The following is a 288358-nucleotide window of genomic DNA, read 5'->3' on the forward strand; positions in this document are numbered from 1 at the left end:
GCACAAATGTTACATACTTTTGGTTATTTAGGTCTTTAGGCCCAAATTAAACTGTTATTTAGGTATTTTCAACTTAGCTAGAATTTTCTTTGGATTCTTTATCATTCAGTTCTTTCTATTTCACTTTAATTGATTCTTTCATATGCATATGTAAAATAAATGTATTTAGTTTATAAATGTGCAATATAACAAATATATTTATATTTAGAATAAATTGTTAGTTTCCATACTCTGAAATTTAGCTATAACTATTTCCCCAAATTAATCAACTTGTGGAGAGGCATTGTAGAAAAAGAGATCACTTCAGAGTTGGTAAAATATGGGTTTAAGGTCACTTAATCTTTCATTTGCTTCAATTCTAAGACTATAAATTATAAAGGGGCAGCTAGGTGGCACAGTGGATAGAGTGCCAGGCCTAGGGTCAGGAGGGCCTGGGTGCAAATGTGGCCTCAGATACTTCCTAGCCATGTGGCCCTGGGCAAGTCACTTACCTCCATTTGGCAAGCTCTTGCCCTCCTGTCTTAAGACAGGTAAGGTTTTTTTGTTTGTTTGTTTGTTTTTTAAGTTGCAAAGCATGTACTACTCTATTGATAGGAGTTTCTCCCAGTAAACTCCATACTCCAATGAAATCATACATAAATTAAAAAAAATCAATTTCTCCAGATCCTTATAAGGACCCATAAACCCTCAATTAATTCCCTCTTTTTTATTGCATGTAGGTATAACCCATTAGATATACTACTAGAGTGTCTAAAATTGAAGTCAGTTTCCCCAGTACCTTAAATTATATGAATATCCTGCCTGGCTCTCTTTTTTGCCCTGGGATACCTTTCTTTCAGGTAAATCTGTGAAGCATTCTGCCTGATTTACTTGGACTCCTGTTTGACCATAGATGAGAAAACACATATATTTGCTTTGTAATTCCATCCGGATACAATTCTAACCTTAATTTAGAGAGCTGGCTTGGACTTCCTTCCCCTCAATATAGCCAGTTGAAAGGTTATCCAAAAAGTAAGCAGCGTATATCCAGGTACATATATGGAATATGATCTGATAACATTCTGCCATTTTCTTTGATGCATAGCAAAGACATTGCTCTAATCTACTTCTGTGATTCCTTGATTAGTGTCTTAGGACTCCAAATCTTGAAGAATTTGATTTGTATGGCTGCAAATTTTGAGCTAAATTATGAATCATGAGGAAACGGGAATAAAGGACAAATGTACTTTATGAAATCTTAGGGGTTTGCCTTAGAAGCTAAAGGAGGGGATTTGGGTATGAAGCAATAGAACTGACCTTATTTGTAGAGCCATTAGGCTGTAAATATGATCAGATTCCAGGGGTTCCAGGAAGAGAAATGATGCTCAAATTTTTTAAAATTAGAACTATGGGCTTACGCCATAATTAGAAATAGGACTAAAATGCAAATGCCATACGGAGAAGTAATGCAATTAGTTTGCACTAAAGAGTAAATGACAGATATGCATACTTCTAAAAGAGAAGCTTTCAGGGCATTGGAGATCTGAAAAGAAGGGAAGGAAGCTGCACTCAGAGGAAAAATGAAGAAGGCTGGAGGATCCAAAGACAAATCACTTATTCCACAATTTTGCCTAGAGTGGTACTGCTTGAGAGTATACAATATCCAAGCAAACTTTCCAAGGAAAAGAAGAGGAATTCATAATAACTATTAAAAAACTGTCTCTAAAGGGCTAGGTGGTGCAGGAAGTGGAGTGCTATGCTTGGAGTCAGGAAGACCCGAGTTCAAATTTGACTTCATAACTTTACTAGTTAGGGCAAGTTACTTAATCTCTGTTTGCCTCAATTCACTAGAAAAGGAAATGAAAAATCACTCTGACATCTTTACCAAGAAACTTCATGGACAATAAGGTCCATGGGACCTTGAAGAGTTGGATGCATCTGAACAACAACTCACATGGATAATTTCAAAAAGTTATCAGCCTTATTCACCTAATTCAATAATCAATTAACAGATATTTATAAGCTTCTATGTGCAGGTCCCTCTGCTATGCACTGGGAATAAAGAATGAAACAACACTCAATATTAAGGACTTTACATCCTCATAAGTATTTATTATAATTATTATTATATTACTTTGGAAATGAATAGCTGCTTCCTTAATGATAATTTTATCCTTAGAAAGGTGAAGGAACCAGCAAGAGAAATCTTCATATTGTGAGTCTGATATTCCCCAAAAGGAAGAACTGGACTCTGGGATAAAAATGAAGGAAAACTTGTAGGGAAGTGACCATTTCATTTTGGAATTCGTGATAGAGGAAAGGAAATCCTGGAATAGTATTACATCAACCCTAGCTTTTGGGAGAGCTAGTTTCAAAAGGTCAGAGAAAGGAAAGGTAGGATCTCATGGGCTAAGATTCTAGAGGGGAAGTCAGTCCAAAAAAAATGGTAAACTTATCAATGAAATTCTTGAGAATTCTCACTAAAAGAGTTTCCTGAAAGAAAGTAAAAGGGGAATTTGTCTAAAGAACTGGTGTAGATATACAAAGAATTCACTAATCGACTTAGATTTTTAAAAAGACATGCATAGAAAATGAAAGCAAGGGCAGGTAACAATGAAAAATAGGCACAGTCCTGTGATAAGTCAGTAGTGTGGAAGTTCAGAATAAGCTGAAGCTAATGAGAAAAGTGAAGGATAACCATAGGGGAGGAGGAGGCAGGAAAAATTAGCAAATCAGAGAAGGGACAAAATCATTGCTCAGAGGGGATAGCATAATGATAATTGATTATGGGAGGAAAACAAAACTATTAGGCTCTGACTAACCCACTGTTTTTCCTATCAAGGAGAATGATTGTAGATTGAGAAGGGTAGAACAAAAATGGTTAATGGAGAATTATCTCTAACATACAGAAAAAGTAAGAGAGCACTTAGATGTACTACCTCTTTGAAACTGAAGGACCCAACATGAATCATTGCTGAGCCATTATTAGTGACCTAGGAAAGATTCTAGAGAACAAAAGAGTTACCATAAAATAGCAAAAAGCAAAAGTCCCATTTTTCAAAAAATGGAAAGAGAATGAATTTTGCAAACTTTAGGCCAATGACTTTAATTTAGATTCTTGAAAAAATCCTAAAATGTATTTTTAAAGAGATAATGACTGTCTAGGAAATGAATAATTAATTAGAAAGAAGGGGGAATGGCTTCCTCAAAAACAGGGCTTGTCAAAATAGTCTTATTTCCTTTTTTTGACAAGGTTACTAGACTGGCAGGCCAGGGAAATTGTTTGCCTAAACTTTTACGAGAAATTTGAAACAGTCTCTCATATTCTAACTGAAAGAATGGTCTGATTTGTGCTAGATGATAGGTGGATTAGGAATTGATTAAATTTGCCTTTCTTAAAGAGTTTGTGGTTAAAGAGAATGTCAGTTATGGTTTGATGTTAATGTTGAGAATGTTTTCCAAGAAGGTGCCCTAAGGAAACATGTTTTGACCCATGCTGTTAACATTTTAATCAGTGATGGGAACAACAATGTGGATAGCAGGTTTATCAAATTTGCAGATGATAGAGTTAGGAGTGATAAGTAGGATATTGGTGGTCATCCTGGAGTCAGAAATTTTTGACAGGCTAAAATGCTAGACCAGATCTAATAAAATGAAATTTAACAGGAATAATTATAAAATTTTATACCTGTTATTTTCTAGTACAAGATGGGAGAGGTGTGGCTAGGCAGCATTTCATCCAAAAAAGATCTTGGGTTTTTAATGGACTGCAAACTCAATATAAATCATCCAAGAAAGCTAGTGCAATCTGAGGGAGCATTGAGAGGTAAATTGTCCAAGAATAAGGAAGGAATATCCCAGTGTACTCTGCCCAGGTAACATCATATCTGGAGTATTATATTTAGTTTTGAGTATCACATTTTTTAAAGGATGATTTTCAGCTATGATTTTTAAAATTTTCCTTTTCTGTTTGGTCTAGCCTGCTTTTCATGGCTTTAGGTCAATTCTGGATTCCAATTTGCTTATTATTTCATTTGGTTTCTGTGCCTCTTTTTCCATATGGGCAGTTTTGTTTTTTCAGCTGTTATTTTCTTTTTGTATTACTTTCATTTCTTTTTCCCACTTTTCTTCCCATTTTTCTTCTTTCTTTCTTACTTGGTTCTTGAACTCCTTTTTGAGTTCCTCTAGAGTCTAGAGCTTGTGACCAATTTCCATTTTTTTCAAAAGTTTGGTTATGTTTGCTTGTTTCTCACTTTCTGCTGTTGCTTCTGTATTTTGCTCTTCTCTATAGAAATTCTTAATTCTCCAGTCAAGAGCTTTTTTTTTTTCTGTTGCTCATTCCTTTTGTCGCTAGTGGATTGGGATTCCTGCATGTTGGTGGTCATTGCCTTCTTAGCTTCTGTCTCGGCAGGGCTTTGCTTTGGTACTACTACCATCTTCCCTTCTTTATCAGAAGCCTAAATGAGGGCAGGTAGCTCGGTGATGTTCTTTGTATAGCAATCTTTAAAGCATTTTGCCCTGAGGCTATCTTCCCAGCTCCTACTGCCTCAACAGCCACTCTGTTGCCCTAGCTCCATGCTCTGCTGCCCAAGCCCTATGCTCTTCAGCCTCAAGTCTCACTGCCAAAGCCCAGACAGCCTTCAAGGGTAAGTCTGTGGTGCTTTCTGCCAGCCTCCGAAAATTTAGAGATTGTTCTGCCCCTCACTCTGACTCTGCCACAGTAGGTGGCATGGGGGTGGGGTGATCAGCTTGCGCTTTGATTAGTACAGTTTTGCCCTATAGTATGAGAATCTCCAAACACTGCCTAGCTTTAAGGATGCATCCAGTGGGAGAGCCCCTTTACTCATTCCATTGATTTCTGTCCTTTTGTGATGTTTTGTAATGATTGGTTGGAAGGAGATTCAGAAAGCTTCTGCTACTATGCTGGCATCTTGGCTTCACCCCCTGTCACATTTTTTAAAATCCTTACCTTCTGTCTTAGAATTGTATTAGTTCCAAGGCAAAAGAGCAGTAAGGGCTAGGCAATTGGAATTAAGTGACTTGCCCAGGTTCACATAGCTAGAAAGTGGCTAAGGCCAGATTTAAACCCCAAAACTCCCATCTCCAGGCCTGGCACTCTAGAGGTCCATTGAGCCAATTAGCTGCCCCTTGAGTATTACATTTTAGTAAAGACATTGGTAAACTGGCAAACACCCAGAAAGGGGTAATCAGGATGGGGAAGGGCTCCAAATCCATGGTGTCTTAAGACTGATTGAATTGGAAGTGTTTGGTACAAAGAAGAGAAAACTTTAGAAAAAATATGGTAGTTGTTTTCAAGTATTTACAGAACTCTCATCTGGAAAAGAAAATAGGGTTTATTCTATTTGGTCCAATGTTGCAGAATTTGAAACAAGGTCTATAATTTTCTTTCTGCTTTTTAAAAGCAAAAGACATTTAATTAGACAAAGAAAAATAATTAAGTAAAACCTTTCCTCACTCCCACCTCCCACTGCACAGGGATATACTATCCCTTTTCCAGATAACTACCCAATGAGTGAGAGAGAAAATTCACTTAGGGAATGTATATGTCCAAGAAGCATCCCTGGGAACATAACCAAGGTGTCTTGTCCTCCTAGGGAAAAATTCGACTGAACCCCACCTCTACTTCTAACACACTTGCTTGCTACTATCAGAGCAACATAATCTGATGATATCCTTGAGTATTGGAATGACTAAAAATGCCAAAGAAGCAGATTTAAACTTGATATAAGGGAAAACTTTCTTAAAATTAAGAGATAGTAAAAAAAATTAGAGATATTCAAAAGTCTGCCTCAAAAGGGAATGGGATCCCCTTTATTTAAGGCCTTCATATAAAGGCTGTGTAGCTATGTGCTAGAAATGTTATAAAGGGGACTCAGGAGGAACAGGTTGGCTAGGTGGCCTTGGAAATCTCTTCCAAAACCAAAATTCTGAACTTTTTGTTGGTTGTAATCAGAGGAGGTCATTACTCTTTCAGAGACCAAAAGGAGATAAAGGTAGGAACTTAGTTCTTTGGAAGCAGGGGTGGTCAAGCCAAAACAAGACAAAGCCTCATAGAAGGGACTAAAGAAATATAACAGAGATTGTCTGATTGAGTGCCTTAAATTTGAGAGTTTATGGATAGTTTATAGAATCATTGATGTAGAGCTGCAATCTATAAATCTCTGATATATTTTAATTAGATGGTGCATGTATTCCTTAAATTGCCTCTTACAGTCAAGTTGTGTACTAGACCTTAGATGTTAGAATCACCATCTGTAAATGCTGAACTATAGTTGATAATTTGTGAAAAGATAGAGAAAAACATAAGAGAAAAGTAAGTAGTGGGAAAAAATCTGGTATCCAGAAATATCTGACCTTTGGGTCACTAACCTTGATCTTCCCCTTATAATACCCCTGAGTATTGGCAGAGTTTGTTCAGTTGTTTTCAGTCATGTCTGCCTCTTTGTGACCCCATGGGACCCTATTCTCCATGGGGGTTTCTCAGCAAAGACACTGGAATGGTTTGCCATTTCCTTTTCCAGTGGATCAAGGCAGAGGTTACATCACTTGCCCAGGGTTACAAAACTAGTAAGTGTGTGAGGCTGGATTTGAATTCAGGTGTTCCTGACCCCAGGTTCAGCACTCTATCCACTGAGCCATCTAGCTGCCTCACTGGCAGAGAGGAAAGTTGAAATAGGTTCCCATACCACATTTTGTCACATAAGGCTAGCCTCTATTAAAATGCAGGCATTATGATGGATTTTCTTGATCATGATTCCCTCATTTAGATACACTGAAAGCAATTATTATTATTATTTAATTATTTTATTTTTTAAATATAATTTTATTTTAAAAATATTTTTCCATGGTTACATGATTCATGTTCTCTCCCTTTTCTTTTTCCCTCCCCTCCCCCTCAGAGCTGACAAGCAATTCCACTGGGTTATACATGTAGTATCACTGAAAACCTATTTCCATTTTATTCATTTTTATGAGTAATCTTTTAAAATCAAAACCCCAAGTCACACACCCATATAAATGAATGATAAATTATGTTTTTTCTGCATTTTTACTCCCACAATTCTTTCTCTATATTTGGAAAACATTCTTCCTCATAACCCCCCCCCAAAGATTGTCCTGGATTATTGCATTGCTATTAGTAGCAAAGTCTATTACAAGTGATTGAGCCACAATGTTTCACTTACTGAGTATAATGGTTCTATTCATTTCATCAGTTTGTGTAGGTTCTTCCAGTTTTTATAGAAATCCTCCATTTCATCACTCCTTACAGCACAATAGTATTCCATCACCATCATATACCACAATTTGTTCAGCCATTCCCCAATTGGGGGACATTTCTTCAGTTTCCAATTTTTTGCCACCACAAAAAGCATAGCTATAAATATTCTTTAAAAACAGATCCTTTGCCACTTAAAAAAATCTCTTTGGAATACAAACCTAGAAGTGATATTGCTGAATCAAAGGGCATGAATTCTTTTATAGCCCTTTGGTCATAGTTCCAAATTGCCTTTCAGAATGGTTGGACTACTTCACAACTCCACCAGCAATGCATTAATGTGCCAAATTTTCCACAGCCCCCCCAACATTTATTATTTTCCTTTGCTGTTTTATTGGCCAATCTGCTAGGTGGTACCTTAGAGTTGTTTTGATTGGCATCTCTCTAATCAGAAGGGATTTAGAACACTTTTACATATGATTATTGATAGTTTTGATTTCATTAGCCAAAAACTATCTATTCCTATCCCTTGACCATTTGTCAATAGGGGAATGACTTGATTTCTTATACATTTGACTTAGTTTAGTTCTTTATATATTTGAAAAAATAGATCCTTGTCAGAGAAATTTGTTATAAAATTTCTCCCCAGTTTGTTTTGCTTCCGTTCTAATTTTGGTTGCATTAGTTTTGTTTGTACAAAACCTTTTAAAATTTAATATAATCAAAAATATTCATTTTACTTCCTGTAATATTCTCTACCTATTGCGTGGCCTTAAATTCTTTCCTTCCTCATAGATCTGACAGGTATACAATTCCACAGTCACCTAATTTATTTATAATATCACTCTTTTTATTTAAGTCATATACCCTGAAAGTAATTATTATAACATTACTTTGTAGCTAGGAAACCTTACATACAAGGAAGTTTCTTGGATATTGTCTTCAGTTTGGATATAGACAATGGCTTGTGGACAGTGCTGGTAGTGGACAGTGGCTAAACAGAGTCAAAGCACTATATAGGACCTGGAAGCATTTGGAGGATAATGACTTCTCATGTTTCAGGAAGCTCTCAAGGCTGGCAGCATATCACAAGTCTGCTCTCGTAAAGCCATTCCTATCATTGCTGTAAGTATTAAGGACTTATCTACTGCCAGGCAGCAAACCACCTTGAGATTATCAGTTGTAGTGAGCATTTGATTAACCATAAATAGAGGATGGGTATTCCACCTCCTGAAAAGATCAAAAGGACTTAAAAAAATACTTCTGAGCAGCCTTAACCATTCTATTATTTACTTGAAGTTATCTACTTTGACCCTGAAGTAACTGAGGAGGGTTTGCTCCAAAATACAGCCTTCAGCCAAGAGATGTCTCCAATAATGAGTGGAGTGTGACTACGGCAGCCTGAAAGAGAGCCAACAGCCGTTTCTGATGACGGTGAGCACGTGCATGTACACTGTCTATGCAATGACCACTACCGAGTGGCATGTGTCCAGCCTGCTGCATAGTGCATGAGCTACTCTTGGTTTTTATCTGTCTCTGTATTCTGATGTCTACCACTGGAAAAAAACTCAGATGATGAGAGGAGATCACAACCCTATCAGCTGAGATATTGAGACACCAATCCACGCTCTAATGACAAGTTTCCACCAGGCAGCCTACTCACCCTAAGCCTAAAAGTCTTTGATGATGGTGAACCCCTATGATATGACACTTGTAACACTTCTGGTTGGCAGCCCAATATCATAAACCAAAAGGAACTGGATTCTTTATTGCTGTTGTGAGATTGCCAAGTGATCGTTTATAGCTTTGGTCTAGTCTGGACACTTAAAATGTTGGTGGTTTTTTTTTTTCTTCCAATTTTATTTGGTATTTACAGCATGTCACCTGTTATTTGAAGTATCTGATGTGGGGAGAGGGCAGGAGAAGGCTATGAAACTTAATCAGTCAAGGTCTGTGAAAGATTTCATAATCTTCAGATAAAAGACTCAATTCAGGGTGAACTGTGAATTAAGGAATGTTCAACTAGAAAGGATGATAGAAGTAATTTACTGTGATCCAATCTTTTTATACAGATAGAAAACAGAGGTCCAGAAACAATAAATGATTTGCCAATTAGTGGCAGGTCACCTGATTTCCAACCTAGTGTTTTGTTAGCAAACTATATCCAATCTTAGCAAAAAATTTTAAATTAAAAAAAAATGGTTACTTTTCAAAGGAACTTTCTTTGGCCTACTTTCCACATTACTGAAGCAAAGCTAAGATTATTTATAGAAGATTTGATGAAGGTGCTTTGTTCCTGCACCCTTACCTTGTAAAATGTTCAAGCCCCTTATCATTTCATGAGCCCTTTTTGAGTCTTTTCTCTGAGGATAGCAATTCATGTCCTGAACTTTCCCCCACTACCCACTAATACAATTGACCTGTGTCCCATTCCTTAGGCTTATGTTCTCTTAAATGAATGTCAGTCTAGCATTGCAAAATATAATATTATACTTAGAAAGGATCTCAGAAACTATTACATTCAAACTCCCATGCCATGTAGGGGATTCCCTCTGACCTTGGTTGGGATACTACTAGTAGTAAAGAATTTTACTTTTGAACAAAACTAATTCCATTGTTTATTTATTAGTTACCTCTTAATTTGTATCAGCCAAAATAAAAAAAAAAATTTTTTTAACAGTTAGCAAGAGTTTTTTTTAGCCACAATGAGGTATTCACCAAACATCTGAGTATCCAGGCAATGAGGCAGTGATATCAAGTCCTCTGAGTCAACCAGGTTTTGAAGAGCCTTTTATGTCCTCATGTAAATCATTGATAAAATTATTTTATAGGACTATAAGGAAGACAGCCCTATGGCATATCCTAGAGATCTCTCTCTAGGTTATTTTCATAATTTCTGCAAGGAAATCATGATAGAGACTGTCAAATGTCTTCCTGGAACCCAGACATGCTGTCATGTTGTTTACACAGTATTTTCCTGATTTATCCATATAATAAGCCTTTCCAAAAACTTATGAATTTGACATTTGCTTCCAAATGATCCTGCTTTTCTTCCTAAAAGCTCACAGATGATCCATTTAGGAACCACTTTTGGAGTTTTTATCTGAAAGCAACATCAGTTAGCAGAGCAGACAAAGCAGACTAAATGTGCTACAAGCATCCAACAGGAAGAAGCTGGAACTAGTAGCCCTAAAGACACAAGCCTTTCACTGGCAGGTGTGAGGCAGGGCTAGGCAGGGTCCTTATTGCTGATGTTTTAAAACTTGGTATTTAACCATGACAGTCTTCATGGTCCCATTTGGGGTTTTCTTGGCAAAGATATTAGAGTAGTCTGCCATTTTCTTCTCCACCTCCTTTTACAGATGATGAAACTGAGGCAAATGGGGTTAAATGGCTTGCCCAGGGTCACACAGCTAGTCAGTGTCTGAGATTAGATTTGAACTCAAGTCTTTCTGACCTGGAACTCTGTCCACTGTACCAACTAGCTGCCCATTTGGAAATTAGCCCTCATAATGTTGGATTTATGGATATGTAGTCATAGGGGAAAAAAGGGAAGGAGAGCTAAAATTTTATTGTAGTAGAATTACAAAAGTTGGATGTTCCCAGGAAATGTTCCCTTTGTTTTTATTAATGTTTCCTTATCTTGTAAATATTTTCCTGAAGAGTTCTATTCATAACAAAAGCTGACATTTACATGACACTTTATGGTTGACAAAGCACTTTATATACAATATCTCAATAGGTCCTCACAACAGTATAGTATTGCCTCTATTAAACAGATGAAGAAACAGAGACTGTCTGGGGTCAAGTAACTTGCCTGTGACAGACCATATAGCTACCTAGTGTCAATGGAGGGATTCAAGTCCACATGTCTCCTGGCATAAGTACATCATACACGCCACTATTACAGACTAATTGAGTGGTTCTGCAGCCAAGTTGCCAGAGGTCTGGGCAGATGTTACACCAGTGATTCTAGGTTGAGAAATTCATGTTACATCATTAAAGGTATATCTCTCATTTTTTTTCCTGTCATCATTCTCTATCCCTCTTCTCTCCCTTTGGGATAGATATGAGAAGACTCACAAGACTGCCTGGTAATAAGAAAGAAGGGCCTGACAATTTCAAGCTCACCAGTCCAGAGTTTCTAGAATCCATTCCTTTCTCCTGTTCTGAAGTCATGGCTTTTGCCTCCCATCCTCTCATTCTCTGTAATTCCTCAAAAAGTTAATGATTTCCCTTCTCAGTTCTTTCAGTACGATAGGATGTAATTTATCTGGGCCTGGATATTCGAACTTATCTAACATAGTGAGGTACTCTCTTACTATCTTCTCACCTATCATTGGCTCCATTCCTTTTTAACCATACCCTTTTCAGTTTAAGAGCTACTCTTGTCCCTGCTACTCTTTTGTATTTATCTTTGGCTATGTTTTTTCTGCAGTTACATCCGTCTGTTTCTATGATTTCCCCTTACTCTATCAACTGAGATACTGCACTATCATGTTATCAATATTTATTTTTAAAGAGATTCTCATCCCTGTTGATTCATCTCTCCTATTAGAGCATGAGGTCACAGGGTCATGTCTATTTCTTTGAACATTACAAAAATCTTCCTAAATGATGGTCATTTTATCCTAGGATTTATACTGCTTCTACTTTGCCATTTCCTCTGGCCAAAAATAGTTTCAGATGAAAAAAAATTATGATATATAAGTGAGGCTCAGTGAATAGAACATTGATCCTAGGGTCAAGAGGAGATCTAATTCCAAATCCAACCTCTGACATCTGCCAGCTTTGTGACTCTAGGCAAGTTATTTAACTCTGTTTACCTCAGTTTCCTTATCTGCAAAATGAACTGGAGAAGGAAATGTTAACTACTCTAGTATCTTTGCCAAGAAAACTCCAAAAATGGTCACAAAGAGTTGAACATGACTGAAAATGAATATAAACAACAAAATAAGTGTAATGGAATATGATTGAGCTATAAGATATAATGAAATGGACAACTTCAGTGATATTTGGGAAGATTTCTATGAATTGATACAGGGCAAGGGGAACAAAACCAAGAGGATGATATATAAATGATAACAACAGTGTAAAGAAAAAAAAATGAAAGAACTCTGATCAATATAATGACTAATCCCAAGATAGTAAGAGATTACCTAGCTATGTCAGATAAGTTTAAATATCCAATTCCAGAGGACCAATGTTGATCCCATCCACCATCTGACAGATTGGTGAATCAAGCTGCAGAGATGTATTTTTAGACAATGTGAGACTTCACTTTGTTTATATATATTTATTATAAGTTTTTTCTTTTTTTTTTCAATATGGAAGGGGACAGTGGGGTTAAGGTTGTCAGAAAAATAAAGAAAAGAGTGTCACAGAAATGCTATAATACACAGAAGGAAGACCAAAAAGAATCATTAACTAACAAGATAGCTTTTAAAGTATTAGATTTATTATATAATTAAAAAGAAAATCAAACTATAATATTCCCAATTTCAAGTAGAATTATCCTTTTCTGTTTTACTGTGTCTATGGATGTGCTCCTTTTAGTTGATGTTTGTTAAATTCAGAGGGAGAAAAAAGCTTAAAGAAAAAAAAGAAAAAGGCACAGTTTCAGTTCCAAACTTTTACTTAAGTACTTATGCTATCCTTTCCTTCAAGCAGTCCCAATTATAATGGGGAGACATGCAAATAAATAAGCAAATAACATATATATTCAGAATATTTTATGGAAGGTCACCTCAGAAGGAAAACACTGGGAGGTAAGGTGAAGGAAGGACCAGGAAAGGCCTCTGGCAAAAGCTGGAATATGAGTAGACTTTTTGAAAGAAGTAAGGAAAATTAAGGGACAGAAGTGATGAAGAAGAACATTCCAAACATAGGGCTTGGAGGAAAGCCAGTCTGAAGGATGACTGTCAGTCACAGTGTCCATAAACTTAAAGAATAAAGGATTTCAAGTAGAAAAAAGTAATCAATCATCTCAAAGGCAGGAGAGAGGTCAAAAAGTATGAAGAGCAAGAAAAGGTCATTAGATTTGACAATTATGAGGTTACTCTTAACTTTGGAAAGAGATGTTTTGGTTGAATGATGATGGTAGAAGACAGATAAGAGAATTAAGAGAGTGGGAGGAAAGATTTGGAGGCACCTATTGTAGATGGCCATCTTAAGGTGTTTAACCACAAAAAGGAGGAGAGACATAATGAGATAGCTTGGCTGATGGGATGGACATGGAGATAGAATGTTGTGTGTGGAAGGAATAAAAGAGTAAGAAGTCTGGACAGGTAGGAACAGGCCAGGTAGTAATGATCTTTACATGCCAAATAGCTGACCCTGAAGGACAGAATCACTGGAGTTTATTGAGTGGAGGAGTGACATGGTAAGACCTGTCCTTTAGGAAAGTCATTTTGGCAACTGTGTGGAGGATGGATTGGGGAGAGGCCTGATGTAGGATCATCAACCAGAAGAATATTGTAGTCGTCTAGGCCTAAGGTGATGGAGATGGTCCATGTGTGAGTGAAGAGAAAGGGATAGATGTCTAGGAGAGTTGCTGTGAATATTATCCTCCTGACAAGATTTAGCAAAGAATTGGCTAGGTGAGGTGAGTGCAAGGGAAAAGCTAAGGATCATACCAAAGTTTGGAGCCTAAGTGACTAGGGAGCCATGGTGACCTTTACAATAACAGCGGAGTTGGGAAGAGAAGTTCTGTTTTTGGATATGCTCAATTTGAGATGCCTATAAGTCATCCAATCTATCTTAGAGCTAATTTTTGATACAGAACTAGAACTCAAGAGGGAGACTAGGGCTGGATTTACAGATCTGAGAAACATCTGCATAGAGATGTTAACTGAATCCTTTGGAGTTGAGAGAAGGAAGAGACCAGGGCCCAGGGCAGAGTCTTAGGGAACAATTAGAGTCATAACAATAGTTCATAATACTATGTTGCTTTGTTTCACAACTTTTTTTCTATCACCAACCCTTTGAAATAAATTAAATATGATCCTCATTTTCTAGATGAAGAAAACAGAACCTCAAAAAGATGGCTTGCTTAAGGGCATAAATTACATGCTAGTGCCAGGGCTTAACCTAGGTCTCCTGATTCCAAATTCAGGGCCTTTTCCAATATGTAACAATATTTGCTACATCTGTGCTTCTTGATCGGCTTTCCCAAATGCATGGGATATATTTAGTCCTTATTTCTACCTCAGAGTGAAGTTTAAATGTCATTTTCTACATGGAAACTTTCTTTCTTCCCCTACCCCAAATGCTAGGGCTCCGTGTCTCAAATTATCTTGTATTTAACTGTTTCATACATATGTGTATTTTGCACCTCTATGTTTAAACTGCATATATTATTATATGTATTTGTCTCCCCTACTATGATGTCATTGCTGGTGGGGATGGTTTCCTTTTTTGAACATGTCTCTCTAGGGCCTAGCATATAGTAGGTGCTTGACAGATACTTGCTGTTTTACTGATTCATTCCTCTGCCTTCTGAGATGAAACTGCTAACAAGACAAATCAAAAATGTTTTAGATGTGCTTTTAACAGAATGATATTTCTAGCAGATGTTCAGGTAGCTGAAGTGCCCTATCACTACTGCTATTGACTTTTATACCAATTTAGCAATCTTCAACAGGAAAGCATCATTTATATCCTCTTTGTTTGTCAAACCAAGTCAAGAAGCATTTAGCCAGGCCCTACTAGGTGTCAAAGACACTCAGGATACAAAGAATGGGAAAATAGGCAATGGTCTCAAGGAGCTTACAGTTCAGCAGGGAAGACAACATATCCAAACAAATAGAAACAAGATATAAACAGGATAAATTGGAAATAATAACAGATTAGGAGGCATAGCTTTAATGTTGTGGGAGATCAAATTTTGTAGTGGGAGGGCGAATGCTGGTTCTTGACCAAAGAACTGCAGGTCAGATTCCTTCATCTTAAGGCATGTAGATAGTGTAGCCAGAGCGATGGAAAAATCAAAATAGGATTTCATATGGCTATATTTATTATGAGTCTTGGGATTTCTCTGCCCTCTCTCAGATTAGTCCTCCCATGGACTTTTCAGGGGGCATTCCAGGGGAAGGGATAGGGAAGGAATAAAGATCCCCAGTGCAACTTTCAAGATTGGATGCTTTTGGATGTTTGGGATGTCCCTTCTCAGCCTTGCAAACTCTTATCAAAGGGAATAAAGCCGTAACATAGTTCAAATGCTACTCCCTTTCCAGACTTGCCCTCGTGAGCTCTCATCAACTAGGGGTAGTTGGGAAAGCACAAGGTGGCATATACTTTTCTGCTGACTAGTAAAGAGCATAAGATTTAAAAGCACCATTAAAAAAAGAAGAATTTCAAAGCATTTCTAAGATTTTAAAGCTCCATTTCCCACTGCCAACCCTCATAATAAACAGGATAAATTGGAAATAAGCTCAGACAAGGGGCACTAGCTTTAATAGAGACTAGGAAAATCTTTTGCAGAAGATAGGATTTTGGCTATGGCATGAACGAAGTCAGAGGAGCAAGGCAGAGGTAAATTCCAGGACAGTCAGTGAAAATACAAAGACTTAGAAAGGGTTGAGGGGAGGGAAGCGAGGTGGAAGACGTTTGGAAAAGGTAGAAAGGGGTCAGGTTTTGAAGATCTTTAAATCTTCTATGTCTAAGTTTTAATTTTCTAAATCTATAAATTCTAAGCGAAATCTTCTCTCCAATCCTGGAGATAAGAGGTGGTCACTGGGATATTATGGGAATAATTAGGCAGTGGGCAGTGAATAGCATACGGATGATGAGAGGCAGCACTTCAGGATCCCTGGGATGTGGGATGCAGTGGATGTGATTGGGAGTCAGTTATCTTAAAGGAATAAATTCAGGTAAGTTATCAACATGCGTAGGGGTATGATGGCCTTAGGGAAGAGTCCCCTCAATTTATCAGGCCAGGTGACCTATGAAGGGAACTGATTTGCCCTTCCTTTGCAGGCAAGTTAGGCAAGATTAGGAGATGTATGGAAGAAGCTCTACTGATCATGGAGCCTCAATCCCCTGTAGGCGAAAAAGGGTTGGTAGTTGGAATGGCCTGGTCTTTCTCTGCTTCCTTCAGACAGTAGAGTCCCAGGACAGCAGATGAGGAGATTGGGCAATGACTATGAAGAAATGGCATCTGGTCTCAGGGCATTAGGCTGAAGTGGAAGAGGAGTGGGAAGAAATACAGACATACCTCTTGTGGAACTTTGCTTTGAAGAGATTGTGTTTTTAACAGATTAAAGATTTGTGGCAACTCTATCAAACAAGTCAGCACCATTTTTTTCCAACAGGATATGCTCACATCGTGTTTCGATGTCACATTTTGGTAATTCCTGATGTAGTTTAAACTTTTTCATTATATGTTATGATGATCTGTGATTACTGATCTTTGATATTATCACCATAATTGTTTTGGGTCAACAGAAACCCACTATATAAGAGGGAAAACAACTGATAAATATTGTTTGTGTCCTGACTGTTCCACCCAGAAAGCCATTCCCTATTTCTCCCTCTTCTCAGGCCTTCCTGTTCCTTGAGATATAAATATTGAAATTATATCAGTTAATAACCCTGCAATGGGCTCTAAGTGTTCAAGTGAAAGAAGAATCAATCGATATAGCAGTCATCATTGTTGTCTTATTTTAATAAACTGCCACAGTTACCCCAACTTTCAGCAACCATCAATCAGCAGCCATCAACATCATGGCAAGACCCTCCATCAGCAAAATGATTACAATTTGCTGAAGGTTAGCATTTTTTAGCAATGAAGTATTTTTTAAATTACCGTGTATACCTTCTATAATGCTATCACACACTTAATAGACTATAGTATAGTGTAAACCTAACTTTTATATGCATTGGGAAACCAAAAAACTCATGATGCGCTTTATTGTGGTCTGGAACTGAATCCAAAATATCTCTGAGGTATGCCTGTAAACCTGGGGAGCAGGGCAACCAGTATGGAGTTGTTAGTCTAGGAATTTCCTGGCTTCTCTAGTCAGAAATTCAGGAGTATATTTCCAATAAGGGATCATTTTTGTTTTTCCATCCTTTTGCCTCCATAATGCTCTTCACCATGCTTTCACCTGTCAGAAAAGTTCATGTATGCCAATATGTTGCACCTGTTAGTTAACAGACTTGTATTTAAATTGAGGTCTTTTGGAAACAATGCCTTAATTTAAGGGTTTAGTGCATATAATGCTAAACTTGTTTAGATATACCTGGTTTCAAATCCTGCCACTGATATTAATTGATTAACCTCTGTAAGATTCAGTTTTCATTAAAATGGACAAAAAATTATAAACTATGCTATCCACTTTACTGGATTATTATGAGGCTTAAATGAGGTAATATAATAAGTATTTTGTAAACTTTGACGATCTCTATAAATATCAGGCATCATCATTATCATTATTTTAATGATGGCAGATCTAAGGAGATCAATTTGGGGGGGATCAAGAAAGGCCCTTTCAAATTGTATTGGGACAAAGTCACCTTTTCAGTAAGGTGGTCACTAATACTGGAAGAAACTGACACTTGGCTTACTGCTCATTGTCCTAGAGAATGTCTTGCCTAGAAAAAAAACCAATCAGCACATATAACATGTAAGAGACTAATAATGCTGGAAGGATACAGAGAGGTTATCCCATCTACATGGCAAAGCAATTGAGTGAAACCCCAATTTTTTTTTAGCAGCAAGATGGAAGCACCATGTCACAGCGGAGGAAGAGCTCTATCGGGAACCAGAGGATCTTGATCTGGCTCTCTCTTACTTCCTATACAATGCTGGGTAAATCTTATAACCTGGCTGAGCCTTAGTTATGTTATCTGGAAAACGAGGAGGCTGAGCTGTATAACTTCCAAGGACCCTTCCAACTCACATCTATTATCCTCTCTGCCTTGTTTCACTTTTATTTGCTGGGTCAGCATCTATTTGAAGGTTTAAGTATGGCCAATATTTATTTTTAGAATTGAAACATTTTATTTAATTAGTTGATTTAGGATATTTTTTTCCTGGTTACATGATTCCTATTCTTTTCCTCATCTCCTGTCACCCATTCCCCCATAGCCAACAAGTAACTCCACTGGATTTTACATATGTCATTGCTCAAGGCTTATTTCCATATTATTAATATTTGCATTAGGGTGATCATTTAGTCTACATCCCCAATCATGTCCCCATTGACCCATGTGATCATGCAGTTGTTTTTCTTCTGTGTTTTGACTTCCATAGTTCTTTCTCTGGATGTGAATAGCATTTCTTCTCAAAGGTCCCAAGCATTGTCCTGGATTATTGCATTACTACTAGTAGAGAAATCCATTACATTCAATTGTGCTGTGAATTTTAGTTTTACTTAAACCTGCTTAGTCTTTAGAAATTCTAGCAACAAGGAATGTATACACTCCTACTTAAGGATTAAGTGTTGAGGAGGATGGCCTATGACTGACATGTGCTAGCATGTGACAAATCAGGAACAACTGGCAGACCTCCTGGGCTATCCTAAGTCAAGCTTAAGCTACCATTTGGTACATCTGAGATGCAGGAAGTGATGTAAGGGTCTATATATTTAGTGTCACTTCCTCGCTCCTCTCTCTCTCTCTCTCTCTCTCTGTCTCTTTCTCACTGTCTTTCAGAGACATGGGGCTTTTTCTGACTTGGGAGCTCGTCGTGGCACGCTCAGTGTCTTGGCATTTGTGGCTTGTGGTGAGGTGACTGAAAAAGCTGTAGTGTGGGCTAGTTGAGGAGTCTTCCCTGAGCATCCTTGGTGAGGTGACTGATTCCTCCTTTTCTCCTTTCCTTGACCTCCAGTCACAAATCCTCCATTTCCTGTTGTTTGCATGGTGCCACCCTGGCCCACTCCAGTTACTTATTTTCTATGGCTATTCTAATCTATCTATACTACTTATTGTTCCCATCTTACCTCCCCCCTCCCAAAATAATAAATCTTATCTTAATCTGCCTATTTGCTAATCTAAATTCCTATCTTATGCTAAGACTAAGTTGTGAGAAGAGGGTTAGGATTATGTGGCAACAAAATTTTTACAGTATAACAATTTAATACAAAAGTCATTCCTATTGCAATCAAGATAAAATTTAAATCTTAAGTAAAATTGAACTATCCTATGTCTTACGTAATGCTAATTCCAATGTAACAATTCACAACATTTATAGGTATATATATGTATATATATATAACTTATATCTAATGAAATCTGATTTATTCTATTCCTATTTTACCTCTCTAGTTACAATATTCCCTTTTCCGCCCTAAACTACTCTGTCCTTGTCTATTAACAGTTAGTATTTTAACTCTCCTTTCTATCTATATTACTGGATTAGATCATTATTATGCTATTTGCATACATTTACATATGTCACATGTTATTTAAATACATATATGCATATATATATATCCTCTGGTAGCAGAGATTTATTTACAGATATACAATTTATGGGTTGTCCTTATTTACGGCACAGCCCCTAATGTTAGTGTAAAATTTGTTTGTGTTCCAGATATGTCGTGGTGGATGCATATTTATTCCAATGTGCATGTGAATGTACTTCCCTATATGTGAAGTTAATGTGATCGACAATCTTACGAGACCCATTTTCCTGAAGTTCATTCCCCATAATGTCTTTGATTCAAAGGTCTTTCCAGTTGTCTGTGTGTCCTCCATCCTTTGGTGTTGCTTGAAGTTTGTCACAGGTCCTGGGTGCCTCCTCCTTTACAGGATACATACTTGCCTGTTGTCTCACCTTGAAAGATGATCTCAGGTATCTGAAACTACAGGATCATGCCTGTGTGCAAGATTAACGTGTGCATGCATGTAAGAGTGAATATGTTGATGCATGTGAGTGAAACTTTATACAGGATGTTTGTGCCATCCTCATGTGTACAAGTAAAATTCTTTATTTTTATGTAATGAATGTAGGTATCTTTCTTGATCTGTAATTGTAAGGCGATTATTCTATTCCAATGTGTTTGATTGTAGAGGTTAATGATATTTTAGTCTAGGCTTGAGATTGAAATTCATATATAGGTTTAATAATTCTAAGGGATTCTAAATCCACCCACATAAACCCCCAGGATCTGCAAGGAACCACTTCTCCTGTGTTTCACAGGTTACACTAATCCTCCCTGCTCTAACTAACCCAAATTTATACTATCTGTCTTGGGCATTATTCTATTTCGGTTTCATGTAATAATTTTTGTTTGGGTAAAATGCTCCAATAGCATCTTGGATGTTTTTCATCTACATTTACTTCATGGACTTGTCTCATTTTTTTTTCTTTTCAGTCAGGGCTTGTCACTATGGAATTAGGGTTTTTCCCGATTTGATTAAAGTTTCTTCATGGATCATGTGTCAGATCTTTTGCCTAGTACCAGTCTGGGTTCTTATAAGGTTTTGTGTTGTTTGCTACCCTAAAGAACTCAAACCAGTCCTGGTACCAAGTTCTCTATTCCAATTCAGTGTCACTATCCCCTAAGTCATATTTCTTACAAAATTTTTCATAACTATTGACTCCTGCAATATACATTATTTCTTCCTATGTTTTCAATTGCTTCATCAGAATCAGAATCAAAATCAAGAATAAAGTAAAAAAGAAAGAATAAAGAGAAAAGTGCCAGCCTCTGTCACAGGATTGAATTAATCCCTGGCGATCACTAGTATAATATAATCAGTCAACAACCCCTAATTTTTACCCCTTACAGTGCCACAATGTATCAGTCTCTATGTATAAGGTTCTCCTGGTTCTGCTCCTTTCACTCTGCATCAATTTCTGGAGGTCGTTCCAGTTCACATAATTCCTCCAGTTCATCATTCTTTTCAGCACACTAATATTACATCAGCATAAGATACCACAATTTCTTCAGCCATTCCCTAATCGATGAACCCCACCCATTTTCTAATTTTTGCCACCACAAAAAGCGCAGCTATGAATATTTTTGTACAAGTGTTTTCCTTATTATCTCTTTGGGGTACAAACCCAGCAGTGCTATGGCTGGATCAAAGAGACGTTCTTTTATCGCCCTTTGGGCATAGTTCCAAATTGCCCTCCAGAATGGTTGGATCAATTCATAACTCCACCAGCAGTGCATTAATGTCCCAGTTTTGCCATATCCCCTCCAACATTTATTACTTTCCTTTGCTGTCATGTTAGCCAATCTGCTAGGTATGAGGTGGTACCTCAGAGTTGTTTTGATTTGCATTTCTCTAATTACAAGAGATTTAGAACACTTTTTCACCTGCTTATTGATAGTTTTGGTTTCTTTATTTGAAAATTACCTATTCATGTCCCTTGCCCATTTATCAATTGGGGAAAGGCTTGATTTTTTTGTAAAATTGATTTAGATCCTTATATATTTTAGTAATTAGATCTCTGTCAGAGGTTTCTGTTATAAAGATTTCCCCCCCCCCAATTTGTTATTTCCCTTCTAATTTTGTTTGCATTAGTTTTGTTTGCATAAAATCTTTTTAATTTAATGTAATCAAAATTATTTATTTTACATTTTGTAATTTTTTTCTAACTCTTGCTTGGTCTTAAAATCTTTCTTTTCCCATGGATCTGACAGATAAACTATTCTATGTTCACCTAATTTACTTATAGTTTCCTTCTTTATATTCAAGTCATTCATAAATTCTGAATTTATATTGGTGTAGGATGTGAGATATTAATCTAAACCTAATCTCTCCCATACTGTTTTTCAATTTTCCCAACAGTTTTTGTCAAATAGTGTATCTCTGTCCCAAAAGCTGGGCTCTTTGGGTTTATCATACACTGTCTTGCTGAGGTTATTTTCCCCAAGTCTATTCCACTGATCTTTCCTTCTGTCTCTTAACCAGTACCAAATTGTTTTGACGACCACTGCTTTATAGTACAGTTTAAGATCTGGTACTGCTAGCCCCCCATCTTTCACATTTTTTTTTCATTATTTCCCTTGATGTTCTTGATCTTTTGTTATTCCAAATGAATTTTGTTATAATTTTTTTCTAACTCAGTAAAAAAGTTTCTTGGTAGTTTGATAGATATGGCATATGGTCAGTATTTAGAGGACAACTGTAAGTAACTTCAAGAGAAACTATTTTGAAACCCAAAAATAATGGATTCTCATTTTAGATTTGGATGTGTTCATACTAGTAAACTGGATCGTACATTTTGGTCCAAAAGATTTTTAATTGTCCCACCTACATGGCAAAACAAAAAACATTCATAAAGAAAAGGATATTTTTGAGGATGGCTCTTTCTATGTAACACAAACAGCTCATTTAGTAGTTTGGTCATTGAGTACTGATAATGAGAACTGCATTTATTGAGCCAGTTTCAAGACCATATCTGTTAATTAGCTCTAATTATAAATTCATTTAACATTTCATCTTTTGAATTTTATTATGCAGAAAAGTTTGGTAAGACATGAGGCAGAGTCTGTGCCCTCATTAACCTTATAATCTAGTATAGGAAATGAGATGTGTAAAACAATTCTCTAAATATAGGCTGTCCCAGAATTTTTAGTGCAGTTTTAAGCTTTTATAACTGCTACAAATTTACAAACAAGAACATTTGGGAGGTTAATTATCAACAATTCAAAAATTGCCACAACCTCTATTTTGTGCTCTTATTAATTATTACTTAGTAATTGAAAGCACTGGATATCCTAGCCTTAATATCATCCAAAGAAAGATGTTTTAATGTATACATGATACTTTAGATATAACATCACAAGAAGAAAATCTAATATAGATAAAACAGATGGCCAAGGTGGCCAAGCAAGAGAAACTCTTCTGCTGATCCAGTGGTCTGAGGAAGTATCATTACTATTTTGATCAGGTAGCTGAAGTTTAATCTGGGATTTTTTTCTTTACACCATCAGAAGTAAGAGTCCTCCCTATCTCCAACTCTTGAAAAGTCAGGTCTTATGGCATTTATAAAAATAGGCAAGTATAGTTTGTATTTTTGTTGAGATTTTTTTAATGGTATTAAATAATTTTTAAAGAACCTAAAAACTAGATAATAACCTTCTTGAGCTATCATTTCAACATTTTTCCCATCAGGTCAGAACTTTTAAAGAAAAATTATTTTAACAAGATAAAATCATAAATAATACTTCAGAATTTGAAATATATTGTGTAAATATATTTTTCCCATGATGATTTTTACTTTAGTTTGCCTACTTTATCCTCTATTTTTTCATACCTCCACCTCTATCTTTCAGATAATGGCATTTGGTCACATAATTTCCAATTAAAGGATGTTATTTTATTTTATTTTATTTTATTATTTTATTAGAAATTTTATTAGAAAAAAGTGAATTTTATTTTAAAGTGAAAAAGAAAAAAGGAATGGACTAGATGTTCTGTATGGGTCATTCTAGCTCTAATATTCGATGATCCCATAATAAAATGCTAGAAGAATTTAGAATTAATGGAGAAAAAGATCACTTATTGCTTGAAGTGATCAAAAAAGGGTTTACAAAAAAGGTAACATTTGAGCTGGGTTTTGAAGGATAGATAGAATTTTTATAAGAAGAAATGCAGTGAAGGCTCAGAGAAAGGAAGATAAAAGACATCCTGGCAACAGTGAGTAGTAGATTCATTTAGTTGTAGAGTCTATTTCCTGTAGAGGAGTGGTGCAAGATAAACTCCAGACATTCATGAATCAAATAGTAATTATTGGGCACCTTGGTCAAAAGGAAAAGGAAAACTCTGGTTGCTGGATTCAATCAATATTTATACTGAATGCTTTGGGTATCATGATTGTGTGATTGACTACATTAATGATCTACTAACTTGATCCAAAGTGACCCTATGAAGTTTAAAAATTGCCAACTAATATGGAGCTATGATATGCCAGGGTAGAATTTTATTTTTATCAAGGTCCATTGACCAAAAGGGGGGAAAATCATTTGAGGGTCATATGAGCAAAATCAACTTAATTTAATAGTGTGATTTTTTTTAAGGTGACTATAGCATTGTCCTGTGATTTCCTCAGGTTAGGGACTTCCAAGTATCCAAACTCTTTCCACAAATACAAATGAATGATTCATCAATGGGTAATTTATAGTCTTATAAAATAGCCTTTTAGTTGGTTTCTCTACCTTAATTCTTGCCCCATACCAATCCATCAATCCACTTAGATGCCAAAATGATTATTCCCCTATGACAAATTTTAGTGTCTCCTTATTGTCTTGAGAATCAGATATAAAGTTCCCTGTTTGACTTCTTCCTACCTTTCCTGTCTTTTTATACATTTCTCTCTACCATATACTCTAGAATCTAGCAATACCAGCCTAATTGCTATTTCCTATACATAATACTCCATCTCCAGACTACAACCCTATTACACTGGCTTTCATTTCACCCCTTGCTCTCATGCCTGGAATGTTCTTTCAACTAACCTCTATTTTTTAGTTTACCTGGTTCATTCAAAAACGACCCCAAATTCTAACTTCTTCAGGGGTCCTTTCCTGGTTGCCCAGCTGCTAGTGCCTTCCTGTAGGAGATTATCATCCATATTTTATGTGCCAATTTATTTAAATGTTGTCTTCCCCAGTAGAATGTGAACTCTTTTAAAGTCAGGGACCATTTTTTGGGTCTTTCTTTGTATCCTCAGCATTTACTATAGTTCTTGGAATACAGGAAGCACTTACTAATGTTCAAGTGTAAAGCTGAAATAACTCACAATTATAGGAAAGATTATATGACACAAAATGCTTTTCTCATAGAAGACCTATGAAATATAATGCAAATATTATCTAAATGCAGAAACTGAAGCTCACTAAGGTTTAGAGCAGCACAGATTTAGATCTGGAAGGGAACTTAAAGGTTAACTAATCTAATATCTTCATTATACAGATAAGGAAAATGAGGCCCAGAAAGGTTGTGATTTATCAAAGATCACACCATGGTAAGTAGTAGTCTATTTACTTATAACTCTGGTCTTCTTTCTTTAAATTCATCCTTCCTTTCCACTATACCATGAGGTTAAGTAATCTACTGAAGGTCACTCAATATTGCTCAAGTAATGGATTGGCTCCACTGGGATTATAAAGAGCTGACTAGGTGGCCAAAATTTAAGTGGGATAAACCTACAGAGCAGTTATTTGTCATGATATTAATATGCAAAGGATTGGTGCTCCCATGACTAGCAATGACACTCTAGTATGAATCTGGGATACATATATCTATGAAAAAATATTTATATGTAATATATATTTAAAAAGTATAATGGATCTATGCTTTTATTGATGTGTGCTCTCTAACCATTCAGATCATATTGGATTTATGCTTGCCCATCCTGTGTGACTCTTGTTCAAGTCTTTCTATAAGTTTTCTACAAAGATTCCACTCAATGAAATGGAAGACATTCTTGTTCTTTCTTGAAAGGACACCAATGGAGCACAAAGGTGACTGTCCTTCATTTGTCCTTTATCCTTGTCAGGTGACCAGCCTGATTTTGAGCAGGTATTTCTTTCATACAATCCTTTATAATATTCTTCCTGAATGATTTGTTGCTTATATATATATATATATACATATATATATATATACATAGATATAGATATAGATGGTCTATATGTTTACCTTCATTATAACTACATTTTTCTAGTAATTCTTCTCTTTTTTGGTTTTCTTTCTAATTGTTTGCATATATCTGATAACCTTGGCACTGAGCTCAAATTTGCTTAATCTGATTGTCTGTATAACATTTTGGAATCCTGAATTGTATTTTGAGATGTCTTCTAAATTATTTCTAGTTATTTTAAGAGAAAATTAGATGTATTTTTAGAAAGTATACATTCATGACCTGATAAAAGTTTTAAAACATCTTTAACTTGTGTTTTTAAAGGTAGGAGTGGAAGTTCATCACATTACTAAAAATTTGCATAGGGGGATTAGCCTTCAGAGTAGAGATCACTTCTTTTTATATTAATCTATATGAAATGCATAAATATATATATATATATATATATTTAGTTGTGGTGCTAAAGAAGACCTTTGAGAGTCTCTTGAGCAGCAAGTAAATAAAATCAAATGATACTTAAAGAAATTAACTGTGACTATTCATTAGAAGGACAAATACTAAAGCTTAAATGCTTTAGTTACATAATGAGAAGACAGGATTTACTGGAAAACTGATGCTGAAAAAGATTAAAGGCAAAAAGAATAGATGGGGATGGCAGAGGATGTGACCGATAGTGCAGTGTCATGGAAGCAACAAACATGAATGTGGACAGACTTTGGGAGATAATGGAGGGGGAAAGGGTCTGGCATGCTATAGTTCATGGGGTCACAAATAAGAAGCAACTGAACAATAACATTCTAGGGGAAAGTTAATCTAAGACCTTTAGCCAGGGAAAATAGGACATTAGCAACAGTAACAAAGAGGACCAGCAGATATAGATTCTCTAAGAATAACTACATTCTACAAATATATTTCTAAATTATAGCTCTTTTAAACTGCTATCCAAAGAGAATGTAATTTTCTATGTGTTTTTAAATATCTACAAAATTATAAAACCAGCAGTATTTTTTGGGAAGAAAAAGTTCTGTCTCAGATCCTCAAATGCCTTCTTTTCTTAGAGTCTGTACTGTAAAAATAATTATTTATAAATTCATCAACAGATATTTGTTAAATATTGTGCTGGGCACTGTGCTATGGGCTGAGGACACAGAAAGAGACAAAAAGGTTTCTGCTCCTAAGGAGCTTGCATCTAATGAAGGAGAAAACAGGAAAACAAATATATACAAAGCAAGTTTATATGCAGGATAATCATCTTATTATGAAAAGAGACTGACATTATAGGTCCCTGGAAAGGGTCTTCCCTCAACTTACAGGTCCCAGAGCAGACTTTGAGAACTGGATCACCCCATACTTTGAAGAATGTAGGAACTCTTCCAAGTGAGGAAACTCAGGTGAGAAATTTATGTTTAACTTAGAATTTTAGACAATTGCATGAGACACTCAAAGGTCAAGTGATTTCCCCAGGGTAACAATCACTATGTGTCAGAGGTAGAGAGGACTGAACCCAGATTTTTGTTTTTTAAATAACGCTCTCTATCCTTCTTGCAGTGTTGTTTCTTTCTATATACGGAAATGAAATAATAGGTGAATTTAATAATAAATCCAATTAAATTGGGAATAAACTTAAAATTAGATTTTGAAGTTGATTTAATTTGATTGAAATGATTGTCTAAACTAGATAAAATATATTATAGGACAGACAGAATATAACAATTTGAGAATCAAAATTAGAACATTAATGATCTACATTTTAATTCTAAATTTGTTTACTGTGAGTAACTGTTTATATTTGCAGTTTACAATTTATCCAGTTGTTTTTGACTCACTGAATCTGATTAATTGGATACCATGCTCCTAGTCTGTCTAGCCACTTAGATTAACTAACATTTGTTCATCATCTCACAAACTCCTTTCTTCAACCTTATCCCCCAAATCACATAATTCTGCCCCAACCCTGCGAATTTTGACATTTTAATTTTGTTTCATAGGTTGTCATGATCAAAGAACTTATCACCTCAGGAATAACCTATTATGAGCACCTCTATACTTGGGTGGGTCCTTAGCAGCTGACATCTATCTTTGAAATTATACTGAAAGCCTGATGTTTGGGTGGAAACTGCCTCTACTCCAGGTCATACCACCATGAAGCACTGGAAGAAAATTTTTGTGCTTTTATTACATGTAAATTAGAAAAATGAATAGGCTAAATTAAAAATATAAATATTGTTCATTTGCATTGGAAACTGGCAGGATGAATGAATAGCTGTTAGGAAAAAAACAAACTTGATTTATTAATCACCTGGATATAAAGTCAAAGGATAAGGAAGCCACAATTGGCACCAAGATTGTGTGTATGAGAGGGAAAATAATAGGGTTTACAGAAATCACTGGTAAACTGAGCACCAAGGAGAGGTAAGAGGGATCTTTCTGGAAAAATTTAATGTCTCCTCCTGAAGTTATTATAGACTTACTAGCACTGTAATACTAAGTTGTAATAAATTGTACACAACGAAAAGAAAATACTTTTTAATTTTATCAAGAGGCTTTTGGGGAAGATCAATATGTTTTACAGCTGTCTTTCTAAAAGTTCAATACATTGAGGAAACATTTATTAAATGCTTGCAAATGTTTCAAGTGTAGTGCTAGGGAAGATTAAAAGTTTAGAAAAGATGAAGTTCTCACAGAATTTACAAGAAGACACAGACTCAGATAATCAGCATACACAATAATATGAGATAAATGCCAAGGCAAAGTTCAATGTGAGGTATGAGGGGGAAGATTGTAATGGAAAGGGAAGTTTCTGAGAAAGATTCTTTGAGAAGGTGGCATTTATATGAGTTTTCAATTCCTAGATTGAAAGAGGGGGGCATAAGGGGATGGGAGAACTTTTAAGCAAAGGTTATCTGAGCAAAGCCTAGAGATTGTTCTATTGGTGAATGAACCAATACAGTTAGCATTTTATAGAATTTTTTAAAAATGTGCACAGGAAGGTTCTGGCATTCCAAAGGTCAAAGGACTACAAGTGCAACTAGATTTTCCTTACTATTAACTTAATGAAATATCCCAGGATTCATTAGATTACTAAACCTGGTGAGCTATTAATGATATATTGATGTTACATCTGAGAACTTTGTGCAACCATCAATTTTAAATCTATTTTAGTGCTATACATAAAAACATTCTGATTATGAAGCATCATAAAAATGAGTTTATGGCACACAGTCAAGAATTTAAATCAATGGGTATTTCTAGAACCCCTAATTCGGCAGATTTTTGGTTAAGAACGAAGAGAAATGGATATAAAGTTTAGTCTGATAGGCAGCTTGAATATTTTCTCTTTAAATGAAACAAATCACCTACAACTGAAAGTATTCGAAAACTACTTAAGGTTTTATTTTCAAGCTAATGAGTAACTGGTATAAGATGATGAATGAGTGCAATGAAGAATTCTTACTTTTTGAAGCACGTGTCTAGCCTTCAAAATAATTTCTAAAAAGGAAGGGAAATCTGCTCTTTTCCCCACCCCCACCCCCTCCTAATTGTGGCTTAAGTCACATAACTGAAAGGATTTTATTCATTTTTTCCAAAACACTTCATATCTGGGTGGAAGCCAAACATGGAAAGTTTCAGGAAAAACACACACACACACACACACACACAAGTCCATTTGGGGAAAGGTATCTTCATCCTCTTAATAGGACTGTTCTGCCACTGAATCGCATTTCTGCATACATTTATCTATCCCTGGGGGTCCCGAGAAAAGCCTGGAATCATCCACAACTCAATCCACCATCATCCCCAGCTGCCCATGCTCTATAGCCAAGAACTCAAGGCCCATTTTAAGACCTCAAAGCCAAGAACCTTCCCGCCACCCACACAACCTTTCACAGTCTAGACAGCAATCAGAGAATGCCGGGGTCCCCCAGTTCTCGAGACTAGAAAGACAAATGCACCTCTAGGAGCCTGAGGGCACTAGACAAGAGTGGGATGCCCGAAAACTGGATCCTCCCCCTCCTCCTACGTCAGTTTAATTCCTCACCCTGCCCCTCCTCCGTTTCCCCGCCTCGCGCACCCGGCATAGAGAAATTTGACTGTTGAACTCGCCAATCAGAAGAGAAACCTGTCTTTCGAGCCAATAATAATTGGCGTGGCGGGCGGGCAGTCTCCAGCTTCCCGCCTCTGGGTGGGCGAGAGCAGAATGTGTCTGGCCCTCCCCTCTGCTCTGGGTCTCAGTACAGCTCTCTCGGCGGCCAGAGAAGCAGTTCCAGAGGTGGTACCAGCAGCAGTATCGGCAGCGGCGGCGGCGGCGGCGGCAGCCGTCATCCTGACTAGGATCTCATCCACGCCGCCTCCTTACGCCCCTTCGCCGCCCTAGCCCCGGAGCTCATAATCCCTCCGTTCCCACCGCAGCCCGGGAGCTTTCCAGAGGAACCGCTGACCCAGCGCACCTTGCCTTCTCGAATCGGCGCCGGGAGAAGGAAGCCCCGGGTGGGGGTGGGAAGCGCGGTGCTAAGAGTGGCCGGCATGATGCGGCTCCGAGGCTCCGCGATGCTGCGGGAGCTGCTGCTGCTGCATCCGCCAGCCGCCGGGGCGGCTCTGAGACGGGGACAGCCCCTCACTACCTTGTGCCGGCGCTCCCGGGCCGGGGGCCGAGCTGCCGTTACGGCCGGAGAGCTGTTCCCATGGCGGGGTGGAGGTGCCCGCCGTCTTGCACCCCCCCTAGCCCGGGGGCTGTCGAACTCGCCTTCGGAGATCCTTCAGAACCTGGGCAAGGGAAGCGCCAAGCCAGAGGCATCGCAACAGTCGCAGTCATCGACCCCTCCTAAGGACGGCCCCGGCGAGGCCAACGCCTATGGCAACGGCGAAGGGAAGGAGCTGGCTGGGGGAGAAAAGTGAGTCGCTTCCTCTCTCCCGGAGGAGGAGAAGGAGGCCTCTCCCTCCTCCTGGACTCGGGCTGGGGAGTGGCCGGGGCCGGGATGGAGATCCAGGCGGCGAGGGAGGGAGGAGGGGGAGATGCCGGCTTGGCTGGCTCTGCGCAGAGCTAAGTGCGCCATGTGATTAGGCCCGGGCCCCGCCCGCAACTCCAGCAGCCTAGCGGCCGCGTGCACCCACTCCTTTCCCCTCCCCTCTTCTTCCGGGCGTGATGTCCGTGGTCCCATCCTGGCGTCTGAGCCCCCGGGGAGCTAATGGGGGAGAGGCGGGAGGACGTGGCCGGGGCTGGCCACGCTGTCCGCGTGCAGAGCAGGGATCTACCCCACGGCTCCCTCCCCTCCCCCGCCTTTCCCCCCCGTGGGTCCTGCTACCCGACGCCACTACTAGGATGATATCCACGTGAACTTTCTCCAGTGACATGGGAGGGGTGGTGGTGATGCTAGAGCCTCAGCCCATATTTTCTTGATTTGTCACACCTTTTAAAGAGGTCGTTCCCCTTTCTCCCTTTGCTTCTCTTCCCTTTTCTCCTCTCCCCTCCCCCATTCCATTTTACCACTCTTCTCTCTTCCCTCCTTTTCTCCTCTCCCTTCTCTCTCCTTTTCTCACTTTATAATCTCCCCGCTCTTATCTCTCCTTTTCGATCTCTGTCTCCCTCTCCTTCCCTTCGACCAACCACATGCCTCTGGAAACCTTTTATTTCGAAATAATCATGGTATTTCTGAGGAGTCTCCTTTACTTAGGTGCAGACCTGTGGGGACACTTGAAACAATGTAAAGGAAACCAGACTGAGGAAGAGCCCTGTAGATCCTCAGAGGATGGCATAACACTGTGGCTTCCACTCGGAAGCAGCCTTGAATTGTCCCCGATGTATTCTGTAGGATGTGCTGCTATCTCTTAGGAAGCAGTCAAAAGAGCCAAACGGAAATAAAAGACATAACACTGGTTAACCTGATGAAAAGAAATCTTCACTTAAGGTGGCATATGTTGATAGGAATTTAAATTTAAAAATGCATTAAGTCTAGTTTGTGTACTTTTTTATTCACTTAAATCAACATTTTGCTAATGGTATGAATTTTGCATATTTTATATGTGAAACCTAATAAGCTCTTGTAAAATCTAAATGGACAAAATGTAGAACGGGCTCTTAAAAAAAGATATGTGAATGAGACATTCTCTAATGCATTGTTTATCTATTACTTCACTGAGTATGTGATAATTTGCTACTCTCCTACTTTTGCTTTTCTTAACCATTTTTACTCATAATTGAGAGTAGTACAACAGGAAGCTTGGCTTTTATAGTAGGAGCCCCTTTGCTACTTCTGGTAGTTAACATTGGAACTCCTGAAGCCATCTCAAATAGCCATGAGTATTTGGTACTTTGTGTAATTTTGTTTTTTCTCAGAATGAAAAACATTTTAGTTCTTTTGTAAACGTTATACAATTCTGCATTATGAGTACCTTTGTTCTCTGTCAATCTCAGAGCAAAGATGTGTATGTACAAAACCAAAAGTTGTATTGTAGGGGGCGATTGGGTAGCTCAGTAGATTGAGATCTGGCCTCAGACACTTCCTAGCTGAGCGACCCTGGGCAAGTCACTTAACGATTCTGAGGTGAGGGTTAAAAAAAAAAATTGTAATATACTTTGTTAGTATTATGTAATTTGGGTGATTTACTATTTTTTTTGAGGCAGCTGATCAATAACAACACTGAAAATAAGTCTAGGGAACCAGTAATGTAATTATCATATAAAAAATGCAACAGCTTTTCAATATTTGATGGTATTGTCCAAAAGAGCCACAAGATGGGGATGTTAACACACAATCTTTTTCCCCCCCTCTAAATGATATATAAATGCATACAGTACCCCCCCCATGTATTTAATAAGTTCTAAATCAGTGTCAATCTAATGTGTAGGTCAGTTAAAATTATCCTATTCCCCAAACCCTTTTTATTTGGTTGTTCTTTTTTGATATTGATCTTTTCCTTCTGACTTCCTGCCTTTACCCTACCTGCACCCCTCCCTGACCTTGTCTGTCATTGGGGAGAGAAAGGGTTCCTTGCTTGGAAAGGAAGAATCCATAATGGACTCCTTTGATTTGAATTTATGAAATATGGTTAGAAATTTAATATTTCCTTTTCTAAATAGATACAATCTGTTTACCTTTAATTTATCAGAAAAATCAATAAGTTTATGATAGAAGAGTGCATTTATAAGATGTGCTCTATTAAATAATCATTTTCTTTTCTGATAATGGGTCAAAAAGAATAGTCACCTTCAGTTCTGTGATCTAGAGTAGAATTTGAAAAATGCTATTAGAGCTAGGAATTCAACATCAACTATTCAAAATACAAGTAGAACTAAAATGAAAAAAAAATATTTTGTTCAAAATATGCTAAGAGTTTCTTCTGTAATTACTGTTCAGCTGAATAAGACAGCTTCCCAAAGCTCTGCTGCTGCATCTATGGAGGAAAAGATGCCAGAATGTATCAGATAGCTAGAAGCAGATGAAGAGAGGGAGAGGAGATAACCACACTTGAGGATATGTCAGTGAAAAGGACAGATTACTTTCAGATTAGTCTTTGGATAGCTCCAGAGAAGGTGGAATAATTAATACTTGCCATTACAAAAAGGAAAGTTGAGAAAATCAGTCTTGGGGCCCATTGATGTTTTTGCCATATTGACAAAATCAATCTTTGTCTAAAAAAAAAAAGGTGGCTCCATCTTCTCTTTCTATGTTACCCAGAAGCTTTTTTCTATGGCTGGAATTCATAATAAAAATCTCAAATTTATCATTGGCTGTTTTTGAATGCACTGATTTCTTTTTCACTGACATCCTTATTTACTCTCAGCTTAAATACCAGACGTTTGCTTTTAGAACTGTGTGTGGAACCTTGAATAAACTTAAAAGATAGACTTGGCTTTTTTTTTTTTTTAGGAATGAATATTTTGCCTTTTGTTATTTTGAGAAGCAGGGTTACAGGAACCAAGACTCTTTAGAGAAACGAGAACAGCAACATGGAGATGAAGAATTCATAAACTTTGTGTAGGACCTTTAGGACCTGTAAGGTGCCTTAGAGATAAATTTAGTCCCACCTCATTTGTATAGATAAGAAACTGAGATCCAGAGGGGTAAAGATGTCTTGTCTAAGATCTGAGTGATTTCATTTGAGGCCACCTGTATAGGGTCACTATTACAGCTGGGGTTTAACTTCCATTGTGGCGCTGTACTTATGTGAGGACGATTAACTGACTGGTCCTGATTGTTCTTTTATTGTACCTTTTATCATCTTAGCTTTCTGCAGTTATTTCTTTCCGTATGCCTAGCAAAATGTTTGCCTCACAGTAGTAAGTGCTTAAATCCATAGAGAATTCTCTGCTAACATATCTTTAGATTTTTAAAACAATTATTTGTATTTTGGAATATTTAAATTGATGATGCCACAGGTTGTTGGTGCTGTGAAAAGACTAATTTAGGCAAGGAACCCATGTTCAAATCCTGGTTTTAGTACTTTGTCCTTGTTTGATCTCTAGGCCTCAGTGTCTTCATCATAGAGGATTGAACTAAATGACTTTAAGGCCCCTTCTAGTTCTACATTTATGAGCCTTTGAATTATTATAGTATGCTATAAGTAGGGCTAACCTTAAAAATGACTCCAGCTATTCAACTATTTTCATACATCATATGCTTGCTTGCATTAATGCTTGACTGTGATGCACTCAGTAGTATGATGTAAGTTGGTTCATTCTTCACTTAGCACTATCTGTTTTAAGTCAAATGTAAATTTGCTCAAATCTGTTTCATACTTTTTTCTTTAAGTATACATGAGTGCAGTTGGTGCCTATACACTTTTTAAAATCCATTGAATTACAATCAGTGATTATAGTTTTGGCACTGAAAAATAAAGATGTGCTAACTTTAAAAGTTGACCTGTATAGCTCTTAATTATGCTTTTTTAAATAGAAAAGCAGAACATTAATGTTTAATTGATTGATATCCCTAATTGATAAATCACTATTATTTCAAAACCGGTCTGAAAATGACTTAATATTATTTACTATTTATTGATAGAAGAATATGGTTAAATAATTAGGCAAGATTGGTTTGATTCCAGGCATACATAAAATTATTATGTATTATATATGCATAATGTATGTAATATTATAGCACTCCATAGTTCTACTTCATTGCTGTGATTTTTCACTGGTGGTAGGGGGCCTTAGGTTATGAGCCTACTCTGAGGTATGCTAAATCCTAGTTATTTCATTTGATACCCTTCTGGTTTCATTCCCTGAGGCTGCTAAAACTTCAAACAAGTAAGAAAATTTTAAGGATTGGTCTTCCTAGGGTTTTAGGAACTGTGTTTATTAGATCCTAAATCTTTGTTCTGGCTTTAGAAATATAAAAGACTATGCCAGCCTCAAAGTTCACTTCTTGGTGAAGGGTTCTTGGCAAAAAACTTTTTTTGGATAAAGTTATTTTCCTGTGGATCACAATGGAAAAGTGGCCATTTTAGATTTATATACCATAAAAAGTTGGAGTAAGATTATTATTTAGTGGCCTATAAAATAGCTATTCCTGAAGTTGTTTAGCTTAATAAAGAGCATTGTAAATTCTTTAAATACTCCAGGCTGAAATGTTTTTAGGTAGCTTAAATTTCTGATTTTTGTAGTTTTAATAAAATAGGAAGTCCAGTGGGGGTAACCCACAAAATTTTGGGATATTGGGAATTGTATCACAAATTGAAATAATGTTACTAAATGTAATTGTTCTTTCCATGTTATTGCAACCCAATCAGCATTGAATTAAGTTCATGATGATGAGATAGATTTGGTAAGTGAAATATGTTTTTTGGAATCCTTCAATAATGACCCATCAATTTTTGTGGCTAAACTTTAAAAGAATATATTTCAAAGAGATTTTGTATAATTACCCAATTTTTCAAGATTGTTTGAAAATTTTAATGTTTTATATTTTTCTCTTCTGAATAATGAAATTTCAATTACTATATTTGATAACAATGACATCATTTTAAGAATATTTCTTCAATTCAGCTTTTTTATTATGTTTATATTTAGTATGCATGCTTACTTTAAAAAATACTGCTTTATGCCATGGAAAAAGCATGGATTTGCTAACGTTAGTGAAATTTGTTCAAATTATTCATAGTCACTTTTCAGTTATTTATAGAGTTCAATTGAAAGCTATTTAAATGAAGATTTTTACAAGGAGATTGCCAGTTAAAGTTAAAGAAATCAGAAACAGAAAATGAAATTCCTGAAGTTAGAATTTGTCTTTTTAAAAAAATGTTTAATAACACTAAATTCTTACAAGACTGTATAATTGCCTGTGATTTCTGGATTATACTAATTTAGCTCCTGACAGACTTTCTGATATGTGCAATACTTAAGAGGTAGCAAATGTAACAGATACACTAAAAATTTTAAGTAGTATTGCCAGGACAAAAGACTAAGTATTGAAAAGTTTCCAAGTGAAAGTCTAGCAGTTAACATAGGGTAATGGAGCTGCTGGAAAAGTTTTGTCATGGAATCCAGTGTTTGTTGTTTAATTGTGGATGACCAAAAACAGCATTTAGGTAACTTTATGACCCTTTAAAATTTAGAAGCATAATTTTTTTTTTAACCCTTACCTTCCATCTTAGAATCAGTACTGGGTATTGGTTCTGAGGCAGAAGAGTGGTAAAGGCTAGGCAATGGGGAATGGGGGTCAAGTGACTTGCCTAATCACACAGCTAGGAAGTGTCTGAGTCCAAATTTGAACCCAGGACCTCCAGTCTCTGGGCCTGATTCTCAATCCACTGAGTCACCCAGCTGCCCCCTAGAAGCATTAATTTTAAGGCAGTTGCCATGCTGTGAGTACACATCAAGGCCTATCCAATGGAGATTACTTGGTAATAAATGTTTATTATCATTTACTGATGTGTAAAGAAGCAGACATATTTAAAAATTAAAGCATTAGTTTTAAAACAACCGATATTGTTTGCTAAGTTAAAATGGATAGTTTTCGAGACATGTTTGTAGTCTGTTTACTTTGTAGCATAAGCTTATAAAATAGATTTTTCAAATGACCCTCTTGAAAAGCCACCAGTGTAATTAATTCCCTAGTATTAATTAAATCTGAGGCAAGTTAGCTTTGTTATTACCCCAAAAGTACTAAATTATGGATAGTTATAGTAATTGCTTTGTGATTTGGGAATGTGATTTTCTGTCTAATGTGAGTACATTTTGCAGATAGCTGGAACTTAACTCATTTAGGCATCAAAACTTTTGATTTAATAATTTTTCACATAAATGTCTTAACTAAACATCTTGCAGTTTAAATAGAGTAGAGCAAACATATTTAACCTTTTGGTAGTGCTTCAGGGAGACAAATTACTAAAGAAGAGAGGCGATTTTATTTATGGGACTTCAAATAAAAGAGAGTACAAGGATTTGGAGTCAGGTGACCTGGATTAAAATCCCAACCCTTACCTCTGTGAGTTTGACCAAGACACTTTTACCTTCTAAAACCCATAGTTTTCTCATCTGCAAAATGATGTTTCGGTTAGAACAAGGATTCTTAACCCTTTTTGTGACATCATAACAGCAGCATGCATTTATATAGTTTAAAGTTTTCAAAGTGCTCTTAAAATATGACAACTCTAATGCGCTATTATTATCCTCAGTTTATAGATAAGGAAACTGAGGAAGAGGTAAATATGTCCTGGGTCACACAGCTACTAAACGTCTAAGGTAGGATTTGAACTCACATCTTCCCGACTCCCGGTCTAGTGCTCTATCCACCAGGCCATATAACTGACATAGACCCCTTAGGCTTATTTTTAGAACTTTTCTAGCTTACTGTAAGTCCTGATGGTGTCAACATTCTGCTGTTACATATTTCAGAAATCTATTTTCATTCTCATGCTAAGATGATAGAGTAGAACTTAGGTAGAGGTGCTAAATTATAAACAAAGAAAATTTTTGGAGCCAGAAGGATACCTTGCAAATCAGCTAGTCTTAACTTCCTAATTTTTACATTAAAAAAACTGCCAATAGCCTGGGTACCATTTAGTACTAATCTGTTTCTTTCATGTACCTGCTGATATAATTTTCAACTACAGCCTTTTTGTTAATGGAAAATTTGTTTTAAATGACTAATTTGAAATTTTTCTCATTTTATTTTCAAGTAGATGTTCCTAAAAATGAGACAAGCATCTATAGCATTCTCTATATTATATAATAGCACAGATGCATTCTAAGATCTAGATAAGGCTAAGATTTGTCTACTACCAGCAAGTAGCAGTTATTGTTTCAGTTCCCATTTTATTCATTTATTTAACTGATGACTCACTAGGGAGTCTTAGAAGATGAAAAGAGATTGTTGTTTTTTATGACCAGCAATTATTACTGTTAACAAAAAGTTGAGGAACATAAGCAGGATGTATCAGCACATTGGACTCAATATTATTTGTTTTAACATCTTCTTAAGTGGTCAGTAAATAATAAATCAGATTGACAGCAGAAATATAAACAGGCATAATCTAAATTTTTAGAGTTGACATTCATTGACTGTGATGCATAGCATATAAATATACCAGTAAGTAATGGTAAAAGAAGAAAAATAGTTAACTTTTAAAAGATAACTTTATATGTTATTTATATAAGAATAATAGACATTTTATTATTTTTACTTGCCCAGGGTCACACAGCTGGGAAGTGTCTGGCCAGATTTGAACCTAGGACCTCCCATCTCTAGGCCTGGTTCTCAATATACTGAGCTACCCAGCTGCCCCCCAATTAACCAGTATTAACCATATTTAAACTTGAAAGATCCAGCTCTAGTTAAAATCTGGTAGTAAGGCCTAATGAAAGTCTTATTCCTTCCCTGACTTGGCGCAGGATATGAAGTTCTTTCAAATCCAGAGTATGTTTGTTTCGATAAACTCACGGAGTGTTAGAGGAGACAGAGTTCCTTAAATTAATTTTACAGATGGGATAAACTAGAATTATGCTAGGGGGAGGAGGCATGGAGATGTGAAGCTGGTGGTCTTAGAAAGCCAGGCCACAGAACAGAACAACTAAGGAATCAGATCTTAATGCCTCTCTCACTTTCTCTCTGGAAAAGGATAACAGGGAAAATTCTCCCAGAATATAGTGTGATCATTTTTTTAAGGGAAAGTCCAACTCTTTGGACTAGATAGTTCCCATTAGAAAAACCGTGGGAGAAGAGAGACTAGAGCCCTAGTTCAGCCTATTAACAATTTACTGTGTGAGTTTGAACAAGTTACTTAGTTTCTTTCCACCTCATTTTTCTTGTTTGGCCAGCCAATGGAAGGGGATTATATCTCTAAATTAATATGTAAATGTACAAGACTGAGTTTAAATAGGGATACCATGATAGGTACTTGATTTATACAGTAGAATTCATAATAAAAAGTTATGTACCATTTTTCAATACCATAAGCCATAACAAAATATTAAAGGTTCACTTATTGGGCAGAACTAATGGTATTCTGCATTTGCTTTGGGTTTCTGTTACAAGTGTTAGAAATATTAATCTAGAGATGTTGCTGCTTTAAGCCACATTTGTTTTGTCCATTGTGAAGGGAGGTGGTACATACATGCATACATAATATGAATGAATGAATGAATAAAAAAGCAGCTATTGGGCATTTATAATGAACTAGGCACTTAATTAAGTTTAGGGATACAAAGATAAAAAGCCAGACAGTCCCAGTTCTTAGTGACTTAAAATTTTAAACCTGGAATAGGGGTCAGGAAGGGTTGTTTTGGACTAGGAAGTCACTGGGATGGACAGTTGCATCTTTGCTGTGTTAATTTGATTGTTGCTGCCAGAACAAAATGGATGGTATCAATATCTGAAGGTAGTGGGGAGGAGCAGTATATATGTGGGAAAGATGGTTGAAAAGATGATCAGCATGTATTGTGGTGGGTGTGGGGATCTTAATTAAAGGCACACAATTTGTCCCTTTGAATGGCCTGTTTATGGTATATGCGGGTAATTAGTCATTCCCTCTCTTTGTAAGCCCACCAGCTTCACATCTCCATGCCTCCTCCCCCTAGCATTATTCTAGTTTATCCCCTCTGTAAAATGAATTTAAGGAACTCTGTCTCCTTAAATTTAAATGCAATCTCCTTGAGGTCAGGGACTGTTTTCAGTTTTGTGTTTATATTCAGTCCCAGTGCCTAGTGCCTAAGGAGCACTTAATGTTTGTTGCTACTGTTGTCTATGATATGACATTAATTCAGTAAGTATTGTATTGTAATTCAGTAAGTATATTCTATATATTCCTCAATCTTTCTTTTTTCTACACATTAGAGGGGCAGTCTCAATCATTCTTTTCTTTCTAAGGCCTACCTTAATACCCCCTTCCTGCCACCCTCTTAGTTAAGGATCTTGCTAAGTGTGTTACTGAAAAAAATAAAGCCAGACATTTCTCAAACTCCATCTTTTAACCCAGCTCTGAATGTTAGGTACCCCTCAGTTATACCAGAACTCTTTTGTCTTTTTTTCTGAACTCTCTCACTTGGTAGCTTGATCACTTTCCCTGGGTTTAATAATCCTCTCTTTGTAATTGGTTCCCAGATTTTTAAATTTAGCTTTAGACTTTTTCAGGCAATCTAGTCTCACTCCATCAGCCTTCTGTTGGACATTTCAAGTTGGATATCATGTAACTATTTCAAATTCATTACATCAAAACAGAATGTATTACTTTATTCCCCCAATCCCTCTGCTAAGCACAGCTCAGTACCTTTTCCCCAAAAGCTGCCTCTCTTCTGAAAGTTACTTCTGTCAAGGACATCACTGTCCTTTTCTCATCCAGGTTCACAACCTCACCCCAGATTTCTGATCACTCTCCAAACCTCTTCCTTTACAACTTTTCTCACAGATGTCCTCTTTTCTGCGTTCACAACAATACAGGCCTGGACTATTTCATTTAGCCTCCTCAGTTCTCTTCCTGTTTCAAATTTCTCCTTGCTAATCCATCTTCTGCACAGTCAGCAAAGTGATTTTTCTAAAGCTTAGGTCTGACTATGTCTCTTTTTTCTTCTCAGTCAGTAAACTCCAATGGATTTCCTATCACCAGGAGTGTCAAATTTGAATTGCTCTATTAAGTATTTAAAGCTTTTTATTACTTGGCCCCTTTTTACCTTTCCAATTTCTTTACCCAACATTCTCCTCCACACACTTAAACTTCAGGCAAATTGGCCTTTTTGTTGTTTCTCATGCATGGCACTCCATTGCCTGTCTCTATGTAGAGGTTGTAAACTCTTTGAGAACAGGTACATTTCACATGGCATATTATAGGTGCTTAATTGATGGTGTTAAGGATTAAGGTATATATAAACTTAAGCTCTTAATTGAAGAGTGACAATGATTCTTGAGTTGCTACAATCAAAAAATGTATTACTTTGTGGCCAACCCTCTGGCGATGAGCCTGTCCTCCCTTAGTGAAGCTGGCTCTATACTCCAATGTCAGACTCCCACTCTAGTTGAGCCTGGGCTTCATGATCCCTGGCAACTTCTTCATTATAATGAAATATTGATGTAGGATTATAAAATGTGGCCGGTATTGAAGCTACCTGATGACAAAAAAAAATTATTCATTCTGTAGATTATTTTCGCCAAGTAACTTTCTTGTGATAGACCTTTTTATACTAGGCAACTTTGGCTGAAAGATAAAAAGTTCTTGACCTGGTCTGTTTTCCAAGTGATTCCAGCCTAGTGATTAACTTATAAATCTCCCCTAATATAAACCTTGAGGACCCTGGGTCAAATCTACATTAAGATAAGTATTGGAAAAAACTCTGGTGGAGAAGTAATTTAATGGATGATACTCATCTTTTGGGATAAAAGGTATGTGTACATTTGGTATGTATTCTCTCATTTGAACCTCAGAGCTGCTTCACAAAGGAGACAAGGCAAGAAATATTAATCTGTTTTAAAGAGAACACTAACTTTTAGAGAGAAGTAATTTCTGAAGGTAAGTTAGTATTAAAGTCTACCTTATCTACTGACTCATTTCAGGGTTTTTTCGACTATGTCACATTGTTAAGAATAGGTGACTATGGGGGCAGCTGGGTAGCTCAGTGGATTGAGAGCCAGGCCTACAGATGGGAGGTCCTAGGTTCAAATCTGGCCTCAGACACTTCCCAGCTGTGTGACCGTGGTTTAAAAAAAAAAATAGGTGACTATAACTTTTCTGAAAGGAGGGACTTATATATATCCTAGTTATTGTCATATCTCCTACCACCTGGTACAAGTTTGCATGTGTTAGCCTCCTAATAAATGCTTTTTGAATATTTATTCTGTCACATACAGTCAACAAGTTTGTAACGCTCTGTTAGCCTTTCCAAAAGCCACCTGTCCTGTTAGGGCCCCCTCATAAATCTCACTTTCTCCATGAAATTTTTTTTTGTCCTTTTTTTGGCCACTCCTCACATCGATATTTTACCTTCTCTGAGGCCAAAATCTATTATTGACAGTTATCAGTTACTCAACTCCTTATTCTGTTCATTTTAATCCTTCGCTTTACAGTTCTGTTGTCTCCTGGTTTGGTCTTTCCTTCCCTAGAAATTATTTTATATCTTTGTATATATTTTGTAATTACTTATCTCATTGTACATGTGGTTTCTCTCGAACCGAATATAGGCTCTTTATTTTCAGTTATAATATTATTCCAAGGTTTCTTTTTTCCCTCTTTGTATTACCAGTGCTTAGCACATTTTAATTATTTATTAAATGCTTGTTGAATGAATGATGGAATTATTCTATCATGGGGGACCAAGTTGAGACGTTAGCTGAACTCTGAAAGTTAGTTTGGAATTGGATTTGATTAGGTGGATTTTAATGGCAATAGTGATCATAGAGAGCCTCTGTCAATGATTTTGTGACTATGATCTCCCATCCCCTCTCTTTGCCATTCTACCACTCAAGTTCTTTAGGCAAGAGGCCATGGCTGCTAAAAACTCAACAGGAAGTGTCACCAAAACTAATTGCAATTAAGGAAAATTTTTTTCTAACCATTAATGGGTAGATTATATGCTATAATACACATAAGTGTGTATTTGTGAGCATTGATCATCTTGTTTTTTGTATAATATTTTTTAGGGAGCTAAAAATAAGAAACAGTTTTTTCTCTGTCCTTATTTAAAAAATCAAAATATCATGAAGCAAATAAGTATTTGCTTTTGCTAACTATAGCAATAGAACCTTTATTATTTTTCATTCTGTGGCATAAGCTGAAGAATCACATGAAAAAGTTAATTGTATGTTTTATGGTATTTACTTTGCTTTTAGGCAAAGTAAACACCATTCACTGGCATGATAAATATACAGAAGGCTTATTCTGCAAGTTTTTTTCAAGTGACAAACTTCATCTAAGGGTGGTTCATTTGACAAAATCATTTTCTGTAAATAATCTGAATGTTACTATCTATTTGCTTTGACAGATGGTGCAATTTTTTCTTCACATGTTAGGGCATTAGAATTGTTCAGCTTAATTTAACAGTATCAGATGTGAATAAAATATGGAAAACATTTTTTTCTTTGCTGTTAAAAGGGAATAACTAGCTATAAATGTGCTTAAAGTTCTACATCCATAATCCAAATATCTTTTATTGTTTAAACATTTATTTAGAATATTTTTCTATGGTTACATAATTTGTGATTTTCCCCATCCCTTTTCTCCTTATCCCTGGACCTGACAAAGCAGTTCCACTGGGTTATATATGTATCATTCAAAACCTATTTCCATGTTATTCCTATTTGCAGCAGAGTGAACTTTTGACATCAAAACTCCAATCATATTGCCATTGAACCAAGTGATCAATCATATGTTTCTCTTCTGCATTTCTGTTCCTACAGTTTTTTCTCTGGATGTGGATGGTGTTCTTTCTCACGAGTCCCTCAGATTTGGCCTGGGTCATTGCATTGCTGCTAGTAGAGAAGTCTATTACATTTGATTGTGCCACAATGAATTAGTCATTGTGTACAATGTTCTCTTGGTTCTGCTCCTCTCACTCTGCATCAATACCTGGAGGTTGTTCCATTACCCTTGGAATTCCTCCAGTTCATCAATTCTTTCAGCACAATAGTATTCTATCACCATCAGATAACACAATTTGTTAAGTCATTCCCCAATCGAAGGGCATTCCCTCATTTTCCAATTTTTTTTTGCCACCACAAAGTATGGCTATAAATATTTTTGTACAGGTCTTTTTCCTTATTTTTTTTTGGTACAAACTTAGCAGTGGTATGGCTGGATCAAAGGGTAGGCATTCTTTTAAAGCCCTTTGGGCATAGTTCCAAATTGCCCTCCAGAATGGTTGGACCAATTCACAATTCCACCAGCAGTGCATTAGTGTCCCAATTTTGCAACATCCCCTCCAAAAATTATCACTTTCCTTTGCTGCCCATATTGGCCAGTCTGCTAGGAGTAAGGTGGTACCCCAGAGTTATTTTTATTTGCATTTCTCTAATTAGGAGGGATTAGAACACTTTTTCATGTACTTATTGATAGTTTTGATTTCATGTGAAAACTTCCTGTTTTTATGTCCCTTGACCACCAAATATCTTTTAAATGTTGAGTAGAATTCACATTCAGAAGAAATACAGAATCTGGTAAGTGTTTGTATAAAGTATTTGATCTCAAAGCATGCATACTTTTAAGATAGTTCATCTAAATGTTTCTACAAACTTTTTAATAAAGTTTATGCCAGACTTAAGAGCAAATTCAGACTGAAAACTAAAGTAGAGGCAAAAGCATATTAGGAAATAACTATACATGTGGCACATATTAAAGTCATTGCATAATTTTTCCATAATCCAGGAAATGTTTAGACATCTAGAAATGGTCTTTTCAGACAGTCTATAACAGTACTATTAACATAGACTTTGCTGCGTGGCAGTTTCTACAAAGGGACTGTGTTTTATAATTTTCCTGTGATAGTTGCCAGCATACCTATGAGTCTTCCAGGATTTCATTAATTTAGTTCCTAATTCAGTTATGGAAGTCAACAATTTTTTTGGGGGGGGGTGAGGGGAATGTGGTTAGAGGGGATTGTTCTTTGTGGGAGTTTGGTATTTGTTACTGGTATGAAAAGAATTTAGATATGTATAGAAATATAGAGATAAAAATTAAATTTCAGTGAACTTATGTAGTCTTAAATTTTATAAATAAACATTGGTGGAGTAGAATGATGACTCACTGTCTTTTGCTATTTTCAAACCAGGAGGCAATAGCTGGTGCTTTAATGGACCAATATTCTGTAATTTCTTATGTTTCTAGTAGTACTTAGCAGTGATTATCATTGTTGAGAATGAAAACCTGAAGTAATGTAGATTCCTTAATCACTAAGATTATTTCAGTTATACTCTATTAAGAAAGAGTGCTTACTTTTAAAAGATTTTTAAGGGGGATTGGAAAGAATATTTATTGGTTATTCATTTAACCACAACATCTTATTCTCAATATTCTAATTTAGGTTGTAGTGATTTTATTATTGTTACAATTATATATATATATATATATATATGGCTCTTGGAGTTTAATTTGTATACTTAAGATATTTGATGAAATCTGTGGTCTCTCTTACTCATGGTCAAGTCTCAACCTTTCTTGTCTCATTTTCCTCATCTGTTAAATAAGGGGATTGGGTTAGGTGCCCTACATTGTTCTTTTCAACTCAGTCTGTAGTCCTACATCAACTTATATAGGTTAGAGTACCTGATCCTTTGTGATTCTTGTTTGATTTTTCCATTAATCCTCCAAAGAAGAGTTGATGCCATGGGAGAATTCATTAGTTCTTTGAATATTTTGGCAGTTCCTCAGGTAAAATTCTCAGTCTACCTGTTTTCTCCCAGTCTTACAACTTGTCCATTGTATTTTCTTTCTTGTTCATACATACCCTAGAAGATGTATTTTCTGTCATTTCTTTTCACCCAAGATGTTTCTGGCTGGGCCTGACTGAGGCCTGTGCCCAGACAACTTAGATTCAATAGTAGAACAAAGTGAGACACCTTTTAGTTATTAACAAAAAAGTAATTTACTTAGCCAAAGCAGAAGGAAATATGTTGATCAATGATCAATACCTTCAGCTTAGAGAGCTCTCCTCTTCATGATCTACCAGGCAGGCTTCTGAGAACCTCTTGAGCTCCTCCAGACTACCTTGTCTTCAGGTTTGAGTCATTAATTCTCTGAACCTACCAATTCACAGGGATGGTGGTTTTGATACTTTTTATGGAAAAATTAGCCTAATTTACAAATGAGAAAGCTTAGATGTTGCCTTTGTCATACAACTTCACACGACATGCAGCAAAATGTATGTCTTTGCATTTGTCTTGAAAAATTTTTACAAGGCTCCTTTGGTTTAAGTGCATTGAAAAATTTGAGTTCATTAAAAGCAATGCCAAATTTTCCATATGTAATAAATCAACTTGTGTTTATTAAGCATTTACTCTATGGGCCAGGATCTATGCTTAGGTACTGGGAATATGAATACAAAGAATGAAGCAATTCCTGTACTTGAGGAGTTTGCATTCTATTAGTGGAGACAAAAAGGCATAGGCAGAATAAATGTAAAGAAAATAGATAAAAGTCATTATCTAGATATATGCAAGTTAATAATTGGTGATATCAGGAAAGGTTTCATATACAAAGAGGGACTTTAGCTGTGTCTGGAAGAGAGAGTGGAAGCTTTTGAGGTAGAAGAGGGAAGAGGGAGTGCATTCCAGGTCTGCAGGAGGGTCAAGGCAAAGAATGGTTAAGAGAAATGGAATTTTTGTGAAGAATAGAGAAAAACTAGTTTAGTGGGATCCTAGAGTGTGATAAGGCAGAATAACATAAGGATACCAGAAAGCTTTGGGGACAAGTAGTGAGGATCTTGAAAGGTTTATAACAGAACTGGTTGTGGTGATTTCACATGTGTATTATTTGTTATTGGGGAAGCTGTTGCTGATGGAGCTCTTGAACTTGGTAGTTTTGAGCTGCTGTGTACACAAGCCATTTAGTGTCTGCACTCTGCCCAGTACAAAAAGAGTGAGCTGCTTCTGGGAGCTGTCAAGCAAAGGAGTATTGACCCAGGGTAGAAACATCAAACCAGGGTATATATCTTTGGAGTAGCAGCTTAAAACTTTGACAAAAAACTCAGTCTTTCTTCCTTCCTTCCCTTCCCCAAACAAACCAAACCAAAATAACAAAGGGAACAGCAGTATATATGTGATCCTAGAACCAATGGAGAGAACCAGAGTTTAAGTAGGACATTTTTACTTTGAGGAAAATAACTTTGGCTACTAGTTGGAGAATGAATTAGAAATGGGGCCCTTGGAGGGAGGGGTTGTGGGGGTTAGCTGGCTATTGGAATGGTCTGTACCAGAGATAATGAGGACTTGAGTTAGGGTGTGAAGAGAGAGAAGGCAGATGTTAGAGGAGTAAGTACAATGAATGGTAAGACTGGCAACTGAATGAATATATATGGAGTGAAGGAGAGTAAAGTCAAGGATAATACCAGTGTTAGAAACTTGGGAGACTAGGAGAATGATGGTACTCTTCAGTCAAATGAAACTAGCTTGTTTGTTGCTCTTTAAACAAAATACTTTATCTCTTGACACTGGGCATTTTTTTTTACTTTCCTGCATGGAATGCACCTCATTGCTGCCTCTTGATTTCCCTGGCTTCCTTTAAGTCCTAGCAAATCCCAGATTCTACAGGAAGCCTTTCTTGATACCACTTGATTCTAGTGCCTTACTGAAGTTAGATTATTTCCAACTTATTTTGTATGTATTTGTATGTAGGTATTTGATTTTTGTTTTCCTGACTAGATTGTGACCTCCTAGTTAGCAAGGACTGTCATTTATCTTTTCTTTATATCCCCAGCAGCTCTTAGCATAAGTGCCTAATTTAGAATTTAAGAAATATGGTGCCTTTGATAGAACTGGGAATATTTGAAAGAGAAGGATGAGGTTGTTAGATGGGGAAAAGAAGGGAAAGATGAATTCTGTTTTGGACATGTTGAGTTTGAGATATCTTTGGGATATGCATTTTGAAGTGCTCACTAGGGGCTTGATAATCATACATTTTCTTTTTTTTTGCTACTCAGTTTTAGGCCCAACTCTATGTTAAAATCAGTTGCCATTTCCTACCTTCTCCAAACCTTCCAAAATATTCAAGTTAACTTTGCAGATAAAACAAGATTTTGGCATATTCATATGTGCCTATTATTTACATGTGGTTCATGCTTACTCATGACTGAATATTTGCTCAATAGGTATACAAATGATGCTTAACAGTGCAGCTCTCTGGATTCCTTTTCATTTGGGGCTGATGGTTGAGCTAAAATAGAGTAAAAATATAAATTTAAAAATAAAGATCACATTATACATTAATAGAACATGGGATCCAAAATATAGTTAATTTTTATTGCTGATTTGATTTTTAATGTTATTTTTTTTATGAACATAAACACGGTGAATAGCCAATATTAAAAGGTGGTTTCCAGTGATTTGTATGAACATGGTCAAAATCTAGTTTGGGGGATTATATAAATATGGTAGATTCCATGAACTATGTGCACAAAATGCTAATTCTCTCCCTCCCCACTTTTTTTCTTTCCCAGTAGGATAAAACAGGGTCTTCTACCTAGTTTGGAGGATTTGCTGTTCTATACCATTGCAGAAGGACAAGAAAAAATACCAGTCCATAAATTCATTACTGTAAGTTGTCTTTTTAAAAAATCTTGTTTACTTCATTGGTAGCACTAGGTCATGTAATTAAAATGTTTTAATGGCTCTCTACATGTGGATTCTGATAGTTTCCTATTACATTTTTATTTTCATGATTTTATTATCTTTTTTGGGTAATCATTAAGCAAAAATCAAACCATACATTACTATAGAAATTTGGTAGTAATGGCATTGAAGTTTTTTTTTTAAATGAAAGCATTTTTTTGTATATTATAATAAAAATGTATAATTTGAATGTGCAAATTATGTGGGATATGTATTTACAATTTTTTTTTCTTAATAGGCACTGAAATCTACAGGATTGCGGACTTCTGATCCCAGGTTGAAAGAGTGTATGGATATGTTGAAATTAACTCTTCAGACAACATCAGATGGTGTCATGCTAGACAAAGATCTTTTTAAAAAGTAAAAATTTCTCCAAACTTTAATGACTCATTGTGCTATATATAATGAACTATAAAATTTTTTGTTTAATTTTTTAAAGATTATTGCTTCTTGTATAATTAAAAACTAGATTATGAAATCTCATTTTAAAGAAATAGTAAATATTAGAAATTGCATTTACGGTATTTAGAGAATGAATTGATTTAGAACACACAGAAATCTTATTGATCCTTACCCACTTACCCAGACTGTTTATATCTTTTTATCCTTATAATCTTGCTCCTATAGTTAGAAATAGATTTCAGGAAGGACCTGTTTTTATGCCTACTCCTGATTATCTGAGCATGTGAATTTAGTTATGTTGTAATGAAAATACTGTTGTTTCATTTTTTAAAAAATTGTTGGCTTTAAGTCTGATTAATTTTCATGAATGCTTGATTTGTAATTTTGTACATTTGTAACTTTCTATAAAATATATACCTTTGTGCATTTTGCTTATTCCCAATTAACTTCCACTAACATGTTTTTAATTTAGTTTTGTTGTGAAATTACTTACTGGATTATATATTCCCTAAGGGACACAAAGTGTTATGAGATAAAGTATGAAGGGTATGATAGCAATCTGACATCTCTTGGGGACTACTCAAATCTTTGTGAATGATTATAAACTTCATTCTCTAAAAGTTCATCAGGATCTTGGTAAGGCCTAAAACCTTGCTCATCTCGTTTACTCATAGAAGCTTATATTGTCAGATGAGTTGTTTTGGCTATTATGTGGGACATTAAGCCATTTGAGCATTTTTTTTGCCCTTTTTTGTATCTCCAGTGCATAGTATGGTTCCTGGCACAATAGGGACTTAATAAATATTGACTATTAATTAATTTGTTAATAAATACATTGAACTAAAATCACATAGAATTTGCCAGGAATAATATACTTAGGGTGGTCACAGAGTCTATTTACCCTGAAATTACCCTGGAATGTTATTTGGAATTCAGTATGTCCTGTCCCACATGTGGAAATTGATTCTAAAGAGTAGTTTGTTGAACCTATTCCAGTGAATGTTGAAGGCTTAGAACAATAAAGCATAGATAAAAGGTGGCTTCTCTAGCTAGAAAGTACTTGGAATTTGAACCTAGGTCTTTCCTGGCTCCAAACAGTAAAAGAGAGAGCCCAAATTGTAATGGATTTTGGGTATTAGTTTGCACATATTATGAAAAGTTTCTATTTTGAACTGCTTATATAGTTGATGGCTCTTTAATGCATAAAGGTATGTGCATGATTTTGTTTATTAAGAGTTAATTTCTAAATTACATCATTTAAAAAATAAATTTCAGGAGGGGTTTGAGGAGGAAATCTTACTTTTTGATTGATATATATGGTCCTTAACAGGAAATGGATATGGAATGACCCATACATAAAAGTGGGTACAGTACTTGAGTGGTGCTCATCCTTTTGTTCCTCAGTTCAGAATATCTTGGATAGTCAAGTGAGAGTTCAATTAAAGAGTAAGGACCAGGCATATCTGATTTGCCCACTGAGGCCACAATTTAAGAGGAAACTGAAATGTGACATATACTTTCATTAGAAAGGTTCCATTCCAAATAGGGCAGTACAGTTAAAATAATGATGATGGCCGTTCAGGTGATTTATAAGTTTAATAGTATTTTCTGTGGCAACCTGGGAACCAAACATTATTTTAAAGGAGAATAAAGTTTAATTCTAAATAAATTAGTGAGGAAACTTATGAAATACAAGTAACTATAACTTTGGAAATTTGGATATCCTAATCACTAAAACATCAAACTCTCTTAAGGATTTTGTATTATTTGTCCTAATAAAATGTTTAGCTAATGAGGATATGAATGTAAATTTTATTTTTAAAATTAAAAATAGGACAATTTTAGCAAAAATCAAATAGACATTTGATCTAGGTCAAGATGAATTTAAGATACTGGGTTAAAAAAAAGATGGTTGACTTCTTTTCAATTCTCAAATAATTTCTCAATTCCCATTTAGTTGCAAAGAGACAATATTTCTCAGTTTGAGTATAAAATCTAATGTTTGATAGTGATAAAAATCCAGATTGCAGTTTTATACTATATGAAGCATACATGTGCCCGAGTGATTAACTGGTATGACTGTAGGAAATGTTTATTTTTTTTATCAATTCTCATCCCTGAATAGTTATCAGAAAGATATGGAGGAGAGAGACTGTTTTCTGTTTGCCACCTCTTAGCTAACTTTTTTAGCATTACTTATAGATTGACTTTGATACTGAGGGTAAGGAGTAATAGTAAGAAAATGAGCAGGGGATCATGCACAGCCTACTGTGACCTATTTATAAAACTTTTCTAAAAGGTTATGTGAACATGCTTTGAATGTGCTAATTAGAAGTTATACTATGACAGTTCTGAGCTTTACCTTGCTTTTTAAATCACCACCTTATTTTTCTGCAAAGCATTTTAGTAAGGTTAAACAGTTAAAAATCAATGCTTTTTAAAAACTTGGTTCATGTTTTTGTTTTCTGTGTTGTAATTAATTTTGTCTTTTCTTGCTTAGGAATTCAGGCTTTTCCATATATTTTAAGTTTGAGGTTTAATAGAATATTAATCTCATTCAAGTCACAAGAGCAATTATGTTGGCAATATATTATTTTTCTAGATTTTCTGTAATGTTGATGATTATTAGAATAAAAGTATAAGGTCTACTTTTCCAAAGTCCTCTAACTAAAAATAAACAGCCTTGATCTGACAGTATAAGAATATATTCCTCCCCCAACAACAAGCAACATGATTAAATCTTATCAGTTCTACTAAGCTAAATGTCTTATTTTGAATACAGTAGCCTTTTTTGACTTTATATATATATAATTCTCAATCTTTACTACAACTTTTTACATTTAAAATGTTTTTTTCTAACCATGTTCAACAATTTTCATTTGATTACATGAAGTAACAATGTTCATAAAATAATAAATTAACATACTCTTTTTTTAAAACTCCTTAGTTGAAATATAGCATTACTGATTTTTCCCCCTCCTGTTCCACAGATGTGTTCAAAGCAACATTGTGCTACTTACACAAGCCTTTAGGAGAAAGTTTGTCATTCCAGACTTTATGTCATTTACCTCACACATTGATGAATTGTTTGAAAGTGCTAAAAAGCAGTCCGGAGGAAAGGTACGCTTTTAAGTGGCTTTATTTAATGTCATTAGTAAAAACCCAAACTGAGTTGCAGTTGAAACACAGTAAATTTGTTCAGTTTTATGATTTATTATAGTGTTGAAAAGTTAGGGCAAAAAAACCAAAATTGTCCTTGGATTTATTATATCATTATACTTTTTAAAAATTCAGATTGAAGTTTTCCTGACTCTGAGGTCAATTGTATCATTGCCTTATACTCTTGGCTTTTCCAGATGATTCCCAAGTAATTAGAACCAATGGCATCTAAAACAATGTTTTCTAATTTAAATCATTTTATCATTAGCAACATAATTGATTTTTTATGCTATTGTACATATTTTAACAAATGAAGGAATTTTTTAAAATATTGGACTTACATGTGCAATTACTAAAGGAAATACTAGTAATAGAGAGCAGCACCTTCTCTTCAATTTATAATCTCATGCAGTTATCTGGGATAACCGAGAGTTTAAATTAATAAAGCCAGAGTTCATCAGGAATAGGACTTGAACCATGTCTTTCTCTGACACTGAGGTTTACTCTTTGTTCACTATGCTTATACTGCCTTTAGTTAATTATTATATTAAATTCCTCATTTTAATGATAGTTAAATATTTAAAACTTGATTTAATAATGCTTATAATGCAGAGTAATACAACAGATTCTTATAACCATCAATCCTATTGAAGATGTTGGGTTTTTTTAGTTCTAGGTTAAGGATAAGTGGTAACTTTATACCCATAATATATGTTCACATTTGTAAATTCTCAAACCCCTGAAGGTGCCCAAATGCCCATTTTTTCCCTCTTCTTTATAATGTTTTATTTATTTATATCTCCAGCACTTATCATAGTGGCCCGGCATATGTTGAGTAGTTAATAAATGTTTATTGGATTATATTATTATTCTCTTCCTAGGAAATCTGGGAAAGAATAAACTGTTTATAATAAATGTGATGGGGTTTGAGAGGTAGGGAAAGAATGGACATGAGGAAATGATTAAGGGATATATTGCTTAGAGCTCAAGTTTGAGAGATAACTCTTTTCTTTTGTTTTTTGACTTTTCCAGTTTTTTTCAATCAACAAAAATCTTTCACTTCCACCCTTAATTAAGAAAGAAATATAAACAAACCTTCTCTTACAAACATTTATAGTCAAGCAGAACAAATCTCTGCTTTGGTCATGTTAGGGGGAAAAGGGGTTAATAATTATAAAAATGATGGGCTGGATTATTTGATAATAGGGTCGCCAGGAATTTAGTTAATTCCAAAGAGATTTATTTACAGTTTATTTACAAAATATAGAAAGAGTGAAGTAAGAAAATCAGAGAGAGGATAGGGATAGGGTAAGATATCTAGCCTAATCACTAAGTAATTTACTCCTAGCCCCTGGCTCAACCCAAGCCGGGAGAGGTAGTCTTTAGCTGGAGAGACCTTGGCAAAGCTAAGGACCTGGGGGTGTCTCTTTCAAGAGGTAGATCTCTCCTGAGGCTAGTCTCTTCAGAAAAGCCAGGAAAGGAGTCCGCTTTTTCACTTACCACATGTCAGTCCAAAGGGAGTGATTCAAGGATAGTCTAACCAGGAACAGGGTCTCAGGTCCAGTCAGAAAATTCTTCACCAGCCTCCATCTCAAACTCAGAATTCCAGAAGAAGCTGAAGTCCAAGTTCACCTCTCTGGAAGTTTTAACTCCCTTTTTAAAGACACTTTCTTTTGCATCACTTCCTATGCCTTCCCCTAATTTTTCTTCTATCAATTGCTGTTGAAGTTTTGCTTTAAGACTGCCCACGAGCACATGTGGGTCACAGACCTCCCACTAAATGATTAAGTGGCATGTAAACTTTTGGTGATTAGATCTAAAAATGGGCAGATCTCCCCACTCAACTGTAAGTAGTGTGTTTATACTTTTGGTGATTAAATCTAAAAATGGGCAGGGGAGTTAATTTCATTTTCACAGTCATGACCAAAAAAATAAATGTCTCTTTCTGCACTCTTGAGTTCTTTACCTTCTATCAGGAGGTAGATAATAGGTTTGAAGATAAATCTCTGGAATCATGGTTGGTCATTATACAGAAGAGAGTTAATAAGTCTTTCAGAACTGTTTGTCTTTCAATGTTGTTGTCATAGAAATGATTTTCTTGTTTTTTTACTTCACTCTATATTAGTTCATACAAGTCTTTCCAGATTTCTCTGAAATCATTCTCTTTATCAATTCTTATAGTAGAATTTCATCACAGTTATAAACCATAACTTGTTCAGCCATTCCTTAATTACGTTTTTGCCAATACAAAAAGAAGAGTGTTTTCTTTAGTCATTTAATTTCATTTCCCTTTCTTCAGTTTTCTCTTTCCCTTCTGTATCCCTATGAAGTTTTTTCTGAACCCAGTGTGTGTGTGTGTGTCCCCTTCTTTGATCAGTTCATGTGAGAGAATGAGGTTCACGTGTTGGTCACCTCCTCTACCCTTTTCTCCTTTATTGTGTAGATTTTTCCTGATATATCCTAACTATATGAGATAATTTCCCCATACCTTCCTCTCTTTTCCTCTAGTGCTCTTTCTCACTCTTTGCTTTCTTTTAAAATCATAAGGATATTAAAAAAATATTCCCAGGTCTTCCATTTAGACTCCCTCTGTGACCCTTGATGATGATAGTGTTCAGAGGTGGAACCCAGTATGCCATTTTTCTATATTAGAATGTAAACAGTTGATCCTTGTTTATTCCTTTATCATTGTTCATACGTTTACTTTTTTGGGGTTTCTCTTAAGTCTTGTGTTTCCACCTCAGAGTTTCTATGTAGCTTTTATCTTTGCATCAGGAATTCTCAGTTCTTTGTTTCATTAAAGGTCAGTTTTTCCCTTGTAGTATCCACTTTGGATCTATGACTGGGAACTAGGTGGTAAGTGACAAGAGCTATCAATTAGCACCTATTCCTACATCCTACACAAGTTTAGGCTACTCTACTGTGTGTGAGATATCTTCTTGCCATGGTGCATAGCCAACACTCTATGTTGGAATGTTACATGCAGTGGATTCCAGGGCAAATATTTCATCCCCATTTCCTTCCAGACCTCTCTCTCCTTATGCAGACCTGGGCCAGAAAAAACAACTTAACATGATGACCCCACTTCCAACCCCTTTGGATTTCCCAGTTAGGATTCAGTTTGGAATGTTCTCTAGCTCTTTTTAGAGTGTTAGGAGAAAGGAGTATAAGGGAGTGGAATTCACTATACTTATTCCTGCTATTCTGCCATCTTGGTTCCAGCTTAGAGGGAGCTATTGTTTAAAAAACACACACACACACAGGTTTCACAAAATGAGGTAGACATCTTTTAAAACTTTGTTAAAAGAAAAAGTATTCATTGTTGCAGAATATGTATATTATTTGCCTACATTATAACTTTACATTCTTGGATCTTTCCAAACTTCTCATTTCTTGTCAATGTATTAATTTATTAGGTTGCTGATTACATCCCTCAACTGGCCAAATTTAGCCCAGATTTGTGGGGAGTGTCGGTATGTACTGTGGATGGACAGAGGTGAGTTTACTTAAAAAAATTTTCTTTGTAAATATCTGAAATATATCAAAAATTTTTTTAAATTTATGCTTTGATGCAATGTGAAGTGGCAGAAATTCAGTTTGATATTTGAGTGGTAAGTGTTAACTTCAGAAAATCTTAGTGTAAAGAAGCACTTGATTTGATATAAAATACTTTAAAAGTATGCTGATGTTTAAATGGAAAAAAGGACAAATGCTGTTTGAATTCTCAAAATTGTGATCAATTTTGGTCACCAATGTGTTATGTGGTCACCAGTATATGTTTGCTCTTTGACATTTTAAAAATGTAAAAAATTAATCCTACTAGTTTTGTTACCAGTGACCTGCTTCGTAAACAAAAAAAAGTAGTCACATTTCTTTATTAGGTATTTACATATATATAGCTTGGGGACTATATGTTTTAATTTGCTTTTAAAAGGAAATCTTTTCTATTTCTGTATATGTATACATTCTGATCATTCTAATTTTTTGTTTTTATATGAATGAAAATAAATATTTTATGTAGTCTTTATACATGTTAACATTTTTACCTTGGTGTTGACATGTTTTCATTTTCTCTGAAAGTTTCTTTTAAAAACTAATTACTTGGGCATATTATCATAAGTATTATTTCTTTCAATGGCTTTTGAGAAAAAATGAAAGAAATCTCAGTGATAAGTAGTTCATTTTTGAAAAAGTACTCAAAAACTAGATTTTCTGTGACTTTAATGGTATGATATCAGATAAAAGAAAAAGGTTTCTGCCCTATGAACAGGAAATATCTTGTTTCCTTAGTAAAAAATGTAAATTGAAGCATTAACTATATCTTATGTTGACTTATGTGTTTCATTTTCTTAAAAAAAAAACCATGTATTTTAAAATATACCCACTGTGTGTTTATAATATATGTAATGTATGTGTGTGTATTTAAATTGTGTTACTCAGACTTTGTTGAAGGTTTTACATAGAGTTTGGAGAATACTATAAATCATAATATTAATGAAACTAATGTTTGCATGGGTTTATATTGTGAATGCTATATTCACTATTGAAAGAACTGAGGATTTCATACATTTTGAGGAAACTTCCTTTGGGAATTCAAGTTATTAAAACCAAGCCTCATCTGGAGGTTCTTTGTATTGAGTTTTGGTGTGAACCTAAGAAAATAGCACTTTATTTTAAAAATATGACACCGTTGCTTTATGAAAAAAATGCTATTTTTTTAAACCCTTACTTTCCACCTTAGAATCAATACTGTGTAGGGCTAGGCAGTGGGGGTAAGTGACTTGCCCAGGGTCATACAGCTGGTAAGTGTCTTGAGTTCAGATTTGAACCCAGGACCTCTCATCTCTAGACCTGGCTCTCAATCCACTGACCACCCAGCTGCCCCCCAAGATTCTATTTTTTTCTAATGGTTTATTCACTGACTAGCAGTTGTTTTTAGTCTCCTATTTTGCCTTCTTGGATAATGAACAATTTTATGTATAATGAGCTTCAGTGAATACACACAGAAAATTATGTTCTCTGCACAGTCGTTTAGAGCCAAATGTGTTGGCATAACATACTGCTTACAAATCAGTTTCTCTTATTAAACATTGACCTGTATCTCTACTTTTGTTGGAAGGGTTGTTTTTTGTTATAGAGGACTTTTTAAAATCTTAAGAGTAGATCTAATACATGTGATAGTGTTTTAAGGCTCACACAACTAGTCTTGGATAATTTTCCCCTTGGTGATATATCATCCACTATATCCAATCAGTTCAACCATTGTACCTGAACGGAGTGTGTTGATCTGTTTGCTCTCCTAAGGTCTTACCTAACATCCCCGTAACTTAGCCACATCCTATTGTATGTGTTATTTCTTTCATCAGAAAATAAGATCCTTGAGGGCAGGACTGTTTAGCTTGCACTTCGTGAATGCTTTTTAAAAATGTATTGATAGTACCCTATTTACATGTTCTCTCCCCTGATAGAAGGCAACTTCTTGAGGATAAGGACTATTTCGATTTTGCATCTTGCATGGCGCTTCTCTTGTTGGTGCTCAATAAAGACTTTTGTTAATTGAGATATAAGCAAGAAGCTTCTGAGTAGGTTGTAAGCCTTTGGCCTCCAATTTTCAGTCATGAGGCAAATTCTCTACTTTTTATTATCATTCCCTGTGCCCACCTTTAAATGGAAAGTTTCTACTTTTTGTATCTTTAGACTTGTTTGGATGATCTTGTCAAGTTCTTCCTAGGGTTATTTGTCTTTATTTTCTACAATAGAAGTTGGCACAGAAATCATAGTTATTTTTATGATTGATCTTTTTGCTTATAACATGTTGAACACTGTAAATATCTCATGAAATGAAATTTCATTGTTGGCTTTTGGGAACAAAATGAAACCACTTTGCCTCTACTTCTGCCTTTCAAGGGCATTGTTGGTGGAGATGTGAATTGATATAGTCATTTTGGAATGCAGTTTAAATCTGTACAAAAAATGTCCAGATCTTTTTCACTGCTAAACATGTACTCCAAGGAGAGATCTTTGAAAATTTTCCAAATAATGCCAATTTTTTTAATAGCAGCATTTTTTTTTTTGTGGTAGCAAAGAACTGGAAACTGATAGATACCCATCAACTGTAGAATGGGTAAATAAATTGTGGAACATTAATGTAATATTACTGTGCTTTAATTAAGAAACAACAAATATAAATACAGAAAAGCAATTAACTGTTGCAAAGTGAAGTAAGCAGAGTCAAGAAAACACTATACACAACTACGACAACAGCAATATAAATCACTATAGAACAATTGAAAATGAACATTGCAAAAATGCAAAGAGCAGGCTTAGTCTAAAAGAATACGTACTTATTCTGCTCACTTTGCCATTCCTTTGTAGAGGCAGTGAATCCATGCATGTGAAGCATTGCTTTTATTATCAGTTTTTTTAATATAATTTTTCCTGATTTTTTTCTTTTCTATAAACATTGTTACATGAAATGATTTCTTAGGGAAGTAAGTAGGAGAAAGGATACATACAGAAATTTAAGACTGAAAAAACAAAACTTATTAACAAATTCTTAAAATTGAGGCTCTATACAAATGCAGCCTTCTTTTTCTTTCAAGTCTTTGTGACTTTATGGGGTTCCCCCTCCCCCAAGTTGATAATTGAATAAAATAAATAAATAAAGTTTGGAATAAAATTTATCATTAATATGTATTTTTTGTTGTAGTTAAAAAACTGCTCCTAGAAAAATGATCAGTTTTTTACTCTAGCATTTACTCTCTATTTCATAAACTTCCTAGTTTCATAGCCTAAACATATTCCTACTACTTTTTCTCATGTGAAATGCATAAAGATAGATACAGCTAGTGGTGTGGTCACCTCTGGTATACTTAGTGCAAACTCTAGAATTGTCTGATACAATTTCCTTTCATTGAGATGGAAAAGAAATCAGTGGACAGAGTTGAAAGTTGTAGTTCAGATGGGTTGCTCTTAAAAACTAAACAGAGCTTTATAATTCTTGAGAAGTTGCTTAGCCATTACTTCAGTGACTTCAAAAGTCTCTCCAAACTCAATTTTGCTCTATCTATATAATATCCATTTGTGAATCAGGCTTCCCTTTCTTGGGTGCATTATATGTTGCCAATATGTAATACCTCTTAAAACAACCTGTTTCTTATATTTATTCCTTAAGATTCATAATTTTTACAAAGGAAAATCATGATATTTTATAATCAGAATAAATACATTAAAATGTCATAATTATGCATTTGCATTTTTTTATTGATTGCTATTAATTCTTTTTTAAAATCTGTTTTTAAAAAGGCATTCTATTGGAGATACCAAAGTACCCTTTTGTCTTCAGTCCTGTGTAAAGCCCTTGAAATATGCCATTGCTGTAAATGACCTTGGAACAGAATATGTGCATCGATATGTTGGAAAAGAGCCCAGTGGTTTAAGATTCAACAAACTCTTCCTGAATGAAGATGGTAAGAACCAGATAACAAAAGACAAGAAATTTCATTTTCCTGTCTTAATTCCAGGTAGTCATTACCTACCTAGAAAGGTGGGTAAATAAAAAAGTAGGTAATTCCTCTTAAAAAGGAAAGCCATTATACCTTAAAGACTTGATGTAATGAGGATACAGTGAAACTTTGGATCATTTTAAGATAAGACTTTCTTAATATTGAGCTAAAATCACTAAAACCTCAAGTTTTTCATCAGATGATCTGTTGTCTAGTCCTACTTCCCCTAGCCTATACGTATTCTTATACTTTAAAAATCAGCTTCACATGAATAAAGTTGGAGTAGGATATTAGATGGCAGTTCATCTAAGAAAGATCTGAATTTTTAGTGGGTGACTACAAGTTGAATATGTCAGCATACTGAACCGTAGGTTGTTTTAGAAGATATAAAGTATTTAGGATAGAAGAATAATTGTTCACTGTGTTCTCTGTCAGATTTTGTGACAGGGATTTTGTGATTTCATGTTTCATTCTGGATGCCATAATGTAGAAACATTTGATAAACTGGGAGCATTTAGGACAGGGCAGCCAGAATGGTGAAAGGCCTTGAGATCATGCCAAAGAAATAGACTCTTGATAGTCTGGAGAAAGACAAGTTTAGGGGAGAAAAATTGTTGTTTTGAGTATTTATTTGAAAGTCTGTTTATATGAAAAGGTGAATAGTTTTCTTGGCCTTATGAGGCATAATTAGGAGAAATGAGTAGAAATTACAAAGTGATAAATTTAGATTTTATAGTAAAAAACTTCATAACAATTAGAGCTATCCCAAAGTGAGATGGGCTATTTCTAGAGATCTTTATATAAAGCCTAAATGACTGTCTGGTACCAATTGGAATATGTTCTGAGATTTCTTCCAGTTCTAAAATTTGGGATATTTATACTCAGTTTTTTAAAACTCTCATCTTTTGTCTTAGAATCAATACTATGTATTGGTTTCAAGATAGAAGAATATTAAGGGCCAAGAATTGAGGTGTTTAGTGACTTTCCAGGTGTCACCCACCTAGGAATTATCTGAGGTTGTATTTGAATCTAGGATCACCTGGCTCTTAATCAACTGAGCTGCCAGCTGCCCTTATGCTCAATGTATTTATGAGTTCTTAAAGTATCTCTAATTTCTTTTCTAAATTGAAACAGAAACATCTTGGTTATTAGTGAAAAACACATTTGGGGGGATTTGAGGATGCAAACTTAATATTTTTACATTTATTTTTAAAATATCACCTTGAGTTTTTTTCTCTTTAGCATTTTATCTGAAAATTCCTGATGCAGTTTAGTTTATAGAATTTAGCTTACTTTGTTGACTTTCAAAAGAAAAGAATCAGAAGAGATGGCTCTCTAATTTATATTAAAGGTAGAAAACCTAAAAAGGACCAAGATTTGCCATCCATTTTAATAGGGTCTTTCATATAATTGCAATTTTAGTTGAAATGAGTTTGAGATAATCATTTTTTAACTTAAGTGGCTTAAAACTTCATGTAGAAATCAGTGTTTGTACTAATTGAATATTATGACATGTTTGGGGAGTGATAATTATTTTTCTATAGTGTCAGAATAGATTGATTCTCTCAGTATAGGCCACTTGGGTGGTACAGTGAATATTAATGGTTTGACCTGGAGTCAGGAAGAGCTGAATTTAAATCCTTCTCTATGATTAGGCAGACCAGTTAACAACTCAGTCTGTTTCTTCATTTGTAAAATTATAGAAATAATAGCACCTATAATCAAAGGGTTACGTGTGGATAAAATGAGATGTTTGTAAAGTGCTTTGCAAAACTTTAAACCTGAAAGTACTGTTAGCTGTTTGCATCACCATTATCATCATCATCATGGTGTTAAGAGATGTGTATTGACTTTTATTTCTTAATTACATATATTTTCAGTGCCTTTGATTCAGTTGGAACTTGAAATTTTTTTCTGTAATGCTGTTCAATATTTGAAGAGTAGGTAATAAGAATACTTGTAGGTCATCTCATCCTTAAAATGAAGAATTGGTGTAATAATTATTGTAATTGATACTCCTATATTGATTATGGCTTGCAAACAGCTTCATATACCTCATTTTATTTCAAAGTATCATGGCTTTTTTTACCTATTTTATAAATGAGGCCCTAGAGTATTTGGCTTACCCAGGGATTAGTATTAATAAATTTCATGGATGACATTTGAACCTAGGTTTCTTCTCCTGTCTCTTAAAATAGTATTCTTTTGAACTGACTCTCAAAAGAGAAAACTCTAAATTGGGCATGTCACCTTCTTTTAGCCTCAGTTTCATTATAAAATGAAGGGGTTAGACTAATTTGGCCTTCAGATTCTTCTTAAAATGGAGATGATAATAGCACCTACTTCCTAGAGTTGTTTTGAGAATCAAATGAGATAATATTTATAAAGCACTCAGAACAGTACCTGGCATATACAGGGTGCTTAATAAATGTTTGTTTCCTCTTCTCCCTTTTACCTTCACTTCCCCCAACAGTTCATTCCAACTCTAAATGATCGTTAAATACTGTTAATCTCATAGGCTCTAATTTTAGAAATTAGATTTTCATCATGTAAAATACTTCCTATTTCTTAATGCCTATCATCACTGCCTATAAGAGCTTTGCTAATCACTTAGGGCAGATGCTTTAATAAATTCTTACATACCAGGCACATACCAGAACTAATCATTAAGCCAAAATAGCCAATACCAGAATTTTTGTACAATTTTGATAATTACTTGCCTTGTGCACCTTGATTTCCTTTTTGTTTTCCATTTGGACTGTTTTAATACTGGGGGTGTAGTGGGTACTTACTATTCAAGGGATTTTGGAGATATTCTGAGGTCAAGCCTAGAGTCACCAGCTTGTGTCCATATGCCGATTCCACTGTTTTCTTTGTATACCCACATATTTGTATAGAATTGTAACAAAGCCATGCTTAACTATCTGGAGGGAGGGAAGGAGAGAGGAAGGAAGCAATATAGTGGTTTGCACAGAGTGCTAGCTCCTATGTGCCAGAGGCAGGCCTTAGAGTCCCGGCTTCCTGACTCCAAAGCCAGCTCTACTACACTATGTAGTACAAGCCAGTTCTTTCATTAAGAGATAATACTAGGGATAGCTAGATGGTACAGGGGAGAGAACACCAGGCCTGGAGTTGGGGGGAGGGATCCAAGTCTGGCCTCAGACACTTCCTACTTGTTTGATTCTGGGCCAGTCATGTAACCCCATTTGCCTAGCTAGCCCATGCCACTCTTCTATCCTAGAATTGATACTAAGACAGAGTAAGCATGTTTGTTTTTTTAAAGTAGTGCAGCTGATTTTGAGGCAGTTGGGTGGGTCAGGGGATTGAGAACCAGGCTTAGAGATGGGAGAGTTCAAATTTGAACTATGACACTCTTTACTTGTGTGACCCTGGACAAGTCACTTTACTGCTGTTGCCTAGCCCTTATTGCTCTTTTGCCTTGGAACCAATGCACAGTTTTGATTCTAAGACCAAAGGTGAAGGTTAAAAGGAAAAAAAAGTAATACTAATAAAATTTAATGTTTAAAAAGATGTTAATAGTAAATCATGGCCATTTGATCAGTTTATAAGTATTGGATTGAACTCCTACTTTATTTGCTTAACACACTGGGAATGGTGGAATTTATCTGGGAAGTGGGAAACGACTTTTATTAATGAATTTGCACAATAGTCAACACACGTAAAACACCACAACATATTGGTATATGTGTCTGGACTTGTGATTTTGGCCCCTAGTACAGGTTGGTAACTCTCCTATAAATTTTTTCCTTAAAGAAAATTTTCTAGGCCTCTTAACATATCAGTCTATCTAGCATTTTGCCTGATTTGCTGGCCAGCTGCATAGTGGAGATGAGATAATTTTCTCCTTAAAGTGGAATTAGGAATATTCTTGGGAAATATCAGACGTATAAGGGGGAAAGTTGAGATTTCAGACCTAATTTGGAGCAAAGGGGTATGGCCTTTTGAGAGTTTTAAAGCCTAGGTTATTAAGGGTTTTTTTTCACTGTAGTAAACTACCTGGGAGAGTTGACATTTTAACCTCTGTCCCAGAATGGCCTTGCTGTTCTAGACTTGTAATACTGTACTTGTTCATTTTGATGCCAGTTTAATAAAATGATGCTCTACTTTATAGAAAGAGAAAAAAAAAGTTTTCTGGATTGATAAATGACTTGCCCCATGGTAATAATTGGTATGTGTCAGAGGTAGAACTTGAACCTGAGTTTTCCTGATCCTAAAATTAGTCTTTTATCCATTATGTCATGCCAGTTGATGATTAGGAGTTTTATTTTGAGGTCTTACTTGCCAGCTTGGGTCTATGAAGTCTCTACCTATTTTGTGTCTCATTCAATTGATTGATTGACACTATAGTGGAATTTGTCAGGGTTGAGATGTGTCATGACACACTACAAAGAGTCAAGATTTTGGCTTGAGTAACATCTCCAAGACTTAATAGATTTGTGACACCTTGAGTCAGACAAGCCTCCCAGAGCTTTCAGGTTCTTCATCCGTAACGGGGAGATCATGTTCCTTCAGCAAGGCTGTTAAGAAAGTACTTTGTAAACCTTAAAGTAAAATATAAATGTGAGTTTCTTTTAAAAGGAAGGGATGGGGAATAGTGTCAGATGAGGAATAAGAGAGCTTGAGGGAAATACTATTAGGTTATCTTCCCATGAATGAGTAATTCTTAGGAATTAACATTGATTGGGAAACAATCTTGGTTTGTCCCTGTTCCGAAAATAAATGAGACTCTGAGCAGCATAAGTATTGCATAGAATCATGTAATTGTAGATATATCTAGAAGGGAATCTTTGGGATCTTTGTTCTCAAATTTTGGATTTTTATGAGGAAACAGGTTAGCAGAGATTAAATTGCTTTGAGAGGAAGTAGTAAATGGCAGAGCTGAGATTTCAAACCAAGTTCTCTGACTATCCAAATTCATATGATGATGTGTTTACATTTTCTTATTAATATTTTCTTTCCTGTGTTTAGTGCTTTCAAATCTGGCCTCAGATATTTAACCTGTGACCCTGGGAAAATTACTTAACCCTGTTTGCCTCAATTTCTCATCTGTAAAATAGGAGAGGGAAATTGCAAATCACTCCATTTTCTTTGCCAAGAAAACCCCAGATAGGGTCGTGAAAAGTCTGATACAATTGAAATGACTGCACAGCAACAGGTTCAGTGTGAGGAAGTAGAAAGATCACAAGATTTCTTCCAAGAGCCTTGTCTCTTAGTTTGGAACTCAAGGTGACTGAGAAGGGGAAGAAATCCTACATCCTAAGAATTTCAGAAATATATATTAACTTAATTTGTTCAGATCACCATGTACTCAAAAACACTAATATACTTTTCTGGGAAGTGTGTGTGTGTGTGTGTGTGTGTGTGTGTGTGTGTGTGTGTGTGTGTGTGTGTGTTATTTATATATATATATATATATTCTTTGAGGATTGAATCAAATTTTTTGCAACTCTTTGGGATGAAGAAAACAAGTGAAATAATATAAAATGTCATTAAGAAATGTTCTTTTAAAACTGAGACCTAAAGCTTGAATTTCAATGTTCGACATTAACTATTTTAAAGAACTTTATCCAATTCATCTCATTTAATTTACTCCAATAAGTGCAACACTGACAAATGTATAGTCTTTTGTGGCAGTATTGTATACAGAACTAATGAATTATTACTTAATATGTAATATATGTTCAGTGAGCTCATATCCAATACATACATTGTTTTCCTCAACTTTATTGTTATATTATGCTAATATCTTTCATGAAGTATAACTTTAAACAGGTTTATAATCTAGTTTAGATTCCAGCTTCTTAGAATCAGCCACTTTTCTGACTGCTTTCATGAAATCTTCCTGCACTACAAAATCATTATCAGCACGAATTGCAAACATACCTGCTTCAGTGCAAACATTTCTCAGATCTGCTCTATTGAAGCCATCTGAAAGCTTCACAATTGCTTCATAATCTATTTCACCATGTTTTGTGATAGGACCTGCATGAATCTTCAAAATGTTTAATCTTACTTGTTCATTTGGCAAATCAATATGTATTTTACTATCTAATCTTCCTGGATGCAACAAAGCAGGATCCAATGTGTCTGGTCTGTTTGTAGCCATGATCATTTTGACTCTGTGTAAAGTATCAAATCCATCCATCTGATTCAGTAACTCCATTAGGGTCCTCTGAATTTCTCTTATCAGCTGAAGTACCCTCAGAAAAATGACGGCCACCGATAGCATCTATTTCATCCATGAAAACTATGCATGGTTGGTGATCCATGGCATAATTAAACATTTCTCTGATCAAATGAGCACTTTCACCAATGTACTTGTCTACAATTGAACTGGATACAACCTTAAAAAAAAATTACAATCCAGTTGGCTAGCAATAGCTCTTGCCAAGAGTGTTTTTCCTGTTCCTGGTGGTCCATATAGTAAACATCCTTTTGGAGGTATTATTCCTACACACTGAAATAACTCAGGGTTTGTAAGAGGTAATTCTATTACCTTTCTTAATTCTCTGATTTGTTCAGATAGCTCTCCAATCTCAGAATAAGAAACATTCCCAGGGTCCTCATGAAAACATATTGTAAACCAGTGGATCAACTTCTCTTGGCAAGTATCTCATAATAGTTAGTGTAGTCATATACAGAGCAACTCTTGTCCCTGGCTGCAGCTTACTTTTGTTAAGCTGACGCTGACAACCCACAACATATCTTGGTCCATTTGTTGCTTTAACAATGAATTTTTCTTCTGTTAACTGTTTGAATATTTCACCCACAATCTGCCCAACACTTTGTAAGACCTTCAGATCATTTTCAGACTTTTTATATTGCTTGATATACTCTTTTAGCTGCTCTCTTAATTCTTTGAGGCATCTGTCAGTCTCTTTGTGCTCTAGCAACTTCTTACTGTAGTCCTGAAGAGGCTTATTTCTCGGGTCCACCATGATGAGAAGATGCCTCTCATAGGGGATGCTGGGAATGTCCATGGTGGGGGAGAGGAGCGGAGAAAGAGGGATGGGGGAGGAGGGAAAAAAAGAAACTGATATGATTTGTCCTACCTCCTACCCAATTTCCCCACCCCTCCATCTTCTTCCCCCCCCCACCCCCCCTCAGGTCCCACTCTCTTTCCCAACATGTATATATATTTTAAAGATTTGTATTTATAGTATCCATCATTTTAAGTAATAATGTGTTTTTCTGTTTCATAGATAAGCCTCATAACCCTATGGTGAATGCTGGAGCAATTGTTGTTACTTCTTTAATAAAGGTAAAATGTTGACATTTCTTTTTTCTTTATTTACTGTCATTATTTTCAGTGATTATAGCTTATTAAAAAGAATCCTGTTTTCCATAGTTGGGAACTCAAATCAAATGGTAATTTTTTGGTTTTGATATTTAAAAAGTAAGTATTTAGGAAGTGTTACAGAGTTTTAATAATATGCTAATGTTAATATCAAGAGTTTTTAATGGAACCATCTAAAAAAAGGGAGTTTCCTTTTGGTTCCTTTATAATATAATAGTAAAAGATTCAGGTTGAAATGTTCTGATATGTATTTTCTGTTTCATTTGGATTTTATATAGAAGGAGCAGTTTTGGATGGGGTTAAAGTTGAAAGAGTATATTTTGTCTGTGGTTTATATGTGACAAATAGTCTGTGCTTTCCGTTAATGGCAAAGTGCGTTAATACGTTTCCTAATCTCCCTAGTCTTGTAAACTGAAATTATAATTGTGGTTGAGTATATTTCATCTGTTTCATTTTTATCCTCCCAGAACTAGTAGTTATAGTGCATAATTTAAGTATTATCTTATTATTTTGGTAAACAATTTTTAATTAAGTTTTATTTATAATTGTATATGTTATAGTTTGAATTTCCATTTGTACCAAGCTCCTGTCATTTAACTTTGGAACTTTTTAGTCAGCAAATCTGTATGTATATCTGAATTTAGAAGGGTCGTACCACATGACTACATGTTAGGTACATTGCTAAGAATGAGATATAGAATATTTTTGTTTTGTTTACATGAGAAATTGTTTTAGCATAAGCTGTGTCCTTTACTACAAATTATAAAGAGCCAGTTTAGGGATTTTTAGATTAGTTACTTGAAATATGCCTTGTTTTTCCATATTTTAATGTATACTTAGTCATCTGTACTCGGGTAAAGATCCCTTGTAATAGATGTGGCCATATGCATATTATTCTTAGTTATCATACCAAAAAAAAACCACTGTGTGAGACTATTCACAACTATTATGTACTATTTTGTGACATAAAAATCACTTACTTCACAGTAAAATAAGTCTTTAATTAAATACCCTATCTAAAATGAGGCTTGATCAGAAGTTGTATTAATGATTTCTCAAAATTAGAACTAGTAACCTACATAATAGGTTAGAAAATTTGTCATGCTAGATATTACCTTTAATGTTTGATGACGAAACCTTTTAGAGAGAGACTAACATAGTACCCTAGGGTTGAGACTTTTATGGAAACAGTTGTTAAAAGTCTTAACTGCTAATGATTTGGGGGTGTTATTTCAGTGCATCAGAGTCTTGCATGTAGAATTTTCATGTTTGATTGCTATATTACACTATCACAGCATTATTTGTTTTTAGTGAGATTCTTTGGACTGTGTCCTGAATTTTCAGTAAGCTATTTCTAATATGGGTACTTAATAATTGAATAATTTAAAGGATCATAGTATGAAAAAGCCTACTTCTACAAAGAAATTTGCTTAGCAGTTTTTAGTAGAGAATATACTTAGAAGATGGGGGTGGGGGGAAAAGAATAAGGATTTGAATTGTGATTTTATATTCAGGGTAGCTTTCTATTATAGTTTACTTAGAACTATATTTCAGCAGAATTGTTAACTTGTAGACTTCTTTTGGAGAATCTGAAATCACTTTTTGTGGTAAAATTGTTACCTAAGAATTCAGTACTGTTTTCATGGTACCTGTTTGATGAAGAATTGAGACCTTTTATAGAAAATAATAGTATGTTATACTTGTATGATGACCTTATGTAATTTTAGACTATGATATTTTCAAGTTGAAGTCAGAGTCATAAAACTAGAAAACCTTTTTGAGGTTCAAGTCCTTTCTAAAACTAATATCCTATGATTTTTGTATGAATCCCTCGATATATGAGGAAACGAAGACCATTCAAATTCAAGTGCACTTAATTAGGGAGTTAGTTTGTTATGGATAAAACTAGGACTAGGGCAATGTCCCCAACATCTACATTTTGCTATATGTTTACTTTTTCTTGAAGATGAGTGATTTTGACCTAACTACCTTAATTACTGTGTCTGATTTTGGGAATGGCTTTCCTAAAAGACAATGTAATTTTTAAAATCATGAACCATCAAAGGATACCAATTCAGCATGTGGACAAATTGCTTTAGGGAATCGTAATTTATTAAAATATGATCATCAGGACTACTAATAGTGATAAACGTGCCTTAAGGTTAATTTTTGTGTGTATGTACTTTGTAAGAGAAGCATTTTGATTCAAAGTGCTTCAGTATTTTGCTGTTAGCATGACCTGTGAACCAGTTTATTTTTCCACCCTTCTACATAATATATATATTTTTAAGTTAAAACCTTAATTTGTGATGTCTTCTTAATTTCAGACTTCATTGTAGTGCTCTTTGCTCCATATTCCCTTACGTTGCTTCAAAAATTTAAAGGTGTGGAGTCTTAAGTATGACTCTTTAGATTACACTTTTGTAGTATTGATATTTTTTCCTTGTAGGATTGGTGGTGATCTCAGGAAATGGGGGAAGAGGCAAAGGAAATGTTCAAAAGGATTAGCAGATTGTGGAAAGAGGAGAATTTGGACAGAAGGAACCTGTTGCATATATACTTAACTACTAAGCTTATAGGAAAACTCCAATTTTTAAAAATTTAAAACAAAGCTTACATAGGTAAATACCTTTTTAAAAACAAATGTAATCTTGCACTTAAAATTCACATCATTAAGTTTTTAAGGGTGTTATAGTTACTTTTCTTTTGGTGGGGAGGGTAATAGTTGGTCACTATGGGCATTATTACACTTGAATGTAGTCGATTTCATTTGATCTTATATGTCTGTGGGTTTTAAGTAAATTGGAAAAGCAAGAGAGTTTGAAAGAAGATGCTTCTATATTTGTGATAAAATTAACAACTTTTAACATTTTATATTCATTTCCTTTTCAGTGGTAGGAAATCTTTATGAATTAGTTTAAATTTACAAGTGTAACTATGGAAATAACTTGGTGGGGAAAGGGGCAACAGTTATCAAAGAAACTTGGAAGACAGTTGTCAATTTCTCCTGCTTTTCCTGTTAAAAGTTAAAAGGGAGTTGCCTAGTTTTATGTCATTTTCTACTCTAGCAGTCTCAAGATTTTATTTTTATTTTTTTCTGATGTTAACTTACCTGGATGCTGATTTACCTTAAAAAAAAAAAAAAACCAAGATAAAAACTTTGTAATTAAATAAAAAAAACATTGGAGTTTTCCTTCATTTAAAAATATATAAATATATTTTTTACAACTTATTTTGCAGGTGCCCTTAAGTATATCACAAAAATTGAACTAGAATTTTTGTCATACTAGCAACATCCTTTTTAGGCTTACTTGTATGTATTTCTAAGGACATGCATGACTCCAAAGCTTAAATGTTAATACATTTGACTTGGTAAAGAAAGGATAATTTAGTCTGTTGCCTTTATTTAGTACTCCTTGATATTAGTAGTTATATGTCAGATAATATAATTATCAAAAAAAGTTTTTTCTATTATTTTTTACATTTTGTTAGGGACAATTAGAAATAACAATAGATATGACTTGTAATTTTATTACTATTATAATATCTACTTTAACTTTACAAATTACCTCTGGTTTCAAGGCATTCTCTAACAAGAGGGTTAAATTGATAATATGAATATTTTATTAAATTATTTCAGTATAACTCCCATTCTTCTTGCCTGAATGAATGCCTCTTCTCTCTCTCTGTCTTCTTGGATCCATTTTTAAACTGTAGGAGAACTTGTTATATTAGGTATTAGAATCAGGTAGCTTATTTTGAGAAGAAAAGAAAAACCCATTAAACCCTTTCTAAATTAACTGATTTTTATAACCAGGCCATCCTATATATTAAACTGATAAATAGAAGCTGTTCCTTTTAATTGTTGCTTCAGAGTCACCTTATGGTATTTTTCATATTAATATATAGTAGAAGCCCTTTTTAAGATGCTTCTTATATGGTTGATGGATTACCCTAACTTCCAGTGTTATAAATGAGTTCTCCTTTACTCCTTCATTTGCCTCCCTTTTTTTGAAATTGACATGGAAAATTACTAACTCTCCCTCCAAAATCTAGTTCCTTTTCATAATAAAACATCTTTATTCAGTACTATACAGTTATACATATTTTTCATTTTCCACATGGAGTTCATAGCAACTCTCTAAGGTAGGTAGTGCAAGTATAACTCACTCCATCTCCTTTTTATAAATGAGAAAAGTAGGATTTTGTTATTACATGGCTAGTGAAAGGCTGGAAAAGTCTCAAGCTCAAGTGTTCTGACTACATATCTAATGTTCCTTCTGCTGTGCTACATTGTCTTATTTGTATCGCTATTTATATCGCTAGAGGTGTGAATCTGGATAATGTGATACTGCCACATGTTTCAGATTAAAATGAGAACATGAAACATATCAATTTATGTACCCTATATTTGAAATACCACTTGAGTAATTAACTAGGAAGTTGGTTAGATTTTGCTCATGCTTCCTTTGTCCAATTCACTTTTTCCTCAACTACTTACACTTTAGTGAACACAGTTAAGATTTGCTTAATCAGGACTTCATAAATTTAAAATAGCTTCTTTTTTGAAGACTATTATAAAAATTTACTTTAATTTTTATAGCCTTTACATGTAAGTAAACGCTGACATTTTTAAAAAGTAGTATTAAGTGAACAATACTAAGCTCTTATTTTTAAAATATATCCATCCACATATGATACTAAAAATTCCAAGCTGATATACATGTTGTCAGGATTCTGTCCCTTTAGACATGAACGTGTAAATCTACCTTGTATTCATTTATGAGTATGTTTCTAATAAAAAGTGTATGTACATACACCAAAACATGTATGCAATTTATATGAATATATACACACAAGCATGTCTATATAGTGAATATGCATGTATGTATACACATGCACACAATAGGATGAAACCTACATGTATGTTTTCTTTATTTAAGTGTATAAAATTTAATCAGAAAGTTAATCACCATGCAAAAAAAAGACACCCCAAACATTAATTCAAATGAAGAAAATTGCAAAAAAGGTGTAGTTATAAGTTATTTTGGGGGAAAATACAGGTAATGAATAATGAATTTGAATATTTAATTTTAATTGTAGATGGGACTTTTTTTCTGTGACTTTCCACATTTCAATGGTATTTCTAATACCTTCAAACCAAAACATGAAATTTGTGGTCATGATACTTAGTCCAAAGCTTTTTAAGTATCTTGGTTTTCTCTACTATCTATAACAAAGAGATGAACTTAAATGATAACTTTCTTAACACATTTGAGATAACAAAGGTGAGATACTATATAAGAAAGACATTCATTTATCAACTGATAGTGTTTCTCAAGAAATGGAATAGGAGCAAAATGAAAAGATCTTTCCTTGACTTACCAATTTAAAACCCGGGCATATGCCTATGTAAACATGTAGAGTTTAATAAATTTTTGCATTAGTCATTTTAAATAATGACTAACGGACCAAAATAAAGCCAGATATTAAAAATTTACATGCATTCAGAACCAAAGTGTAACTTGTTTTATTTACATTTATTAAATGTATAAGTAATTCTACATATGACATCCCATAACTAATGCTGACGTAACTTTCCAAGAGAGATGTTTTTGTTCTTTTTAAAAGGTTGAAAAGGTTTTTTGTGGTTTAAATGTTGTTACATATTTTACAGCATTAGGATCTATGGAATATTTTGACAACTGCAACCGTTCAATGAAGTTGGTAATTTCTTCTTTTAATTATTTTTCATTGAACAGCTGGGGAGTTACATTTCTACGTTTTATATTTTCTGCTATAGTTTAGAGACAAAACATTTTGATGAAATGTTTCCTGATAAAGACTTTGTAGGGAAAATAGTTAGATATGACTACAATATGGTTATTATTTAGTTTCTCTTATTTTGTAATTATTAAGTTTGATTAGTGCTTACAGTTGATACAACAGTGTATGACATTCCTTACAGCTAGTGATTGTACCTGTGCGACTGCACATGCTCATTCTCTTGTGGATAAGTTCTGATACATGGGAACTCAGATTATCAACAAAACACCCATATCCATTGTAGAGTGGGAAATGAATCTGGCTATATGCATTTCATCAAATAAAATATTGATATATTGCCCTTACCTTTATAATAAAAATTTTGCTTTCTTAGGATAAAATTTCTATATATTAAAACTAGCTGTTTTATTTTATATTAAACTTTTTTTAAAAATTAAAGATGTATTGTTTCTGTTGTGGTGCATATCACCAATTAATACGTTTGATTTCAGATCTACATCTTACTGCTTTGTAAACTTCTCTGAGGTAAAATGAAACCATTTGGTTACTTGAAAAAAAGTAAGCTTAGTAGGTTTCCCTGTTTAAATTTGCAGTAACTCAAATGTTAGCATTAGAAAGATGAAACAATACATCTTCCATAGCCTCATCTTGGTTCAATACCACATTTTGTTGTAGCCAGTTTTCTTCAGAATGGACTCGAATAGTTTTTATAGTCAAGGTTTTGGTGTAGTAATTGACATTAAGTGTAGTCTTCTCTCTACACCAATAGTTTATATGCCTAGATTTTTTAAAAAATTCTATAACAAATAAGATCTTATTTAGCTTTGAAATATAACCTATTTTTCTAACTTTAGCATTAATTAAGGCTAGTGACTGAAAATAATTTAAATGTAATTGTTCTTGTGCTAAGGGTAAAACTTTATTTTAAGTCTTTGATATTAATTAAATTGGCAGCACTAATCCTAGCTAACATAAACTAGGAGCATAATGTGCTAATGAGAAAGATGGGAAGAATTTTTTTATAATTACATATTTAACATCTAAAATTGTGTTGGATTTTTAAAATACTTAAAATAAAGCATTCCCTTCCTCCTTCAGATCCATTCCCAACATGCAGGTATTTGATGAAAGAACTTATATGTAGTAAAAGCAGAATTTATCTAAATGCTAAGTTATTTGAATAGTAGTTTTTAAACTTAAAAATACTAATGTACCAATTATAATGGTAGAAATTTAAAAGTACTGAATTTAGTAGCTTAAAAGTTTGTGGTAATTAATATGTTAACATTTTCTTATTTCTTATTTTTCTTTGCAGCAAGGAGTAAATAATGCAGAAAAATTTGACTATGTAAGTGAACTGTTTTACTTTGTCATAGTCTTCAATATTCTTCCTACTTACTTTTTAATTTAATTTTATTAAAGCTTTACTTTTTTGTTTTATAGGTGATGCAGTTTTTGAATAAGATGGCTGGTAATGAATATGTTGGATTCAGTAATGCCACGTGAGTCTCAGCTGTTGGTTTTGCTTGGTGAAGGGGAGAAATTTTTGTCTAACTTATAATATTTTAAAATGTACCTTTATTTAGTCATGTTCAGAACTTGGAACTAGACTCTAGTTGTATCTATAGGAAGTCCTCAACTACTTTTTTTTTTTTAACCCATACCTTCTATCTTAGAATCAATATCGTGTATTGGTTCCAAAGCAGAAGAGGGCTAGGCAGTGGGGGTCAAGTGACTTGCCCATGGTCACACAGCTAGGAAGTATCTGAGGCCAGATTTGAACCTAGGACCTCCCATCTGTAGGCCTGGCTCTCAATCCACTGAGCTACCCAGCTGCCCCCCCTCAACTACTTTTATAAGTAATTAGGAGTAATATGTTAGCAGCATAGAAGCACTTGAAAACTTTTTTTCCCTTAAATCACTTGATTTATCTATTGATTTTTTTTTAACATGTCAATGTTTTTAGGAAACATTTTAATCATAAAACTGGCAAAGGTAAACTCCAGAAGAAATGATATTTCCCAGAGATCTCAAACTAGCAATGTGTTTACTGTGTACTTTTATCCAACAAGATAGAATCTTTTGTTTCTGTATGATTAGAAATATAAATATAATTGTTTTCTTAACTCTGCTTGTTTTGTTTTGATTGGTTCATGGAAGTCTTGCTTCTTCATGTTGTCAGGTTCATTGTTTCTTCACAGCATCATTGTCCATTCTATTCTTTTATCACCATTTATTTAGTTCTTCCCCTAATAGATTCTTTGTTTCCAGGTCTTTCCTGGCAATTCCAAATTGCCTTCAAGAATAGTTGAACCAGTTCACACCTCTACTAACATTGAATGCATTAGCTTCTATCTTTCTACCACTCCTCCAACATGGATATTTCCATCTTTTGTCATCTTTACCAATTGACTGGATGTGAAGTGATACAGAATTGTATTGATTTGCATTTCTCTTATTGATTTAGATCATTCTTTCATATGGTTGTTAATAGTATGAAGTTGATTCTGAGCCTTGTTTGCTTATATCTTTGGAATACATATGTGTAAAGGAATATCTTTTTTTGTCTTATGCTTCTGTTAAACTAGATGGTTAACATTTCCTCTATCTTTTCATCCCTAATGTAAATAGCCTCTTTTAAGATTTTCTAGATTTATGTTGTTCCATCTGAAGGAACAGTCAAGGGGGTAAAATTAACAAATTGGCAGTTTCCAGACTTCTCAATTAAAAGGTGCTTCCTAAAATTATTAACTGGCCAAGAGTAGCTTAAGATCAAGAAAGGTCTTATTCAAAGGTAATTTTGGAAAACTCTGAAAAAATTGTGTCTCCAGGCAGCTAACTGGAATTGGAAAGAATTGAATCCAAATCCTGTCTCAGATGTTTGTAACTAGCTGGGTAACCCAGGGTGAATCATTTAATCTCTCTTTGCTTCAGTTTCTTCATTTGTAAAAAAGGGATAATACTAGCACCCATCAGGGTTTTTAGGAAGATTTAGTAATATTTATAAAGTATTACAAGCAAAAATTAAGTACTATATAAAAACTAATGCACTAATATGTAGCAATATAGAAATGCTAACTGCTGATGCTATTATATATGATACTCCAACTACCACCACCACTACTATTATTATAATAACATTACCAAAAGCCCTCTCATTCCTGAGTGTCATGGAACTCTTAGGACTCCTTCCTTTCTGTAAGTAAGAGAGATTCTCTCTTTGTTCATTCATTAACTAATTCGATATATGTTTCTTGATTATATACAATGTGCAAGACCTTTCTTACCTTTTTTTCCCTACCCTGTAGGAAAAAAAAACTACACAATTCCAAGGGAAAGAAAACTGCTGTGTACAGGATAGATCATTTTAAAGAATCACTTAAACCAAAATTCTTTGAAATTTCATATTCTAGGCATTTATGTTTGTCTATGTATATACCTACTAACATTCAGTTCTGAAATTGCCCACTTTGACTTGTCATACTACCTTTACCATAACCATCACCTATCCAGATTTATGAGTCTGTTTTGCTCAAACAGAATCTGGTTCTTTCAACATTCTGTCTACTCTTTGTCATCCTTATTCTGGCTTCACATCTTTTAATTTCATGCTTTCACATTTTTATCAACCTTTTTAAAAGTTGTCACCAGGTATTGGTGGCAAATGGCTGTAATCTCAGACATTAAAGAAAGCCAGGGCTGTTGGAAGTTCTGAGCTGGGGCAACACACTAAGGTCATTGTCAGTATGGTGAGCCCTCGGGATCACCAAGCTGCCTAAGGAGGGTTAAACTAGCCCAGTTTGGAAATGGAATAGATTAGAACTCCTATACCAATCAGTAATGAGAACTGCTTGTATATTTCTATCCTGGGAGAGATGGAAATACCAATTAAAAAACAAACCGCATTTACAGGTAATTAGGGGAAATGCCCTGGCATCCCACACCTCTTTGACTTTCAGCTGTTCCTTTCCTCTAAATCTAACTGTGGGTCATTCTCACTATCTTTTTGGAATTATGAAATACTTCTGAAGGAAATTGGTTAAGAAACTTCTTGACAGCATCCACTACAAATTTATATTTTAAGTAGGCCTTTATTGCTGCATAGCAATCCTTAGATTTGTATTTTAGTGACTCCTTACTGTATTCTTCACACTAGCCATTCCATATTTACTTCTACATTAATTTAGGATTTCATTAACTAGAACACTTCATTCCTTAAATACTTTGTATTTTTGGCATACTAGACTTTTGATTTCACAGAATTATTTTAAGAAGATGGTTATGTTTAAGAAAAATTATTCTGGCAGTTGTATAGATGATGGATTAGAGCTAGAAGATCAATAAAGAAGGCCACAAAAGTAGTTCAGGCTTGGAAGTAACGAATGCCTCATTGGACTAAGAATAACTGCAAAAATGGAAAGGAAGGAGGTGAATTTGAGAGCTACAGAATTTAGATCATATCAACATCAAGCTGTGATTCTCAGACATTTCAAAATTAGCAGTCAGAAAGCTGTAATTTTTCCTTTTTTAAGCAGTCTGTCTAATTGTCCTTTGCAATGACTTCCATATGGATTGACTATGGATATATCACCTCAGAATTAACACCGTGGTTGACAATGTCCCACAGCACTTAGGTTTTTTTCCATTTCTCTTAAAAATTCTGTAATATAATACATTTAGAAATAGCAATTCTTTAGTTTTTTTTAAAGTATTCAAAGCATTTGAGGTATAATTTCTTTAAAATGCCTATGGTATTAGAAACAGATGTCAGATTATGTCTACTTATGGATTTATATAAGATTAAGCTGAGTACATGGAATATTGCTAATTAAAGCAGCTCTGTAATGTTTAAGGAAACAATATCTCTATCTTTGATTGCTAGATCTTATGTGATTTGCTATTTTTGAAACATTTGCAGTGACAGATGGAATTTTTGAGTCTTCATTTGTCTCAGAATCTGAACAATAGTTCTAATGGCATATATTGTATAAACATTTAATTTAGTGATTTAGTTAAATAACTAACCTGAAATTTTTCTTATACTTAATGGTTTCTACTCTACTTATTACACCTAGATAATAAAGACTTGTTTCTAATTAAACAAGCAAACCACCCTTATCCTAGAATGAGATTATTCTGTTTTCTGGAGATTACTAATTTTTATAATACATAATGTTGTTTACTTTTTGGAAACCCCAAAAAATGGGAGAACAACTGATTTGGGTTCAGATACTCAGAAAATCTTAGAATCTTTGAGCTGGAATGAATGGATTAGAATAAAGGGATATTTGTAATTTAAACACTATGCTAAATTTCCCCTGGGCATACAAATATAAATGCAAGGTAGTTTTTAATTCTTATGGATCTCCCATCATAATTAGGGGACATAATCCATAGAGGAAGGTTTAGCTTCAGGGCAGATATTTAAATCCCCACTGGCCTTAAGCCTACAGTTTCTTTTTTTTTTAAACCCTTACCTTCCATCTTGGAGTCAATACTGTGTATTGGCTCCAAGGCAGAAGAGTGGTAAGGGCTAGGCAATGGGGGTCAAGTGACTTGCCCAAGATCACACAGCTGGGAAGTGTCTGAGGCCAGATTTGAACCTAGGACCTCCCGTCTCTAGGCCTGGTTCTCAATCCACTGAGCTACCCAGCTGCCCCCCAAGCCTACAGTTTCTTAAAGAAAAAAATGGCAGGTCCAGTGGTAAGAACCAAAGGGTCCACCACCAAAAGTTCTGTCACTGGTGACTATGTTGTCAGTGGTCTTGCTCCTGACCAATATCACTATAAAGGGGATAATAATCCTTGAGGATCAGAATGGAGCAAGGCTCACAGTCAGTAGCCAGTTAGTAGCAACTATCACCTGATAGGAACTGGGTCATAGGGTGACAGGAGAAGAGAAGATTTAGCTTTTTCTTGGTATGTGAGAACAGTGAATCCACTTCTGTCATAATCCAAGTCTGGAGTAGATAACAAAATTAACAGTCACTTGAAAGAGCCAATTAACACCCTGAATGACCTAGTATTATTTTATAGAAATGCTTAATGTAGCATATTCCAAAAGCAACTTTTGTATACTTTTGCTTTCTTAGCTAGAAAGCTTTGCTTGTATACAGAAATTAGAAATACCCTTGTTAAGCATTTTTTCTCTTTGTATGACCCAGTATGGTTTTCGTTAACTGTACTGAATTTCTGTGTGGGCACATTGGGAGAATTCTGGAAATGTATTTTTAGTGATATAACATTCTATGAAATGTTTCATTGTCATTCTTTTGGGGGATTTTGCTTATATCTAATTTAGTTTTTAGAATGCCACATTTTTACAGACTAAATCTATTTTGTTTTACAGATTTCAGTCCGAACGAGAAAGTGGAGATCGGAATTTTGCAATAGGTTATTACTTAAAGGAAAAAAAGGTCTTTAATCTTTTTTTTAATTACAAATTATGGCAAATGAATTTAAAGATTTTATTTCAAATATTTTAAAAATTCTCTCAATTATCATATTCTTAATATCTAATCAAGACTATATCCAAAATTTATAAAAGTTTCATATTTTTAATTAGTGACATTTCCCAATTCCTTCTCTAAATTATCCCTTCTTCTCATTGATGTAATATGACTCTAGTATCTCTGTACCACAAAATTCTGTAGATTAAATGGTAATGCTTTTTCAGTTGCTGTCCAAAACTACTTTAAAAATTTCTATTGTGTTAAAACAGCGTTTGGAAAGACAGATTGACTGCTCTGACTTAATATTTTGTCATATTAGCTTAGTTATTTTCCACCTTGGCTTGACCAAACGATTACTTTTAAGCATCTTTATTTTGAACTTCTGTCACCAATTTATAATTGATATTTTTCATTTTCTAGTGTTTTCCTGAAGGCACAGACATGGTTGGTATATTAGACTTCTACTTCCAGGTAATTTGCTATGATTTCACTATACAAAATGTGTATGCATTGTACCACAAGTTATAGATGTTTTTGTTTTTGAAAAGTTGGATAAAGAAGCTAATGTTGTTTCCCATAAAAAACACTTTTTTATGTGTTTCTTAATAAACACTTGCCAAAAGGATTTGCAGCCTTTTATTATATTTCAGAATTAAATAAGCATTTAAAAATTAATAAATCTAAGGGAAAAGAATTTTTTTGTTAAAGCATTGTTCCTTTGAAGTAAATTGGTACTTTGAACCATAATTATGTTGGCATAGGGATTTCAACACACATCATCATCAGCTTTGTATTTCATGTTACCCAGGGCCAAAAAAATTTATCACCTGAAGGCCAGCGTTCTTGTTATAAATTTCAGGTCTCACCATAAAGCTTTGGAGTGGTAGGACTTTTGTTAGAGTCAGAGCATTTAATATTGTCAAAATACTTTGCCAATAACTAGGCTTTCCAGATTGTAAACTAAGGCCAGGCCTGAGATGGTGTATTCTTAGGGAAGCTGAGACTGGAGGATTGCTTTGAGCTCTGGAATTGTTGGCTTCAGTGGGGCTAAAGCCAACTGAATGTCCACATAACCTGCCCCCCAAGGGAGTAGGGAGCTGGGCTGCCCACAAAAGGTTGAACTAGTCCAGGTTAGAAACAGTCAAAGAAGGGTAGGTGGGGCATTGATTCAAGCACTGAATTTGGACTCTGAAAGATTTTGTTTTCTGATTTCTTGCCTCTGATACTTATTAATTATGTTGATTTTTGAATAATTCCCTCAGTTTCCTCATCTACAGAATGAGGATAAGTATAGCATCTACCTCTCGGGATTGTTGTGATTTAGCATACAAAGGACTTTGCAAACCTTTAAGTGCTATATAAATTCTAGTTGTTATCATTATCTCTTTACCGTTATTAATTATTCCATAGTGATCAACAATGGAATCAGGCCTGTGAGTGACCCCTGTATTTCTAGCCTGGGGGAGAGGGGAAATCTGTTCTCTTCTCCCTCTTCCATGAAAAGAGTAAGCTAAGAGTATCTCTGGCTTGTGGGTCTTTGTTTACAATTGGAAAAAGGCTATTATTTTTAAAAGACACCTGTCCAACTATTTAAAAGCACATCTCTTTTGTTTCTGGGATTATAGAGTCATAGATTTAGAGCTTAAAGGGATAGGTCAGAACAGGGAAGGGGGACTTTTAAGATTTTTGTCAGAAGACTACTTCTATTTTATTTAAATAGTCATTTTAATAATTATTTTTTCCAATAACTATGGAAAAGCGAATGCCACATAACTTCATGAACTGTGGTGTAGTCATGTTCCCTTGTTCCTTGCATTTGTGTAGAACTTTGACTTCTGAGATCACTTCATTTAACATCTTAGCTTCTTTTTATAAAGTAAGTGAAGCTAGATTTTCTTTTTGGAAGTTCAAAGATGATAAAATTACAACTAAAATGTTGTAATATGGTTGGAAAACCAGGGCTAGGACAAAAGTCTTGTCTCTAAGACAATGCTTTTCCTGGAAGTCTACTGCTACTATTGGATGTGCACACCTATATAATTTAGTTTAACATTCAGTAAAACCTGATTAAGTAGAAACTACTTACCAGTATCCTCTTCAGTAGGATTACCCACTGTGCCTTCTTTATTCATGTAATCTTCTTCACTAAATGAAAGGCATTTTTTCTAGGCCTAAGGAAGTTGAATCTTGAAACATGGACAAACTTTCCATTGCTTTTAGTCTGAATATTCAATTAGGACATGTGGCCAAGTGATATCTAATGTACTTTATATAGCCTTAAAATTGCTGAAGTTCAAGGTTTCATTTGTTGTACAAAATGAAATCTGTAAAGGAAAAGTGAATTTCAAATTATGTTGCTAATTATAACTGACACTTATATAATACGTAATATTTTACGTACGTTATGTTTTAAGCTTCATAGCAATCCCATTAAAAAAAGATATTTGTTACCATTTAATAGTTGTATAAATGGAGGCTGACACACATTAAAGGTTTGTCTATAAGTTTAGAGGGTATCATGTGTCACTGATTATTAGCATAAACCTCCATACAATCAATCAGCCAGAAAAGTATTAAAAGTTTGTAAACGAGGTGTTTTAGAGGGGAGGTGTTGCCACAAATAAGGGACAAATAGAAACTTTTATTTGCCATACAATGAAAGTAGACTACTCTGCTTAACATCATTTATGAATAAGATTTTCTTTTCAGTGCTATCGACTTTGTTAAAAGGGGGTTCTTCTATGAGAGGATTTATGGAAGAAAAAAAATGGATAAGGGAGGGACCATAGTTTCAAAGTATTCCAATGCAATGTTGTTTAGCGGAGGTAATTGAGGCCCAAGAGGTTGTAACTTGTCCAAGATACCTACCCAACGGGACCACATGATAGGGGGTGGCAGTTTTTTAATGTGTAAACATATTTTTGATTAGCTAACATTTGATTTCAGGTTGCCTATAAATTGCAGTGTACTGTACTACCCCAAAATATTTGAGGCTCTTCAGATACAGGAAACAATTGCCTTTTGAAGACCCTTAGTTTTCTTTGACTTAAAGTATTTTTATAATTTGAAAAATGTTTTGAAATGTGCATACTTTTTTTCCCCCAAAGTCTTTTTTCTGGGGGTTGATTCTTTTTTTAAATTAAGTTTATTCATTTAATTAATTTAGAATATTTTTGCGTGGTTACATGATTCATGTTCTTTCCCTCCCCTCCTCTCACCCCCCTCCCGTAGTCAAGGAGCAATTCCACTATTTCCATATTATTAATATTTGTGCTAGAATGATCTTTCAATCATGTTTCCATTGAACCATGTAATTAAGCAGTTGTTTTTCTTCTGTGTTTCCGCTTCCACAGTTGTTTCTCTGGATGCGAATAGCATCTTTCTCATAAGTCCCTCAGAATTGTCCTGGATCATTGCATTGCTGCTACTAGAGAAGTCCATTACATTTGATTTTACCACATTGTATCAGTCTCTGTGTACAGTGTTCTGGTTCTGCTCCTTTCACTCTGCATCAGTTCTTGGAGGTTGTTCCAGTTCACATGGAATTCTTCCAGTTTGTTTTTCCTTTGAGCCCAATAATATACCATCAACAACATATACCACAATTTGTTCAGCCATTCCCCAATTGTTGAACACCCCCTCATTTTCCAATTTTTTGCTACCATAAAAGAGCATGGCTATAAATATTTTTGTACAAGTCTTTTTCCTTATTATCTCTTTGGGGTATAAACCCAGCAGTGGTATGACTGGATCAAAGGGTAGGCAGTCTTTTAAAGCCCGTTGGCCATCCTTACTTCCTCCTTCCTTACCACTTGAATATTTTTAACCTGAAGTTTAGAGATTCAATAAATTAATCAACAAGTATTTAGTTAAGTATATATTAAATATAACAAGTATTGTGTGGTAGGCATTGTGAATACAAAGACAGAGAGGGAATTTTGGAAGAGCTGCATATTTGTAGAATATATGTTTGAAATCACCGAGATATCCAATTTGAGATTTCTAGTAGTTGGATGTTTTTCTTATTGTGAGATTGTGTTGGATCTTTTTTTTTTTTAAATCTGATTAACAAGCCATTTCTTACTGAGATTGTACTGAGCTGGTGCTAGTTGGTCTGCAGCTTGAACTAGAATAGCTGCAACATCCTTATGAGACATAGAGTTTTCTAGGGTTGCCTGTTTCTTTTCTGTAATCTCAGTTAATGAACTAGATCTTCAGCAGGGAACCCCAGGCCAATATGTAGATCTGGGAGACATCTTCATAGGGATAATAACTAAACCCTGTGGGGTGTGATTAAGTCACTGAGAATGTAAAGACAGAAAAGGAGGACATTCTGGACAGAGCCCTCAATTTGGAGGGGGGTGGTGCACACATGCATGAGAATATATGATCATTCAGCAAAGGAAACTGAGGACAGGTCAAAGAGGTCAGACAGGTAGAGTCTTAAATATTATTTTTATTCCATGTTATTTTCAGATATGTCCCAAATATCTTGGCAAATATCTGTCTCAGAGAGAGGTTTTTAGCATATGAAACCTGTAGGAATCAAATGCACATGTTCATAATCTAATTTAATTTTTTATTCTGATGTGTTTCTTTAACTTTAAAAATAAAATATGCTTCATTTTCCCTATTGTTGAAATAAAAGTATGTCCTTTACTTCAAGTATTCCTGTTTAAGCAATATAAAATGGTTTCTGGTTCTTGAATGAATGAAAAAAACAATTTGTTAAATGTTTATTATGTGTCAAGCATGGGGTATACATGTACAAAGTAGGAGACTCTCCCTACTCTCAAGGAACCTAGATTCTAATGGGGGAGCAATACAGTGGGGAGGAGTGGATGGGGTTTTTTTTTTAAAATTTGCAAAATTATTGGGATAATGATTAGAGCCATAGAAGAATATATTTATAAACTTCTTCCAATAACAATGGCAGTATTGATATGATTATGGTTCTAGAACTTTTGGGGGGTGGGTGGGACTCTTATGTGTCCAGTAGTGGTATAGTTGGTAAGAGGTCCATGGCACAAGTATGGCTGAGGCTACTTGGATATAAGGGGCCCCATAAAGAATTCAGTAATCAGGGAAGAAAGGCTTGGAGTAAGTTCTTTGAGGGGGTTTGCTGGGGAGAAGAATAGGAAATGGATCTATTCATTGGTCTAGGGCAACGATGGCAAACCTATGGCATAGGTGCCAAAGATGGCACACAGAGCCCTCTGAGAGCATGTGGTCTACGCCCTTTCCCCCCAAAGTTCATTACTAGAAAGGCAGAGGGACTCATGACATTGCTCTGGGGGGGTCCCCCTTCATCCCTCAATGAAACTTCCTTTGCCAAGGAGGGCACCACTTATGTGTCTGATGTATCTGAAATGTAACAAAACTTGAATGGGGCTTTCCTATGCATCATGGAGCTTCACTCATGTGACTCATATTATAAGTTTGGGGGCTCAGAGTGATGAAACGATTTCAATTATCAGAAGTTTTTTTTTTCTTTTTAGTAAAGATATAAAGTTGTCATATGTCCATAAAATTAAAATTCAGATAGCTTAACCTGGGGGTTAATTTTAAGTTCATTTTATAAGAAATTAGGATGCACATTTTCAGAATTTTTATTTTTTATTCTTTTAGCTGTGTTCCATTGAAGTGACTTGTGAATCAGCCAGTGTGATGGCTGCCACATTAGCTAATGGTGGTTTCTGCCCAATTACTGGTGAAAGAATACTAAGCCCTGAAGCAGTTCGAAATACACTAAGTTTGATGCATTCTTGTGGCATGTATGACTTCTCAGGTCAATTTGCTTTCCATGTAAGTAATTATTGCATGCTAATTTTCTCTAGCAAGAAACTAGTCTAGACTGGTTTTAAAAGATTTGTTGTGAGCACACTTGTACTTTGCATTTACACTATATAATAACTTGAAAGAATCTTATTATCAGGGTTAATTTATTACTGAATTGGTAAGTAACACAGCTAAGCATTATCCTTACTGCTCTGAAAAACTCTATGACTAGTTTAATAGAATTACTTAATGTCCTTTTGTATTTTCAAGGTCAGTAGAAAACATTTATAGCTGTTAATGTTTAGCACTGGGGTGATCACTAATGCTTCAAGAATTCCCCAAGTTTAAAAATAATCAATTGATTTGGTAAATTCTTAGAATACATGTTTTTAAAGTTAGAACTATTTTAAATTAGACTAGGTAAGTAAAAGCATGAGAAGACCTATTTCCCTAATAGCGTGATACAATATTTCTTTCTGATCTTTCATATATTTTCCACTTTTAACTGGGGGAAACAATGATTTTTTAAAAAATCTTGTGTGTCTCAAGCCTTACCTTTTATTTTAGCTTTAAAAGTTTTACCTTGGTCATTTATTCAGCACCCACTTAATTGATTCAATATCCAGAACTATAAGATTGGCGTGGTATTAGAATATCCCTCCTTGTTCCTATTTTTGTATCCCACATAAAATTAATCTTTAAGAAGCATTTACGAATTCCATCATTATACATTTCCAAGTCATAGGTAACTAGGTGGCATAAAGGATTGAGTGCTAGATGTAGAGAAAGAGGAAGATATGAATTATTTTTCTGCTAGAAAGTTTAGTAGCTTTGCAAACCTTAAAGTGCTATATGAATTTTAGCTTTCATCACCATTTATCATCATAACTTGAATACCATTTTTCTTTAATGTTTTGTAGGTTGGTCTTCCTGCAAAATCTGGAGTTGCTGGAGGCATTCTTTTAGTTGTTCCTAATGTTATGGGAATGATGTGTTGGTCTCCTCCATTGGATAAAATGGGCAACAGTGTTAAGGGAATTCACTTCTGTCATGTAAGCAGATTTTCTTAATAAGAATAATAACCATTTAATCTTTACTCCAAGAAATAATATTAGGTCAATGTTGTTGTTAGAAACTAATGTACTTGTTGCCTATGCCTAACTGAGGGTTGGTACCCATAGTAAGCAAGAAGATAAGAGAATATCTAGCTGCCCTGGAGTTTGAGTCACTGGAATCATGTGAGCCATATATCTTAGTGCATTAAAGAACCAACAAGTGTGATTCCTTAGTCATTGTCAGTGATCTTTGGAAAACAAGAGAGGTATACAAATTGGAGAACGGAACACTGTCCCAATTTCTAGAAAAGGGAAGATAATAGAGTCTACAAGCTAGAGTCCAGTGCACTGGATTTTGGTTTCTGACCCCCACCCCCAATCCAGAACATTAAAGGGACTATTTTTATATTAGGTATTTCTAGAAGAGGAGGCAGTGATAGCAAAAAAGCAATGTGGCTTCATCAAGGAAAGCTTTCCTCTTTTGACAGTTACTAAACAGATAGAACCAGGGAAGTATATTATAGATATAATTTATCTAGTTTTTATTCAAACATTTGATAAAGCCTGGTGATATTTTAGTGGAAGAGATGTAGGCAGGTTTTATTAACCTTTTTCTGTCAAACCCTTTTGACATTTCTAATGAAACCCATGGAGCCCTGCTCAAGATAATGTTTTTAAATGCCTAGAAAAAAATACATAAGATTACAAAGGAAACCAATTAAGATATAAATATTCACATTTTTTACAAGTTCATAGACCCCAGATTAGTATAATACTGTATATTTAGGTGCATTTAGAATTGGTCGAATGGCAAGACACAAGGAATAATAGTAATTAGTGGTATTATTTTGGAAGGACTTCTCCAGTGTAGTATCCTAAGAATCTTTGCTTGGCTTTATGACATTTTAACATTTTAATAGGTGATTGGAATTAAGGGTAAGATGGCATATTTTTTCAAATGTGCAGAAGTTACAAACCTTGATGGATTGGCTAATACAATGGATGAGTTAGGATTAAAAAAAGCTCTTAATAGATGAGAGCTTTGAGCTGAATGCATAAAGAAATTTAGTATCACTAAATTTCAGATTTTATACTTAGTTTAATAAAAATAACTTCTTAAATACAAATTTGGCTGAAAATGATGCTAGAGATGGGGATTGAAGACTTAAAAGTCAATATGAATCAACACTGATAAAGTAGCAAAGAAAACTAATTCAACTATCTGCATTAAGAGACTGAGTGTCGAGGACTAGGGATCCTTTGACTTCTACCATATTCTGACTTGTTGAGAACTTCTTCTAGAGGATTATTTTCAGTTTGAGAAACCACATTTTAGGAAGAACATCTGTCAGTAAAAGTAGAAAGTTTTATAGAATAAAGTACTCAAGGAGGACATCAGAGTCATGTGATTAGAGGCTATGTCTCATTTGAAGAAATTAAGAGACTTAGAAACTGGAAGAAACGATTGTTCTCCAAGTGTTGGAAGACCTATTTTATGGAAAAGGGATAAAATTTGTTCTAACTGATCCCCGAGGGCATAACCAGGAACAGTGAAGGAAAGTTACAAAGAGTTAAAATGTAAACTATGTTTCAAAAAAATGTTTTGGCTATGTATTGGGAATTATTAACAGTTAGTAAGGTAATTTCTTATAGCATCTCTTTTCATTTGCAGGATCTTGTTTCTTTGTGTAATTTCCATAACTATGATAATTTGAGGCACTTTGCAAAAAAACTCGATCCTCGAAGAGAAGGTGGTGATCAAAGGGTAAGCTAAAAACTTTATTTTATACTATGCTGTAGTCTGTTTTATAATAAAAGAATAAGGTGTAGCTCTCATTGGTATGTCAGTATGTAATAGCTTTTTATTTAGGTTTTATAAACTATAAATGAGTCCAAATAAATTATTTGAAGCATTTGTGGAAATTATCTTTAATTCACATATGTGCACAGTATTTCCCTTGTGTTTTTAAAAACTAGAGCTACTTAATCTAATAATAAGTTTTCTGTCGTCTGCACTACTGCATATAAGATATGGAATTAGTTCTTAAAGAAACAGACATTGGTAGTGCTGCAAAAAAAATGTCATTTTCAAAGTTTGTTAGTTTAAAAGGCAAGTTCTGCTTTGAAGTGAACTTTTTGTCTTGACTAGAATGATTGTTGGATATGTTAGAAAAGAAAGATCTATAGGGTTAGTGGTAGGGTTTACCTACTTGAGAAAGAAAGCTTTTTTAGGTCATGGTAAGTTAAATATTTTTCATTTAAAATAGTTTAATTATGTATGCATTTTCAACGAGTAATATCCTTAATTGGAAGTTGTGTTTTTATTTGTATCAGTGGAGTATATTTCAAGTATGGTAGTATTTATCATCCCCTCGTTTTAAGACTAACTTCAGTAATAGGCAAATTTTAGCATAAGTATACTTATAAAAAATATTGGGTTGGTCATTTGACTTGTGTTGAAAGTTTTGAATCAGCTCTTTTTTTTTGCTTTTAATTTAAAAAATTGTTTAGAAATTTGAGGCTTTTTTATAACTAGAAAAAGATCTCATAAATGTTATATGATGTATGATCAATAACAATGATAATAGCTAATATGGTGCTATAAGGTTTGCAAAGCACGTTACATGAATTACATCATTTGTTACTCTCTTTTGAATATTTTACAAGGTTTATGAGTAATGCAAGACAAGATAGAACCTTCCATAAGAGGTATCCTAAATTGTATGAAATAAAAGCTCAGGTGGTGGTGGTAGTGGGTGAATACTAATGGATTCTAATAACATTCATTGAAAAATACCATTTTGTAGCTTGGACCTTTCTTCACTCAAGTGCACTAATAAAATTATGTATGTTGCTTGAACAACTAGCATGCCTTTGGACCCTTGGATTATGAAAGTCTCCAACAAGAACTTGCTCTAAAAGATACAGTATGGAAAAAAGTGTCACCTGAGGCAAATGAGGACATCTCCACAACTGTAGTGTATAGAATGGAAAGTCTGGGAGAGAAAAGCTAAAGGAAATGGGATCTAGTGTCAGAAATTTTTATTGAAACTCACAAATGTCTTTCGTTTTATGCATATTCTCACCATTGATTTGAATTTTGTTTGTTTCTCAATTTTTGGCGCAGGCCAGAGACATTTTCCTCCTCATCCTTGTGTAAAATTATCAAAAAACTGGATTTGTTGGCCTTTTAAAGACTGCAAAAATAGGCATTAAAGCAAATTTACTTTATTTTAAAAGAACTATAAAAAGGAACCATGTAGCTTATTTTAAAATTTTCCTCTAAAATGTTATTTTGTAATAAGTATTATATACCTCAGATAAGATATTTTCACATTGGAAAAATGGGAGCTCTTGACTTTAAATCTCTTTATTATTAAACCCTAAAAGTCATTTTTCAGTTCTATAAACTAACTGGCATAGTGTCTATATTATCACTTTTTAAGCCACATCCAAAAAGCAAATTAACTGATTTTCAGTTTGTTTGGGTTTTTTTTTAAATGTTAATCATTGAGACTATATCAGAATGGTCCTAGAATACAAAGTGACTTCAGGTTAAGCTTGGGAACATTTTTGTAGCACTTTTGGATATTTTTTATTCCTTTTGATATTCTTACTAATTTTTTTGACAACTGCTAGTGAATATATGTAGTGCCCTAGTTATTTTTTGCAATTCCATTGTTGTGATAATGAAGAAATTTCAATGGGTAGGGAATAATTTATATTACTCCCAAACATTCCAGCCAAATAATGGAAGGTATAAAATGAATGCTCAAATTGCTAGTAAACTAGAAGGAACACAAACATTTCTAAGAGGAAATGTCTCTGATTATTAACTATTTTTTCCCTAGATGATAGAGTGCTTTTTTCTTTAACTTTTTCAAAAAGAGAGTTTTTTAAAAAAAATAATAAAGTAGGAACACATCTCTTAGAATGGAAGGATGTTTTATTTGCACTGAGTCAGTGTAGTGACATAGGAATGGACTAAATAAATTTTTGAATTGAGCACTGTTATCAAGACATTTAATTTTTATATTCTGTCTTTGAGGTTAGATTTCTAGGAACCTAAAATGTGTATCGAGAATAACGTGTTCAGTTTATTATTTTGTATTATGGAGAAAAAAAAACTTGTAACTGATAAAGATATTCAAAACTGTTTTGAAAAACGATATTTTGAAATTACACAGGACCTTTTTACAATTACAATTCTCCCCTCAATTTACCTATCAACATCACAGGCCAGTTCCTTTTGTTCTTTTGAGAAGAGTTTAGCATGTAGATTTTGTCATTGTATTTGTAATTAGTAAAGGATAAGAAGACATAATAAAAAGTTATTCAGATAACTTAGATGTAGGTGTCTTTTGACTGTATATGTAATGATCAGCCAAAATTAGAAGGTATTAGGTTAAGGACAGGGCAGTATGGCAATACAAAACTAGCCTTGAATCCAAGAAGACTTGGGTTCAAGTTCTGCCTCAAATACATACCAGTTTTGCAACCATGAGCAAGTCTCTTAAACTCAGTGCTCTGCATAATACTCAAATATTCCTTTTTAAGTTTCAGAGTAAGTGTCGATCTGCTTTGGGGATGGGAGTTTCCTTACCTGGGAGTCTCAATAAAACACAAGGCTCACTCCATGTTAATGACAGTAGAGAAATTCATCCCAAAGGAAGTATAAATACTGAGTTACTTACACATAGGGAACTTTTAAGGCTTTCGCCATGGATCATGTGGTTATTTATAATCATATGATACATTACTGCTATGAAAGCCATTATTATTTTTGTTGCTGTTGTTATTTTCTTTTTTTTTATTTATTTCTAAAGTAGCAGTGACTCTTTTGGATAGTATCTTTACCACTATAACCTTGGACATGATTCAGACTCAACAATACTCATATAACTTGCTATTAGTAGTTTAAACAGGTTGAATGCAGTGAATTGGAAGAAGTTTCTCTCTCCCTTTCTCCCCCTCCATTCAAATCCTGCTTCTCTTTGTTTTGCCATAGATTTTATTTTTTAGAGTTAGCCTATAGCAGTTGATTTTGTTAGTAAAAAAGTGAACTGGAAATAGTTATGAAAATATAGTGGAAAAGGAAATTTTATATTTTCATGTATTGTATTGATATATCTATTTATAATTATAGGTTGTTTATTTGTAGAATTCACATGACTTAGTAAATTAAAATCTTCAGTTGGAAGTCAAGTAGGATAATCAGAAAATTTAAACACCCCTCTCCCAGGAGGTTTAAGAACTAGAGCCCTAAAAAAATATTCACTCATTGGAGAAAAGGGAGGAAGAAATGAGAGAGAAGATCCTTTGACTAGGATCCAAAACATCTATATATATATTTTTTTAATTGCCAGGGGCTTAAAGAATTCAGTGTTACTGATACTATTTCCAAGATAATCCTTTAAAAGTGCCCATGTTTGTTGGGTTTCATTTGTTTCATATCTTTACTGATTCTTGATATTCAAGCATTTTAGAAGTTAGTATATTTGTTTTTTTGGCTTTTTTTTTGTATCATTGACATTTCATTTGAAATGTACTTTTTCTTTAAATACTTTGTTTTTTAGCATAAATGTGCATTTTGCTTGAGTATTTAGATTTAAAACATTTGTCTTATTTAGCCTTTTTTTCAGTTGCTTTGTATATTTAATGTACCTTTTGTTTCCTAGCATGCATATTTTTGTATTGTATAATAAATTTATTTTAAGCTGCTTTTATTGTTTTGAAAGTGTTTTTGATGAAGACAACTCCAACTATTTATACAAGTCATGTTGGAGATTTTTAATTTAGGAATATTTTATCTGTTATGAAAATATAACCAAAAGTGCTGAACATTTTATTATAAGAGTGCTATGAAGAAAAAACCTGGATACTTAAAGCTGTATCAGTTGCTTTTTAAAATTTTCCTTACAGGGGGATTGTTGGGGGATGTGTTTTTTTATTTCATTTTGTTTTTTATTGTTTGTACTAGAAGCATTTAAATAAAGACTTTTCTGTTGAGTTTTTTTTTTTTTGGGTTGTTCTACATTTAGTAGCCCTAATTCCCTCCTCCACCCCAAAAAACAAAACAAACCATTGGTAGAAAAATAAAAATTCATTTAAATTCCTGCTTTCTGAGAAGAGAATATTATTAATTTTATTGATTAATACATGACCCTGAATTCCATTATAACCTACAGAGTAAGGAGAATGTAGCTCTTAATTCAAAGAAGTTTAGAGACTCAAAGCTGACAACACCATACTACAGAAGCATTTCTTAGACCCTGTGAATGAGAATTTCGCTTTTGGAATTGTCTCATGAAAGTTGCACAATTATTTTTTAAATTGTACCTTTCCTATAAACTGTTTCATTGGTTTTAAATTTATTTTAAATTCTTATGCTATACTATTCTTATTTGTGCTTTCCGATAAAATCTTCCTCAGAGGATCTACACAAGACCGTCATCAGTGAGATTTAAGATTTGGAATTGGAATTTAATTTCAAATTAGATTAAGGAACATTTAGATTATAACAAAGATAACGAGACTTAATCAGGGCACAAGAATATAATCTTTAAAAATGTATTGCATTAAATAGGTACTGCATGTCTAAGACTGGACATTTTTCCTTTGGGGGGAGTATGCTACACAGTAGAATAGCCACAATTTTAGGTTTAATAGTCCATTTTACTTTATCAGTAGGGATTTCCACATTGTTTTATTTTGGTGACCTTGGAAACCTTGAAATGTGTTTTTAAAAGGTAATAGCTATATTCTCAGAGAAATGGGTGTATGAGCAATTTGTACCTTTCTTACTGTTTTTTTTTAATGTCATTAATCATTTATTCAGTATTTCCAGTATTTTTTAAAAAATTAAAATTGTAATAGAACCCAACTTGGCCAAAACTTATTTGGAAAGACATGATGTCTATACATACAATTAGAAAACAGACCAGGAACTTTTTATTTATTTCCTCATTTGTATCCCCCTCTATTATTTTGAGAAGTTCATTGAAAATTATATATTCTTTTTTTTTTTGCTGCTTAGGTAATTATTAATTTTTTATTATGAAATCCATCAACTTGAAGGAAAAACATTTTATTGTGATATATTTTTATAAAGTATTGTCAAGGTTTGTATTAAACTGAAAAATAATATTTTCAGAGTTAGCATCTTGTTAAATAGCAAATAGTATTGAATTGAAATTAGACTCACTTTAGAAATCTAAATTTTAGTTATTCCTGTGCCAAGATATAAACTAAAAAGTGCTATGTGGGGAAAGGGAAAATCTAAATGAAAACTGCAAAACCCAGTTGATTGTATTTACTTGAACTTTTTTATGTGGATTAAAAAAAGACACTTAAGTTTTTTTTAAACTGGGTTTTTATAAGCTCCTTTATAGATTCATATTGATTACTTTAAAATAATATCCTTATAATAATCTTTTGATTTTTTATTATAATTGCGAGAAACTTGAACACATATTTTGTTTAAGTTGTAGGTTTATATTACTATTTCCATGAACTTATCAGTGGTAACTTCTATCCATATAACATCTTAATAATTATCTTGAATGAAATCTCCCTCATTTATTTTAATGTATTCAAATGAATATGAATTTGATGAGTACATGACTGTATTTAAGATTGTTCATTGTACTTTTACATTTAAATTATCATACATTATCAGTGTATTAAATAGTATACCTCAGTATCTTTCAAAACACTCTTCTCTAATAACTAAATTCTAAAGTTTTTGCTATGAAATTAAATGATAAACCATTGTGAGTCAAGGAACAAAAAATACATAACTTTGTGAAAAGTTATTTTTTCTTGGCTATCAATTTATTTTATAAAATATTTGTTAAAACAGATACTGCAGAAATAACATTATGCCTTGTATGAATCCGAAAGGCCCTAGGAGAATTATCCAAAATGTTTTATCTTTACATGACTTATTAATATTTTCAATAACTAAAATGCCTATAGCCTATCAGTTCAGTTTAAACATCTAAGAAGTTTTTATTTTCATTTATGCTCAAAAATATCCAAATAGATGAGCTTTCTAAAATGAGTTGGTTTATGTTAATATATTTGTTGGTTTGGATTTTTATTTTTAGAATCACAAAATTTTGAACTAGAGACTAATACCACTAAGTCTAGTTCTATATCTCTTGAATGGATACAAATTTTGGACTTTCTCAGACACTGTCTAGTGCAATGTGTTGCTCTGTTTTCACTTTGCCTTTTAAAAGAATGTTCAATAGAATGACCAGTAGTAAAGGCTAAATAATTTGTGGAATTGGATCAACCTTTATGAAATTAATAAACTCTAGTTGATTTCTCTCCCACAATTATAAAAGTTAATTACTCATTAATACTGGAAGCAACAGCACAATGTTCAATTGTCCTAGAGCTGTTGAAAGTCAGTTCTGGGATGTTACAACTCCAAAAATAAACATGCACCATCAACTTTTTAAAAATCACTATGTTGGGGGATAAGCAAAAGATAACAACTAAGGAAGTGCATAAGAAAGAATTGGGGAAAATATTTTCTAATTTTCTTTCACTTATTGGAATTGCTTGACTTCAAAACCGTATTTGCACCCCATAGTTAATAATGGTTTTAATTTATTTTAATCTTCATTTATCCTTTTATGTTTGATTAATCACAAGCTTAATTGATATGTTTTTTAGCTGCTGGAGAGTGCTAGATCCTTTAAAAGTAACTAACCCAAAAAATTAATTAATTAATTAAAATAAAAGGAACTAGCCAGTGCTTCCCTCAAATTTAGCAAATCGAGTAGAGCCTTAGAATCTCATTATGGAATTGGGTACTCAGGAAAAAATTGTTCTTTTAGGAACACATATTGAAACAACTTGTCAAAGTTGATAAGCATATTTTTGGAGTATTCCATTTAGAATTAATACCAAAAAGATTCATATTTAGTCCCTCTTCAAATTGTTATTCTGGGGGATATGTTAGGAATGTTTTGATAATGATTTTAGTATGACCTACACTTGGAATGTTTTGCGTATTATCATCAAGATACATATTAAAAGTATCTGCGTGTACTCAAGAATAAAATTAAATCTTCTATTTTGAATTTCATATTCTGTAAAGTTTTATTAAATATACTTTGGGAACTTGAGCCAAAATTTCTTGTTCTATTCCTCCATGTTCTCATTTAATGTTGTCAATTCAAAATCTCTTACCTGAGGGCACAGAAAACCACTGAATTATATAACTTAGCACCTGAAGTTTCCCTTTTGTGTCTTTATTTTAACAACCTGGAAATTTAAGATAATCTTTTATTCTTTTAACACCTGTATTTTTTAAAAAATCTATAATGGATAATAAATACTAACATTTCTAATTTTATTTTATTTTTTGAAACTTCTTAGCATAGCCACCTTTGAGTACATTTGGATTTGGCCTTGTGTCCAAGCCTAAATGCACCAACTGTCTGTATCATAAATAAAGGAATGAATGAAATGATTTGCTCTTGTTGATTATAACCATAAAGGTGAACTGAAATAAAAATAAACTATTTCAATTAATTAAATTCTATGCACGTTCTCTGCATCATCAAATTGAAAGGCAACTAAAACAATGAACACTTGTTAAAAGTAATTACAGCAATAAAGCCTCCTTTTTTTCTTTTAACTTGTTCAGCTAACCTGTTTGGTGGAAAGATAAGATTGACTTTTCACTTAACTGTTTGAAAAATTGTTCCATTGAAGAGAAACAGCATCTTCCATTCAAAATATGACATGTTACATGAAAGAAAAAAAGAGGTGAAAAGAGACTGTATCAAATCCTTCTCAGTGTTTTAATCTTAGCTCTTTGAAATAGCTAACTTCCCTACTCACTGTTCACCTCATTTCCATGAGCATCCATAAATATCATTCAATCAGTACTAGTATTTCTTTTTTTTAATCCCTCTCATCTCTCCCCCTCCCAGCCCCCTACTTTTCTTCCCTATTTATTATTGACTTTGCATCTCACTTTAATATCAATGCCTTGTTTATATAAATACATCTTGCAAAGTTATAGAAACAGCTATAATAGAAATTGAACAGAACGGATGACAACTTATTTGGATGTCTTGTATTTTTACCTTATAAATCAAATGTTGATTTATTTAGTGCCTCATTAAATAAGATGAAAAATAAAGTGCACTAATGATCTTTAAACCTGGATCAATGACACCACTCCTAATTAGGTTTGAAAACTTTAGTTTTGTTATTAAAATTCCATTTTTGACACAGGTTTTATGTGACTATATAAAAATTTAAAATTTCTGTGGTTTGTAAGTAAAAGAGGATTGTGCAAACAATTTTTTAGCTTGTATTAAAGCCTTAGAATCCAGAAGAAAATATTCTTATTCCTTATCATACATCACCCAGCTCTGAGATGTCACTTGAATATATGCACCCTTTTTCTTGGCACAGTATCAGAGGCCACTGGTAGAAGATTGAAAATACTAATTCTAGGAGCCACTCAAGTGGAAGGAAAGTTGGTGTGTGTTGTAGATGATTGTGTGCTCCATGCAACCTCTGGGGCTGAGAAGCAATAGAATATGGATCATTTTGCTGTTGCTTGTGCTAATTTTGACCTGATAACACCAAGAAAGTTGTCCACAAGCAAGCAACATGGAAAATGGAGAAATTTCTTGTGGATAAGTTTGCTTACCATGGCAGTACACTTTCCAGAGATTTCCATATAGATGAAGTTGGTGGAAGTAATGTCAGCTAGTTCAGTGTTTGGGAGGCTCTGAAGGAAAGTGTTGGAGAAAATGGCTATTGAGCTGCCTTCCCAACTGAAAGTCTATGGAGCCTTTGGGTTGACCATAACTGTGCCTATGAAACCAGAATAGTCTCAACTAGTGCCATTCCAGGAGGCTGAATCATTTCCATTTGAATTGTCTTTGGAATTTTCTAATGCTAGCAAGATAAGATACCAGATACTGTTTCCCGAGCTTCAAGGCATCCAAACTCTGCTAGAAAGAGCACAATTCCAATGGCCAACCATGTGATTCTAATGCCAAAAGCACCTTTGCCTAAAAAACCACCCAGAGCTCACAGGAGGCAAGTGCTCATGGAGGTCAGAAGCAGCAGTCCAAAGACCCTCTCAAATTCTCTGCAGAACTTTGGCGTGCTGATTGGGAGCTATAAGAGACACAAGCATCGAACTGCCCAGCATGGTGTACCCACATCAAAGAAGGCGCTGTGCTCTGCAAGCAAAGCGGATTTGCAGAAGCTGAAAAGAAGCCAGAGATGCACAGACTTAAGAGACTGCTCTATCTCAATTTTCAGACAGGCTCTTTGTGCCTAACCTGTGGTAGAGCCTTCTCAGCTCCTATTGGTCCAAGCAGCTACAGTCAGACATATTTTTTTCATTGACCCCAAAGAAGTGATGCTATTTTGGTCCTCTTTAAGTACCAAGGACAGCAGCTAGCCAACCAAGCAGCTTTGCACCTGCTCCAAAGTGCTCTTGAATAGATTTAATTAAATTTCAGTTCCCATCTCCCTCCCCTCCATGTAGTTGATCTCTCCCTATAAGAAATAGTCTGACCTAAGGGTTAACTGTCATGATGTTGACATAATGTAGTTGGGTTGCATATTTTTTCCTATATTAAATGAATGCCTGTTTCCAAAGGATGCTTATATATGTCAATAGAAACAAGAGATTTGTCAGAAATTTGCTGATTCACATTCTGTTGAACTGCTTGTTTTAACTTTGGACTTGTAATTGATAGGCCAAGAGATGACTGATAATCTTTGTTTTGATAGGGCTTATTTATTGTTCAGTGTTTGTCTTTCCAGTGACAGTGAAGAAATATGTATGGACCCCATAGTGTACAGTGCTGTGCAATGTAAAGGAAATTGCCACTATAGTCAAGACCATTGTTCCCACCCCACCCCAATACTGCCTATGTGACTCTGGCACATCACAACATCCCTGGCTGCAGTTTCCAAATCTGTGAAATTAAAGGTTTAGACCATAGTACCTGAGGTTTCTTCCAGCTCTCGGTTTATGATCCTACCTTTTTCTTTGTTAAAAAAAATCTTATAATCATAAATATACATATGTATATTTATGATTATAATAAGTTCTTAAGTATTGATTCCAAGGCGGAAGAATGGTATGGGCTAGGCAACTGGGGTTAAGTGACTTGCCCAGGGTCACTGGTAGGAAGTATTTGATGCTATATTTGAACCCAGGACCTTCTACCTACAAGCCTAGCTCTCTATCCACTAAGCCATCAAGCTGCTCCAATCCTACTTCTTTTTGATCCAACTCTCTTTGAATTGTGAGGATCAGTAGTTACAGACTCTAAAAAATCTTTTTAGGTCTTTCACTTGGCTGAGTAAAGGGCACTGTGAATAAAGAGGACTAAACTAAGCCACTGCATGGTACTTTATCCCTTGTCAGTAGGAAATGCTGATTGAAGATACATCCTTATTTATTCCTTTGGTTCCTGAGGGAAATGGAACCTGTGGGGTCTTTTTTTAGTCCCTCTTTGTTTATATGTGCTTGATAAAAAGTTAACACTAATATACCTTCCAAGAATACTTTATAGGTAGAGTTTGGGGAAGATAAATGAGGGCAAAATCTCTTCTATCTAGGATTCGATTAAAAAAAAATTTTTTAAGTAGGATTGTATTTGCTTTCTCTAAGCAAAATATTTATTTCTATTACTTCTCAAAACAATTCCCATTTAAAAAGTTACTATGATTTGATGGGATTATTCCTTGATGGCCAAAGAATTCTTTCCTAAGCTAAGCCAGTCTACCAATGGTGAGCCTGGGGACTTACCTAGGCTAGTTTCTGAGTTCACAGTGGGCTCTAGGTCTTTGCAGCTCATCAGAGCCTGCTACAGTTCAGTACCTTGCCTTGACAGCACCATGAAGCATCAGAGGAGGGTGAACACTTGCTCAATGCCTATGCACAGACCATAAAGACAATTTTGTTAAGTTTAATTGCCCTGTGCCCAACTTACTCTCTTCTCCCCAGTGAAAACTATTTATTTCATTTAAATTTAAATGGAATCCAGATTTTATGTTTGTAGATATTCAATTTAACAGATAAAACTAGATTTTTTGTGTGTAAAATTTAGTAAACTAGATTTGTGCTTTACCTTGCGTGGTTGGGGGGGGCATCCTTGGGTATCCAATAACCTGTTGAAAAACTTCCTTTAACTTGGCCAGGCTAGTCTGAAAGCAGACTTGCTCTGAAAAGATTTTATAGTTTGATTTAGGCCCATAATTTTTGAAAACCCAAGGCCACTTGCACACCACACTGGGGAATCCTAGTACTGTGATTGAGGAAAAAACACTTAAAAATAGGATAATGATTTTCCCCCCCTACTTCCAGGTCCCCTCCTCCATCCCCTTTTGCTGGGTGAGGTTTATAGTTAAAACTATAAGTCATGATTTCTTATACCTTCCCACAGAACTAAGAAGGACATTTCCAAGCTTTTAATACCATCTTGCAATTTGACTTTCTCACTAGAGGGGACCAAGAGACATCATTGACTGTGCAAAAGTGGTTCAAAATATTAGGGCTTACAATAACATTGCTCATCTCATGTGCTTTGAAAAATGTAAAATCTCCAGTTATTTTTTTAAAATTGCAAACACTGATGCATAACCCTGTACAGCAATGAAAATAGGGAAAAGTGAATATGCTTTACAAAAGGGATAGATGTACTCAGTAGAGAAGAAAGTATCAGAATTAGAGCTGTGACAGAATATGAGATTTTATAATCAGTATTTGGAACTTGTTAGGAAGTGTGTCCTAATAAATAAAAGCCCTGAAATAGTTTAGATTTTATAACCATAATTCTGCAAGTACATATACCCAGATACTTTTCCATTGATTTATCTCCAGCAGTCTCAGAAAGATTTGTAATCCCTAGTTTTAAGAATTGACATCTAACTTTCTCTTGGATCATTAGGAAATTCCATTTGGTTTCTTACATACATGTCATTTTGTTTAATGTCATTCATAGTGGTGGGGATAAGATTATGAGATGGGACAGAAAGATGGTGAATGAGGGATAGCTGTATATGCTGAACCCACCTCTAAACATCTGCTACCTGGAAAATGTTTTCTATTGACTTTTTTAAGTTTTGCATTTGAAGATCTACCTCCTGCCCCTTTTTGATCTACAAATTTGATGGAGCAGTTTATGAGACCCATTGCTAAATAAAGATATAAATAGTTAACTTTTGTAATCAGTAATAAAGGGAGGGATCCTTCTGAATGGTGCAGATTCCTTTTAGAACAGTTGGGAATCTGGTAGCATAATATGAGCCACTAAGAGATAAGAAATGTTTACCTCTGCTGATGTTTCAACAGCTATATTTGCACTTAATGACAGGAACTCAGAATGTGACTATACTTTTAGAGCTCTAAAGGCAAATAAAAAGGAATAAAAGCTTATTTGCTTCCAACTTTCCATCTGTTCTTTGGTACATGTATGTATCAACACCAACCATTTGATTTTTCTTGCTTTTTTGATCTTAAAAACATGCATCCATATCCACCATTACCACCATTGCTCCCCCCAAAAAGCTTTGATAACCTCAATTCAAAAAGAAAAGTTATTTCTATTCCACTAAGATTTCTTAGATAAGTAAATGGTACTTAACTTCCCCCATTGTACACATTTCATATTGATACTATGAAGCTTTAAGAGTTTCAGTTTCTGTTACTGGAAAATACCTGGGCCCAGGTATATCCACTTATAAAAGTTTATTGGAATTAGTGCTGGATAAAAATTAGGAATTATTCTAGTTCAACCGTTTTAATTGAGATTTGAGGAAACATAAGCAGAGGGTCACTTAGCTAAAAAGTGTTCAAGAATTGGGGTGCTGTCCTTACACATGACACTGATTGTGGTTTGAATTCTGGCCCTAATTTACTATGATCATGAATGGTCATTCAGATTCTATTTAATGGCAAGGTGAAATATTTCAGAACAACTGTTAGCAACTTGAAGTACTTTAAAATTGAATACTTAAAAAAATTTAAGTACCTTAATGTGTGATAGAGACTTTCAACAAATACCAGGTTTTTATATCAGGAGTTTCTGTTTCAGGCCATATTTTCTGAAGTAAACAAGCATCTTTTTTTTTTTAAACTCTTACCTTCCATCTTGGAGTCAATACTGTGTATTGGCTCCAAGGCAGAAGAGTGGTAAGGGTTAGGCAATGGGGGTCAAGTGACTTGCCCAGGGTCACACAGCCAGGAAGTGTCTGAGGCCAGATTTGAACCTAGGACCTCCCATCTCTAGGCCTGGCTCTCAATCCACTGAGCTACCCAGCTGCCCCCAAACAAGCATCTTCTGACCTAAGTACATTAGTTAAAATTGTACAGTTTGATGGATTGTAAAATTCTCCCTCTAGGAAAAATGCAGTTTAAGAATTTGCCTCTGTTAATTTCGGAATCTGGTCATAAAATCATAGAATTGTTATTCTCATAAATGGTTATATTTAGTCAAGTGGCCTGGTTGTTGGAGGATTCCATTTTATACCTTTATAGGGTATGTTTATCCAGGCTCAGGCCAACTTCCTATCCTCTAAGCCTTAATGAATCCCTCTCATAATAGTTGCTGACCTGCATTTGTAGAGAATGTTCTCATTTATGAGTTCCCTATTCTGATCAAACCTAGTCCCCCCGTATTGTAGAAGATATGCCGCGGTGTCTAGGCATCTCAGAAACTTGCAGTAATAAACTCAACTGCTGTGATTTGATTTTTTTAAATGTAGATATTACTAGCTGTTAATTAGTAAATGAAAGGAATTTTAAAATACTTTTGGGGTTATATAAATTTCCTAATAATATACTGGCATGCATGCCATTTTCTGATCGTACTAAGTGTTTTTTTGCATGATAAAACCCTGTAAGGCTGATAGTGGAAATATATTTATTTTTTGGTGCAGGCCTATAATTTTAGCATAAGGTACTCCCTGTGCAGAAACTTATTAATCTTAGTTGTCTGGGTCACTGAAAGGTTAAGTGAAACCATGATCGAACAGATAGGACAAAGGCTAGGCCTGAAGCTTCTAGGACTGACCCCTTTACCACAATGTCCAGTTGTCTCTCATCTCCATCTTGTAGGAGAAAATCAACTTGACTCAGACTAACTTGTTCCAGGACTTAGAGCTCGTAAATGGAAGGGTGGAAACCATAGTTGTCTGAATTTGAGTCGCCAGTACTTTTTATATATCACACGGCGTTAAATGAATGACAATGAAGTGCCCATCATTTGGAAGTATTCACAAAGTACAATTTCCCTTCAGTTTTATCAACCCTTTAAATAATGGAGGGAAGGGAAGTTGTTGAATGGCCTTTAAACAAAAACCTGCATGGTATTCTGCAGAATATGCTACCGATCTGAAAACCTTTCATTTGTATTGAAGACATCTGATTTTCATGTGACTCGAACACATTTGTCTCAGAATAGTGATGATTTCTTTACAGAAAGGTAGAGAGTCTATTCTGAGGCCACAGATTCCACAGTAACCCTGAAACGAGAGCAGAGTTTATATAAAAACCGAAACTGGAGGGGCCGGAAGAGGGCATTTCAGTTAACTACCTTTTTGGTTAGTCACTTCCTTTCTTGAAGGCCCTATTTTCCCAGAGTCCAAAAGCCTGAATTTGCCATTGTGCGGGACCTGGGAACTAAAGATGAAGAGTAATGTTTTTTGAGTTGGACTATTGGGAGGAGTGTGGGATTAGAGCCAATGTAACCACATTGCTGCTATTATTGTTATTATTTTAGGCTTGCCATAAATGCCTATAGAGACTGAAGCTCAATTAATGTTTAATCCCTTGGTTTCCTTTTATCCTTTGGATAAAGCTTTGAGGCTATTAAAAGAGGTCTACTGCAGGACTGGGGGATCAAGAAACCTGGGTTCTGTTCCCAGCCGTACCACTAATTCCCCTCTGACCTGACCTTGAGCAGGCTGGTAATCTCAGTGATGATAATAAATAAAATACCTATAAAAGCAACGGCCTTTCCTACTGAGCAGATAGTAACTAAAGCTATTTTAAATTTTAATTAAAAAAACAAACAAACTTGTAGCCCTACAAAGAGTAGTATTATTTAGGTATAGATTAGAAAAATGAAAAGACTGATTGCTTTTAGCTGCACAGGAATGGCAGTGGGGGGGCCACAAAAAGACTTTTAAACGGAACCCACTTTTTATAAAAACACTACATGCAGGAAATATTATAAAGCTAGCAGTGATAAGGAAGTGATGCCGTGTTTATGAAATGGAAACTTCAGTTTCCAGCCCCACCCAGTGTTTATGGAAGAAAGGGCCTGGGGGAGGGAGGGTTGAGATGGACAAAGTTTGGAAAAGTGTTCAGTGAACTTGTGACCTGGAACATTTTTGTTCTACTGTTGTGACCCTGTACAAATAAAGCCCTGATAAAGTGTGCTGGTTCTGACAAGCTCTGCTAAAGGGACTTGATAGGGAAGATCTGGTCTAGCTGTTGCGGTCACTCTCGCTGTAATAACCCTTCACGCATGAGGCTTATGGACTTGGGGTGTCTGTCTGTAGCAATAGGGTTTGTCCCAGGCACTTAGAGAGTGTACAGTTTGGTGGTGGTGGCGTGCTTTGCTTCTTATTCCCCTCTCAATCACAAACTTTCGGGCTCGTAGTCTTTGCATTTGGAGGAGACAGCTGCTTGCAAGAGAGTTTGTGTTCCAGGGTACTGAGGAATGTTTCATTCCAAGTGATTCATCAGTTCCAGGCTCCAGGCACTGCCATTAACTCGTTCTCTACAGGACCTTTGCATGTGGGGCATTTTGAAACCACTAAATATCGGTAAAGGCTCCTCCAGTAATTGATGTATAAAGGAGAAACAAGGCTGGCCTCCGATCAGCCAATCCTATCCATGCATTCAGTGGTCCTGGAGACTGGTTGATGATGGATGCACAGTTCCAAGCTTCCTTCTACCCCCTTTATGTCCTCCATGGCATCTTTTCCAGAGAATGAGTCAGTTTAATTACAAACAGGTATTTGGACTAAATTAATTACAAATGTGAATGGACCAAAAACATGGAAAAGTGCTTCGTTCCCTGTATAACATGTCCCAGTGTCAGTGGGATATAACTCTTTAAAATGACCAGAAAAGCCCTCCCTGGCTCCCCCATCACTTCAGAGCTCTTAAAGCTGGGATACCATCATTCCTTTTCAATGACAAGTCAACTTCCTCAGCTTATCCCATATTTGCAGGTACATTTTGGAGTGCAGGAGTTTCTTAGAGAATTGGGTTTGCAGTGGATTTTTTTTTAATCCACTCCCCACCCTTTTTATGAGAGAAATCCCAAGGGATAACCTTGGTCACACTGCCTCCTAGTGTTCTTCCATTTCTGTCCTGGGGACAGGGCACTCTAGGATGCATTTTCCATCAATCTTTTATTTTCTGACATGGGCGTTGTCATTCCATCTTGTACAGACAGTCATTCAGGAAGAAGAATGAGAATCTGTTTTGTACCATCTTTATTCATCTTGGAGGTTTTTTTAGTTGGAGAAGAAATTAAACTTAAACTGTGTGTATATATATTTGCACATATACATGAATAATCTACATATTTCCATATATGTTTATAAAATTGCTCATAAATTCAATTAAAAAGAAAAGGTTGCATTGACATCTATTGCATTCATACTGTCTACTTATATACATAAGCTAATTAGTGCTTAAGAGCCTGTTAATACCCTCTGTGAGGAATATGATTTAGAATCCATCACAGTCCCTTCCTGGGGGACTTCTGTGGATCTAACCTATAATTTAAAAATGGAAACATTTTTCTGATAATATTATTATGGGACTTCACAATAAATGGATTAATAGGCAGGTACTTAGGTGCTGTGGCAGAAGGCACCTTACAGTCATATCTGACTGATGTGGAGGAGAGGAACCAAATCCAAAGTGATACCAAGTCCCCTGGAAGATTTTTTCAAAGGCATGCATCAGAAATGAGTGAGGCTGACAAAGCATTAGACTTATTTTCATGCTTATGGAGGAATACTATTGAATTAATGTTAATTATATACTAATTCCAGATCCTTCCTTTGGTGTTTGAATTCTTTGTCCTAGGGGTCATCCCGCGAGTCTGAAATGTGCTTTTCCCACAGCCCCATCTTGCAGATTAGATTCCCTTTTCATTGGGTCCAACTCTTCATGGCCCTCCTGGACCATAATGTCCCTGGGGTTTTCTTGGCAAAGATACTAGAGTGGTTTGCCATTTCCTTCTGCCTAGGGTCGCACAGCTAGGGTCGGAGGGCAGATTCAAACTCGGTTTTTCCTGACTTCAGGCCTAGTGCTCTATCCACTGAGCAACCTAGCCGCCTGCATCCAAGCCTAACAGAAGACTTGGCACTGTCATGTAGCCTTCCTTTTCCAGGTATTAATGATTCATTTCCCTCCCCCTCCTGGAGCCAACAAGCAATTCCACTGGGTTATACCTAGTTCCATATTCATTTTTATAATAATCTTTTAAAAACCCAGCTATTAAAGAGGTATCGGTTAGAAGCAAGCCTGCAAAGCAAGGAAGCTGTGGCAGTGGGCCCCTGGGCAAATCCTTTCTCTGTGTGCCAGGCAGTAGACAGAGATTGTAGAGAAGATGCAGACGTTCCATTATTAGAATGAGTTCCTTCACCTGGGTATTTTCTAGGGGAAAGGATGGTCTGGTATCCCTTATGGAATTTACTTTGTCAATCTGCAAGCATTCACAGAGTTAGTCAGCATTAATTAGCGTAACAAGAGCTTCCTGTGGGCAGGTCCCTGCTGTGCCCTGGCGTGGGGGGTAAAAAGAAAGGTCAAAGGAGCCCCGGCCTTGAGAGACTTCCATTCCTTTGACTTTGTGCAGCATCATCTCCCTTAAAAATCCTTGAGGCCCTACCCTTAGAATGGGAGCTGCGGCAGGGAGCATCGGAGCCAGGCTCCGGGCTCCTTACCCCTTTCTCACACTGGGCCTTCCGGTCCACAGGAGGCGACGAGGACGGCTTTATTGGATTGCAGTGGCTTGTCCGCCCTTAAGCAGATGGTATTGCTCAGTAGTGTGGTCAAAGGCGACAGCATAGCTGGCCAGAGAGCGTAGGTTCACAAAAATAAATGCGCTTTTAGAAGTGCAGGAGATGGGCAGAATTTGGTGGTTGCAGGAGAGATTGTCTAATCACAGATCCTTCCATGGTGAGGTTGTAGGGAATCGACTGGTCCAGCCTACCTCGCTCCTTGTTAGCTGTGGAGATGACGGTCCAGAGGTTTTTGAGCCAGAAGAATAGCATGAATCACTGGGGAAAAAGCCCAAAGATGATGTGTTTCCTGTGTTCTAGGCACGGTGCCTATAAACCCTAAGAACACAGATACAAAAGTGAAAACAGTCCTGTGCTTCTTAGAGGGGGACAGCACCTGTGGCAGAAATGGTGGCCAGGGAAAGATGCTTTTGGAAACTTTTCTAGGCATGGGTGGACTAGAACAATGGGCTAATGCACCCCTTCCAGGAGCAAAAGCAGAGCAGAGGAGCTAGGATGGGGTGACGGGCACACGGACAAGCAGGGAATGAGGATGCGCGCTTCACAGCCGGCCATGGTGTACAGCGTACCGGAAGGATGGGAGAGGAGGGGATGGGAATCTGAGGGCTCAAATGAGAGTGGCACCGGGCGCAGGAAGGGACAGCGGAGCTACAAGAGGCAGGATGGAGGAATTAATGGGATGTGGAGATCAGTAATGAGGAAGAAGGGAAATGGGAATAATGAACTGCAGCTTGATTGCCTGGAAAGGGTACGGCGGCCTGTGTGATGAGATGGTACATGCACAGCACAGACAGTCCTAGAGGAGCACAGAGGCTTGTGGCCTCCATCCCATCCGGCGGGGCTTGTAGTCTCCACACTTTGTTATCCTGTGCAATTCTAACTCATTTTTTACTCTTTAAAAACTGGAAAGGTAATCAGCAGGGTATGAAGCTGGAGAAATAGGAGAAAAGATAATAGGCTACAAGATGTGGGTGTCCTTAGGTCCTTGGGCTCCTTGGATGGTATAGTTTCTGGATGGTGGCTTTAGGGAAGCCTGGCTGTAAAGGGTTAAAGCACAATTGGCTTCTGATTTGAGAAAATCAATAATGAATGAAAATATTAGAAGTAATAGGATCATGAAGAGTTTTTGGTTTGCTTAATTTTTTCCTTCAAAATAAAGAAGATAGGAGGTAGCTCGGTGGATTAAAATCTAGTCCTACATGAATGCACTGCTGGTGGACTTGTGAATTGATCCAACCAATCTGGAGGGCAATTTGGAACTATGCCCAAAAGGGCGCTGAACGACTGTCTGCCCTTTGATCCAGCCATAGCACTGCTGGGTTTGTACTCCAAAGAGATAATAAAGAAAAAGACTTGTACAAGAATATTCATAGCTGCACTCTTTGTGGTGGCCAAAAATTGGAAAATGAGGGGATGCTCTTTGATTGGGGAATGGCTGAGCAAATTGTGGTATATGTTGGTGATGGAATACTATTGTGCTAAAAGGAATAATAAAGTGGAGGAATTCCATGGAGCCTGGAATGACCTCCAGGAAGTAATGCAGAGCGAGAGGAGCAGAACCAGGAGAACATTGTACACAGAGACTGATACACTGTGGTACAATAGAATGCAATGCAATGAGCTAGGACAATTCGGAGGGATTTATGAGAAAGAACACTATCCACATTCAGAGAAAGAACTGTGGGAGCAGAAACACAGAAGAAAAACAACTACTTGATCACATGGGTCGATGGGGATATTTTTGGGGATGTAGACTTAAGAGATCATCCTAGTGTAAATATCAATAATATGGAAATAGGTCTGGATCAATGACACATGTAAAACCTAGTAGAATTGTGCATTGGCTACAAGAGGGGTGGGAGGAGGTGAGGGAAAGAACATGAATTGTGTAACTATGGAAAATTCTAAATTAATTCATTGAATAAATTTTTTCAAATTAAAAAAAGAAATCTAGTCCTAAAGGTCCTGAGTTCATATGTAGCCTCAGACACTTCCTAGCTATGTCTGGCCAAGTCACTTGACCCCCATTGCCTAGCCCTTACTGCTCTTCTGCTTTGGAACCAATACACAGTATTGATTCTACGATGGAAGGCAAGGGCTTCTACTTAATCATAATAATAATCATGGATATTGACTGCATACGTATAACCCATATCAAATTGTTTGCCTCCTCAATGAGAAGGTGGGAAGGGTGGGAGAGAATTTGGAGCTCAAAATTTTGGAAGATAAATATTGAAAATTATTTTATGTGGAATTGGGAAAAATGTGGAAAAGGAAAAAAGGGGGGGGGTATGCCTATGTGAAAGCAGAAGCGAAGGAGTTGTTGGAGAATTGGATATGCTTGAGGAAGAGAATCACTGAGTTAACGATATCAGGAGAAGCCTCCTCCAAGATAGAAGAAAAGGAGAGAGAGAGACACTTGTACTGGAGGAGGGAAAGCTAATATTGTTTTAGGCTCATCAGAGGCAAAGGTGGGCTAAGTCATCCATCAAAGTCCTGGGTTCAAATCCTCAAGCTTCACTTTCTGTGTGACCCTGAACGAGTGACGGGTCCTTCTGGGGCCTTCCTTTCTTTATATATAAGGCCATGGGGCTGGACCATTCCCTAAAGGGCTCCTTTCACACTCTCTCCATTTCAGCCAACCTTCTTACTTTGGGGTTCCTGTACAATGGGTTCCTCTCCCATTTAGGTACCTTTGCATCAGCAATCCCTTGTGTGTGAAAGGCTCTCCCTCTCTCTGAATCCCTCGTTTCCTTGGATGCTGCCTTCTACCCTAGGCCTTTCCTGATCATCCACACCCCTTCCTCAGCCGTTTGTGGCTGGTGTGGGCTTGGGTGGCCTCAGAATGTGGCCTGAAAAGTCAGCCATTGAGGAGGAGATGGAACCCGAGGTCGGAGGGATCATCGGCGTGGATGTTAGTCTCCGAGGAGAACGAGTTGCTAACATTTTTACTCCACCAGCACTCTGTATAGCTGCCAAGCAAGGGGCCCCCATCTGGACTAAATCAGTAACCTCCAGGCATGCCTTGTCCTTGATTTGGAGCAGGAGTGATGGCGGAGGGAGGCCCCCCTCCACTTTGCCCCTGATCATTTCCAGCCAGACACGGCCCATTCATCAGGGCTCTGATGCCTGGCACTCGGGAAGCGCTTCGGCAAAGAGCCTCCCTTAGCCGAGCCCCAGACACGGCTGCCGTGTTGGGGGGGGGATAATTAAAGGGGAATACGTCTCTCCTTTTTTGGGTTACGATTCCCCAAAAAGCTAAGTGGATCTCACAAAGATGGCGATTCCTGGCAGGGCACTGGGCCGAACGGTACTTCTGCGGTGTGTATACGGCCTCCATCTTTAACCATACGGGGGTGAGCCATTTTCTGAACTGTGAAGTATTTAAGGGATACCGTGCCATACACAAAGTACCCCAAACTACATTTTCTTGCTCTTTTCATCCTACTGCATTTTTATAGCATAAGGATTTCCATGATTTAAAAAAGAATTCTTATGGATTGTTGCCAATGCTTGTTGACATAAACCCTCTATTTCCCCTCTTTTCTTTTCTTGTGGTTAATTGCCCTTTCTTATGCTTTAAAGAGGAAAAGTTGGTATGAAGCAGGCCTGTATTCTGGACAGGATATCGGGCATGGGGCAAACAAGTCAGTTTTCTTCATTTTAGTTTGGTATGACTGCTATGTATTTTAAATATGTATAATAATTCATAGACAGTAGCCCTGCGCTCCACATTTTTTTTCCTTTAGCTGACTCCTGACATTTATCTTCATTCCAGGTGAAGTCAGTGATAAATCTCTTGTTTGCTGCATATACTGGAGATGTGTCAGCCCTTCGAAGGTCAGTTAAAATGGTGGGAGAGGCTGGTTAGAGAAAGACTGGTTGACACACGTACACGGCTTATTTCTTAATACATGACCATTTTAAGGATGACCAGAAGCCACTGCTGAATTTCTCAACTCGGATAGAAAGGCCCCAGAAAATTTCAAAGGGGACAAGGTTTCTGTTAAGCATATTCTCCCAATGTCCCATTCAAGACTCCTGCCCTTAGATGACACCCACTTGTACTCTTGGCCTTTTCTCATCTCTTTTGACCCATAAAGACTCATGTAGCTTATTTTTCCCCTGTGGGAACCCGATCTTTATGAGGTTAACCTCATCAACTACATCTATGGGTGCTGATGTACTAACTATGGGGGACCCCTTCCTCATTTCCCCACCCAAGGCATGTTTTAACAGTTACTTTTTGGAGACAGATCTGTCTCTCAGGATCCTTGATGTCTAATAAGCAGTGACTCTAATTAAACAGTGGAAGAGAAATAGGCAAAGTGTTTTTAGACAAGTAAGAGCCTTTTGGAGCCTCTAAAATGCTGTGTGGGCAGCTGACCATTCCAGCTTTGTGTTGCCTTGAAAAGCCTCTCATTGAGAGAGATTTAGAGCTGGAAGGGAACTTTTATGGTCTTCTAGCTTAATGCACTTAGGTGAAATCACTTGTCCATGGTCATACAAGTAGTAAAATAGCAGAGTCTAGATTGGAACCCAGTTTCTTTGGACTCCAAATCCAGTGGTTTTATTGCTCATTTCTGAAATGCAAAGGGTCCTAGTCTTCAATTTCTACTGATGTTTTTGAAATCTCTGACTCTCCTGTGTAGACTACAGATTTTAAAATGTAGAGTAAAGCAGGGTTTTGTTTTGTTTTGTTTTTTGTTTGTTTGTTTTTTGTGAACATGGGGGACTTTTTGGTGTTGGTTTCTTGTCCTCCAGAGACTTGAAGGTGCCTGTTGTGCTTCCATTCTTCAGATCTCTGAGTATTTATCATAATGAAGTGTAATTGTCTTGTGAGGTGCTCAGTGTTTATACCCCTATGCCAGTCGAGCAAGCTAACACAGAGAGAAGCAAGGTAATTCCCCCAATATGCATGTGAACTAGTTGTCCAGTATCTTGGTTTCCACGAACCTTGTTATACAAGGTGTCTACCCGATTTAGCCAACCAATAGAATTAAAGAGAAAAGTTTGGCTGAAAGGTTTTTAAGGTGATTTATAGGCAGGGCAACAAGCTCTTGATGTACTAGACTGCATTTGTAAATGTCACAAGTGAATTCATTTTAGAGTGTCTATATTTAATGAGTGATTCTGCTTGTGAATTTTCAGATTTGCTTTGTCGGGGATGGATATGGAGCAGCGGGACTACGATTCTCGAACTGCATTGCATGTTGCAGCTGCAGAAGGTAACAACCCCATCCTGCAGTGAATTCCACTCTAGATCAGTTTTCTGTTTGATACCAAGGTCTCGCTGTTTTTGTTTTGGGGCACAGGTCACGTGGAAGTGGTTAAATTTTTGTTGGAAGCCTGCAAAGTGAATCCTTTCCCCAAGGACAGGTGAGCAGTTATTTTAGCCTCTCCTCTGTACATACAGAGATTCTCACTGGCTCCTTTAATTATACTGCTGATGTTTCATTGTCCCTTGTTAGGTGGTGCTGCTTTTTAAATGAATACTCATTACCTGCAACCATGACATATTTTCCAGCTGGTCTCATAGTCGACAAGCTCCTTGTTTCTGATGTATGGCGCCTACTTTCAGTCTCTCTCTGCCCCCCTCCCCACTACTGCCAGTACCCCTTTTGGAGACTGTGTATCTACTAGGACTTTTCCGGCTGCTTAGCCAGGCAGTATTTAGCATCTTCTTTGTGTAGAACATTATATTGAGTGTTGTGAAAACAGAAGACTGGTTCCTTGACTTCAAGGACCTTACAACCTAATGAAGGAGAAAAGATAAACATGTGAACACGTACACAGATGAACTTAGGAGAGATGCAGTGAGCAAATACACAAGCAATTAATGGCACAGAACTATGTAAATGAGTCCTGGGGGCTCCCGGAAGCTGGATGCTGGGGGGCTGGGAAGGCCTTTATTAAGGAAGACTGGAATTTTGGATGGGATGATTCAGAGCAAGGGAAGAAAGAAGGCTAAAGTTTTAGGCAAGAGAAATGGCTTACGTGGAAAAGAGGCAAGAATGAACACAGACTTTGTTTGACAAAATGGAGGCTGTGAGGCACTGGTAATAAATAAGAGAGAGCAGCCTCCAGTGGTGAAGTGTTTTTCCAAAGGCTTCATGGCTCGTTAGTCCCAAAACGGACTCTCTTGTCCCTTTTGGTCAGAGTTTTCTCGGAAGGCTGCAGTGCTAGTCAGTCTGTGTAAAGCTGGGTGCTCTCAGCCATTGTATGGGTGAGCATCCCAAAGAGGGAGAACGGAACCCTGCTCTTGGAAAGAAGTACATTCATTAACAGCCACAGCTCAGGCTGGGGGCAGGGGAACCTTACTTTAGTTTGGTGCTCTCCCAAACCTTTCTCATTTTGGAAGGTTCCCTATTAGCAGAATGACCGCATCTCACCCAGTTTTCTAGTTTCTGATCCAATCGCACAAAGATGGATTTGGGGAATGTATAGATAGAACATCACTTAATACTAGTATTCAAGGTTTGTTGTTGTTCAGATATTTCGAGTCGTGCCCAACCCTTTGCAACCCCTTTTGGGGCTTTCTCGGCAAAGATTCTGGAGTGGTTTGAAATTTGTTTCTCCAGCCCATTTTACAGATGAGGAACTAGAGGCCAAGTAACTTGTTTCACTTCTAGTGTCTAAGCCTGAATTTAAATTCAGAAAGATGTCTTCCAGATTCTAGGCCTGATACGTTATCTACTGTGTCAGCTTATTCAATTTCACTTATATGATACTTTTGAGGTTTAGAAAGTACTTTCCTTACAATCTTCTTGTGAGGTAGGTGATGCTACTAGTATTATGACCATAGTATAGATGAGGAAACTGAGTCTGAAAGACTTTGATTAACTTTCCCCAAATTGCAGAGTTAATTAGTGTCAGAGATGAAATTTGAACCCAGGACTGTAGTGTTCTTTCTAACAAACCATTCTGGTGTCTATCTGTTTCTACTTATTTCTATTTTTAATATAATTTATTAAATTATATTTATATCTAGAAATAAATGGGTTTTCAAGATGTAGAAAGGGTTGGGATGGCATTCAGGAGAAATGCTCAGGTAACTTTCAAAAGTTACCAAATACTATATAAATATTAGCTACTATTTTTATCATCATCATCATCGCTATTCTTAGTCTATATTCTTCTCATTCAAGTGTCCTCACCATTTTGCACCATTCTTTCTTATGCTAATGATCTGGTTAGGAGCAAGGTTATCTTTGCTTTTAAATCTTCAACTTTTCCCTAAAAATAAACAAAAAACCAATACCTTTCAGAAAGTCTGAAGGAGAGTCACAGATCACTGAAGAGAATGGAAGGGACTCCAGCGTGTAGTGGTGGTTGGAGCATTCCCCCTCTTTGTACTGTTTCCATGTAGCCCGGTGTAGGTGTGGGTCTTTGGGTGGCACCCAAATGCACTTACAAGCTTCGATGATGGATATCAGTATATCTATAGTTTAATGTAGATATACACCCTCGATAGACACGTCGATGTGTACATACTACATAACTCCACATAGGCGTCTGTATGATGAGCCTACATAAGCTCAGCGAATCATCGCTAAACATTCCATTTAAAAAGAAATCATTGAAAGAGATGCCGTAGCTTTTCTACTAACCTTTTTAGATCGTTAAAGTCTTCATTATACCATCTCACTCATAGCAGCAATTTCTTTATAAAGTCTGCTTTTCTGAGTGACTTGGAAAGGTAAATTAATCTCAGAGTAAACATTCATTTTCAACATCGTCTTTGGATTTAAAGCCCTTGTCTGATTTTCCCTGTTAATTTCCATCTACAAAAATCGCCAAAACAGGGTTTAAGTGCACAGCACATGGTTATCCAGAGGGTAATAGAGAGAATACCAGAAAAAGTCAGAAGACGTGGTTTCACAGCCCAATTCTCGCACTTGGTGGGCAAGCCCCTCCCCTGGTGAGCTCGGTTATCCGTCTTCTAGCAGAAGGCGCGGGGGCTCGCGTACTCTCGACCTCCCTGGCTGTAACTGAGTGTTAGATGGCTTGTCCACAAAGCCCGCATTCCCTGAGCGCTCCAGTCACGGGCCTGCTGTTTGTTACAGGTGGAATAACACCCCCATGGACGAAGCCCTGCACTTTGGACACCACGACGTGTTTAAAATCCTTCAGGAATACCAAGTCCAGTACACACCTCCAGAAGATTCCAGCGACGGCAAAGAAAACCAAACAGTCCATAAGAATCTAGATGGATTGTTATAATGGGGTCTCAGGCTCGATCCTAAGAATCCAATCACTTTAGCTATTTAATTGTGGGAAACGATTATGAAGAGCGTGTGTACTTCCCTGGTAGTGATGTATATTTTACAGAGTCTGTCTGTTATCTCAGTGTTACTGGAGTTTTTTCTTCATTGTATGCAGAGGACAAATCTGAGCTCTCTGGAAAAAAAAGAAAAAAAATAGAAACAAAGCAGGATCTCCCTTCATAATGTGAGCGATATTACCTCGTGCTGTGGATAATTTGATGTAAAAAAAACAAAAAATCACCATTGCTTGCTTTACTGTGGTCTTCACAATTTCTTTCTGTGTCGTGTGCATTTGTGATGATTGTTCTTTCTGCTGAGTATGCATTTTTAAACTAAGATTTTGTTTGTACAGTTGGCCCGGATGATCAAGACTGCCTCAAAGAGCAAATGAAAGTGTTTTGGTTTTTTTTCCCAAGATATTAGATTTGAAATGCAGGAATAGTTTGGGTGTTTTTCAAACACTCTATGCACTTAAGGTTGTATGTTCCCACTGTTTCCCATGCACCCTCACCTTCCTGTGATCTTAAGAGAATTATCACTGAGGACTGTCAATAAATAGTGAAGGCTAATTTTGATTCGACTTTATCAGGGATTTTAAAGTTTGTTTGGTGACCAAAAGATCTAAGTATGAATGTAACTTTGGACCCTTCCAGAGGATTCTTTTTTCAGATCTTCCCAAGTCCAGCCTTTCTTTCTTCCTTTCTTCCTTTCTTTCTTCCTTTCTTTCTTTCTTTCTTTCTTTCTTTCTTTCTTTCTTTCTTTTTCTTTCTTTCTTTCTTTCTTTCTTTCTTTCTTTCTTTCTTTCTTTCTTTCTTTCTTTCTTTCTTTCTTTCTTTCTTTCTTTCTTTCTTTCTTTCTTTCTTTCTTTCTTTCTTCCTTTCTTCCTTTCTTCCTTTCTTCCTTTCTTTCTCCACATTTAACTGTCTGCTTCTTCTCTTGAACTTGGCAGTGGTACTTCTATACTATGCAGTTTTGATCTTTGCTACATTAGTCAGGAAGGTTCTCAACCTTGGCCTTTTGCACAGTAGCTTCAACTATGCCCGTTCTCTGTGAAAAACAAACCAGAGACAGAAGGAACCACTAAGCCAGGTCAACACCAGTGGAACTTAATGGACTTGACAACAAAACAGACTGACTCTTGCTGCTCGAAGGGCATATTTTTCTGCTTTTTTGCCTCACTTAAGTTCAGAAAGCTACCAAAGTCATTTTGACTGTGTGTGATTTGCCATAAAGTGGAATATTTATTATTTTAAACCTATCACCAAAAATCTGAATCAAGATAATTATTCATTTTGGGGGACCACTAGCAAAACACTCCAGCTTTCTTCTGATTTGCCATTGTGTGAGATATCTGGTGGTACAAGCATTTCCTAATGAAAGAAGAAAAAAACAAAACAAAAAAAAACCACCCTCATTTCATTTTAAGGCTGGCACACCCATCTACCTTCATCTTTGGAAGGTAGATAAAAAAAGGGCACCTTGGATGAGAGGATAGACTTTTGTTAGGAAATATCTGTGTACATTCACCCTAGAATATGAATGAATGAATGAATACTTAGGGTTAGATCAGGGAGAAATGAAATGAAGATTTGTGCTTTGATATTAAGTACAAAGAATAGGACGCTTCAGGGACGTGCCCTTTGAAGTTGAGTTTTGATCTGAGTAAAATCCTCAGCTACACGAACAGCAATCATTAAAAATATTAGAAAGCATTTCTCATAGTTTTATTTTCCCTTTTCTCTGCCCATTACAGCTTTCAAACTTTCCTAATGCATGTGGCTGCACTCACCCCCTTCAGACATCCTTCAGGTGCTCCCATTTTGGACTTTCAATCTTAAGCAGCCTAGTTCAGCTGTCACTCTCCCAGTCAGTTGAGTGACCAGTGGACCTCACTGCTGCTGGGCTGTTGAAGTCACAAAGCCCTCTTTCTTCTTGACACACTAGTCCTGATGCTTTCTTTACCCTTGGGTCGGTCAGGTATCACTTGTGCAGTACCATGTAGAAGCTAGCCCCTTTGTTAGGTAGGAGGAAATCTCGTCTGCTAATTTTATGAAATTTGTGCATATTAGAATGTCTTTTGGGAGTCGGGAGAAATTCACCAGTTTACATAGTAAAATAACTATAAAACTTGCTTTTCTCCAACAGCAGCGTGATTTAGATCATTGAAGCTTTCACGTAAGGGCAGCTGAGCTACTTTTTGATCAATGCTCAAATTCTGTAACTCCAGTGGAAAATCACAGCAATGTAACTGTAGGAAGCCAAGATGACCCCTGAAGCTCAGGCTTTCCTCTGGGAAACAATGCTTCGAAGTGGTGTTTGAGAACAAGAGTTAGATAGTATTTTCTTCAATGTTCTGAAGGTTTTGTAAAGCATTCATGTTCATGTTGAGCACTGCACTGATTTCTTCATGCCGTTATTTTTCTGTATCTGCACGTTATTGATTTGGCTGTAATTCACTGGCTGGCACTGACACATAGATTTGGTTTCAGTGATTTTTTTCCCTGTTAAATTGCTGCCATCTCTACACTCCAAAGACCTTTTTGTTTGTTTAGTATCCTATGTATTTTCTGTACCATAACGGTTAGATATGGTCATGCTAATTCTTTGTACCCAAAATGTACTATCTTAGTGTTCCTTATATCATCCTCGTGTGAGAAGTCTGTTCTCCTCCCTTAGAACCCTTTAGTTTCAGAGCTGGACTGTAAGTGACTATTTGATACGACCATCAGTGACTGGGACTGAGCGGCTCCATGTTTGATTTAGATTCTTTGCAGGGAATGTGCTGCGATGAATGTACCCGCTTCTAGCAGTTTTCCCATAACGGAATCTAACCTTAAAATGACTTAAGTTGTAAGTGTTCAGAAATCGGGATATATTTATTTTACATGAAATCAAATAGTGTTGCTTTTTCAGTATAATAAACAGGTATACCAAAAAAAATGGTGTGGGATCATTTTTCCCCCCTCAGAGCAGCCACATTGTGCCTTGTGTTCCTTCATAGCACAGACACTAGTTTGTCTGAAACCATCCGTTCTAAGACTTTCCGGGGAGGCCAGGGCACGGAGGCGAGATTGTGGCGGGGAGGTGGTAAATGATCTATGCTCCTCCTTGCTAGAAACGCTGGTGAGGAAGGGGAGCTGTGGACGTGGTTCTTGCCACAACCCACCCAACACAAGACTTTGAATGACCTGATTGGAGCACCCTGATACTGGATTGGAACTCAGAAGCCTGAGTTCTGCCATTTTCTACGTGCGTCCATCCCCTTAGGCAAATAAGCCCTCCCTGGGCCTCTGCCTGCTCATCTACAAAGTGGGCAGAACAGCTGTTTCCCGGCTTTTCCCATCAAAGAAGGCCTCTGCATACACAAAACGATGTGTGCTTTGAAGCATTATATCAGCATCAGCTACTGTAACCGTGTGGAAAGGATGGTCATTCCCAGATTCAACTAGGCGTGTCATAGAATTCGTTTCACTTGAGAGGATTTGGGGAGTCAGCGCATTTCAATATTGAGGCTGGTTTTCATTCCCTGAGCACCTGCCAGATACTGTAGGGAGAAAAAGCCAGCAGTGCCCTAGGCGGCGGGGACACTAGCTAGAAAGCAAACACTGACTGCGGTGCATAATGGATCAGCTGGACAGAGACAGAGACGGAGAGTGCTCATGCGCGCATGCCTGGGGCTGGGAGTGGGGGGCCAAATGGTTGTGGTGCATGGGCATAAACTGGGATTTGGGGAGTTTTTTCCATGTTTTTCTTTGTTCAGAGTTTATACATCTGTTGGCACATGGTAAGCACTTCATAAAGGCTCTCTGGTAAGGAAAGCCTTATCCCGCACGGCAGTGGTGAGACAGGACATAGCGCTAACGGAGTGTTTTGAGTGGTCACGGAAATGTTTTTAAAGGCATCCTATGGGTGCTCCCAGAAAGCCATGAGGTTTTCTTTAGAATGCAGCAAGCTTTATATGCTCTTCTATGAATTTCACTAAAATTCATTATATCTCCTATGCTACTTAAGGGGAGGGGGGACTCCCCTCCTCCTAAATCGGAAGTTGGCAGCTTCCTGAGGAAGCAGCCCTAATCAGCACGCATGGGACAATTCGTAACTTGTATGATAAATTTAAAGAGAAAACTGCATGGCTGCCACGGTCAGAAATGCCTGTTATTTCCAAGGCAGCCCTATCCCAGTTCAATCTCTGGCGGGGCGCCTGCTCGTGCAGGCTTTATGACTCAGAGCCTAGCCGTCAGTCTGTTCTCTGTTCCTACCCCCGGGCCGTCCAACGTGAAGTGTGGGATGGTGTATTTATACATCGGAGACCAGCTTTTGGCTTCTTTCCGTAGGGTTCGGAGCCAAGTGGTAGGCTGGGTGCCCCAATTAATACCTCTTCAGTAGAACTAGAGGGGAGTGATCCTTGATGAGAAGAGAATGAGGTGACCCCGGCGAGCTAAGGAACATGAAAGCTTACCCCTTACCAGGAAGACTTACTATTTAAAAAAAAAAATTCATTGACCTCCCTGGTGGCTTCTTATAGTGGCCAATTAACATGATCCTACTAGAGGGCCTTTTTTGGATACTTAGCAGAGTAAAAAAGGTGTTTTTAACTCCGTGCGCCACGCTCAGTGTGCAGAGTAGAAGCCAAGCGAAGCCCTCCCGTTGCCGGAGCATTTGGACCTCCGTTTCCTCCTCTCTAAAATGAGGGGCTGAATAAGCCGGTCTCTGTCATCCCTTCCAGAGCTGAGTTTATGAACTAGTACAAAGGATGAACTTGGTAGGTACGTGATAGGAGCGGCATCATTATTCCATCCTGAAAGCACTAAACAACCTCCCTGGTGGCAACAATCCTTCAGGACTTGGACAAATGCTCCCATGGATCTGTGGGAGGCGCCCACAGCAATCACAGTCCGATCCTGCCTGCCAGTTCTGGGGCACTTTCCTCTGAATTCTCCCCTAAATGCACAATCGGTAGCCATTGCTTTAGTGCTCCGCACATTAGGTGGCTCCCAAGGGAGGCCGTGGGCTGCGTGACTGAGCCTGTCCTCTTTGGGCCTCTGATCAGACATTTCTCTGAGAGCACCTTTCACAGTCTTCCTGCATGATGTCTTAATTTTAAAGGGTTGCAGCCTGCTTCCGCCTACCATGTACCTCTTCGGGGAGAATATTAATGTTAAAAATCTCTATTTCGGGGACAGACTTGAGGTCATTGAAGGTGATAAAGAACATCTGCAAGGCAAGCTATTCCTTTCTCCAAGCACAACTATCTCAGTTATGTGTACTTGGGGATGAACTACGCTGGGTACCACAGGCTGGTCAGCGGGTGTTTTCATCAACTTGGCTTCTTCTCTACAAGAGTTGATGAAATTATTTTGAGTGATTATGGATCTCATCCATAATGTCGAGTGCTTGATGCAGTCTAATATAAATACTTTCTACACAGTAATATCTAATCATGTTAGTGAGGGCAGCAATGTGGCCTTGTGGATTAAAATCCCATGTCTGAAGTCTGGGAGACTCATTTTCATGAGTTCAAATTCAGCCTCAGAGCTTTACTAGCTGTGTGGCCTTGGGCAAGTCACTTAACCCTGTTGGCCTCTGTTTCCTCATCTATAAAATGAGCTGGAGATGGATATGGCAAACCACTCCAGTATCTTTTCCGTTGGAAAAGATTGAACAACATGCTGTTATCCTCTCCTTGCCAATCTTCCTTAAAATGATTATTTTTCTTCCACTGCTTCTGGCTGTTTTTTGAGGAACAACTGTTTAGCATCTTCCACTACACTTCCTGCAAAGATTTCATCAATGACTTTTATATTCAAAAACTGTTGGTAGCTCTATTCGCCCACTTGTTGACTAAAGAAGCTTCTAGGTTTTTTGGTCTCCTGATAATGTTACATTTCTGCCATATACCATTATGCCCTTTTTCTCTCTATCCACATCTAACAGAATGTAAAGCTGTTCATTTTTGTCTTTGTATTCTAGCACCTGGCATGGAGCAGACACAAATGTTTATTGATTGTTCTATCTCCTATATTTTGTTTAAATAGGAGAGAGTGATATTATTTTCATTGTCCCCATTTTTATCATTTATTCTAATTCCATATTAATTTTTCTTTGATTTTACAAATCTGACTATAGACACTTGATTGAGGAATGACTCCTAAATGAATAAAAAAAAAATTTCTTATCTACTGAATAGGTAGATGGTACAATGGACAACATGCCAGGTCCGGAGTCTGGAAGACCTGAGTTCAAATAGTCTTAGACACTAATTATCTGTGTGACCTTGGGCAAGTCATTTAACCTCTCTCTGCCTCAGTTTCTTCATCAGGTAAAATTGGGATAATAATAGCACCAATCTCCCATAGTTGTTGTGAGGATTAAATGAAATGAAAATATAGCACTTGGATGCAGTGCCTGGAATATGGTAAGTGCTATATAAATATTATCTAATATTATTATTAAATATAATCAATTTTTGTTGAGGGAGAAGATGGTATCTGGCCCTTATGACATATTGGCAGGAGGCTGTTTAAAAGCCTTGGGCTTCTTTCATTCACTACTTTGGAATATATTCTAGCATCTACCTTGTTAATCTCACCTAAGTCCCACTATTACATTGTGGTTACCAAGAAGCAAAGTAGAGACTATTTAAATATGGGGCATTTTATTGGGTTCTTTGTAGACTCTGCCTCATTGCTCCCTTCTCCAGATGCTGGTGCTTAAGCTCCAGTTAATTTTCAAGAGGGTCTTTCTGCAAATGCTTATCATGAACTTTGTGATATTAGATCAGTCATCCTGTGAAATGATGCTTCTTGTTGACTTTGGAGGCAAGAAGAAGCCCACTCTCTGTCAACACCATTATTTCCCTCTCCACAGAGAAGCTGGCCACCATTACTCCATTTGGCTGCAACATTCTTTCTTTTCTAGTTTCCTTTACAAAAAGAATGCCAAACTGAATTTAATCCAGTTCATTCAATGCCATGTCCACTTAATTTGTCACTGGACAAGGCTTTCCCATTTGGAGTGCCAACCATTAAGTCAATGCATGAGGATGGTCTAAAATGGGGTAATTCTCCATCTCTAAGGAAGTAAAACAGCACTACACAGGCCAGAGTGCCATTTTGTTTTAGCTTTTTCCTGGGTGGCTAGTGAGAAGCCTCTCCAGATTGAGCAAGGTTGGTCCTTGGAAAGATATAAAAATCCCTCCTCCAGAAGAAGTTCCCCAGGGGAGAAATCTACATTGGTAGCCATAAGAATAACAGAATGTGTGATGGGAGCAGTGCTTCAGGTTATGCCTCTGCTACTCCTCACTCATGTTGTCAGGATCAAAAAGAAGGTACACACATTTTCTTTAACTAGAATTTGATTTGACTTGAGTTCAGTGTAAGTGATCCTACTCTTTACTGACACACGTGTGTGCACACACACACACACTCAGAACTGTTCAAGTTTAATTATCTCTCTCTCTCTCAACAAATTCCCACTTAAACCCTCACCTTCACCTCTGGAGCCAGCCATGCAGTCTAAAGCAATGAACAAACAGAGCATCGGACCAGGAGTCGGAAAGACCTGCCCAAGTTCAAATATAAAATGTGTGACCCCAAGCAAGTTGCTTAACCTTTGTTTGCCTCAGTTTCCTCATGGCACCTACATAAGGTTGTTGTGAGGGCAAAGGAGAGAACATTTGTAAAGAGCTTAGCATGATACCTGGCACATAGTAAGTGCTACATAAATGCTGACTATTAAAAAATCCATAGCACTATGTCTGGCACACAGTAGGTGCTATGTAAATGCCTATTCCCTCCCTCCTCTCTTTCTAATCATTGGAAAAAATGAGACATGTGATATTTCTGTGAAATAGTCCATTTTCAATAATACCTGAGATATTTATAAATATGAATTTGAGGTGGCAGCCTTGGAAAAGCGGCAGATTGAAAGTTTATATATTTAAAAAATATACCACATATTATAATGTTAATCATGTTCCAAGAGAATATTCAATTAGTCTGTAGATTTAGAAATACATATATATATGTGTGTGTGTGTGTGTGTGTGTGCGCATCAAGGACCCCAGAGGTCTTTGGTAGTGGCAGTTTTTTTTCCTCTTCAAAATAAGGATAAGCCTAGCAAAGTATCCAGCACCTAACAGACCTTTAATATATGCTTGCTGATTGAGGAATTGCTTTCTAACTTCACAGAGTTGTGGTGAGGAAAATGCTTTTATATAAAGCAGCAGTATCCCCATGGCTGTAGGTACTGATGCCCTAATCTGCAATAGCAGTCATGATTGACAAGGAAAGTTACTAGGATTGTTGTTGTTTTTTTAACTTTTACCTTTTGTCTTAGAATCCATATTGAGTATCAGTTCTAAGGCAGAAGAGTGGTAAGGGCTAGACAATAGGGGTAAAGTGACTTGTTCAGAGTCACCCAGCTAGGAAGTGTCTGAGGCCAAATTTGAACCCAGGACCTCCCATCTCTAGGTCTGGCTCTTTTTTTCACAGAGCCACTTAGCTGCCCTTAGTTAACAGGGTCTTAGGAAATTATGTTCTTCATTCTAAATGTGGGTACTGTGAAATTTTCATATTTAAATATGGGATAGCAATTGGTTCTGTGACTTCATTGGTAGAGGGAATTCTCCCAGGGAAAGAAACTCCCTCTGGGAGCATAGACTATCACTAGTTGTGCATCTTCGAGAGCTGCCCAGCATACTGTGACTTGTTTAGGTCCAACAGGCTGTGGAGAGCAGGGCTGGAACACTGCTGTTCCAGAGCTGACCTGGCTTCAAGGGGCAGCCTTCTGCCCATGCACATTCTATACCCTCCTGCTTCTCACTGAATCAGAAGTAAGTATAAATAAGAGAAAGCCAATGGACACTCATGCATGTTGATGTCTTTTTATCATAATTCCCATTGTGAACTTATCAATATTTCACTAAACATGGTATTTCTAACTTAGTCCTAATAGTATTCTCAATTCATTAAAATTAAACAGATTTTTGCTGTTGTTTTGCCCTTTGAAGGTAATTTGGGAGCTTCCTTTTATCATAATAACAGAATTATGATGAATATCAAAACTAGATGCAAATATTGCAAAAGAAAAACACCTCTTAAAGTTGGGTTCATCCTTCCCTCTTTTGGTAAAAAAAATAATAAATAAAATAAAAATAAATAAAGTTTTGGTAATAAACCCCCAAACCACTCTTCTGATCTGTGGCATCTTATTTTGAACAATGTGTATAGGGCTAGAGCAAGAGGGCATTTGATTGGAAGGAAAGCATTTTGCAGACTTGAAGACACAAGAAACATCTGAGTTAAGACAGCAATGATTTAACTGAGGACAAGACCAAGCAAGGCAGCAAGTCTCCTAATGCAACACAAATAATTGATCATTCATTTGTTGTTGTTTTTAAATTGGTTTAAAGAAATATTGATGACCACAAGAAAAACAGTTGTAATGATGATACAGTTAAATATACAGACAGTGAGATACAGTTAAAAAGGTCAAGTAGATATATTTTCTTTCAGGTAAGTTTCACAGAGTTAAAAATTATTGTTTCTCTCTCTCCCTCCCCCAAATTGTAACTTTTCATTTCATTGCTAGTGTAGGCAGAAAACAATGGAAACAATCTAACATTTTCACTTAAAAAGGAAAATAAAATTAACATAACTCTGTTCCAGTGGTGTTATCACTAGAAAGCAAACATTTCCCACCATTACAGATTTGATTGTAAATTTCATTATTAGTCAAGTTCTAGATAGTGTTTCCATTCAGGTACTGTTGCTTTTAGGTCTCTAATTTGGCTTCCCACATAAACCATTAAGTCTATATTTGATAGCTAAGAGATCAAACACTAGTTGCTGCTGATCCAACTTATTAACTTGTTTATTTATAACTACAGTTTTCATCAATGTTCGTTATTTTTATGAATAATGGCCTCTGGCCCAGACTACAAGTGCTGATGTAGTAAAGTATTTACTGAGCCTTAACAACCTGATTAGAAATGCAAAAGCATGTTCATTTCTAACCACTATGAAGAGAGAAACTCTTTTAAAGTGTTGTAAGGACACACAGAAACAGAAACACTATTTTTTTAAACCCTTACCTTCCATCTTGGAGTCAACACTGTGTATTGGCTCCAAGACAGAAGAGTGGGTTAGGCAGTGGGGGTCAAGTGACTTGCCCAGAGTCACACAGTTGGGAAGTATCTGAGGCCAGATTTGAACCCAGGACCTTCCATCTCTAGGCCTGGCTCTCAATCCACTGAGCCACTCAACTTCCGCCAGAAATGCTATTTATGAACTTACTACACGTACTTGACCTTGGTGGACATTAGCTGGAGACTTACCATTAACTTTAACCCAAACATGCAGTTGATTCCATCAACAAATGTTAATTTATCGTATTAATTTTAAATGGCTGGTCTGGCAAACTTCATACAATATGGCACTTTTTAAAGCAGGAGATTGGAGGTTGGAGAAACGTGTCCAGAAGGTAGGCAGCTTCTGCTATGTTCTGCCTACATTTGGTAAGTGGTTTATCAAAGTTTCCAAATGCCATAGAGTTGTGGTCATTTATCTTTTCAAAGATAGCTTCATAAATGTAACACTGTGTATGGGATAGGGGAAAAGAAGGGGGACAGACCTACCATACTGACAACCTGGAGATTGTCCTTGAACCATTAAAATAAACCTTTTTTTTCCAATGTAGAAAAAATTACTAGTGCCACACCAAAAATTCTCTCTATAAATACTTGACCTGTTACTGCCACCAGATCGTTACTCGGCCCCCACTATGTGCACAGCACTTTGTTAGGTTCCCTTCAAAAGACCCCCTACCCTTGCTCCATATTGAATGCATAGGCATATCAGCTTTACCTTCGATGAGACTGGTGTAGACCGTCGGGGTAACATGCGTGTTTTTGAGATAAGAAAAAATTCACTTGGAAGCAAACTCATTAACATGATTTTCCTTTCTCTAAAAACCTAGGCTGTGGAGGAGCAGAGTGGTGGGAGTAAGTCAGAGAAGAGCACGCGAGTTTGATTGGGAAGCGATGAACGACATTCAAATATTAGAGAGTTGCATTCATCTGTAAAGACAGAAAATGTTATTAAGTTTGTTACATGAATCGGAAGGCAGGCTTACACATTTCACCAACTTGCCCACCCTCTAGAGAAGGGAAAGCAGCTAGCAGTCACCCATCACTTCCAATAGGGGCTAGGGAAACCATTCTGCGTGAAACGCTGGACCATCCTAGCTGTCCCGGTAAGTCCTGCCTTTTCTTTCCCATAAGCCCATAAGCTGAGGGATTGCCACTCTGTAGCTCATTGCCTTAGTTCTTTGAATTTATCCAGACAGTATTAAGCTCCCCCTACCCCTTTCTGTTGTGCAGATCTGCTGGATGCAGAACCCAGGTGAAAAAATGCTGAATTGTCCAATTCTAGGGTGAAAAGAAAAGGGTGAATTTTCTTGCTAAGTCCCAGAGGGGTAATTATTAAGCTAAGTTATGCATGTGAGGAGAGAGAGCACTTTCCCTTCCCCTTCCCAAGATGCCAATCGCTCTGAGATGCCACTTCCTTCTTCTTATAGTCTACCATAGTGGACAGAGTGCTGGACCTGGTATCAGGAGACTAAGTTAAAAAATCTCCCTTTAGACACTAGCGACACAATCACAGACACAGCACTTCATACCCAGAGTCTCATCCTCTTTTAAACAGTAACATTCCTCATCCATTTTAAACAATAACAACAACAAGAAGAAGAATCAACAATAACAAAAACAACTGGACCTACATCTATTGGCATAGGGAATTTACGATGCAGAACTTCCTCTCCCAGTTCTGACTGGCACTTTCTCAGCCATTTAATCTTGGAGAGTTGCCATGAAGCATTTATAGAATACTTATAGAACTTTACAATTTTCAAAGAGCTATACACAAGTAGATGCTATTATTATCCTCATTTTACAGATGAGGAATAGAGAATTTGGATGACTTCCTAGAATCACACAGCTATTATTAAGTACCTGATTCAAATTTGAGTCTTCCCAATTCCAAGCCCGAGGACACTATCCACTATGCCCTCCACATCTATATGTCTATACATATGGATATAGTTAGAGAGATTTATATATGTTAAACCAATTTTGACAAAGTAGAAAATGTCATAGAGTCAGTGGCAAAGCTTGAACTTGAGCACTAACTTCCTGATTCCATGTGTGGAACTATATCTCTTTTGAAGGAATCAGTAACTAGAAAATCTAGGCCTTGTGAAAGAGCATATTTGACTTTATTTAAATAACTCTTTTAAGTTCCAATTTAACCAAGTCTCAGATGCCTGATGGCTCAAGGAAGAATACTTTATATAGGCATAATATTTTTTAAATCCTTACCTTCTGTCTTAGAATCACTGTATATTGGTTCCAAGTCAGAAGAGTAGTAAGGTTTAGGCTATGGGACTAAGTGACTTGCCCAGGATCACCCAGCTAGGAAGTATCTGTGGTCACATTTGAACCTACTACCTCCAGTCTCCAAGCCTGGTTCTCCATTCACTAAGCCACCTAGCTGCTCCGTAGGCATAATAGTTCTTAAACAATAGCCAAACATACACAGAGACTGAAAAACAATCATACTACTTATGCATGAAAATCCAAACCTCCTTTAAGTTTTAGAATTTTTCAAGGCACCTCTAAGGGTCTTGGAAAGTATGAATAACTCAGCTAAAAGAGCAGGTGCTTCCATAAGTGAAGGAGGAATCTTGGAGCTCACATGGAGCCTGTTTGTGCCTGTTCTTTTACTGTTAGTGCATGCATTTATGCTGCTATAGAAAAGGTCACAGGTTGAATACACAGTCCTTTTTCTTCAAAGTGCCACATAAGCAATTTTGTGTTTCACCTCAAACTCAGTCAAGGAAAGTGCTGGACTGCGAGATCTCTAAATAGAATCAGCTTACTCAGAAAGGTGAGAAAATAGAGACCATAAGACTTTAAAAGACTGCCTGTCCTCTGATAAAGCCATACCACTGCTGGGTTTGTACCCCAAAGAGATAGTAAGGAAAAAGACTTGTACAAAAATATTTATAGCCACTCTCTTTGTGGTGGAAAAAAAACTAGAAAATGAGGGGAAGTCCTCCGATTGGGGAATGTCTGAATAAATTGTGGTATCTGGTGGTGATGGAATACTATTGTGCTCAAAGGAATAACAAAGTGGAGGAATTCCATGGGGACTGGAGCAACCTCCAGGAAGTGATGCAGAGTGAGAGGAGCAGAACCAGGAGAACATTGTACACAGAGACTGATACACTGTGGCACAATTGAATGTAATGAACTTTTCTACTAGCAGCAATGCAATGATCCAGGACAATTCTGGGGGACTTTTGAGAAAGAACACTATCCACATCCAGAAAGAACTTTGGGAGCAGAAATGCAAAAGAAAAACATATGATTGATCACATGGTTCGATGGGAATATGACTGGGGATGTTGACTTTAAATGATCACTCTATTGCAAATGTTAATAATGTTGAAATAGGTTTTGAACAATGATACATATAAAACTCAGTGGAATTGCTTGTCAGCTCAGGGAGGTGGAGGGGCAGAGGGGAGAGGAAGAACATGAATCATTTAACCATGAAAAAATGTTCTAAATTAAATAAATATTTTTAAAAAGAAAAGAAAATAGGGACCTTGAAAAGTCAAATTAACACAAAACACTTTGCCCACAATATAGCCCTGTGCACTTATTCACACATACACTGAAACATAGAAATAAACCTTGAACGTGTTAGGAATATATGGATGCAGTGAGACAGAGGGGTCACTGTCCAGCTTATGCCACTACTTTTTAACAGGGCTGCCTAGCATATCAAAAACTACAACACATGGTCCTGGGACAGTTTCATGGATGAATTAGCTTAAAATCAAACAGTATCAGCAAAAATCCCTTAAACCTTGAGAATAAAGAGCTCTGGCCCCAATGCCAAAAGAAATCTTTGCCCTGGCTCAGTATTGCTACCTGATGTATACCCAGGAAAGATTTCTCTAAAGTTAGACTAATCCTTCTGGATGATGTCCAAAAACCAACCTCCTTACTGCCCCCAATAAACTCTCCCATCTGAGTCCCAGAATGCCAAGCAGGTAGCCACAGGCGTCGTTACTGGCAGGGAACACTAAAGTCTGCTCATGCTAGAGTAATAGACTATGATAACAAAGAAAAAATAACTAGGTAAACCTCTGAAAGAGCTCAATCATTGGTCACTTTCCCTCTATGTGTTTTTAGATCTTCATTATCTGAAACCATTGAGGGGCATATGAAAGAAGACTATGGTGAGTGGATGAAATAAATGTCCAAAATATCCAAAATTCCTGGACAAAAATTTAGACTTTTTAAGCACTACTACCTGTAAGTTAATCATTGGCTGGCTTAAAAAAATCCTTAAATGGTGCTCAAAATTCCATCCAGCATCTGTGAATAGCAGTGTGTAATCAGTTAGCTTCAGTTCCCTGCCTCAGAAAGCAAAACCTCCCAGGAACTCCTCAAGGACATTCTTTCTGGTAGATGTACATACCACATTGTTGAGTTCTACATGGCCCACTATCCGGGAAAACTCATCAAAATCTTCAGGAGACATAGGAAGAAGGTTTTCTGTGCTCTGAAGCCTGGAGGGATGACTAAAGCAGGGAAAAAATGAAAGAGAAAAATGTAACCACACATAAAATCAAAGAGAAGGATTACCAGTTCATCCCTTACCTCATTACTCTCAATAGGGATTCTTAACCTGGGGTCCATGAACATGTTTTTTGTAAAATATTTTGTCAACTATATCTTGGTATAACTGGTTTCCTTTGTAATCCTATGTATTTTATTTGTCGCGTTTAAAAACATTCTTCTGAGAAGGTATCCATAGGCTTCATCATACTGCCAAAAGGTCCACAACACCAAAAAAGTTAAGAATCCCTGCTCTACCAAATGGATTGTTTCTAGGAAATAAACAGACTGGTCAAATATTTTTGAAAAAGTCTACCATGTGGGAGTATTGGAAACCCACCCATTCCAGCCCTTCGAGAATGGATCAGCCCACCTGTCCCCCAATGCTTTTGTCCTTAGAAAGTCTAACTGTGTCCACATGCACTTACTTGTGTTGCCCTGGAAGTGCCATGCCTACCCAGAGGAGCACCATGTCTAGGGGTCTCCCTCATCCCACCAAGAGCTGCCTGGAGGGTTTTTTTTTTACATGGTGGCTAGATCCATTCATTCACCCCAAGACAAATGCAGGAGTGCAAAAAATTGACAATGACATTTCCAAATGTTTTGGATTTTTTTTTACTGTTTACAAATGAGACAAAGAATAAAAGCAAGAGAAAAAATGTGTTTTCGTTGCAACTTTGGCCTGCTCTGGATTGAAAAGAACTATTTTCCCACTCTGATAAATTTTTGCTTCTTTTATTTACACTTATTTCAAAACATCAGTATTTCTGGCACTTGGAAAGCTTTAACATAGCTTTGATGAAAAAACAGAACTGTTGGATTCACAGCACCAGTTAGGGTCTTCTCATGCCCATCTTATCCAAGCTACAGTTAGACAGTAAAGTAACAAATTACAAGTATCTCTGAGAACCACCCACCCTCCAGGAATGGGAATAGCTGGAGAATTCTAAAAAGGACACTCTTCTGCATTCACTTACACTTCAGATACAGAAATTAGTTCAGTCTTGATGTATCCCGTTCCTTTCGGGCCATCAACTTCCATTGGCTCTGGGGCTAGAAAGCAAACACACCGAATGCATGTCTGGTTAGCCAGTGTGTCTTTTACCCATAGGTTAAAAAGTCAAAGCTGTTTCCTTGATGATCAAAGAGATAAGAATCAATTACATGCCTCCCCCCACCAAAAGCAACTTAAATCACAAAGGGGATGCAGGATAAAGGGGAGACATAGAAGGTCTATGGGAGAGAAGGAGCATTCAGTTCTGCAATGGGGCTGATGCTGTGAAGAGATGAACTCTAGCAAGGAGTTAGAGGGTCCAAGAAAGGGAGATGACCTCTGCTTTGAGTTATTCCCATCACTTACAAGGAGACAGAGTAGAATTTCAAGATTCAAAAAGTGGGAAACTTCATTTTAAAACAATGTGCCTACTTTGAGATTTTGTCAAAGGAAAATTAATGATCCTATAAGCATGCTGCAGGACAAGACTTAACTGAAAATTCTAAGATGGCAAGCAGTGTGGTACACTGATTGGAGAGAACACTGGACTGATGGAGATCCAAGAGATTTGGGTTCTAGTCTTGACACTGCCACTAAGTAGCTGTGAAATCTTGACTGAATCATTGGGGCCTCCAGAGGAATTAATTCATTTTCATGCCTGTGTGAATTAATTCACATTTGTGAAATGGGAAGAGGAAGGGAAGGAGGTACTACAAAAACACTGTCAAAGTCAAATAGAAATGAGAGCCACTAAATCATACATAAGGATCCATGCCACCTACAAACTGACCTGGAAGATGGCATATTAGCATTATCTATGTTTAATTGTATTTTGATTTGTTTGGTTAAATATTCCTTAATTACATTTTAATCTGATTCAGTTGCAAAGTGTGGGCCAGCCATCTCTCCCCTACCACTTTCCTTTAGTTGACTCTCTAAGATTATAATTTGAAAAACTGTGGCAGAAAGTTTCCTCAATTGGAGTTTCCTAGGTCAGTGAAATTATAAGTCATGGCCCCCCAAATCTGCCACTCAGTAGTGTAACTGATCTTGTTTTTTCAGTGAATATGAAGAATTCCATTTCCTGCTTAAATCAGAGGGTTTGGTCTATTAGTAAGAAGCCAACATTGCTATCTTGTGTTCACTGATTGCTCTTAGTCATTAGACTCATCTCTAGAGTCGAGCTATGGAGTACCTGTAGGCAGCGAGGTGGCAGAGGGGATACTGAGCCTGTAGTCCTGAAACACCCACGTTCACATCTAGCCTTAGGCACGCACTAGCTCTGTGACCCTAAACAAGTTTCCTTGCCTCAACGTCCCTATCTGTGAATTGGAGATGACCTTTGTATTAGGTGGCTTCTTTACTGGGTGGTTTATGGTAATTGGAGGTGCTGGGCAAACACACTGAGTTGTTGTGAGGACTGAGTGAGATGATATTTGAAAGATGATATCTGTATTTGAATATTTGAAAGATATTTGAAAGATGATATCTGTAAACCTTAAAGTGCTTTATAAACACTAGTTGTTATTATTACAGATTTTAAAAGGCGAATGACTACCAATGGATGATGGTGACATTCCTCAAAGAAAGGAGAATCGTGCTCTTTCTCCTTATCTCCATCAGTTCAAATTTCAAACTGCAATGTGTTTTTATAACCTTTGGAAAATCCGCTCTATTCAATCAATCCACCAACCAAGCCTCCAATTTAAAAACTAGGAGCTCCAGATTAATGTCCTAATTGGAGACTTAGGTAGGAATTTCCAAGTTCATGAAAATGAAAATATGATTTTGGTTTTCAAAACTCTTGTCCCCTTTCTAGCTTTTCAACATTGCATTCTGTTTCTAAAATCAAAGCATTGCATGTATCTCTAGAGCATGTCCTTCATGAATTTTAACAGAGAGAAGAAGTTGCCAGTTGGAAGAGATTATATGTTGACTAACGGCTTTTTTTTCTCCCCTTACTGTCTTTCTTTTCTTGAGAAGCAAGACCAGTGAATGCCAAGCGTCTCAGGTCCCATTCAGGTTGGCTTACCTGGCCTCTGAGGCCCCTTTTAAATCTCTCCATGCCCCATCATCAGGGGCCAGTCGGACATTTTATTCCCGAGGAGCCCTGGACCTCAGCTAGCATGGAAACTAAACCTCACCTGAACTATCTGCATTTCAATAGGTACTTGTGTGGAAAGGAAAAACCTTTGTTAGGGTTTCACTCTAGTAAATCTAGCAGGTTTAGGAAAAGTACAGCAAAAGAAAGTTATTGTTCCATACAAGGCACATGCTTTGTATGGACGTGGCCTGGGCTCATATCATGCTTAACTGTTTCAGAAAAACATTCCTAACCAGGGACATTAATTCTGAGAAGTTAAAAGCAAAGGGGCTAGGCCAGTGTGGTATGGAGGACGAGTTCACAATCCAAGCTGGAAACCGATTTCTAAAGGGCATCCAAGCCCATGTGGCTGCCAGGGGAGGGTAGGTGGGCTTCCCTACCTGAGCTCAGGACTGTCTCATTTACAGCTCCCTGTCACATGCCAATCTGTGGCGCCTGTCATGTATCTCTCTAAGGAAGCGAAAACCATGGGAACACTCACAGTAGTAGTGGACCCATTCTCCAGTACATGGAGGTTCAGTAATGATCCTCCCCACTCACCTTCCTTTGGCCTAGAGTAGTATTTCCCAAAAGCATGGTCTTTATCAATATTCGGATATAGAAACTTCAGAGGATTTTCAGGGATATTCTCTGCAGCCATGACTTTGTAATTCCGAATGATATCAGGAAAAGTAACAGCAGAGAGTTCTTTTTTGGTGTACGGTTCAACTGCATGAAACACAGGATCTTAAAAAAAAAAGAAGAAACAAATATGAATCACAAGATCTCAAAAGCCATTTAATCCAACATACAGGAACAAGAATTCCCCTAAACAGTGACGTTAACTCAAATAGATGCCCAAGGACTTAGGAAACTGCAAATCAACATTATTGATGTTCTGTTTTTATTTGTTTTGCTAAACATTTCCCAACTATATTTTAATCTGGCTCAGCCTAGGAAAGTTCCCAGGACCCTGAGCAGTGCAGCCAGGGTATCACTGCTCTGAAACCCACCCAGCAAGGAAGGGATCATAGTGCAAGAGAAGCCGCTACTTCTGAGGCAGCCCAAGCCACTTTGGGATAGCTCTAATTAACAGGAGATTTGTCCTTAAATAGACCCTAAATTCACTTTTTCATATCTTAATCCCACTTCAACATGGATCACAGCTCTTCGGATAATACTGCTCTCACCTCTCTCCTTTTCTCCCCAAAGTCTTCTCAGCTAACCATCTCCAGTTCCTTCAACTGATCCCCAGGTGGCCCTTTAACATCCAGGTCATCTAAGGCCAAGATCACATGACCTTTTTCCATCGCCATATCACCCTGTCAACTCACATTAGACGAATCTCTTATTAATTGCAGCCATCCCAAAGTGGCTTGGGCTGCCTCAGAAGGTAGCAGCTTCTCTTGCACTATGACCCCTTCCTCCCTGGGTAGGTTTTAGAGCAGGGATAGCAAACTATCTGGCCAAACTGCCTGCAGCCCAGTGTGGTTGGAACTTTCCCAGGCTGAGCCAGATTAAAATGCAGTTGAGAAATGTTTAACAAAATAAAATAAAATAAAATAAAACATAACATAACACAATATATGGCATGATATAACAGAATATGATACATATATAATAGAAATATAGAATATAAATAATGTATAGAATATAATATTATATATAATATATAATATAATTATTATAATTATAAATTATAGGCTTTATATTATTATATAATTTAATATGTAGAAAATATTAAATCATATAAATTATAATTATAAATATATGATAATATATACATATAATTGTGTAATATATAACAGAATATAAATAAATATAGAATAGAAATAAATATATATTATATAGATTATTAGAACTACAATAAATATATTTGTTATAAATATAATAAAATATGTTATATGTGTTATGATAATATAATAATACAACTATCTCTCTCTGAGACATCAATTGTGATGGTATTTAGGATTAAATACTATGGTCTACATTCAAGATCTTTATTCAAATGAAATAAATGAAAAAAGTATTAAGTGCTTACTAAGGGACAAGCATTCTGCTAAGTGCTAGGGTCCAATACAAAAAAGATGGCTCCTTCCTTGGAGAAGCTTACATTCTTTTTTTTTTTAATTTTAAACATTATTTTATTTGGTCACTTCCAAACATTATTCACTGGAAACAAAGATCATTTTCTTTTCCTCCCCACCCCCCCCTCCCACCACCTTTCCCTCTTCCATAGCCGACACACGATTCCACTGGTTATCACATGTGTTCTTGACTCGAACCCATTTCCCTATTGTTGGTATTTGCATTAGAGTGTTCATTTAGAGTCTCTCCTCAGTCTTATCCCCTCAACCCCTGTAGTCAAGCAGTTGCTTTTCATCGGTGTTTTTACTCCCACAGTTTATCCTCTGCTTGTGGATAGTGTTTTTTAGATCCCTGCAGATTGTTCAGGGACATTGCACTGACACTAATGGAGAAGTCCATCACCTTCAATTGTACCACAGTGTATCAGTCTCGAGAAGCTTACATTCTAATGGAGGAAACCTCACAGTGTGGCCAGGGAGAAGCACTTATGGAAAGTTTTTGTTAGGTTGAACAGGTTCAAAAGGGAGAAGATTATCATAACCCTTTAAAAAAATCTTGAGTTGATCTGATCAAAGTTCCAGACCTGGAGAGGGGCTATTTGAGGAAGGGGGGAATTAGAGGGATGAGACAAAGGTAGTCAGTATATGCCACAGCAAAGTGGCCTTGATCTTATTTTTCTAGTCTGAATTACCAAGCTTCAAGCAACCCCCCCCCACTCAAAACAGGGTCATTAATAGTCAGATAAGACTAAACAACCATCACCTACATACAATCTAGTGTCTTTCTCACTAACACTTGTTTAAAAAACTTGACCTTTTTGATTGTGCATCTTGTAAAAAAGAAATATAGTGTTCAGACTGCTTGTTCAGACTGTTTCTTAAAATCCAATCCCAAATCATTATTTCGGAATAATGCCTTTCTGGGGCCAGAAAATTACTTTAGAAATTTATTTCTAGATTTCATAATTTTAAAAAATCCATTACAGAAGTTAGATATTCACTCTTCAGAGAAATCAAGTTATTGGATATAGGTGCCCAAAAGAAGAGCCCTTGTCACTAAACTTTTCAGTCTTAAAAGGTTTCTCTGTCACTTTTTTCCTCTTCTCTACCTCTACACTCCTTGAGAAGAAAGGACCAACCCCCAACTAGATTGTAAAGTAGTCTGTCTTTGCTTTCCGCCTTTTTTGTCTCATTCTGTGTCCTATTTCTACAGGTCTCCTGAAACCTGTTAAAGTAATCCTTATTCACAGGAGTATTAACATCTTAACAAGAAACTCCTAAACCCCTTTTTTTTAAGACCAAAAGGAATGAATCTTTAATGATAAAATTTGAGAGCGTGGTATAGTAAATTTTTGTGGGATTGAAAGGGGAAGTTTTTTCATAACCTTTAAATTTTATCCTATGGCTAATTATTCTGGTTATTTACAAAACTGCTTGCTTCTAGGATTCCCCTCATTGAATGAATACTTCATTAGCAAATAATGTTCCAGTCCTTGGTAACTTACAAACTTTCCATTTACAAAACTAAGCTTATATGTGATTATGTTTAAACATTTTAAACCTCAAAACTTAATAAGGTTTTAGGTAGTTTCATCACATCCCAGTGTTTATTCATTATAGTCTACTGAACATTACCTTAAGGAAATCTGGAATTTTATCTTTTTTACCCACAGAAAAATTTCTCCTTCCATCAATCAGTTGCACATAATAAATGTAACTAAAAATTGATGTTCACTCTGTTAGGTTATTGCAAAACCAGGAAATAAACATTGCAGTCTTTTAGTAATCCTTGTGTCCACCAATTTCTGTAAATTCATAATATCATTTTGAAGAGAAACAGGCATAATCATTTAAATGATTTATTTGTTTTTTAAACCCTTTCCTCCTGTCTTAGAGTCAATACTAAATATCAGTTTCAAGGCAGAAGAGCAGTAAGGGGTAGGCAACTGGCATTAAGTGACTGGCCCAAGGCAACATAGCTAGGAAGTGTCTGAGGTTAAATTTGAACTTAGATCCTGATGCCAGGCCTGGCTTTCTATCCACTAAGCCACCTAGCTGTCCCTTAAATGGTTTATTTAAACCCATCAGAAAGACAGATTTAGGTAGGTAGGAATTACTTAATTAAAAATCATATTTAAAATATTAAATAATATTAAACAATAAATATTATTTTAAAATTAAAGATTCATAATATCTTTACTAAAATGAAATAATTTAAACAGCTACTGGCAAGAAAATTTTCTTAATGACAATTTCCATTATGTATAAACTAAGTGTCCTAAGATATGTGAAAGCACTTTGTCTCCAAGACTGAACACCTACCATTTTGGGTTCCCTCTACCCAAGTGAAAGTGATGGCTCCATCCCGACTGCTTTCACTGAACCTCAGCAGAAATGTCCCTGGCAGCTGATCTTTTAGCAGTGCCCGTTCCTGCTCCTTACTTATAAAGCCCATAATACAGCTGTGTGTGGAAAGAGAATTTATAATAGGTTATCTTTTGGTTCAAAAATTCCTTGTACTTTAATGTGCTAATATTCAAAGAAGGAAAAATGGCCATATAAAAGGACTAATGCAAACACGGAAATTAATGGCACTATACAGACTACCATGCTATTAAGGATAATATAGACACTCCAGAAAGAAGCAGCATGGGGCAGTGAAAAGAATTGAGCTTGAGGTGGGAATTTGGGGGATGGGATTTGAATTCTTCTGCCTCTGGTAGGTGATTCTAGTAAGACAGTCAATCTCTCAGGACAGTGGTGACAAAATGGAACCCAGACGTGTTCAAATGGAAATGGGGACCACTAATCCATACACAAGGGCAGCTAGGTGGTGCAGTGGATAAAGTGAGTTCAAATCTGGCCTCAGACACTTACACGCTGTGGGACCCTATGCAGGTCACTTCACCCTGTTTGCCTCTGTTTCCTCATCTGTAAAATGAGCTGGAAAGAAAATGGCAAACCTTTCTAGTGTCTTTGCCAAGAAAACTCCAAGAGGAGTCACAAAGGATTGGACAGGACTGAAATGAATAAACAACCACAAAATCCATACACAAGGATTGCTAGGGGCTATATATTGGCATTAAAAAGGTAATGTTATCTATGTTTACTTGTATTTTTATTTATTTTGTTCAATATCTCCTAACTGCATTTTAATCTAGTTAGGGCATCACTGGGGAGTGTTGTGTTCTTCAGGGATATAACAGCTAAGGTAGCCCTGACTATGCTATTTCATCTGATCCTCTTAACAGCTCTAGAAAGGGAGATGCTATTATTATCTCCACTTCCCAGATAAAGAAGCTGAGGCTGAAAGAAATTAAAAGTAAGTCACACAGTTAGTAAATATCTGACTCAGGATTTAAACTCAGGTCTTCCTTTCTCTATCCAGTGCACCACATTGCTGCCTAGCTCTAAGCAGTAGGGAAGGCGATACTCTGCCTTCATGGAGAGAGTTCTTCACCTAGAACGTCTGGCACCAAGGAAATCTTAGGTCTGGTCAAATAAGCAAATATGTAAAAACTAAAACATTAAAAATTATATTGGCATAATGCACACAGGTACATTATAGGTCTCATACATACTCATGTAGGAAGTAAGGAAAGAATAAATTCAGGATTATTGTTTTTGATACCCTGCTACATACATAGTTGGGACTTGACCAATACTTACTGAATTAATAACAATAAGATTACAATAGTGAGCACTTACAGAAAACTAAGTTTTGTGAAGTACTTTGCAAATATTATCTCATTTGACCCTCACAATAACCCAGGGAGAAAGGTGCTATTATTGCCCCCACTTTATAGAAGAGAAGACTGAGGTAGACAAAGATTAAGTGATCACATAGCTATGAAATCTAATGGCATATTTGAACTAGAGCCTTCTTAGTTTCTGATCCAGTGCTAAATCCACTGAACCAACTATCTGCCTTCCCCTACCTAATAAATTAATTTTCTGTTACATTTTTTATTATTACATGATCAACTTTTAATGTATCAGATTGTCTGGATTTTATTTGTAGTAGTTATTCGGTCATGTTCACCTCTTTGTGAGTCCAATTGGAGTTTTCTTGGTGATGATATTGACATGCAGGAAGAACATTAGGAGAGAAAAATATTAAACTAAGACCAGTTAAGTCAAAAGCATTTATTAAGTCCTTTTGATGTGTGGGAGCTGTACTAACTACTGGAGATAATCATACAAGCAAAAAGAGAGTCCCTACCCTCAGGGAGCTTATACTCTAATGGGGGATGCTTAATCCAGACCCTTCCTCATAATGAAGGAGCCAGAAGAGACTCACAAATAGGAGAGGAAGTCTAAGGGAATTGAAAAAAAGGGTAGGTGAGGAATAGTGGTCAGATCTGGAGAGTAAAGCATGACTGGGTTTCATGAACCAGAGTTCATGCCGTCATACTGGACTAAGCACCTGGTGGGTTCCATTTTCTGTCTCAGAGTGTTTGCACAGGTCACATTCCCTGTACCTTGAATGTGCCCACTCCTGAGCTCTCTGATGCTTCTTTGCATCCTCATTTTCCTCTGGAGCTCAGCTAAAATGTGCCCACTGAAAGGAAGCCTTTCTTGGACCCTGCTAAGCATCAGTGTTCTCTCTCGTGTCCATTTTATTTGCATTATGCTTAGTTGTATATTATTCTCATTTATAAAGTTCCACCAAGAGAATGTAAGCTCCTCCAGGGTAGGTACTATTTCATTTTTGTTGTATCCCCAAGACCTAAAACAGTGCTTTGCACAGAGTAGGTGCTTGTTAAATGGTTGTTGATCTGAATTTGTTAAATAGAATCTAATATGATGGAATCCTCAAGGAAAAGGCAATAGGTATGTTACCCAAGCAGAGAATTTAGTGACAAGGCAAAGCTGACAGTAGTCTAGTAAAACAATTAAACACAGCACCTATGACTTGGTTATGTCCTACATATGCAGCAGAAGGTCATACGTCTAAAATATGTTCATAGAAAACAATTCTCTGTTAACCTTACCCATCATTCCAGAGAGAAATTAGATGCTTTTTAATGAGTTCAAGGACTCCTTCAATCCAAAGCCAGAAAGAAAAATTTTTGTCATTTATATTTTCCTGAAATAACAAATACATACATTAGAAAAATCCAAAACAGTTATTATGACAACACAGAATTGCATGAACATTTAAATATTCCTCATGGCCACCATAAGAGGCAAAGAAATCAACTATTCTTATAGATGATTCATTTTGTGACTTGGAAAAGTTAATTGACTTGTCCAGGACTACAAAGTTGGTAAGTTATCAGAATCAGGATTGAAGCCCAGGCCTCTTGATGATGTATCTTCCTGTCAATATGCCGCCTCTCACAGTGGCTTCTTGAATTGAAATTGGAATCTAATTTGCCCTGCACTGCTGACCAAGCTAGAGGATCTTGGATGTAAAAGCAAATATCTCTCAGAGATAGATTTTGCCCATCTTGATCTGAAGACCAAATTGATAGAAATTATACATCTTCCATTCTTCACCCTTATTCAGACTTTCTTATTCCTTTTCTACTGGTATTGCCTCCTCACCAAACAGGACAAAGACAATCCAAGTAGCAACTGCCCTCATACTATTTAACTACTTCTTTCTCTTTGGGGAAAAGAAAAGGAGGGTTAAAAGTGATTTTTTGAGAAATAAAATAAGCCACTGTTCTCTACAAAATCATTTTAGCCATAACCGCCTGGTTTTTCCAACCACTGGACTCAGGAGCCATTACCCAGTGGTAGCACACATTTGACCAGAGAACAGAATAGGTCTCTTCAAAAAAGAACTGGATTAAATATTCTCAGGAGTGAATTCCAAGGGGAGTGAAGAGATTTTAAGGAAGTAACAGGATATTATCACTCAGCTGGAAGCTTCCTTTCAGGATTCACATTAGAATACCAAATTCCAAAAAAAACACCAAATTAGAATACCAAATTTCTGTCACAATTTCTCCCACCTGGGGATTTCTTGGGTGAAAAAATTGTCCCAAAAGGGTTACTGTGACAGGAAATGAATGACTAACACAAATAATGAGAACAGAAGCTCAATTAGCAGGACCTTGAGTTTTCTAACCAACTTGAACATAAGAAAAACTCACCTTACAGAATCTGGTCCAAGGAATAAGACCATCAGTGGTAGAGGAATTAGGGCCTAAACAAACAAACAAAATCAGTGTTCTCAGATGGATATAAATAAGATCACAAAGTTTTAGTTAGATTAAAATCTTTTGTACATAAGAGAGAGAGAGAAAAGGAAAGAAAGAAAGAAAGAAAGAAAGAAAGAAAGAAAGAAAGAAAGAAAGAAAGAAAGAAAGAAAGAAAGAAAGAAAGAAAGAAAGAAAGAAAGAAAGAAAGAAAGAAAGAAAGAAAGAAAGAAAGAAAGAGAAAGAAAGAAAGAAAGAAAGAAAGAAAGAAAGAAAGAAAGAAAGAAAGAAAGAAAGAAAGAAAGAGCCAGGGAGGAAGGAACGAAAGAAAGAAGGAAGGAAGAAAAGAAAAGAAAATATAACCTAGTAAAGTTTTTCTTTGAAGAATCTACAAATTTGATAACAGCCAAATGACAAATAGAATAAAATTAACCAGGTCATTATATTTTCCTCTAACCAAACCCCCAATAGTAACATGGCTATAATATTTGTGAATTATATACAATGTGGCTTCTTTTAATAAGAAAAATGGATGGGCAATGCACAATGAAGAAAATGGTTTTTTAAAGAATTCAATTATTGTTGAGTCATTTCGGTTGTGTCCAGGTCTGTGACCCATTTTGAGGTTTTCTTGGCAAAAAATACTTGAGTGGTTTGCCATTTCTTTCTCCAGCTTATTTTACATATGAGGAAACTGAGGCAAATAGGACTAAGTGACTCATGCAGGGTCATATACCTAGTAAGTGACTGACTGAGACTTGATTTTAGGAAGACTCCAGGCACAGTATTCTATATACACTATGCCACCTAGCTGCCATAAGGAAGTTACTGTCACTGGGGTATGGATGGGGTTTATATATTTTGTTTACATATCTGAGGGGTTTGTTTATAAATTTTAGGGATTCAGCTCTAAATAAACAGAGGGAAATGGAAGAGGGAGGAGGATATGGGTCATATACCATTTATACTGTCAGAATGCAGTTGCTATGTTGCTTTTTTTTATTACAAGGGCACACTGTACATACTCTATAAGCAATTCTATAAAAAATATGAAATTATTTGCATAAAGACCCACATTTCCATCACTACTCTAGGCTTCTTGGCAACTTTCTGGGAAAACTCTAACCTATAGAGTGAGAAATATTGGATTTTCTTCTCTTCTCAAAAGAGGTTTCACAATCACCTTCCCTGGGGATTTTTTTAATTAAAAGTTGCTTTTTTCCCCCCAAATTGCTAAGATGTAACATTTGGATTTGTGTGGCATCTCAATGTCCCTTGTAATCCTAGAACTTTATGAATCTTTTGCTTTTCCCAAGTTTCATTTCTATCATTTAGTTAGTCACCAAAATTTTTTCCTTCTTCCCCATTATTATTTTTCTACTTTCTCTGAATAATTTTATTTTAATCTTCTAAGTCCCTTAACAAAACTGAGAGTATGGCTATTCCCATGGTAAAAACATTTAATATCTCATATGATACTGAGCCTCCTACTCTCTCCTCCTATCTAATGCCCCCCCAAAGTTTCCAAAGGCATTACATTGTAGGGAACACCTATCCTTGTGTAAAAGACCTGGGGGTGAAAGAACAATACTCAGGAGCTATAGAAATCAAAGAAGAACAGACTTCCTGAGATTATGAAAGCCATTCTTTTTCCTTCAAACCACTAATTCCATAACAACATATGAAATCATAAATCTTCCCCAAAAAAGAAAAAAGGAAAAGGAACATTACTTGACCATTAGCAAAATAACTCCAAAGAAATGTATGAAATTAATATAAAAGATCTTGGAAGAATGGTTTATCTTTACATAATGCCATTTATAAATGAGATTCACTTGGCATACACAATTTTACACAAAATAAATGCCATTCATTTTTTCCCATGACTATAAAAGGCTGGTACAGATAACTTCAGTTTCCTCATCTGTAAAATGAAGGGATGAGACAAAATGACTTCTGAGGTTCCTTCAGGCTCTAGATATGTGATCCCATGTACGTAACTGAGAACCATTCTATGCTATAGCTTTAGGCTTAGGACGTGTCTAGAATGGAGCTGACATGCTCAGTGTCAGTGGATTAACAAACCCTTAAAAGGGTTTGCCAACCAAATATTCCCCATGTATTACCGGATGTTTGATGAGCTTTGGATGTGGGAACCATCTCGTTCCATGGAGTGCCAAGGTCCATACCATGAGGAAGCCTCATCCTAGGACCTTCCATGATGGTCAGCCAGACGTGCCCATCAAAACAGCGGGGGACATGCATCTACTTCATATAAAGGGCTAGGGTTAAGGGGTCTGGTTCCCATGCTGGGTGTCTTCCTATAAAATATCTTTGGAATAATGTCATGGGGTAGAGAATCTAAACCTCTGTGCTTTCATGAACAATGGATTTTTCTGTAGTGTGTGACAAACTGCAAGATTTTTGCCATGCTTGTTATTATTGTTAATCAGTCATTTTCAGGTGCGCTGTGTCTTACTCTTCATGACCTCATTTGGAGTCTTCTTGGCAAAGATATTAGAGTGGTTTGCCATTTTCTTCTCCAGAATGTCTGCATTTTACAGATGAGGAGGAACTGAGGCAAGTAGGGATTAAGTAACTTGGCCAGGGTCACACAGCTAGTATGTGTCTGAGGCTAGATCAGAACTCATATTTTCTTGACTCCTGTCTTCCTTCTCTTTTCATTGCATCACCTAGCTGCCCCTGGGGAAGGTGGCATAATTATAGTATATAAATATAATTATCTCCATTTTACAAATGAACAAACTGAGGCCCAGAGGGGTGGCCTGACTTGTCTATGGTCACATAGCTGGTAAATGTCAGGGCCAGGATTCAAAGATATCTTCTGATTGGAAATCACTTTCTTCTGGGACACACTGCCTCTTCATCTATTACAATTTAAATATTGAATGGAATATTAACTTCTCAGGAAGAAAAAGAAGAAACACAATTTTTAAGCACCAAGAAACTTTTATAGATTAAAAAAATAGTCCATATGTTCATACCTAGGAGCTTCTCGCCTAACATGTTCAGCTGTTCTAAATTAAGTCCTCTTTTTGTGACAGAGGAAAACTGCCAGCTCAACACCTCTGAAAGTTGAGACCATTTTGCACATGGTGGGTTCAGAAAGAAGGACAAATTCTAGAGAGAAAACACAATACAAAAATCTTTAAGAACAATTGCAAAGGCATTAAAAAAGGACTGGGTTCTGAAATCCCTTCCCACTCAAGGGCCTACATTTTCAGATCCCTTTGTTCAATGTCATACACAGATCCAGAATAAAAGAACAGATCTAATGAACCAACAGGAGGAAAAAAATGAAACTAGGGGAGGAATCTTTAGATCCAATGTAAAGAAAAATGAAATAATGAGCAGTTCAATACTTAACTTCAGTCAAACTTTCTAAAAAATCAAAGTTTGTTTGGTTGATCCATATTTTGTAAGCAAAAATAAAGGCAAATTACAATCTGTTTCCATTTGCCTGTATATCCTCCATGCCTAGGATGGCACATAGTAGGCTTTTAATATAAGCTCAATTGAATTGTATGGAATTTAATCTGAGTTTATAATCAAATAATTTTATAGATCTCTTTTCTTATATTTGTTTCAGTCTTTCAAAGTTCCTCATAATCTTTACATATTTGTCCACAGGGGTTTCATGTTTTTCACTGAAGTTTTATTTGGTCAATTAACATTATTTGAAGATTCCTAAGCTAGAGAAATAGGGCCCTTTGGTTAACTTTTTATTTTATTAGCTAAATGTAGTCAATACCTTGGGTTCTGTTGTTAGCATGTTGTACCATAGAATGGATGCCCATCCACTGGGAAGCTGGCTAACGTTGGAAATAACAACAACAGGCAGAGAGGTTGTCTAAAAGAAGAAAAAATCTTTGAAGCAATCTAAATTAGAAACATTTCACTCTCATTTTTTTGTTACAAAATACCACCTTATCCAACCACAAAATTTTTAGTTATCCAATGCCTTCGGAAAATACACATTTACACACAAATACATACACACACATAAAATAAACCAGTTCTTAACCAAACTATGTGTGTGTGTATGTGGATTTATACTTCTGTACTTTGCCCCCTAGTCTGATCAAGAAATTTTTTTTTTTGTTCATGAACAAGAGGAAAAACAGGCAATGGACATACAAGCAAGTCTTACAATCATTTTCTATAACCAACTGGATGTTGGCTGTCCAATGTATACTCATGCAACTGGGTTGAGAAGACAAATCCTAAATAAAAGGTGGTGCCCAAATGGAAAGATGAATGGAGGTCGGGTGCAAACAGTACAATGCTGGAGGAGGAAGGTACAAAGTTGGGAAACAGGCAAGGTAAGGTTGGTGGCACCCAGTAAGACATTTGTAGCTCAAATATTTTGACGGAAAGAATGGCAAGTTTTGCAGATGCTTTCCATTGTCCTGCCAAGGGATAGCACTCTGTCCCATGGGAATACATTACTCTAGATTTGCTTTGGGTAAGCAAACCTAATTTATTCATAGACTTTTACAATGACATTGAGCTTTCTAGAAGCACAACAGAAAAAAGCCAGGACTTCGATGTTCCTTCATATACTTGGAAAACAACTATCCTGTTCATTCCTACATGGCTTCTTCCCCAGGCTAACGGTGTCCATGGTTTATTTTATATTGTTAAAAATGAGAGTATTTTAAGATGGTCACTTGAGTTTGTTGTTTAACTGAGCACTGCAGATTTTTTTTTATTTAAAGAAGAATCTTCAATAAATGTCAGAACACAACATAAGAAATTCAAGATATTGGGGAAATGTAGCTTCATTAGTTCAAAGGCAAATTTAACTCCTAGATACCTGAAAAGCTGGATTTGTGAGTAAAATTCATGGCAAAACAACCACAACCCCAAAACAAGCAAATATCTTAGTGATGTATGGTAGCTAGGAGAGTCCTTGAAGAAAAACTTGAAGATAAAAATACACAGGGTGTGGTGGTAAAAAAAACCCCAAAACAATAAGGCTGACAATTACTTCTACTTCTGGCAAGTAATTGTCAGTCTTTCTGCAGAGGCTGCATGTGCTGGGAGAGGCCCCTCCACAAATGGGTGAGAGTAGATGGCCACTGGTGTCACTTCCAACTCTCAAGTTCTGTGATTCTATGGAATCTAAGTCTTACCTCTAGATCAATTACCAAGCCAGGTTGGCACAACTGAGTCTCAAAGCTAAGGGAGTGAAGCTCTTCAGTAACAATGAGAGGACCCTAAAAAAAATGCAAAAGAGTTACTTAAAAGTCTCAAAGGAAATAATTCACACACTCTACTTCTGCAAGTCAAACTAGCATTTTAAAAGGTGGAACTGAGGCTTAAGCATAACTAGCTTCAACAGAGGAAAAAATCCCATGAAAAATAACTTCATCCCAAATTTTTTAGTCAAGCATGAAAGGTTAGATATTTCTTAATAATATCTCCTAGGCATACTCATTTAAATGGATTTTTTTTAATGATGAAAAGATGACTATAACAGTGTAATAGAGTGGAATGGACTATGACTCTGGAGTCAGAATGTCTGGGTTCAAATACTATGCCAGATGATTACTGTTTGAGAAAGTCATTTAACCCACCTAGGCCCTTCATCTATAAAGTTAGAGGACTGAATCACTAAGGAAATTTCCAGAACTCTAAATTTGAGCTTATGAAATTATTGAAAATATTACAAAGGCCATTATTTTTTCAAGCAAAGGATGGATCATATGGCTACCAAGGGCCCCCTCCAATTTTGAGATATTGTGAAAGGATGCCACCACGTGACAAGAAGAAAAACCCAAGTGTTATGGTTTATAGAGGGAAGAAAGATATAGGGGGAGAGGAACAGGGGCTAATAACCAGGGCATATGGTGCACTGAGTTTATTTCCAAAGAGCTTAAGTCTCTATCTTTGTCAGCAGGGGAACATGGACTATCATAAACCCTTTGACCACCCTTGAGTGCCAATGTCTTTAGCTGTGCCCTATAAGGTCAGTAGGCAGATAATTTGAGAAGCAACACTCTAAGACTTCAAAAGGGCAACCAATATGTTTTGATAAAGGGTACTTCCTCACTGAGAACTCCTTACAGGAATAAAATCACAAGTCTGGGACTCCTAATTCCTGGCTCACTTCCAAAAACCCCCAAAACTTTTAATAACCAACCGTGTTTCATTTCCCAAATGGAATGAAGTATTTACTAGAAAGCTCAAAGTGCTTCCAAATTTTGAATCTATGTAGCGATTTGTAGTTTATAAAACATTTTTACATCCATTATCTCATTACTTTTACAACCCCACCCCACCCCTTGAAGTAGCTAGAACAATTGTTATTTCATTATTCCTATTTTATAAATGAGGAAAGTAAGAGTAGGAGAAAGACCAAGGCCACAGAGCTACTGAACATCTATGCCAAGACTAGATCTCAGGGCACTGGAATCCTAGATCAGTGCTCTTTCCAACATTATCACCTCATCTTCAGGATCTATGGAAAATTGAAGTGACAGTTGTCTTCCTACATATAGCCAGAGGGTGAATCAGAAAGTAGGGTTCTAGGAGGGTCTGTTTTCTGTCCTCATGAAGGATGCTATATTACAAAACTAATGCCTTCCCTTCCAAACTACTTTATTTGTGGTAGTATTTATTCTCCATGTGTCCATTTGCTTATTTTCTTCTCCATTAGAATATATGTTCTTTCCAAGTAGGGACTGTTTCATTCACTGTATTCATGTCCCCTTAGACTAGGCACAATGCCCAATAAATATAAAGGTAGAACTTAATAAATGTTTATCGATCAATTGATTGTACTTTCTTGATGGTAGGAGAATTGACTTTTGTTTTTACTGATTGCATATACATGAATCTTTGTGTTTCGTTTCAGTTTGCATAATAACACATCTTTTATTTCCTTAATCCTTACAAATTCCTGAGAAAAAGGCTGATAGCAGGGTGAAGTAGAAAGAACATTGGCTCAGAGAACCTAGGTTCAATTCTCAGCTCTGATTCTTGCAAGTCCTGTGATTCTGGATAAGTCACTCCAACTCACTAAACCTTAATTTCCTCATATATAAAATGGAGGTAACACTCCTTCCACAAATGATCTCACAGGGCTGTGGAGAAAAGCACTTTGTAACAGTAATGTTTTATATAAACTGAACTATTATTATTGTCCCCAGTTTACAAATGGAAAAACTGAGGGAACGGGAGAAGACCCCATGTTCCTTATAAGATCATAGTAGTTGAATTCACAGTCCTTTGTTCTTAGACTCAGTGACACCCTCATAATTATTTCCAAAAATAGAGACCATTCAAATCTACTATCTCTTAAGCTATTAAAGCCCAAATCACACTGTGTTACTTCACTGGATAGATGATTCTATTAAGGTAGATACTATCTCCAGCATCATGAACTCTGCCTTCTCACTGGTGCAACTCTTGTCCAGGTCTTCCCAGAAACTGTCCACATACAATATCTCCAATGGACTAGATGCTTTTCTGCATCATTTACTCTCACTACACAATAGGACCAACTGCCTTTAAGATGATATTCCTATAAAATATCTTCTCTACTGCTTCATTCCTGGAAATATCTTAAAGTCAATACGGGCTCACTTTTCAACTTTCTGTTGCCCTCTGGGTTACCCATAACTTGATATTTTGGGGGGTAGCATACTCATATAACATAGGTGGAAGAATAATGATGCTAAAAAGAAAGATTTTTGAGTCAGAAAGCAGCTTAGGAGAACAGAGAAGACTGTGGAATTCTTCCCCCTTCCAGCCCTCTCATTCTTCTATTCAACTTTTAAATTAGCTCACTGCCCATCTATAAGGACTGTCAAAGATATAATTACCAACAGGTAAAGTCAAACATAGCCTAGACAATAGTCATTCTTCAACCATTTATCTTTTCCTAAGTAGATTATCAGGAGTTTCGGGGGGTGGAGGAGGCTTTATAACTTGGTATTATGTCACCTAGAAGATGCCCTCATTAATAGGGAATCCTGTTTCCATTTTGACTTTAAGAGCAGCTTCTAAGACAAGGCCAATGCCACTGTTAAGGAAATGTCTCTGTTTGTGAGTCACTTTATGAGATTGCCTGAGTAGGACTGAACAGAAATAAATCTGTGGTTGCCTCCATTAAGGAATCTTGAATAATCTTAATACAGTCACGAAAGACTGTTGAATGAATGTCTTCAAGGCAGTGCTCTGCTCTATTGTCTAAAGCTTTTTTTGGCCAACAAACAATGCCTCATCAGGGTCCTGCATTTTCTGAACCTAACTGTAATCATGTTACTGGATGGAGTGAAAATTCTCAAAGCCAATCTCTTCCTGTCTCTTTTTTTCATCTTCAAGACTTTGTAAGCAAGTATGTCATTGTCATAAAGATTTTGTAGAGATAAGAGTAAGGATGTTGGTTATCAGTCAACAATGTTGATCGAATTCCTGCGCTGTGTCAGATCAGTGGATTGGATGCTGGATAGACAAATACAAGGAACGAAACAATTCTTCCTTGTAGGAGTTTACATTACAATTAGAAAATAACACGGCCACATGTGAGTGTGTGTATACCCAAACACACACACACGTGTGTATAATGTGTTCATGTAATCTATGTTTATGGCCTCTATAACAAGATCTTGTCTTGTTATATCTCCATATCACATGACATATGTGTGTATGTTGCTATTCAGTCATTCAGTCATGTGTGACTCTTCATGACCTCATGGACCACAGCTCTCCATGGGATTTTCTAGGCAAGGATACTAGAGTGGCTTGCCATTTCTTTCTCCAGTGGATTCTTCTGGGGCATATACCAATATAGATATATCTCACAAATTAATAGTTTGATAGTTAGAGAACAAACAGCCCTGGGAGAATCAGAAAAGGCTTCATGTAGGAGGTGGTACGTTTTTTTTATCTTGAAGGAAGAGAGGGATTATATGTGGTCAAGGTGATAAGGGAGTATATTCCAAGCTTGGGGAAAAACCACTATAAAGGCATGGAGACAGGAGGTGAAGTGATGTGCAGAAGGAACAGAAAGAAGGCTAGCTTACCTAGATAGAGATCATGGGTTGGGGTACTGTACATTGGTGCCTTGAACAGTGAAGCTGGAGAGATCAGTGGCTCTAGGTTTGGAAGAGTTTCAAAGGCTAAACACAGTTTAGATAATTTATCCTGGAAGTAACAGGGATCCCATGTAATATGGTCAGTTCTGTGCTTAAGGAAAATCATTTTGGAAGCAATGTGAAGGGTGGATTAGAATGCAAAGAGGAAAGGAGACCAATTAGGAGGCTGTTGAAATAATCTAGCAGTAGATGATAAAAGGCTTGAACTAAAGAAGTAGTTTAGGGAGAAGAGGCCTGATGTGAGAAATATGAAGTCAAAACATTAAGATTTGGCAAGTAATTGTAAATAGGTGATGAGGGAGAGTGAGGTTGATAGATATGATGGAAAAAGCAAGAATGATCTCTCACCTCGTTAGTTCTGGTGCCTGCATTTTTCTGTTCTTTTAATTGCTGTAAGAGAAAAAAAAATCCTCTTAGTATATGTTACAGTAATTTTTATTTTTTTACATTAACTATAGATAAAGGTGGAAGCAGGGACAAATTTATAGAAGAAAATTACAATAGGTATAATTTTTATTTAATAGCATATATAAAAGCACCCTATTCTATTTTAATCTAAAGAATTTTAAACTCCTTTACTGAATTTTAATCTCTTTGAGGGAAGGGACCATGCCACATTTATCTCCAAATATCCCCAACATCTGGCACATAAAGTCTTTAATAGTGATAGTTGAATGATGAATGAATGAGTTGCCATCCTTGTCTAACAGTCTGATATCATACTGAATAGTGTAAATTAGTTACTATGGTAAAGAATTTTCTATCTTCCCTCCTTTTGAGCAAATTTGTTCTGGCCTGGCTACAGGAACTCCACACCATATCACTCCTAGCTCAGAGGACTTCTTGTCTCCCTTCTCTAGATTAGTTCTTATTCTAAGGCAGACCCATGAGTCTCTGAATAAACCTCATAACATATATAGCCCCTGGAATTGTGCCAGAACCAACCTGCCACCCCAGAACTAGACTAATCCAGTGAGGTGGTGCAATGGATAGAGCATTGGAGCTGGAGTCAGGAAGACTCAAATTCAAATTCAGCCTCAGATACTTATTCGCTGTGTGACCTCAGGCAAGTTACTTAACCCTATTTGCCTTGGTTTCCTCATCTGTAAAATGAGCTGGAGAAGGAAGAGGCAAACTCCAGCATCTTTGCCAAGAAAAGCCTACATGGGGTCATGATGAGTTGGATATATCTGAAACAACCGAACAAGCTAGACTTCCCAAATATGTCCAGTCCCTAGGCCAGTCTGCCCAAGGAACCCCTTGTCCTCGTTTTCTTTTCAGCTATAAAATGAAGGGACTAAATTAGGTGGCCTTTGTGGCCCCTTCAATTGTAGATCTTAAAGTTTTTGTTTTTCCATCTTATAAAAAACTTAATTGAAAGGATTTATAATGAGGTCATCTAACACCAAATTTAGTGCTGTCCTGCTAGGCTTGTTGTTTGACTGATATTTAATTACAAAAAAATAACTCCTTCCATTTCCCAATTAGCTTCTTCAAGGCAAAAATAGTTCTGATTCTATTTCTTTGGACATATTTTGCAAAGCCATTTTAACATGGTTCTACTTACAAAAGGCACTCAATAAAGGCAGACCTACTGACTGACTTAGACTTTAATGATGTCACTAAAGCTGTAGGCAAGAAGATGCTGACTGATAAAAAATCAGTATGCATGAATACATGAAAGAAATATATTTGTTCACATCCTGATTTATTCCATGGAGTATGCTATCATCCCTAAACATCACGGAGATAAAGAAAAGTTAATAAATGAAATTCTGAGTTTCACTGCTATAGGATGAATTAATTAAAGAGGAAGGCTAAAGAGCTTGATTTAAGAAAAGTGAGGGAGAAAACTGGTCAGGACAATCACTTATGAAAGCATAATGATTCCATTTAGTTTGAAGAAGCTTCTGAAGGCAGTGAGTATGCTCGAAGGGATCTAAATGTATTCAAGAGAAGAGGGGCAGAATCCAAACAAAGAACAAACCAACAGTTGGAAGTTCTTGTGGCCATGGAAGATGCAATTTTGACCTGAAACATCAGAGGAATACCTGAAACTTAATAGAAAAGGAGCATTGTACTAAGTATCTGCTGGGTGGTTGAATGAAAGGTAAGAGAGATAGTAAGGTATCAAGGCAAGTTCTAGATGGTAAGCTAAGGAAACTATGTTCTGTCCTTGTTCCGTCACTCCATTGCTCTTTGATCTTGGTAAAATCAACTGAACTCTGGATCTTAGGTTGCTAATCAGTAGAAGGAGGGGGTTGGACTTAAAACTTTAAAGTACTTTGATTTTACATAAATACCTTTCAAAAGGCAATGTGGTATAGTATAGAGAGAGCAGTCCTCCAAGTCTCATAGACCTGGGTGAGCTCACATCCTAGCTTTGATACGTACTATTTGTATGACCTGGGAAAGTTACCTAATTTCTCAATATCTCAGTTGATTCTTTTACACTATCCATTATAGAGAAGGTATTAATTTTTGGAGGTTTTTACAAGAAGTTCCTTAGACCAATAAAGTCACAGGTCTGGTTAAAAAAGAAAGAAGACTAGAAACTTACAGTAAGACATTTTTAAACTTAAATTTGTTTGATACAACTTAATATCACAGATGTGACCAAACATATTTAAACTTTTTAAAAAATGTGCTTCTATAAGATCCCCATATAAAGTAATAGAATTTCATATCAGGAAAGATTCCTAACACCGGTTGTTAACAACACCCTACTTTAAGGACTATCAAGAAATTGAAGGGATTCATGGTTAATTGTGGGAATTGAGTGAACCAAACTGACTCCAACTAGTTACTCAATTCTGGAGCTAGCTTAGTTTCCTTTCTATTCAGTTATAGGCTGACTCCAAATTCTGTATTTTGAGGAGAGTTTATTCAATTAAGAAAATTAAGAAAACCTTAATGTATTGCTGGGACACTGGACTATCTCTGGCTGCTCTTTAGAGGCTCTTAACCAAGGCATTAGGTTATGTTGATCAAGAAATGCAGTCAGATCCTAAGACTGATATAAGGAATTTTCTCAAAATTTTGTACATTTCAAAAAACCCATATGTCTTATCTGAAAACAGGACCCAGACTGATCAATCAGTTATTGTTCCCATGTTCCTTTGATTGATTACAGACACTTGGGAAGGAGCTAGGCAACTCTTTTTCTGAATTCAGGGAATTGTACTGGGCTACATTCCCTCTCCCAACTTCGAAAGTCCCTAATCTCTCATCCAATTAGAAATCAAATTGTCTAATGTATTATTTCCTTTTAATTAATTGGTCTTAGTTGAATTGTTTTTAATAACAATTAATAAATAATATAAAATATTAATAACATTTAATTTAATAATATTTAATATTAACTTAATATTAATAAAATATTTAATAATACATAATAATAATATAAAAGTCTGTTTCCCATGTGTTTGGGGTCTAGGTCCAAGTGAGGAAGGCTTGATCCCAGTTTGTTAAGCAATTGGCATACATTGTGTCATAAATCTATATGGTCAGTAGAGCAAATCTTTATTTCCTCAGTCATTTTGTATTTTGTTCATCACAACTCTAACCACTGTGTCACCTAGCTGCCTACAGTGAAGTGATAATGGTCTAAATTTGGATGGAAAATAAAGAGAAAGTATTAGATATGTTTTAAAGGAAAAATGGATTGTATTTGACTAGGAAGGGGAATCAAACAAAAATGATGGAGCTCTCAAGCATAAATTGATACTACTATTAACAAAAGAAAATAGGTAAACTTTGTATAGATTTTATGTATGTACATGTTTCTCCTTCAGAATGTAAGGTTGAGGTCCTGGGTTCAAATCTGACCTCAGATATTTCCTAGCTATATGACCTTGGGCAAGTCATTTAACCCCCATTGCCTAGCTCTTACCTCTGCCTTCGAACCAATACACAGTATTGATTCTAAGATAGAAGGTAAGGATTTGAAAAAAAAAGGATGTAAGTTCACAGAAGGTAGGGGACACTTTGTTTTTGTTCTGGTATCCCCCTTGTGCCTAGTCTAGTGCCTCGCACATGTAAAATTATTGAACTGATATCAGAAGTAGAAAGAAGAGAAGAGGAAAGTAACCTTGGAAGAATTCTCAGATAGAATATGGAAGGAGAGTGAGGGAGTGAAGAGCCAATATAGTCATGTATCACAAAAGATGAAGGAAGTATTTCAAGAATGATGGCATGGTCCATAGTATTAAATGTATCACAAGTCAAAGAAGGTGAAAACCACCTAAAAGAGCCAATTAACCAATTAGGTTCTGAGTGAATTTCAGACAACAGTTTTTAGAAGCATTCTGGAGGCAAAAGCCAAAATACAAAGGCCACAAAGTGAATATATAGTGAGAAAATCTCAACACTCAGTGTAAACTATTTACTTGTAGATCCTTTGGCACTACAATTTCCTCTTGCTTTACTAAAAGTAGTTTTTAGTTTTCTCTAAATGTCTGACTAAATATGCAATGTGGAAGAATTAAAAGCTTTGTTCTTGTAGTCATTATCTAACAAGCAAAAGAATTATTATCTCTTGATGATAGGATAATAATTGATCTTTGAGTGAGAGATACTTGGGTTCCCATCTCTAACACTTTCTACCTTTATGGCCCTGGATAAGTTACTCTTCCCCACTTTAGGTTCTTCCTCTCCAAAATGGAGATAATAATAATAATACCTACTTCATAGAGTTGTTATGGGGGTCAAATGAGAATAAATACATACACATATTTATCTATTTATAAACACACATAAATGTATGAGAGAGAGAGAGAGAGAGAGAGAGAGAGAGAGAGAGAGAGAGAGAGAGAGAGAGAGAAAGAGAGAGAGAGAGAGAGAAAGAGAGAGAGAGAGAGAGCTTTGCAAGGCTTAGAAGGCTTAGAAAGATTTGAACTCAGGTCTTCCTAACTCCAGGCCCAGTGCTCTATACACTGAACCACTTAACTACTTATAAATAAATGTAAGTTGTTCTTTATTTCGATTATGAAGGCAAAAGATAGTACCGCAAGATAATCAGAAAGCAAATTCTAGAATTGCCCTGACCTATTTTTTCTTTCTCACAGTGTTATTATATTGCTTTAGATAAAACAAAGGAAAAATATAAAAGAATTTAAAAGTAATCTCCCCACCAGATGTCTAAATTCTGCTGCTAAACTTCCATTAGTAGACTCCTCCATGTTCATCACTTTTGTGTGTGTCCCCAAAATGTTGAATTTCCTAAACCTATGCAGAAGAAGTTGGAAAAGATTCATTAGGCTTAGAATTACAAAAAAAATAAATAAATAAACAGTGAAATTTGGCCAAACGTGTTTCACCTACCCCTTCACTGTATTCTTCTCATTTACATCTCTGTAAAAGAAAAGTTAGATAATTTAAACTGGAAAACAAGCTTCACAAAATGACTTGACCAAAAGATATTTGTGCAAACAGATAAATAAGAGATAAATCCAAAGGAACTTTGCATGTTTCTCCTCTGTGGCCTGGAGAATATTTCAATGTGATTTACTAGGATTTTCCCCATTTTATTCTCCAAGGGTTTCAATCTTTTCATAAAACATAAAAATTGAAGAGTCAATTAATTTTGACTATTTGCAACCAACATATGGGTTTCAAGTTTGTAGGTTAAAAATTCAAACTTTACCATAACAATAATATATTCATCTCTGATTATCTTGAAGTTTTATGGCCAAAGAACTCATTTTTTCCCTTTGAAGCTGCTACTTGTCCAGGTCCAAAATTAGACCTCATTAGTCCTAATGCATAAAGTTTTTCTTTTTAAATCCCTCTCTTTCCACTAAAGTTCAATATTTTTATGTCTAGGCATTGTTAGGAAGGAAAATCATCTAACGTGTCCAATTACAAATAAGAATATAATCAAAGGGGTATGGAATTTTTTTGAGGAGAAAGTATAAACACTAAATATCATGATGAAAGCAGGGAGGGAGCATCAAAGACTAGGACAACAAAGAAATGCAAAAGGAGAATGAACTGAAGAAAAGGCAGTAAGATAAGGCATGGGTAAGAAAATTAATAACGACAAAGACATGAGGCAAATTTTCAGGAAGACAGTGGTGCTTTAGGAATTGGAGAGATGGGCAGCGAGCAAGGTTATAATTCTTCTCAAACTCTCATTTATAATTCCTTAAGTTGGAACTCTTTAAGTTGCCAAAAATATGACTAAAGCCTGGAAATAAATGATTTAGCTGTTCTCCCTATATTAGTTATCTGATTACAGTCTAGACCTAAAATTGTAGGCTTAAAATGGGATTAGCCTGTTCTATGATAGAAGTGAGCCACCTCATCTCTGGGTTATTCTTTTTTAATTTAAATCAATCAACAATTAATTTAAATTATTCATTCATTCATTTATTTATATTTTACTTAAAATTTTCCCCATGGTTACATGATGCATGTCCTCTCCCTCCCTTCTTTTCTCCCCCCTCCCAGAGATGACAAGCAATTTCACTGGGTTATTCAAATAGTATTACTCAAATCCTATTTCCACATTATTCATTTTTGTAACAGAGTAATCTTTTAAAATCCAAACCCCAAATCATATACCCATATAAATAAGTGATAAATCATACATTTTCTTCTGGACTTCTACTCCTACAGTTCTTTCCCTAGAAGTGTTCTTTCTCATAAGTCCCTCAGAATTCTCCTGGACCATTGCATTGCTTTTAGTAGCAAAGTCTATTACATTTGATTGTCCCACAATGTTTCAGTTACTGTGTAAAATGTTCTCCTGGTTCTGCTCATTTCACTCCACATCAGTTCATGGAGGTCTTTCCAGTTCTTATAGAAATCAAGTAGTTCATCACTCCTTATAGCACAACAGTATTCCATCACCATCATATACCACAATTTGTTTAGCCATTTTGTTGTTTCCCTTCTAATTTTGGTTACATTAGTTTTGTTTGTACAAACCTTTTAAATGTAACATAATCAAATTTATTCATTTTATAACTTGCAATGTTCTCTATCTCTTTCTTGGCCTTAAATTCTTTCCCTCCCCATAGATCTGACAGGTATACTATTCCTTATTCACCTATTTTACTTATAATATCACTATTTATGTTTAAATCATATCCATTTTGAACTTATCTTGGTATAGGATGGGAGATATTGATCTAAACCTAATTTTTGCCATACTGTTTTCCAATTCTCTCTGGGTTATTCTTATGGAAAATCAAACTATTTTAGAATTGATTTTTGGAGTTTCAGGTCCAAGGCGGACAAGATCACCTTCAACCAACATGGTCTTAGGGATGAGTTCATCCTTGGCCCCAGCACTGAAGCTACCTCAGTTTTTCTTCTTGTATGAAAAGGACAGAAGACCCTACCCTCTGAAAAGGGTTAGGAATTAAGGTTGTTTATAGAGAGAAAAAACATGTCTAACCTGCCTTGGGACTTTTACTATATTTCTTTTGTGCAGTATTCAATTATTTTTCAATTTATTAAGAGTTTACAAAGGCAAACATATTTACATTAATGGACCTGGAAGCCAATCCAAATAATTATAATACATAATTAACTTAATAATATTATAATTATAATAAGTGCCTCATTACCCCCAGCCAATCCAAATAAACAATTATGTATTTCACTTTAACGTGTCTCCAAGAACTTTTGAAAGATGACTTACTTGTCAAATAAGACTTTCACTTTCAAATTATAATTCAGTTCCTGTAATTTTACCAGCAACCTGGAAAGAAAAGGGGGAAAAAATACAAGAAGATTGGTTTCTCTCAATGCCATGCCTTTGTACTAGTTGTTCCCATGCCTACAATGTTCTCCCTCCCAATCTCTAACTTTTAGAATCCCTGGCTACCTTCTAAGATTACTGGTTGCTCCAGATGTTCATGCCATCTACTTCCATTCTCACTCACAGCATTTTGCAGGATATGATTTTATATGTTGATTTATATATTGCAATACCCTTTAGAATTAAAGCTTCTTGAAAATAGAGACTTTTTTGTTTCTGGTGATTTCCTGTATTCCCAGCATTTAGCACAGTGTTTAATGAATGTCTGTTGATTGATTGACTGGTTTGTCTCATTTGACCTCCACAGTCTACTTTATATCATACTTGTATAATACAAGTACATCCCCTTGTTCCTAACCCAGTAGACCATATCCTGAGGAGCCCCGGCCATTCTCACTTTATTCCTGACTTGACTCAAGGAGATCCCATGCCAGATATCTACTTCCTTTTGGATACATTCTTCCTCTATTAGACCACAAGTTCCTTAAGGGCAGGGACTTTTTTGGGTATTTCTATCCCTAGAGCTTAGCACAGTGCCTGGCAAATAGTAGATGCTTAATAAATATTCATCCAATATTAAATACTGAAAAAAATAAGACCATAAGCTCCTCAAAAGCAAGGGTCATGTTATCTGTTATGTTTGTATTCCTTGAATTTGGTGTAGAATTTTGGACAAAGTAGGTGCTCAATAAAATGAATGACTAGATCAGCCAAGCAATACCTCTTATTTAAGTAAACGTTTATGTACCACAATTCTTTAAAATGATAGCAAAATAATCACTAGAAATTTAGCTTTGTGGAATGACTCTCATGGCTTCTGGATGAATTTTAAGACAAAACAGATCCAAGAGAGCACTCGGTAGTATGGTCTAGAACAAAAATTACTAGGCTAGTAATAGATGTTACATTGCTTTAGGATAAAAAGTCTCAACAATTCTGAACAAAAAAAAAAAGGATCAAGGTATGATCTTCCCACAAGATAACAACATTTTGTCACTAAGAATCCTTGATGGTGGCCTCTTCCGTATGCCAGTCCCAGCTTTGCCATTAATAACTGATGTGATGTTGAGCAAGAGACAGTCTCTCTGGATCTCAAATGTGTCCTCTGTCACATGAGGGGATTGGACTAGATGATCTCTAAGTCACCCTCCAGTTGTTAGTATTCTATGATTCTAATGACAGAGTAGATCCCTTCTTAAAGGTCCCACATAGCATCCTCTCAATTGAGTATATGGACTCCATCTCAAGAGTGTTCTTGCAAACCATGATGCAGTTGTAGGTCCTAAGGGATTTGAGCATATAGTCAAAAAGGCTGATTGACTGGCTAGGAAAAGAAATAATAGAAAAAAGTACTGCATAAAACCTTTCCACCAAAGCATTGTGTACATTAGCTTTGAAAACAGTCAGAATCGCAAAGCCAGGAAGACTCGAGTTATATTCATTATTACCTCAGTTTCACAGTGAATTGTACTCCAGTCTTCAGGACTAATGGCCTCTGTGGATGAGTTGGCATACAAGGCTGTCTTTCTACCACAAATGAGCTTCAATGACCAAGTAAAGAGAAGACAAATTATCACTCATATCTATTGATGCAGGAAAATAAATGATTTTTTATTAAGAAAATCATGAAAAGCCACAGGCTCCTTCAGTTTGAGCTACTTTCAGAGACTTGTTTCTATAAGTTCAAAAGGCATGAAAAACAAAAACTTCACCCAACCAAGCAAAAGAGAGTATTTTTCATAGAAAAAATTTTTACTATCTGACAATTATGTACTTTCTTAACAGGTCATAGCTCTAATGGGAATTCATTCATTAAAACATTTTGGACTAATTTCCAACAGATGAAATGCTCATATAGTAATACCAGTCATAGCATACTAAGGAAACATTTTAATTAAATCACATTAATTCAAGAAAAACGATGGCTGACATCAACTTTTCTTTTTTTCTTAGATTGAACTAATACTTTCAACTACCAATTGCTCCTGAATTTTAATAAATTTTGTTACTAATTAAAATAATAACTGCAAAAATGCAGGCAAATATTGCCACCCAAGTGAGTAGTTACCTCTGAATAAGCTGCTTGAAAAGACTTAAAGTTCGGTCACGTAGAATGTCTTTGTTTTTGGGGATAGGATCCAAGTCATAAGTGTATTTCTGTTCCAATTCCTCTAGTTTTTTAAGCTGTTGGCGTGCCTGTTGAAGACTTTCAGCAACAATAGTGAACCTGAAAGGAGATGGATTTCATGAATTTCAGGACAGTTTTCATAGCAAAATGATCATGACAAATTTCTATACACCAGTGAAAAACAATATAATTATTGAACATCTATGTGCTTAGCACTATTCTAGGCCTCATGGGTAATACAATTGTAAAACATAGTCCCTGCCTTTGGCAATGAACTAGAAAAAGAAGAACTTGGCTCTAGCTCCTCTTACCCTTTCTAGCATTTGCCAGCTCTTAGAAGGAGCAGGGAATGCTTCATTTGGAGCCAAGGAATATGAGTTAAAACCCAGCTCTACTATTTAGATCCAATGTGACCTTGGGCAAGTCACTTTATCTATATTGATTTTCTCAAGGTTGGAACTAAATAGCCCCTGAAATCCCTTCCAAAGCTGATTCTATGCTTTTATGACCTCAAGTCATTTGAATTCTCTGGTTCTCCACTTCCTCCTCTGTAAAAGGAAGGGGATGTATGCTAAATACCTTTAAGATCCCTTCCAGTTCCAAATCGACAACCCATGAATGACCCTGGACAAATCGCTTAACTTTTTTGAGCACTGGTTGCTTTATTAAAAGTGAGAATTTGTAGAATGCTTGAAGGTTTACAGAATAGTTTATAAATGTTGGATTATTGATCCTCACAGCAACTCTGTAAGGTAGGTGCCACAATTATCCTCTTTTTAGAGAAGCAGCCAAAGAAAAAAGGGTTAAATGATTTGCCCAGGGTCGCAGAGCTTGTAAGGATTCAAACTCAAGTCTTCCTGGATTTAAGTTTCATACTCTCTCCTTTGTACCACTAAGATGCTTTATTGATTAGATGACAGTTAAGAAGGTAGAGAGATAGGGAGGTAGATACATACATACATACATACGAATATACATACATAGATAGAAACATAGATAGGGATATATAGATATATAGTTAGGTAGATGATGGATGGATGGATGGATGGATGGATAGAACATTTCCTAAGTGTTTACTATATGCCAGGCACTCTGAAAATGAAAATGATAGTAAGAATAATGAGAGCAAGGAACTAGACTAGAAAATCCCTTAAGTCGGGCAGAATTGGGTTCAAATCCCTCCTTTGACATGTACTAGTTGTGTGACCCTGGACAAGTAATTTAATTTCTGTATGCTTCAGTTTCCTTATTTGTAAAACAGGGATGATAATGGTGTCTATCTCTCTGAGACAATTTTCAAAACCTACAAATGAAGCTTAAAAAATAATTGGAAGCAAGAAAAAAATTCCCAAAGAAGAATTTGGAAATGTTTTGGCTGCTTACATGTTTACCTACCCCAAACTTTTTACACAGGGGACCAGTTAACTGTCCCTCAGACCGTTGGAGGGCCGAACTATTAAAAAAACTAGGAACAAATCTGTACACCGCTGTCTGGGATAGCAGAGGCTGCAGTGCTAGTTGTGATGGGCCGGTCACACCTTGCACAGACTCATCACTGCCACCACTATACCAGGCAGCAGTACACAAAGTGCGGAATCCCCTCCCCCACATCGCCGCTCACCATGCTGACATCTTTCATTGTGCAGCTACATAATCCTTTGCACAGTGCCTCGTTCTCATTCAGTTACTCTCAGAACAAGGAGCAACGCAAAGGATTATGTCACCGGAAGTAGTACTATACATGAACAACATCGCGCTTTGTGGCGCTGCCACATTCACTGACCACCAATGAAAGAGGTGCCCCTTCTGGAAGTGCATTGGGGGCAGGATAAATGGCCTCAGGGGGCTGCATGGGGGCCACATGTGGCCCACGGGCCATAGTTTGGGGACCCCTGCTCTAGAAGGTGTGGAGTTTAACAATAAATTTCCTAAAATATAGCACCTAGAACTGAACATTATACTAAAGATAGGGTTTAACCAGGACAGAGTAAAGTATGATTATCACCTTCCTACTCCTAGATAATTCTTTTTGTGTAGCCTAAATCTACATTAGCATTTTGGGCTTCTATATATCATATTGTTGACACTGCTGACTTACAGTGGGCTTATATACAACTAACTCCTGTAGGTCTTTTTTTTTTTTACAAATTGCTGTCTATATACAATCCTACCAGCTTACATTTATAAAACTGATTTGAATCAAGGTATAAGATTTGACATTTATCTTTATTAAATTCCATCTTGTAGACTTGACTCAAAATTCTAGACCTTTTTGGACTTTGACTCTGCCACCTGGTGTGTTTTATGTGTGTGTGTGTGTGTGTGTGTGTGTGTGTGTGTGCGCTAAACCTTAAGGGAAAGATAACCTCAAGGTTTTAGAATAATGTGTTTATTTTAATACAGAAATATGAGTGAATGACTTTTGGAGGCTAGAATGAAGGAAAATGCATTTTCCTAATGTGTCCCTCTCATTGCTACTTTACCAGAACTTCTTGATGTATCTTGCCAAATGCTCTGAAGTGGGGTACCCTAGACTTAAATGTGAGGAAAAAGCAAAGATACCAAGTATGAAAGTTGCCAATAAAATTTCACTATGAGTTTCCAAAGCAAACAGAAAATGATTTTAAATGTGAATATTTTCAAGAAATAAACAGTTATATGGGCAGGTGGGAACTCTAAACTAAAAGTTCTATAGAGTCCATAAAGATGATTCAAATATTAAATGAGAACTCTGCATGCCAGAGAGGTGAAGTTCTAGATCTTACCAGTTCTGTAACTGATCCAAGCAAGCATTGGGAGGTCCTCCAATACATGCACTCTGCTGTCTTTGCTTCCATTCCACCAGTTCTTCATTAAGCAAAACATTCTGGATAAGTTCTGTCGCATTCAAGAGTTCTATTATTTTCTGCACAACTTCCTAATGAGCAAGATACATGTAAATAAAATCAATTAATTGTTCTTTATTATTTTGTTTTTTCCTCACACGATGTAGAATTTTTTGTTTGAACAACTGTGATACATAAATTTTATGTAATCCTTTTGGGCTGTAAAAAATGAGTAACAAAAAGATGGTTTCAAAGAGACATGGGAAGGTTTATGTGAACAAATGATTGAGTGAAAAGGGCAGAGCCAGAAGAACAACCTTTACTATAATATCAATAGTATAAATATGAACAATTTTGAGAGACTTAACAACTCTGATCACCTGAATGGTAAACCATGATTTCAGAGGACTGATAAAAGAGAACACTGCCCAACTCACAACAGTAATATATGCAGAATACATTTTTATAATGCAGAATAATGGTTTTGTATGTGACCAATACAGAAAATTTCTTCCCTTCATTCCTCTTTTCCTTCCTTTTTCCCTCCTTCCTTCCCTCCTCCCTACCTATTTTCTTGAATCTTCCTTTCTCTCTTTCTTCCTCTCTGTCTTTCCCTCCCTCCCTCCCAAATTCTCTCCCTGACTCCTTTTTCTCTCTTCCTCCCTCCCTCCCTTCCTTCTTTGTTGGTGGTAGAGGGCTAGAGGGAGAAAAATGCTTAATAATTCAAAAAACAAAATAATAAAAAATTTAAGTGCTATTTTCATTTCCTAAGCTTTTTAGACATTCCTCTAGCCTCAAAAAGTTATCTAAATTAATTGCCTACAAAAATATTTTTCCTTTGTTCTAGTCTCAAAGCATCTATTATTCATATGCAGGATTTTAAAACAAAATTTGCCTCATAAACATGAAAAATTACCTTTCTTTTCTGATCCAGCATTAAGTACATCTTTTGGATTAACATCTTTTCCTGCTTATGTTCATTTGTTGCTGTACCAAAGTGATCATGCTCTACAGAAGAAAATTACGTAGGTAATTATAAGCATGCAATAATGTTTTTCATTAAGTTAGTAGAAGTATAATTATTGGCAATATTTAGTAATTCAAATGGTGAAAATATAATAAAAGTAAAGAAGAAGACTAAATTGCTCTCCAATCCAAGACTTTCAAAAATTAGTCTTCCATTTAAAAGCTGGACAAGAATATTTTAATAGTATAAAAATGGGACTTTTGCTTTCATAGCCAAATATATTTATTTTCAAAGTAATTCCTTTGATATGCTATTCTGATAGTCTACATAAATCAAGACCAAATAATGACTTGAATGACCACTTGCCAGAAACATAGCAGAAAAGATTCTTGATCATTGGACTCAGGTCCCTCCTAAGTCTGAAATGTTGACTTAGTGAATCTAATCAATTACTATTTGCAGTGTCATTTTACCCCAAATCAAACATGGGGTAGAGCTTTAGCCTCTATCCTTTCACAAATAATTTGTTCCTAAAGGTACAAAAATATTTGGCATATTATTCAACAAAGTCCACATATTTGAGTTTTTTTCATTTGCTATCAGTTTGTGTCAAAGTGAAGAAGCCCCCAAAAGATAAGGCAAAGATGTTTATAAAGTATACACAGGGAGTAGTCATATTTATAAAGTCCTTTGTTCTTCCAGAGAAAAGAATTCAGTGAAAATATGAACTCTAAAGTAAAATAATAAATGCATTCGAAAAAAGCATTTCTAAGCTTGATTGTGTCTAAGGCAATTTCAAATTGAACAAATCATTCTAAATTGGTAACTCTTACCTCTATTACTAAGGGTTTTGATTTTAAAATCACGTTCATCTTGTAAATCTTCTAGCACCTTTATCTCTTGTTCTATGTCCTACAAATTAGGATATAACGTTTATTTAATCTGGTACGGGAAACAAAGTTCACAAACAACATCTTTCTTCTGGAATCCAATAAGGCAGTCAGAAAACATAAATGCAAAATTGTTCTGATTATAGTAATATGTTTTTCTAATGGAACAATTCTCATTTCTGAAAGATGCATTGACTTTGGAAATAATATTAAAATATAGCATATGACTCTTAATACTTATATTAACATTATTTTTCAAATGCAAAAACATTTTAATTTCACAATAAAGAGAACAGATCAAGCCTCTAGCATTGTTCTCTTGTTCCATAAACTTTAGTTCTTCACAGTCTGTTTCCAGAAATGGGTTAGAAAATGTTGCTTAGATAGTGAGATTTGATTTCCCAAGTTAAATAGGTATAGCAAGAAAACCAGGTACACAAATGATTTCTTCATGCTTTGCAAAAGACAACATATATACCCCACCACCAGTCACGTTCCAAAGGGTCCTGGTAGTACAGATTTTGAGCTAGAAAGGACTCTAGAGCTTATATATTCTATTACTTTACTATTTCAGATCAACAAACTGACACCCTAAAGACGTACAATGATTTTCTACAGCAATACACTGCACAAATGGCTATCATTGGTTCCTAGACAGAGAGGCTATGCTTCCTCAATAGTCATATTATTCTTTGAGTGTCTAGAGTTTAAAGTCAACTACCAAAATCTGGAAGGAGACATAATACTGTGAAACAAGAAAGAAAATCTTCTGTGTGTGCCTGAGCCCAAGAAGAGACTGTGATGGTGATTCTATCAGCATTCCTCAATTTCATCCAGCCCAAATCGCTTCAGGGAATGGATAACTGACAGCTAAATCACCTTGGCCCCCCAGGAACCTTAGCAAAAGTTTTGAATTACAGAGTCAAAACCTACCACAATGGGGACTGCAAGAAGGGGGACATTTTTTTATTTAATATTGGACCTAGATCACAGAGGCAAATAAGTGATTCAAGTGGCAATTTTAAGCACATTTACAGAGAGTGAGGGAACAACAGGAAAACCAATTTTACCTCACAGTAATAATTCACCTTGATCTAGTGCAAAAAAAGGTTTCTAAGGAGGCAGCTAGGTGGCTCACTTCTATTGGTTTTAATCCACTAACGAAGGAAATGGCAAACCACTCCAGTATCTTTCCCAAGAAAATCTCATACTAGCTCCATGAAGAGCCAGACATGACTGAACAACAACAAAGGTGATAAAGAGCTTTCCCTGAACTGAGTAGTAGAAGCACTCTTATCCCATCTGGTTCAGAGAGCTAAAGGGTGATATACTTATCAAGGGTTCACGGTGATATTCCTTTTTCATTTAAAAAAACCCCACAATTTAAAAGTCTCAATCAAAACTCCTGAGGTTGACCTAAAAATATTTAAAACCTCTTTTCCTCTTACATGGCAAATAGTATAGTAGAAATAGAACCAATCTCTATGTGAAGGAGATTGAGGTTCTATTGGCTCTGCTCCAATCTGCCTGATACCTAGCAAGTTACTTAAGTAACTTTCTGCAACTGGAAGTTTTGGAGTAGTTACTGAACTGCTTTTATAGCAGGTGTTCCCTATATTAATAAAGTTACATCTCTGAATTGATCCTCTCCTCTCACCAAAAACATCAAACAAAACAATCATCAGTAAAGGGTAGATAGTAACTTTATACTCACCATAACTCTATCTTTCACATTTTTGACTTGCAGTCCAATCTCTTTCTGTTTGCCAGGCATCACAGCATTCTGAATATTCCCCATATGAGCCTGCCGTAAAGTAAGACATGGTCAATCGAATTTTCCCAGATGTATGCTGCTATCCATCCCAAATTGAGGTCTGAGAAATGTTCCAAAAATTACATTCACATCTTGATATCTGAGTTCTACCCTAGACCTTCCCGTAAGTATGATATCAACAAGGAAGGACCTCTAGCACATGTCTTATAGGAATCATAATGACGCTAATTATAACTCTAGACCAAGCTTCATTCTAAATCCTAAAAGAAAGCAAAACATATGCAAATATAACCATGATTTTTTACTCTATTAAGCTATGCACATAAGAATTTTCATGTGTACATAAGGCTTTCATTCACTGATCCCTTCACAAATTCATTAATAAGTTCAGAGATGTCTGAGCCTATCCTGTTTATTTTTCTGAGCTTCTGGTACTTAATAATGATAGTATCCATTTTGATATGTTATCTCATATGCATTTCCATTGTCATTTTTTTAACCTGTGACTACCTAGCTATTAGGAATGCTTTCCAAAGGAGGAAGACCAAGAGAGTGAAGGGGCCACAAGATCCTGCCATCTGATTATAGATTGAAGAAATTAAAGTTATTTAGACTGGAGAAAAAAACACTTAAGGGGGAACACAATAACTATTCTCAATGACTTGAGGAATGTCTTTTGGAAGAGAGAATAGGTATATTCTTCTTGACTCTAGAAAAGATTTTTAAGAGTGGCAAAGGCAGCTTTTGACTTGAAATAAGAAAAATCTCACAAAAAGTTAGTTTTCCAAAAGTGAATGTGCTGCTTAGTAAATGAGATCACACTTCCTAGATGTCTTTAAATTGGTATTGGATGGCTATTTGTCAAGAATGTAATAGAGTATATTATTGTTCAAATTCAGATGTCCTTTAAGGTCTTTCCCAAGTCTGAGATTCTGTAGGATTATACTCAGTTATTTGTCTGATGTAGTGCACTAAATGATACAAGCAGAATTTATGAAATGCTTTTGATGATTATGTTTTATTTCACTAATCAGAATTCTTAAGTCTACCAAAGGATTTTTTTCTTTACAATATTATTATCATTTAATTGCTGTTTCTACTCACTCCATTATTCATCACTTCATATAGTCTTCCCATGTTTCTCTTAAAATCTCCCCTTTTATAATTTCTTATGGCTAAATAATATTCCATCACATACACATACCATGATTTGTTTAGCTGTACCCTATTTGGTGAGTACTACCACCTCAGTTTCTAGTTCTTTGCTATAATGAAAAAAAGAGCTGCTGGGGGCAGCTGGGTAGCTCAGTGGATTGAGAGCCAGGCCTAGAGATGGGAGGTCCTGGGTTCAAATCTGGCCTCAGACACTTCCCAGCTGTGTGACCCTGGGCAAGTCACTTAACTCCCATTGCCTAGCCCTTACCACTCTTCTGCCTTGGAGCTAATACACAGTATTGACTCCAAGATGGAAGGTAAGGGTTTAAAAAAAAAAGCTGCTAGAGCTGCTATAATTTTACACATATGGACCCTTTCCTCATTCCTCTCTCTGAGGTAGTAGTGGAGGAGAATTCAAGAAAATATGGGAACCAAAGAAAGAGAGCATGATAGAGAATACTTGTGTAAAGATCAGTGAAGGTAGCAGAAGCAGTATTGTCATCAGAGTATGAAAAAGAAAGAGGAAATGGATAAGAAACTTGAGAAATGTTTTACAAGTATGGCATAAAGGAATTACATAGTGAGGGTAGTTCAATTGATAGAACATCTGTCGGCACTCTCTAGAAGGCAATAAAGAGGAAGTAGTTGCTGATATGTAAATGTTGAGAACTTTACAAGGAAGTGGCTACTTCTTAGAAACCTTGATACTGAAGAAGAAGAAAGTCTGGATGAGTCTGACACGCATCCTTGATATTCAGAGTGTAGAATCCAATGGTTGTAAAGAAAGCATAGGAAGGATGTCAATAGTCTAAAATTTTACAAATGAAGTCACCTAGAAAGGATGAGCAGTTCTTAACACTATTCTTCAAGTACAAATATGAATAATTCAAAAGAGGGAAAAAAAAGAGAGCAGACTAAAGAGCTGTATATATCTGCACAGGGAACTCAAACCAATCAACTTGGATTTTAAAAAGGAACATATAGAAAATGAAAGCAAGGGCAGGTTAGAGAGAATGAATACCAAAGTGTGGTACAGCCTGGTAGGAACATTGTCAGGAACAGAAAAGTGCAGAATGAATTGAGGCTGGAAAAGAAAGCTAAGGCTAACAAAAAGTTGAGATTTTTGGCTATATTGAGAAAGAAGATTTACAAAGAAAGGCTAGTGGAGCAATGATAATTAATAATGCAGAGAAGGATGTGGTGCTCACTTTATTTTGTATCTGACTTCCATGATAGAAAGATGATTTTTTGGAATGGAAAGGATTGGACAAAACTGGTTAATTAGGAACTGAAATCTAAGATAAATAGAGAAAAAAAAATAAGAGCATAACTCATTGCACTTGGTGATTTCAAGTCACTGGCCCTAAAAATATTCCACCTTTTGGGAAGACCTAATAGATATGACTGCTTAGCTACTGTTAATTATCTCTGAAAGACTGTGAAGGGAAAAACAAGGCAGGATTAGACATGGATAAAAGTTGTCCTTACTTCAAAAAAAAAAAGAGAAAGGAATCTTCAAATTATAGATCACAGAGTTTAACTCCAATTTTTGGCTAAACTCTAGAAGTGAACATCTAGAAAAAAAAAGGAATGTGTACCAAGAGCCAGTATGGCTTTTTCAACAAGTAATGCCAGAATAAGCTAATTTACTCATTAGATAAGTTACTAGGAATTTGGACCAAAGAGATGTCATTTAGTCTGCTTACAATTTTTAGAGCTCTCTCATTCACTTATAGACACTTTAGACAGTAGGCTAAAAAGTACCTGGTCAAATTGCTGGGCAGCTGCCAGGATCTTCCTTTCTTCCTTCAGACAATTAGAGATGATCATAGACATTTGTATTGGATCTTCCTGAAAATTATCCTAGGTGCATGACATGAAAAGCAAAATTAAGAATTAAAATCAATTATCACTGGAATTTGGAAAGTATGTTCTATTCCCAAGATGCATTTGTATTCACTTATAACTGTTACAGACAAAAGAATGGTTGCCTTAAATTGTGACCGCTAAAATATGGTTTCAAGACTTTGAATTACCAAAACTGTAAAGATAATTTTTAGTTGCTTGATTTTATATCAAAATAAAGTGGTTGCCATGGGGAAAATTCCCAAATATGAAATATACCCAAGTCAGCTGGGTTTTATGGAGATTTTAATTAATACAAATAAAGGAATTAAGAAAAAGGAGAGAGAGAGAGAGAGAAATACAGTATGAATGGCCTAGGCCAACAAGGCCTAGGCCTAAGCCTTAAGAGAGACCAGTCAGTCTTTAATCCACTCACCACAAGATCTTTTCCAAGCAAAACTCTAGTGTTCAGAGAGACCCTCCAGTTTAGTTCAGGAAGCTGAACTAAGTTCAGCCACAGAGAGACAGAGAGAGAGACCCAGCAGCCTCCTCTGACTCCTGACCTCCAATTCAGCTTTGGCAAGCTGAGCTCCTTCAGAGGCCTTTCTGACCTCCTTTTAAAGAGAAATTTCTCTTATGTCACCTCCCCTAAGTTTTCACATCTACCAATCACAGTAGACATTTTCACAGGACTGACCATTCTTAATTCACACCTGAGTAGACTAAACTTTTGAGTAATTCACACCTGAGTAGATTAAAACCTCACACCTCTTTTGTTAAGCTTGTCCCTTGCAAGTTTGCAAGTTGCCTGACCTTTTAGTGATTAATTTGACCTTTATAGGTACTTATCCCCTTTTTGTATTAGATCTAAAAATAGACCCAGCGTAAGGGTTTTAGCTTTTACTTTAAGTATGGGTTAAGTACTTTTCATTGTTCAGTAAGGAGTTTACAACTTTATCTTCCCCTAAAGTATGCTTAAGTATGGGTGGAGTAGAGTTAGAGTTCTCACATTCCTGATCAAGTACCTTCATTGTTTAAAATGGGGAATGGTCTTAACCAAATGTTCTAAGGTAGAGTCTGAGCATTTTTAACATTCACAAGTCTGAGAAATTTTAAGATTCACATAATTATATTCACACACTTATATTAGCTATAATTTAGTCATGTATGTTGGTTCACTTTCATTAATTAGAGCAAAACACTTCTTTACCTTTCCTTATTAAAACAGGTAATTTCTATTCTTCTTGGCTAATAATACTCAAAATATTTTCATATATCATTTGATCTTCTTGATCTATTATTTACCACCCCTTTATTTTGTGTGCAAATATTATGCCAGTCACCATTACAAAGAAAATACTGCTCTTCTTGGGTATAACTTATATACCCCAAACTACTAAGTTGAAAAGTTTTGTCCAAAAATTAAAATGAGAGGTAGTGTAGTACAGTATAAAACATACTAAGATAACAGAATTTGAGTTGGAATTATCCTCAGCAGCCATCTAAAACAATTTCTGCCCTTCCCTCTCTCTACCAAAATCTCTATTATAAACATCCTACAAGGGTCAACCAGCCTTTGCTTGAAGGTCCCCAACAAGACTGAACCCACTATAAGCTAAGATAGACTGTTCTACTCTGAGAAAGCTTTAATTAGAAGAATTTTTTCCTTTGTATCAAGTTTAAATTTGCTTCTGGCATCTACCCATTAGTAAACAGACTTACTAGGAATGGGGTTCAAATTCTCTAGTATTCAGTTTCTTCATCTGTAAAGTAAGGAGAATGGAAAAGATGGTCTCTAAGGTCATTTTCAATTCTAAATCCCACAGGCCAGTGACAGTCAAGTCCAGGGCATTCTGTGTTGTAGTGCTTGAAGTACTTTTGTCAACTTTTTCAGGGCCTTATACCACTTTAAGATCTTCCTATAGCCATCACATCTTTTATTTCCTCCCAAACTCTAAGAATTTCCTTTGTGCAGGGAGTCAATAGACATTTATTAAGTGCTAGGTGGCATAGTGGATCGAGTGCAAGGCCTAGAGTCAGGAAGACTCATCTTCCTGAATTGAAATTTGGCCTTAAATATTTAATAGCTCTGTGACCCTGAGCAAGTCACTTAACCTCATTTGCCTCCATTTCCTTGTCCTTAAGGAGCTAATAAGCTAATGAGAAAAACACTGGCCTGAGAGCTAGTGATTGTACCCTGTTCCTGGCTTGGCCACCAGCTATTGCATGGCCTTGGCTAAGTCACTGTCTTTTTGGTCTGAAAACTAAGGAAGTAGGACTAAATGATCCCTATACCTTACATATCTAAAAAGTCTGTGTTTCTATAACCCTACACCTTCCGTTCCTGAAACCTAGTTTTCCTAAACCATTTCTGTAAATTTGTATAGTATTTCATAGTATTATCATTGATTTAGAGCTTAAGAAGGCTTTGTTCAGTTGTTTCAGTTGTCTGACCCTTCACAACCCTATTTGGGGTTTCCTTGTCAAAGGTACTAGAGTGGTCTGCAATTTCTTTCTCCAGCCCATTGTACACATGAGGAACTGAAGTTAAGTGACTTGTCCAGGGTCACCCAGCAAATAAAGCATCTGAGAAAAGAAAGCTGTCTTCTAGATTCTAATATCAATGCTCTATCTATTGTGCCATCTTAGTCCAACTCCTCCTTTTTTTTTTTTTCCAAATCAGGAAACTGAAGCCAGGATAGATAAAATGACTTAGCTAAGGGTACATGGGTTTGAGCTAAGATTTGAACCTCAATGTTTCTTGACTCCAAATCCAGCATTACTTTTATTGCACTACACTGTGTTTCATAGAGGTGATGATATTTAATACATGGTTTACATTATGTGTGATGCTTCAGTTTTTACAAAATGAATTATTGCTTCACTTTACTCATAGTATAAAATATAAAATTTTATATAATTCATTTATTAAATATATATTACATACGATCTATATAATGTATATATTTAAAATGAAAGCTATCGGTAAGTTGCTTCCACAAAACCATTGTGAACTTTCAGATGACAATATGGCAACATTTCCACCAAAGATTGCAACATACCTGAAGATTACGTTTGCTTTTCCTTATATTGTGTTGTAACAAAAAATTATTCTCCAGAGAGAAGCGGCTATATTGATCATCCAACTGAGAGAGAAGCTCATGAAAACATACTGTGGCAAAGGAGACATCAATGGCAGCATGGTCCCTGGGAGATTCAAAACAGATAGTTATTAATTTCAGATATTACTAAAATAGTATATATGGAAGATCCTTTGAAAACGATGCTGGATTGGAATCAGAGGACCTGGGTTCAGTTTCCAACTCTATCACTTACTGCAGTAGGTGGCCTTGGGCTGGTCACTTAACCTCTTTTGGACTCACTTTCTTCATCTGTAAATGAAAGGGCTGGACTAGATTGAAATCTGATTCCATATGGGAAAGGACTAGGACTAAATGTGTGATTTCATTGATATAGAGAAATCCTAGATGAGAGAATCCCCTCTAATAACTCAGGCTGGCACCTTCTTTGTAACTTAAAGTCAGAGAGTATTCTCAGATCAATGAGAGGTTAACTATGCCCAGAGTTACACAGTTGGAATGCTAGAAAGGACTTAAACCCATGTCTTCTTGTCTTGGAGAATGATCTCTATCATGGTACCTAACATGATTTAAAAAAAAAAAAACATATAACTTTCAACTTCACTACCTTTGTTTCACAAAAGAAAAGTTTGTATTCAGATACTCTAAAAGCTAACAATGAGAGATATCTGGAAGATTTGTTTAAACTGATGAAGAACTAAGTGAGTAGAACCAAGAGAACAAAATATCCAATGAATGCAAAGAATGCAAAGGGAAATCACTAAAAAGTCAAGAAAATTCATATCAGTGCAATAATGAAGTTTGATTTCATAGGAATCATGATGAAATATACTTTCTTCTTTTAAGTAAAAGAGAGGCTGAACATTTATACAGACAATAGTAAAGTGAAGCTTATATTGTCAGAAATGATCATTGGGTCAGTTTGTTTTGCTTAACTGTCCTTTGATAAAATGAGAAATTCTGGAAGTGGGTAATTAGGAAATGATTCTGATGTTAAAAATACCTTTCTTTAAAACAAAAGATAGCCAATTCAATAAATTGATTATCCAAAAATGTTTATTCTAATATAGCTTTTGTTTTTCTTTTAATTGTCCAACACTTTGACTTGAATTTTGACTTGAAGATACATAAAATCCTTCATTGTTTTAAGTCTTAATTTAATGAATTTAGGGGGGGAAAAATAATAAAATTTGGAAAAGCAAAAAAAGAGTTTAATATCTAAAACATTTAAGCCTCTTTTGTACTCAGGTGCCATTTACTACAATGACAAATACTCTTGCTTCCTTCACAGATCACAGAATGACACAGTTTAGAAATAAATAAGTTCAACCTGTATGCAGAAGGAATGCCCATTATAAAAAACTTGGCAAGGTGTCATTCAGCCTTTTCCTGAATACCTCCAATGAGAGGGAGTCAATACCTCTTATAAGGCAGTCGCTTCTACATTGGAACAACTATAAATGTTAGGATGTTTTCCCTCACATCAAGTCTAAATTTGCCTCTTGCATCTTTCACCATTTGATTTTGGTTCTGCTACTGGGACCAAATAGAACAGTTCTTCTTTCTTTTGACAATCATCATGGCTCTCCTCCAGGCTAAACATCTCCAGTTATTTCAATTAATCCTAATATGACATGGAATCAAAGCTCTCCATCCTCATCCTCATTGCCTTTCTCTGGATCCTCTCTAATTAATCAATATTATTCCTAATCTCTAGTACCTATAAGAGAATCTAAATATGGTCAGATTAAGGAGGAGTACAGAAGAACTCTCACCTATTGATGTATCTCTTAATGCAGCCCAAGATCACTATGCTCCAAAGTAGCTTTTTGGCTGCTATATCATACTGTTGACCAGTGCTGAGCTCACAATTCACCAAAAGCCCTCAAACCTTTTTCAGATAAATTACTCTCTAGTTATGTCTTTACCATCTTGTACTTTTAAATTTTGTTTCTTGACCTTAAGTGCATGAGTTTACATTTATTACTGCTGAATTTTATCCTATTAGATTCAATCCAATACTCTAACCTGACATGATCTTTTGGGGATGCTAACTATTAGCCACTCTGTTGGTTATCCCTCCCTGCTTTGTGTGACCTACAAATTTGATGATGCCTTTATCCAAGTTGGTTGGTCTTAGTGTAAAGCATTATAAAATGCAAGATACTGTTAATGATAGAATTTGTTTTTCCACCTCAAAATCTTTACCCCTGCTTTCCTCTTTGTGTGGGTATCCTTTTCTGCCTAGCTATATCTATGTAATTCCTGCTTATCCATGGAGGTGTAATATCTGGGACCATCTCCATGATTGTTCAACTGGAAGTGATCTCTCCCTCCTGTGAATGACCATAGTACTTCTTATCTCTCCTGTTACATTGTTAATATCCTATTTTCTATGATGATTATTATCTATAATGAGATTAGTGTGCCAGCATTGTCTTTCTCTAAGAGCCTTGAGACTTGGGATGTACCATTTTTCTTTGTATCCCTTAGGGCACATTTGAGGTGCTCAACCAATATCCAGATTCATGAGTGATCCATTTAAGAGATGCAATGTGTTGTGATATAAAGAGCACAAGACTTAAAGTTAGGGTTCTCGTCCCAGCTCCATTTAACCTTAGGCAAATCATTTCAACTGAACCTTTGTTTTCTCGACTGTAAAATTTTCCTAATAATCTTGCACTATTTACTTGAGAGTTGTCATGAGGAAAAAGTTTTGTATGCCTTCAAACACTTTACAAATGCAAGTTAGTATTGCTTTGTCATCATAATTTTAATTAAATCAACAAATAATTGTCACATCAAAAACTTGCTAACAGAATTTATTGCTATGCCCAAAAGGTTTCCTTACCAGTCTTGCTTTTCCAACCAAGGGGCCAGATATTGTCTAATTTCCATAGGAAAACTGTCATCATAGAGTTGATGTACTTGCTCTAGGAATTTGGAGTCAAGTTGTTGTAGTTCATACCACTGAGACATTCTATAGAGCAAAAAGAAATATACAATGAATTAAAGCTCATAGTGTACCAAAGACAAAGAAAGAAGAATGAGTATTATTAATAATAGTACTTCAAGGTAAATATGAAGAATTTAGGGAAATATGGAAAGATTTCTATGAACTGTTAGTTTTAATCAAAACATATTCACAATGACAACAGTAATGTAAATGAAAGCAACTTTAAAAGACAATGAAAAAATCAGATCAAATGGAATGATCAATATTGGTTTCTTATGACAAACACTAGAACCTTCTACCTTCCTCTCAGCAGAAGTGGGAGCCTATGAGTGTGGAATATTACATACTACATCATAGTTACTACATCAGATAGCTTTGTTAAACTTCTTTTGTTGTTGTTATGGGGATTGAAAGGGGAGGTGAAATGGTGGTCAGATTAATGAAAAGTGATTAGGATATATAAACAAAATGCATTAATAAAACATTTTAAAAATTAAGAGCTCAACAGCAAAAGTTTTAGTACTTACAAAATCTCTATTTGTCAAAACACATGGCATTGCAAACTTGTTTTATATACTTTATTTTGCTAAAGGAAAGATAAAGTGCTTGCATCTAAAATCTTTTTCCTATTTATAGGAAAAGGAAAGTAAACGTGTTTTTTCCGTCTACTATCAAATTAGTTTCATCTATGCCTTTGCTATCCTCCCTCCATTCATTTGCCTTGAGAATCAGTCTCTCAGTGCCTTCATCTCCAGTCTGTGGTATGTGCTTTCTCTGTTTACTTGGTGAAGTTGAGCTACTCTTCCTAACTTAAATTGTTTCTTGGGCCATTTCTTCTTTCCTGGGTAGCACATTGGGAACTATGACTTTAAAGTCCAAATGTAGTAGCCATGCCATAATTATAGAAAGAACTTTCTATAAAAGTTTTTATAAAATTTTTCCATTTTTCAGCTTTATGTTTTCTAACCTTCCAGCTTAGTCATATAATTCCTTTAGGATGACTTTGCTTAGTTGGGTGTCTCTCCAAACTTCCTTTAAATTTGTTCTTCCCTTTATGGTTTCTTGATGTCTTATGCAACAACATTGCTCATAATCTTCTACTATATTTTTCTTTACTAAGTAAATGCATATTCTTAACTATTGATTCCCTTTTCTGCCAAATCCCTTCACTTGGCAAAATTAAATGTTGGCTTGCTGAGGCAGTTCTATGTTCTTTTAATCTCCTTATAGTAGCAGTAATGGATTTACACTGATTATATTTCTTTAAGAACTAGTAATAGCCTATATAAATGTTTGCTCTTTTCTCAGTTTCCCATTTTTGATGCTGAGGTTATTTAAATAGGTCATAAGGGAGCTGCCTTAATTCCATGTTCTATTTGTCTCATTTTTATTCTAATTTCATACTGATTTTGATCTTTGTTCTAACAAATATGACTACATTCAGAAATAATTACCATGTTAGTAAGCAGTCATTGTATGTCTGTTAAAATATAACCCATTTTATTTTTTATGATGTTATTTGGTGCTAACCATGTTCACTGCCATGTGACTTTCTTCTCTGTTCCCAGGTAGCATTCACGATATAGAAGGAAGTTTCAGTATTGTCTACAAGTTTCTGACCTCTTTGATTTCTTACTCCTAAACTATGTTTTCTGCCATGTTTTCTCCACTATCCTAAATATATGCATTGAAATGACTGAGGTTTTTTTAGTTGTAAAGTATATGTTGATTTAATTGGAGGGAGAGGGGTCTTATCAAGGTCTTCATGGAATTGTTTTACTTCCCCATACACTGTAACTATTTTCATGATCATCATGAACATCATGAACAATGCAAAAAAAAAACCCTCATCAAGTATCTCATGAAATGTTTCTTATTGCCTTTGTATGCATGATAAGACCAACTCTAACATCTGCAAAATTTGTTCTCTAAGGAGATTCTATAGACAAACCTTCCACTGAGATGCAATTTTGCCTTCTGACTTCATTTATAGTAAGAATGTAAAAATTTCTATGATTCAGTTGTTCTAGAAGTGTGTTCACTCACTAGAAATATCCTAAGAAAAACATATTACATAGATAGCACCTAAGTGATCTCTGTAGACAATCTAAAAACTATAATTCTTAGCCTCTTTTGCTCACTTGTAATCTGTTCTATCATCAAAATAGCATTTGGTGTGGTAAAAATCAGAAACAAAAGAGCTGAAATGAGAGTCAGTAAGTCTTGTTTCCAGTCTCATTTCTATTTCCATCTGATTTTATGTAAATCATTTAATTCCTATGGACTTTGGTTTCTTTAACTCAAAACATGAGAATATCCAAGGATCTTTTCAATATAAACATTGTGAAATTATACACATACACACACACAGAGGAAATGCTGAGTACAATACAATTTTTCTAGCAAATTCCAATAGCAATTGCACATTTGAAGCTCATCAGTTTAAGTGAAATGGAAGAATACTTACAAAAATATAAACTGCCTAGACTAATAGAAGAAATAGAATATTTAAATAAACCTGTTTTAGGAAAAGAAATTAAATAGGTCATAAATGAACTTCCTTAAAAAGAGCACCAGGATCAAATGGAGTGGAGGGAGAGAGATACCTGGGAACTCTAATGCAGCAAACAAACAAATTAATTGACTTTTTTTTTTAAAGAAACACATTAAATGCTATAAATTAACCAATGTATGATTTGCAAACCAGACTCCATCTGGGTAAATCTTTTCTTTAGAGATTAATACAACATTTGAATGAAAAATATATTTTAAATGCTTATTGCTTATGGACCACTGGGATAGATGTTTGGGAAGATACAAAATTTAGGTAAGAAAGGGTCCTTGGTTTCATGAGACTTACAATTTCAGTGGAGTTTGTGAAAGCAATATAACTATAAAACATACGTGGTATCCAAGATTTTTTTAAAAAGCACAGATGAATTTTTATTTATACTATAAGATAAGTACAATCCTGCATGGTTGGGGGGAGGGGACAGAAAGAAGTATTCTTCCAGAAGTAGTATCTTGGTTGGATTTTAAAAGGAGGACTAAGATGAGTTGAATAGGGGAAGATATTGCACATAAGGGAAATCTTGTGGAAAGATATGAGGGCTGCTTGGGAAACAATCTAGTCTGGCTGGGAAAAAAAAGAGTATATGTGAATATATGAAAAAAAGACTGGAAATATGGCAGGGCATCAAATTGTGGAGGGCCTTGAATATCAAACTAAGGAATAATGAAGTTTAAAGTCAAACAATAGGGAACTAATGAAGATTTCTGCATAGAAATGGTATGATCATTTATATTGAAGACAATTAGTTTGTTCAGCAGGGTGAAGACAAGATCTGAAGGGTTAGGGTTAGGACTAGGGAATAATACCTTAAAAAGTGAAGGAATATGGTAATGAGGGTCTTACATTAAGATTGTAGAATTGGAATGAAGTAAGAGGATTGGATGTGTAAGATAATGTAGAGATACAGTGAAGAGGATTTAGTAACTTGAAGGATATGACAAATGATCAAAAGGGAAGAATCAAAGACAATACTAAAATTTCCAATTTAGGAAACTGGTTGAATGAGATTACTGATAGAAATAACTGGTCTAGTGTCAGATAGATAGCATAGTGGATAGAGTGCCAGATTTGGAGTCAGGAGAACCTGAGTTTAAATCTGTCAAGACACTTCCTAGCTGTGTGTCCCTGGGCAAGTCACTTTGCCTAGCCGGTACCATTCTAAAAGTTGATATAAGTTCTAAGATAGAAGGTAAGGCTGTTGTTGTTGCTTTTTTAAATATAGAATGGGCCTATTCATTTCCCTCATCTATAAAATGAAAAAAAAATGGATGAAATTTATCTGTAAAGTCTTTTCCGCCTATAAAATTCTATGACTGTTTGCTTAATATGGGACAATAGGATCTTATATTATGTACCTCATCCCCAGGCAGTTTAAAATTTAGGGGTTCTTAACCTAGGGTCCATCTTTTTTTAATATTTATAAACTATATTTCAGTATAATTTATTTCACTTGTAATCCTATATATTTTATTCATTAAAATTTATTAAAAATATTCAGAGGAGTGTATGAGCATTAAAAAAATGACACACAAAAAGTTAACAACCCCTGTCTCAAATACTCTGCTCAAGGTGACAGAGGAAACGTCTCTGGAGTTCGAATCCAGCTCCTCCACCTCCAAACCTGTCACTCTTTCTACTGCACCACTTTCCATTAAGGAGCAACTCAGTCGTTCCCTTCTGGGAGATTCTCCCCATTTGCTAGTGTATTCTCCCTCCTCAGGTGTTTTATGTGTTCTGTAAGTCAGAGAGCAAGGTAGATAATTACTCAGTCTTATCACAAAACTTTAAAGGCAAAAAGGACCTTTGACACCATCCAGTTCAATCTCCTCATTTTATAGGCAAGAAAGTTTAAGCTGAGTTGGAGGATAGTAATTTACCTGCACCCAGTATATCATAAGGATATCCTTTCTCTCTGGAGGAAATGCTGGAGCTGAAAGAGTCTCTCCTTCACAAATGTCCTCACTAATTCCGAGACTGTTTTAGGGAATGCCCTGAAAACACTGGTCCCGCGTTTCCCAAGTAAAGAAAAGACATATATTCAACCCGTGGGCTCCAGAACCGTCTGGTCCGAGCTCCTTCCAGGTACCCACCTTCAGTGGAGTTGTGAGGCAGGGGTGGGGCGGAATAGGCTGCACGACAGTTGTCACTCTCCTGGTTAGAGCTGATACCACAACCGTCTCCTCGGAGTTGTCAGGAACCGTTTGCTTTGGGCAGGTTCAACTCTTTCTTACTTAGGATCGGCCTGAAGCAGAGCAAAAAAATTTGTCTACAGCCAGAGAAAAAGCAATGAGGGGAAAATAGGTCGAGTTTCACTTTCCGATCTCTGGCCAATCACGGAACAAGCTCATTCTCCTCAGACCAATCACAAGAGGCTGTTCCTTCCGAAGCTCAACTCCCCTCCGCACTCTAGACCATTTCAGCTAATTGCAGTTCCTTTTTAGGCTGGCGCTCAAATGTGAGCAGTCTTCCGGGTCTGCTTTGCTAATCTTAAAGCAAAGACGATGCCGTCTGGAGGAAATTTTACTAACTTGGTTTGCAATTGAAAACGAAACTGTAGAAGTTAGTTTCAGTGACAGGCAGCAAAATGATGTGCCAAGTCGTTTGTATTAGGAGGTAAGTTGAATCTCACCAGCAGGAACTGGTTATATAAGAAAATATATCCCTAGATCATAACATAACTTATTACACTCTTTGCCCTACTAACATTTGTTGAAATCCCAGTTGTCTCTCCTGACAACCTCCAAAGTGCAGTTCCCTTCCTTCACCACAGCCCTGTCTGAAGAAACACAACCTATCTTTCCTTTCCAGCGTGTTGTGAGGAATAAAGACTATACTCAGTAATAACAGCTCACATTTACATGGCGTTTTTAAGGTTTACGAAGTACAGTAATGATTTCTGTACATTATACATTATCAAGTATGATATTTTCTCTGCTCTATCTTGTTTGATCCTCACATCCCTGAAAGCTAGATGTTCTTACTGATATCTAATTTTCTTATTAAGAGAGGCTCAGAGAGACGCTAAGTTACAGCTACAATGTGTTTAAGGTGGATGTGAACTCGTCTTCCTTCCTGACTTCGAGTCTATAACTTTAGACTTAAGACTAAACTCAAAGATACTGAAGTGGTAGGACAGTAGGACCTGCAGTGGGCACAGAAGTAGTAGTAGCCTTAGATCAATATCTCTGATAATGGTAGTTGGGACCATTGAGTTTTTACAGAATATTGACAAGTGTTTGAATTTTTGGTGGTGGCATTAAATTGTATACACATGAACAGAATGATCTGCAACAATCACTCCTGCATGTATTTCTGATTCACAGATGGGGGAATGAGGTGGAAACAAACATTTATTAAATGCCTACTATGTGCAATCCTGTAAGGAAAATGCTATTAGTAGACCCACTTTACAGAAACTGAGGAAGAGAGGTTAAGTGACTTGTCCCAGAACACACATCTATAATATGAATGAGGTAAAATTTGAACTCAGGTTCACCTGAACAGAAGCAGAAGTGTAGTACAAAGAGCAGAGGGTCTGGGATCAGTCTCAGGTTAAAATCTTGGCTCTACTATTTACAAATCCATTTTTAACTTCAGGCAATTCACCTTCTCTGTATCCTGATCTTTAAAACGAAGGGTATGTAGCAGTTTCTATGAAAAAGATCTGCAAGTTATGGTTGTCAAGAGTATCAATGTGAGTCAGTAATGTAACATGGTAGCCATGAAAGTTAGTATCATTTTAGGGTGGTGCTTAAAAGAAGTGTCCAGCACCTAGGAGGTAATAATGCAGTTACATTTGGCCTTACTCAGACCACATCTATGTGTTCTGTATATAACATTTTAGGTAGGAGATTGAAAAGTTGGAGAGTATCTAAAGGAGAGAGCAATCAGGATAGTGAAAGTGCCTCAAGATTATGCCATAGATGGATCAGTTGAAGAGGGGTTGTTTAGACTGAAAAAAAAAAAGAAGACCTGGAGGAAAAGGGATGGGAAATGTTATTTTTCTTCATATATGAATATGTCCCTCTAGCAAGGGGAATAAGGCTAGTGCCTAATAACTGTGTAGAATGGAGTTTCATTGAAGTTTCTCTGGTAGAGAAGAAAGAGAACATCCCATGGGTTGGACTACCATCACGAACCCTACCATCTCTGAGATTTTATAATTCTCCCTCCTGGGCTACTGAATTTGGCTGAATTATTTTTTATATTATTTTCATGCTACTAAGAGTCAGTGTGGTGCAATAGGTAGAGTTGACCCCAAATCCAGGAAGACTTGGGTATATAAATCCTACTTCTGACACTTAAGGGCTGTGTGACCTAGGGAAAGTTACTCAAAATCTCACTGATCCAGAAAATTCATACTATAAATTGAATAGAAGTTTCCTCAGATGGGAATTCTGTATACCAGTGAAATCATCAGACTAGTCATAACCTGTTATTTTCACAGAATTAGAAAATTGATTTGAAGGCAATCATGAGACTGATTGTGGGAATTTTTGCTCTTGGCAGCAACCAGGAGCAAGAACTTTTAATTGCTACGTTATAGGTCTTATAGAAGACCTAGCTTATAGCTCAGCTTATCTTTTGTGGACTACTTCCCTGATGTGACATATTCTCTTTTTCTGAATACTAATAGTACTTTATCCTTTACTGCAGACATTTGAGCATTGATCTCAGGTGATTAAGGTATATTTTTATTCCTCCTTGTCCCAAAGTTTGAACTGCAATGGAAAAAATTACAGAAGCTGAATGTGCCTATTAAAAATTATATTTTATTTTCCTCGATAGATTAAAACTTACTGGACAGGAATCATATCTCATGTGACTAAGACTATAAAGTAATATGACTGTTTTAAAAGACTAAAGAAATGAAAAATATTTATTGCATAGTTTTCAACATGCATTTGAATGGATGCCCAACCTCACACAGCTTATCTAATAGTGTATGTTTGGGACAGATTGCACAGATAAACAAAGTTAGACCCAGTTTTGAATAGAAGGAGGAGAGTGGGATTGATTATTTTTAGGAAAATTATGAAATACTTTCTCTTATCCTAAGTTTTTCATAAAAACAAAAGTCCATCATTTTAATACTAACTATCCATAGTGCTATAAGTGAGGGTGTCAGAGAACTCAATTGCCTCTGAGGAACTAGAAATTAGTGGGCAAGGGGGTGTTGAATTTATATTTGAACTGAATTATTAAATTGGTGGTCACCAGGGAATTAATTACTAAGTCCCAAAATATGTTACTCAAGCAAATGGAATTTATGGTAGTTTATTTTTAAAATAGAGGGAAGATATTAAGGAAGAGAGAAATGGGCAGAGAGAGCTCTGGGTTCCTCAGAACCAGGCAGAAATTCTAAGCCCCAGCCAGGGGAAAGGAGTTTCAAAAGGATGGCCCTTTCTCTGAGGTTTATACCTCCAGAAAGGTAAAGAAACTAAGTCAGCCTTTCATTCACCATGGTGACTGATCTTGACTGATAGATCCTTGTGTGCCTCTGTTTCCTCTATTTAAAGACTTTTTTCTCTTGTGTCACCTCCCCTAAATTTTTGTGTCTACCAATCACAGCAGATGCTCCTCTCCAGGGCTGCCCACTCAATGTATGAAATGGGTATCACACCTTTTTTGGTTAGTTAACACCTTTTTGTAATTAAAATGGGTAGATCTACTTTAAATACTGAGTTAAAACTTTTGGGGATTAAAATCTAAAAATAAAGCAATAAAGGAAGAGCTAACTACCTTCATTGTTACAATGGGGAGAGCTAAATCCAATCTTTACAGGGGGAAGGTATTAAGTTTGAGCAGACTGTAATATATAATCAATGAAGGAGCCTGAAAAACAGAAGTAAAAGATATAATTGAATGAAAAGAAGAGATGAGTTGGTCACCTGGTAAGAATATAGGATAACAGATAGCCTGAATGCTCCACTGAAATGTCAGGAGAGATCAAGGCAAGCTACTAACACTTTGAGTGGACTCTCCATAGAGAACTTTCAGAAAGATGTGAACTAGAGCCACATAGAAAGAGCAGGCAATGATGGGTTGTGATCTTTGCTGGAGGAAACTCTTGAATCACTGATGTTACATATAGATTTTAGTACTTGGTAACAATACTGCTACATTCAAAAGTATTTTCTTCTACAAAATAGTCATTCAAAGGGGTACACTTATTCTAGACATTCTGGAATTGCCCAAAATATTTTTGAAACTCCTCTTTGGCAATTGTTTGTTTGCTTACTTAAAAAATAGTAGTAGTCTCTCGGTAACCGAGGATGACGATTGTCTTTGTGCGCTTTCATCTGTGATGTAGATGAGTGTGCACAAAAACACTTGTGTGTGAAGGAGATTTAAGTGGAAAAGTCATTGCACAGAGACAGTCCCGCTCTCTTGGCGTTGGAAGCCTGGGTCCAGTGGCATGAAAAATCATTACACCTGGAGACTTCCTCAGCTGCATTGGATGGCCATGCTGTCTTTTGTGCTCCAACACGCCCTAAGCACTCCACAGTGCTTTGCTGCGTCGCCCTCTTAGCCGTTGAACCTTCTTATTGGTTTCTTCCATCTGTTCGGACGAAGCTTTAACTATGCCACTAATATGGTATTGTGAGTTATTCTAAAGGTAAGTATATCCTTGGTATTGGGAAATCTTTGTCTTTTGAGACCTTTGAGGGATTTTACCTTTTGAAACAGACAAAATACATTTTGGTCTGATGTATAAGATCAAGTGGGGGGTACGGTGGAAGAATCAGTGAGATGGAATAGTGGGCAGATCTTGAAGTCCTGTTCCAGTTGCTTATAGCTATATGACTCTGGACTGGATAAGTCATTAAAGCTCTTTTTAAAATTAAAAAAGAAAAAAAATTAAAAAAGAAATTTCACTTAATCTTTCCTTGTCTTTATTTCTCCAACTGAAAATAATATTATTTACCTCACAGAGTTGTTGTGAGACTGACAGGAAAGTGTTTTGAAGATATTACTTTTTTATGCTAGTATAAATGTTAGCAATGGTGGTGATGGCTAACGTTTTTGGTTTAAAAATAATTATGAGTAGGAGACAATGCAACTAATTTTCTTTTCTGATTAAAACTTTGCAAAGCACCCCATTTCATACTGGACAATTCTGATGCCTAGGAATTCTTTCCTTATGTTTACCAGAAATCTGTTTCACTGTGACTTCTACCCACTGGTTCTAGTCCTGCCTTCTGGAACATTATGGAATGTTTCATTCTTCTCACATATGATTGTTCTTTAAATATGTAAAGATAGCTATCATATCTTCTTAAGCATTCTCTTTTCAAGATTTCCTATCCCCAGTTGTTCACATTTCCTAACCATCCTATTTGCTAACCCTTGGATTCACTCCAACTTATCACTGTCCTTCTCAAAATGTGGCTTTCAAGATAGGTCAAAGCATTTACAATATGGTCTGCCTTAGGACAAGATACAAAGGAACTTTCATTGTTCTTGTTTTGGATAACATTTGTCTGTTAGTATAGTCTAAGACCAAATTTGGGCAAATAGGTGATAGCATAGGATGCTGGGTCTGGGGTCAAGCAGACAAATTTCCTGAGTTCAAATTTGGCCTCAGGCACTTCCCAGTAGTGTGACCCTGGGCAAGTAGCTTAACCTTGTTTGTCTCAGTTTCTTTATCTGTAAAATGAACTGGCAAAGGAAATGGCAAACCATTATGCCCGCCAAGAAAATCCCAGAAGGGGCCAAGAAGAATTTAATATGACTGAAAATTACTAAAGTACCACAATAAGAAAAAAAACACCTTTTTTTTGGTAGTGAGATCACAATATTGATGCATGTTCAATCTGTCACACCAACTACTATGCAGTCACATCTGTTCTATTCTGTTATTGTATAGGAAAACTTCAATAATAATAATTCACTCAAAAGCACTTTAAGGTTGGATTACATTGTCAATGAGGTCCTCTTAGCGATGGAATTCTGCAGTTTAGAAAGTACCTGTCTCCCAACTAATTCTTCCTCTTGTATCACCAACCCCTTTTTCCGGATGAGGAAACGTGTTCTCAGTGAGGTGAAGTGAATTGCACAGAATCATACAACTGTCACAGTAATGGGGTTCTAATTCATATATTCTGTCTGCAAATCCAGTCCTTTTATTTTATTAGATTTGATTTCTCTGAGACTCTTGGAGCTGGAATAATAATACTAGTTAACATTTATATAGTGTTTACAATATTCCAGGCACTGGGCTAAGGAAGCATTTTACAACGATTATCCCATCTATCCCACAACCCTGGGAGGATAGGCGCTCTATTAATCACCATTTTACAGATGGGGTAACTGAGGCAAACAGAGTGATTTACAGCTAACAAATGTTTGGAGGCAAGATTTGAACCCAGGGCTCTTTCCTGGCTCGGAGTCCTATGCTCTATCCACTAACCCAGAGACCAATTTTGTCAAGCAGAAATGTCCTGTTTTGTCTTCACGTCTTCAGCAGATCCGTTAGGCTTGTTGAAACAAAAGTTGAAGGTGTGTGCGATACATTTCTCTTTCTCTTACCATGGTTCACTTAAAGGATCAGCTACATAGTGTGGAAGAAAACAAATTCGACTCAAAAAGTCACATTAATAATTTGCGTAAAGTTAAATAGTCAAGGACTTATGGTTTCCTGTCTGTCAGTGCAGCTGTGATCTTGACCTGAGCAGGAGGGTGCCCGATATTTGGAACAGCCACAACCACGTGGTTTCGGAGAAAAAGCTAGGGAACGAGAAGGCAGTAGATTGAGCGGAAAGCGAAAGTTAGTCGGTGGTTAGACCAGTGCGCATGAGCAGCCTGAGAAGGGTTTTGTTTTGTTTTGTTTTATCCCATCCTTTCCTGTCCGCTACCCAGCTGGGCCTAGCATTGAGGTGGTTGGGCTGGGGGCAACCCGAGGCATGTGTCACGCAATTCTTGCAAGCAGGCTGCCTACTGTAGAGGGCTAGCGGCTGCTAAACGGCAAGATTTGGGAGAGAGAGAGAGAGAGAGAGAGAGGGGAAAGGGAGGAAAGAGAAGGTGGGTTATGGATGGTGGCTGGGCACTTTAAAAGAAAAAAAGAGTAAGAACTGTTTTCTCTGTGATCCTTGCTCTCGGACAGTTTTAGTTTATTTGGCAACCGTCACAGTTAGCATTTATATTATATTTTAAGGTTTGCAAGGCAGGTGAAATGTGCTGTCTCACTTGATCCTCACAAGAGTACTTTGAAGTAGCTAACCATTACCCCCAATTTACAGAAGTGGAAACGGAGGGGACCTTAGGGTCACACGACTATTAATTATTTGGGTCTAGGTTTGAACTCCCCCCATACAACAGCTCTAATGCTCATTGAGTGTCTGGCTGGTAGGTGGCTCAGTGGATAGAACTGTCTTTTTTTTTTCTAGGATATTTTATTTTACCAATTACATGTAATAATTTTCCACATAAGTTTTCTGAAGTTATAGGAGCCAAATTGACTCCCTCCCTTCCCTTTCCCCTCTCAGAAATGGTAAGCAATTTGATAATACACGTATTATCATGCAAGACATATAAACATGATATTCACTGTTGTAAGAGAATACCCATATAAAACCAAAACCATAAAATAGATACCCAAATGAACTAAAGTGAAAAATAGTGTGCTGTGATCTGTATTTCAACTCCCACAGTTATTTCTCTGGAGGTGGATAGCATTCTTTGTCATAGACCTTCAAAATCGTCCTGGATAGTTGTATTGCTGAGATTGGCCACAATTGATCACCCCACAATATTGCTGTCATAGTAAACAGTGTTTTCTGGGTTCTGCTTATTTCACTCTGCATCAGTTCATTTTGGTCTTTCCAGCTTTTTCTGAAATCATCCTGTTCATCATTCCTTACAACACAATAATTTTCCAATGCCATCATATACCACAATTTGTTTGGCCATTCCTCAATTGATGGACATTCCCTCACTTTCCAGTTCTTTGCCACCATAAAAAGAGCTGCTGTAAATGTTTTTGTACAAGTAATTCTTTCCCTTTCTAAAAAAATCTCTTTAGGATACAGACCTAGGAGTGGTATTCCTGCATCAAAGGGTATGCAGTTTTATAGCCTTTGGGCATAGTAGAACAGTGGGTCTTAGGCTGCTAAGTAGCTGGCCCTGAGGTCAGACCTGAATTTAATTGTGGCTTCAGACATTTATTTAGCCATACGATCCTGAACAAGTAACAACTTCTTTTTACTTCAGTTTAGTTTTCAACAAGGTATTAATAGTACGTGATCTCTCAGGATTGTTGTGAGTATCCAGCGAGATATTTGTAAAAACATTTAGCACAATGCCTGACACATAATAAGCACTATAGAATTTTAACTCTTCTTATTTTTTGCACCACTTAGCTGCCACTTCCTTTTGTCTAAAATATACTATTTGACATTTATTCTTTTAGAAACCGATCCTCATAAACAACCCTGTGGAGACAGGTAATATTACTATTACTATCTCCATTTTATAGAAGAGGAGATTTTTTTTTCTCCCTGACTTCCTCTCTTTCCTCTTTGTTGCATACAACTTTCATCCTGTTAACTTTCCCCAAAACTTTGGTCATAGCTTCTGGTCTTACCAGTGTATCTGAAACCTTTATTAGAATTGAGCTCTTGCATTTTGTGACCTTAAAAAGTTCCCTACCATCTTATAGTGATTCCATGATCATTTGTTTGGGGATGCCCAGTGGATGCTCACTAGTGATTGGGGAGGTCACTGAAACCTTGGAAAGAAGTTATTGGAGAGATTCAGATCATTCACACATACTGACATGGAACTGACACACAGAATCTCTTTAGTTTTTGTTAGACACTTGAAAAGTCATACTAATTTCTGACTCTTCCTTCATAAACAAATTAATAAGGCCATTTACATAAGAACAGTTTTAGGTTGTCTTTTTATATTGTCAAACTCATGAATTCCCAAAAGGACTGGAAGTGTCCATAAGAATAATCAATCTGTATAATATATGTTTCAGAATATTAAAGTTCAATATTTTGTATGTGTTCTTGCTAAATGTCCCTTTATAAAGTCTAGTTGATGTTAACTGCTTAATTGATACTATGGAAATATTAACTGATTAAATAGTATTGGGGGTATATGCTAGATGGAACATCTAGATGGCACGGTAGATAGGATGCCAGGCCTTTTGTCAGGAATACTAATTTTCCCGAGTTCTAATCTGTCCTCAAATGTTTCTTAGCTGTATGTCTATGGGCAAGTCACTTAGCTGTCTTGGTCTCAATTTTCTCATCTGTAAAATGAGCTGGAGAAGAAAATGAAAAATCATTCCAGTACCTCTACCAAGAAAACCCCAGATGAGGTCATGAAGAGTTAGATACAACTGAAAGAACTGAACAAGAACAAAAATATATAATAGATTACTAGATGGGAGCTTGTGTTTGATAGTATTAGAATACCAAATAGAGCAGCAGTCAGATGCCATCTGGAAATCCAGTCCCCCAGTTCAAGTGGGAGTTGGGAAGTCATCCCAGGAAGGGTGCTGCATAGGGAATATCAGATTTGATTGGGACCCACTAGAACTTATTCAAAGCTCTGGTAAAGAACTACAACTACTACCCAAATGAGACTCTGCCCAGAGAGGTGGAATCACTCTTAAGGTCACATAGTTGATATGTGATAGAACTGAGATGAAGGCAAAATATATTTCAGTCTGTATTCCGACTCCATCAGTTCTCTCTCTGGAGATGGATGGCATTTTTTCTCACCAGTCCTTGGGGGTTGTCTTAGAGTACTGTATAGCTAAGACTAGCTGCTATTGATCATAATGGATCATACAATATTGTTGTTACTGTGTACAATGTTCTCCTGGTTTTGCTCATTGTGTTCTGCATCAGTTCATGTTGATCTTTCTAGGTTTTTCTGAAATCATCCTTATTATCCTTTGTTTAAAAATTATTTATTTGTTTTTATTATATACTTTATATGTTTATATGTTTTGTTATATATGATATATTAATCATACTTTTAACATCCATTATATACTTAATATATAAAAATAATATTATATATTTATTATATACTTAGTAACTACCACTGCCCAAAAAAGCCTGTTTAACTAAACAAATGCATAAAAAATGTTATGTATAAAACCACAAACTTCACATTGTTTATGATTTGTTTAAATATGTAAATTATATATCTGACTAATGTAAACATCCTCTGCTTTTTTAGTTCCCTTTGGCTTTATTTTACTTGGATACTTTTTTCTCTTAATTTTGTGGCTATTATTTTTTTAAAATGTAATCATGGTATATGCTATTTAGCACAATAGGATCTATTACAATCAAATACCACAACTTATGTAGTCATTCCCCAATTGCTGAACATCCCCTTCAATTTCTGATTCTTTGTCACAACAAAAAGAAGTGCTATAACTATTTTAATACAAGTAAGTCCTTCCTCCACCCCCAACCTCTGCCCCCTCCCACCTTTTAAAAAACACCTCTGGTATATAAACCTAGCAGTGGTATATTTGGATCAAAGGATAGGCACAGTTTTAAAGCTTTTTGGGCATTGTTTCAAATTGCTTTCCAGAATGGTTGGATCAGTTTACAACTCTACCAACAGTAGTACATTAATGTTCCAATTTTCCCACACCACTTCTGACATTCATTATTTTCTTTTTCTGTCATATTAGTCAATTTTATAGGTATGAAGTATTACTTCAGGTTTGTTTTAACTTGCATTTCTCTAATAAAAACCGATTTAGAGTATTTTTCCATATGACCATAGATAGTCTTGATTTCATTTGAAAACTGCCTGTTCATATCCTTTGACCATTTGTCAACTGGAGAATGGCTTGTACTCTTATAAATTTGATTCAGTTCTCTATCAATTTAATAAATAAGGCCTTTGTTAGAGATACTTGCTGTAAAAAATTTCCCCCACCTTCCTGTTTTTCTTTCTGCTAAGCTTGGTTGCATTGTTTTGTTTGTGCAAATCCTTTTAAATTTAATATAATAAAATTAATCACTTTACATCCAATAACTTTCTCTTTTTCTGTTTGGTCATAAATTCTTTCCTTATCCATAGATTTTTAAGGTAAACTATTCACTGCTCACTCAATTCGCTTATGGTAATATCCTTTATGTCAAAGTCATATACCTATTTTAGCCTTATGTTGGTATGGGATGTTGGATGTTGGGCTATGTCCAACTCTGCCATACCTTTTTTCCAGTTTTCCCTGCAGTTTTTGCAAACAGCCATTTCTTGTTCCAAAAGCTTGGATCTTTGGGTTTCTTGAACACTAAATAACTATGGCTATTAGTGACTAAATATTGTGTAGTTTTCCTACTCCACTGTTCTACTGCTATATTTTTTAGACAATACCAAATTGCTTTGAGAATTACAGCTTTGTAATACAGTTTGAGGTCTGGTATTACTAGACCACTTTCTTTCACATTATTTTTTATTCATTCTTTTGATATTCTTGATATTTTGTTTTAGAAGAGTTTTATTTTTTTCTAGCTCAAAAGAATATTTTTTTGGGCAATTTGATTAATATGGCATTGAAAGTAGATTAATTTAGTAAGATCCTGATCTGATTTTTATTATATTGATTTGGCCAACACTTGAGCAATTAATATTTTTCCATTTATTTAGATCTGATTGTATTGTGTGAAAAGTGTCTTGTAATTGTATTCATGTAATTGTCTTGACAAATAGATACTCAAGTATTTTATATTATCTACAGTTAATTTAAATAGAATTTCTTTTTCTGTCTTTTGTTTCTATCTCTTCTGGCTTTGTTGGGAATATAAAGAAATGCTGATGATTTATGTGAGTTTATTTTATATCCTGTAACTTCACTTAAGTTGTTAATTATTTCACTTAGATTTTTAGTTGAATTTTTAGGATTCTCTAACTATATCATCATATCACTTGCAAAGAGTGTTAGTGTTGTTTCTTCATTGCCTGTTTAATCCCTTTTTCCTCTCTTATTGCTGTAGCTAGCATTTCTAGTACAGTATTGAATAATAGTGGTGATGATGTGCATCCTTGATTCTCCCCTGATTTTATTGGAAAGATATTTAGTTTATTCACATTACAGATAATACTTGCTGATGGCTTTAGGTAGACACTATTTATCATTTTAAGAAAAACTCCATTAATTCCTATGTTTGGCTTAACAAATTTTAAAATGATTTTTTCAAAAGAGTTTCATAGCACATGCATTTCTGCATCCAGTTTTATGTAACAAACAGGCATGAACTTGAAAACTTATGAAGAAATAAATTATTTTATAAATTAAAGCATATTTTACCAGTGATTTTAAAATAACATTAACAGTTAAGAAATAGTTTATTTTAATTTCTGATTGATTTTCATTTGTCTCCTTCCCTAAACCTTTAGAATTAAATGTCTGCTTCTCCCAAAGAGGAAAATGTTAGACTTACAAGTTGGAAAATACAACTTCGTGATTTCTTTTTATGCCAGGATTCCTTACCTGGAATTACTGGAAGGTTGTAGTGGGAAAGGACTAGGAGTATGCATGAGACTACTCTTCTATTGCTATTGTAAGCAATGAGTCAAGTTGCTGGTCTTATTACTCATCTGCTTATGACCGCTCTAAAAGTTGTACAAGATTTGACTATAGCCATAATTTGAAACAGTGCAGTATTTTCCAGACAAGTACCCTCACTGAAGATGTTATGCTTAAGGGAATCAGAAAGAGACAAATGTTTAACATGCCCTTAAAAGAAATGATAACAAGGAAAGTGATTCTTTCAAGCTAGTATCACTTTTCCCATGTAGTTTATGGACACAGGAAGTTTGTTTCTACCCTCACATTTGCTTCTGGGATTGATAACAATATCTCAATAAAGACCTTCAGGGATAGTCATTTGTATGTCTTAAAGAAAGCTATAGGGCTGGCTGCTGCTACCCTCTTTATGGAGAAACAAGTTAAAAGAAATGGTTAATCTAATGTGATGAGAGTGTTAGATTGAGAGTAGGGTAGCAAAACAGACAGAATTAGGTACCTGAATTTTTATTTGCTCAGATTCCCCCTCCCCATGGCATCTTTTGTGGGGTGGGAATGTATATATCCACATATTGTCTAGGAGTTTCAGGCATGCCTGACTCTTCATGATCCCATTTGTAATTTTCTTGGCAAAGATCCTGGAATGGTTTAACATTTTATTTTCAGTCCATTTTACAAATTAGGAACTGAGGCAAACAGAGCTAAATTATTTGCTCAGGGTGACATAGGTAGTAAAGTTCTGAGGCCAAATATTTTCATTTTAAATTGACTCATCCTAAGTACTATAATTTCTAAGCTGTGGCTATATTTTGAAAAGCTTTTTTTAAAGTTTTGTGAGTTTCAAATTTCTAATAAAAAATCTTTAACTTGACTATGCTGGTGACAGGCTTGAAGGAAAGGAAATTGGCTGGAAAAAATGTTGCAAAAATTTTGGATACTTACCATAGGAGGTCAATTCAGTAACCTCAAATGTTAATTAAAAAGATTCTTTTAATTCTCTCTCTCTCTCTCTCTCTCTCTCTCTCTCTCTCTCTCTCTCTCTCTCTCTCTCTCTCTCTCTCTCTCTCTCTCTTTCTCTTTCTCTCTCTCTCTCTCTCTCTCTCTCTCTCTCTCTCTCTCTCTCTCTCTTGTTCTGTCCCTTTCCTTTGCTATCTCTGTCTCTGTCTGTCTCTCGTTTTCTCTCTCTTTTATATACACATATACATAACATGTCTCAAAAGTTTAATATCTTGGTAGTTATTCGGGTTTAAAACTGGATTAAAATTTTGGGATGCCCTGTACTTTAGAGCATATCATTTAAAAAAAAGGAATATACTGGAGCCATTTGAGTCAAGATACTAGATAGCTTTATAATCCAGATTACTTCCAACTTCTGCCCCTAAAGAAGGGCTATCTGATCATTAACAGTGGGCATATGACAGTGCTATATGAAACAAGGTAAAAGAAGGGTTAGATTTTTTCCTGATGGACCGTATATAGCAGAACTAGGAACAGTGAATAGAAGGCATAGATAGAAAGATCTCAGCCTAATGTAAAGATATATAATTGAATCTATCAAAAATGAAATGGGATGTATACAATTTTATATCCCTTTGGGTATGGTCGGATCAGTTTATGATTCTACCAGCAGTGCATTAGTGTCCTACTTTTAACCCACATCCCTTCTAGCACTTATTATTTTTCTTTCCTGTCATACTAGCAAATCTGATAGCTATGAGGTGGCACCCCTGAGTTGTTCAGATTTGTGTTTCTCTATTCAAGAGTGATTTGTGTCATTTTTTCATGTAATAATATATGACCTGCATTTCTTCTTTTGAAAATTGCCTATTCTTATCCTTAGACATCTTATCAATTTGGAAATGATTTGTATTCTTAAATTGGACTCCGTTCTTTATATATTTGAGAAATAAGGCCCTTATAAGAGATACTTGCTATAAAATTTTTTCTCTTAAATTTCTTGGTTTCTTCTAATCTTTTTAGTAAAAACTAAGTTTAATGTAATAATCAAAGTTATCCATTTTACATCCTATAATACTTTCTATCTCTTATTTAGTCATAAATTCTCCCTTATGCATGAATCTTACTATTTTATGCTCCCCTAATTTTCTAATGATAGTGTCCATTATGTCTAAGTCATGTACTCATTTTGACCTTATCTTGGTATAGGGTGTGAGATGTTGGTCTATACCCAATTTCTGCCATTCCCTTTTCCAGTTTTCCCAGCAGTTTGTGTCAAATAGTGATTTCTTATTGCAAAAGCTTGGATCTTTGGATTTATCAAACATTAAACAACTATGGTCATTCACTGCCATGTATTTTGTAGCTAACCTACTCCACTGATCTACTGCTTCATTTTTCAGATGATACCAAAGTTTTGATGATTATAGCTTTATAAAACAGTTTGAAAACTGGTACTCCTGAGCTACTTTCTATCATTTTCCCCCATTGATTCTCTTGATATTCTCGATCTTTTGTAATTCCAGATAAATTTTGTTATTTTTTTCCTAGTGCTATAAAATACATTTTAGGCAATTTGATTGGTGTGGTTCTGAATAACTATGTAGATTTAGGTAGGTTGTCATTTTTATTACATTAGCTTTGTCCATCAACGAGCAATTAATATTTTCCCAGTTGTTTAGATTTGACTTTATTTTTGTGAAAAGTGTTTGTAGTTATATTTATGTAATTCTTAGGTTTGTCTTAGCAGGTAGCTACCCAAGTATTTTTTACTATCTATAATTAAATAGAATTTCTTTTTATCTCTCATTGCTGGACTTGTTGGTAATATAAAGAAATTCTGATAATTTATGTGGTTTTATTTTATATCCTCCAACTTTCCTAAAGTTGTTATTTATTTCAACTTCTTGTTTGGTTGAATTTTTAGGATGCTTTCAGTATTGTTATTTATTTCAACTTGTTTTTTTGGTTGAATTTTTAGGATGCTCTAAGTATATCATCATATCACATGCAAAGAGTGAGAGTTTTATTTCTTCATTGCCTATTCCTTCAATTCTTTTTCTTGTATTATTGTTATAGCTAGCATTTCAAGTTCGATATTGAATAGTACTGGTGATAATGAGCATTCTTGCTTAATCCCTAACTTTACTGGGATGGCATCTAGTTTATCTCCATTACAGGTAATGCTTGCTGATGATTTTAGATATATGGTATTTATTATTTTAAGGGAAGCTTCACTAATTCCTATGCCTATTTCAACCTCATTTTCCTCATCTGTAAAATTGGAATAATAATAATCAGCACCTATTTCACAAGGTACTTGTGAAATTTAAATGAGGTAGCATTTATAAAGCACTTCACTCACTTCCAAGTACAAAATAAATATAACCCAGGGCTCAAGTTTGTCATGTTTACGTGGCAGCTTCTTTCTAGAGTGTTTCCTTTCAGTGATTTCACAGAAGTGAACATGAAACCATTTATGAGCTTCTTTGAAAGCCAGAAGCCCAGAATCCCTCCTCCCCCAAGATCTTGACCAACTTTGTCTCTCAAGCACATATGAAACATCAAGTAATCGTTCTCTCAACCAGATGAGGAAAATCTTATGTTAATGTCAGAGTTAAATCTCAGAAGTAGGAGCAGGAAATGGAGAAGGGAGAAAAAAGAGGAGGAAGAGGGGAGGAAAATGAGCAATAAGTTCACTATTAAGCATGATTCACAGGATTATAGCATTTAGACCTGGAGAGGAACTTCAAGGCTATTGAGTGTGACCCCATATTTTACAGATATGTCTGAGACAGGATTTGGACTCATGTCTTGGCAACTTGAAGTCCAGCCCTCTGGGCACTATTCCCAATGGACTTTCTCAAATAAGAGTGACATGGACTGGGTTTATGATTTCATTGATGCAAGGAATTCTCAGGTAAGAAATTTTCTCCCAGTGTAGGTCAGCAGCAACTCTGTTATTTATGATCTTAGACTTAGAGTTGCCTAGGGCACTAAAAAGTTAAGGGATATGCCCAAAGTCATTCAGCTGGTGTGTGTGTGAAAAGTGAAATTTGACCTTATGTCTTCTGGCTTTTAGTCCAGGTTTTCATCCACTCTAGCCTCTCAGTCATAGATTGCAAATATTTGCTCCGGCTGCTACTAAATGTAGGAGAGCAGTTCATTTGGATTGCATCTGTATTAAAAAAAAAATAAATCAAGCAGTAAAGTTCACATGTGGGTTGTTCTTATATTTTGACCAGGGAAGTATTAGATGTAACAGGAATATCAAAGGAGGATGCTGGCTTTTAATTAAATGTATTTTTTTTTCACAGTCACTGAATCAGCACTGCAATGACTTTGTACAATTGAAAATCAATTTTAGTTCTTTTGTTTAAGGCTTATTCAAGACAGATTTAATATTCCCTTTTGAGGTTCCTTCTCTATGTAAACTTCACCCACCACTCACATTCCAGAGAAACATGCCTAAAGGTCAAGTTTTTGTCTTGTATTTATCTAGCATATCATCTACTTTCCATAGAAACTTGGCTAATCTAAAAGGCCAAATCTGATCAATTTAAACTGTTTTAAGAATTTCCATCACCTAAGAACTTTTGCTCTATGACCCAAAACACTCAAAACATGTCTTGGCTATGGTTAAGGGGGTTTCAGAAGGGGTGGTCCAAATGATGTAATCTTGATTCTGACTGTTACTGATAACCAATAAAAAGATACACCCAGGTTGGCTCTAGATTTTGCTTTGTCATCTTGCTAATTGTCATAAAAGACCCTTTCAACTTTTACTCGAGGTCTTTGGTCATTGAGAGGCCACTGACCCAATCTATTGGTTACTGCTAGTCTAACAAATTGATCATACTCAGAATTTTTGTCTCTTCATTTACCTTAATTTTCAAATGTGATTTGATGGAGAAATAAGATGGCAGCCTAAAGAATGAGGAAAGGGAAGTATTGGTTGTGTACCTGAGTCATTGTATTGATAATTGACATTTTGAGTAGTTTAAAGTTTGGAGCTTTGGTTACATATTGAATTTTGGAGTTTTTACTAATACCAAATTAATTAAGGGGTCAGTAGAAAGAGTATCAAGAGCAACTAGGGAGCATAGTATATAGAGGTCTAGGCCTGGAGTCAGGAAGAAGAGTCTTTCTGAATTAAAATCTGGCCTCAGATAGTGATGTGATGCTGGAATTGTCACTTTACCCTGTTTGCCTCAGTTTCCTCGTCTGTAAAATAAACCAGAGGAGAAATGGCAAACTACTCCAGTATCTCTGCCAAGAAAACCCTAGATGGAATCATAAAGAGTTGGACACAACTGAAACAACTGAAGAACAGAAAGAGTACTGGATTTTGTTTGAATCTCCACTCTGCCACTTAACACACCTGGGCCCCAGTTTCTTCATCTGCAAAATGGAGGAGGAGGTGGTCAACTAGATGATCTTTGAGGTCTTTTTTAGCTCTAAACCTATGATCTAGAATCACTCTGAATAATAATCAATAGGAGAGACATTTAGGAAGCAGCATGGAATTATTGCCATCCTATTTAATGAATGGTGAACCTTCCATGGAGGGTGGGAGAGTGGTTACCTTATATTCAGATTATGCAGTGATCCATGCCTGAGTGACAGCTCTTTGCCTTGATACTGCAGTGGGTCAGTGAGAATTTCAACTGAGAACTGAACTGTGTTGGATGACAAGGAGATGTTGCTGGCTCAGCTTACTATGCTATGGCTAAGTGGGGTTTCCTTTGTTATTTTGGCACCTAGTAAGTTCACCTGCCAACCTTCTTTTTTAAGCATTTGTTACTATGAATGGGAAAGGGACTGATGTTCAGACTAACTAGTCAGAGTGACATTTTTTAATTTTAAAAGGACTCAACCATTCATAGCATGTATTCAAAACAAAAATATTTTATTTCTATTTGAAAATATATATTACAAAGATAAGGAAAATATGTACATTGATGTCTGTGTCATGAATCCCTAGAGAAATTATCCCTCTTCCCTCAGAATACCTACATAGAAATTCCAACTAAGTTATTACAAAAAAAAGAGTTAACATTTTTTTTCATGGATTGTACAAGTAAAAAAAAAAACACAAAGAAATTGCTAGATTGAATTATAATAGGGGGTGTGGAGGCAAGGGTAGGATTAACCTTTAAAATATAAACTTCATTTTTATGTTTTTGTTTCTTCTTCTCTCAAACTCTTCCAAATAGATGGAATGGCTGATTCTGATCACTACCCCCATATTTAACCTTTTAGAACCAGAAATCCTGATAGGGCTTGGAAGAAATGTGGGCCAAATGCATCTCCCACCACATTCCAAGTTGAATCACTATGTGCTCCTGGTGTAATCAGGAAATCCCCTCCAGTAGAGATATTGGAGACATCCTGCATAGAGGACTTCTGGACCTTTGAAAGCACCGATTTAGCAAATAGCTCTTTATCTTTGAATTAAAAGCATAACTGCATTGACTGTCAGAGTCTAAATACAATAAAAATTTATCTTAGATGAGGGGCTGAACCATAACCTATATTTATTCTATCCTACAACTACAAGTTGTAGTTCTTGTTCTAAAAATAAGCAAAAACTGTAATCAGATTTAGTACAAGCATGAGGATAGGCCATTGAAAAACTGCCCCTATTCTGAAGTCATGAAACTGAGAAATTTCTAGTCAGAAAATCATAAAATTTGGAGTTTCTGCAGAGTAGAGAATGGTGAATAACCCAAACAGACATTGAAATACCTGGACCAATAGATGTGCTAGACAGGAGGTAATTCTAAATTCCTTTAGGACAAGATTTGTCTCATTTTTGTTTGCCTTCAGTGCTTAGCACAGTGCCTAGCACATGGCAAGATCTAGAGAAATGCTTGATGATTAGTTGATGTGAGAAATAAGAAGCCAAAATAAGTGCATAGCATATAAAACTACCGAGATCGACTTACAGTATCAATACCCTGGTTTCCTAAAATTATCTTATCTCACTTGCATATCTGAAGTTTTTTCTTTTCAAAATTTCAAGTATGCTGCTACCAAACAGGGAACCATATTGGTGGGAAGATTTCTATACCTCAGACATTTCCAGGAAATCTTTATTTATGGAGCATTAGAAATCCTTTTTAGTTTCTATTGAAAAATATATGTAGATGCATTTTAGAAAATAGCATGTATTTTTTAGCTTTCTTGTTCTTTTAGGCAGCAAAGAGAATCTCATCAGTCAGCAGAATATGGAGAGCTCATCTAGAAATGAAAAGTGAAACTGGTTAATTTTGAGAAAGTCATTTTAACAGAAATATCATGACTTTCAAACCATCTCATAAAACTACTCAATTAAGCCCATCTTTTAAAACACTACTTTTTTTTCCCTAGAAACTTAATTATGCAAAAGGAACAGCTGTCATTTAGCCTAAGTAAAGTTGTTATAGTGACTTTGAGTACTTGTCAGTCAGCTATCTTTTTCCATAGAGGGAAGAATAAGAGAAAATAGGTGTAATTTCAGCACAGAAGAGTAAATTGACCAATAACTTTTACAGGATTGACACAATGCCTTTGTGGGGATAAATCCTAGGTTCCTCAAATTTAAAGAGAAATAGATGATTAATAACAGGTTCTGGATTTTATTTGCTGAGAGCATTTCTGTGGTGGAGAACATTTTGCATATGTAAAGTTTCAGACCTATGAAATTTCAGGACAAAATTTAAAATGGTAATTTAATTTAATATGCGAAGTAAAAAGTGGTTTGTATTTTTTGGTATTAAATCTGTTTTTTTGCATTCTCTGTGTAAGCTAATGATTAAAATGACTTTTTTAAAAAAAGAACTAATTTAAAAAATTAACACTGGAATAAGCTACTAAGAAAAATCATAGGATTATAAATTTAGAGCTGGGAAGGACCTTAGTCCAAGTCCCCTCATTTTGCACATGAGGGAACTGCAGCCTCAAACAATATGGATTGTCCCTTTCAGGAAATATTCCTGACTAGGATCTATCATCTATAGTTTAGGTATAGATTTGCTTGAGAGTAGAGATAAAAACCAGGCATAATCAAAATATCTCTTAGATTTTTTTTTTTTAGATTTGGATATTTTATGGCCAGGATCTGTGTTGAAGCAATAGATATTGCAAATCTCTAACTTTGGCTTCTATGAAATAACTTCTTTAAAAGAACTGTTTTGATGAAGTATATAAGGGTTTGGTGATCTTAGGAGAATTGTGAAAATTGGAGAAAATAGCAAGAAATTAGACTAGGTAATCTCATATTTTTGTATCTATATCTCTAGCATGTAGCAAAATGTCTGGCACAGAATAATTGTTTAATAAATGCTGTTGATTTATTAATTTATTCATTTGGAGTTAAAGAAATGTTACACAGTCTCTTGACTTCTTTTTTATATGGCTGTCACATTTCAGGTTTTGTGTATTGAGTCCAAGAACCTGAAACACAAATACCGGTGCAGGGGAAAAAAACAAAACAATATGTCTACTCCCAGAATTCCTGCTGATTGAATTTCTAAATGGAAACTCAGTCTTCTTGAATTAGAAATTTGGCTTTTACCACCCAAGTGCTCTGTTGGCTGGCTGGACCAACATCATGTTAGCATGGTAGGAATGAACAGATCGCCCTCTGGTGGCCTTCAAGATAAGGACGTCATGAAAGAGGTTTCTGCTTAGGATAACTGAAACTCTTGATTATTCAGCAGTGTGCTGGTAAATGTTTAAAACTGGCTCTCCAGGCAAATTGTATATATCAAACATTTTAAATTTTAATGTATGCTATTAACATTTTCTCCATCACTTCCTTAAGTATGGTCGAGCAACAAAATAAATTAAGCCCTGTTTTGTAACATTTGTCAATTTCCAAGGTGTAAAATGCCCATACTGAAAATTCGGCAGTTGACTTTGGTAGGAGAAGGTTCCAGAGAATTCCTGGATCATTTCTCATACAGTTTTTACAAATTTATTCAAAGGTTTAGGCTTTAGCATTGTCCAGGAAGAACTTGAACCCCCTCTTCCACACATTCTCTTGCATTTGAAATGGAATTGATTAGAAGTAAAAAAATTGACAACATACAGCAGTTTCAATGACTGTGGGGCTCAGGTGTTCTCTCAGCACTGCATATACACTTGGAGACATGGGAAGAAGGTCCGATGGAGAGCGTGGCTCAGTAGAATCACTTCGGCTTACAGAAAAAAAATAAAACCATAAAAGAAAAATTGGAAATTAGGTATTTGCTGTAATTTACTGGATCCTGAATGATTCTGAAGGGTTATCTAGTAAATTCTGTTTATGTTTAGCCCAGAGATTCCCAATACATCACTTAGCTTCAGAGTAGGGTTTCTTTTTCATTGGTATTGGGAACTCTCAGGTGAGGAAACTCCTTTTCCAAATATTCAAATGACTTGTTTTTTAAAAAGTATCATTCAGAGACTTGAACTCAAGACTTCCTTCCTTTAACAGTGGCCCTCTAGTCACCATGCTAAGCTGTCTCTAGGCTTATATTAGAGTGTGTAACTTAAATTTCAAAACATGACTTATAGCATGGTGACTTTGTGCCCCAATTATGATGGAGAATATATTCTAAAGATTCTAAGAGATTGTCTTGGCCTGACCCCCTCTACTCCAAGCCTTATTGTAAGGCATTGCACTGCATGAAGACAGTAAGTACAAAATGTTCTCTCCTAATTACAAATATTTTAGTTCCATTCTTCTCTTGGAAGCACCTGAAGATGGAACCATAGTATCTATAAGCTTCCAAGAGAAAATGTTTCTTTTTAGCAAATTCAATAATAAATGTATCACATGTGATTAAAATGACTCACATTGTTGAGATGGGGATAAATACAGAGGGAACATAACCCTTGTCTCCTCTTTCTGTAGGTCTTGAAACTGGGGACAAAATTAGAAATAGAGTTAGGGAAAAAGTAGAAGTAAATTTAAAGCTTTAGAATGTCATAATTAAAAAAGAGTGATATGGCTAGTTTGGTACAGTGGAACAAACAGTGACTTTGTCATCAGGCTTATAGTGTAAAGTCTTACACATTACTTGAACAGCCAACTAATAGTCAATAACTTCATTTATTAGAGTAATATTAAATCACAACTACTAGAATAAAACACAAGACTCAAAAACCCTGGATTTTTTCCCTTACATATATAGGCATGTCTCACTATTTCTTTTTTATGTTTCCAAAGTTTTTATAATCATTACTTTGTATTCGTGAAAATTCCTCTGAGATAGACCAATATAAACCCAAGCTTACATAGGAGGAAATTGAATCATAGGCATGTTAAAGATCAGTAATTCTGAAAGTGTGGTCTGGCCCTGGGCGTCTCCAAGATCCTTTCATAGGGTCCATGAAATATAAATTATTTTGATAATAATATCAAGACATTTTAATTTCTAATGTGGTAAATATTGACATATAGACATAGATGTAGATATATTTTATATAAGCAAAAGCTCTTTGGCATCTTTGATAATGTTTAACCACACAAAGAGATCCTGAGACCAAAAAGGTTGAGAATTGTTGTTAAAGAACATTCTCAAACCCTATAGGCAAGTTTGGCTGCAGTTTAAAGAGTTGTTGGTACTTCACTCGTTCTACCAGTATAGACAAATCCCTCACAATAGCTGCTGATACTGACTTTGTTCAGCTTTATAGTGTTCACATTGATTTCAGCTATGTAAAAAAAAATGTTATCTGTCAAATGACAAGGCTAGATTAGATAATTTTAAAGGTTTCTGCCAGCTTTAACAGACTATGAAATACCAATGGAAAAGGCCATAGAGTTATTTTCAAATGTATTTATTTTTGTAAAGATGATTAAACAGAAAGGAAAAACAAAAAAAATCAACCCCATTTTCCCTTAGGTCTTAAAAAGCTCCAAGCACATAGCAAAGATATTTCTATTCCTTTTCCTTGAAATGAGTTATCTTTCAAAAATTCCATGAGAGAAAAAGTAAACAGAAGCTAACCTTCATTTGGCTGAGAGCTGTAGTGTTTACCAAATGCTTTATCTTTGGGAATGTCAGGATATAAATACTTCAGTGGGTTTTCAGGGACATTTTCAGCCATAATAACTTTGTAGTCTCGAAGAATGTCAGCAAATGGCAGAGCCGCTAAACGGCCTTTATTGTAGGGCTCTACAGAATGGAATCTAACTTCTCCTGGAAGGAAAAAAGGCAGGTGGATAGTCAATCATCTGTATGAACACATTGTCCTTGATTACTGTTCTTTCTGCCCATATTATCAGTGCATGGTTGAATATAAAGTCTTTCCAGACATTCTGTAGACTAGACATTTTACAGATGGCACCCATATGGAGGACTTTCACTCAGGCAATTATAAATTCATGTTTTCCCGTCTAAATACAGAAGTTAGTAGGTGATACACAAACTCTGTGTAGACATTTAAAATAACAACAACAAAAACACACAAATACATATGTATAATCACCAGTCTTAAATTCCCAAATATTAACAACAAACTCCCAAGAAAATGCTATTTTAGTGATACAATAAGAGGTAACACTGGAGAACATAGGACATACCATTTTCTGATTGATCCACCCAAGTAAAGGTAATTCCTCCAAGGTTGCTTTCACTGAATCTTAATAAAAATGTTCCTGGCATCTTATCCTTAAGCAAAACTCGCTCCTTCTCCTTGCTTACAAAGCCCATTATATACCTGAAAGAAGAGTTCAAATACTTGATGAAAGACTATGAAATATACCGTGGCACATCTTCAATTGCATCCACAAAGCCGAAGTGTTCAGTGTATTTTTGAATGCATTCAACAGAATTCACATCTGAAATTCTCTTAATCATACCGTGAACATTAATATCAATAGGCTTAAATTTAAATACTTAAAAGCTCAAGAATGTTTTTAATGGGTTTAAACATGCCTCAAAGAGCAAATAATGCAATATGCAGAAAAATGACATTCATGCAGAAATTATAGTACATGATTTACCCATCAATCCAAAGAGGAAGAATGTGCTTTTTTATTAAATCCAGGATTGCTTCAAGCCATACCCAAAAAGTAAATGCTTTGCCAGGTAAGTGCTCCTATTTTCATTAAAAGACAAACAAGAGATAGAATGATCATTCAGCTAATGCATCAGAAAAATAGATTTTCATATTTTATTTCATGGTAAATCATTTATATTTTATATCTCATCAAGTTGGAGAAACTTTTAGGATTTCTCTTTGTAATGTGTTTATCTAGGAAATTCTTACCATGGTATAAATGGGGCTGTAATGATGATAGAAGTAGTCACTCACATTTATTTAGCATCCTATGGTTTACAAAATGCTTTTCTTACATCACCCCTGAAGGTGAGTAAATCAAATGTGATTATCTTCATTGACAAATGGAGAATCTGAGACTCAGCGAGGCTAAATGATTTGACTTGAGTCATGCAACTAGTAAATTGTTGGAAGCATACATAGAAGAAGGAGCTTCTAACTCTAAGACTAAACTACTCTCCCCTTCCATCCCCTGATCCAGGCCTGCCTCTGACCTTTATAACTCCCCTCAACCCAAAGGAATCTGAAATAAAGTATAAGATTTCTTTTTCTCTTGACCATACCTTGCAGAACTTGGCCCAAGAAAGCTGACCATCACTGTAGCTAGCTTGTGATGCTAAAATTAAAGAAGAGAAAAGAATCCATTTTAATCCAATTAAAGAAGAGAAAATAACACCTGCTTTTTGCTTCATTTAAAAAAAACCCTACAGATACAGTTGGGAACCTAACTGGTGCTGGCTTCTAAATGCCAAAGAAATATGACAAATTTTCCACTCTCAAGGACTTCATTATTTAGTTGGGGTAACAAAAATAATGCATTTGAAAAAGATAACACTAGATAGGATATAATCATATAATAAATTATGTGTTAGAGACTTTCAGTATCCTTAGGATTCAGAGAAAGAAAAGGACATTGTGGGTCACAGTGGTCAAAATAATTCAAATCAACATACATTTATTAAGTACCTACTAAATTTAAGTCACTGTCCTAGGTGCTGGAATGCAAAAACAAAATTGGTAAACAGTCCTTGCCTGAGGGAGCTCACATTCTAAAAAGTCAGGGAAGGTTTCATGGAGTAGGTGGTTTAGGATTTGGATGGGGATGGCATAGCTTAAAAGGTACAGAGGTTGGAATAATTAACCATAGCTTGTCTGGGAAACAGTGCCAAGAATAACTTAGCTGTAACAAAGAGTTCATATCAGAAAATGTGAGTGATGGGAAAATATAAGGGATTACAAAAACAAGTGATGAACCACTCTTAACAACTTGTGACTCAGTTTGGGAGTTAGCTCAGTTCCCTTTGTATTCATTTATAGTTCTAGTCCAATTTCTGTCTTGTAAGAAATTTTATGCAATTGTGGGAATTATGTAATAACTTTATTGTGTTGTTTGAACCTATCCCTGCATGTCTGGGAAGTCAGATCTTCTTGCATCTTAGAGACCCTTAACCAAGGACTTAGGTTATATTGATGAGAAATACAGTCAGGCCTTAAGATTGATGCAAGGAGAAAGCCATTTGTCTTATCTGAAAATTGGACCTGTGTTGGTCAATCAGTTATTGTTTTCATGTTCCTTTAAATACAGGTACTTGGAGGAAGTGGGACACTCCTTTTTCAGATTTCAGGGAAGTTTACTTATTTGCTTTCTCCTTTCCACCCAGAAAGTCCTTAATCTTTCCTCCAATTAGAAATAAGATCACCTAATTTTGTATCCAAGTTAATTATTTTCTCTTAATTAGCCTTATTTGATTTTTTTAATGTATAAAAATCTCTTTCCCTTTGTATTCAGGGACCAAATGCCAAAGCTGAGGAAAGCAACTGGTACCAATTCATTAGTTAATTGGCATACAGTGCTTAATAAATTGATATGCTCAGAAACTCTCTGCACCTTTGTTTCTTAGTCTTGTCATTTTTCACATGCCACAGTGATAAATGGGCAACATGGACACCGAAAATTAGGATTAAAAAAAAAGATTTAATTCAATAGGCTAGGGGGAAAGTTTCTGAACAAAGCTGGGATAAAGAGTAGATTGTTTCCATTTATGTAATCTTGTGTCAATATTTTACTAATCACATGGTTAGGAGCAAAATGTGAAATCTTGGACATGTGATTTTAACATGATAGGATATTACTGGTTTGGAAACTCCCTCAACAACCCCAGGGTAAGAGGGCACACTCAGCCACTCTTCTGTAATTTGTCTTAGATACTTAACAGGTTAAGTGGCATCCCCATATTCATAGTTTGTGTCATGTGGAACCCCAATTCAGGTCTCCTTGATTCCAAGGCTAGCTTTCCATTGACTATATTAACTACACTGCCTTTTTATCAGGGATGATTTCATTCCTTGTACTTGTACTTGTCCCTGGCACATAAATGCTTAATTACCATTTGATTGATATGACCTTTGTTTCAGAACTTCATTGATTTGGAGTTTCCTTGATAGGATGATGACTTAAAAGTAGATGCATATTAAGTAGATTTAGAAATAAGTTTCCACAAACCCTTTTTTCTCTTAAATGAATCCACATTCTTTTGAAGAATATGATAATCTAACACTCTGGGTAAAAAAAATATATAGTAATAGGGGCAGCTGAATAGCACAGTTGGTAGAACACCAGTCCTGGAGTTGGGAGGTCTTTTGTTCAAATGTAACTTCAGATATTCCCTAACTGTGTGACCCTGTGCAAGTCACTTAACCCCAATTGCCTAGCCCTTACTGCTCTTCAGCCTTAGACTCAATACTTAGTATATAATTGATACTACATATTCATTCTGAGGGAAGGTAAGAAGTTTTTTTTTTTTTAAAGGAATAATGAAAACAAGAGCAAGCAACTGCAGCTCAAATTTACAAAGAGCTTTCCCTTCTACAACACTTAAAGTTAAGGAAAATGAGGTAGCTCAGCACAGTGGTTAAAGCACCATGCCTGGAGTCAAGAGGACCTGGGTTCAAATCTGATCACAGATACTTCCTAGTTGTGTGACCCTAGATAAGTCACTTAACCCCAATTTGCCTAGCCCTTACCCTGCAGTTTTAGAGTTTACTAAGACAGAAAGTAAGTGTTTAAGGAAAATGATAAGTTACTCTGTTGAAAGGGGTTTTTCATCTTGCTACTTTCAATAATACCTGTTCAAATGGATTTGGATTCCCATGTTTGACTCCACTTGTTCATGTCAACTGCTTCTCCATTCCCCCACTCAGTTCTAGCACTAATGGTGTTTCTGAGGCTTACCTCAATCTCTTACCTTTTACGACACAGCAATATATAACAGACTAGTTAAAAAAACTGCTAGCAATTTTCAGTCAACTTGTATAGTTGATCAACCTCCCAACTCTACTTTAAAATTTCTGAGGAAAGGCCATTCTTCCTGTACTGTGTGAGCTGCCTAGTGGGTTTTTAAAAAAACTGCAAATAGGTTTTCTGTAGCGAATGTTGCTGCCTTACTGTAAAAGGCTGTTATTTGCCCAAGGATAGCACAAATAAGACTGGGTCTTTAAACCACCAAGCACGCCGTCACAAAGAGCTGAGAGCCTTCCATCCCAAGCAAAACATACCTGTGAGTTTCTCAGCCAGCATATTGAGTTGGTCTGAGTTGAGACCTCGTCCAACATACGATGAAAACTGCCAGCTCAGCACCTCTAATAACTGACTTAAAGCAGCCGTTGGAGGATTATTAAAGAAAACCAAGTTCTGAAACAGAGTTGTAATTGTATCCCTGTTAGCCATGCCCCAAAGATTGAAGTTTCTAAGCCATAAAAGGGGAGTCACATATGATGAAGGCATTGCCTTGCAAGCCTGGGACCTCAGATTCAAAGACCTTTGGGCATCATGGCAGCAATGGAGTAATGGAGGGTACCATCCCACCAAACCTCTGTTTATCTGACACTTTGGGCTGTGTTGCCCCTGCAATTGTTCCCTCATCTACAAAGTCTTGGCACAGATCCCCCCTACCTCTGAGGAAGGGCTGTGTCTCAAGAGCTCTTGTGTCTTCATAGGGTTTTGGACTAATTGGTCAATTCATTCAAGCAAATGGTCAACTTTGTGGTAATCTCAGTCAAAGCACTGTAATGACCATGCTGCCTCTCAATAGGTAGGTATTATGAGTATTATTGTCCCCAATTACAGATGAAGAAACTGAGGCTCAAAGAATTCAAGTGACTTGCCCATATAGATAGTAAATCTGGAAGCAGGATTTGCTTCCCCATCTGCTGTCTATGATGCTAGTAAAAGATAATCTTGTATTTTAAGCAACTGGCCAAATGCACGAGGATTTGTGTGATTCTTTGTAGAGGAGGGATACGGGGATCCAAGTTCCAAAGCCAAACTTAAAGAAGAACTCCTACTTGGTTCATTTCTTGGCTTATAGTACAGAATGAGTAGCATTGAACATGGGTATTATCCTATTTGGGGCAGAGCACTTACTGTGTTTTATCTCACAGAGCCACAAATGTCCTACAATGTCCCTCTGCTCCTAAGGTACCTCTTTAATGATTCCCAAATAACAGAGAGTTATGTTATCCTTCCTGGGAGCTGAGAAGATGTTTATGACTCTAGGAAGCTCGATGAATAGGGTACTGAGCCTGGATTCAGGAATATCTGTATTCAGATCTGGCCTCAATCACTTCCCAGCTGTGTGATCCTGACCAAGCCACTTAATCTCTGACTGCCTGACAAAGGGATCCACTGGAGAAAGAAATGGCAAACCATTCTAGTATCCTTTCCAAGAAGGCCCCTATGGTCCATAAGGTCATGAAGAGTCTGACATGACTAAATTCCTTTAGCCTTTCTTTTTGACTCATACATTTTTGTTTGGCTCTACTTGACAGTCCTGTAATTCTCAGACCCAAATTCCTTCCTTAACCCCATTCCATTATATATGTTGTACCTATGTATGCCCCTGCCCCATGGTCTCCTTCCTTTCCTCTGACTGGAGAGAGTGGAGTGTAGATATTGGATATCCACATTGGAGATCTCTATTTAAGGAGAGGACCCAGAGTAGACACCTCATTTCCCATCCGTCCTTGGTTGAAGGATTTTGTCATGCCCTTTTGGGTATTCTACTTCCCTGCCCTCCTCACCAAACTCCCCTTACCATGTGTTGTGAACCTCCCTAGATTGTGAGCTTCTTGAGGGCAAAGGCTGTCTTTTGCCTTTCTTCATATTTCCAAGTGCTTAATATGGTCCCTGGCATATAATAGGCACTTAATAAATAATTACTGATTGACTGACTGACTGTTGAATTTAAAAAATTCTTGAGTGAGTAAACTCTTTAATTTTTGTATTCATCCCCTGGGTCCAGCATAGGTCTGATACACGGCAGGCATTTAATAAATGCTTTTTCATTCATTTTCAGTTCCCAACTATTATTCTCTACATTAGAGAAACTGTCCCTAGTTCCAGTGCAGATAGAGACAGATAGTGGGAAAGGACAAAATGATTCTCTCCAAAATTTTATCTGCAGTAGCTAGACAAAGTTGGGGAGGAGGGGCACAGCACTTAGCATCTTCCCTCAAATTGAGTGCTGAGGAAGAAAAGAATTCTTGCCTTTGGAGAGGATTTCTCGTTTCAGTTCAGCTGGACAAGTTGTAAAAGATCTGATACTATAGCAGTCAAGAAGGAGGCAGAGAGAAAGCACCATTGAGGGACTGACCCCCCCCCCCCACGCCCTCTTTCTCTTTTAAGGGACTAATCAGCACTCCTTCATCTTGGGCTTTTACTGGATCCCTACTTACCTCTTAAGAAATTCTTAAATAACCACCAGATGGCAACAAAACTCCGGCAGTGTGGACCTAAATTAAATGTACTAGGAACCTCTCTTGACTATCTGGGCTAGTGGAGGCCCCATGCCTTCAGTGGATAATCAAGAACTGTAAATGATCCTCATGACTGTTTTAAAATCTCAGTAGCTTTCTGTGGCTCCGTGAACAGGGTGGAGTGAAGCTAGAGATGAAGTAGGGAGGATGCTTTAGGGATGAGGCAAAGAAATTGTGTAGTATGGAACTTGTCTGTCAGGCTAGTGTCAGAAGAATAGAGCCAAAGGGTCTGTTCCTCCAAGGAGGAAAGCTTGGTTCTTATGAAAACAGACTGAGCATAAATGTCATTGAGAGCATTTTAGAGAAGAGAAAACTGAGGTCCAAAGAAACTATCTGACTTATCCAAGGAATGAGTGGAAGATCTGGGATTTGAACCCAGATCTTCCGACTCCAAATGACTGGACCACATAGCAATATGCAAGGCATAGATCTAGGAAGTAAGTAACTGAGGGAACTATTTAGGAATAGAAGATACAGACCTTTCATTACTCATTATTAATATTATTTGGGAGTCCTGAGAAATCAGGCTACAAATATATTTTTGTTGTTCAGTCATTTCAGCCATGTCAGATTCTTAGTGATGACTTGGGGTTTTCATGGTAAAGATATTGAGATGGTTTGCCATTTCTTTCTCCAGCTCTTTTACAGATGAGGAATGGAGGCAAAAAGGGTGAAGTGATTTGCTCAGGTTCACAAAGCCAGTAAGTGTCTGAGGCTGCATTTGAACTCAGGAAGATGAGTCTAACAGACTGTAGGCGTGGCATTCTATCCAGTATACCACCTAGCTACCCTACAAATATGTAACTCTTTATAACAATGCAACTACAAGAATGTGTAAATTATCTATGCATGTACCTATGTATGAATGCATGTATGTATGTGTGTGTATGTATGTATTTATATGTGTGTATCTATCTATCTAAAGAAATTAGAAAACCCTTTAGAAGTACCTAAATTGAAAGCATTTCTTTCTACACACTTTTTTTGCTTATCCTTGGCCATTCTGAAGCCTTAGACCCTGTCCGTCTTCTCTTCTTGATACTCTTCTCTGTCGGTTTTCATGGCATTGCTTTCTCCTGGTTTTCCTTCTATGTGTCTGGCCACTCCTTTGTCTCCTTTGTTGAATTTGCACCCACTAAGAGTGAGGATCCCCCAAGACTGTTTCGAGTTCTTTTCTCTTTTCCCTCTATTATTCTTTAGTGATACTATCAGCTGTCATGATTTCAATTACTGTCTTTAAGCATATGTTTCTCAGATTTATTTGTCAAGCTCTAACCATTCTTCAAATTCTAGTTTTGCCTTTTAGCGACTCCAACTGCCTTTAGCAATATATAGCTGCTTTATAGATATCTTAAACTCAGCATGTCCAATTTTGAAATGATTATCTTTCCCTCCAAATCCTCCCTTTTCCCTAACTTCCTAGTAGAAAGGATACCACCACCATCTCAGGCATCCAGGCACCAATCCTCCATGATTCCTTTTTGATTTCACTTTCATCCTCATAGCCAATCATATAAATGTTGTCATTTCTAGTTTGATTATAGCTCTTGCATACATTCTCTTCTCTCCTCTGACACTGTGACTACCTTGGTACAGGATCACCACTTGTACTATTGCAATAGCCTAAAAATGGTCTCCCTCTGCCTCAAGTCTTTCTTTACTCCCATCCATCTGACACTCAGCTGTCAAATTGATCTTCCTAAAGTGTGGGCTTGACCATATCATTGCCCAACTAGTAAACTCTAGGCTCTAGGCTCAAATTCAAAATCGTCTGCTTTCCATTCAAAGCCCTCTCTCTATAACTTGGCCCTTTCCTGCCTTTCTAATTGCTTATATCTTATACCCTGCCCATACTCCTTCCGCAATCCAGGGGTTTCTTGTTCTTTGAACACAATACTCCATCTCTTGACTCCCAGATTTCTCACTGGCTGCGGCGAATGACTGCAACTCTCTCCTTCCTCAGTTCTGTCTTTTAGCTTCCCTGGATTCCTTTAAGCCTCAGCTAAAATATTATTTTCTACAAGAAGCGAATCTTAGTGGCTGTCTCTGAAATTACTTCCAATTACACAGACACACACACACACACACACTATACATATATATCTCTATATATCTATATCTCTATCTTGTTTGTACATAGCTATTTATATAGTATCTTCTTAATTATCCTGTGAGCTCCTTAAGATTATAGACTCTGTGTGTGTGTGTGTGTGTGTGTGTGGTTTGACCTTTGTGCTGACTCTTTGAGCAGTGGTTAACACACAGTAGATGCTTCGTAAGTACTAGTTGACTGACTGATTGTCTGTATGAAGGTAAATGCATTGTGATTATAGAGAAATAAAAGAATACATAAACGTAGCGTCTTCCTACCTGAGAGTCATTGGTGGATAAATTGTACCAAATTATAGAAGCCCAAGCATTAGGTAATTGACTAACGTTGGAAATCATCACAACAGGTAATGAATTGGTCTGTTAAAAAAAGACATACAAAGATATCAGAACCTAACATGTATTGATATTGAAAAAGCTGCTAGTATAATGTCTCTTGCCCACTGAGTCCATGATCTAATATTTATTATAATTGGAGAAAATGGAAAAAAATTCACCAGAGAGAAAATCATAGTGTGATCTGATGGTTTTGAAAAAGCCTAAAAATTAACTGAAATAAGATGAAGTAGCACAGTAAAGTATTAGATTTAGAATAAAGAAATCTTCATGGCAAATCTAGATTCAGAGGATTACTAGCTGTGTGATCCTGGCTGAGTCACTTGATTTTCCTCAGCTTCAGAATCCTCATCTGTAAAATGGGGATAATAATAGCACCTACCTCACAGAGTGATTTGTGTGGACAAAAAGAGATAATATTTTGTAAAATGCCTTATAAATCTGAATGTGCTATGCAAATGCTAGCTATTGTTATTAAAAGTTATACTTTTAAAATATGAAAAAAAACAGAGAAAGGAAATAACCATGTTGCCAAGACAAAAAAAGCTTATTTATAATTTTTCCATAATGATATCGTATATTTTATTTTGAACTTTTTTACTTTTTGGAAGTCCTTTTACAGCTTATTTCATATCTTGTGATATAGACCACACTGCTATTGGCAAAGAAATTGAAGATAAGTTAAATGACTTTCTCAAAGACACAAGGCTAGCAATTAGCAGGACTGAGATGAGAATCTCAATGACTGGGCTCTTAGTTCAATGCTCATTCCCATGTTCAAAGTTGCTTTGTTATGCAGAGCTGAGAACACAGCTGGTGAATGGAGGGGCAATAGGACATAGGGGAAAGACCATTCCACTAGGAAATGGAGACCACTGTTTCTATCTTGCCTTTACTAGAATCTCAGAATCTCTGAGTTGAAAGAGACCAAAGAGGACATCTATTCCAACTTATACCTGAACAAGAACCCCCTTTGATTATCCTTAGCCAGGTTTCATCCAGTCTTTGCTTGAAGATATGCCAAGACAAAGACAGCCCATCTCTTTTTTGGATAAATAATTAATAGGGAATTCTTCCTTACATTAAGAATAAATTTGCCTTTTTGTTCTTAGTTTTACATTCTGGGGCCAAGCTGAGTGTCAAATCCCTCTTCCAAATATTTGAAGACAGCAATAATGTCCTTCTCCAGTTTCCTCCTTTCTAAGGTAATCATGTCTAGCAAATTTCACCTGTTTTCATATGGCATGAACTGAAAAACATTTCAATATTCTGGTCCCCTTCTTTGGATGTTCTCTAGCTTATCCATATCTTTGGGAAAATGTGCCAGGTATTAAATACGACATTCCAGGTGTGGTCTGAGAATAGCAGAGCAGTCCAGGATCCCTAGTGCTAGACACTCTGACTTTTGTATGAAAGCCAAAAATTATAATCGTTTTCTTAACTGCCTAATACTAATAATAATAGCTAGTGTTTATATGGTACTTTAAAGTTTACAAAGCATTTCACAAATATTATTTCATTTTATTTTCACAACTACCCCAGGAAGCAAGTTATTATTACTCTTTTAGAGTTGAGGAAATGAAGGCAGGCAGAGGTTAAGTGATTTATCCTGGGGTAACATAGTTAGCAAGTAAAGAAAGACTACATTTGAACTCAGGTCTTCCTGATGACAGATACTGGAGTACTTTGTAAAATTAATAAATTCCTCTGGATTCTGGGCTATGAAAATAAAGAATGTAGCTCCTGGTCACTTCTACATGATCTTGTTTAAGAATATTCCTATTTCTACTCATAACAACTTTTATGATCCAGATGAATCTCAAAGGATAACCTTGACAATAGGCCATTGGTACTGTAATGAAGCCAAGAATATGAATGCAAGACTCCATTTACTCAGTAATATGAAATATATGCTCACTTAATGCTTACAGATTATTTGGAGAATATGATTACATGAAAAATCTGTGAAATCCTTCCATTGATGCAATTTAGAAGCTCTTCTGTGGCTTAACAGTTAAATCCTATAGAATGCTTTTGGGTTTATACAGGTCATGCATGATCATGTAGTAAGTGTAACAGACTGTATTTGTGCCAACTATTTAACCAAGGGATTACTTTATAGAGGTAGAAAAATAATAATGAAATTCACCTGGAAGAATAAAAAGTTAAGAATCTTAATGGAAATAATGAAAAAAGTGGGAAAGAAAGGAGTCTAGAAGCACTCAAATTATATTCTGATCTCAAACTATAATTAAAAACAGTATCATCAACATGATTTAGTATTGATTAAAAAATAGAGAGGTTGGTTGGTTGAGCAGATTAAGTGCACAACATACTGGAGAATGAATTTGAGGAAGATCCTAAAAATCTAAGAAGAGTTGCATTTTTTTCTGAACAAATTCTAAAATGGTTCCCAAAGATCTATGTGGATTTCAGCTTCCCCACCACCAAACCCTTATGTTCTGCCTTAGAATCAATACTGTGTATTCATTCCAAGGCAGAAGAGTGGTAAGGGCTAGGCAATGGGGTTAAGTGACTAGCTCAGAGTCTCACAGCTAGGAAGTGTCTGAGGTCAGATTTGAACTGAGGACTCTCCATCTCTAGGTTTGGCTCTCAATCCACTGAGCCACCTAATGGACCCACTAATTTCAACTTTTTATACCTCAGTTTCCTCCTCTGAAAATGATAAGGTGGGAGATCAGGTATTTATAAAATCCCCGCAAGTCCCCATGGCTATGTGTTAGTTGGCAAATATTCCTTGAATATTCTCACCTCCAAGTCTATGGTCAAGCCATACAGGCAGATCTGTGTTTCAAAGCTTATAGAATGAAGCTCTTCAGTTACCATGTGAGGACCCTGAGGGGGAAAAAACATACTTCATGTTATGAACATACTGTTTTTTAATCTGATAGCATACAAATAAAAAGCTTCAGTTAAATTTATAAACTAAAAAACCCCTTTAAGTTATTTAGGAATGTGAGTTTGTTTTTTGGTCTACTTCTCAAGTAGAATGATTATAGATATATTCTTATATTAATACCAAAGTCTTAAAAACATAATAATTTCAGGCTTTTAAAATCTGTGGCCTATTTTTTCTTAGGCAACTCCAGCTGAAGGCAGATAAATATCTTCTTTGGCTGACAAATCAATTGTAATCTAGTTACTGAACACATTTCTTTACAATGTGAGACTTTGTATAAGCACAACAGAAAGATGTTAGAGCCTTAATCATCTTGTTGTAGCAATAAGCCTGATGAGTGAAGAGAAGTCTATCATGGGGAAACTGTGAGGCAATTCCTTGGTCTCCTCTCTGCAGTCTACCCCACCATCCCAGAAAGCATCAGTCCTCTTTGAGTTCAGAAAAAAATGGAAAGAGCTAGGATACTTTCCAAGGGCTAAATAGAGCACAAAAGTGTTCTAAAATAAAATTATTATGAAAAAATGAAAGAAACTGGGAATCACCTTGGCCCAGAAGAAAGAAGACTAAGGAAGTACACTACACTGAATCTACAAAAAGAATGATTACAAGATGTTTTCCATGTTTATTAAATAGAGAAAAAAAGTTTTAAAATAATGAATTTATAGTCCAAAAGGGATTTTGATAGGAGGAATGTAGAATGGACATGATCCAAGGTGACTAATTAAGAAGATGTTACAATAATCTAAGCAAGAAATCATGAAAAATGAACCAGAGTGGTAGTTAGATGAGTAGAGAAAGGAATCAGAAGCAGGAGATATTATGAATGCATAAGGAGGATATGTGGGATGGGGAAGAGTGAGGACACCAAGAATCTGAGACTAGAAAGGTGATGGAAATGGAAAGAAATAGGAGAAAATGGAAGACGGGAGATCTGGGAAAAAAGATGAGTTCATTTTTGGGCACTTGTATCCAAACATGAGTTCTAGATGTTTCTGGGCCATCCAGATCGAAGGATCCTAAAGACTGAAGCTTGGGAAAGAAATTGGGTATAGATACTTATATCTACGTGTCATTTTCATAGAGGTGATAGTTAAAGGTGATAGTTCCAGGTTGCTGAAAGATTGTAGAGGAAGAAGAAAAGAGAACTTGGGACAGAACCTTAGGAACACAGTGAAGTGGAGAGATATGAATGATGATCCAGTAAAGTACACTAAATAAGAACCCTCAGAGAGATAAGAGGTGAACCAGGAGGGTAGTATCATAAAAACCCAGGAAGCAAAGTGGACCCAAAAGAAGAGTTTGGTTAACAGTATCAGACCTAACAGATGGGTCAAGAAGGATGCGGGTCAATAAAAAGACTATAACATTGGCAATTAAGTGATTATTGATAACTTTGGAGATGATAGTTTTAGTCAAGTGATGAGATTGGGAAAATGTTCTCATACAGATTTTGTAGAACTAAGAAAGTAGGCTTATGGATTGTTAGTTCTTGATTGAAAAGTAGGGAAGTGATATGGAAAGACTGAGCTTGGTCTTGAATTCAAAGCGTTATCTGTGTGACTTTGGATGATTCAGTTAAATGCTCCAGATCTCAGTTTCCTTGCCTAAAAATGAGGGAGTTGTATTATATGACCTGGGCATAAGTGGTGCAGTGAATAGAGCATCTGGCCTGGAATCAGACTCACCTTCCTGAGTTCAAATCTGACCTGAGACATTTACTAGCTGTTACCCTGTTTGCCCCAGTTTCTTCATCTATAAAATGAGCCGGAGAAGGAAATGGCAAATCGTTCTAGTATTTTTGCCAAGAAAATGGATGACCCCAAATGGGGTCATGAAGAGTTAAACATTACTGAAATTACTGAACGTCATTTGACCTATGCAAAGCCCTTTTTAACTATAAATTTATGATCATATGATATCTTCCTAATCATCTTTTTTGGGTTGTAATACTGACTATGAGTTTTTTAGGATCTTCCTCTTTTTTAGATATCCTGGGAATCAATCCCATGAACCTCTCAAAATGCATGGCAATCCATATAGGATGTTCAGAAGAATATTGGTGCTATGAACATGAACTTTTGGAGCAGTGAGCACTTTGGGATCATTTAAAGCACCCATTTCCCAAATATTATCAAACCCAACCAAATCTCTTTTTTCTATTCAACTGTCAGCTCAGAAACTCCAGCCACATAATAAAATAAAATAATTATCCCTGTAAATGAAAGTGAATTAAATTAGACTTTATTTTAAGAATTTATTTTTTAAATTCTATAATGGTCTTTCCTCTCTACTCGAGAACATTAGACATTGGCATAAATTCAGATTTGGAAATCACAGATTAGGTAATCCCCTAACTGTTATTTTCATAAATCCTCCATTTAGAAAGAAATCTTTAGTAACCCATCAGCTCCACAGTCAGGCATCCAGAGACGTGATCTAGCTTTGAATCTAGAGCCTTCCTCAATGAGGAACAAATCAGGGAAAAGGTCATCTTGCTGTCTGTGTTCCATAAAATCAACATTCCCAGTCCTCAGAGGTGCTGACTTGGCAGGGAGCCAGCCAGGGTGCAGCGACTGAAATGTGTAAACTGTTTCAGGAGGAGAACTTGAATTGTAGCTCCCTATATTTGTTCTTTGTCAGCAGGTCTTTGCTGATAAATAACAGTTTTTACCCACAAACCGGAGGTGTTAGGTAATCCTGTTTATGTGGTGGAAAGTTATGAGGCACAAAGATGCTATTAGTGGTGCACGGATGACTTGAGTTTCATTTAACAAAAGACCTAAACAGATGTTTTTTCATGGCCCAGTGTCCTTAAACATAGCTCTAGCACTCACTTTCCAGCTAGCCTAAATGTTTCCTGTGGAGTCAGGTTTCTCTGGGGGTCGAACACAGTGTTTTTTTAAGAGCAGAAGCTGGAATGTGAGTTGTACTAACAAGTTTTCCCTTTTTATAATATGCTGATGTCAATAACATATTCTTTAGTTGTCTCAAAGATGTTCTAATAACTCATCTTCCATTTATAGACATCAAAGTTGGCTATATTTCCTTTCCTTTGCATTATGAAGATGCATCTTATTTGGGGGCATATTGTCATGATCATCATGAGATTATAAGAATTAGGCCCAGAGAATTTGTGATTTACCCCAAATTACTCAACTAGCAAGGAGGAAAGCCCACATTAGAAGTCAGGAGTCAGAATGGACAATTCAGTCTATTCTACACACTGTTGCCAACTTAATTTTTTTTAAGTGAAGAAATGACTATATCAAATCCCCACTCGATCACCTCTAGTGGTCAAAAGATCAAAAACAACCTTCTTTGTCCAGTTTTTAAGTCCTGTATAGTCTGGCCTATCTTACCAGCCTCACTGGACATTGTTCCCCCTCTCTTCAGTTAAAATGGCCTTCTTTATGTTCCCCACACACAACACTCCATCCATCTTTGTGCCTTTTTACTGGCTGTTCCAAATGGCCAAAACTCATTCCTTTCTTATTTCCATTCTATGAAGTCCATTTTTAAAAAGATGTTATTCAAAAATGAATTAATTCCTGTTCCCCTACAACTACTAGTGCCCCCTTACAAATCACCTGGTTTTTAGTTATTTTGGATATATTTGTATTTATTAATGCTATATTTATGTTTTGTATCACCTACTAGAATGTAAGTTCTTCAAAAGTAGGGATTATTTCAATTTATACATGTACCTCTTGTGCCCAACAGTATATGGCACATAGTATGCATTTAATAAATATCTGTTAACCAATTATCTAGGATATTCTTTTTAAAAGGAATTTTATTAATTTATTTGTTTGCTGGTTGCATTAAAATCCCCAAATATCTTTTTCTCTCCCTCCCTTCCCCACTCTAGAAAAGGGCATTGTTTGGCCAATATATATGATATATATATATATATATATCATATATATATAATATAAACTATATCTTTTGTGTTTTTATTTATCAGTTTTTTTCTCTGGAGGTGGACATTCACAAGTTATTCTTCAAACACTAATTCTGTAGCTTTATAGAATATTTCCTTAGTTCTACTTACTTCACTTTTTATAATTTCATGTAAGACTTCATATTTTAAAAAATTGACCTTCTCATAAATGTTTACAGCCCAGTAGTATTCTATTACAATCCTATGCCATAACTTGTTCAGCCATTCCCCAACTGATGGGCCTCCTCAATTTCCAGTTCTTTGCCACCACAATGAGAGCTGCTGTAAATATTTTAGAATCTATAGATTCTTTTCCTTTTTCTCTGATCATAGATATTCTTGATGAATATGTGAGTAGAGAGTAAAGCAGCTTTCACAAAGGTTATTCCATGGCCAACTACATTTTCATAGTTATACAACCGACTGAAGGTACAGAGCATATAAGATCCTACTGTGTTTATTGGCTATAAAAAAGCATTTGATATAATAGAACAAATAAATGCATCCTTAAGGCTCTTCTCCAATAGTGTTTATCATAAAGATATAAAGATCATGTAAGATTACATTAAAGAGGCAATCACAGAGATAACTTAATTTTACAATTCTCTGATTACTATATCAAGGGGGGAGAGTTACCTATAAACCACTTAAAGACAATCATTTTTTGATACAATGGAAAGAATTTGGAGTCAGAAGACTTGGTCTTAAATCTCATTACAGTCACTTGCTACCTATGTGATCTTGGACAAGTTATTTAACTTCCTTGGGCTTCTTAAACTTTAAAATTAAGAGACTGTACTAAATAGTTCTCAGGTCCTTCTCAGTTTTAAGTCTATGGTCCCATTATCAATGACCCACTGTGACAGAGGATATTCAGCAAAGAGATTTAACAGAAAAGGGATTGCCCATAGATGAAATGGCTCCCTAGATGTTGAAGGTAATTGTGCTACGTTCATTAAGACCTCTAATTTTGTTGAGTCTCCTAACGAGGTCTAAAATCACTCAAAAGTTTGATCTCCATTATCCACATAAGAAAAACCAAGTGGATGAAGAATGTCTATTGTACAGATTCTGATTTGCAGTTGATGGTTTGTCCATAGAGCTGGTGCATTAATGTCTATATCTTGAACAAATCCTGCAGGTAAACAATGAACTGTGGCCAGAATTAAACATAGGTAAAACAAGCTATGTTATATTTGGGAAATCCTATAGCATTTTCAAAAATGTCATGCTTCTCCCTGAAACAAAATCTCATTTAAAAAATCACCAGTGTTTTGGGGGTGATTCTTTATGTCTGTGAATGGTGAAATTCCACAATTTTTGAGGAACCAGAATTGTAAATCATCCAAAGGTCATTAGTGAGAAACATTTTTTGAACCCAGATCTACAATTTCATGGCTGTAGAGAACTTATGATTAGGAACACTCCTTCACCTTCTCAGATCCTGATTGGTACCTACTTATTGCCTTTAAGAATTACCAGGGGACGGAGAGGGCTTGTTCTGTGTCCCATAGTGAGTAAACATCAGAGGCAAAGCTTAAGGAAGTGAAAGAAATAGGCTCTTTATTAAGCATATACAATATGCTAGACACGGTGCTAAGGGATTTAAAAATAACATCCTATGTGATCCTCACAATAACCCTGGGAGGTAGATGCTATTATTATCCCCGTTTTTCAGTTCAGGAAACTGAAGCAAACAGTTAAGCGACTTGCCCAAAGTCACCTAACCAGTATGCCTGAGACCAAATCTGAACTCATATCTTCCTGATTTCAAGTCTAGCACTCTGTCCCCTGTGCTGTGACATCTCTGAGTAGATTCATAGACAAAAGCCACACAGGATAAAAAGTCATAGGGGAATATTTATCTGAATCTATAGAGTGCATACTCCCATTGAGGAAATCATGGGACCATCAGAGTAGTATTCACTTACATATAAGTACTTTTGAAGATTATGAAGTACTTATGAAGATTGGAAAGAACCTTTAGGGCCATACAGCCTTATGTAAGAATCTTCTAGTCTGTGTAGGAATTCTTTCTATAGGATCTCCAAATCAAATAAGCAAGAGAACATCACAGTTTCAAAAAGGTCAAAAATGACTTCCTTAGGAAAGATACCTGCAGAGAAGTTGATTAGGGGAATTGCTTCATTAACTTGATAAGTTTATGAGTTTTTGCTTGAGATTTTGATTATTTCTCCCTATACTCCTTAACAGCCTCCACAGAGGATTATATTTCGTGGGCATTAGAGATGAATTGATATGCTCAGCTGTCATTGGTCAGAGCGACACATTTATGCTATGAAAGGTAAAAAATTTTTTCTTTTCATCTTTTTTTGCCGATTGTATCCTTTTCTAACGACAACCCTAAAGCCAGACCCCTCTGGTAGAAGATAAGAGTCCTCTAGGGCAGTGGAGAGGGAAGTGCTGACAATGAGGTCTTCATCAAAGCAAGAGAAGAGGAAGTATTAACATCTGTACCTCCTCCCCACCTGGCATCTCAGTAAATCAAAGAGAAAGGATGTATCAGAGAGATGGGGATGCTCCTCATCTTGGATACTTTCCAGGGAAGGACATATATGCTGGTCACATGGAGCTGCAGAAATGCTCAAATGTAAAATAAAGTCTTTTTTATCCTCAAAAAAATTTTTTTGAAAACTTAATTGAAAAAGTAATACAAGCAGCAAGATTAACCTAGTGTGTCTAAAAACTATCACAACCTATCCTGTTTCTCACTTCCAAATCCCTAATAGCAGATCTGATCATCACTGAATTTGATCGAAGGATTTCCCAGTTTGATTCTGCTCCCATACTCCTACTTTATCAAAAAATGTAAACTGCTGTTCAATACAATTTATAAATGTGAGTTTTTTAAACCTTCCTTTTTTATTCTTTGCAGCTAAAATAAGATACTTGAAACTGATTTGTAGAAACAAAACCTAGATAAGGGGACCACTTTGGTGGAACAGCGTCTGGAGACAGGGCCCTCTGCTTTCCTGAGGCCGTACTTCACCATGGTACCTGACACCTTTACCTTCTGACTATTTGCCCAGGTCTTCTAGGGTCTTTGACTCTTTCTCCCTGGGTACTCATTACTCATTGCCTGGGTGACTCCTTGCTTCCCATTCACCCCTTAGTTCCATTTTACAGTACTTCTAAACCTTGCTCCCTTCATTTTTTGGTTTCTCAATTGTTCTTGTAGCTCTTGAAGTTGCAATAATATAGTGTTATCTGTAATGCAAAGACAATATTTTGAAATATTGAAATCTTCAGTTTCCTGGTTTTTTTTCAAACACTTCTAAGGGCCATGTTCACTTTCTATCAACAGGGGGAGCCCAAAGAAAAGCTTTAAAGAAAATTAGAAATGGTCAGATTCAGAAAACCTGGAGATGATATGGGAACAAATATCAAAGATATAGATAGATAGATAGATAGATAGATAGATAGATAGATAGATAGATAGATAGATAGATAGATATTGTGGATGGGCTAGAAGAGTTTGTTACTTATATAAAAATAAGAGAAAATATAATTGAGGCCAATAATTGCTGAGGCTATTATAATATATTATTAAAAGGAGTGGAAAGGACCTATAAGATAAAAAAATTATAGTTGCTTTATTAGTAAAAAACAAAAATAAGAAATAACCTATATGTCAATGAGTGGGGAATGTTGGAAAAAACTATAGACCTGTGGCATATTAATGTAATAGAACATGATTGTGCTGTAAAGAATGGCAAATAGGAAGAATGTAACAAGAAATGGAAAGATTCACATAGTATGTGATGCAAAATGAGGTCAACAGAATAGCAACTATATATACACAAAGGTAAGAAATACATGGATACAATCTAGCAAATATATTGCTATTGTTCTTCTTTTTCATGCTGTATATTTTAAAATAAAAAAATTAAGATAAACTGAAATAGTTCATTTCACTTGAAGATATACTACATATTTTGTCTGATGACTTTTTTGTGACACTAAATATGCTTCCTGAAATAATAGCCCATCTTTTTAGTAATGGAATATCACAGACAAGAATCAATTAAAATTCAAAAAGCAATGGATGGGTGCAGGGTGGGAGATGGAATGTTATATATAGAGAACAGCAAAATAAGCCAATTTAACCAAACCACAGAGTGTATGAAGGAGAATAATGGGAAGTAGGCTAGAGCCATATTGTGTGTGGGGCTTTAAATGGCAGAATGGTTTTCATTTTATTCTACAGAAAATAGGAAGCAATTGAAGTTTCCTGACCAAGAGAGAGTACTATGGGCAGACCTGTGCTTTAAGAAGACCAATTTGGCAACTGTCTGAAAGATGAATTTGAAAGAGAACCTGAATGTAGTACAATTAGGAAACTATCACAGTAATCTAGGCAAACAATGATCAGAAGCTACATCTGGATCATTGTGGTGTGAGTAGAGAGATGGCATTAAAATGGAAGTGATAGCTGATATACTTAACTGAGTCAGGATCCAAAAAGAACTTGACAAGCTGAATCTAAGAAGAAGATGATGTAAAGATGGATGTAAAGCCCTAAGCATGATGCAAAAATAAGATTCACAAATAGAAGAGGAAGGAAATGTTCTGGGACAGTGTTTATCTGAAAATGATCTGGAGATTTTGCTGAAATGCAATCTTAAATTATAGTTATCTGTGGCAGCTAAAAATGTTAATGCAGTCCTGGACTGCCTAAAGAGGTAAGGCTTCTAAAAACAATGAGGTCATAGTCCCTTTGTCCTCATCAAACTTCATCTGGATTAATCAAGGGTTAAGAAGGACATTGAAAAACTGGACTTTTCCAGAGGAGAGCAATCAAGATAGTAAGGTGACTTGGGCCCATTTCATAAGAAGATCCTTTATGGAGCTCCCCTCAACCAGAGAGATAAGAAGAAATTTCAGATCATCCAAGGAAACCTTATGGTTCCAAAAATGAGAATGCCAAAGGCAGCATTCGAGTGGAGAGAACTATACCATGCCGCTGGAAGAGTATAGGCTGCCTTCCATTTGAATTTCTCATCAGATCTCCTTGAGAGAAGAGGAACAACCATTGGGCCACAGAGCTGGTCACAACATGAAGAAGCAAATCTTGTCCTGTATCTTGAAATTTGCGTACGGAGTCTGGGATCATTTAACCTTTTGTCTCAGAGCCTTCCTTTTCTCCTCACCAGCCCATCCAATTAAATCCTACTAAGGTTATAACTGTGCTGTTCCTTATATTCATTCCCTCATATTCATACCCATTGGCCTAGTTAGAACTCTCTTGGCTTTATCTCCTTGCCTTTCTCTCTCTCCTTCACACCACTATAAAAACAAAACAAAGCCAAACCCAAATCCTTCTTAATATGTAGGTTTGATCAAGACATTGTGTTGTTCAAAAACTTTCACTAATTCTTCCCCTTCCCACCCCCTTCCCAAGGCTTCTTAAATAAAATCCAAGCTCCATTCTATAGTTTTCAAGATCTGACTTCAAACTTTCCTCATTTCAAATTATTCTTTTTTTTAAAAACCCTTAATTTCCATCTTACAATACAATAAATACCATGTATTGGTTCCAAGGCAAAAGAGTGGTAAGGGATAGGCAATGGGGGTTAAGTGACTTATCCAGGGTCACACAGCCAGGAAGTGTCTGAGGCCAAATTTGAACCCAAGACATTCTTTCTCTGGGCCTGGCTATCAATCCACTAAGCCACCCAACTGCACCCCCACCCCTTACTCTTAACAGACTATTTCAGCCCATCTGGGCTACTTGTCAATTGCCAATTTTATCCAGCCACTCCCCTGCTCAAGAAATTTCAGGGAATCTCTGTTGCTGCTAGGATAAAATACAAATTCCTTTGTCTGGCATTCAAAGTCTTTCACAACCTAGCTCAGTATGTCTTTCCAAACTGATTTGATATTTGCTCTCATTCATGTGCTTTATGTTCCAGTGACAGTTCCCATTTGCTGATCCTTACACGTAACATTTTATCTTCTATTTTTGTGCTTTTACAAAGACTATCTCCCATTCCTGGAATGCTGCCCTTCTTCACCTACACCTAATAAAATTCCCAGCTTCCTTTAAAGGGTAACTCATTGGGCACCTCCTTTATGAAGCTCTTCCTGATACTCTCCAGTTGCTGGTGTCCTCTTCCCAAAATGATTTGTATTTATTTTCTATTTCTTTGTCTTTATGTTGTTGGTCCCTTTTAGGATGCAAGCTTTTTGAGGACAAGAACTCTTTTGTTTTTTGTCAGCATATCCCTAGCCCCTACCACAATGCCTGGCACCTAGTATGACTTGAGAAACAAATGCTTACTGAATTGAACGGAAGCATCTAGACAATACTGACATTCGATATGTTATAGTAACAACAAGATCACACTTGGTTACATATTTCAGAAATATACATGTGACTTTTTCATGAGGTTCAAGTTTAAAGCATTCAGCTCATACCACTATTAGGTCTGTATCACAATGAGATTTTAAAAACTAAAAGGAAAAGGATCTATTTATAAAAAAGCATTTATTGCAGTTCTTTTTGTGGTGGCAAAGACCTGCAAAGGGAGGGGTTGCCCATCAGTTGGGTAATATGGTTGGAGTGGAATGTTATTGCCCTATAAGAAATGATACAGGGTGAAATGAGCAGAACTCAGAGGACACCGTACACGGTCACAGCAGCACTGTTCAATGAACAACTGTCAATGGCAGCTATTCTCAGCAATACAGTGATCCAAAAGAATCCTGAAAGACTACTGATGAAAAATGCCATCTGCCTCCAGAGAAAGAACTAGTGGAGTCTGAATGCAGACCAAAGCTTACTGTTGCCACTTTCTTTTTTTCACATTTTCTTCCACAAAATGATTAATGTGGAAAGATGTTTCTGTGATCCTACATATATAACCTATTTATATGATCACATATCTATAATTTATTTACATGATTGCACATGTATAATCTATTTACATGGCTATATATAACCTATTTACATGATCACATATGTACAACCCATTTAAAGTATTATGTACAAATAACCTATTTAGATGATTACATATAACCAATTTATATTATTATACATATATGACATGTTCATGCAACCACACATGTATAACCTATCTATATTATCACACATATGTGACCTTCTACATGATCATGTATGTATAGCCCATTTACATGATTATACATATAATAACCAATTTAGATGGTTATACATACAACCAATGTACATGACTATACATATATGGTCTACTTACATGATCACACATATATAACCAATTTACATCATTATACATATGTGACCTATTTACATAACCACATACATACAACCTATTTACATGGTTACACATTTATAACCTATATCAGACTATTTGTTGTCTCAAGGAAGGGGGAAAGGAAGGGAAAGAATTTGGAATTCAAAAATGTAAAAAACAAGTGCTAAAACTTGTTTTTACATGTATTTGGGGGGGATGAAATGTTATTAAAAATAAATAAAACATGCAGCTCTACAGTACTGCCGTGATCTACAGTCATCCACAAGGAAGAACAAAGCACAGAGAGAGAAGCTTGCAGTGCCCAGCATGCCAAGGAAAGAACCATGTGCAGGCTTTTCTGCTGTGTTGGCTATATCCCATGGGACTGGAGACATAACTTGGCAGGATAGGCCAATTGGACAAAAATGAAAAGAATCAATATGAAAGTATCTAAGTACCATAAATGTCCAGCAGTATTTGCCTCATGTTAAACAATGACAAAAGCAAGTAGATTATACCTGTGTGTATTAAACCTATATACCTTTTTATGTTTGCAGAATGCTTTACAAATATTTTTCATGTTACTATATATTTCACCTTGGTTTATCTGTTTATTTGATGAATTCTTCCCGAGAATCATTGATTTTTCTTAAGTAAGTAAAGCTTCATTGTATGAGGCTGCCTATGAAATTACTTTTCAGTATTTCGCCACAATTTATATTTGTTGCTCTTAGCCATCATTGCTACTACCACATGGTTACTTCTTATCTATTGCCTCTCTCACGACTATCTGGAAGTCCTCTCATACCTCATTTCCTTTGCCTCCAGCGCTGGACTTCATTTCCTTTGGTTGCTTAAAAGAGAAAACAGTAATTTAGACAAAGAAGATGAACACCTGGTAATGACAGAGGCTACAGTGGGTTTTTTTTTCTTGCAATCAATTTTGTTACTAGAGAACTGACCAAAATGTATCTTGCACATTTACCACAGGATAAACTTAAAGCTCTGCCCAGATTCTACAACCCAGTACAATATCCTGTGTTGCCAAATGGTTTGTTTGTGGTTTCCAAACTTGTACTAAAATGATTGAGAGAAACGAAGATATTTTTAAGACTGCACTTTCTGAACCCTAAATTTAGGGAAAAGATATGGGGACAAGACCCGTTAGAACATATTTAGGATCTGCTAAGCACATAGTAGGTATTTATAAATGTTAGTTCATTAAATCATGTCTTTATAAGACCTATAGTGAAGCATGCCTCCCTCTTCTCAACAAATAGGTGTGTGGAATATCGTATGAAAGCATATAGGTGGCATCATAGATTGAGTGCTGGATTTGGAGTCAAGAAGTTTTGAGTTCAAATCCAGTTTTATACACTTACTACCTCTGTGTGATCTTAGGCAATTCCTTTTATGTCTGTTTAGTTTCCTCATCTGTAATATGAGATAATAATAGCACCTACTCTCTAGGATTGCTGTGAGGATCAAATGAGATATGAGCCTTAAAGTGCTATGTAAATGCTAGATATTATTATTAGCACTAAGGTCTCATTTGTACCATGAAATATTTTTAAATGATATTTTGACAGTTTAAAAACTGTCAGTTGATTGAGGGACTTTCCCTTTCTGGAAGAAAGTCACATGACCTGAATTACTAGGCAATCCCATCCCTCCCTATGCAGATGGATGATACTGTAGTCCATGGGCCTCATGTGGTCCACAATACTCCTGAGTGTGGCTCAAACCAAATTAAGATATAATTGGGAAATATTTAACAAAATAAATTAAAATGCAATGAAACAGATAGAATTTCATTTTAAAACTAGGTTATTATGCAGCTTGCAGCGATCCTTATGTGTGGTTTCATTATTGCTCTGTTGTTTTTAGTTGTGTCTAACTCTTCATGACCCTATTTGGGGTTGTCTTATCAGATACTGGGGTACTTTGGCATTTCCTTCACCAGTTCATTTTACAAATAAGAAAACCAAGGCAAACAAGGTTGAGTGACTTGCCCAGGATCCCACAACTAGTAAGTGTGTGAGGCCAGATTTAAACTCAGGAAGATGAGTTTTCCTAACTCCCAAACAAGCATTCTATCCACTGAGCCATTTAGCTGCCCTTATGTGTGGCCCCTGTTTCTCTCTGAGTTTGACCCTACTTCAGTAGAGAATTTGCAGGGCTAGGTTGCTACTGTCACTAGTCATGGCAAGGGTTATCAGTTAGTAACTCTCAATACACCCAATGAACCACCAAAAGCACTGGCAGCAGAGCTAAGTTAACAATCGGATGAGGAAGACAACATTTTCCTTACAAGGACAAGAACCTTGGACAACTAATTAGGACATCTGGGTTCTAGTCCTAACTCTGACATGAGATAGCTGTATGATCCTGCACAAATCATTTCTCCTCCTGGGGCCATATAAAAACAATGTTGTTGGATTAGATGGTCTCTAAGGTACCCCATATCTCCATAAACTTTTGGTTGGCTCTTGGTTGGCCCTTCCTTATCACCAGAGACTGAAATCTTCCATCTGCTTTGGATTCGGAGGAAGAAGTGGGAGGAGTAGAAAGCTAATTGGTGACAGAAAGGCAGATCCTTCATATACATGTGAAATATATATATATATATATATGCATATATATACAAAACATATAAAATATATCAATGTTTATGTATTACATATGTATGGAATAAAATAGAATAGGATATCAGAGTTGGAAGGGACCGACCTATACCTGAAACATACATCACCCTTTATGGTAACTGATAGGTAGAGTTATATAGCCTATGTAGAACTTATTAATTAATTATGATGCCAATCAGAACAGGTGAAATAAAAACCTAACCATCTATTTTGTTATTCATTTCTTGTGTTTAGGCAGCATCTTGGCCACCCCACATGACTTCTTTAATTTTCCTTCCTTCCAACCCATGTTCTTTTCTTCTCTTATTATTCTTTTTAATTTCTAAATAATGAAAAACTCTTGAAAGTTCCTTGAAACCAAAAATCGAACCTAACCAAATGTTATTGAGCTATGGGTCCTAGTTCAGTGACATGAAACCTTTAAGTTTTCAATAAATATTTGATGCTGATTATGCACATATCGTAAGTACCCATACTTGCTAGGTGTTTTGTTAAGTGGATTAAACTGCTTAATTTCCATAGAAAAAACTCAACTCAAACCATTCTTCAAAACTACAAACCAAACCAAAGCTGGCATTAGGTAAAGTGCCATGATGTGTAATATCCTAATATATCAGTTAAGTAGTCAGTGAAGGGGCAAAGGGCCTGGATTCAAATCCAACTTCTGAAACTTATTATCTGTGTGACTTTGGACAAGTCCCTTCTGGTTTCCTCATCTATAAAATGAGGGTTTGGATTAGACAGACTCAAGTACCCTTTGATTTTTTGAGTTGAGAACTTCTGGAAGCCAGAGAACACATCCAATTAGAACAGGTCTATTATGAATATCACTTCATTAGAGCTTACATAGCTCTAAGTTACATATCCCTAAGGAAAAGCAGCAAGGTCTTTGGGAAATGGTTTAGGAATTAAACAAAGGGTAACAGAGGGCAATAGTAGGAAAAGAACTCTGGTCAAAGGAAACTAAGCTCTTGAGTCATAAGCAATATGAAGGGCCTGGCCAGGAATCTCCTAGCTTCTATTCCAGATGGGTTTGTTTAACAGTCATGCCCAAGAACCTCTGTATTTCTAAAATTTATATTCTAAAGATGAGTTTTTAGGCAAATACTCTGTTGTTGGATAATACCCTTCATCTGTTACAACAATCATAACAATAATGCTGAATAAATATTATGACCTCAGTGGGACATACTGGTTCTTTGTTTTAGCAACAGCAGCAACAACAACAGTCTTCTCCTCCTCCTCATCATCATCACTGTAATATGTCCTGAGTACCTACTAAGTGTCTGGCACTCTGATAGGTATTAAAATAGCGCTATTCACTAGTAAACATATGAATAACCCAGATCTCTTTCAGCAATCAATGAAGAACCACATTGTACATTGTATTTTAGAGAAATAAAGTTGAAAACCAGCTGTCAAGCTTACCAAGTGTCGAAATTCCACTGAGAGACTACCATTAGAAGATTCTTCCATGTTCATGGCTTTGACATGTGTTCCACAAAGGATGAATCTACGGTTGCTAGAAAACAGATCTCAGCTATTTACATGGTAGCAGATACAGTGTAAATCAGGATATATGTAATAAAAATTATCTACAGAGATTTCTTACCTTACAGTTGAAACATTCCTGCAAAACCAAATAAGATTCTTTAATTTTTACAGTAATAATTTATTTTTCCCAACTACATATAGAAGCAATTTTTACACTTGCTTTTCTTACATTTTGAGCTCTAAATTCTTTCTCTCCTTTTCTTCCCTGACCCTTCCTGAGATGATAAGAAATTTGATATAGATTATACTTGTTCTGTCATGTAATACATATTTCCATATTTTGTGTTGTTGAAGAAATCACATATTACTTTAAAAAAGAACTCTTGAAAAAATTAAATGAAAGATGGTATGCTTCACTCTGCGTTAAGATTCTCTCAGTTCTTCTTCTAGCAGTGAATAGCATTTTTCATCATGAGTCCTCTGGAGTTGTCTTGGATCACCAAGTGAGATTCTTTAAAACCATCTTCATTAAATGTAGTAAACCCTTCCTGACATACTTTAAAGAAAAGTAGTTGACTTGCCACTTTAATTATTTATACAAAATTATTCTTCAAGTCTTTATAAGATCTCTATTAATATATTTGCATTTAAAAGTTTAATATTTTCATTTCACAGATGCTTAATTGTTTTGTTTGAATCATCAACTTTTAGACTTGTAAAATGAGTAACTCATTTTTGTTCCTTTATAAATCATATTAGCTGGTGTGTTCTTATTTTATACATGTTAACATTAATATTTCATTTAAAAAATAACCACTTACTTGTCAATAGTTGCTTTAACTTTTATCTGATAGTTCAATTCTGGCAATTTAATCAGAAGTCTGGAAAGAGTTAACAAAAAATGGCCAAATCAGATTATGAAATTTTCTTGTATGCCTTAAAAATTGTGGTTATGATTATGGTAGGTATATATAAGTAATAGTGTAATTAATGTGGTTAGTAGGGTGATGGATCATTTGTATCCATATATTGGCATCCAACAAGTGCTTTGATATATATATGCTTTTGATATATGAAATAGCAATTCCATATTTAGTTGGCCAGTTTAACAATGTTCATTGAGCTAGTTTTAATGCTATATGGACAATATCTGGAACAGATCTTTTCCCAAAATTGTTTTAGTATAGTCAACTTTGTCAAAATGAGCAAAATAAGTATCAACATTGGTCAGTTTGGGAATGCAATTCTATGAGTACTATTCTGGCTTGGACCTTGGGCAATATCTTTGAAGAAGAAATAACTATTAACAAATGTATTAAAGAAAGGCTGTAGTTTTACTGAGAAAATAACATTTGTTGGGATTATTATTCATATGCCTTGATGACAAGAGTTATGTCATCTGGGCTTCCAGTAGGCAACATAAGATTGGGCAGTAAATAGGCATTTGTAAGATCTGAGCATGCTATTTATTAGTAACAAGAAAAAAAAAAGAACTTGAACAAACTTAGAAGACTGAACTTTAAAGCCATAAATGATTGCATCCCTTCCTAGCTGCTTAAATATGACACTAATTAATGAACATGCTAAAAATTGTTCCATATCAGTGAACACCAACTGAAGTTTGGTTTTTAGTCTTGATATAAAGAATGACAAAGCCCAGAGAATTTCAGTGCCTTTCATAAAACATAAAACAAAGTCATAAAACAAAGACAGAGGAGGAACTCAAACTCAGGTTCCCTCATTCTAATCTTAGTGTTCTTTCAAGTTCACCCCCTCCCCCATGCTGTCTCTGTCTCTGTCTCTATCTCTCTCATATAAAATCAAGCTGATGTCTAGAACACGGAGGAAGATTAAAAACTAATGAATTATTCTTCTATTTACAACTCATCCCCCAAAACTAAACATTTCATTAAGGAAAGACTTATCCTTTGATCAGATGTTTTTGCATGTAAAAATCCTTGCTGGGCTTGGAATCCTAGTGGTGAAATTTGGTTGCCAGAAATTTAATCACTCTTATAGAAATACAAACAATTTTAGGTACTAATGAAGTAACTAATACCATGCAATCAACATAGAACTTCTTATTTTAAAAAATATACAGAAGAGAAGAGAAGGAAGGTCAGTGAGCAACAGAGCCAAGTGGAACAACTTTGAAAATTCCATATTGAATATGTTGTACACTTAGATGGAGACAAATGTTGTACGTGATGTAGATTTGCACTGTGTGACTCTTTTGTTTGGTATGTGGAAACGTTTATCTTATTTGGTGTTTGTTAAGTTAAAAATATGATATTTTTTAAAAGAAAAATGTAGAACTTCTTAAGTAAATAAAAAAGTAACTTTTCAGAACTGAAGCATAAAAATGAACATCACGCAATAATTCTTTCCTCCTGTAATGCTTTTTGACTGACTGAATAGAATCATTACTCAGGTTTTTTCTATGTAGGAAATGGCACTTGAGTTGAGCTTTAAAGGAAACCAGGCATTCTAAGAGGCTGAGGTAAGGAGGAAAGGCATTCTGGGCATAGGGGAAGGCCATTGCAAAGGCCAGGAAATAGACAAAAATTAGCAAATAGATAAGTTTGGCAAATGTGAAGGGTATCATAGATAATCAGGCTGAAGGTAGATTGGATGTAGATTGTGAGGAATGCTAAATGCCAAAGATAGGAGCCTCTGTTTCTTCCTAAAGGCAAGAGAAGCCACCATGCCTTATTGAGCAAGTGAAGCTCATGGGCAAATCTATGCTTTAGGGATATCATTTTGGTGGTTGTGCAGAGGATAGATTTGAAGAGGGAAAAGACTAGATACAGGTATATTGATTATGGGACTACCACAGTTGTCAAGGTGAGACATAATGAAGGCCTAAACTAGTCTGGTGGCCAAGCAAATGGAGATAAGGGTTGACTATGGGATATTGTTTGGAGAAGGATGTGTATTTTGTCCTAGAGAATAAAGTGACCCGCTATCTCAACCATTCCTGTTCATAGTGAATTATACACATCACTAATTCCTAATTATATTTTTATCTTCTATGATTTTTTATTTCACCTGTAAAAATAGGGACTCACTATGCTAGCAGAGATTAGAAATCTCTCCTTTACTTTATAAATGGCCTTCAAGGACCCCTTTGGCCAAAAAAATATTTTCCACTTTCAACCAGGCCAAAAAAAAATTTTAATTTAGCTACATTTGTCCTTGGTTGGATTATAGATAGGAAGTCCCTCCACTATTTAATAGATGGTCTTCAAGAGTCTCTTTAGCAAAAAAAAAAAATGTCCATGGTAAACCTGGAAATAAACCTTTCTTAATTTGGTTAAATTGGCCCTTGGTTGCATTTTATATATAATATGTATATTATATATAATAATTATTATTTTTATTTATAATAATTTATAATTATTATATATTATATAATATAAAATAATAATTTATTATTATTATTATTATAATTATATATATATATATATATATATATATATATATAGTTCACCCTAAGGCCTATTCCCAATTTGGTGGGGCCTGTTAAGAGTTAATCCCCTGCTACAATTCCATTTGAGAATTAAGGTTCATGCCCAAGCCACAATGGAGCATTAGAGGAGAATGTCAATGGAGGAAATCTTAACAAATTAGTTTTAAATATGTTTAACATTAAAATTAATCTAAACATAATTTAATCTTTTTGTGATGGTCCTAGGGCAATATAAGATTGCTAAATGCTCTCTGAGTCATCAAAAGATCTGGCAGTGTCCTGGAGCCACTATTATAAATGTCAATTTCCCTTGTACTGTAAAGAAAGAGCCATGTCAATTAATATAGAATTAGAGCTAATAGAATGCTGGAAATCAGAGAATTTACTGAAACTGGTTCACTTTATCAGTAAGTTTAAGATATTAGCCTCACAGATTGGAGGATGAGGGCGAGAGTAACTAGGCAGGCTTTGTAGACAATCACCTGAAGTCTAATTTGAATATAATAACAGAAAATACAATAATAATTATAATGTCTGAAAACTGGAAAGGACATATACATTACAATTATAAGATAAATTTTGTCTCATGGTAAGCAGTCTCATTGCCTCACACTCATTCTTGGTATTTTTATGAAAAAGTCTCTAGCTCCTAGAAGTAGCACTTTTGTTAATTCTTGGGGCTGTCAATCGTAAGGGTAGCCCAGATTTCTCATGGGATCGTCAGTGTTGATAGGCTATGCTGGCTCACATTGAAAGCTCTATCTCAAACAACAAAGCTCCCAACGGAGAGCCAATGGCTTTGTAGATACAGTAGTACAAATCCAAAAGAATGGTAAGAATTGACTGTGAGACCGCATGGTATTGAACGCTGGTCTTGAACCTATGAAGTTATTGGTTCAAATCTTACTTCTGATATATAGGGTGAGACCATTAGCAAGTCAATCTCCCAATCCCCAGACAAATCTCTAAGGTTAAGTTAAAGGCAAGTTGTCCACCTGCATTGTTGTTCAGTTGTTTAAGTCATGTCCGACACTTTGTGACCCAATATGCGGTTTTCTTGGCAAAAAGGTTTGCCATCTCCTTCTCCAGCTGATTTCATATATGAGGAATCTAAGACTAACAGGATGAAGTGACTTTCCAGGGTCACACAGTTAGTAAGTGTCTGAGGCTAGATTTGAATGCAAGGTCTTCCTGACTTCAGGCCCAGTGTTCCCTCTACTGTACCATCTACCTGCATTGACAGAGGGAATTTCTACAACAGTAATTCTCCACACGGATGAAATCACAGGTTCATATATTGCCCCCTCCCAAGCTGATTTCTCTAATACTATAGACCCTACTGGCCCAATAGGGATAATGTTCCAGTAGAGATTATTGTAGACCTAACAAATATCTAGAATAAGAGTGTGAAAACACGAACCAGGAGTTAAAAAGGTGAATATATTTTTGAGTGGAAAAAAATGTATAAAGGGAAGAAAAGTAAATTAGACATGATTTCTCTTTCTCAATTCTAAATATATTATTAGGATATAATTGCAGCCTTATGCTCTAGAACACATGCTAATTACAACCATACTAACAGTTGGGGTTCTGTAGCTCGCTATTTACAATATTCACTTTTTTTTTTCAAAAAGTGAACAAGAAATTTCCTGATCTTTTAAAATTCCATTCACTTGACTTTGTCATTTATTAAATCTATATACAAAGATCCTGTGCTAGTTTCCAGGGGTATATATACAAGGAGCTTCATTCAACTGGGAGCTGAAGATGGGATGCAATATGTAAAAGTGAGTACATACTAATGACATAAAATGTAATAAATTAATTTGTTAGGGAGAGAGTATTAGTAATTTTTAATAATTATTATTACCAAATAAATGTTTTATTATTACTGAATCATTATTAAAAATAAATTTTGCTACCTACATAAACATGCACACAGATACATAATATCTCTAGATATATGACATATTAACCTACCTTAGTTTCACAGTGAATTGTATGAGAGTTTTAAGTACCAGAGGTCTCTGGGGGTGAGTTGGCATGCACGGCTGTCGTTCGACCACAAATGAGCTAATAGTAAAGAAAACATTTGCATCATTTAAAAACACACAGTATATAGGTAAATTGAAAGCCACAGATGAAAAGGCTGAAATTTTCTGAAGAAGGACATACCCTGAATCAAGTTCCAGTCTTTCCATCTTTTTCTGATGAGAAATATGATGGAAAGACATCATAAAATGGCACTATTCTAAATCAATTCTCCTAATTATGAATAGCATTCACTGCAAAGTGATAGTATATACAATAAAAAATAAAAGTATCAGAAAATTCCTGACCTAATTTCAATTAAACATTTCTTTTTTTAAACAAAGAAAATAGTAATGATTGCATCCCATTCACTTTATAGATGAGGAAACTGAGGCTTAGTGTAGTGTCTTGCCCAAGGGTTATCTATGTGGTAAATTGCAGACCCAGGATTCAAACTCAAGTTCTTCTCTCTTCAAATTCAGAACTACTTCCCATAGTATCATGTTGTACCTACGTACTCTTGCTTCACTTTCACAGTATCCAGTCATAAAGAAACCATTTGAATCTCCTTTTCTCAAAGGTGAAAACTGAGCTAGTGATGGATGTGTTAGCTAGTTTGATGTCACACTGAGTGAATCACCAACAGAGGTTCCAGGGAGTGTCCTAGAATAGAAAACAGCTTTTCTAATGCAATTCTACCTAACTGACCATGACAGGTCACTCGTATATTCTGCCACTTGATAAGCCCCTTGTTTCCCTACCTTTCCAGTCCCATTCTTGAAACCCTGACCAATAAACCACAGGCAGAGCATACTTTCAATTTCACATGATTTGAAACACGATTGGCATTTAAAATAGGTAATACTTTGCGTACTTTCGGAAAAGGTTGTAAATCAAGAAGTTGACTCGTTCTTGCAAATGAGACCTTTGTAATGGAATAGGATCACCTTCATATGACACTTTGGTGGATTGTTCATCTAGCTTTTCCAGCTGCCTTCTGACTTGGAAAAGACTTTCTGCCAACAGGGTAAAACTATTGAAAAGGAAAGGAAGATAGAAATAGATTGTTTTTCATTTAACAACTGACCATTCAATCCCCTGCAAGTGCTTACTTTTCATTAATTCTTGTATAAATCTACCTTATTATATTATACATGTATATATACATATGTGTTTATACACATCTACACCTACATACACATATACTACATACACATCTACATACATATACATATATGTATAAATTGACACATAGCTTAGTGGTACAGAAGGACTTAGCTCCAACTTTGGAGTCAGGAAGACCTCAGTTGAAATCTTGTCCCAGACACTTATTAGCTGTATGACCCTGGGCACATTATTTAATCTCTGTTGTCTTGATTTCCTCATTTGTTAAGTAGGCATAATAGCACCTCCTCACAGTGTTGTTGTGAAGAACAAATTAGTTAACATATATAAAATTCTTTTCAGCCCATAAAGTGCTCTATAAATGCAATTACATGTATGTATGTATATATCTATCTATAAATACAGACACATGTATATATACACACATTCATGTGACAAGTGTTCTCTACTTTATGGCTTACATTTCTAAGACAAGACATATTTACAAAGTCAGTATTTGAAGCTAATTCTAATAGATCCAGTTCCCTTTTGTTCTAGCTTAATTAAATGTTTGTATACTCCTTCAGATATACCCTTGTAGTATTTCATATTCAATTTGTGACCAGAAAAATCCATAGTGAGTTTATATTCTTTTTTATCATATAAATCATGACCCAAAGAGTATAATATATGTATATATTACTGGTTTTGTGGGATATATTGCATGTGTCTATTGCTAGTAAAATAAAATAAAAAGTCTTACATTTGTCATTTCTGATACATTTAGCAAATAATAGTTGCCTCTGAAACTCCTTTAGGAGAATAATACAACTTTAGATGTCCTTAGCATGACTTTCATTAGGATTCATGAGGAACAAGATAAATTTAGAAATGTTTTCTCTTCAAATTTGTTTTGGTTTTAGCCTGTATATATGATCTTGATGAGGCTAAAAAATAACCATATAAGCCCCAAAGTTGGAGGGTTGGCAGGAAGAATAGAAAGGAGATGAAATGACTGTAGAAATGGTACCCCAAAGTGACCTCTTATTCCAGAAAAGTTTCCTAGAACAATGTGAATGGGGAAAACCAGGGAGAAGGGGCTTGTCAAGCTGGGGAAGCAGGCCTGACTCTTGGGACTTCTCCGTCTAAACAATGCTGCATTTCCCATAGAGCTCTGAGAAGTCAGAAGTCTGATTCACTTAACATTGGGCATAGATTTTTGACAAGCACCAGCATATGTCAGGACCTCTATGGCTCTTTTGGATATTTACTTTGTTTTTGCATCAGGAGAAGCACCCAGAGGTTAGAGAAGCAAAATAATCTGTAGAAGGAAAATCAATATGTTTTCAAATGAACCCAATTCTTTCTCTCTGTCAAGCAGGGCAGGCAGGTCAGAGCTCTTATATTCTATGTTGCCTGAGTTGGCCCTCATACTTTCTATCTTATTGGATTGTGCTGTCTGAAAGCAATTTGGGGGTTGGACTGAGTTTTTCATTTCTTCTTTATTACATCTTTTGACAATTCTTTCAGTTGGATATTTTCACTTCAGACTTCTAGGGAAAAAAACCCCTATCATTCATGCTTTTTAATGCAAAGAGCAACAGGGTGTTTGTATATGTACAAGTGGGTGTGTGTACATGCATGCACATGAGTGCATAGTATTTTATGTTGTATATCAGCTATTAGTAGCTCTATTGAATATCTTGGTAAAAACAATAAGCTCAGCTCTCTAAGACTATGTATTTTAACTTCAATCAATCAATCAACATTTATTAAGTACCTACTGTGTAAGGATAATTTTATCTTTGTGACTTGAAATCTAAATAATTGGTCGCCAGGGAAAATTCCCAAATAATAAAGTACCCAAGTCAGCTGGGAATTATGGTGATTTTAATTAATATAGAGAGATAGAATTAAGGAAAGGAAAGAGAGAGAGAGAAAGAATTAATTTAAACTACTCTGGCTCAGACTGAGCCAGGCAGTAGTTAAAGGTCTTGGCCAAAGTGGCCTTCCTGAGCTCAAGGGAAAGGGAATCAGTCTTATCACTCACCATGAGACTGTCTCCAAGAAAGCTGTCTGAGGGGAATCCTCCAGGCTGAGTTCCAGTTCTCCACTGAAATCAATCTCCTGAACTGAATTTTAATTCTGAACTTTTCATCTTCTTTTACAGACCTTTCACTCTTATGTCTCCTCCTCTAAATTTTCACATCTACCAATCACAGTAGACACTTTCTCCAGGACTGCCCATTCTTTAGTTCTCACCACTCTTTAGTTCTCACCTTCTCTGGTTTATATCTCTTCTCTAGATTATATCTTTTGAGTACTTCACACTTATTTGTTAAGCTTACCTTTTTTGAGTTATTTGACCTTTTTGTGATTAATTTAACCTTCATAGGTACTTAACACCTTTTTGTATTAGATCTAAAAATAGACTTAGCTTAAGTTTTAGCTTCACTATAAGGTAAGAGTTAAGTACCTTCATTGTTCAATCAGGAGTTTACAACTTTATATTCCCCTAAATTATGTCTAATTAGGGTGGAGTAGTTTCCAAGTTCACAATACATTCCTGATTCTGTTAGACCAAGTATCTCCATTGTTACAATAAGGAAATAGCTAAATCAAATCTTCTAAAGTACAGTCTGAGTAGTTTTTAGAATTCACAACTGTATGCCAGGCACTATAAGGCTCCCCCAAAAAAGGCACAAGATAGTCTCTACTGTCAAAGAACTTCCAGTATGATGAGGTAGAGGATAGACAAACAACTACATACTAGATAAATATGAAATAATGAACACAAGGAAGGATTCAGAGGGGTTGAGAAAAGCTCTCTGTAAAAATTGTAGTTTGGACTTAAAGGAAACCAGGGAAGTCAGGAGGTAGTTAAAAGAAAAAGATTAATATTCCATTAATATTCCTTAATTATGGGGAAAGAGAGACAATGAAGAGATACCTGGTGGATATGAGTGTGATGCAACTTACAGTGTCCCCGAAGACTTTGAATGAAGCTTAGTACAAGTTCTAAACAAAGCCTAAAACCACACTAAGACTTTTGGGACATCCAATATTATAAATGAAGAACTGCACAAAAGAAAGAGTATAATGAATGTCAGAGAGACATAAGACTAGTAAAGGAGGTAGAGAAGTCATCTGACAAGAGTAAAAGCATGAGAGGGACCAGATGTTTGGGGGCATAACTGGTGAAATTGGGCTTATTTTAAAACATATTGATTGTCCTTCTCTAGATTATTTTGCCTCTCTAACCTCTGGGTGTTTTTTTCTGATGCAAAAACAAAATAAGTATCCAAAAGAGTCACAGAGATTTCAAAAACATCCCAGATACACCACATCAGATGAATAAATCTGTTCCTCACAAAAGTTTTCAGTGTACAAAGATTCTGGTGGTAGAAAATGTGTTGAAGAAAAGATTATTACTGGTTTTCAAGGCTATTTTGAAACATTCACTGTTGATATTTCATGTGCCCAATTTAATCAGTCCTTAATATAATCAACAATATGTGATTCTTTAATTTATCTGAAAGAATCCTTGTGAACGAGTTTAGAATGGTATAGTGTTCAAAGGTTTACAAGTACTTCGAAAACTCAGATTTTATGTTTTTAATTATAAAACTCCTTAGCTACTAATAGACCATCAACAGGCTGAATGAATTCACAGATCTGGGCTAAGCCTGCAGTTTCTCAAGGGCTGGGCCATTCTGAAGCTTTTGACTTCCTGTGGTTTTCTCTGGAAACTAAAGACTGGGGAGGTTTACCAGTTTTGAAGCTGATCAAGGCCACTATGCAAGGGACCGCCAATGCAGGCAATTTGCTGACGCCTCTTCCAATCAAGCAACTCTTCCAGCAGCATGGTGTTCATTAAGGTGTCAATTTCACTTATTATTTGTGTAATTTTGCTAAGGACTTCCTGAAAGAAAGAGCAACTGGTCAAGAGAGGAAATCAGAGTCACTGGTCATCCAAAGTGAGAGTTTGTCTAGTGTACTTTGGACTAGAGAAGTCAATGTCCAGGAAGGTTGCTGTTAGCCTCCTACCTACTAAATACTGCATTCTACTCCTACCAAATTTGCATTATGATTATAGTTGTATGTTATCTTGGGGGGAGTGGGGAATGGGGGGTAGGTTGGGGTTAGGGAGAATGTACAATTATGATAATCTCATCATCTGACAATATCCTATCATCATGCTAAAATGATAGGAAATCTTATGAAATCCTAGATACCTATATACATATGTATCTATGTATATACATACATATAATCCAATCTAATCTTAGATACATATAATCCAATCTAATCCAATAAACATTTATTAAGTACCTACTATGTAAAAGACACAGTATAAAGAGATAAAACAAAAAATAGTCTGTTTGTTGGCTTACTCACTATTAGAAATAAAGCAAATATTATTTTAAAGATAGTTTTGAGATATCTTTGTGTCTGAATATTATATTAGTAAATTAGAAATACAACATAAATTCTATTTATTATTTTAATTATTTATATTAATTATAGGTATTCTTTCCATATTTCATGGTTTGGGGGCATGGCACCCAACAATCTGGAAAATCTATGTAAATTTTTTGGCTTTCACATACTTTTAACAAACTTTAACTTTTTACTTATACTTACTTTACAAAAGAAATTGTGTACATTTATGGTATTAAAAGATTGTTGTTATTCTGCAATGTTATACATATATTTTATTCATTTCTAAGTTTCTAAATGTTTTCTGTGTCATCTGCTGGTCTTCATGTGTCATCTGTGGCTTCCACAAAACTCTCCCAAAGTTCCCATTTAATTTCTTATGCTGACCCACAACATATTGCAACCTCCATGGGAAAGTTGTGATGTGAAAACAATATTTTTATTTAATTTAATTAATCATGTCAAATAAAGTAATTTATTTAATTAATCCAATTGCTATTAATTTAATTCTTTTAGTAATCATGTTAATCATACATTTACTATTAAATTATATTATAACAATTTTAAATTAACACACACACACATATATAAATTGAAAATACAATCTTTACAAGTGAACTTTTCCAGAAACTTTGACTAAGGTCATATAATGTCAAAAGTACTAGATCATGAGTTTGGGCACCTGGGTTCCTATCCTGGTTGTGCCTCTAAAAAGCTGTGACATTGGGACAAATATTACTTCTACCTCTTTGAGGTTCCTCATCTGTAAAAAGACTGGCTTATTATATATGTAATCAGGATCTTGAAATTTTTTTTCTCTTTTTGAATTTCTGGGATTCTACAACAGACATTTCAAAATGGAATCAGATGATAGATTTTAAATTTATATAATAAATTGGTTATGCATGAATAATAGAAGTAGCAAATGGGATAGAGGTCCCAATTGGAGTTGGGAGGATGTGGATTTGATTCCTGCCTTTGACATGTACAAACTACATGACCTTGGACAACTAAGTTACTAGTTGAGTCTCAGTACTTTGGAGATCTTTCTAAGACTAAGTTACCAATTAGCTGGTCTATCTCTAGTGGAGAAAAGGAATTTAAACAATGTGAATTATTCAACCAGAGGAAATCATAGTTCTAGAACCACCTTCCTCTCCTCTGATAAAACATATTGTGCTGAGAAATATATTATTTGATCTTGAGTTTGTCTTCATTTTAAAAAATATAATATTTGGATAACAGCTTATAATTAATTAGCTCAGGGATAAAGTAATTTGTGATTGAAATTTTTCACTCATAAATTCCTGAATGAAAAAAATTGAGGTGTATTTGTTGATATTTCATACTTAAGTGAAAGAAAAGAATTTTTGTTGGTATTGGTAATGTTTTAAAAAATCTTCTTTTATTAATATCTTTTTAATATCACCTTTTCAAGAAGGAAGAAAACAAAGGTGAGAAGTTCAGGTTCTCTGAGGGGCATAATCTGGTGGCATGAGAGTCAAAAAGACCTGAATTTAAATCTTGATTCAGACATTCCTAGCTTTGCATTGCTGGACAAATCCCCTCACTTTTCTGGTCCTTAATTTCTTCATCTATAGGATGAAGATGGCTAAATTCAATAGTGTTTAAGGTTCCTTCCCACTCTAAATTCGTAATTCTTTGATTCCAAATATGTCTTGCCCACCCCCCTTCTCTCCCCAGTGATCCATTTTTAACAAAGATTTAAAAAGCAAGGGAGAGAAGTAGTTTAGTTTGATCATTTCTGGCAGTGTATACAACATCCTATACTCCAAATCTTCAGCCTTTTTAAAGGTGAAAGGAAGGAGAGGTGGAGGTATATTTTCTTAGCTACTTTCTGTGATCAAGTTTGGTTATTATTACTAAAGAGTATTCATCATCTCCCTTACCCCAACTCTCTCATTTATACCACTGTGGTCATTTGGGTTGGCTCTTGGTTCTGTTCCCTCCACCTCACCCCTGTCCTCATGTTTCATTCTAAAGCTATTCACACTTTCCATTGTGCTCTATGGAATTTCTATTCCACAAGTAACAAACTTGCTGACATCTTAATCCTCTTCTCTTTCTCATTCTTTCTACCTTATTACACTCCTGGATCTCTCCTGATGAAATTATGTCCCCAGACATCATACCCCCAATTCATCAATTATGGTGGGCAAGTTGGAATATTCCTTGACATCCATTTGCCACTTGTAGGCATGCCCTGTACCACTAATACTCAATAAATTGTTCTTTGAGGTACCTTCAATCCATATTTATCTTCCTAAGATTTCAGAGAGTATTTTCTACCAACCTCTTGGATACTCACCATCCTTTCTCAGTCACTTCAATGACTGACTTACCATCTGTCTTCTCCCGAAATCCTGCCTTCATACTAGACAACTTCAGTATACATATTGAGACTCCTTAAACATCCTAAAGTTTTACTTCCTTGACAGCATTTGCCATTACTTACTTCTCCACTCTACCTCAACTATAGAACTACAGCCAAATCAGTCAATAAATATTAAGTTCCTACTATGTGCCAGACACTATCTTCTCAATACTCATAATTATTCTGTTTTCATGAATACTGGAATTTCTCTATCTGATCATACTCTGTTGTCATTCTATCCTTCTCTCTACCTTGCAAACCCTAACCCTGTGTCCACATCATGACCATGAATTCCTTGACTCTTTTGTTCTTTTCTATGCCATCAGATCTATACTAGCTACAACTTTTTCCCTGCCTCATTTTAACCCCTTAATAAACCAGTTTGTCTCCATGCTCTTCTCTTTTCTCAAATCTGGAATTCCTTCATCCTAAAGTCAATCCCGCCCTGTCAAATCTTAAATTTGGACTATTCCCACCATCCTCTACCTTTGTTCCAATTCATTTTATTAAATAAAGCTGAAAAATATCACAAAATTGTGCTAACTCCACTATAAATGTATGTTACATAACCTCAAAAGGGCCCTCACTACAACAAAGTAATCTTCTTGTTCTTCCCTATTTGAATCACTGCCTTACTCACCACAACAGATTTTTCAAACTTTTTCAACCCTCCCATGTCTCACCTCCTACTCCCCTCTCAGCTGATAACCTCATTTTATATTTCACTGAAACAAATGAAACCATTCATGAAGAGCTTTTCTCCTCTCCTCATCCCATATCACTCAGATGCCTTCTACTACTATCTCCTCCTTTACCCCTCTCTTACATGAAGCATGAAGAGGGACACTTCTCTTTCCCAAGGCAAACTCTTACATATACAAATAATCCCATTCCATCTATTTTTCCTCTCTTTATCATCTCCACTCTCTCATTAATCTTTAGTCTGTCCTTTATCTATTGGCTGCTTCTCTGCTGCCTACAAACCCACCCATGTCTAACACTCAAATTAAAAAAACTCTAATTTGATCTGTCATTCTTGACATCTATCATCTCTCTCCCATTCTGTGACTAAACTTGCAATGGCCATCTACAATAAGCACCTCCAAATCCTTTCTTCTTATACTCTTTTTAAAAAACCCTTACCTTCTGTCTTAGAATCAATATTGTGTATTGGTTCCAAGGCAGAAGTGTGGTAAAGGCTAGGCAATTGGGGTTAAGTGACTTGCCCAGGGCCACATAGCTAGGAAGTATCTGAGGCCAAATTTGAACCTAGTACCTCCCTCCCATTTTCTAGACCTGGCTCTCAAATCACTTAGCTTCCTATATGCCCTTTCTCTCATATTCAGTATTCCTCAGTCTGGCTTCTGATCTCATCATTCAATGGAAACAACTTTATCCAAAGTTAGCAAGGATCTCTTAATTGTGAAATCTAATGATCTTGACTCAGTCCTCATCTTTCTTGACCTCTTTGCACTCTGATATGTTTTTCTCTCTAGGTGTTTGTCACACTAATATCTGTTCTCTTACTTGTCTGACTATTCTGTCTCTGTTTCCTTTACTGGTTTTTAGTCCTGGGGGCACCTTAAGGCTCTGTACTCAGTCCTCTTCTCTTCTCCCTCTATACTATATAACTTTGTATTCTCATCAGCTTCCATGTATTCAATGATCATCTCTATGCAAATGATTCTAAGCTCTATGTTCCAGTCCTAACCTCTTTCCTATTAGATGTCTCAAACTGGACATCTCAGGTCCATCTTGTGGGTAAAACTACCTTGCCTCACATCTCTCCCCATGCCAATCTATCCTCCACTCAACTTTCAAAACCTTCTTAAATTGAAATTCTTACCATGTGATTGTCCTATTCAGCAAACTGCAGTGGCTCCTTATTACCTCCAGGATCAAATATAAAACCATATGTTTTCCTTTTCAAACCCATTGATCTCTGTCCCTTTCCTACTTCCCATTCTTATCTTCTTACTTCCCCACTATTTACTCTGTGTTCTAGTGACTCTGGACTCACTTTTCTTCCTCTTACAAATCCATTCATTTTCACTGGCATAACTGCAATATTCTCCCTTTTCACCTCTGCCCTCTGGCTTTCTTGGCTTCCTTCAAATCTCAGGTAATATTCCACCTTCTGCAAGAAGCCATTCTGATTCTTCTAATCTTAGTGCTTTCTCTTTCTCTCTGAGACTAATTTCCATTTACTCTGTATCTATCTGTACATTTTCTTCCCCCTTTAGATTGTTAGCTCCATGAAGATAATTACTATGACTTTGTTTTTCTTTTATAATGCTCAAACATAGTAGGGACCTAAGAAACCTTTATTGGCTTTATTTGTTTTCTGTTCAGTTGTGATGAAATACCCTCCATCTTTCTACTTTTTTTTTTACTTTTCCATTACTTTTGTAACTATCCCTAAATCAGCTTTTAATAGCTTGTTTGAGTCTACATTTCACAGCTGCCAGAGGTAAGTTCAATTTTTTTTTCTCTTTCTCTTTTTCCCCCTTAATATAGCACATCTGCCTTTAATCTTAGTGGCTGGACCCTGGGGCCTCACCTGGGCTGTTTCTTAATTAGCTGTGAGGGCAAAAATCTGGGTAAAATAGTTCTCCAACTGTCCCAACAGAAAATCTACTTTATTTTTCCAAACTCCACTGTCTTTAGAGTTAAACTTAAGTGAGAAGTAAAACCTGGAGAAATCAGTTAGGAAGAGTAGTGTTAAAGTCACGACAACAACAACAAAAAACTGGTCCTCTTTACCATAAAAGGCTTTCACAGCCCAAATAAGGTAAAAAATAATTTATAAAAACCCTTTTGACATGTGGCCAACTCAAGAAAGCAGCCTGGAAGCTGCTCCCTAGAAGCAAGTAATAGAAGTACATGGTTCTGGTGTTTTCACCCTATGGGGGAAGTCAGTTGCTTTCTGTTGCCACTCCTATATTTAGCCTACAACAAAAGGAGTTAATCCTCCCCCACCCTCCAACCAAGGAATTAATCCAGTCAAGGTTTGACATCCTTAAAGGGACCACACTGCTTACCTTTAATTGACATAACCTGACTTTAACCCCTAGCCAGAAGCACCATCTACTGACTAAAACCAGAATTATAAGCAATTTAACAAATAAAAATATTTATATAATAAATAAATTTTTAAAATGGATGCTGCTCTACATGAAAGTTTTCTGCCTTTTGCACAAATAGGAATCTTAAAGGTTTCAGAATGACTCCTCTTCCTTATGTTCTTAGGTAATTTTATTTTTCTATTCCTAAATATTGCCAAGAAATGGTACCATATGAAAAATTAAAGCTGAAATGCAGGCAGACATGTAAAACCAATTGGACAAATAGTAGCAAAGAAGAAATGATTTTTGAATATAGTACCTCAGTGATTGTGAAACATACACATTTTTAACATTTTTGTTTTTCTTCCTACATGTTCTATACAGTATTTGATTTTTTCTTTCATTTTTTTTTGAAGCACATGTCAAGAACATTGAGAAGATTTTCTTTTAACTATTTTTGGTTTTTGGAATAGAATAAGCTAGATGTCCATTTGCCTAGCATAAAATGATACCCCCAAAGCTTTAGACTATGAAAACCTTCCATTTATTGAAAAACTTTATGGGACTATGATTAATGTTTGTGTCTGATTCTAGGAAATGGGATAAAAAAGGAGCACATACTTTATCTCTACAGTGCCATAGACACATGGATCTAACCTGAATAGTGCCATAAAAGAGCCCACAGGTCAAAAAGAAAGAAACCAATTCAGGTGGGATTGATGAACTTCTACACCAATATGAAAGGACTTGAACCTAGTGTGAGACTTGAGGTTGCGGCACTTGACATATGTTAAGACACAGGACTCCTTTAACTACATTCCTTGTAAAATATTTTCTATCAAAGTACCTAACAATTGGCTGTTATGGCCCCCCTAGCCCTGAGAAATGATGAAAAAGATCAGACCAGGGAATTACACTTCCCTTTTACACAAAAATCTCATTCTTTTTTCATTCTTATAGTATGGCAACTTCCTATAGTCCTGAATTCAAATGAGTAAATGAAATATTACTGCATTTTTTCTTACAGATTTGTGGGACAGAAATTTACTTTAATTGTACTCTAATACAAGGACCTGTTATGAATTTATTCTTGTTTTACTCAGAAATTTTATATACATAGTTTTTGATATTTTGATTCTGATTTAATTTTTTTATTTTTTCCAAAGTTTAATTTTTATTCTATTTATTTTTCTTTTCATGCATCCCATAACTCCATCACTTTTGAGTTGATCCGGGTGTTGGTGAACACTCTCTTTAGGGAGGATTGTATTGTATTTTTATTTTTAAAAATCCAGGGTTTAAAATTTTGTTTGAGAAAAATTTCAGGAAAAGAAGATTGCTAACTCCTTGCATCCAGAGAAATGAATAGTTTGGAGAAAGGTGCCTGCAGAAAACTACAATGAATCAAGAAGATCCAGAATGAACTTTTGGGTGCAATTGATTGAACTGAAGGGGTTTGAACATTTATTGTAACTGTAAACTTTTAGGCCAAAAGGGACTGTCCCTAATTGGGTTTTTGTCAATGTGCCTAGCAAACATTGATTTTGCTTTTTCTCTCTCCCTTTTCTATTTCCCTCTTATCTCTAACTATTGTAGTTTCCTCTTAGAAGGTACAATATTGTATATACCTATAGTTAGAAAATTTTTAAGGATACAAAATAATTATGTTAAATAATCAATGGGGAGACTAGTCTCCCAATGATCATCAGGGGGGATTGTGAAGATTAAATTTAACTCTCCCCTGATTATAACAATGAAATTAATTAACTCTCCACAGATTGTGAAGATTAAATTGTAACTCCTGCCTATTTTTTAGATTTAATCACCAAAAGTGTAAATACCTTACTTACAGTAGTGGAGAGATCTGCCCATTTTTAAATTTAATTACCAAAGGTGTAAACACCCCATTTTACACATTAAGTGGGAGGTCTGTGACCCACGTGTGAAATAATGGGTGATGAATCCAAATCAACTGACTGCCTCTGGGCAGTCCTAAATGCAAAAGTGTCAACTATGATAGGTAGTCGTAAAAATTAGGGGAAGCGATGCAAAAGAAAATGCCTTTAAAAAGGAGTGATAACTGCCTGAGTGCAGTTTGACTAGGAACTCTCACTTGGAGTGGAACCTCCTGTGAGATAGAGTTCTACTGGGAGTTAGACTTGGAGTGGAGCCTGATAAAGAATCTGCTGACTCGACTGACACATGGTGAGTGAAAAGCTGACTCTTAAGTGCTGTTTTGTTTTATTTTCTGAAGAGACCAGCCTCAGGAAAGAACTATCCTCTTCAGAAACTTCCCCAGTTCCTTGGCTTTGCCAAGGCCAGCTGAAACTAACTATGCCTGCTTGGAGTGGTGGGTGGGTAAATTACTTAGTGCTTAGGCTAGATATCTTACTCTATCCTCACTCTGATTTCCTTCTTCCTTCTTCTCTATATTTTGTAAATAAATTGTAAAATAAATCTCTTTGGAATTAATTAAATTCCTGGTGACCACTCTTAAATAATCAAGTCCAATCCTAAAAATAACCCCTTTCCCCTCTTTCATTCTACTTCTTTCTACTTCTTAACTCTGTATCAATTTATATATTTTCTGCTTCTTTGGCCTTTATATTTACTCTATTATAGTAGAAGAATGTTCTGTCACATTCATATGCCATAATTTGTTCTGTCTATTCCCAGCTGATTGGGACCTTTCTGCCTTTGACTGCCTGAGGTTAGATATCCGATGCCAGTGGTATGCCAAAGTAGTTTTGGGACATGGTAGATAGACAGAATACTAGATTAAGGCTCAAAAAGTCAGGATTACATCCCACTTCAGACACTTACTAGCTATGTGATCTTTGGTAAGTTACTAAAACGCCCTACGTCTGTCAAGTCTATCCCCTCTGTAAAATGGCCACAATAATATAACTACTCCACAGGGTTATTGTGAGGATCAGATGAAATAATCCATTTGAAGTGTAAAGCTTAAAAGTGTCACAGAAATGTTAGTAATTATTCTTCAAATATATTTATTCATGAGAATGCTGTTTTTTATCACCTTGGAAATGCCACATTTTAAGCAACTTGAGGACAGAGGTAGTCTCATTTTTGCATTTATATTCCCAACACCTAGCACAGTATCTGGCACATAGTAGGCACATAGTCAATAAATGTTTATTCATTGACCATTTATTGTTCCCCAAAGAAAGCTTCAATCCTTGTTCCTGGACCTTGAGGGTAAGTCAAATTATTTCAACCAGCAATCACTGAATGGTATGAAAGGAATTATTCAATAATAGTACTTTCATTGGTAATGAAACACTGTAAGTAAATTTAAGCAACATCAAATATTCATTTTATTTCCCCATGAGATATTTATTGTAAAATAAAATATAGCAACTAAAACAGATAAGAACTGAAGTCTTAGTTACATATATTAGAAGTTGTTAAAAATCTTGAAAATATACAGAGCTACAGGACATCTAGTCCATTAGTTAAATGAACTTCGAAGTTACTAACCTTGAAAATTAACCGAAACTTATAAAAACAATGGCAAGCAGTGAACACCTTATCCACAAATAAGCAGGTTTGTCTGGAACATGGACTCTAGGTCACCCATTTTTTAAAGTGGGGTTGAAGCTTAGGAAGTAAACAACAACACAGTTTCTGCAAAATCTTCTTTACCCACCTTTCTTTTGAAGTCTAATGTATTGAGCATGTCTTGCAATGTCATAACTTCCTGCTTCACAAGAACACTGTTTTTATCACCTTGGTCTGCAATAGGAAACAACAACAACAACAACAACAAAGAAACAGAATCCTCCCCATGGTGAAGTTTCTCTATGGAATATTAAAGTTTGTCTAAATTTGTCATACTTGCTTGTGGAACCCAATAAAAGCTGTGGTCCAAGAGCAAAAGTCAGAAGCCGTGTAGGCTTATGGCCTGAAGTGTTCTTTTCTAGAGAGATAAGAATATGTAGAAAGAAACCAGAAGGGGAAGATAAAAAAAAGCGGTATACATGAAGAGATATATTTTGTACCTACTTACTGTCCACTTAATATTTGAGGAAGGTGAGAAGAAGAAAGGAAAGAAGAAACAGATGGAAAAAGGGGGATGTGAAATGGAAGAGGAAAGAATACATTAGGATCTGAATAGAGGGAGGAAAGAAAAGGAAGGAAGGAAGGAGGGAGGGAAGGAAAGAAGGAGGGAAGGAAGGAACAAAGGAAGGAAGGAAGGAAGGAAAGAAGGAAAAAGGAAAGAATTATATAGGAAAGAGAGGATGGAAATAGGTAAGAGGCAGGGAAGGAGAGAATGATGAAAAGAAGAATTAGAGGAAATCCCTCCTGAGGCAGCCCCATTCCACTTCTGGCAACTGTTAATAAGTTTTCCCTTACAAACTTCCTAATTCTTCAACAAAATATCTCACTTGAGCCTCACAACAACCCTAGAAGGTAAAAAATCCAGGATTCATCTATTTCCTTTCTTTCTGGGAATTCAAATGTACATAGAGATGCAGTTTTTCTATTCTTAAAAATGATAAACTCCAGTAATCCTCCAGTAACCTATTTTAATGTCCAACAATTTATGGATCCAGAATGTTTTTTCCCTATAACTGAAAGAAAATCTAGCATGTCTAGCATTTTATCATCTAGAAAGTTCCACAAGCCAGCATCTCTACTCTTCCAGCAATGAAGTGTCATTCACTTTATAACCATCACATTACCTCTTGAAGTATAGGACACATAGTGATTCATAAGTAATTATTGATTTGACATGATTGAGTGCACTAAAATTCCTGAAATGCCTTGGCTTAAAAAGGTTAAATTAAGTTTTTACTTAGTGTATTTTATTATATCAATCATAAAAAATCAATACTATCAAATGATATTTATCAACACATATTAAAACCCTCAAGTGTTTTGTCCTCTCTTGTAGGCTGTGAACATTTCAAAAAGCTTACCTTTACAGGAGATGAGGGACAGAGGGCTTCAACTAAAGTACATGCAGTTGACACTTGCAGGGTTACCATAGCAACCCAAGGATGCTACCAATGCCTAAATTTGCTCACAAGCTCCCTCAAGTGGTTGAATTTAGTTGAAGGGACAGTGTTATTGTTGAAAGAGAGGAGTCAATCTTGACTCTACCAAAGTTTTATGAACTTGGGTTTCCACTAACGTCCTAATATGATTCCTCTTCATGAGCATGAAGTGACTTAGGTTCCTAATAGCTATGTCAACTAATCACAAGCTCTCCAATTCCTACTAAGTGGAAAAGGCGTTATACATAGGTTCAAACCCAAACCAGAAATGTTATATATATATAGAATCAGAGAACTGATCCAGCTAAAATCTGAGTTTTATTCTCACATTTGCCAAATAGTTATGATTTTTTTCTTGGGGCTACAACCAACTTACAAAGACTGCTTACTAAAGTATAAGAGGATTGTATTTTTCACTGGTAGAAGTAGTCACAATGACAAGACTATAGATTCTATAAGCATTATTTCACCATCACAAATGTTTCTTTGGCCTCTTGGCTACTTCCAAGTATTTTTCTTCTGCCTCTAATTCTAACATACTAAAAAAAGTAAATAGGATGGTATGTTGTAGACCTGTAATACTGGTGATATATAAGAAACTCTGGGATTACTTACTATGTTATTTTATAGAATTATTTAAAAAATAAACTTACCTATGGTTTGTATTGTTTTATATCTGTAGTCAAATTCATCTTGCAAATCTTCTAAATACTTGGCATCTTGTTCTGTCATCTTAAAAAGAATTTAGTCTAGTATTGTAGTGGAGTGATTTCAAGAAATAACATTTTAAGTACCTTTCAGGCAATTTGGTTCCATTCAATTGAAATATTTATTAACATGTACTATGTACAAGGCAATATACTGGGTGCTGGGGGTTCAAACAAAAAAAAGTCTCATCTTCAAAAAGAACCCTTTTCTCATCTTCCCTAATGTTATCATCTTCACTGTGTTGATTTTTCCCAAATATATTCTGTTTATAGCTTGTTTGTATATATTTGTTTCTGTGATGTCTCCTCCATTGGACCATAAGCTCTGAGAGCAAAGTCTGTCTTTTCCTTTCTTTGTATCCCCAGAGCTTAGCATAGTGCCTGGCACATAGAAGGTACTTAATAAAGGCTAACTGATAGGGAAATAGATCCTGCCCTCAAGAAGTTCACTTTTTATGATATATGTTATTATGTGTAACTTCTATTAAGACACACTTGATCATAGTTTACATCTAATACATTTATTAGCTGTGTGATGATGGGCAAATTGCTTCTATTCTCTGAGCCTCAGAAAAAGTCTTTTAAAATTATATTCAGGGAAAGTTATGTGGCTCAGTGGATTGACAGCCAGGTCTAGAAATGAGAGGTCTTAGATTAAAATCTGATCTCAGACAGTTCATATCTGTGTGACCCTGGGCAAGTCACTTAACTCCCATTGCCTAGCCCTTAGTGCTCTTATGCCTTGGAACCAATATACAGTATTAATTCTAAGATGAAAGGTAAGGGTTTAAAAAGACACTAAGTATTAAGTTTTAGATTGGTTGGATGGGGAATTCACAAGTTCCCATACCAACAAAATCAGAGATTTTTGACAATTGACTTGGCCAGGAGAACCTTGTAATACAGGATGCCCTAGAATGATGCCATCCCTTCTCACAATAATCCCAGCCTGAATCACTTCCATTTCTTAAGATTTCTCTTTCTGGTCTCATTGAATGTAAATTTTCATGATTTAATTCTCCTCTAAATATTATTTCCAAGGCTACCTTTTCTACCTATAAGTCCGCATTCATTTCCTGTTCTGCAGTTTCTCTAATAACAATTCTCTAACTTTGTAGTTACAGTCCTCACTTGTTTAACCCTCCATTCCAATTTGTTGTTGTTGTTATGTCTTTTCAGGCATGTCTGACTTTTTGTGACTCCATTTGAAATTTTTTAGGCAAAGAAACTGGAATAGTTTGCCATTTCCTTCTCCAACTCATTTTACAAATGAGGAAACTAAGGCAAACAGGGTTAAGTGACTTGTCCAGGGTTACACAGCTAGTATCTGAGGTCAGAATGGAACTCAGGTCTTACTGACTCCAAGTCCAGCATTCTACATACACTGTTTTAAGAGGCAGTGTGCTAAAGTGGAAAGTATGTGAACCTAGAGTCAGAAGAGACATCAGTTAGAATCCTTCCTCTTATACTTCTAAGTTGTGTGACAAAGGACAACTAATTAAGCCTAAACTTCAATTTCCTCATCCGTAAAATGGGGATAAAATAGTATTTTCCTCACAAAGTTGTTGCAAGAATCAAACAATATTATGCTTCTAAAATGCTACATATATAAGCTCTTATCTCACCTTAATTGATATTTTCCTTTTCCATCTTTTCAAGCCAAATTAATAGATTCAAACCTTTGCAACTTTTCTGTCTGAGCCTTGTCCCTCAACTATTACTCAAAGCCTGGTTATACTTTCCTTCCCACATTGGCCAGATTGCTTTCTTTTCAAGGTTCAATTTATTAGAGCCCACCTCATCCTAGGAGTTTCCAAACTAAGTTACTATCTTTTTGTTTCTGATTCACAAAGAAATCTTCTTACTTAGCTAATACTTTCTCCCCTTTAACATCTACACTCTTCTCCCCCTCTCAAGAATAATCAACCCCATGAACCCCCTGACTACTTTGCTTTTTGCTTTGTTTCCACAGTATCTGATAAAAGTGCCTTGTTGATAGCAAGCACAGAATTAAACATTGTGGATATGACTTTGTTTAAGGAGATGTTATGAACAGGAAGTGACTAAGGCTGGAGCTACCTTCTTTTCAGTTAATAAATTGGTGTATGTCTGTTTGTGGGAAGCTGTTTTACTTTCAGAAACTGAAAAAAGAAAGTAATTATTAACAATTCTGCACTTTACTATATGTCTGCTAACACATATGTCATTTTTTCTGAATATAAATTTCTACAAGGCAGGGTAAGTATCTTTTGAATTTAGATTCCCTACAATCATATTACATGGGATATTCCTTTGATTTAGAATTTTAAAGATATATAACCTTTTAAATTCTATTTTATAAAATTTCTCATTTGTCCTTTTCATTTTAGAGGAGATGTTTATAATTTTTAGAGCTTCAAAGGCAACTTGTTATCATAAAGCCTATGATTCTTGTCATTATTGTATAAGTTTGGGATTTTATAACATTTTTACAGATCTTTTATAGACTATTTTCTTCTAGGGATCAATGGTGGGTATCTGGCATCAGGTGAAAAGTGATATCTGACTTATATGGTTACATGGACCAACCTTCTAGGTTGGCCCAGCCATGAAAAACTAAATCAAAAAGTATACAGCACATAATACCATGTTATTTAATTTAATTGCCATCTCTATGATAATTCTCAAATCTACCTATCCTGCCCCAGTTTCTCTGCTAACTTCCAATCTCACATCTCAACAGACATCTCAAACTAGATATCCAGAAGACATCTTAAACTCAACATATCTAAAACAGAAATCGTTATATTTCCTCCTATGTCATCCCCCCACCTCCTTCTCCATACTATACTTACTGTAGAAGGTAACATCATTCTCCTGGTCATGCAACTTAGGTGTCATTTTCAACTCCTCACTCTCTCTCACCCCACCATATCCAATATGCTGACAAGATCTCTCAGTTTCACCTTTGCAAAGTCTATGCAACATTAACTATTCTTTTCTCTGTTACAATCACCCCTCTGGTGCAGGTCCTCACCACCTCAAGCCTAGATTGCCAACTAGAGGGTCTGCCTGGCCCATAAATCTTCACACTCCAGTTCATCTACTACTCAGATGCCAAATTGATTTTCCTAAAGCTCAGATTTGGCCATGCCACTCCCAAATTCAATAAACTCCAGTGGCTCCCTATCACCTCCAGGATCAAATGCAAAATCTACTTGGCTCCCTCCTACCTTTCCAGTCTTCTTAATGCCTTACTCCCTGCCACATAATCTTCCATTCAATATCAATGAACTCCTTATTGCTCCACAAACAAGATATTCCATTTTTCAGCTCTAGGCATCCTCTCAGACTTCCTCCATGCCTAGACTGCTGTTCCTCCATATCTCTATCCACTGACTTCCTTTAAGTCCCTCCTGAAATCCCATCTGCTACATAGAGGTAGCTGTTCCCAACCTAATTCTAGTACCTTCTTTCTCTTAATTATTTTCTACTTATCTTCTTTATAGCATATTTGTATATATTTGTTTGTTGACTCCTCCATTAAATTATGAGCTTCTTGAAGTCAGGGACTTTTTGTGTTTTTCTAAAAACAAAAGTATTAATTTAGATACTGATTGCAAAATAGCTAATAATTTTGTTTCAATATATTAAATGCATTTTATTGTATCTTAATTGTTTGAAAATTGAGATATTCACACTATATAAGTATAATTTCCTTTACTGTGCTTGCCTTCCCTCACTAAACTTCAACTATTTTTAATTACTGCCTAATTTAATTCTAGATTTTATTATCAAAGCTAACTAGATAAAGTCAAAGTATTCTGGGACTTAAATACAGCTTTGATACCTCAGGGTTTCCACCTTTACAGATGGCTTTCCCCTCCTTCTAATTATCTGCTTACAATTTATCAGAGGGAAGGCATTCAGTTGTTTTATTTCCATTTCTCCATCAGGACCCTGGGTACTTCTATCTAATTAATCAACTCCTCTCTCTCCTTTTCCAAATAGTAGAAATCACTCTGTCCCCTTGGATCTCTTTTCTAAATTTTTTTTTTTGTGCTTCATATGAATTGTGACCAGATGATTCTGCATTCACACAAAAGCACACCCACAATCACTAACTGACATTCTTCTGATTTGGAAAATATTTTTTATCCAACTGACTTTTCTTCTCTTTCCTGGCCTTTGGAGCTTATGCATATATAAAAGTTCACTGGCATTAAATTACTTAAAATAATTTTAAACTTGTCTCCAAACTACTTTTTGAAATCTCTATTCCTTTGTTCCCTATCACCTGCTACCCATAACCTCTATTTTAAAATTATTTTAAAATAGAGCAGACAAATTTCTAGACATCATTATCTAAGTATTTCCTAATGGGACCCAAACAAAAAGCTATATGAAGAAAATGTATGCAGACATGAAAAATAACATGGATAGTAATTAAAAGGACCTCTAATATTATGGTAAATAATTGAAAAACTAAAGGTGAGATTATACAATCTTATCAAAGCTTTCTTTAGAATCTTGGGAATCTGTGATGTGCTTCATTTGAAAACCTGACATAGGCTATAAGAAGGTTCTGGCACTGGTACGTAGTTAGATGGAAATCAGAGAAGCACCAATTTTATGTAACTTTTTAGACTGCTAAAAATGATCAAATTTATAAAGGATGCATGTCCCAGCCTTGCAATCGATAAATATGATTAAATATTCTTTCTATAGCAGGTGAATCTACTCTTTACTTTTATATTAGTGGAGGCAGACAAACTAGAACTTGTTCCTTTAAAACTTGTACCCCACTGGGGCCTGAATGTTTGACTCATTTTTTCAATTGTTTTTGCAGAAAATCAAAGAAATCCAGAGCTATAACTTAATTTAACATTTTTTTCCTACAGGCTATAGTTTGTCCTGGACAGAACTGTGCATAATATAGGCTTAAATATTTTCTACAATTCATAGAGAGGTGTATATGGCTATGATTATGAATGAATGAACTAGGAAATCTTTCACCTGAGTTAAATGTAATGGTAGCATATGACAATCCGAAGATGGCTATAATTGTCCCAGGAAAAACTAGCCTGTGCCCCTAAAGGATTTCATTAAGGAACTAGGCAGGGATTCCTTAACAAAGAAGCTCTAGGAGTGGAACCATGCTAAGCAATCCAGTTTGCAAAGGGATAGCAATCTTAGAATTACTTCAGAGAGGAAGCACCCTCACCATTAGATGATAAACTCCTTGAAATCAGGGACTCTTTCACTTTTTTTTTCTATTCTCAGTATTTAACACAGTGCCTGGCATTAGTGGGTGCTTAATAAAAGTTTATTGATTGATTGATTGGTGGGCTCTACCCTAATTATGGCACTACAACCATAGGAACTTTGTAATCTATAAAGAGCAAATAACATACTGCTTTGAATAGGAAATCTAAGATAGTCTTCTCTGCCTTAAAAATGTCTTTGGTATCGGTCAATACACTTATGTAGTAAAGGGAGCTGCATGTTTCCACTAAATTGTCATAAAATTTTTATTCAGTGCACATCTGGCTGTACCAAGAGAAATACATAACAGACAACATTCAGTCTTCCATATAAGGAAACGGTAGTACTTACCTGTACACTATTTTTAATGGCAGCCACTTTGTGTTCCACATTTCTTTGCCTTTCAGAAACCACAGAGCTTTGCAAAGACTTTTCCAGGGGTCCCTGGAAGAACAGAGTAGATACACAGTTTCAATAGATTTGTTATAGCACTTTGGTAATAATTATATTGGATATTTCTATGGCTTGTTGAAGTTTGTTTACATAAATTATCTTTTTGGAGCCTAATGACAGTCTGTAAAATAGTTGTTTCAGGTATACTTGTTCTTGTTTTACAGATAAGGAAACCAAGACTTGGAAAAATTGAGTGACTTGCCCAGCATCCTTTAGCTAGAATCAGAGATAGGATTTGAAATCGGTTCTTCTTCCCTCCACGTTCAACCTTCTATCCACCAGAATAATACTGGATATGCTGAGTAACAAATTTATTAAGGTTGAAATGAAAAAAAAGTTTGCCAGTATAGGACATGTAGGCCACATTTCATTTTCTCTTCCTTGAACTCTTAAGATTCCCTGGTTGTTGATGATATATAGAAGTGTTGATGATTTATATGGATTTATTTTATATCCTGGTACTTTGCTAAAATTATTGATTGTTTCAACTAACTTTTTCGTTGAATCTCTAGGATTTTCTATATATATCATCATATTTTCTGTGAAAAGAGATAGTTTTTTTATCTCTTCATCCATTCTGATTCATTCAATTTCTTTTTCTTCTGTTATTGGTATTACTATCATTTCTAATACAACATTAAATAATATTGATCATAATGGGATTATTTCCCTCCTGATCTTATAGGGAAGGCTTTTAACTTATCATTATTATATCTGATGGTTTTAATTATATGCTTTTTATTATTTTAAGGAAAAATCCATTTATACTTATGCATTCAATTGTTTTTCAAAGGAGTGAGTGCTTTATTTTATTGAAGACTTTTCTACATCTATTGATACAATAATATGATTTTTGCTACTCTTCTGCTGATGTAACCAATGCTGTTAATAGTTTTTCTTATATCAAACCATCCAGACCTACCTGATATCAATCCTATTTGGTGATAATATTTAGTCTTTGGAATATATTGTTCTAGTCACCTTGTTAATATTTTATTTAGGATTTTTGCATCTTTACTTATTAATGAAATTGTTTTTTGCTCTTCCTGGTTTAAGTATCAGTACCATATTTGTTTCATAAAAATAGTTTAGCAAGACTTCTTTACCAATTGTTCTAAATAACTTAGTAATATTAGAATCAAATGATCTTTAAATGTTTGGTAAAATTCACTTGTAAATTCTTCAGTTTCTGATGCTTTTTTCTTTGGAAGTTCATTATGGCCTGTTCAATTTATTTTTCTAAAATAGTTTTTTTTTAAATTTAGATATTCTAGCTCTTCATCTGTTAGTCTAGGTAATTTATAGTTTTATAATCATTCATCCATTTCACTTAAATTGTTCAATTTGTTGGCATATAATTGGACAAAATGACTCCTAATAATAACTTTGATTTCATCTTCATTAGTTGTAAATGAATTCTTTTCATTTTTGATGTTAGTGCTTTGGTTTTCTTCTCTCCTTTAAAAAAATCATATTAGACAATAGTTAAACCATTCATTGTTTCTATGACTTGTTCGATAACCCTCTCATTCTTTAAGATTAAGTTATATCGTCTCCAACTAGTTTTTGTTCTGTGTACCCATGGGCTTATATTAAAGATAATTTTATTGCAATATGATTTGAAAAGGATACATATAGTATTTCTACTTTTCTACATTTAACTATAAAGTTTTTGTGTTCTAATATATGGTTACCTTATATATTACCAACAATATTTTGCAAGAAGAGTTAATAAGAGATAACCCATTTAAACTAACCATAGAAAGAATAAAATACCTAGGAATATTAAATGTTCACGGATGGGCAAAGCCAATATAATTAAAATGAAAATCCAACCTAATCGAATCTACTTATTCAATATCATTCTGATTAAATTACCAAAAAGTTATTTTAATAAACTAAAAAAATAACAAAATTAATTTAGAAAAACAAAAGTTCAAGAATATCAAGGGAATTAATGAATAATTATAAAGGAAGTTCCAGATTTTGAACTCTATTATAAAGAAATAATTGTCAAAATTATTTGTTCTTGGCTAAGAAATAGAAAACTAGATAAGTGGAACAGAATACATATGCAATAAATAATTGTAAAAGATTACAGTAACAATAGTTTGACAAAAATAAAGATCAAAGTTTTTGGAATAAAAAAACAGACTAACTAGATATAGAACAATAACTTACACCATTTACCAAGTTAAGATCATTATGGATACATGACCTAGGTATAAAAGGATATCATAAGCAAATGAGAAATAGGTAACATATTACCTATCAGATTTATGGATAGGAGAAGATTTTATGGATAAATTAGAGATAGGAGGCATTGTCAAATATCAAATAGATAATATTGAATGTATTAAATTGAAAAGTTTTCATATAAATCAAATTATTGTAGTCAAAATTAGAAGGAAAGCAATAAGCTGGGAAATTTTTTATAAAGTTTCTCAGATAGAGATCTCATATCTTAAATATATAGAGAACTTTGCCAACTATATGAGAATAGCAGACATCTTCCAGTTGATAAATGGTCAAAAGATATGAACATACAGTTTTTGGATGAAGAAATGAAATATATATATATAACTATATATATATATAACTATATGAAAAATGCCCTAAGTCATTACTAATTAGAGAAATGCAAATTGAAACAACTACGAAATTTTATCTCATACCCATCAGATTGGCTAAAATGACAAAAGGGCAAAATGAGAAATGTTGGTGAGGACGTAGAAAAATGGGGTTACTAATACCTGTTGGTGGAACTGTGAACTGATCCAGTCATTTTAGAGAAAAATTTGGAACTATACTGAAAGAGTTGTAAAGTTGTGTATACTTTTTGACTCAACAAACCACTATTAGGTTTATTTCCCAAGGTGATCAAGGAAAATAGAAAAGAAGCTATATATTCTAAAATATTTATAACAGCTTGTTTGTGGTGGCAAAGAGCTGGAAAGTTAAGGTATGTTCACCAGTTGGGAAATGGCTGAACAAGTTTCAGCATATGATTGTGATGGAATACTACTGTGATGTAAGAAATGATGAACAGTTAATTTTGGAAAAATGTGGTGAGACATATGAAATTATAAAGAGTGAAATAAGCAGAACCAAGAGAACATTATATACTGCAACAGAAATGTCATTTGAAGAATGAGTTGTGTATGCCCACTTCCAAAGAAAGAACTAATAAATAGAAATAAGATCTAGTTCCATATAGATATATCTTTTTGTCAAATGATCCCTTCTCTAATGGGGGAAAGGGAGGGAGTGAGGGAGTTAACTGGGTTCTTAAATATAAACTAAATAAAAATTTAAAAAGATTCTCTGGTTATGCCATCCTTATGGTACTAACCACATCCTGCTTTGCTTTTATCTAGTTGACTATGCCTTTACTCCCCTACTTCCTGCAGGTAGGAATGACAACTTTCTATTCCTTTAATATCTGATAGGGTATAATATCAAGTATTTCAAAGTGTTTGTCTAATGAATGAAGGAACAAATATTAAAGAGATTATAATACCCGAGACTAGCCAGCATGAATTTACTCAATCAGTTCTTCTCCATGAACCAATGTAAGAATTACCCAACTTCCTTTTTTTGTGCTGAAATATCACTGAAATAAATATATTGCTAACACTAAGGAACTTCTTACTGTCCACTATTTCTCATACCAAGAAGCAGTGATGAGAATCAACAGTGGAAGAGGCAGATGATTTTAGGATAAATTTAAGGGGCTAGAGCCTTAAGAAGATGAACAAATTTGTGTATGAAATAGTATATAATTATTCTATTTTATCTTCCTTTGTTAATGATAGTGTATTTTAATGAATAATTTTGGTATTGGTTGTGTCGGCTCCTTGATGGTCAAAAAATACAGAATTTACATTGAGTGGTAGAACTGAATTACCCCAAAGAGCTCATAGACTAACTGGAAAAAATAGCAAAGGTTTCTGGTGCCAGAGCTCTTAGGAGACTTCAAAAGCACACAAGTAAAATAAATATTTATTAAATATTTGCCACATATTTCACATGAAAGTAAGTGTTGTGAGAAATTCAGAAGAAATAATGTCTCAAGGATTTTACAGTTTAGTTGAAGAGACCAGGATAACATAGATGAAACAACATTGGCTTGAACCAGACAAAATATGACTGCATGGTATATTGGTAGAGGTGTTTTGTGCCATAGAAATTTAGAGGAGAGGGAATTAATGGAGTCTAGAAGAGTCACATGGGGGAGGTTGAGTTGAGTATTGAAGGAAAAATGGAGGATATTCTCAACCATGAGGACAACATGGGCAAAGACATGAGGGTTAGTATAATGAAAGATCCTAGGACCAAAGTTCCCTTCCTCCTTTTCCCTGTTAGCCTCCCCTTCTGCACCTGCTGAAACTCCAGAACAAAGCAGTTGTTCCACTCATAGGGCACTGTTACTTCCCATGCGCTGACCTGACACATCCATGATGGATTCATGTTCTGGACCTATATTGTCTGTACCATGTTAGGAACTATACAACCTTGGGAACCAGCAACTTTCCACCCCCAGAGGTTGAAGTTCCACATACCTTTAGGGCCATCCAATCATCGGGACACAAGTACCCTAACTTTGCCCAGATCACTACCCTATAAAAGATGCCCCCTCTTCTCCACCCCAGGGGAGACCCCTAGCCTTCCACAGACTGCAGGCTCCCCCCTTGCTCTCTCCCTCCCACCTCCACTGCCTCTGCCAATGGCCTCCCATCCCTGTGCCCCCTCCTTTCCTCCAATAAAGCCTTGCAAATTACTCAATCTCTCTGTCTCATTAGTGTCAGGTCGGACCCCTGTCAGCCAGGTCTCAAACTGAAAATGAATTTGCTATTTCTTTCTTCAGAGCACCATCTGCATCAAGTTCAAGCCTTTGTCACCTTTTGCCTGAACTGTCTCAATGATGTTGTCTAATTCAAAATCTGGTACTGTTAGATGACCTTCCTTTATATTTTAAACTAATCTACCTATTCAATGCCATTCCAATTAAATTACCAAAAAGTTATCTTAATGAACTAGAAAAAATAATAAATCTAATTTGGAAAAACAAAAAATCAAGAATATCAAAGGAATTAATGATTCAGGCTGTATTTGGGTGTGTGTGCTATGAACTTCATGAGGCTCATGATTGCATGTTTGACACTTCTGCTATATACCAAATCTTCCCTCATATTGTACTTATGAAGTTGATTTTTTGAACCAAGTGTAAGACTTTACATTTGTCCCTATCAAATCTCATTAGATTTGCTTATTGTTTTAGCCTGTCAAGATCCTGACCACCATCAAAGTGTTCATTTTCCCTTCTATCTTTGTGTTATTCACAAATTAGATGGGCAGGCAATATATGCTTCTGTCCAAGTCATTGGTAAAAATGTTAACCAGCAGGAGACCAAGCACAGCACCTTGGGGTCCTTTTACCAGAGATCTCCTGTCACATTGACTATAAACCATTAACAACTAACTCTTCTTTGAGTCTATAAAGGAATGAAGCAATAAGGGCAAGGTCTAGGCTAGTGGTTGCCTAGGAAAGAACTTTGACAAAACAAAGCAGGCCTGATGAGGAATGGGGAAGATATTTGTTTGGTTTTCAAAAAAATTACATTTAAGGTGATAATATTACCTGTACAGGCATGCTAGCTGCAGCCAATATTCTTCTTTCTTCTCTTAAACAATTGGAAATAACTACTGCTATATGCATAGGATTTCCATGGTATTTCCCCTAAGAAAAAATGAACAAGAAATAGAATGATATAAAAATTAAAATACATGCATAAGAAAGAATCTTCTTGATATATGTCAGCAATATTCATTACCTGTTTCCTTATAGCAAGTGACCTAAGGATTGTGGAATTTAGAACAAAAAGCCCCCAAAGTTGATCTCATTCAACTTCATCATGATACATATGAAAAAAGAGCTTCAGAAAGGTGAAATGATTTGCCTTGAACTACACAGTAATGAAGCTCTGGCTCTATTTTATTTGACTCCATGATCTGGCAATGTTTTCCAACATTAATCAGAAGGGATATATATTATGTGAATACTGGTTGTTTTATTATAATTCTTGTATTCAAATCTCACCATCACCACCAACAAATAGTTATTGAGTAGAAAGATTTCCTATGGATGGTGAAGTTCTCCAGATACCTCAGTGTGCTTATGTCCTGATTGCATCAAATACCAGAAAACTATAGGACTTCCTTGGTGATAAATACATGGACACTCAAAAGAGATCAGTCTACTATAAAAATCCACCCAGGAAAACCCAATTGGCTAAATATTGCTTCTAACTCAAGCTAGAGATGACATTATCATCATCATCATCATCATCGTCATTACCACCACCACAACATCAATTCTTAGTTACATATTACTTTAAGCTTTGCAAAATATTTTAACAAGTCAACAAGCAAATTCATTCCTCTTTAGGCTCCACTGCTGATTCTCTGGATTTTTTCTACTGTGCCATACAAGTCTCCTCCCCATAAAAGAACACTTCACCACAGAGTTTTCAAATTGGAAGTACATCAACTTCCTAATTGAATCTAAGCATTTCAGGGTCAAGAATATCTTTTCCCCCCTTTGTGTTCTCAGCACCTATTAGTGTCCAAATAAGGCAGGCTCATAATAAATTATGTTAATTGATTGGCCACATACATATATTAGGAGGGCATTGATTTACAAAAGAAAATGTGACAGATATCTTGAGGCATTTTCATGGCCTAACCACTCCAGTATCTTGGCAAGAAAACCCTAAGTGGGATGATAGTCAGACCTAACAAACAGCTAAACAATAAGATGTATTGAATATTGGAAGGGCCCACTTCATTTTCCAGGTGAAGAAATTGAGTAGGGAAATTGAATGATTGCCTAAGCTTACATGATTTATTAGTATCAAAACTAGCAGTATGATGTAGGTCGCATGATTCTCATTTGAATGCTCCCTTCATTCCACCTCATTTTTTTTACTGTCTTTTTGGACCAGCAATTCAATTAGCTACAAAATCTGGAGAATGAAAAATTATACTGATTAAATGCATTCTTATTTTTTAAATACGACAACAATCCTAATAGGTTACAGAATATCCAAAAAGCTAGCCAAGTAGGGCAAGAAACAATCTAAACTTACCACCTACTTCCTGTTCTACCCTTTGTACTTTTGTAATATTGCCCGAAAAAAATATTGTACATGATGAAACACAAAAAACTACATTAACAAAACCAATTACATGATTAAATTTTTCTTTATAGGTCATCATGTATGCCATATTTTAGGAAAACCTGAACTTATGAAATAATTTTCTCTTGTCTAGAACTGTGATTTCATAGATACAGGGAACTTCAGAGTGGAAAATCCCCCTGATTCTCAGATCAGAGGTCATGCCTTGAAGAAATTAATCCTTTCCATTCCATCGTTGTCCCCCCGATCAGTGAATGTCACATTGATCCACTATATCTGTGCAGCTGCTCCAACCATGTTCCACTCTATTCCCCTTCTATCTTCTTGTTAGCTGCTTTGCCATTTTACCAAACTCACTCTTCTTGTCTCCTTCCCATACCACCTACCTACTTTTCCCCAATCCTATTATCTTTTCCTATTTGGAACTATAATCAAATCCACCCTGCCTCTGCTCCTGGAAAGGGTGTATGAGGCTATTTTTGTTGCTCCACTAACCATCTCTGTAAGTTTCCCAGGCAAAATGCCTCTCCATGACTAACACATCACCCAGTGAGATGTTTCCCCCATTAGAAAATATGTTTTCTGAGGGAAGATCAATCTTCACTTTTGTTTTTGTATCCCTAGTACTTAAAAATGTACTTAAAGTGTAAACTCATAATAAATACATTTTCATTTATTCATTAGTACAAATAATAACTTTTCTAGAATTCATATGTATAAAGGACTGCTTGGAGGCAGAGAGGTTTATTGACTTGCCCAGAGTCACACAGTCTATATGAATCAGAATTGGGATTAGGATCTATATCTTCCCAACTTCAAAGACTGTACTATTAACCACTACATAAAAAAAAAAAATTACCTCATTAAATAAAATGTATCTAAGGAAATAAATTAAGGGATGATTACTTGACAAAATAATTGTTTTAAAAAATCATCACAGGATTGTATTAAACATCAAGTCACCTAGATCATTTAAAGTACAATTTGATGTACCAAAAAAAAAAAGTTTTACACATATATTTTTAGGAGCACATCTATTATGTAAAGCTGTCAACAACACTCCTAACCAGGCTGGGAAGTGCTAAGTCAAGGATAGAAGTTCAAATGGAACCATCCATACCATGATTCTTAGCACTTTCCTGCCATAGATTCCATCTAGGAAGCAAGGTCAGAGAGTAGAATGCCTCACCTGAGCTAAATGAACATACCTTCAGGCTCTAGTGGTATACAAGATTATATCACTATGTAATGGGCTTACTCCTGGAATGGTTGACTCTAATCTCTTAATTAATAAAGTATCAAATAAAAGAAATAATAATATCTGTTCCAGGAACACAAAGATATCAGTCTTGATAGTTGGTGGATATGCACTTGGAGAGTTAAAGGGATCCAAAATTCTGACATGAGTACATAGCAACATAATTTACACTTTTTCCAGAAAGCTGATCAGCCCTTTTTTTGAGGCTATAAATTGAGGTGTTCTACCTCTTCAATCTGAAATCTCCAGGACCCCGAACAATAGGGAGAAAAAAAGTTTCTCTTAAACATTTGGCCTGAGAGTAAGATCCTTGAAAGATGTTTTGAACAGGTTAAGTTTTCTTCTATTGTATTCACAAAGAAATACAGTTTCAATTCACAATGTCTTCATTCCATCATCTTCAACATGGAGGGAAGAAGCATTGTCAGATCAATATCAGAATTTACTCTCATAAATAGTCTAGAACAAGGTTCTGAACCTGATGTCCATGAATTTGTTTTCTTTCCCAGATTTGAGAGGAAACAAAGAATAGTGGGTAGATTGCTATATTTGGGGTCAGGAAGACCTAAGTTCCTTTCATCTTTGTTAACATAAGATATTGAAAGAAAATGACACTTTGGGAAATATAAAATAATGGCCTCTGGGTTTAAAATATACTTAAAAAGCACAATAGAATCTTAGATTTTGTGAATTATATCTTTCTCTCTTTTTTTTTTTTTAAATCCCTACCTTCCATCTTAGAATCAGTACAGTGTGTTGGTTCCAAGGCAGCAAAGCAGGAAGGATCAGGAAATGGGGTTTAAGTGACTTGCTCAGGGTCACACAGCTAGGAAGTATCTGAGGTCAGAATGGAACACGGGACTTCCCATCTCCAGTCCTGCATCTCAATCCACTGAGTCACTTCCTTGCGCCTTTGATAATTGTATTTCAATATAATTGGTTCATAGTTTTATACATTTTATTTTATACATTTAAAAAAATATTCTGAGGAGGAGTCCATGGATGTCTCCACATTGCCAAATGGGTCCATGGACATAAAAAAGGTTTATGAACCCCTATGTTAGAAAAGTAGATATTATGGGATTAGTTTCATTGGGAAGTGGTATTCTGGGGAACTAAAGGTTGATAGAAGTATACCTATCCAAGGGCTGGAATGAGAGGAAAGTGATTTTTGTGAAGAATTGAGAAAATTGTCTTTGCCTTGTACTGTCAAGGCAGCATGGTGCAGTAGAAAGAACTCTTAACTTGAAAGGCTAAACTTGGAATCAGAATCGAGAACCATCTCTGCCACTTAAAACCTCTATGACTTTGGGCCAATCTCAAAGCCTTTCAATGCTTCAATTTCTCATCTGAAAAGTGAGTAGGCTCGATTGGATGACCTCTAGATCAATGAATTTTTTTACCAAATATGAGAACTTCTAGGTGGCCAGAAGCTTCCCTTAAGCCAAATATATATTTTGTGCCTTAGGTATGACTAGCTACTATCAAACATTGGGCATTATATTTCCGGTGACAATAACTTGGGAGGAGGAAGTAGCTCTAACTAGTGATTAACATTAACCTTTAACTACTCCTAACCTTCAATCCCAAACAAGGCAAAAAGAATGGATAGGACTGACCTTTCACCCTTCAGGAACCATGATGCTCTTTTATGATTTATTTTTCTCTTCAAGACTATGTTAATTTTATCTTTTAAACTAATTCAAACTGTATAAAAATTTTCTACAGGACTCAATCAGCACTGTGGATAAGACCCGGAGTTAAATCTTTATAAGATTCTGGCACCTATGGGCCTAAATTCTTCAAAACCATCTTTGAGGAACTGCCCAAACTCTTGAATGTCATAAAGGTATTCAGAAAGACTTGGTATTGTTTATGAATTCATCATTTGAGGTGCAGGTTGGACAAGATAACCTCTGAGGTCTCTCTCAAATCTGAGATTCTGTTGTGTTTTTAAAATATATTTAAAATTTACATGCTGATATTTTATTATTTTACATGTCCAAATTTTTCTTAGATTATTTGTATTAACATCTATGAGAAGAAACCAGAATAGCACTGTGTCAACATGGAAATATAGAAATCCCCAGTTTATTTAGTTGAGTGTAGAAACCCCAGGTTTTGACTTTGTCACAGGAGAGGTTTCCCCCTGAGGTAAGGTCCCACTTCACCAGACAATAGACATCCACTTCAGGTGGGGAGGTAAATCCCATCCGAAGTCAAGTAGCTCTTTTGTCTCCAGAAGCTTCTCCCAGTATATCATCCCCCCCCCCCTTTCCATCCATTTCAGCTTTGGCGCAGTAGGTAGTGCGTCAGTCTCGCAAGCTGAAGGTCCTGAGTTCCATCCTCATCAAAACCTGGGGTTTCTACACTCAACTAAATAAACTGGGGATTTCTATATTTCCATGTTGACAACAGATTGCTATAACTGGAGCCAGAAAGATCTAGTCAAATCCTGACTCTGACTCACAATACTTGTGAGACCCTGAGTAAATCACTCTCAAACTCTAAGTTATAGATTAATTGTTTATCTGCACAAGTGAAGAGACTTGTCCACCTAGGTGAGATCAGAGGGATAAACGAAATAAAACTCAAGTCCTGCTTAGATAACCCATGATGTAGAATAAAAGCAGGTCCCTAAAGGTTATACAAGGAGAGAGCAAACCTCTACCAGACCCTCCCAAGCCATGTGCCATCCAAAGAACCATCCAACTAAGTCTAAAAAAAGGACGATGACCAGAAAATGAAGTTTCTTAGCTATTACAACTCCCCCAAGACATTTAAGGACAAAGAGGTCCTGCTCACAGTTGATGAAATGACAGATCTTTGACATAAATGTTACTGCTTCCTCTTTCTTTCCCATTTGAAAAACTGAGAAAAATAAAATGTGTGCACTACAGTATGGGGATTGATGGATGGAGTAGCTGTGACTGGATCCTCTCTTAGAAGAGGATTGATTCTCTGTTTGCCTTGCTCTGGGGATATGGATGTAATGAGGACAAGCAGATGGGAGGGACAATGTTGTTGAAAGAGCAATGGCACTGGGGATAGAGGAAGATTTGATTGAGGGAATTACTTTCCCTTCTTCTTGCATAGGAGAGATAGAGATGACATAAAAAGATGAAGTCTAACCTCACCAGAAATTTATGGATTGGCTGGCAATGATATGAAGGCAAGAATCTCACAAGGAAGACAGAAGTTGGAAAAAAAACAAAGATAATTTTGAAATGTCACTCCATACATTATTCCTTATCTCACTTTGAGTAGTTTAGTTGTCCAAGAGAGGATGGGTGGATCGGGGGGCCTCCACCAGAGGGCTTTCCATTTTTGGAAATGTAAGTAATTCTGGGAATTCACATATATCTTTGAGGCTATGTACCAAAACTTAGGGTTTCCCCAGACTTTTCAAAAAGATGGCACAATTTGTCAAGACTGACTTACCATTTCTCTAAATCTCCATTTAAAAAACATTGTTCTATAATAATAATAGCAAACATTTACATAGCCTTTCATGGTTTCCCAAGTATTTTATACATGTCACTTGAATGCTTGCTAGCAAGGAGTTTGTTTTGCTATAATACAGGGTACTGTATATGTTTTCCTTGACTTTCTGAATGGGATATCTATGAATCAAGAGAGTATGAAAGTCCCCCAAATGTACCCTGAAGCCTTTGTGACAAGGGAAAGTCTGGGACACAAGTCTTCTATTAGGACACTTAAAAAATTATACTAAGTTCCATTTTTTATGTCAACACTATTACACGTTATGTAACTTATAAGGCTCAAATAAAACATATTTTCTATGCCATCTAACAAGAAGGATAATGGGCACTTCTTGTTTCCTTTTGATGGCATTAAGAAATTAAGCCCTGGGAACCCCCAAAAGGCAAAGTTTTGGTAGGCTAGGCATTAAAAGCTTCTAAAATTTTTTTTTAAATTTCTGATAAATAGGATAGGAAGAAGGGACTTTAATACCCACTTTTTTTGGGTTACAATTGCTTGACTAAGTATAAATGAGACAGGATTAGAAACCTTTGCCTGGGTCTCATCTCTTAAAAGGAAGGGGATAGTTTGAATCTGTGATGTCATTGATCTTGGGAACTCCTGGTGATGCAACTCTTTCTCACCAAAGCTGCTCTACAACTGCTTGGCAATTTCTAGTCCTTCAGAGTTCCTAGGAGCAAGTGAGTAGTTAAGTAATAACAACAGACAGTAGTAGCTAGCATTAATAGAGTGGCAACTAGGTGTCTCAGTGGAGAGAGTGCTAGGCTTGGAGTCAGGAAAACCCAATTTCAAATCTGGTCTCAGACACTTACTACCTGTGTGATCCTGGGCAAATCACTTAACTTCTGTTTGCCTTAATCCACTGGTGAAGGAAGGGGCAAACTATTCCAGTATCTTTGCCAAGAAAACTTCATAGACAGCATTGGTGTGCTATGGTCCATGGGGCCAGGAAGTGATCCATTGCAGCAATGGCACAGCCTTCTCATTTTTCATTCTATACCCCTGTTTTACATGTATCCCTGGTAAAGTCTCATATGCCAGGACATGCTTCTAACAGCTCGTGTCTTAGGCACAAAGAATGGTAGAGTGTTTGGGTAGTAGTGGCAACTCAGTATTACAAGGTCAGTAACAACAGCATCCTTGATAACATCTTGTAACTTCAGGCATGTTTATATTGGAAGCTACAGACTTTGAAACTAATGGTAGCTTGGGGTGGAGTCAGGATGGTAGAGAAGAAGCAGGGAAAGCTTGAATCACTATGAGAATCCTCTCCAACCAACCTTAAAATAAAGCCTCACAATGAATACTTGAGTGAATAAACCAACAAGGAGAAGGAGTGAAGCTACTTTCATGCAGAGAACTACTTGAAAGGTAGGTAGAAAGGGTCTGGATCACTAGGGAGAGGGCAGCACAGCCTGCAAGAGGCTTCATCAAGGATTACTGGTGCAAGTCTCCTACCCCCACCCCACATATACTGTTTCAGGTTCTGAACCTGAGCCCAAGCCAACATCCAAACCCTGAGACCTTGCCTAAGTCAACAGCAGAGCAACATCACTCATACCCCATAAAGTTTCAAGCCTCAGCCCTACCCCTCAGTAAGGTCATGAATCCCATCAGCAGGCAGTCTGCTTGGCACACCTACTCTTTTTAAACCCAGGATGAAGCCCAGAGCCCCCAAGACAGTCTACAGAATGCCCAGACCAAGGCCAAAGCTGTTGAGATCACCTGTCTCCTGAATTTTAGCTATGGTTTGTTGTAAAGGGACATAGCAGGGGAAGGAGTGGTTAGGGCAGCAAAAAGAGGAAGAACAGGCAATTAGCTGCCTTTTCTTGTAATTCTACACAGTGCTCTGAGGGAAATAATTTTATATTGGAGGCGGAAGGAAAGGGTTTTGTCTTTTTAAATTAATCATCTCTGAAGAGGAAAAACAGCCTTATGTTTGGATTCTGTTTCCTTTCTGGAGTTTAGAACAAGGGTCTAAGCAGTCCCTTATCACTCTAATCCTCTCTCCTACTTCTTCCCAAGGCTCTATGACATAATCAAGACATTTTTGTAGGGGGGCAATGCTAACTTTGGTTACTCTTACCTGTGGCATAAATTTCAATACTTGTGAAAGTGATTCTTTCTCTTTTGACTTAGCTTGTCCCATGTTCTCCTCCTACCCATTACTAGCTTAAGGTCCTTTATGACCTGCTGAGACCTACTGGCTGGTAAACCTCTCTGGCTGTGACTCCTGACTACTTTTTTGCTCCTCCAATTTTATAACGTGCTCCTGGGGGAAGGTTCTTCTTACCTGCAATCCCTCAATGAGGGGTCCTTAATCTTTACCTTTTGGGAGGGGTCTCTGTTTGGGCGCCACTTGTTGGGACACCTGTCTCCTGCATTTTCACTATGGTTTGTTGTAAAGGGGATATAGCAGGGAAGAAGTGGTTAGGGCAGCAAGAGGAGGAGGAGGAGAGCAATTAGCCAGAGATAGTCCCTACCAAAGCTCAAGTAACAAGCCCCAGGGCAAAGCAATTAGCCAGAGATGATAGTCCCTACCAAAGCTCAAGTAACAAGCCCCAGGGCTAAGGAGTCCATAGTGTGCCAGATCTTATAAAGCCCACAGTGAGGCTAAAAGCCCCAACCTAATATTGAGCTAGTCTTTGAGTCTTAGCACTAGGTAGATGACAGTGCTTTGAGCTCTGCAAGCCATTAGCAATCTTGGGGGAGACTGAGTCAGCAGTGGGAGGTGGCTTTCAGAGCTCCTAGACCACAGGCCATTATACACTTTGGAAGAACTGAAACTTGCAGAAATCCAGAAATAAGGCCAGGGATAGCAGCAAGGAAAAATTGAAGTTTAAGAGAGTGCCCTCTCTACCCTGAGAACAAAACCCACCTTCACGATAAAAGTGAAAGTCAAGAAAAATATCAAGAAAATGAGCAAACATAAAAAAACCTAACCATAGAAAATGTTTATGGAAACAAAGAAGAGCAAGGCATAGACACAGAAGGAGACAGTGAAAGCAAAGCAAATACATGCAAAGCTTCAAAGAAAAATATTATTTGGTGTCAGGTTCTGGACAAGCTCAAAACAGGATTTTAAAAATCAATTAAAAGAGGCAGAGGAAAAAATGTGAAGGAAGATGGTTTTTGATCACAGGATCTCAAACTATACTATAAAGCAGTAATCATCAAAACAGTCTTACACTGACTAAGAAATAGAATGGTAGATCAATGGAGTAGATTAGATATACAACATACAAAGGTAAATGACCTTAGCAACCTGGTGTTTGATAAATCCAAAGACTCCAGCATTTAGAATAAGAACTCACTGTTTAACAGAACTGCTTGCAAAATTGGAAAACAGCATAGCAGAACCTAGGTATAGGCCAAAATCTCACACTCTATACCAAATAAGGTCAAAATGGATATATGATTTAGATATAAAAAGTGATACCATAAGTAAATTAGGGGAATATAGGATAGTTTCCCTTGCAGATCTTTGGGGAAGGCATTATAAGATATAAAATGAATAATTTAGGTTATAGTAAATTAAGAAGCTTTTTGTACAAACAAGACTAATGTAAATAAGATTAGAAGAGAAACAACAAACAGAAAATTTTTATAACAAATTTCTCTGATCAAGGTGTATATATATATATACATATATATATATATACATACTCTCTAGATTTTAAAGAGAATTATTTCAAATTTATAAGAATAAAAGCCATTCCCCAAATAACAAATGGTCAAAAGATATGAACAAGTAATTTTCAGATGAAGAAATCAAAGCTCTCAATAATCATATGAAAGTCTAAATCCGTCCTGATTAGAGAAATGCAAATCAAAATAATGCTGAGGTACTATCTCACACCTAGAAGATTGGCCAACATGGCAGCAAAGGAAAGTGATAAATGTTGGAGGAGATGTGTCAAAATTGGGACACTAACACACTGCTGGTGGAGTTGTGAATTAATCCAACCATTCTGGAGGGCAATTTGGAATTATGTGCAAAGGGCTTTAAAAGAATGCCTGCCCTTCATTGTCACACCATTTCTGGATTTATACACCAAAGAGATAATGAGAAAAAATACTTGTACAAAAATATTTGTAGCCATGTTCTTTGTATTAGCAAAATTTTGGAAAATGAGTATGCATGAGTATCCATTGATTGGGTAATGGTTGAACAAATTGTGGTATCTGATGGTGATGGAATACCATTGTGCTGAAAGAAATGATTCCATGTGAACTGGAAAGACTTCCAGGAATTGATGCAGAGCAAGAGGAGCAGAACCAGAAGAACACTGTACATAGAAACTGAAACATTTTGGCATAATCAAATGTAATAGACTTTTCTACTAGTAGTAATGCAATGATCCAGGCTAATCCAGAGCAATTTATGAGAAAGAATGCTATCCATAGCCAGAGAAAGAACTGAGGGAGCAGAAACACATAAGAAAAACATATGATCAATCACGTGGTTTGATAGGGATATGATTAGGATTTTGGTCTTAAAACATCACTCTATTGCAAATATGAATAATATGGAAATATGTTTTGAACAATGATACATATATGACCCAGTGGAATTGCTTGTTTGCTCAGGGAGGGGGAGGGAAGAGGGTTGGGAAAAATAATAAATCATGTAACCAGGGGAAAATATTCTAAATAAAGTAATTAATTTAAAAAATAATCATATTACTTCTCCATTGGTGGCGGTGTAATGTCCCTGAACAATTTGCAGGGATCTAGGAGAAAAAAACACCATTCATAAGCAGAGGATAAACTGTGGGAGTAGAAACACCGAGGAAAAGCAACTGCCTGAATACAGCGGTTGAGGGGACATGACAGAGGAAAGACTCTAAATGAACACTCTAATGCAAATATTATCAACATAGCAATGGGTTCAAATCAAGAACATGTAATGCCCAGTGGATTTACGTGTTGGCTATGGGGGGTGGGGGGAGGAAAAGAAAATGATCTATGTCTTTAATGGATAATGCTTGGAAATGATCAAATAAAATATTAAAAAAATAATCATATTAAAAATAATCCTATGTCACTCTTGATTAGAGAAATGCAAATTAAAACAACTCTGAGGCACCACTTCACACCTCTCAGATTAGCCAATATTACAGGACAGGAAAGTGATAAATGTTGAAGGGGATGTGGCAAAATTAGAACACTAATGCATAGTTGGTGGAGTTGTGTACTGATCTAATAATTCTAGAGAACAATTTGAAACTATTCACAAAGGTTTATAAGACTGTGCATACCCTTTGATCCTGTAATACCACTATTGAGTCTGTATCCCAGAGAGATCATAAAAAGGGACAATAACATATTTGTACAAAAATATTTGTAACAGATCTTTTCATGGTGGCAAAGAACTGGAAACTGAGGGGATATCCATCAATTGGGGAATGGTTGAACAAATTATGGTACATGTTAATGATAGAATACTAGTGTGCTATAAAAATTATAAGCAAGATGATTTTTTAAAAAGCTGAAAAGATCTGCATGAACTGATACAGAGCAAAATAAGCAGAACCAGGAGAACATTGTACACAATAACAGCAATATTGTGTGATTATCAATTGTAAAAACTTGGCTAGTCTCAGTAATGCAATGATCTGGGACAATACTGAAAGATTTATGACAGAGAATGCTATCCACCTCCAGAGAAAGAACTGTTGGAGTTGGATGGATGCAGATCAAAGCATACTATCTTTCACATCAGTGTATTTACAGTTTTACTTGGGGGTTTTGGTTTTATGTAAGTGTGCTCTTACAACAATGGCCAAAATGGAAGTCTGTTTTGCATGATAATAAAATTAAATTAAATAATAAAAAAAAGAAACTACTGTTAGGAAATTTAGGTACCACATAGCCAATTGGCCCTGCAATGTCCTTTGATTTACAGTACATATGCACATTCTTAAATTGCCTATATGAAGTTATATTAAAAAGAATAAAAACAAGATGATAAAATGTAATCATAATGTCATTATCCAAGAATTTAGAGCCCTCTGTAGGCTAATTCTAATTTACCAACATTATTTCATACCATTCCTTTTAATGCAATCTACCTGACCTTGAAATAGTTATTTCCCAAACTTTACTTGCCATACTTCATCTCTGTTCATTAGTTCAAAGTCATCTCCCCTGTCTGGAACAAACTCCCTCTTCATATTAACGTGTAAAACTCTCTTTCTTCAAGGCTTAGCACAGATGAAAATGTTCTGTCTCATCCAATTTTCTTACAGTACTTTATCAGTATCTCTTTTGTGTACAGGCTGTATCCTTCCTAGTAGTAAGTTCTGAGAGGGGCTGTCAATATTTCACCTTTGTATCCCCAGTACCTTGTACCTCAAAGATGATTAATGGTCTGGGGGTGTCTATATTTCGGAAGGAGGCAAAAGAAATTGCAAAGTTCTATTAAAGAAATCAACTCCATTCATCAAGAATGGATCTAGAAAGTTTATCAAAAAGCTAGATAGCAATAGAAATATTGTTTGAAGAAAGAATTTTGTTATGTTCACCTCCACAGAAAGAACTGATAAATCAAAATAAGCAAGACATGGTTTTATATATACATATGTCTCTTTGGTCAATTATGTCTTTTTTTGTTGAATGCTAATCGAGGGAGAGGAGGAAGTTACCTGGGTATTTTAATGTAATAAACAAATAAATAAATTTGAAATAATTTTTAATAAAGCTTTACAGTCTCTTTAAACAACAATCTATATCAGAAAAAGTTCCTAACAATGAGAACTGTACATAAATAGAAATGGTTCTTACTCTCAAGAAGTTTATGATTTAGTAGGGCACATAACAAATTCACTTCAGATACAGAGTATTTCCTTTCTTATATAACAAGAAGGAAACTGTCTCATGAGGTTTTTCTCCCTCTCAAAATTCTGTATAGACCAAAAATTTGGAGAATCATCATCTTAAGAAACTAAAGGAGACAAATATATTAATATTAAAGACAGTAGGTTTAATAAAAATAAAAAGAAATGGTCCTGAAGAAAAGTTCTGTCTATTTCTACAATTTTGCTTGGGGTGGTGGTGGTGGATAATCTTCCTTAAATTAATTCATATTGGTTCTTGTTAGACATTAGGAAAAAAAAAGTTCAGGATTAAAAAGTGAGAGAAGACAATGGTTATAATTTTCAGAATCTTGAGGTCCTATGTATCTTGAATATTTCATTCAAAATGAGAAGCAGAAAGTAATAGATATGGTGGCACTGAACAAAGTTTTTTCAAAAAGGAAATTGATTCAGTCTTCATGGGAAATGACTGGTTACAGATGTGGGTATCATTTCAGAATCAGTTTTCTATATTCAGCAAGATGTTGGACTTATTAGAGAAAAGGTCAAATTTAACACTAAGAAGTATGAATAGGAAAAGATCATAATATCATAGAATTTCATAATTAGAATGGGTGCCAGTAGCCATCTAGTCTAATCCATACCTAAAAAAAATTTTCTTCTAAGACATCCTTAAATCCCCCCAAAAGTGTTCACTATACATTTGTTTAAAGGCTTTCAATGAGAGAAAAGCTACCACTTCCCAAGACAACCATGCTGCTTTTGGATAGTTCACATTATTAGGGAAATTTCCCTTATAATAAGACTCAATTTTTATCTTTCTTAGAGGCAACTAGTGGTCCAGTGGTTAGAGCACCAGGCCAGGTGTCCAGAATTCCCAAGTTCAAATTTGGTCTCAGATATGTATTAGCTGTGAGACCTTGGGCATTCACTTAATCTCTTTTTGCCTCAGTTTTCTCAGCTGTCAAATGGGGATGATAAAATAACATCTCACTCCCTAGGTTGTTGTGAGGAACAAAGGAGAGATACTATTGTAAAGGACTAAGCACAATGCCTGTCACATAGTAGGCACTATATAAATTTTTACTACTACTACTATTACTAGTATTATTATTAAAATTTAACCTTAGATACTCACTAGTGATGTGACCCTGGGCAAGTCATTTAAACTCTATTGACCTCATGTTCTTCATTTGTAAAGTGGAAATAATATTAATGCCTTCCTTGCAGGATTGTTGTGGGGATCAAATAAGATAGCATTCCCAGCCCAATGCCTGGTACAAAATAGGTGCTACAAAAAGGCTGATTCCCTTCCCTTTCTCCATACATTGCTCCTAATTCTGTATTTTCTCTCTTGACAAGCTTGTCCTGAAGACAGATATCCTGTCTGTTGCCGACCCAAGATTTCTCCAAGCTAAGAATCTCTAGTTCCTTTAACTGACCTTCATAGGGCATGAACTTTAACACCCTTCATCATCTTGGTTGCCCTTTTCTCAGTCGTCTTCAGTTTTTTGTTTCAGGTGCCTAGAACTAAACTAAGTACTCTTGATGTGGTCACCAAGGCAGAGTACCAAAGTGCTATCACTTCCTTATTCCTGGACTTCTCTCAATGCAACCTAAGAGGACATTCGTTTTTGTGGCTCCATTATCATATTGTTGCCTCATAGACCTTGCAATGCACTAAGACCTTAAGATCTTTTTTTTCCCCACTGAACGACTGTCCAGCCATGCCTACTCCATCTTGTATTTGTGAAACTGATTTGTTTTAAGCATAAGTTTGTCCCTATTGAATTTGACTCAATGTTCTAGTCTATCAACATTTTAAAAAATTCTATCTGTTATCAGTGTGTTGGTTTTTCCTCTCCACTTGGTATAATCTGAAAAATTGATAAACAGGACATATATACTTTTCTCTAAATTACTAATAAAATTTTTAAAGTAGACCAAAGGCCAAGAATAGTCCATCAGAGGTTCAGTTGATGTTGAATCTTTAAAAATTATTCTTTAATTGACTCTTTGCTATATAATAATTGATTTTTAATTATTTATTAATCATCTCTTTAATTATATAGTCTACACATCTATGAGGAATTGAAGCCATGTTTATTGGTCTGTAATATACAGAATTCATTCTTTTGAAAATTAGGAAAATTCACTCTTTTAAAAAAAATCTTACCTTCTTTTTAGAATCAATACTAAGTTTTGGTTCCAAGGCAGAAGAGTGGTAATGGCTAGGCAATTGGAGTAAAGTGACTTGCCCAGGATCACACAGCTAGGATTTTTGAACCCAGGACCTCACATCTCTAGGCCTATCTCTCTATCCTATGAGCCACCTAGCTGCCCCTCAAAATTTATTCTTTTGAAAATTGGGACAGTATTTGTTCTTTTTTATCTCCACAGTCTGATACATTTCTTTGGAGGGGGCAGGTAGATGATGTAGTATATAGAGTGCTGGGTATGGAGTTAGGAAGGTGCATCTTCCTGAATTCAAATCTGGTCTGAGACACTAGCTATGTGACCTTGGGCAAGTCACTTAACTGTTTTTGCCTCAGTTTCCTCATCTGCAAAATGAACAGGAGAAGGAAATGGCAAAATACCCCAATATCTTTGCCAAGAAAACCCCAAAAAGGGTCACCAAAAGTTGGACATGACTGAAATGACTATTATCTGTTCACAGTTTTTCAAATATCATTGATAGTGACCTAGCAATCAAATTTGCTATTTCTTTCAGTACCAGAACATAATTCATCTGGGCCAGATAACTTGGATTCATCCAGAACAACTAGATACTGTCCGATTATTAACTTCCTTTTAGCCACTATTATTCTGTCAACAGCTATGGTCTGCTTTTCTTCTAAATTTTAATTATATAATTTTTAATACTTAAGTTACATATCCATTTATAATATATTGTCTTTGTAATTTAATATTATATTAATTTAATTGATTATATTAATTATATTTTAATTATAGTTGTAAATAATCTAATATTGCATTATAATTTAATTTACTGTAGAATGTAGTGTAAGTCTAAACGTAATTTCTGCCAAACTGCTTTTTTACTTTCCCCACAATTATCAAATTGGAACTTTTTCCCTTTGTAATTTATGCTTTGATGTTTATCCAAGATTGAGTTATTGAGCTCTGTGACAGCATTAGTTAGTTCCAGCATATCACTTAGTACTTTAGCCCCTGGGCTATTGAATAAACTTCAAGAAGAAGGCACCTTAGCCATCTGCATCCCTGTCTGTGCAACAGGTGATTAAATGTAGTCACGGTGGGTCTATGAATTGAAAAATGATCTCGTTGGGTGGGAGTGTGCTCACAAGCATGGCCATCCTCATGAAACTTGCAATACTTACAAGGTCAAAGACAAGGAGCATGACAAGTTTAAGTATCATAGAACATGCAATGAATCCCATTTGTGTTTTGTGTCTCACACAGAGAACTACATCCTCTCATTTTATGATCCAGCCAGTATCCTGACTATTGGTCCCTGTTCACAACATCCATTTATGGTCTCCATACTTCTGCCCAGGCTGTCTCCTGTGGCTGATTTGCTCTCCTTCATTACTTCCACCTCAGGAAATCCATCCCTAGCTGTCTCTGAGATTCCCTTTCAGCACCACTTACTAAAAATGACCTTTCCTGATCCTAACATTTTTTAGTGATCTCCTTCGCATTGAAATTATGGTGTTTGTTTTTAATATTTTAACAAGAGGTTAGCACTGAACGTCAATAGAACTACGTAGGCTTAGGAGCTATTTACATTTCAGTTAATTAATTTCTTTTTTTTCATCTTTAACTTAAATTTTTAAAAATTACATGTTGAAACAATTTTTGACAATTGTTATCTGACATTTCATAATTCAGATTCTTTCCTTCCCTCCCTTCTCCTCTTCACCATGGTAAAGAGTCTGATATAGGTTTTACCAGAGCTGCTATGCAATCCATATTTCCATATTCCTCATGCTATGAAAGAAGACACATATCTTGTATTTAATACAAAAAAATTCATGAGGGAAATAAAGTGAAAAATGGCATGCTTTGATCTGCAATTAGATTTGAACAGTTCTTTGGCTGTGGAGAGCATTTTTCATCCAGAGTCCTTTTGGGTCCTAAAACCTGGTATTGCTGATAATAGTTTAGTCCTTCACAGCTGATCATTGTGCAATATTTCTGTTACTATATACTGTGTTCTGGTCACTTCATTTTACATCATTTCCATTGGTTTACATGTTATTCTCATTAAAGCATTGTTTTCCCTGATGATTTTGACTGGCCCACAGGGCTTTCCTTAGATGTATACTTGGTACCTGAACAGAGATTTAACCAATTGACAGTTGCATCTCCACTGGAGGATTAGGGTCCAGTTATAGAAATCAAGGGTCAATAGGGGAATGCTACATCCTTCCAGGACCCACAGATATTTTCCTGGGGTGTGGGGATATCTAGGAATTTAAATGGGAAAAATTTTTGTTTTCCTATAACTGAGTTTCTTTTAAATCCTCTGCATTAAAAAAAACCCATATATAATAGTTTAAAAATAAAATTAAAAAAGTTTAAACATTATTCTGAGAAGAGATCTATAGGTTCAAAACACCACAAAAAAGGTTAAGCTCCCTTGCACTAAATTCTCATCACAATTCTTGATTGGTTTATTTTCATTCACTTTTCCTTTTTATATGGTCATAGTGCATATTCCACTCTTGAAGTTATTTTGTATTTATTTTGTATACTTTTGTATTATCTATGTCTCTAGGTTCCCCCCCCCCCAATAGAGCATAAGCTCCTCTATTTTTGAAGGCCCCATCTTCCTTAAAATCAACTTTAGATTCTTTATTTTTTACAATAGTTTCCTCCATTAAATGGGGAAATATACTACTGTAAAACCTAGCAGAAAACAAATAGTTTCTAGAACCATGTTTGCTTTGACTTTCTTGTCTGTCCATTTCTGACATTGATTGCAGTTCCTTGGCTTTAGCTCAAGCGTAATGTGTACTTGTTGAACTGAATTTCTAGAAAGATCTATTCAGATAATTAATAATGCTGTGGGACAACTGTATTTGGATTCCTACTATCTCAGTGCTATAAGAGGGAGTTGCAATAACATTTAAAAACATAAAATTGGAAAGTGTGGCTGGACCTGACCAAATACATAGAGAAGAAATCCATGCCAGTAGCAACATGATTTTAAAGGCATGCATACCAATTTTCATAATACTTTAAAGAAGAGAATATCTATCCCAGACAAAAGAGTTCACAAGTGGTATTATTAAGACAAAAACAATTTAAGCAAAGCAAGACAATATAAATTAATACTTCCAAAATGCAAACCTTAAAGTGCTATCTAAATCAAGTTATTATTATTATTGCTAAAAGTGTTTCTCTGGGGCATGGCCATCCTATGAACAAATTCCCTACAGAGGGTAAGATTGCCCATATGCTCTCATTTGTAAGTGATGCTATACTGACTGCCCTGAGTCCTAGTCAATGCTTCCTTCATCACTGAGTACCCCTGCCATTCAAAGGAGACAGACGCACAAGAAAAAAAATCAACAGAGAATAGATTGTCAATACAAATTGCCAAATTATGACATGATTTTGGATGGTTAGCCCATTGAGTTAGCTCATTAATAGATACGGTGCCCTGGTTAGAGCCCAGGATTGGGAAACAGAAAGACATGAGTTCACCTCCTAATTCAGATGCACTTTCTAGCTGTGTGATCCTAGGCACATCAAAATATCTTTAAGCCTCAATTTCTTCATCTGTAAAAAGAGTGCAATAATAACACTGAATTTATGAGGTTTTAAGGATAAAATATATGAAAACGACTATATAAATGTAAGCTACTAGTAGGGCTGTTGTTATTAGGAGAGGCAGCAAGGTGTACTTGTTAGAGAGCTCAATCTCTCAGTATTCTAGGCAACTCTCTAACACTATAAAGAACTGCTGAGAATGTGCCAGTCTATGGGGGAAGAGAGTGTGTTCTTATTTGACCAATGAGTAACAAGCCCAGTCCCTCTCTCTATTCTATTGTTGTTACTGCCAACAACTAGAACAACAATAATAATGACCTTGGAAGGCACTGTAGGTGGATAAATTAACTAAGAGGAGGTTATCAGACAGGATTGCATTTGGGAAGTGGACAACGCTTTTAATGATCTTAAGTTCTGAGGATATAAAGAAAGAAACAAAAACTGTTCTAAAGGAGCTTACATTCTAATAGGTAATAGAACATGCATGTAAGATTTAATACAGAGAAGACAGATGATAACCTCAGCGGGGAAGGCATTAGCAGCTCAGGGCATCAGAAAAGGTCTCCTATAGAAAGTAATATTTCTGAGTCTAGAAGGAATTCTCAAGAGGAGAAGTGAGGGGATAGGAGGAGCACCAAGACAAAGGATTCAACTGGTCCAGAGCTACAAAGAGATGGAGCGTCATATATGAGGAACAAGTAATATGTAAGAAAATGGAAAGATAATAAAAGTTTTGGGGAGAAAAATCAGATCTTGAGAAGGTCAGATTAGAGTTTTGTTACTTTTGGTCAAATGCTATTACAAATCCAAATCATAAGCTATTATAATGGAAGATTGGTTTTTAGAATCTTGATAATTATTTCTAAATTCCAGATAATGACTTTGGGTCCTCACAATTATTGACCAGCGGTATTGAATTAAATTCCAATCTCTCAAAAATTTCAAAGCAGGCTCTTCCTCGGATTACCATTCTTCCAACACTCATGTACTAGAGGATTTTAGGGACAAAGAAGACCCTTTGAGGGACTGCTACACACTGGAGCCTCTTCAATAATAATTTCAACTATGACAGCCAGGTTGATCCAGCACACTACTTCCATTGTTAAGATAAACTAAAGATATTGATCCAATGAGAGGAAAGTGTTGCTAGAGAAAAGTTCATAATAAAATCTTTAAAACTACCACAACTTAGAGAATATTTTTTTCAAATACATTCTTTTCACAAATAAGTCATTAGCTGGAGTTTTTCTTTCAAACCTTATACCTTGTCACTCCCAGTCATGGTAACTTTCCACAGTCACGACACATTCCTTTTTTTCCCCTTAGAAAAACAGCTGAAAGCTTGTCAAGTTTTGAAACTCTAGCTGGTCTAAAGTCAGAGCAAAAGTTATTTTTTCCACTTCTTGGCAGGCTTATCTAAAAAAATAATACTTTCCCCCATAGAAATAAATTTTCTTCTTAATACATTTTTATAGGGTCTCTCACTAATCGGATCAGAAGTCTTTCTGCTGAAGGAAATTAATTGTAAAATATGCTATAAATGCAACTGAGTACAAAGACATAAAAAATAAAGGCTACTAAGCAGACAAAATAAATGTCTCAAAATTTATGTACTTGAGCTCCTGTTGTTTATTTGTTCCAGTTGGGCCCAATGTGACCTCATTTGAGATTTTCTTGGTTAAGAGCCTGTAGTGGTTTGCCATTTCCTTCTCCAGCTCATTTTACAAATGAGGAACCTGAGGCAAACAAAGATAAGTGACTTGCCCAAGGTCACATTGCTGTCCTGAGCTCCTATACCTTACACATGAGAAAGTCCCTGATTCAGAGCTTATTTACTCTAATATTATACATATTTTTTACTAGCTTGGTTACCTAGGTTCCAGATCCTTACTACATAAGAAATTTTGAGTCAGAGATAATAAGAAAGTTCTGTTATAGGAAGGTACACCGATAGCAGGTGAAAAGTGAAGTCACAAGGGAGGAGACAACAAAATTATACAAAGAAGCTACCAAAAAAAAAAAAAACATCATAGCCATATGGGATCATTAGTGTAGTGGTAAAGAGTCTATATATCTCAATAGACCCCAAGGTTTTCCAGACTCCTGGCCTGGCCCTTTAGCTATTCACATGCATATGATTCTTTAATAAGCCCATATTGCCTCTTCTCTGAACTATTTCTGCAGCCTCCTAGTTGCACTCCCACTGAGAAAGGTGGTAGACCTCCTTTCTCAACCCCACTTTTCACACAGTTGCTGAAATAATCCTTCTAAAACCCAAGTCTAACCATGTCATTCCTTTCCTTAAAAAGAGTCACTGGATCTCTTTGGTTTCTTGAATAAAATACAGACTCCTCAGCTAGAGATTTAAAGCCTTCCACATTTGTTCTAGTTTAATATTCCATTAACTGTTCTACTGTTCTCGGAATATAGCATTCCAGCTCCTGTTTCCATCGCCTTGGCATAGGACGTCTCCAATGACTGACTTCTACTTCCTCCTCACCCCCACTTCTTAGAACTCTTGGATTTTCTTGAAGATTGTCATGTGAGAAATCTTTGCAACCCCCCAATTTTTAAAGTCAGTTTTAGTTGTGCCCTACTCTTGACAATCTATTTGACGTTTTCTTGGCAAAGATGTTGGAAAGGTTTGCCATTTCCTTAACCAGCTAACTTTATAGATGAGGCAGTTGAGGCAAATAGGGTTACACGACTTGTCCTGAGTCACACAGCTAGTAAATATCTGGAACAAGATTTAAATTCAAGAAGACTCCTCTTCTTGACCCCAGGCCTGGCTCTCTATCCAATGTGTGTCCTTTCTACCTTATAGGTTTAAATCTATGTAGATCTCTCTCTCTCTCTCTCTCTCTCTCTCTCTCTCTCTCTCTCTCTCTCTCTCTCTCTCTCTCTCTCTCTCTATATATATATATATATATATATATATATATGCAAATATCTATTATATACTATACATGCAGATGTTCTTCATCTATAGATATATATTTCATGATTCTGTAGAAGAGCTGAAATATCTATTATTTAACCCTTACTATTTTGTAGCTGGACACAGCACGATTTTTCTCTTCTTTTTGGAAAAAAAATTATTTATTTCTAGAATTTATCCATAAGGGTCCCAATCTCTCTCTCTCCCCTTCCTGAAAATTAGCCTGCTCATAGCTTCTTATAGAACAGTAGTATTCTATCACAATCATATACCACAATTTGTTTAGCCACTTCCTCATTGATGGGCATCCCCGCAGTTTCCAGTTCTTTGCCACCACAAAGAGTGCTGCTATAAATATTTTGGAACATACAGGTTCTTCCCTCCCTTTTCCCCTCCTCCCCGATCTCCTTTGGAAACTACAGTAAGAGTATACACAGTGTAATTTCCAAATTGCTTTCCAAAATGGTTGGATTAATTCACAACTCTACCAATAGTGTATGTGTTCCCATTTTTCCACATCTTCAACATTTGTCATTTTGCCATTTTGTCACTTTAGCCAATCTAATGGGTGTGAGATGGCACCTCAGAATTATTTTGGTTTGCATTTCTCTATTCAGAAGTGATTTAGAGCATTTTTTCATGTATCTGTATATGGCTTTGATTTCACTTGAAAAATGCCTGTTCATATCTTTTGCTCATTTATTAATTGGGGGATAGTGCTTATTCTTATAAATCTGACAAAGTTCTCTCTATATTTTACATATGGGATCTCTATCTGCGGGATTTTCTATAAAACTTTCCCCCAGTTTTCTACTTTCCTTCTAATCTTGGCAATATTTATTTGTATAAAACCTTTTCAATTTAATGTACTCAAAATTATCCATTTTACATTTCACAATGCTCTCCATCCCTTGATGACTCATAAATTCCTCTCCTATCCACAAATCTGATAGGCAATATGTTCCCTGTTTTTCAAATTTATTTATTATATCTCCTTTTCTGTCTAGATCATATATCTATTTTGATGTTATCTTAGTGGATGCTGTAAGACACATGACTTGAGCAGTAGTTTGCTTTAGTGAACAGAATGCTTGACTTACAAAGGTATTGAGTTTAAAACCAAATGCTGCCACTTATTGCCTGTATGACCTTGGACAAGTAACTTAAACTTTCTGGGTCTCAGTTGCCTATTTGGTTCAGTGAATGGGTTGCTATAACTTTTAAGGTTGACTTTAAGACTTTTAAGGTGACCTGGTGACCCAGGAATTTATTACCCTTTGATCTTATGGTTCTTTTGGGTAAGTTCTATTTCTCTAAGATTTTATTATGGGCTACATGAACACAGATTCTAAATAAAAATAATAAATGTGCAAGCTACCACAAATACAAAAACTAAAAGGGAATAATTACTGACCTGAGCTACACTCTAGTAGAGAGTACACTATTTCTGGATGCAGAAAACTTTAGTTGATGTTCTGTTGATGCCATATATTCATTGTAACCTCTGGGAAGTCACCTATGACTCTCTGAGCTCCAGCTTCCTCAGCTGTAAAATGAGTGTAATGGGTGAAAGCTTACTGCCCCAGGCTGACATCAGGATCAAATGAGATCATTTAGTACTATATAAATCATCAGTACTATATAAATATCAACTATGCTTTAGAACTTCCAAGGAGATGGAAGTGGCACAAATTGTAAAAGATTTTTTTTTTGGAAATTGTTTTGTAATGGATTCTAGATTTTTAATTTATATATTATACTTAAATTACACTTCCATTCCAGGACACTCTCCATGTTTTGCAATACTCTTCACCTTCATCTTTTGGAATTTCTAATTTCCTTCAAAGCTTAGTTCAAGTACTATGTCTTATTAACGGCCTCTCCTCTTCCTCTTCTTTCCCTTCCCTTTGTTGGACCTTCTTCTTTAATAATAAAATAGAGTCTTTAATTTCCTTCTTCCCTTCTCCAGAGTTCAAAACTCTTCTACATTCTCTTCCTTTCTCTTTTCCTTTGATCCAATCTCTAAAGAAAAGATCATCCTCCTCACTAAGGCCAATCCTTTGGGCTTTTTCTTCCCTATCCTCTTACATTTCTTAGGGAGTTTGTCTCACTAACCACTGTTTTCTATTGATTATATTCAGTCTATTCTGATTCATTGGCTCTTTCCCTATTACTTATAAATAAACTCAAGTCTACTTTGTCTTTAAGAAACCTTCTTTGACTGCTATCCAATCAAGTTAATGCCTAATATTTCTTTTCCCTTTTCCAGCCAAACTCTTAGAAAAAAGTGTCTATACTTATTGCCTCCATTTTCTCACATTTCACTCACTTTCAGCTTCTTGTAATCTAGTTTTCTTTAGCTTCTGTTACTTTACTATAACTTCTCTCCAAGATTACCATTATCAATGGTATCTCAGTTCTTGTTGTATTTGTTCTTTCTCTGGTGTTTGACATATTTGACTACCTCTTCTTGATGAATAGTCTCTCCTCTCGATTTATGTACCATTCCACTATTGCTTTTTGACCCATATCATCACCTTCTCAAAAATCACCTTCTCAAAAGCCTCAAAAGCCC

The 288358-nt window shown here is 36.0% G+C and overlaps 3 protein-coding genes and 1 pseudogene across 8 annotated transcripts in view; 1 reads left to right on the forward strand and 3 right to left on the reverse strand.

Annotated features, from left to right (window-relative positions):
- The first annotated feature begins 28277 nt into the window (after positions 1-28277).
- GLS (glutaminase) lies at positions 28278-117216 on the forward strand. 6 transcript variants are annotated; one of them, XM_056794130.1, is made up of 18 exons: positions 28278-30652; positions 48331-48427; positions 48741-48862; positions 51895-52024; positions 55480-55559; positions 59369-59532; positions 66792-66850; positions 73989-74021; positions 74117-74175; positions 79022-79088; positions 79545-79595; positions 84753-84929; positions 85823-85954; positions 87630-87722; positions 109788-109849; positions 111161-111237; positions 111325-111388; positions 114076-117216. In XM_056794130.1, the coding sequence occupies exons 1-18, from the start codon at positions 30285-30287 to the stop codon at positions 114230-114232; spliced, it is 1992 nt and encodes a 663-aa protein (XP_056650108.1). In that variant the 5' UTR covers positions 28278-30284; the 3' UTR covers positions 114233-117216. The 6 variants fall into 6 exon arrangements, with proteins under 6 accessions (XP_056650108.1, XP_016289236.2, XP_056650109.1 ...); XM_016433750.2 differs by having other exon boundaries at positions 48334-48427; XM_056794131.1 differs by lacking the exons at positions 109788-109849; positions 111161-111237; positions 111325-111388; positions 114076-117216 and adding an exon at positions 88825-91966.
- On the reverse strand, positions 65280-66569 carry LOC100021621 (26S proteasome regulatory subunit 10B-like; annotated as a pseudogene).
- A 6443-nt stretch (positions 117217-123659) lies between the features above and the next one.
- STAT1 (signal transducer and activator of transcription 1) lies at positions 123660-179722 on the reverse strand. Its single transcript, XM_007494532.3, has 24 exons — positions 179478-179722; positions 174711-174839; positions 171821-171965; positions 168678-168776; positions 165699-165788; positions 163928-164006; positions 163044-163135; positions 162068-162219; positions 159243-159401; positions 158623-158715; positions 157055-157114; positions 154729-154758; positions 154539-154632; positions 149755-149796; positions 145438-145521; positions 144054-144152; positions 143287-143422; positions 140237-140289; positions 139127-139221; positions 136455-136594; positions 132607-132792; positions 129946-130021; positions 128829-128931; positions 123660-125353 (listed from the first exon to the last, which is right to left on the reverse strand). The coding sequence occupies exons 2-24, from the start codon at positions 174836-174838 to the stop codon at positions 125336-125338; spliced, it is 2253 nt and encodes a 750-aa protein (XP_007494594.1). The 5' UTR covers position 174839; positions 179478-179722; the 3' UTR covers positions 123660-125335.
- Positions 179723-197744: 18022 nt separating this feature from the next.
- The window catches only part of STAT4 (signal transducer and activator of transcription 4), a 127369-nt gene continuing 36755 nt past the window's right edge, over positions 197745-288358 (reverse strand). The window contains exons 3-23 of the mRNA XM_003341288.3: positions 263948-264046; positions 258205-258297; positions 252556-252634; positions 250552-250637; positions 240755-240906; positions 236755-236913; positions 235830-235922; positions 231202-231261; positions 230499-230516; positions 230315-230408; positions 227050-227094; positions 214922-215005; positions 212075-212173; positions 207446-207581; positions 204454-204506; positions 203835-203929; positions 203412-203548; positions 202837-203028; positions 201680-201746; positions 200931-201039; positions 197745-199099 (exon numbers count right to left, since the gene is read on the reverse strand). Of these exons, the coding sequence (XP_003341336.1) occupies positions 199073-199099; positions 200931-201039; positions 201680-201746; positions 202837-203028; positions 203412-203548; positions 203835-203929; positions 204454-204506; positions 207446-207581; positions 212075-212173; positions 214922-215005; positions 227050-227094; positions 230315-230408; positions 230499-230516; positions 231202-231261; positions 235830-235922; positions 236755-236913; positions 240755-240906; positions 250552-250637; positions 252556-252634; positions 258205-258297; positions 263948-264046 (1977 nt within the window). The 3' untranslated portion in view covers positions 197745-199072. The remainder of the gene's footprint in view (positions 199100-200930; positions 201040-201679; positions 201747-202836; positions 203029-203411; positions 203549-203834; positions 203930-204453; positions 204507-207445; positions 207582-212074; positions 212174-214921; positions 215006-227049; positions 227095-230314; positions 230409-230498; positions 230517-231201; positions 231262-235829; positions 235923-236754; positions 236914-240754; positions 240907-250551; positions 250638-252555; positions 252635-258204; positions 258298-263947; positions 264047-288358) is intronic.

The sequence above is a fragment of the Monodelphis domestica genome, chromosome 4, assembly GCF_027887165.1.
Source record: "Monodelphis domestica isolate mMonDom1 chromosome 4, mMonDom1.pri, whole genome shotgun sequence".
Classification (NCBI taxonomy): domain Eukaryota; kingdom Metazoa; phylum Chordata; class Mammalia; order Didelphimorphia; family Didelphidae; genus Monodelphis; species Monodelphis domestica.

Bases quoted from the DNA above. Each gene is read 5' to 3' on its own strand.
- STAT1 (XM_007494532.3), bottom strand. From the start codon at position 174,838: ATGTCTCAGTGGTATGAACTACAACAACTTGACTCCAAATTCCTAGAG. The intron at 163,136-163,927 runs GTAAGAGTTACC...TTTCTTCTGTAG, and splicing joins CAAAACCCTTAGTAATAGAG to AGCATGATCACTTTGGTACA. The intron at 154,633-154,728 runs GTAGGTGAAACA...TCTTCTGCATAG, and splicing joins GAGAAGAATACAGTGAAGGG to GTTTAGGAAATTCAACATTT.
- GLS (XM_056794130.1), top strand. From the start codon at position 30,285: ATGATGCGGCTCCGAGGCTCCGCGATGCTGCGGGAGCTGCTGCTGCTG. The intron at 52,025-55,479 runs GTACGCTTTTAA...TTAATTTATTAG, and splicing joins AAAAGCAGTCCGGAGGAAAG to GTTGCTGATTACATCCCTCA. The intron at 109,850-111,160 runs GTCAGTTAAAAT...GTGAATTTTCAG, and splicing joins GATGTGTCAGCCCTTCGAAG to ATTTGCTTTGTCGGGGATGG.